General features: G+C 41.4%; 1 protein-coding gene, 1 non-coding gene and 1 pseudogene across 8 annotated transcripts; 2 read left to right on the plus strand and 1 right to left on the minus strand.

Annotated features, from left to right (window-relative positions):
* Nucleotides 1–2,152: 2,152 nt before the first annotated feature.
* On the minus strand, nt 2,153–216,965 carry REPS2 (RALBP1 associated Eps domain containing 2). Of its 7 annotated transcripts, none has more exons than XM_019418001.2 (19): nt 216,600–216,965; nt 160,785–160,908; nt 148,683–148,831; nt 146,127–146,250; nt 139,943–140,040; nt 118,734–118,872; nt 111,720–111,783; nt 108,740–108,882; nt 103,344–103,438; nt 96,847–96,916; nt 95,421–95,474; nt 90,030–90,075; nt 86,084–86,220; nt 63,472–63,533; nt 61,668–61,760; nt 38,590–38,673; nt 37,220–37,365; nt 26,800–26,905; nt 2,153–7,676 (listed from the first exon to the last, which is right to left on the minus strand). In XM_019418001.2, exons 1-19 carry the CDS (start codon nt 216,837–216,839, stop codon nt 7,608–7,610), a joined length of 2,043 nt encoding a protein of 680 aa, XP_019273546.1. In that variant the 5' UTR covers nt 216,840–216,965; the 3' UTR covers nt 2,153–7,607. The 7 variants fall into 7 exon arrangements, with proteins under 7 accessions (XP_019273546.1, XP_019273547.1, XP_019273545.1 ...); XM_019418002.2 differs by having other exon boundaries at nt 96,847–96,913; nt 146,127–146,253; XM_019418000.2 differs by having other exon boundaries at nt 146,127–146,253.
* Nucleotides 80,471–80,543, plus strand: TRNAK-CUU (transfer RNA lysine (anticodon CUU)). Its single transcript has one exon. It is a non-coding gene; the product is annotated as a tRNA-Lys (tRNA).
* On the plus strand, nt 137,293–137,589 carry LOC128773855 (ATP synthase subunit f, mitochondrial-like; annotated as a pseudogene).
* Nucleotides 216,966–288,358: the final 71,393 nt, after the last annotated feature.

Genomic DNA, 288,358 nt, shown 5'->3' on the forward strand with positions numbered 1-288,358 from the left:
TCACTCCTTAAGTATTAGTGAAGTGACTTCATGCATTTGTGCTTAAATCTTGAAAGAGGCTGCAATTTCAGGATGCTTTATGCCTTCTCATGATGTGCAAGGCCTTCCCATCCAGCCCCGTGGCCAACTCTCGCCACTTCCTCCTCCCCTCCACGCCCCACGGGCTCCTCCATCCAGAGGAGAATCTTCGGCAGTTCCCAGAAGACACCATATTCTTACCCAGCCTTGCCTTAATGTACACAGTTCTGCTCCCTCTGCCTGGAACACCCTCTTTTTCTTAGTTAATGCCCATCCCTCTTTTAAGACTCTTCTGTGAAGCCCTCTCCTGGCTCCCCACAGTCTGAATTAGATGCCTCCCCCTCCACCAACATACTGTGGGTTCTCAGAGCAACCTGGCCTTGTGTCTTCTCGTGCATCATGGGCTCACCACAACTTTTTCCTTCTGAGCGGACAGCTAGACCACATTTCCCAGTCTCCATTGCAGCTAACTGTTGTCATCTGAGCTCTGGGAAATGAAGTATTAAGAGAAGTGATGCATACCATTTCTGTGAAGAGAAATTGTATCCTCTCTACAGTGTCTTTTTTTTCTCCACACACTGGCTAAAAGGAGAAAACTCTCTAGCCCTATAGGAAGACCAAAGTGCATGTGAAAGGAGTCTGGGTCCCTGCATAACCACAGAGAAAAGGATGCAACTAAAAACATCCACTCTGCACTGTAAGGGGAGAAATACACTTCCATTGTGTCAAGCCACTCAACTCCTGGGGTTGTTATAGCAGTCAGCCTACCCTCATACATCTTAGTAACTGTCCCACACTGCACTACAATTCCTTTGTCAGTGTCTGTGAGCTCCTGAGGGAAGGGATCCTGTACTGTTGGTCTCACTTCCAGCTCCCAACACAGTCCTTGGTACCCAGCAACTATCTGTGGGGAGAAGGTCAGGAGAGGGAACAAACTCATGACTGGATACTGTAGCACAGAAGAAAGTCTGCCCTGGGAACATTTTGATCCTTTGCTGTCAATTAACTGAGACCGGGATGAATCCATGTTGCCAGTCTGCACCGCTCTCTTCAGCTGTAAAATGAAGTTAGCTACACCAGGAGTTCAGTTTTAGTGAGCATCAGTATCACATGGAGGGCTTGTTAACACAAACACTGCCAGGCTCACACCCGGAGTCCCTGATTCAATTGTTCTCCAGTGTAAGTTCCCTAAAGATGAGGATATCGCCAGTCCGGGGACCACATTTTGGGAACCACTTGCCTAGATGATCTCAGATGTCTTTTATCTCTAAAGTGAGGGACACAGTGATTTTCACCAGTGCTTGGAAAAGGCCAGGGTCAGGTGACCTCCAGTGTCCAAGCTTATGAGCCAAATCATGGATGATTTTTTTGCAGAGTTTTTTTGGTATTTAGAACTCGTAGATTAGAAATATCCCATGTGTAGCCCACCATTTGCATTCACAAAGCAGAATAAAACTCCCAGCTGATAGGACAATGATAGACTCCTAAAATTATTCAAATTTTATTTCATTTCATCATTTTGAGAGACAGTGCATGTGCACACAAACAGGGGAGGGGCAGAGAGAGAGGGAGAGAGAGAATCTCCAGAAGGCACCATGCTGTCAGCGCAGAGCCCAGCTTGGGGCTTGATCTCTCAATCCGGGAGATCATGACCTGAGCTTTAATCGAGTCAGGCACTTAGCCAACTGAGCCACCCAGGTGCCCCAAATGATTCAAATCCTGCAGGTAAGAAACTGCAACTGGGATGCCAGATTACTGGGTCGGGCTTTCAAGCCCACTCTCCTTGACCTCTCCCCCACTTCACCCCTACTCTAGCTAAGGATAGGATGCTGGGAACATTTTCGAACAAAAAGAATACTGACAGGATGAAGCAAATAACCTGGACCCCACAGTAAGCCAAGTTTTCAATGCAGTAGATCTTTAAAATGCACTGTGAGTTAGGCAAGATAGCCCATGATCACCCAGTGTTCACCGTGTCCAGATATTCAAGGACCTAGCTCAGATCACCAGGAGGTAAAAATAATCAAATCTCAGACTCGATTGGGAAGACCTCCAACTCTTTTCCCACAGCACTTCCATTAAATGCACAAAACCAAATGCAGGCCACAATACATCGACACCAAGACTCCATAAAAACACTTAGTTATCGTACATTTATTTTTAACATAGCACCCCAGTTTCACATCATGTACATCTTCCAAAGTTGGAGATTTTTAACCTACTATGTTCTTCACAGACTTTCCAACAAGTGTGAAAAAGAGGCAGTAAGGTTAGTTTGAGTCTACAAGTCACAATCCAAATATAGGTTACCCTATATTTATTTATGCTTAAGACCAATATACTTTATGTTCCCAAGGCCTAGCAAATGAACAAAACTCTGGCTAAGTAAAATGCTAACACAACTTGTTAGCACATTATCATGAGGAGACAGAAGGCATCAAATATATATATACTCTGCTGTTACTCATTTTACTGTTCAATGTACCTGCAGTGACAAAACACACACTCTTACTCTCGAGGTTAAAATAGACCATCAGCTCATTCTCTCTCCCGGCCCACTGTCGTGAAGACTAACACGGCTCTTCCTGTCTCTGGCTTTCTGGAACATATCTGTGCTGAAGACAAACAGAATGGCAGAATGCCGAAGAAAAGGGAACGCCCGGTTCCCAAGATGGGTACAGTTGAAGCCCTCACACAAGCTGCCTTAAAACAAAACGAAAACAACACAACTCGGCTGATCCAATCGCCATGCGATGGGGCTCTTGCATCAGCTGCACCATTCCGAGGGCAGAGCTCCAGAGCTCCGGGAAGGCCCTTTAGGGTCCAGTCCTGTCAGGCAACGGAGTACTGGAGTAGGCCGGAACTGGCCCCTGAATTTCCCTAGTGTCGAACTTGCCCTCGAATTCCAATTCAAGCCCTCTTAAAAGTCCCCGTCCTCTGGTCTCCAGAGTCATGAGCCCATTTTCTCCAGCTTCCCACAGCCGTGAACTTAGCTTAGAGCAAGACAGGAAAACTCACAAAACACAAAAACACTTTCCCATTATTAAGAACAGAGCAAGGTTTCTGTAAGTAGAACAAGTCCTCTCAACCGAAACCCCGCGATGCCTTTTAGAAAAGTTTCTTTCGTCATCGTGTATGTCGGCAAATGCAGAAAATAACTATATAAGCCTAACAGGAGCCGTGTGCCTGGGATGTCTTGCTCGCAGCAACACACTGGCTGTTCCAGGGAGCACTTGAAAGGCAACCTCTGAAGGCCGATCTTGGAGGAGGGCAGCAGCCCCCGGACTGACTATGCGCGGCTTTTGAAGTCCGGTCCCCCACGTCTGTTCTTTTGCTCTTGGAAGGGTCGCAAAACTAGATTCATTTCTCATTGCAAACAAGCAAAGCAGGGTGGCTCACAGAGCAAGACTCACACGCTCACTGCTGCCCACGGCCGAGCCGCTGGTACTGGCGAGCAGTAGCCCTTAGCCTGTGCCTAAAGACAAGATGCCGCCTCGGAATTCCAAAAACCCAAATCCCCACCCCTTACTAGGGAACTCGAACCACATCAAGTCATGATGCAAAAAAAGAACATAATAAAACACCCATAGCTAATGTGTAAATTCAAAAGATCCTTGGAAATCGGAGTTTTAAAAGAGTACACTTAAAAGGGAGTAAGCCGGTTGGAAAGGGAAACCAAAGTCACCTCTGTTCTACTTAACGAGAGGAGAAAAAGACCTTTCAACTGATACTACATTCTGTTCACATTCATAATGTTCAAACCACAACCTACTAAGCCCTACTTGTCAATAATATGGGAAGATCTGGTCGCTCTGATATTTGAAATTCTTTTTTTTCATACTTTTAAAATCACATTCCTTTGGTGATGTCTAGTCAGGAGGTGTGACTGAAGTTTGTGTTGAACAAATGTTTTTAGCTGTTAGGTGTTATACTGTAACTGAGACCTTTCCAACTACTGCTCAGGAGAAGACTTTTGTAAATGCCCGTCTTAATTGCAAGAAAAACATCCGTTCCAGGTTATTTTCTTATTGATCTTCTGAGTGCACATCTCTTATTACCATGGTTGTGAGATCGTTTAAGAAACAAATTATCATTTATAAACAGACTATAGAATCAAGTCACATATGAAGAGTGCTTTATGATAGTTCAGACATTGGTAGGAAATCAGAGGACAATTCTTGTTTTTTACTACTCCCCCTAAAATATGCTGAAATCGAACATTTGCAACCCACAAAACTGAAGATACAGCGAAGAAAACTGTAACTTACTACATATTGAATTCATTTCAATCGCAGTAGTCTATTTTAAAAACAAACTCCCATAAGGAATACAGGAATGGAATCCATTCAAAGCAACAGCTGTCAAAAGTTCTGCCAAGAAACTCAGAGTAATTTATTGCATCATGAAAGGTGAGGTGTTCAGAAGAACAAATAGTTCAATCATACTCTTTCCCTTCAAATTTTATTTTTTGCTTCAATCTAAGAGAAATATCTAGATCTAAAACTCACTGAAACGTGTTTTCATACTTTAAAACTTACTAAGTAAATAAAATTCAACATGGTAAATAGAAGAAACCCTTCTAATCTATTTTTAGTATTGCTAGAGGCTGGAGGACTTGACTTAGAATCCCTAAGATCAGCTGGCATCCCAGCTCTGCCACTAGTTACCTCCTTCTATGGATTCTCGGGCTAGAAAGTGTGGCTTCCCCAAGAGTAAACTGCAGGAGACGGGTCCAAGTCCTCTCCGCTCGGACATCCCATCCTCCAATGAGAGTAAAATGGGCTTCCAGCCAAGATGTCTCCTCTCCCGATCAGGCCCGAAGCACCTAATATTTATAAAGCGGTTAGATCTTTCCAACTAAAGCGAATCCAAGTATCTGCCTTGATCACAACATGCACTTCCATTCCAGATATCCACCTTCTGCTTTGGCTTCATGTCTAATGGACAGGGAGGGGGCAAAAGCAGTAGGCCACATACAAGGCACATGAGGGTACCTAGAAGCCTGCTGTAAATTCCTGCTGCGCTTCCCGCTTTGGGGCACCAGGACCCTATGGAGGAGGACCACTCAACAAGCAGCTTATTAAACCTCCATGGACGGGGGGCAACACCGACCTTCTGTCCATTGAATTCTGCCCAACGAGCAGGTCTAATTTGGGAGTGGTTTTATAGAAGAGGGCTAACGGTGACTTCACCAACTCAGCCTTCCTACAAGTCACATTAAAGGCCCACAGGAACATTAACAGGAGTTATAGTCCTACATTAAAAGTGCATATCCTAAGAAAACAGAGGAACAGAAGATGAGCACTAGTCGGGTAATCATAATAGTGTGTACTGGTTTTCTCTTTTAAAATCCACTTCTGAGCAACTAATAAACTGTGGTCACTGTTAAGTGCAGTCAAGAAAGCTGGGCATAGACATTACTGATGTGGGCTTTAATGCGGCGCTCATCTTAAAATACGGGTGACGCTATGTGACTCACGGGGCTTTAACTGTCCAACGCGAGTTTGTTCCTTTAATGAAAACCAAGCCAAGTAAACAAAACCTGAACATCCTAATTTGTCTCACTGCGGCATGGACTGATCGGGGAAAAACATCTCAATATTTCTTAAATGTGGAATAGTGACTAACATTCTTTCATTTGTGTGCCTGCTCAATGGCTATGTGGCACTATCTTGAGTGAGTGTGTATGTCCTGGAAGATTATGAGATGAAGTGCCAATGTCAGTCTTTCCTGGATGGAACATAACAAACGGTAATCTTGCTGTCAAATGTGTGCAACGAGGACACTTGATAAAATTCCTTACAGCCCCCAGGTCTCAGAACATGGGAAAGGAGGTTATCTAAAAAATTTGCACCGCCCATTTATAATCTTAGGAAGGGTTTTAAATGACTCCAAACCCCTCCCCGAGGGGCAGAAAAGGCAACCAAAAGGGAAGGGAGAACAGAGAAATAGTTCAAGTTTTTTGATTTTCAAAATCAAATCAATTCCAAATCATCCTTTAATACACACAGAATAGAACCACCAACTTATTTTTCTTCGGGAAAACATCATCTGTTTGAGCCTTTCTCTTCTGTTATTAAGCTATTGATAAAGCTGGCAAGTAAAATAAGGAAGCATTCAATAAACACCCACTTATTCTAAGAGCCGTCAACCTACTGAAACCGGAGGCTTGATCCCACATACTGCAAACCCATCCTAAAGCACTTCAGAAAGGACCGTAGGCACACCCCACCCGTCTACTCTAAGAATGGGTAAATTAGTAAAATGCACAAGAGACGGTATTTCTTATAATCAGTCTCTCAAAGTGATGTTAAAGCAGGCATGCCCTGACCCCTGTGAGGGTCGATCGATACCCACTTTGAACTTGAGCTTTCAGGGGGAGCAGGTGATCAAAGTTTCTACAGCATGCTGGCTTCTGCAATTTGAGCTCATGGTTTTACATCACACACGCTGGAGTCAGCTGGGCTCCGCTGGGCTGTACATAAACCAATCACTTCCCCAGAGTGCACTTCACACAGAACGAACAGTTGTACCCCCAGAGTGAAGATGGGGTTTCTTTCATTATTTCTTTGTACTCAATACAATCACAATTCAGGTTAAAATAACAGGGACAGAAATAACTCCCAGAGTTGTTGGAGTGCTGGTAACAACCAGTTCCCCTTATTCCCCAGGTTGAATACCTGGGTTCAAGCAACAAATATTTATCAGTCCAAACAATCTCTTCGGCCTTTTGCATCTGACGGGAGGTTTCCAAATACATGCATTTACAGGTATGTTATCCCATGCAGGATAAAAGTAGAGATCTGGCAACTATTTGTTCAATTTAAGCAGGTGAGGCAGTTAAAAAAGCAGATTGCTCTTGCACAAAAATTTACATGAAAGGACCGAGTTCTGTGAGCTGATGGCCTGGCTGGGCCAAGTTAAATAGATCACTGACAAAACTTTCACTTTACAGAGGTGCAAAGACCCAATAAATCTCTGCCATCCAACGGAAAACAATAGTTATGTATTATTTATAGCTAGATATAATGTCAAAATGGCACTAAGAAGCAGTTTTGGCATATGGTGGCAGAGGGCACAGCGCCAGTCTAAATCTGATGCTCTTGTTTTAGTTTTTGTTTTTATTATCATCATGCCAAAGACTATCCAGTTGGAATCCCAATTATTCAGGAAACCAACCTACTGTATTTGATATACATACAAAAATAAAACAAGCATCCTGAAGGTACTAGGTTATGAGGTTTTATACAAATCATAAATTCTTTAAATAAATAATGCTCTAACGTGTTTTCATTTGCTAGAAGATTGGTTTTTGGTAAGGAGAAACATCTAACAACTTGAGGAAGTACTTAAGAATGTGAGATAAATTCCACTGATAATTATAATTTCAAGTGTGATAACTGGTTGTATTTTTTCCACCAGAGTAAAAGGTACAAGTGAACTACAAGAGAAAAGGAAATATGGATTATATTCTGCCGCTCACAGCTTTTCACACAGTCTTGGACATCTATGACAAGTAGTTGGGTTGAAACATTCAAAGGAAAGATCTTGGAAGAAAGAGTCGCCCACTGTTACTTGAATCTTGGGGATTACAACACAGTGACTGGACGAAGTTGTTCCAATTGGTTTTCCAATGCAATCCGTTCTTGATGAACCTCCTGATTTGTACAAAACAGAGAGAAGAAAACAAAAAGCAAAGGGGTCATTTCCTGGGTTCACCCCTACTTCATCAGATATTAAACAGAAACTCATAAGTAGACCCCAAAACACTGAAGTCCCACATGACTCTAGGACAAGTAGACTGTAAGGCATCATATTTAAAGCTGGTGATCAGACCAAGGCGGCTTCACAATTTGTCATCTCTCAACTCCCTTCTGAAGATGAGGAAGTGAAATTGACTGACACGACCCCCGCCTTAATCTCACCAGCAGTTTTAATAGGATTAGTGACTGGCAGAAGATGATGTTAAAAATCAACAGACAGACTGGGAGAGAGCAGAAAAGCAAAAGCAGACTGCTACCACTGAGAGGTAAGCCAGCAGGACCCAATTTCTAGCTTCAATCTCTCGTTCCTAATCCAGCACCACACTCCACAGGTCTGACGGATGAGCAAATGCACTGACTATCTGCCAAAATCTCATCTTGGCTCCTGCACAAAATACAACTTAAGGTGTGACTGCATGGCTAATGGCAGGGAGAAAGAAAGAGAGGATCATCCATCTGCTATTTGGGAATTCAAACTTTCAGCCCTAAAACAGATTTATTGGCAGGAAGAGAGGGGGACACGCAAAGGCATTCTTAAGTACAATCAGTCGAGATGGGAAAGACCTCTGTATAAAGGCTCAATTCTGAGATGCCCCAGAAGAACCAACATACTAACAGTCCAAACAGAACTCAACAAGCGTTTGTTCACCCTCCCCTCCTACCCAGCCATCCAACAGTTCTTTGAGTATCTATCTACTATGGGCCAGATTCTGCTCTAGGTATGATAGTACCAGCAAAGAACAAGACAGATCAGACCAATGCCCTCACAGGGCTTGCACTCAAATGGCTAGAGAAAGACAATAAAGAACAAGATACCTTCAAAAGGAAATAAATAAGATGACGTAATAGAGGAATCTGGAAGAAAGGTGGAGTGGGTGGTCAGGAAAGGCTTCACAGAGGTGACGCTATCTGACCAGAGACTTGAATGAACTGAGGGGTGAGCCATATGAAGACATGGGGGAAGGATCCTTAAGGAGACAAAATGGCAACTATAAAGGCCCCAAAGTGGGGCGGGACAAGCTTGCTGTGTTTGGTAACAGAAAGGCCTGTGTGACCAGAGGAGAGGGAGCAAGGAAGGCACTGGCAGGAGCTGTAGTCTGAGAATTAGGCAGAGACCTTGTGGACAGAGTAAAGAGCGTGGACATCATTCACAGTACAGGGGGATAGCACTGTGGGTTTTGAACCAGGGAATGCATGTGGCTTAACTTAGAATTCAAAATATTCACTCTGGCTACTGTGTAGATAGTGGATTGGACAGCAAGGCAAAAGCACAGGCAGGGAGTAGTTGCAAGGTTACTGCATGGACCGAGGTGAGAAATGAAATGGCTTTGATCAGGGTAGCAGCCATGAAGATGGGGAAAACTGGATGAATTCTGGATACATTTTGAATTTAGAACTGATAGGACTTGCTGATAACGTAGGAAAGAAGGAAGGGGATTTGGGATTGAGCAAGTGGGTAGCTAGTAGTGGTATTAATTGAGAACAAGATTAGATGAGAAATCGGCATTTCAAAGGGAAGGTTGGGAAGGAAGCGTCTGACATGTGTACTGGATGTATTAAGAGAAAATGGTGAGTAAGCAGTTGTGATAGTACGTCCAGGGTCAGAGGTAAGAGAAGGAGAGCTGGAGACATACATTTAGGATCACCAGCCTATGGATGATCTTCAAAGCCTTGAGACTGTATAATACCATCTAGCAAAAGAATACAGACAGGTTGAAGGTAAAGATGCAACTGAACACACATACCACACTCATTCCCTACTGGAACCCCACCAAGACAATAAAAAGAAGTTTTTGAAGTCACAGACGCACAAGAACAAGTGATACAAATAAAATTTGTAAGCTGGAAGGCCAACAGATGACTTAGCAAATCCAAGAAAAATAAATGTGGGCATTCCACGGCTGCATGGTGGGGTCCTTCCATAAGGTGACCCAAACACCCCTCTGTTCAAGGGATTCTGCATCTGTAAACTGAGTCAGTCCAGAATGGACTGAGAGGCTGGGACTAAAGCTCCATTTTGATGGTTCTTCAGATTTCTGTTCACTAGGGCTGGTACGTTTCCACTCCTACAAATCAAGTACAGTAAACTGAAATGCAAGCTAAGCATAGGCACAAAACAAGAAGCAACCTGATTTTACAAAGAAGAATCCCTGAAAGACTCAAACTGGCAGCACCAGACTCCTGCGTAGGTGCAAGTGAAGGGAGGAGGAGGACCGCCTATGTAAGTGCTGGTTCCAAGTCTGCTTCGCAAACAGTTAGCTCCCTACAGCGTTCCAGCTACCAGGCCAGAACCTTAAGATTTATTTCTTGCAAAGGGACAACATAAGGCCTCTTGACTAGCAGTACAAAGACCCAGTTGAGGACAAGATACTGGACTGGAACCAGGGAGAATAAATGAATGAATATCCAGGATACAGAGACCCAGAGCCCTCTCTCTCCAATGAACCAAGTCTTTCCCTCCATGTAGGAGACCAAAAAAAGTCTCTTCTCTGGAAAATCCAATCAGATTAAACTGAAAGAGCCAATGATACTGCCTTAGGAGGCTCCCCAACTATGCAGCCCAACCAGACTGAAGACTGAAGCTCAAAGTTGACAAGCCTCACAACATGCTATGTGTTTCCAGTGAGCATTTTCATCCTCCTCCTAAATCTAAGCAAAGGACCATCAGATACTGAAGGAAAGCATCTAATGAGAAATAGCTAATAAAACAGAAAAGCAAGTATTCAGGAAGAAGAAAACTACTACCATTAATAGAAGATATTACAATAATGAAATGAAAATAGGATACCTTTATCTTTTTTTAACATTTATTTTTGAGAGACAGAGTGAAAGGAGAGGAGGGGCAGAGAGAGAGGGAGACACAGAATCCAAAGCAGGCTCCAGGCTCTGAGCTGTTGGCACAGAGCCCGGTGCAGGGCTTGAACCCACGAACCCCACAAACTGTGAGATCATAACCAGAGTAAAGTCGGATGCTTAACCAAGTGAGCCACCCAGGTGCCCCAAGAATAGGATACCTTTAAAGAGACAATCAGAGTATAAAAACTGAACTCTTGTTATTAAACAACAGACTGAATATTTAAAATTAAGTAAGTTTCCAGAAATGGACAAAGAGACAAAAATAAAGAAGAACAGAAAGAAAACAGATGAGAAAATATGAGAAAATTAGAGGACCAAGCTAAGAGTTCCAATGTCTGAAAAATACCAGCAAGCGAGAAGAGAGAAAATGGACAGGGGAGTGGGATGAAAACACATGGAGGAAATGTGCAACAATAACAAAAACCAAGAAAACTCCCAGAACTGAAGAATATGGGTTTCCAAATCAAAAGGGCTTACCGAGTACAGAGAACAAGTAGACAAAAATCATCTACACTTTCAAAGCAAAGTAAGAGAGAAAAACAGCAAATAAAACACAAAACAAAAACAAGGTCACATACAAAGATTCATAAAACAGAGTGAAGTCTGACATTTTAAAAAATTATTTTTTATTACATGGCAAAAGTGACTTTTTTAGTGTACAGTTCTATAAATTTCAACACATGTATGTATTAGTGTAACTACCACCACAAACAGGGTACGTTACAGTTCCAACCAGAAAGCTCCCTGGTACTACTCCCTTATCTATAAACCCTCACCTTCATGCACAACCCCTGGCAACTACCAGTCTGTTTCCCAGCACCTATGGTTTTGTCTTTTCAAGAATGTCAAATACAAGGGACCAAGCAGTGTATAACCTTGACACTGGCTTGTCTCACTCAGCATAATGTCTGAGCTTCACCCAACTTGTGGTGTGTGTCACTACTTTTTAATGCTGAGTACTACTTCGTTGTATGAATGTACCACACTTGATGCATTCATCCTTTGAAGTACATCTGGGCTGTTTCCAGGTTTGGGCCATCACATAAAACTGTTACGAACATTCGTGTACAGATTTTTGAGTGAACACAAGTTTTCAGTTCATTAAGGTGGATACCCAAGAGTAGAACTGTTGGGTCACATTGTCGGTGTATATATAACTTCATAAGAAACGTCCAAGGGTGCCTGGGTGGCTCAGTCGGTTAAGCATCTAACTTGGCTTGGGTCATGATCTCACGGTTCATGGTTCGTGAGCTTGAGCCCTATATCAGGCTCTGCACTGACAGCTCAGAGTCTGGAGCTTGCTTTGAATTCTGTGTCTCCCTCTCTCTCTGCCCCTCCCCCACTTGTTCGCTCACTCTCTCTCAAAAATAAAAAAACATAAAAAAAAAAAAAAAGAAAAAGAAACTGCCAAATGATTTTTCAGAGTAGGGTACCATTTTGCATTCCCACCAGTGCATGAGAGTCCCAGTTGCCAGCACTTGGTATTGTCATGATTTTCTGTTTTAGCGATTCTAATATGTGTGTAGTGGTATGTGATCATGGTTTCAATTAGCGTTTCCCTACAGCTAATGACACTGAGTATCTTCTCATATGTTTATCTGCTATCCTTATATCCTCTTTGGTGAAGTGTCTGTTCAAGTCCTTTGCCCATTTTTAAGTTGAGTTTTTGTAGTTTTGAGAGCTGTTATTGAGTTTGGAGTTCTTCAGGTAATCTGGATACAACTCCTTTGTCAAGCATGTGGGTTGCAAATATTTTATCCCAGTCTGTAGTAGCTTGTCTCTTAACTCTCCTGACAGTCTTTAAGGCAGAGCACAAGTTTTTAATTTTGATGAAGTACAATTTATTAATATTTTTCTGTTCTAGATTATGTTTTTGGCATCATTTCTAATACCAGGTCATGAAGATTTTTCCCTATGTTTTCTTCCAAAAAATTTTATGTCTTTATGTTTTATGTTTCCACCCATAACCCACTTCATGTTCATCTTTGTAGAAGAACTGAAGTTTTGATCAAGGTTCGTTTTTTTCCCCAAAGGGAAAGGACCCATTGTTAGAAGACAATTGTTGAAAAGACTATCCCCTTTCTTAATGAATTGATTTTGCACCTTTGTCAAAGATTGAATGGCTATATTCATGTAGTCTACTTTATGACCCTCTAACCTGCTCCACTGATCTATGCATCAATCCCTCCACCAAGGCCATACTGTCTTGATTACCAAAGCCTGATACTAAAGTGATTCCTGGGGCATATGTGTGGCTCAGTCAGGTAAACATCCAACTTCAGCTCAGGTCATGATCTCATGGTTTGTGGGATCGAGCTCTATGTTGGGCTCTGCATTGACAGCAGAGAGCCCGCTTCAGATCCTCTGTCTCCCTCTCTCTCTCTCCCCCAAAAACACAAAAACATTAACAAGTGATTCCTCCAACTTTGCTCTTCTTTTCCAAATTTGCTTTAGCTATTCCAGTTTCTTGCTCCTTACATACAAAGTATAGGATTAGCTGATCTACACCTACAAAAAGTCCTGCTGACATTTTGATTGGCATTGTAGTGAATCTATAGATCACTTTGGAGAAAAATGACAGCACTACTCTGTTAAGTCTTCCAATCCACAAAAAGCAAATGTGTCTCTCCATTTATTTAGGTCTTGGCACTTTATAGTTTACAGTATTCAGATCCTATGTGTTTTTGATGAATTTGTACCTAAGTATTTCCTTTAGAGGAGGGGGGGCAAGATATTGTGAATGGTAGGGTTTTTCACATTTCTGTTGCCAATTATTTATTGCTTACGTATAAGAATAGATTGGTTTGTGTATGCTGACCTCGCATTCTGTAACCTTAAGAAACTCAATGAGACAATGAAAATTTAAAAACCAATTCAGTTTGCAATAGTGTCACAAAATATTGGGAATAAATTTCACAAAACACATGTAAATACCTGTACACTCAGAACTGCTAAGAAAAGTTTACAAGACGTAAATAATTAGAAAGATGTACTCTATCAGCAGATTGGCAGACTCAACACTGGATTTTGATCCTCTTTAAACTGATCTATATATTCAAACAAGTCTAATCATAATCCTAGCAGGCTATTTTGTAGCAAATGACATGCTGATTCTAAAACTTATATGAAACAAAGGGTCCAGAATATCCACAGGAATCTTGAAAAAGAAGAACAGGCTAAAAAAATACATGCTACCTGATTTTCTTACTCTAAAGCAACAGTGATCAAGATTGTGTGGTACTAGTATAAGAATCAACAAATAGATTAATGCAACAGAATAAGAACCTAGAAATAAATCTATATTTATATGGTCATGAGACTTTTTAACAAGGGAACCAAAGTCATCCACGGAGGAAAAGAAATGCTTTTCAACAAATGGTGCTAGATTAGATACTGACATGGGGAAAAATAAGCCTTGACCCTAATCTCAAACTATACACAAAACGTAATTCAAGGTATATAATAGACATTGGTGCAACTGCTAGGGAAAACACTATGAAAGTTTATCAAAAAATGCCAAAACTACCAGGAGTGACATCAGCATCATGGCTGTATAAGACATGTCCCCCTTGCAACAACAATTTGGCACTCATTCATGGCAAAGTGTCTTTGTGGGAACTGTGGGACCCAGCACCGTACACTAAGAGATCCAGGAGGAGTCTCACCCAGCCACGCATTGGGTAATAGGCACACATGTTTGTCTGCTTGGTCCCAGCTCTGGACCCTGAGCTGGCCCATGAGCCAGCTCTAACCCCTCTTAGCCACAGTCTGGGAGTCTCTGGAAGACTGTTTTAGACAATCACCCAGAGATGACAGAGCCTTTGCAGAAGTCTGATTTTCTAGCAGGTAAGTTCTAGAACAATGCTAGAGAAAAAAAGAGTTTGGATGCACTGGAGAGAAGGAACTGTTAGATTTTACTCACATCACCCTCCTCCACAGTTTGGGGCCAAGAGAGATCTTCTCAGCCCATGATTTCTCCCTTGGGGGAAATAGGTGTGTGAGTACACACCCAGTTTCCCCAGCTATGTGGAACACTGCCAAAGAGGCTCAATTCTCTCTTGCCCCATTCAGAGTACTGAATTGTGAACAACATGACTGGGAGATGGAAAGTAGCTGGGAGAATGGCAGATAGGACCCTCAAAAGGCACTAAAGGAAACACGGATCCTACAAAATGTGTTGTGGGACTCCATCAAGAAGCCCACCCATGAGTCTCTGGGGATCCTCCAACTGCCCATATGGTACTTCCCAGCACACCTCTAGCCTTACTGACACACATACCCCTATCCTATAGGCAGACCCCTGTTCACGCTCCCTAGGCAGCAAACTCTGGCAGGTGGCTAGCGAGCACATACAGAAAGGCTGTGCTGGCCCAAATCTGTGGGTCAGGGAGAGACCACAAAATTGAGCTTTAGCGCCACCTTTGAGAAAACAAAAGAGAGGCTGCTAGCACTTGACCTGGTGTTTTGTAGGATCAGGAGGAGACAGCATACAAGCTTAATAATTCTGCCACAAGAGGGAGCAAGAAATGTCAGGCAGATACATCCATAAAGGTCTAAGAAAGCCTCAGAATCCCTAGCAGGACTGATGAAACATATTTCTTTCCTGAAGGCAGTTCATAAAGACTGGAAGAAGGGACTGCTACTTCAAATATGAATACAGCAATGCAAAATTTCAAGGAACATGAAAAATCGAGGAAACCTGACACCACCAAAATATTGCAGCAATTTCCAGTAACCAATCCCAGAGACATGGAGATGTGTGGTTTACCTGATAAAGAATTTAAAATAGCTGTTTTAAGAAAACTCAGTGAGCTACAAGGAAACACAAAAAGACAAAATCAGGAAAACTACATTATACAAACAAAAGGAGAAGTTTAACAAAGAGAAATCATAAAAAAAGAACCAAACAGGAATTCTGGAGCTGAAGAATGAATGAAATGAACATTGCAATAGAGAGTAAAAACATCAGAATGGATCAAACAGAAAAAAGAATCTATGAGACTGAAGACAGAAACTTTAAAATTGTACAGTCAGAAGAGGAAAAAAAAAGAATCAACAAGAGTGAAGAAAGCAAACATTATAGGGTACCATCAAAAGAAATAACTTATGATTTGCTAGACTTCCAGAAGTTGAAAAGAGATGGGGACAGAAAGCTTACTTAAATAAATAAAGGCTGAGAACTTCCCCAAACTGGGGAGAGATATGGATCCAACTTCACAAAGCTCATAGATCACCAGACTCAAAGAGATCCTCTTCAAGACTCATTATGATAAAACTATCAAATATCAAAGAAAGACTATCTTAAAAGCAGCAAAAAATAAGAAGTCTGTAACTTACAAGTGAACCCACAAAAGGCTATCTCAGCAAGCACCTTACAGACAGGCCAGGCCAGAGTGGGATGAAAAGGTGCTGAAAGGAAAAAAACCTGCCAACCAAGAATACTCTATTTGGCAAAGTAATCCTTCAGAAATGAAGAAGAATTCAACACTTTCCCAGAAAAACAAAAGCTGAATGTGTTCATCAACACTAGACCAGTGTTGCCAAGAAAGGTAGAAAGGAGTCCTTCAAGCTGAAACGAAAGAATGCTAATCAGCAACATGAAAACATAAAAAAATTAAACATACTGGTAAAGATAAGAATAAAACTGGTAAGATTCAGAATATTCTAATGCTGTAATATGAAGGGGTTAACCACTTAACTCTATTACAAGGTAAAAGGACAAAAGAATTAAAAATATCTGTAGCTACTTACAAATCAATGTGATACATCATACATTAAACAAGAGGAAGGATAAAAACCATATGATTTTCTCAATAGATGCAAAAAACAGATTTGACAAAGGACAACATCCATTCATGATAAAAACTCCCAACAAAGTGGGTTTAGAGGGAACATACCTCAAAATAATAAAGGCGATATATGAAAAACCCACAGCTAACATCATACACAATGGTGACAAACTGAAAGCATTACCTCTAAGATCAGGAACAAGACAAGGATGTCTACTCTAGCCACTTTTATTCAACATAGTACTGGAAGTCTTAGCTGCATCACTCAGACAAAAAGAAATAAAAGGCATCCAAACTGGTAAAAATGAAGCAAAACTGCCACTATTTGCAGATAAGTATACTATACATAGAAGACCCTAAAGACAACACCAAAAAAATGTTAGAATAAATGAATTCAGCAAATTTCAGAATACAAAATTGATATACAGAAATCTCTTGCATTTCTAAATATTAACAATGAAGTAGCAGAAAGAAAAATTAAGAAAACAACCCCACTGACATTTGCATAAGAATAAAATACCTAGGAATGAAATTAGCCAAAGAGGTGAAAAACCTATACTCTGAAAACTATAAGACACTGATGAAAGAAATTGAAGATGACAAAAATAAATGGAGGGATATTCCATGCTCATGGATTGGGTGAACAAATATTGCTAAAATGTCCAAACTACCCAAAGCAATCTACAGATTCAATGCAATCTCTATCAAAATACCAACAGCATTAAAAAAATTTTTTTTAACGTTTATTTATTTTTGAGAGAGAGAGACAGCGTGAGCAGGGGAGGGGCAAAGAAAGAGGAAGACATAGAATTTGAAGCAGGTTCCAGGCTTTGAGCTGTCAGTACACAGCCTGATGCGGGGTTCAAACTCACAAACCGCAAGATTATGACCTGAGCTGAAGCTGGACACTTAACTGACTAAGCCACCCAGGCGCCCCCCAACAGCATTTTTCAAAGAACTAGAACAAATAATCCAAAATTCACATGGAATCACAGAAGATCTTGACTAACAAAAGCAAACTTGACAAAGAAGAACAAAGCCGGGGGTATCACAATCCCAGATTTCAAGATACACTACAAAACTGTAGTAATCAAAACAGTATGGTACAGGCACAAAAGCAGACACATAGATTAATGACCAGAATAGAGAGCCCCGAAATAAACGCATGCTTATACAGTCAATTAATTTATGACAAAGGAGGCAAGAATATCCAATGGGAAAACGTCTCTTCAATAAATGATGTTGGGAAAACGGGACAGCTACATGCCAAAGAATGAAACTGGACCACTTTCTTACACTATACACAAAAATAAATAAAAAATGTACTAAGACCTCAATGTGGGACCTGAAACCATAAAATTCCTCAAAGAAAACATAGGCAGTAATCTCTTGGATATTAGCAAGATGATGCTAGCAACATTTATGGATATATCTCTGCAGACAAGGGAAACAAAAGCAAAAATAAACTATTAGGACTATATCAAAATAAAAAGCTTTTGCACAGCAAAGAAAACCATCAACAAGACAAAAAGGCAACCTACTGAGTAAGAGAGGATATTTGCAAATGATTTATCTGATGAGGGGTTAATATTCAAAATATATAAAGAACTTATACAACTCAATGCCAAACAAAACAAAATCCAATCCAATTTAAAAAATGGACAGAGGACCTAAATAGACATTTTTTTAAAAAAAGACATACAAATGACCATCAGACACATTAAAAGATGTTCAACACCACTAATCATCTGAGATAGGCAAGTCAAAACCACAATGAGATATCACCTTACACCTGTCAGAATGGCTACAATCAAAAAGAAAAAACAAGTGCTGCCGAAGACGTGAAGAAAAAGGAACGCTCACGCACTGTTAGTGAGAATGTAAACTGGTGCAGCCACTATGCAAAACAATATGAAGGTTCCTCAAAAAATGTAAAATTGTAAGTCAGAGAGAGACAAATACGGTTATGATTTTACTCTTATGTGGAATTTAAGAAATAAAATAGATGAATATAGGGGAAGGGAAGAAAAATAAAGTAAGACAAAAACAGAAAGGCAAACCATAAGAGACTCTTAAATATAGAGAACTGAGGGTTGCTAGAGGGGAAATGGGTGGAGGGATGGGCTAAATGGGTGATGGGCCTTAAGGAGGGCACTTGCTGGGATGAGCACTGGGTGCTGTATGTAAGTGATGAAGCACTGGGTTCTACTCCTGAAACTAATATGACACTGTATGTTAACTAACTTGAATTTAAAATGAATGAATTAGGGGTGCCTGGGTGGCTCAGTCGGTTGAACAACCAACTTCAGCTCAGGTCATGACCTCATGGTTTTTGAGTTCGAGCCCTGCGTCAGGTTCTGTGCTGACAGCTCGGAGCCTGGAGCCTGCTTCGGATTCTGTGTCTCCTTCTCTCTCTGCCCCTCCCCCACTTGTGCTCTGTCTCTATCTCAGAAATAAATAAACATTAATTAATTAATTAATTAAAATGAATAAGAAATAGAACTACCATACAATCCAGTAATTCCAATATTCAATATTTACCCAAAGTAAATAAAAAACACTAATTTGAAAAGTTATATAAGCACCCCTAAGTTTACTGCAGCATTATTTACAATAGCCAAGATATAGAAGCAACTCAAATGTCCATTGATAGATGAATGGATAAAGATGTAAGACACACACACACACACACACACACACACACACACACACACACAGGAATATTACACAGTCATAAAAAATGAATGAAATCCTGCCATTTGCAACATGGATGGACCTAGAGGGTATAATGCTAAGTGAAATAAGTCAGATAGAGAATGACAAATACCATATGATACTACTTATATGTGAAATCTAAAAAATAAAACAAATGAACAAACGAAAAAACAGATCCTTAAATACACAGAATAAACTGGTGATTGCCAGAGAGGAGGTGAGTAGAAGGATGGGCAAAATAGGTGAAATGGGTTAAGAGGTACAAAATTCCAGTTATAAAATAAATAAGTCATGGAGATGAAAAGTACAGCATAGGCAATACAGTCAATAATACTACAATAGCACGGTATGGGGCCAGATGGTGACTACACTTGTGGTGGTGAGTGCTGAGTAATATATAGAATTGTAAAATCACTATGCTATACACCTGAAACTAATATAACATTTTATGTCAGTTATACTTCAACAATAAAAAAATAAAAAGCAAATCAGTATCTTATGGGGAAGCAGAGTGCCAAAGGTGCTGGAGACTTGGTGTTACTCCTCCTCTGCTCTGTCCTGTGGTAACTAAGTGACCGGGGGCCAGTCACACAGATTTCAAGGGCCTTTCTATGCCCATCTGTCAAAGGAGGGTGTCCAGGCTCCCTTAAAGCTCTGAAATTCTGATTTAGAATGCTAAAAATCAGGACCTAAGACATTAATAGCCACAACTTTAGAGAGACTAGCATCCAGTTAATACTTTAAGAAAATAAAGTGAGATAGTAACTTTTAACAGGAACCACAGGAAGAGTATCTCTATAATTAAGGCAATAAAAAAACTTTTTTTACAAAAATGCTACAGCTACAATAATTTGCTAATGGATACACAATATAAAAAGAAGTTGTGACATCAAAAATGCAAATGGGGAGAGTAAAAGGGTGGAGTCTTTATATGCAAAGTTAAGTTGTTATCAGCATAAAACAGACTGTTATAGCTGTGAGACGTTTTATATAAGCCTCACAGTCATTGCAAAGTGAAAACTTATAGTAAATTCACAAAGATAAATAGAAGACAATGCAAGCATACCAATGGAGAAAAATCATCAATTCACAAAAGAAGGCAGTAAGTGAGGAAAAAGGAACTAGGAAACAGCCAGAAAAAAAATAAGATGGCATTAGTAAGTCCTTACCTATCAATAATTACTTTTAATGTAAATGAATTAAATCCTCCAATCAAAAGGTATAAAGTGGCTAAAAAACAAACCCAACTATATGTTATCTACAAGAGACTCACTTCAGCTTTATGGTCACACACAAGGCTCAAAGTGAAGGGATGAGAAAGGGTAATTCATGCAAATGAAAAACCCAGAGAGCAGGGTGGCTATACTTAAATTAGACAAAACAGACTTTAAGCCAAAAACCGTAACAAGAGGCAAAGAAGGTCATTATTTAATGTTTAGGGGTTAATTCATCAAGAAAATATAACAATCGTAAATACATATGTATCCAACATCAGAGCACCTAAATATATTAAGCAAATAACAGATCTGAAGGGAGAAATCGATGCATATATCATCCAGACAGAAAATCAGTAAGGAAATGTTGAACTTGAGCTATACTTTAGACCAAATGGACCTAACAGACATATAAAGAACATTCTATCCAGCAGCAGCAGCAGCAGCAGCAGCAGCAGCAGCAGCAGCAGCAGCAGCATACATATTCTTTTCAAGTGCCACTCTCCAGGATAGATCATGATAGGTCACAAAACAAGCCCTAGAAAACTTAAAAAGATTGAAATCATACGAAGTATTGTTTCTGATCACAATGTTATGAAACTAGAAATCAATTAACAGGAAGAAAGCTGGAAAATTCATAAATATGTGGAAATTAACACTCTTGAATAACCAATAGGTCAAAGAAGAAATCAAAAGTTATCTTGAAACAAATGAAAATGGAAATACAACATACCAAAAGAAATGACCAACAGATACATAAAAAGATGCCCAACATCAGCAATCACCAAGGAAATGTAAATCAAAACCACAATAGGAGATCCCCTCACACCTGTCAAAATGACTATTATCAAAAAGGTAAGAGATAAGTGTTGGCAAAAATGTGGAGAAAAGGGAATCCTTGTGCACTGTTGGTAGGACTGTAAATTGGCCACCATGGAAAAAACAGTATGGAGGTTCCTCAATATTAAAAGAACCATCATCTGATCCAGCAATCGCACTTCTGGGTATCCAAATGAAAAAAAAAAAAATCAGGATTTCTAAGGGGTATCTGCATGTTCACCACAGCATTATTTACAATAGGCAAGATATGGGAACATTAGGGTCTGTCTACAAATGAATGGATAAAGATGCAGTATATACATACAGTGGAGTCTTACTCAGCCATAAGAAAGAAGGAAACCCTACCCTTTGTGACAGAGATGGACCCTGTGGGCACTACACCAGGGGAAATAAGTCAGACAGAGAAAGGTAAATATTATATGATATCACCTGTGTGTGGAATGTAAAAGCCAAATTCATAGAAACAGAGAATAGAATGGCAGTTGCCAGGGACCTGGGGGAAATGGAGAGATGTTGATCAAGGGTGCAAACTTCCAATTGTAAGATGAGTAAGTTCTAGGGATCTAATGTACACACGATGACTACAATTAACACTACTGTATTACATACCTGAAAGTTGCCAAAAGAGTAAATCTTAAATGTTCTCACCACAGAAAAGAACTAATAATTATGTGAGGTGATAAAAGCATTAATTAACGATACCATGATAATCATATTTCAGTATGTCAATGTATCAAATCAACATGTTGTATACCTTAAAACTACACAGTGGTATATGTCAATTATATCTCAATAAAGCTGAAAAAAACCAGAACTACCATATGATCCAGCTTCTGGGTATATATCCAAAGGAGTTAAAATCAGTACCTTGAAGACACATCTGTACTCTCATGCTCACGGTAGCATTATTCACAGTAGCCAAGACATGGAAGGAACCTAAATGTCTACCAATGGACAAATGGATAAAGAAAATGTATATATGTACAATGGAATATTACTGAGCCTTAAAAAAGAAAGAAATTCAGCCATTTGCAACAACATAGATAAACCCGCAGGACATTATGGTAAGGGAAATAAGCCAGACACAGAAGGGCAAATGCTAACTGACACCATTCATATGAGCAATCTATAATAGTCAGACTCCGAAAAGGAGTGCAGAATGGTGGTGGTCAGGGACTGGGGGAAATGCAGAGACACTATTCAAAGGGTACAAAGTTTCAGTCATACAGGATGAGTAAAGCCTAGAGATCTATACAGCATAGTGCCTACAATTAATTATACTGTAGTGTATAATTAAAAATTTGCTAAGAGGGTAGATCTTACGTTAAACATTCTTATCACATACACAAAATAATAAGAGAGAAAGAGAGAGAGAGGAGGGAACTTGTAAAGGTGATGGATAGTTTTATGGCATAAATTGTAGTGATGGGTCCATGGATATATAATTATCTCCAAACTGTATGTATCATGTTGCATACATTAAATATTCACAGCTTTTGGTGTGTCAACCATACCTCAGTAGTTTAAATAATTGTCTTAAGACCTAAAAGTAAAAACTAAAACAATAAAGCCTTTAAGAGAAAACATAAGAGACTAGATTCATTATTTAGATGTAGGCAGTTTCCTTATATAGGAAAAAAATAACCAAAAAAAATGATAAATTAGACGTTATGGAAATTAAAAACTTATGTTCAGGAAAAGATACAGTTAAGAAAATGAATAAGCAAAACAAAGACTGCAAGAAAACATTTATAAAACAGATATCTGACAAAGGACTAGTAGTAACCAAGATAATATAAAAAGCATCTGCTTAGGGGCGCCTGGGTGGCTCAGTCGGTTGAGTGTCCAACTTTGGCTCAGGTCATAATCTCGCAGTTTGTGAGTTCGAGGCCTGCTTCGGATCATCTGTCTCCCTCTCTCTCTGCCCCTCCCCCACTTCTTCTCTCCCTCTCACTCAAAAATAAACATTAAAAAAAATCTACCTACAACTCCACAAAAACAGTTTTTAAAATGGGCAAATACAGTACAACCTTGGGTTGCAAGTAACTTGTTCTACGAGTGTTCCTCAAAACGAGCAAACATTTCTAATAAATTTTAACTTGATAAATGAGCGATGTCTTGCAATACAACTAGTATGTGACGCCCAATGTCACATGATCAGAACTGAGCCAATGGTTCTTCTCTCTCTCTCTGGCTAGCTTGGTGTGGATTGTAGATGATCATCTCCCATCTTGGATGCTCAGATGTTCTGTCTTAGGCCACAGTGTTTGGCAGAAATCAGTGATTTTTCAGAACGCTGGAAGGAGCCCACAACTGGCACTAGTGTATTTTTTGTCGCTTCAAAGCACCCATGGCCAGTCCTTTGCTTTTCCAGACAAGAGTAAGCTTAGGAATGCTCTGCTTCATTCTAGGTCAGGCTGCCTGCAGATACAGACCCTTTCCTCTGCTGCCTTCCTGTCAATTACATTAACTACAGTCTATGACAAGAGTTTATTAATACTGTACTGTAGTCAACATCTGTTAGTAATAGTAAAAGTCGTCCTACTCAATAACCCTCCTCTCTCTGGTCTCCCTCACACCAGCCATGAAGGTTTTCAAAGGTAAGTGAAGGTTAACTTCTTTATTTTTCTTTATATTTTGTATTTTATTTATTATTTTGTATTATATTACAGTATTGCAATAATTTTTATATGAATATTTTTGTGTTGTGGAATAAATCATCTGAGTTTCCATTATTTCTTATGGGGAAATGTGCTCTGATATATAAGTGCTTTGGATCACAAGCATGTTTCCAGAACAAATTATGCTCACAAACCAAGGTTTTTACTGTATTTTGAAAAGACACTTTATAAAATAAAATACATGAAAGGTAAATAATTGCAATAAAAAAGTGCTCGGCAAAATTATGCATCAAGGAGACACAAAATAAAAACTACATAACCACAGGATCAAATAAAATTAAAAGAACAACACTGGGGCACCTGGGTGGCTCAGTTTGTTGAGAGTCCAACTCTGGATTTGAGCTCAGGTCATGATCCCAGGGTTGTGGGATCAAGCCCCGCATTGGGCTCAGCACTGAGTATTGAGCCTACTTAAGATTCTCTCCCTCTCTCCCTCTGCCCCCTCCCCCACTCGTGCTCGCTCGCTCTCTAAAAAGAAAAAGACCGCCACCAAACGTCAGCAAGGATGTGGAACAACGGGAACTCTCATGCTCTACATGGGACGAGTACAAAATGCTTCAACCACTTTGGGAAAAGCTCTATTAGTTTCTAATAAAACTAATCACATACACGTACCACATTACCTACTAATCCAAATCTTGGGGATTTCCTCGAGAGAAATGAGAATATATTTCCACACAAACACTCCAGAGTGTCATTTTCTTCAAAATAGCCAAAAACTGGAAACAGCTCAGGTGTCCATTAATAGGATAACTCATTAATAACTGATAACCAAATTGTGACACCATCACTGAATGGAATACTATCCATCAGTAAAAAGGAACGGACAAGCAATATAAATCAATCTCAAAAATGTAATACTAAGTGAAATAAGCTTTACACAAAAGTACACATTGGAGGACACCATTTATATAAAGTTACAGAATAAGCAACACTATGGCATAACAAAGTAAGAACTGTGTGAGTGGCAGGAATTGACTGGGAAGGAGCATGAGGCAGCCCCCTGGGGTAATGATAATGTTCTAAATCTCAATAGGGGTTTGGGTTCCGTAAGTATATGCATTTGTAAAAAACTGAGCAAATACACATTTAAGATTCCTGCATTCATTTCATGGAAAACTTACATCATCAGAAAAACCTGTAAAAATACTGAATTCTAGTTAATGATATGCATGTTGCAAGCTAGGGGATGCAAACAGATGTCTGCAATGTACTTAGAAATAACGTTAAAAACAGGGCCATCTGGGTGGCTCAGTCAGTTACGTGTCCGGCTCTTGATCGGCTCAGGTCACGATCTCATGGTTTGTGAGACTGAGCCCCACGTGGGGCTATGCAGAACCTCTCTCTCTCCCTCCTTCTCTGCCCCTCCCCTGCTCGTGCTCGCTCTCTCTCAAAATAAATAAACACTTAAAAAATGTCAGACATAAGATAGACTGAGGGACAGAGGCGTAGATACATGATAAAACAAGTATACTAAAATGTTAAAAAGAGGTGGCTATGAAAGTATTTCCCACAGGATTCTTCCAACTTTCCTGTAAGCTTGAAAATGTTCATAATAAAATACTGGGGCAAAGGGAAGAATAATACAACAGAAATCAAAGAAGGAAGAAATAGCAGAGAATGCTAAGGAAGAAACACCAGGAAGGGAAGGAATAGAAAGAACATGAGAAAGGTATTAAACCCCAAAACCAGTGAGAAAAGCAATGCCAGAGAAGGCAATAGTCCATTGTGTAGAATTCTTCTGAAAATTCAAGTAGTACTGAAACAGCCCATTGGATTTGGTCATAGGAGGGGTGTGAATGGAGGAGAGTGAAGCCACACTGAAGCGGAGAGAGAGAAAGCTGTTGGTGAGGAAGTAGAGTAAGAAGAAACCTAGCTGGGAAGGAGACCAGGGAGCTGGGGCTGCAGCTGGAGAAGGATGCGAGAAGACCAAGGACAATACTAGTGCGTGTGGATGTGGATGGCAACGACGCAGTAGAGAATCAGGGCACGTAGGAGGTAGAACCGTGTCCCCCAAAACGATATGCTTCAGTCCTAACCCCCAGCACCTGTAAATGTGACCTTATAGGACCTTTGTGGATGTGATTTAATTAAAATGAGGTTATGCTAAATTAGAGAAGGCCCTAATTCAAGGACTGGTGTCCCTATAAGAAGAGAACACAGTAAGAGGAGGAATTTGGACACAGATCCAGAGACAACGTCATGTGCCAGTGGAAACAGATATTGGAGTGATACATCTAGAAGCCAAGGAATGCCCAGGATTGCCAGCAACTACCAGAAGCTAGGAAGCAAGAAGGATTCTCCCCTAGAGCCTGCAGATAGAGCATGGCCCTGCTGACACCTGGACTTCAGACTTCGAGCCTCCAGAGTTGTGAGAAGTGATTTCTGTGACTTTAAGCCACCGAGTTTGTAGTACTTCGTTAGGACGGTGCTGGGAAACTAACACAGGAGAGATGAAGGGAAAAGAGCAAGTGGTGATAAGGACAGGGATCATGTCCTTGAGAAGGTGCCATGGAACCACTTCCAAAGTGCTCAGGGGAGGGGTTGGGCCTTTGATAGTTATCAGGGCCACCCTCTTCGGCCTAAAGAAGTATAGAATCATTCAGGGAGGATCTAAACGATCAAGGGTTTATCCAGAAGCTTTGGACAAAGAAGAATGCTTCAGACAGCCTTTGTAATAGATTTTCTGTCCGTTTAACGAACACACGATATGCAGCCTGCACATTCAAGTGACTAGTCTTCCTCTAAACATACGAGAATCAACCCATGAAACTTAAGTGCAGCGATTCTCTGCCTTCCAAAAGAAGTTTGAGAACAAAGATGAAAGTCTTACCAACAGGAACAGAAGTCAGTGCGCGGCCAAGGGGCAAAACAAAACCACCACACAGAAAGCTTGGTGATCCACATTCGGGAAGCCCCTTACCTTGAGCTGCTGCTGAAGTTCACTGTTCAACCGGGCCAGCACCGCGTTTGCCTCTTTATTTTTGCGGATAGCAGTTTGAATAGCCTTCTTCTGTTTGGAAGACTGTCTATAAAAAAGTACAAACAGTTCGGTGAACTAGAACCCAGAGGTCCAGACCCTTGTGGGTCCAAACACTCGGATTCATGGGAAGTGCTAAACGAACAAGGGACCAATGTCACAGGGCTCCAAAAATAAAATCATACATTCACAGACAGGCAGCAGGCAGGTGCACACCAAATGAAACAAATTTGTCGGGATCAATTATTTACACCTGAAGTAATTCCCATTTTATAACTTGAAGAAAAGCTGTGAATTGGACCTTTTCAAACCTCGCATTCCATTTATTCCCAGACAATTTAATAAGTATTTCTTCCTGACAAACCACATTAACTAGAATGCCCTTTTTGTGTAAGCATTAATGGCATTTAAAAGACCTGCAGGTGGCCCCTGTGGACAAGTCTGAAGGAAATGAATAGAAGAACATTCTCTTTAGCAAAAATCCTACATTAACTTAGCCAGCCTGTATAACTCTCCTTCATTTCTTCATTGTTAGGCATAAACGCTTGAGTGTATGTGAGTATGCTCACATGTGTGCATTCACCAGCACACATCTGTGGCACTGAGAAAAACAGAAATGTTTTAATACCAGTATCCCCAAATTAAGTCAATAGTAAATTCACAGAGCAGGTATAACTAGGGTGACCACATGTTCCACTCTGCCCATTACAGTCTCTGCTTACACTGCTTGTCTGGCCCTAATTATTCTTAGAACCCTCTTTCTCTTTCAAAGCTGTCTACAGTTGGGATGATAAATCAATGTGACTGCATAACCTATAGCCCTATATCCCACAGCAAAAAATACTGAATTCTCAGAGGAAAAAAAAAAACCCAGACATATTTGTAATCAGTGAGAGGTGGATTCTAGGTGAAAGCAACTCAGCCAGAGTTGCTGGCTGTGGAGACAGTGACCACTGTGGAGATCTGATTAATATTCGCTAAGAATGTACACTATGGTACCCACTCTGCTACAATCTGCAGAAGGCATACTCCCTTCCCCAACAAGTTTAAAGATGAATTTTTTTCCATCCATAAATAGGCATGGAAGAGGCTTTAAAATCTACGTTTAGAAAGATAAGGATTGACCTTCCGGTTTCAGGACAACATAGAGTAGAAACACTTCTCTCTACCCACCAAGTACAGTTAAAATCCTGGACATGATATATAAAACAAACATAAGATTACTTGAAAAAGGGGCACCTGGGTGGCTCAGTCAGTTAAGCGTCTGACTCTTGATTTTGGCTCAGGTCATGATCTCACAGTTGTCAGATTGAACCCCACGTTGGGCTCTGCACTGACCACGCAGAGCCTACTTGGGATTCTCTCTCTCTCCCTCTCCCTCTGCCCCTCCTTCTCTCTCCCTCTCTTTCTACTCCTCCCTCTCCCCTCCCCCACCCCTCCCCCTCTCCCTCAAAATAAATAAACTTAAAAAAAAAAAAAAAAAAGATTACTCCAAAAAGTGAAGGCGGCAAACCAGCTAGGGAACTTGGTACCCAGGGAAATACATAGCAGTGAATTTCCTGAGTTTTCTTTTTTGCTTCATATATTCCAGACTAGATAGTGGAGAAGTCAGAAATCCATAAATGCCAATAAGGGCAGACATAAAAAAGCACCTTCCACCAAGCCCAAATGCTGCTCTCTCTAGTGAAATGACTTGGAAGGGGGCAGCCTAGCAAGACATAAATTAGGCAAAGTATCTCTCCTGGAGATAGATGCAAAATCTTTTAATAAAATATTAACAAATTGAATTTATCAATATATTTAAATACTATACATCATGACCAAGAGAGTTTTATTCCAGAGATGCAAGACTGATTTAATATTCAAAAGTCAATCAGTATAATCCACCATCCTGACAGTTGAAAGAAAAAACTCACATGATTGTATCAACCGATATAGAAAAAGCACCGGTTAAAACTCAATACCCATTTCAGGATAAAAACTCTCAGAAAACTGTGAATAGAGGCCAAACTGCTCAACTTGATGAAGAATTTCTACCAAAAAAGCCACAGCTAACATCATACATAATAAAAAACTGAATGCTTTCCCCCTAAGATGAAGAACAAAGCAAGGATTTCTACTCTCATTATTATTTTCAACACAGTGCTAGAAGTCCTAGCTAGCACAATAATTCAAGAAAAAGAAATAAAAGGCACACATATTGGAAAGAATGAAACTGTCACTATCTGCCGATGACATGATGACCTATATAGAAAATTCCATGGAATCTATAAAAAAAAATTCTCAGAACTATTATTTCAGCAAGAATAGAAGTGTGTTTGGAGGACAGAAGATTAACATACAAAAATCAATAGAGTTTTGATACAGTAACAATGAATACTTGGGGAAAAATACAGTATCACTTACAAAGATTCAAACAGAAATTCTTAGATATATCAAAACAGATACAAGATTTACATACTGACTTTATTCCACTGGATATTCTTTCCTGCTTTGTCAAAGTCTAGTTGGCCATATGTTTGTGGGTCCATTTCTGGGTTCTCTATTCTGTTCCATTGATCTGAGTATCTGTTTTTGTGCCATTACCATACTGTCTTGATGACTACAGCTTTGGAATACAGCTTGAAGTCCGGGATTGTGATGTCTCCTCCTTTGGTTTTCTTTTTCAAGATTGCTTTGGCTATTCTGGGTCTTTTCTGGTTCCATACAGATTTTAGGATTGTTTGTTCTAGCTCTGTGAAGAATGCTGCTGTTATTTTGATAAGTATTGCATTGAATATGTAGATTGCTTTGGGTAGTATTAACATTTTAATAATATTTGTTCTTCCTATCCAGGAGCATGGATCTTGCCATTCGCAACTATGTGGATGGAACTAGAGGGTATTATTGCTAAGCAAAATTGGTCAGAGAAAGACAAATATCATAGGACTTCACTCATATGAGGACTTCAAGATACAAAACAGATGAACATAAGGGAAGGGAAGCAAAAATCATATAAAAACAGGGAGGGGGACAAAACCTAAGAGACTCTTATGTCCAACCAAACATGGAGAACAAACAGAGGGTTATTGGAGGGGTTGTGGGAGGGGGGATGGGCTAAAATGGGTAAGGGGCATTAAGAAATATACTCCTGAAATCATTATGGGTCTATTTGCTAACTTGGATGTAAATTAAATAAATAAAATGGTAAAAAAAAAAAAAAAAGATTTACATGCTGAAAACTATGCAACACTAATGAAAAATTAGAATCAAAATAAATACAGAAATATTTATCATGTTCATGGATTGGATGACTCAACATAGTAAAGATATCAACTTCTCCCCGGGTTGATACAAAGGTTACCACAATTCCTACTGAAATCTCAGCAAGATTTTTGTAGATCAATACAAAATTACTCTAAAACTTACATGGAAGGTCAGAGGAATCAGAATAGCTAAAACAATTCTAAAAAATCCTAATAAAGTGGGAGAAATAGACATTTTATTATAGAGCTATAGTAATCAAGTAAATAAGTAATGAAGACAGGAATCAGTACTGTGTGGTATTGACAAGAGGAAAGACACACAGATCAGCCAAACAGAACAGAGAACCCAGAAACAGATTCACTTTGGTACAACTTAGTTTTGACAGATGTGCAAATGTAAGTCAATGGAGCAAGTCTTTTCAACCAACAGTGCTGAAGCAGTTCAACATCCACAAGCCAAAAAAAAAAAAAAAGGAAAAGAACCCTGACCTAATGGATCCAGCAAGTTAAATATAAAGTGTAAAATTGCAAAACTTTTAGAAGAAAACACACGAGAAAATCTTTAGGACCTAGGGCTTGGTGAAGAGTTTTAGATGCGACAAAAAAAGCACGATCCATACAAGAAAAAAAAAATCAATAAGCTGGACTTCTTCGAAATTTTAAGAGCTTTCACACTACAAAAGACTGTTAAAGAGGATGAAGTGACAAGCTACAGACTGAGAGAAAATATATTCAAAACACGTATCTGACCATATATATGTATTTAAAACACATAAGGAACTCTCAAATCTCAACAACAAAAAACAATTCAATTAGAAAAGGGGCAAAGGACTTCAAGAGACATTACCAAAGAGGATATATGATGGCAAATACACACATGAAAAGACGCTCAACATCACTAGCCATTAGGGAAATGCAAATTAAGACCACAATAGGATAGAACTACACACCTATTTGAACAGCTAAAGTGAAAAAAAATAGTGACAATACCAAATGCTGGTGAGGATGTGGACACACTGCACCTGCCATACATTGCCGGTGGAAATGTAAAATGGTAGAGCCATTTTGGAAAACAGCGTGGCAGGTTCTTTAAAAACTAAACATATACTCAACACACAACCCAGCAGTCACATTCTTGGACATTTATACCAGAGAAATCAAAAGTTATGTACACATGAGAACCTGTACACAAGATGCTCATAGTAGCTTTATTTACAATTCTGAACAACTAGACACAACCAAAACGTCTCTCGCCAGGCAAATGGCTCAACAGACTGTAGTACATCCATACCACAGAATACAGCTTAGCAGTGTGGACTGAGATACATAACTTGGATGTCAAGGGACTGTGCCAAGTGAAAAAAAGCCAAACTCACAAGGTCACATGCTGTGCGATTCTATTTATATAATATTCTCAAAATGACAAAACTATAGATAGGGGAAACAGATCAGTCGTTGCCAGGGGTAAGGAATGGTGAGGAGGACGGGGTAGGTCTGACTTCTGTACCTTGATTACAGTGGTGGTTACAAGACTCTACACATGGGATTAAATGACACAGAACTACACATACATTGCCCCAATGCCAGTTTCCTGGTTTTGATATTATACTACAGTTGGGTAAAATGTTATCCATTAGGAGAAACTAGGCGAAAGAACACAGGACTGGGGCACCTGGATGGCTCAGTCGGTTAAGCATCTGAGCTTGGCTCGGGTCATGATCTCGTGGTTTGAGAGTTTGAGCCCCGCATCGGGCTTGCTGCTGTCAGCACAGAGCCTACTTCGGATCCTGTGTCCCCCTCTCTCTGCCCCTCACCTACTTGCACGTGCGTTCTCTCTGTCTTGCTCTCTCTCTCAAAAATAAAACATTAAAAAAGAAGAAAATAGATTAAAAAAGAAAGATACACAGGACTGCTCTGTACAGTTTTTGTAATTTCTTGTGAATCTGTAATTATTTCAAAATAAAAAGTTTAAAAAAAGATGTTGATCAGAACTTGATGTCCCTCCTTAAACTACCACATTATGTGTGCTCAGTTCCTAACAGTTTCCTCCTTCTTTGGGAACTGTCTCCATCTCCTCCCACCTCCTCCACTGGGATGGGCCCCTGGCAGGCAGTCATATTTGTCTTAAGAAAACCTTCACCTCTATTTTGACCCTTGAGTGGATGCTGGCCCATGCTGAGCTGACCAAATTTTCCCTCCAAAGGATCTGGGTTATAGCTAATAGTTCAGTTCAGCCTGGGCCCAGCACAGAGAGAAAGTAATCTCTGGAGTTGTAGGTGCTTGAGGAGTCTTCACAGATAAAAATGTCAAAAACACCCTAAGAAAATTGAAAGGAATGAGAAGGCACCCCAAAGGGTTTGCAATCTTCTCTTCCAACCCACTCCTAATCCTGCCGCGGATTTCTATGAGTCACCCCTATATCCTTATAATAAAGAGAATGGTTTTGCTACCTCAAGTTGCTTTTTATCATTTGCTACAAAGGAGGCCTAAATAACACCAAGATAGGATCAAGCCCAGAATACCTATGAAGAGGTCAGCAAAGCATTTAACTTGCCCCATCCTCTTAAGAGTTGCTTCTGCAGTTTGTCTCTTCAGGTTCTTGTAATATTTTCACTCACTGTTCCAGGCCAGGCTCTAACTGGCCTGGTTTCCACGGAGGAAAATGAAGGAGTAACAGTTAAGCAGACATTTACTTTGTCTGGTTCTACTGTGTGTCATGCTATCTATCAATTAAGAACTGCAGCACTGTGAGGCACTGTCCACTCAAGGTTTTGCGGCCGACTATCCTCCAAAACCTATTCCTGTGCCCTCTTGTTTGCAGTAGCCAGCCTATCATCTGCAGTTGAATGAGGTACACGCCATCCAACCAAAAAACTCTATTTCCCTGTCTCTACTGCAGGTAGGTAAGGCTATATGTCTAACTCTGGGCCAAAGGGATCAGAGAGAAGTGATGTGTGCCACTTCTGAGTCATGTCCTTAAAAGTAATCTCTTTTCTCTCCATTTTTCCTTTCTCCTCTCTGGGGCCCAGAATATGAACATGCTAGTGAGCCATCTGCAACCACAGGGATAAAGGGAACCCCCATGGGGATCTAGAACAAGAACACAGGAAGGCACCAGGGTTCCTGGGCAGAGCTACTCTATGCTTTGACTACTCACCATCTCAGATTTTTACACAGGAAAGAAGGCAATTTCTACGTTAGCTGAGTGGCTGTTACCTGGGTTTCAATCAAACAGCTGAATCAATATTTGAAAGAATATAAACTAGGGTCTCGTGATGAGAAAAATCTTCTTGGCCTCCAACCTGAGCCCTGATTTCTCCCAAGGAATTATGAGTACAGCTTCTAAGAAATGAAGTTGTATTGCCTTTTCTCTACTTGGAAATGGTAGATTTCATTAGGGATGACACTCATCAGCCCCACAGACATTCCAGTGCTGCCAAATATGAAGCAGGAAGAAAAACAGAATCCCAACCACATTGAGAGTGTCATGCAGACAAGCAGACACTGCCACACTGGCTTCTGGGTATGCCCTGGGGTGGTCCAGGACGCTGTGGCCACTGGCACAGTTTCAGTCATAGTACTGTTACACAACATCCTCTCTCTCCAAACTGTTCAAACAATTCTATTTTCCCAAAGTTCATCTTTACTAGATAGGCGAGATGTGAGGCAAAACCAAGTAAACCAAAGTATTTCTTTAAAAAACCCATTTTTGTCCTTAGGAGCAGCTCATTAATGATGACACAATACAAGAGGTGTTTATTAGTTATAACCTGGACTCAGCAGCTTGCGTGGAGACAATATTTTATTTTTCTTTTGCCCTAAATGGAGTAGACGATGATATCTGAAGAAGAATTTGTTTCTTACAATAGGTCAGTGCTGATGTTGATTTCCCAAAGAGCTGATGACCACTTTCCAACTAGTCTTTTTTTTTTTTTTTAGCCTTTCTTAACCAGGGTTCTGTTAGGTAATTAAGAAAATGATTTGTGACTCTCTTCTCATTTTTCCCCAAACAATACATAGTAAAGACCACTCCAGATGCATGAGAGAGATTAATTTCCTACAGACAAGAGATGTCTAAGCGCATGAGAATTTAATTCTTTCCCCAAAAAACCATGGGTGAATAAGAACTATACATCATGTTTCTGGCTGTCTCTCTCTCCAGGGCTTAAAAAATTATGAATGCTGGGGTGCTTGGGTGGCTCAGTCGGTTAAGTGTCTGACTCTTGGTTTCGGCTCAGGTCATGATCTCGTGGTTCATGAGTTCATTGGCTGTGTGCATTGTGAGTGCGTTGGGCTCTGCGTGGACAGTGAGGAACCTGCTTGGGATTCTCTCTGCTCCTCCTCTGCTCGTTCTCTCTCAAAATAAATAAATTAAAACAACTTTTTTCATAAAAATAAAATAAATTATGAATGCTAAGTTGCTTCTTATCACTCCAAAATAAACTGGTCTAGGAACTAAAACAAGCTGTATGAAATTCATCCCTGCCATTTACAGCACTATTTGTGTTGCTGGTGGCCAGGAGACTCTCTCAGCCTGACACCACATGTGTCATCTAACTAGTGAGAGAGTATCACAATGAGGGACAGTCCCTAAACAGGTAGATAAAAGAAAAAAGGATCTCCTTTCAACAAACGGTACGGGAACAACAGGATATCCACATGCAAAAGAATGAAGCTGGGGCCCTTCCTCACACTATACACAAACATGAACTCAAAATTAACCATGGATTTCGATGTAAGAGCTAAAACTACAAAATCTGTAGAAGCAAACACAGGAAAAAATCTTTATGAACTTGGGTTAGGCAATGGCTCCTAGCTATGACACTAAAAGCACAAGTAACAAAAGGAAGAAAAATAGATAAACTGGACGTCATCAATATTACAAACTTTTGCACTGCAAAGGACACCTTGAAGAAAGTGAAAAGACAACCTACAGAATGGGAAAGAATACTTGCAAGTCATACATCTGACAAGGGACTTGTATCCAGAATAGGCCAAGAACCCATTACTCAGAATAAAAAAAAAATCTGAGCAAAAAAGGGCAAAGGATCTGAGTAGACATTTCACTGAAGAAGATACACAAATGGCCAATAAATATATGAAAAGATGTTCAACCTCATTAGGCAAGAGGGAAATGCAAATCAAAAGCACAATAAGATACCCCTTCACACCCACTACGATGGTTGTAAAAATTAAAAAAAAAAAACAAAAACAGATAACAACAAGTGTTGGAAGAAACTGGAGAAACTGGAACTCTCGTTTGTTACCCGCCAAACTGTAAAATGCTGCAGTCACAGTGGAAAACAGTTTGGCAGGTCCTCAAAATACTAAATAGAGAGCTGCCATATGACCCAGAAATTCCACTCCTAAGTACATACTGCAGACAAATGAAAACGTAAGACCACACAAAAACTTGTACACAAAGAGTGTACCAGTGATGTTCTTTCTAGCTTCAAAGTGGCAACAACCCACATGTCCATCAAGTGAGAAATGGATAAATACAACGGGGTCTATCCATGTAACGGAACATTACTGAGCAATAAAAAAAGAAGTACCCATATGTGCCACAACACAGATAAACCTTGGACACGCAATGGTAACTGGGAAAAAAGCCAGCCACAAAAGACCACATGTTGCATGATTCCATTTACATGACATGGCCAGAACAGGCAAATTTATAAAAAAAAAAAAAAAAAGAAAGTAGATTAGTGGTTGCCTGGGACGCAGGATGGGGAATGGAAAGTGACTGCTAACGGGAATGGAATTTCTTTTGGGGGCAATGAAAATGTTCTAAAATTAGATTGCGGCAACAGCTGCACAACTCTGTGGATATACTGAACACCACCGAACTGTACATGGAAAAGGGTGAATTGTATGCTATGTGAATTATACCTCAATAAAGCTGTTTAAAAAAACAGACGAAGGAAAAAAAATGAAAAAGATCTCTGCGTGAGAGCCCCACCAGCCACCGTCTGTGCGCTCTGGAAGATGCCGCGGCCACCCCTGACCGGCGGGAATGTGAAACAGAGACTAAAGCGGAAAGCTGGGGGAGCACTCGGAAGCGAGTTTAGCCATCTCTGTCCCTGACGGGGATCCGTCCCCTAGGCCTGAGGGTGACAGGAAGATGGTCGAGGCTGTCAGCGGCCAGTAAGGACAAAACACACTTCCTTTATGCACTGACACCGTTAGGAAATGATCCATTTGGAAAAACAGATACAGACACCATCCTGTGAAGAATAGTGCCACACAAATTCAGAACGGGGTTTGGGCTCCAAAGGCAAGTTGCACCCCCAGAGTCTGTTGCTTCTCCTTCCACAACAGCGGAAATGGGAGAAGCCCACAGCAGCCCCTGGGCTCTGCGAGGCCTCAAGAGCAGTGTCAGGGCACATCTTGAGCACTGACATTAGTGACCAGTCCAGCTCACTTGCAAAGTCATGCACAGCAGCAGGTTTCTGCCCTCAACACCTCGCTCGATTTCACTAGTGGGAAACTGAGGCAAGTGACAGCCTTCCTTAAAGCCAAAGCCTTCTGGAGAAAAATGGTTTGTCCAAGAGCACTGTTCTCTCGGCTCCCGGCCATGTCCACAGGTGTGCCCCCCTCCCTCCAATGTCTGTTACAGCCAGTCACATGGGCATTTTGGATGCTCCACATGCAACCATTCTGTGCCGAGATGAGTGAAAACAGGCAATTTTCATGGGGACTGAGAAGAAATCACAAGCCACATCTACTGAAAGCTGGGTCTAAGGGTCATGAAGCTAACCATTCGCCCTGGGGCAACAGAAGACAGGTCAAGAGGGAAGACTGGCATCTCTATCACTGTCTTCCTCCTCGGAAAACGTGGGCCCCCATAAGAAGAGGGGTGGGAAGGAGACAAAGAGGAGGGAAGGAAGGAATCAAACCAAAATGCTACAGCTTTGTACTCGCTCGCCCCCTGGGGTGGTGGTCTCTTTCTAGGGGACTGGCAGGTTGTAACAGTACCACAGAGATGACTAAGACGAAATACAACCGTAAAATCACACTCTTCTATGGCCATGAATATAAATGTAAACATATTTACACTTACACATGTGTGAAGATTTAAAAGGTAGTCTCCGACCTTACTGATCTGATGGACTTACTTTTGGACTGCCGCGTGGGGTTTCACAGTCGCTGCCGATGCTGGCCCGCCAACAGCGGTAGAAGTGTCTTGGTTTTCTGTAGCTGGGTTTTCAGGTCGGAATTTCCTTCGGATGGGCTTTGATGGAGGCTGAGAATACGGTATGTCCTGCGGATTAAATACAAAACAATAAAACCCAAAAGTTAAAAACCGAAATGCTCCCCCATTATGCCAAAGCCCCATGTTCCTCTAGGTCAGGCGTGTGCTCTGTTCCAACTCCACACCCGGGGATAAAAGGCAAATTCGTGGCTTGGCAAGAACTGGAGGGACACAGGCATCAGGTTCCACCCTCCCTCTCCTCCTCTTCTGAACGCTGTGTGCATCTCACACCACGAGGCCTTTTCTAACTGAAGACAAAGCTCACTCTTGCCTCACTTTGGGGCTTTGGGAATATGTTAGACGTTTTGAAGTTTGTGATGGTCTCAGTCATCTGCTCCTCATTCTTCCATTCCCAATTCCTACATGAAGTCAAGCTCAAGGTCCACAATGTCGTCTTCTAAATTTTTTAATGTTTATTCATTTTTTTGAGAGACAGAGACAGAGCACAAGTGGGGGAGGGGCAGAGAGCTAGAGGGAGACACAGAATCCGAAGCAGGATCCAGGCTCTCAGCACAGAGCCCAATGCGGGGCTCGAACCAGCGAACCGTGAGATCATGACCTGAGCTGAAGTCGATGCTTAACCGACTCAGCCACCCAGGTGCCCCAGCAAGAGCCACAATGTCTTCTGGGAGGAGACAGCCAGCCTGCTTCCTGGGAGGCCCCTCCTCACCCATGCTCCTGAGCCCAAGGCCAGTGTTCTGACCAGAGAAGGGTCTGAGAAAAATGGGACCAGTAAGAAGAGGATGAGGTGAACAGAGAACACAACGAGTGAGTGATGCCTACTGAGCAAAATGACCTGGGACTCAGAGACACGGAGGAGGGGGGTGAGGCTAAAGTGAAGACACCAGGACTCAAGAGGGCACCATGGCACACAAAGAGCAGACTGCCCTCCCCCAGAGGCACTCCCAGAGGCTCAGCAGCACGCAGGGTTCTGCTAAAGGCACCTGGCCCTCCCCACCAAACCGCCTGAACTTGCCAAAAGCAAGGCCGCCATATTTAACTGGGGTGTTGAAGAGGGAAGTGCAAACTGTCAGTGGCATCAAGGTCAGGCCCAAGAATCATCAGCACCCTAATCTTCACAAAGAACCCACATCCTAGGAAACCCGAATCATTAACATTCACCTCAGGACACAAAAACCATGAAAGAGATTTGCAAACAAAGACAAGAAGGGGGGGGGGGGGGGGCGGCTCATAATGCCATGACAGTAGCACCTTCCCCTTGGCCTTACTTACCTTCTTTGCTGGACTGCTCTCTGCAGCTTGGGAGGGGGCTCTGTTCAGCTGGGGGTGTAGTTCAGCCTCAGGCGCTTGCTCAGACTGTAGCAAAATATCACACAGAAGATAAAAATGCAGAAACATAACCACCTAAATATATAATGAAGAAAACTTAGAAAAAGTCGCTAAGTGGAAGTTGATTTAGACCAACTTACAGCCAAGCATGGTCAGGTCTTCAGATCCTTGAGAAAAAGTTCCCTACACCCTGTCATTCCCTCCCATGCTCCCTTCCAGCATTATTCAATCTTAAGAAAAGAAGTCACGGTTATGTCTGTAACTGGACATACATATTGCAAAACACTAATGCCTTATAAGTGCAAACAAAAAAAATTAGGATTATCAGAAAAAAAAGGCACTGGGAAAGGAGTCAAAATTTTAACCCAAGCACTAACAAAAACAATAACCATAATAATAATAAAAAAACACTTTAAAAATATTTTTTAAATGTATTAAATTCCTAAGAAAACCAGATAGGACTCTTTACCTTTAAAAAGGTAGGGATGGGAGAGCATGATGAAAGGAGTCAACAGAAGGGTTGAGGCCACGGAGTGGTATGGAATCAATGAATAAATGCACCAAGATTGGCAAGTAATGCTCCCAAAGCCCGTCAAGGCACAGCAGGTGCCAGAGAGCCAAGCAGCAGAGCACAGGAAGACGAGGCACCACTGCTGTGCCCCCATCTCCAGGAGGCTTGCTACATTCAGCTGCTATTAGCCGGCAATGCAAAGTGTTAACGTGCTGAGAAAAACCCTCCATGTAAACGAACTAACGGGACTTCATGATAGTGACAACAGTCCTCTACCCACAAATTAAAATGCATTACAGGAACACACACTGCAGCACAACCATCAGCCTTAGTGTGTCCAGTCTGTCCCTAACCTGGCCTTCTGCAACCTCTTGCATGGCTTCTTCCTTCCTCTGCGTCCACTGAAACAGACAAGGGCACCAATACTTCCCCATTTATCAGATTCTTCCTGCCTCTTCCAGTTTTGTCACAGGCCTTCTGTCCAACACAGCACCCTTGACTATCTTTTTAAAACTCCCATCCCTGGCATTTGAAGAACCGCAAAGTCCTACGGATCATCATTATCTTTCTTTCCTGTTTTGATTCCTCTCATCCCTCACCTGTAGGATTTCTCAAGTCTCCGTCTTTGGTTCTCCCACCCTATACCTCCCACTGCCATTCATTCTTTCCCAGAGTAATCCCATCCGCTCCCACATTTGCACGGCCCTAGCCAGAAACCTCGGTTCCCAACCACCTCTGCACCTCTTTCAAACCCACTATGCAGGCTTTTGGTGCCTGATTTCTCGTTCCAAGTTTTGCTTATAGCCTTCTCCTTTCCATCAAGGATAACTGTATTGTTGTTGTCGACAGATATCTGAAACACCAAACACTGTGTCACACGGTTCTCTGGGTGTTCCGCAGGGATGAAAGCGTTTCCTCATCACAGCCCTAGGAAGTAGTCATTCCCCCCATCTTATTAGTGAAGAAACTGATGATCAAGAAGTTGAGGAACTCACCCAAGATCACACAAACAGCCGAGTCTGAACCCAGGCCTCAGGTTCCGATGCTGGGCTTGTGACGACTATGCAATACGGCCTCAGGTACTCTCGGGCCTGACTGGTAAGTCATTCAAGAAATATGTATTGAACAGCTACTGCAGGCAAGTCTTGTGCTAGAGCTGGTATTCAAGATAAATGATACCCAGACCTTTCTTACAAGGAGCTTGAAGTCTAATGGAAAAGGCACAGAAACGACTGGGCAAGCATGCTTCGGTGGAATTCCAGACTATGGTGAGGAAGTATGGGGGCTCCAGGCACACCCAGGCCTTGCGGGTCAACAAAGACTTGGGTGAGACCTGAGTCTCAGGGTGCTGCCAGCTACTGGGGCAATGCACGGGGATGGTAAGAAAGGAGGCTCCGGAACCCAGAACACCAGCTTAGCATGCCACGAGAACACCAGAGGCCTGTCCCCAAGACAGGAACTGTGAGAGAAGCAGGTGTAAGGCAAGCTCATTTTTACCCATACCGGGTTTAAAACACCCAGGCAACATCTGAGCGAAGCCATCCGGGAGCCATTCCTTGTCAGGAGCACGGGGATTCCAAGCGTTCACCCGCCTTCCTTGGGTTCTGACAAATAATGTCCTGCTTCAACATCCGCGAGCCTGATGTCAGCTTCATTAAGGGGTGAGTGAGGGCCCAATAACCTCCCAAATGCAGGGCTTCCCGTGACCTGTGCAGAAGAACACAACTTGGACCTGAGGTCCCTTCTTGCCCTCCACCCGCAGATCTATTGCTTGGAACGTGAATGTCCTGGCCTCAAGCGAACGCACACAAGCCCCTGCAGGAGCGCAGGTACGCATTGGCACGTCCCTCCAGGGAAAAGGAGCCAGAGGCCAGTCTCCTCACCTTTCAACTGCTCAGGTCCCCTCCATTATCAGGCAAAGGAGTGCTCGCCCTAATGCTCCCTTTCCTGGGGAGATGAGCAGTCTCCCTCTTGTAGTAACATTGAGGGAAATGATAAATCGAACCCTCTTTTCAACAAAAATAAGGATTCTGAGCACAGCAAAAGGAGTAGAACGTCACTGTCACTGCCTCCACACTCTCTTAAACATCTCTAAAAACAGGAATGTTGTGGGAGTTGGGAAGGATGAAAGAACAGTTTTAAGCGTCTGACAATTTTTTCCATTCACGGGTTTACCTTCTGAAATTGTATACAAAGACTAGGTCTTCTAGCTCTACCACAGGGAACAAACCACTCCTGGGTGTCACGTCGGGCACAATCTAACCACCGATCTCCTTAGGAGGAACACCAAGAGGGCCTGTCACCACTCCATGACTGATTCTAAATGGGTCCATCTACTGAACATTCAGGGGAGTGAAATCTTGTGAGGAGCCTGGAACACGGGGATCAAGAAAGTCCTGGAAAGGCAGAGGTTCACCAGAGCCAGAAATTATCCCAGGAAAAGAGACGAGGAAAGAAAACAAGCTTTGTGATAAAAACAAACAAACAAAAACAAAGATGGGATTTAGAGGTACAAAAGCCCCTCTTCACAATAAACAATTTCACTTGCATTCAAGAAAACAGGGTAAGGCTTAGCAGCTGGAAAGCAGAACAAACCTGGAAGATTTCGTTGCTATTTCTTCAGACTTTTCTAAGGTAACAACTTGGAGAGAATGATAACCCATGAAAACAGGGGGACCTCAGCAGCTCCCCTTTTCCTGCACATATTGAAGAAAGTAGGGAACAACTCTATCAATATGGAAAATAGGCCCTTGTCTGAAAGTTTTGAAGGTCTGAACTGAAACCCAACGCCTGAATCTTGTAAAAGAGACAAGTATTTGGATTACAATTACTAGTACAAATGGCAGTCCTTCCCTCACGGTTCACTGTGTAACACGTACCCAGCCAGGATGTGGCAAGGCAGGAAAATGTACTTTTCGCCAAGAGCTCGCTGAAACTCAAGCTTAGGTTCCTTTTAAAAATATATATCTCATATTTTAATTTCGATACTGCCCTATCCACAAATGAGACATATATTTTCTTTCTCATCTTGCAATGAAAAGCCTGTTTAAGTCATGTGCACTTGGAAGGTACTGCCACTCAGGACATGGAGATCTGTTCTGGGGCTTTGCCCATTCCTATGGCGGATAGGACAGTATAGACCCTGCTCAGCTGGCCCCCCAGAAATGGACACAGGGCCAGGAAGGCTAAGCATTGTCCACCAGAAGTAGCATTTGTTTAGCTATTTAATTACACAGATATTTATTTTGTATACATCATGTATCACTTTCAAAATAACACTCATGTTCTACTTCTAGGGAACTAGACCTGAGACACCAGACAAACTGCTCCCAGAATAGGAGAGTTAAAGCCTTCTGATGTGCTCCTCCTTGGTTTCTCTCTCAGATCACTTGTTCTGGAAAAAGTCAGCCGCCATGTTGTGAGAACACTCAAGCAGTCTTAACAAGGGGCCCATGTAGCAAGGAATTAAGGCCTCCCACCGACAGCCATGTGGGAGAGCCATCTTAGAGGTAGATCTTCCAGCCCCAGTCGAGCCTTCAGTTAACTGCAGTCCTGGCTGACATCTTGACTGCAGCCTAATGAGACCCCATAAGCCAGAACCACCAGATTACTTTCTCCTTAATCTCTAACCCACAGAAACTACGAGACAATAAATGTCACCTGTTTTAGGCTCCAAAAACACCCATTCTCATAAGTCTGAAATGTGGAGTCTAGTAGGGCGGAATAAGGGTGAACAGTAGAGAAGAAGGAGAGCACTACAGCTGGAGAACAACAGTGCAGTGGATCGCACGTGGTCTTAGAGATCACTGTCCCAGATGGTCTAGTAGCTACTCAGCACCATTCCCCCACTTGCGTCGTCTTCCCTATGTTGCAGGGGTAGAAGCCTGGGAACAATATTTATAAAATCCCCTTTCAATAATGCTCCTTGTTGACTCTGAGAGTCACTCATGTTAAACCAAGAAGGTGAAAGAAAAGAAGCTGTGTTACTGCTCCTCTGGCAGTGGTGGAAAGAAAAGCATGGGGCTCAGCCGCCGGAAGATCTTGTAGTGGCCTCGGGCATTTCCCCACAAACCGTTACTTAGATGCTGCGGGCAGCCTGAGCATCTCCAGCTGTTTCCTTTAGTTCTTGCAAAGTCTTAAGGTTCAGAAAATTCTGGCCAACCTGACTGGTGGCCTTCCCTCATCTTTGCTCCTCTAGCAATCTAATTCTTTAAGTATCTAATTCCTTAAATGAAATCTCTTCCAGGGTGACATACCTAGAATGGTTTCTGTTTTCCCCACCAGATCTTGGCTGATACATCCATGTTGAGGATTTGGAGCTTATCCAGAGAGCCATAGGTGGAAGGGGGCATGGAAAGATTTTAAGTAGGGAAGTGATGAGACTAGATTTGCATTTTAGAAAGATTACTCTGAATTCAGTGAGTAAAATGGATTAAAAGGAACCCATCTTGGGGCAATTCACTTAAAAGCCCAAAAATGAAAACAAGACAAGAGATGACGGTCACTTAAAGCAATCTGGTGGGAGTGGGGATAGGCAGATTTGAGAGCTATTTAGCTTGAGATTGAATACATCCTTGGTGACTGATGGAATGTGATAAGTCAAAGGAAAGAACAATGACACATGGGAGCCAGATTTTGATCTTCAACAGTGGATAATGGTTGAGAGAAAATAGTTTAAAGCGAGGAAAAGATAGATGGCAGCATAAAAGCTGAATAAAATTAAGCAGACTCATCACAAGCAGTGCTAGAACAACCCACCTATATCTTAAGGCAGTATCTCTCAAATAGGGGTTCCAGGGAACACCAGTTCTATCAGTTGCCTGGACGGGGATAGGAAAAGTTTTTCTGTAAGGAGCAAGGTAATAAATATTTTCAGTTGTACAGGCCATTTGGTCTCTGTGTCTCCAATGCAAATGTGCAACTCTGCTCTCCAGTGCTAAAGCAGCTAAAGACAACACAATGAATGGGTGTGACCCTGTTCCAATAAACTTTACAAAAACATGTGGGTGGGATACATTTAGCCTGTGGGCCAGTCTGTCAGCCCCTGGCAGAGAGGAAAAAGAACCTACAAAAAAGTTTAGGGAACACTGCACAGTCTCTCTCCCTCCTAGAAATTCACAGAGCACACTGCACATCACACACACTCTGAGATCCCATGAGGTAAAGGAAGCCACTGCTTTGGCTTACTTAACCCAGCAGTTCCCAAACTTATTGGGCTTCGACTTCTTATTCTCATGTAACTCCTATTAACATCCAGCGGAACTAACGTTCTGTGGAACACACCTTGGGAAACAATGACCTACAGGTTGGGTTTTAGAGAACAAAGGAAAACTATTCCATTTGACCTCAAGGCCAAATGCCACATTCCACACCTAATCCTTTGAGAGGGGCATTCTGCCCCGCTGTGGTCGTCTTCGTTGTGGTCAGCAGGTCTAGCTCTGGGGCGTTTCCCCAAGAGTGTAGAGGCAGGGTGAGGATGGGGTTGCTGCCTGGCAGGAAAGGCCCACCTTCATTTCTCCCTTCCTCCCGCCTTCCTCGCAACAGCAGCTCTGGCTGCTGCCAACTCCTTCTCTGTAGGAATTAATTTACTGGGCTTCCTTTAAAAGCTCCTGGACACAAACACAACAAAACCACTCCTTATAAGAGCTAAAGCAGATGAACACAACACTGATAAATTACCGGTTTGTTTAAAGTAGCTTAAAACAACATGTCCCAGATTCCTGCCTGGACCGGGCAGGCTAGCATTGCGAAGGTCCTACAGCTCCCATCTGAGTCCACGTGCTGACTCCACCTCCTACCTGGGCCGCTGCAAAAACTGTACTGGGTCTTTTTCTAGCCTTCAGTTTTTTCTCAGTCCAGTGTACCCCGCACACACTGAGGAACTAATTTTGTGAAACACCTTCTCTCATCAAAACACTTTTTCCTAAAAGCCTTTCAATTGGTCTGTAAGGTCTATGGCATAGCACCACAGGCCTTAGGGACACTCGGCCAGTTAAAAGACCCTCCATCATCCGGTTCCAATTTACCTCTGCATCATAACTGCATTAGTTTGCCCATATGGAACTGGCTCCAGGCACGTAAGTATTACCTGAATCTTCAAACACACCAGAAATTTCTTCCCAACTCAATTCTGTTTGTTCTAGACCTTCTATGTCCAGTGGTTCCCAAATGTAGCTGCACAGGAGAATTATTAGGGAATTTTTTATAAATTACAGACTTTTAGATACTACTCCAGACTTCCCTAATTAGAATCTCCTAGGGGTGGAGCATTAGAAACTTCTTTTTTTTTTTTAATTATTTTTTTAATGTTTATTTATTTTTGAGACAGAGAGAGACAGAGCATGAGCAGGGGAGGGGCAGAGAGAAAGGGAGACACAGAATCTGAAACAGGCTCCAGGCTCCGAGCCATCAGCACAGAGCCATCAGCACAGAGCCCGACGCGGGGCTCGAACTCACGAACTGTGAGATCATGACCTGAGCCGAAGTCGGACGCTTAACCGACTGAGCCACCCAGGCATCCCAGAAACTTCTATTTTAACAAGCTCCCTGGGTAATTTTTATGTAGCCAGCCCAGACCAACTGGGGACCATCGATGGCCCAAACTCTTCTAAGTCTCCAAGGTCCTAGTGTGAAAAAGGCCACAGGTGCTGCCTCAAAAACGAACTAGGCTAAAGTGTTTTCTTGTCCATTTACCATGAAGGAAATAGGGCTGTCTGCCATATGATTTCATAAATAAATAATGAAAGGTGGGCAAAATCTTCAGCAATAAGATTTTTACTTACTGCAAATTTGCAGGGTGCCTGGCTGGCTCACTTTGTGGAACATGCAACTCTTGATCTCAGGGTTATGAGTTTGAACCCCATGTTGGGTGTAGAGATTACTTTAAAATAATAAAATCTTAAATAAATGTCAAATTTGCAACAAAACAAAATCGGGGGAAGGGGGAGAAAGGGAATTAGAGAAAGGTGATCGAGAGGCACCAACTTCCAGTTCTAAGAGAAGAGGGATGTGTTGCACAGCATGGTGACCACAGCTAATGCTGCTGTACGATGTATAGGAAGTTATTAAGAGAGTAAATCCTAAGAGGTCTCATCATAAGGAGAAAACTTCTTCCTTTCTTTTCTTCTTTGTTTTTATTTTATCTATATGAGAAGATGGATGTTAGCTGAACCTATTGTGGTAATCTTTCATAATATATGTTTATCAAACCATCACACTATACATCTTAAACTTACACAGTGATATTACTTCTCAATAAAACTGAGAAAATAAATCAAATCTTTTTAAAAAGTAGTCTAATTGCAGAACTCGTCGCTAAGGTGGGGTAATTGGTGAAGTTATTTTATAAGCTTTGTAATATTCATGCTACTGACAGATTAGAAAAAGAAACTCAAATTTCATTTATTCCCCAAGAATCCAGGCAGCTTCCAAGACTGGGAATCACAAAGGCAGCAGCTAAGTTCTAGGCAGATAAGCAGACGATTGTGCCATGGCCTCTAGGGAATCCCCAGCATCCCACTGGTATTCATTCGGTGCCTACCTTTCACTGGACCTCCATCTCTGCTAGGTAAGGGCACATTAGAAAAGCCACATGGTCACACCCAGAAATAGAAGATGCAGAACCAGTGGCCAGGAGCACACTGGCCACAGCAAACCCCGTCATTCCACAATCGGTTTCAGAGAGAGGGTCCAAAAAACTGAATTTCTCTGCAAGAATGATTACTAAAATCCACGACCCCAGCCACCTATGAGAGACAGAAATGGGGCTGATGCATACACATGTGGAAGGCAGGATCTGTGCTTTGCTTCACTATCCTTCTCCCAGTGCCTAAGCAGAGTGGCAGCACACAGCAGGTCCTCGGATCAATGTGTGGAATGAGCTAGTAATGAACTCAATACTGTTTTGTGTTCCACTGGACAAGTCAAGAATTCATCCTACAGTAACTGGAGCCATGGAGCACATCGGTTACAGGGCAGAGGCTTTGGAATCGATCCAGGGTTTGCACTTGCTGGGTATATAACCCCCCGGGCATGCACTTAACCTCTCTGGGCCACAGTTTCTTCATCTGCACTAGGGGATAATCCACCTAACTCCTAGCATTTGTAAGATTAAGCAAAATAGCTATCTAGAGTGCTAAGCACAGTAACATAATAACTGCTCAGTAATGGCAGCTACTATCATAATTAAGAGTAAATATACAATTGGTTTCCCACTCAAAGATTCCGCAACCTGCAAATAGCAGCCAATTCAACATAAAGGACTCTTACTCTCTTGCCAAAAGATGAAAACTTACACTGAGAAAGTGCTGACTCCAGTTTAGATTATACACAGATCCCATAGAGCAGGCTACCCACAATCCAAATTTGTGCCACTGGATGTTGCTGCTACCAATAGTGAAGGGAAGAAGTTTTTAAAAATAAAAGCCTTTACAGATTTCATGGCTGCTTCAGCACAGACATCTCGGGCAGCTTACACTGAACATCTCTGGTGGCCCCTAGAGCTGGCCAACCCAACACCAGGGACACACCCAGATGAACACTGACAGAGGAGCTCAGGGACAACTACTCTAGAAGTGGATAATCAGTAACCAGAATGGGCAACTAGTCCCTGGATACAGCAGTCACATAGCACAGTCTCTTGGGAATTTTTGGAATCCACTGGATTACAGACAACGCCATAAAACAGACTTACTGTTAGAACTAAAGGACCATGGGTGCTTTATTTTGGTCTAAAAGATAAATATCTTGACTACGCCTGGGGTTTTGGTCTTCTATTTCCAATTTCTAGTAATAGAACAGAAATCTGAGTCAAGTCTGAGCCTCACTCCCTACTCATCACACTCCTAAAGCCATATATGACAATGCGATCTGCAGAGTTGACAACACGGACCACATAGGTAAGGTGATCTACACGACAGGGTTCTCTTGAGATTCATGGTTCCCAATGACTAAGGGTGACAAAAGATGCCATATGCATACCTCTTGCCATACTAAACAGATGCTTACTTAAACGGGCAGCACCACCATCACAATTCAAAGGCGTCTAGATAGTAGGCCTTTAGAAATTCCTTTTGCTGGTTCCCCAGCCCTGACATAATAGGTCCGGGAAACAATACAAAAAGCATATAAAAATTCCAAAGTGCCTCAAAGCCCTAGCCTCACTTGATATTTTACCACACTTAAAATTTTGAATACCACTCCCAGTTCTACTGTTCTGTATTAGTAATCGAGTGTGTGAACCACTTCTCTTCTAACTAGTGATAGCTCATAGTTAGATTGTGATTAATGCCCTCTTTTGGGTTGACATAGCTCTTCCTGCATGAGCTATGTCCATCAGAAGAAGGTGGCTTTTAAAAATTTCAATTAGAAATAGCTGGCGAGAGAGGGAACTATAAAAATTATATAAGAGTTAGGAGCCAGTCATAAAATAAACTCAGTATTGATGAGAATGTAGGAACTGGAACAGGCACACTGTTGATAGAGCATAAATCAGTACAAACACTTTATAAAACTGTTCAGCAGTACCCACGAAGGCTGAACATAGGCCTAACCTATGACCCAGCAATTCTACTGTAGGCATACATCCAAGAGAAATGAAAACATACATCCACTCAAAAACTTGTACGTGAATGTGCACAGCATTATTCATAAGTGCCAAAATCTGAACACTACCCAAATGTCCATCAACAGTAGAAAATAGTGATACCTTTGCACACATAATGGAATACTATACAGCAGTGATTTAAAATTACACACAACAATGTGAATGAATCACACATCTTTTAAGCCAAAGAAGCCTGACACAAGAGTATATACTGCATGGTTCCACTTATATAAGGTAAAAAATAGGTAAAACTGATCTATGCTGTTAGAAGTCAGAATAGCGGTAACCCTACAAAGGACTGGTAACTGGAAAAATAGCCTAAGATAGGCTTTCTGGGGTCCTAGTAATATTTTGTTTCTTGATTTGAATGCTGATTATACACATGTGTTCAGCTTGTGAAAATTCATTCAGCTGCACACTCAATGGGCACTTTTCAATATGCATGTTATACTTCAATAAAAAAAGTTAAAAAATAAATCCAGTAGAGCCAATTTCCTATAATGTCCTTAAAGTGCCACCTAGTGGCACAAGTTAAATGTAAAACAAGAGGGAAGCGCCATCTCTAGCGACTTCAAAAATATTGTCCCATTTCTAACAGCACATTTTACGACTGGGCTGAAACAGTGCCCTAGACTAAAAACAAACAAACAAACAGCTCTTGTCTGGCGCAGAGAATCCCTAATATAAGGATTCAGCAGCAAGTGACGCCGTCGACTATGCAGCGCACTAGTACCAGCAAGCTGATGACACACGTCACCTCCCAACCCCACCTGTGATCAGTCACAGTGGGAGTATTTACAACACAGACTGTGGAGTAGAGATTTTTCTTTTTTTCAGAGAGAAGGCTTACCAACACATCAGGAGGTGATACCTACAGAACTTGCTGAACAGAACAGCGTATTCAGGAAGAGATGGGGGAAAAAAAGAAACTCTTTATCCTGTTTCTCCTGGACAGGCTCTTTCCTTCCCTCTTTCTCACCTTAAAGGTACACCCTTACTCTGGTTTCTTCTAGTGAGGACTGAGAAACATAAAGTTATGAAAGCCCACCCATAGCAAGTCTCCGAAGCTGCCAGATGAATAAAGAATATTTTCTCCAGGTTTTGCTAGTAAACTCTGAAAGAGCATCTTGGTTGATAAAAGTCCTCAAGGCAAAGCTGCAAACTATAAATATAGGCATCATGACCCTTGAGTTAGGAGATAGTGGGTTAAAAGGCTTATGAGGACCTGTCTTTGCATCGATTCTTCTCCTTCATGTTTCCATGATTTACAGAAAAAGGCAATGATCTAGATTTGGCCTGCAGGGTATAGTCTGCTGACCCCTGACCTAGGCAGAGGGCCAGCCCATGAGAGGTCACAGAAGTGGGCAAGAATGCCATTCTACTATAAGTGGTTTTGTAAGCCAGTTTAGCACTCATTCTGTGCTAAGGACTGGCCACTAATTTCTGGTTACCCTGAGTCTGTTTCTCCGTTTGCCAACTAGAACCTGCTTCTGCTTTGCTGGGCCTGGAGTGATAATAATCATAACGGCTACTTGTCAATGAGACCTGACTATATGCCAGGCACCACTCTGAGTGCTTCACGGATACGACCTCATTTAATCGTTTTAACAACCCTATGAAAGCAGACACTACCACTGTCTCCACTTTACACATGATGAAACTGAGACAGAGAGACTCAATAACTTGCCCAAAGATACACAGCCAGTAAGACGCAGAGATAAGATTTGAACCCGAGCCCATGTTCTTAACTACTCTGTCTACTGGCTCCCCGGGCCTGACTCCTAGTTGTCTTCCACTGTCCTTTCCTATTAACACCATAGCACATCTGGACACCCTTCCATCCTGCCCCACTTCCATACCCGCTCCTTCCCTGACACACAGCACAGAGGAATGCTTCTTGGTTTTTGTCACTGTGTGGTAAGGAGGACAGAGAAAAGAAATAAGGATTCCATTGTTTAGGAACCTAGAAACCAACCATAACTGACCCCCAGGGGAAAACTGGGCTAGCTTGTTAGTTCAAGGAAATATGGCACTCAGCTATCGCTTGACAATACAGCATGAGAAAATGGATTTAAAAGGATACATATACCCATCAGGAGAGACCATAAAATGGATGGTGTTAGGCATGACTGCCTTCAAACGGTGAGGAAAGATGAAGGAGTTACAGGATAAGAAGCCTATCGCAATTTTTGTGTCGTCATAGTACTCGGCAAAGCATGGGCCTACTGTAAGCATATTCCATCAACACCTGACGAACTGACTAGATGAACTCATGGCATCTCCAGAGGAATGATGCCAGCAAAGAAAGCTTTACACAACAATACCATGAGCACAATACAGTAAAGGGGGGGGGGGGGCTAAGAAAGGACACAAGCTCCTAGAGGTGTGGTAAACCTAATTCGGTAAGAGGGTTCATAATATAAAGTGTATCCCTGATAAAGATAACTGTCAACTCAATTGTTAAGAAGAGATAGGTTAAGGGGCGCCTGGCTGGTTCAGGTGGAAAAGCGTGCAACTCTCGGTCTCGGGGTTGTGAGTTCTAGCCCCATGTTGGGTGCAGAGATTACTAAAAGAAAGAAAGAAACTTTAAACAACAACAAAAAAAGAAAAGACAGGTTAAGAAAATAATTCTGAGATACGGTTGGATAGTATAGCACAGTAGGAGGAACCGGTACACTGAGGCAAGATAGCCAGGGTCAGAATCAAAGCATTAATTCCTACTTGCTGTGCATACCTTGAAGAAATCCTCAAGTTCTGCACACCTTGGTTTACTTATCTGCAAAACGAGAACAGCAACAGACCCCATCACACACGGTTGTTATGAAGATTAAGTGAGTGAATGTCGAGCACTTAAAAGAGCATCTGACATATAGCCACTATATATAATTATTCATTATGCAGAAGTTCTGCCTTTTTGTTTCCTTTTAAAAAGCAGAATAAGCTACACTTGGCCTTTTGCTACCCCAAAAATAGTCCACTGACCAAAGTGTGAAGGCTATTTTGGCCAAGATAAATGTAAGTCTGCACTAAGAAAAGCACTTCAGCATTTTCACTGAGTGTATGGAAATACTTCATTTTTAGAAAATTATTCGAGGGTGCCTGGATGGCTCAGGTGGTTAAGCATCCAACTTTGGCTCAGGTCATGATCTCACGGTTTGTGGGTTCACGCCCCACATCAGGCTCTGTGCTGACAGCTCAGAGCCTGGAGCCTGCTTCGGATTCTGTGTCTCCCTCTCTCTCTGCCCCTCCCCCGCTTGTGCTTTGTCTCTGTCTCAAAAATAAAATAAAATCACTTTCTAAAAAACTTAAAAAAAAGAAAAAAGAAAATTATTCGTGGGCATGGAGAGTGGAGACTCTCACTAACTTTTGCTTAGCAAATCTATAGTTAATTTTTGTGATGTGCAATGAGTGATTTTTCTCTCTCTCTAAACATTTATCATTAAATTTCTAGTACGTCCTCAGAAACCCTTCCCAGCTCCACTCTTCACAATAGCTACCTAGCTCTGTCACTCACTAGCTGTGAGGCTCCAAGGAACTCGCTTTCACTTTCTGAATCTCAACTTCTTATGCTGTAAAATTACATGCAAGGACAGATGTGAGTGCATGAGCATAAAAAGTGTTAAAATTAAAAAAGACTTAGGGGCGCCTGGGTGGCTCAGTCGGTTGAGCATCCGACTTTAGCTCAGGTCATGATCTCACAGTTTGTGAGTTCAAGCCCCGTGCCAGGCTCTCAGAGCCTGGAGCCTGCTTCAGATTCTGTGTCTCCCTCTCTCTCTGCTCCTCCCCCGCTCATGCTCTTTCTCTGTCTCTAAAAAAATAAATAAATGTTTAAAAAAAAAAAGACTCAGACACACTCAGAAGCAAGGTCAAGATCCCTATGGGGCCAAATCACAAAGCGGTTGGCCAGGCTGAGTGTTCGGAAGCAGGTAGAGGCAACTGAGAGCTCACAGGTATTTAAATGTCCTCTATGAGGCAAAGGACTGGCGCCAAGTTCATTTCCTGAAGCCAGAGGCTAAGGTGGCGCTTTGCTACCTGTAAAGCTGCAAAACCAGGATGAAGTCTGCGAAGGTGCTCCATACTGCCTCCTTAGGAAAGGGAGCGGAAGCACATATAGCATCGCAGCCTGGTCTCAGGCTAAGCCACCGCCTGGTGCCATCTGCACCATCTCTGACATCTGCACCAGACGCAAGTGCTGAGCATCGAGTATAAGAACTGGCCTTACACTGGAGGCCCACGAGTGCAGGACCACGGGGTGTGGTTGGCCAACGAACTGCTGGACGCCAATGAACTGCTGGACGGGGAGGAGCTCCAAGAACTGAGAATGAAATTTAAATTTAAACTCCAATTCAAAATAAGACTGCTAAACAAATTTCCAAAAGCATGAAGAAAAAACCCAATAGTAAGAAGAAGAGCCGAAAGAGAGAAAGAGAGAGAAAGAGAGAGAGAGAGAGAGAGAGAGAGAGAGACAGAGAGAGACAGAGGGAGGGAGGGAGGGGATGAATTTGCCTCTTGACAAAAAAGAAAACAAATCAAGTAGAAAATAACTTCAAAATAATCATGCTTAAATCCTTTCCCAGTTAAAAGTAGAAAATGCATCCTTAAAAAAACCAGACAAGTATGAAACAGAAATTGGGAGAAGTGAAACAAGAACAGATTGATATAAACAAGAATGGACTATAAAACTTGGAATCATACACAGTTACACAAAAGAATGATTAATTTGGAAGATGAAGGTTTCATCCAGGGCCTAGAGGGATCATGACATAAAAAGATAAAAGAGACATTACTAGAAATAAAAGGTGTATTGACAGACAAAGAAACCTAGCTAACCGGACTTCAAGAAGAAAACAGAGTAAGCATAGAATCATAACCTGCAGTGATATGACTAAGAATATTCCAAATTTGAATACATGGTTTTCCAGATGGAAAATGCACACAAAGAGTCACCTGGAATAAATAAATTTAAATCTATGCTTAGACACATCAGTGAAATTAACACAGAATATTGAAAATAAAGTTTTAAAAGCCATCCTAGAGAAAAAACAGTCAATCCAAAGGAAACAATAGATTAACAGAATTCTCAGCAGCAATAACAATAAACACCAGAAAAGGAGGAGGTAATACATTCAAAACACTGAAGGAAAATGAACTTCAACCTGGAATTCTGCACAATGCAAAATTATCATTTAAGAGAAAGGGCAATTAGAGTATACTCTCCAGAGAACATGGATAAAAAAAAAATTGAAGGTGGGGGGAAAAAAGAAAAAGAAAAAACTACTACAAGCTAGATTTCAGCAAACAGTTTATTTGAAGCTCACAACTATATGATTATGCAGTATTACATGTCTTAAAAGTTCTGACAGCATGGTGTGTAAAAGTAGCTTCCAAGAGTCATTTGATTCTGATATAGCTTTGAGTGACTTCTTCAAATTCTAGTTGTCCTTTAAGAATGTTTTTCCCTTTTTCCTAAACCTCAATTGAAAGAGAAACTCTTTAAAAGAAAACCTACATAATTTTCCCACCAAAAACAGCTATCTAAACTATTAGCAATTACTTAGCAGTTTACCTCCACATGCTTAGCAGTAAACACTTGACATTTTAAGTTTATTTATTTTGAGACAGCAAGCGAACGCGAGTACATGTGAGCAGGGGTGGGGCAGAGAGAGAGAGAGAGAGAGAGAGAGAGAGAGCGCGAGCAAGCGAGAGAGAATCCCAAGCAGGCTCTGCACTGCCAGCACAGAGGCTCGAACTCACAAACCATGACATCATGCATGACCTGAGCCAAAATCAAGGGTCAGATGCTCAACTGACTGAACCACCCAGGCACCCCAATACCTGACAGTTTAGAGTGAAATGTCTGGAGACCTTCACAGACACCCTAATTCACACATTTACCACTCATGTAGAGTCTCCCCCAAAAGAGAGAATGTATTTCTATAAACAAGTTATCATAAGGTGAGATAGGTAAATTATAAATGAATTACTTAAGTGACCCCTTTAGACCCTCAATAAGCGTAGAGATTCACTGAGGAGTTAAAAACCTCAAAAGCCCACTGGGAAGAGAACACGGACCAGTAATGCTGAGAAAAGAATTCAAAATCCAACCATGGCAAAGGTGATCCAGAGGTGTTCCAGCTTACCCTGAGAAGGCAGAACACCTTATTATCAAAGGACCACTAAATATTTTTATGTGGTACAATCAGGAAACATTTCTGTATTCAGCTGCTGTCCCTCTTACCCAGTATTTTCCGTGTAATCATTTTAATAGATGTCTAATATCCTATTAAGCAGATATATAACCCTGAACCAGAGGCGTCTTCTTGAACATTTATGTTGTCTGTATTGGTTTTTATTTTTATTAATACTAAAATAAATGTCATCATAGAACTTTTCCTTTCTTTTGAACTAGTTAACAGGATAAATGCTGATGGCATTTGTTGATAGCTGGCAAAACGATGCATGCTCTTTTAAACAGGGGGGATTTATCCTTAATCTTTCCTCCACTATCACAATGTGAGTACTTCATCACTATTTCTCTTCTCCTTGAACTTATCACTATGGCAATTTCCTTTGCCTTTCTAATTTCTCATTCAATGCCAACTGTTTTGATAATAGCTTTCAAATTCCCTTTAATAAATCCCTATTAAGAGGACCTGCAGAACTCTCGAGATTCCATCAACAGAGGCTGGTTTAAACCACAACTGTGTCTTCATGTTACACCATCCTGGAGCTCTGGCTGGCAATTTGAGTAATCTATAAACCAATCCTACAAACAGGGAACATACAGCAAAATGTACTGTGCCAAAGTTAATACAGGGGAAAAAAGCACCTTACGCAAAACAGAGTCATTCTACGGGGATATTCAACCTTGATAAATTCAAAACAACACTACCTACAGCGAGAGATAAATTTATGAGAATCTGATTTTAATTTCAAAGAAAGCCTTTTATTTTTAACTAGAGGCCACAAAAAACCAGTTTCAAGTTTCAATGATGTTGCTATTGTTTTCCTTTCTCTATTTCATTCATCGCAACTCTCCTCTTCATCATTTCCTTCCTTCTGCCATCTTTGGGTTTAGCTTGCTCTCCTTTTTCTCATTTCTTATAGTGTAAAGTTACCTTATTGATTTTCGATCCCTCTTTTTAATGTAAGTGGTTATAGCTATAAATTTCCTCCAGAGTACTATTAGTACTATTATTCCTGCATCTCATAGGTTTTGGCAGGTTTTCCTTTTCATTCATCTCAAGGTGTTTTCTAACTTCACTTACAATTTCTTCTTTAACCCACTGGTTTTTTAAGAGCATGTTGCCTAATTTCTACATGTTAGTGAATCTTCCAGTGTTACTTCTGTTATTGAGTTCTAGTTTCATTCCACCGTGGTCACTTACTATGATTTCACTCTCCTTAAATTTATTGAGACTTGTTTTGTGGCCTAACATATGGTCTATCCTGGAGAATGTTCCATGTGCACTTGAGGAAAATGTGTACTGTGCTGTTGTTGGGTGGAGCATTCTATAGATAGATGTCTGTTAGGTCTAGTTGATTTACAGCATTATTCAAATCTTCTATTTCTTTTTTTAAAATTTTTTTAACATTTATTTTTGAGAGAGACAGACAAAGCATGAGCAGGGGAGGGTCAGAGAGAGAGGGAGACACAGAATCCGAAGCAGGCTCCAGGCTCTGAGCTGTCAGCACAGAGCCCGACACGGGGATTGAACCCGCCAACTGTGACATCATGACCTGAGCCGAAGTCAGACGCTTAACCGACTGTGCCACGCAGGTGCCCCTCAAGTCCTCTATTTCCTTACTGGTCTTCCATCTAGTTGTTCTATCCATTATTAGAAGTGAGATTGTATAGAACTATGTGTAACTCCCTTTAATTCTGTTGGGTTTTGCTTTGTATATTTGAGGGGCTCTGTCATTAGGTGTGTATATTCTTCTAAATTTTTTGCCATCTTAATGGAGTGACCCTTTTTTATCAATACGTAATGTCCTTCTAGGTCTCATAACAGTTTTTTATCTTTAAGTCTATTTAGTCTGAAGTGACTACAGCCACCCGGGCTCTCTTTTGGTTACTATTTGCACGAAGTATCTTTTTCCATTCTTCCATTTTCAACCTATGTGTATCACTGGATCTAAATGAAGTCTCTGGTAGACAGCATATAGATGAATTATTTTTTAAATCCATCTCCTTCTGCCTTTTATTTGGAGATTTTTATCCATTTAAAGTAATTACTAATAAGGAAAGATTTACTTTTGCCATTTGCTGTTTGTTTTCTGTCTTACACCTGTTTGGTCCCTCAGTTCCTCCATCACTTCTCTTTTTATGATTAACTGATTTTTTTTCTAGTATACCATTTTTATTACCTTCTCACTTTCATACTTTTTTATATGTTTTAGGTTTTTTTGCCTAAGGATTAATGTCTTAACTTTATAACAATCAAGTTTGAATTAATAGCAACTTAGTGTCAAAAGTATACCAACACTCCTTTATAGCCCTGCTGCCCCTTATATTATTATTGTCACAAATTATATCTTTATATACGTGGGCCCATTGACATAGATCTGTAATTATTGTTTTAAGCACTTTTCTTTTAACTCGCAAGGAAAAAAGACGAGCTACAAATCAACACTACTGGGTTTTCTATTCACCAATGTAGCTACCTTCACCATTCTTCATTTCTTTTTATGGCTTCGAGGTACTGTCTAGTGTCCTTTCATTTCAGCCTGGAGGACTCTTCAGTATTCATTATAGGGCAGGTCTACTCGTCACAAACTCCTTGAGTTTTTGCCTATCTGGGAATGTCTGTCTATAATGACATTGTCTGGGGAGCGGGGGTTATAAAGTGCCTCCCCAGGCCACCTGATGCCATCAGATCAGGGTTAGGAGACCCCTTTGGTCTCTGCTGAAACCATGTTTGCCAGCTAGAAAAGTATCAACCCAGGCTGTCTGGCGAGGGACAAGAGACCAAACTCCGAGATCGGTCTCTGATGACACCAGAGGGAGGGGCACCCATGGTGTCTGGCTGGGGTAGGGCAGGTATTGTCAAAAAGGTTTCTATCTAGCTTGGCTACCCCTTTCCCAGTCCTTTGGCTAGACAGTAGACTTTTCTCAAGGCTTTGTTTTCTTTTGGTCTACACTTGTTGGCAATTCCAGGCTACAGGCTTCTCTAGTACCCAGTGCAGGACACATGGGAGACTTTTTTCTTTAACTCAGGCAACTCACACCACCATGCCATTCCTCAAGTCCTAAGGCCCTCAACCAGTCCACTTTCCTGTTTACATCTTTCAAAGTCCTCTGTTTATTACGTCCAGGGCCTTCCATTGTATTCAGCAGTGTGGGCAAGCAGGGAGAAATTAGTCTAAACTATCTTGTCCTCAATTGCGTTTTATGATGTTCCGACTATATTTGCAACAAAATTTTTCTTGGACAAAGGAATACAACCAGAATCTAAGACCTTAAGAATGAGAAGGATCTATCTACTTTAATCTTCACATTTTACAGAAGAGGCAATGGTAGGTCTGTGAGACGAATGTGCTTACTCCCACAAGGCTACCAAGCTACAGAGTAGTCAGGCAAAGAATAAGACCACAGACATATTCATGCAGTGTTCTACAGCTTTCACTATGTCCTTCCATCATCACAGATGAAGAGAAATCCTGGGCCTAGATCTTTTCTTAATTACAGAAATACTCATTAACATACTGTGATTTTCACCTCATCTGCAGCGTGCACCCTAAGACAGAACAGAGTAACACTCTGAAAGAAAGTGAAAGTGGCATCTTAGGTGATAGGCTTGTAAATTCAGAATAATTACTAAGTTTCTAATACATGAATACATAGAAAAATACCTCTTGACATAGACTAAACTTATATATTGATGAGTAAAAATGATGATGCTATAATCTTTGAAAGCTCACAAATATGCTTTATCTAAATAGCCAATATATTAAGGTGATTCGATGACTAACGTACATTGTATGAGATCATGTGCATGTATTATAGCAAAAGATCTTGTGATATTTGATGCATGCCCACTGAGTTTTAACTTGATAAAGAAAAAAGCCATGAGGGGCGCCTGGGTGGCTCAGTCGGTTAAGTGTCCAACTCTTGGTTTCGGTTCAGGTCATGATCTCATGGTTTGTGAGTTTGATTCCCGCATCCAGCTCCTCGCTGACTGTGCAGAGCCTGGTTGGGATTCTCTCTCTCTCTCTCTCTCTCTCTCCCTCTCTCTTTGCCCCTCCCCTGCTCATTCTCATTTTGCTCTCTCTCTCTCTTTCTTTCTATCTCAAAATAAATAAACTTCAAAGAAAAAAAGAACTCAGGGCATACCAGCAACAAATCCCCTAGATTCTCAACTGCTTCCTTGAACATTCCTTCTCTTGCCTTAATTCGGTGTTTCTCAATCCTGGCTGCACTTCAGAACCATGTGGGGAGCTTCTTAAAACTCCCAATGCCTGAGCCTCCTCCCTGGGGGTGGGACCCAGACATCAGTAGGTTTAAAGCTCACCCAGATGATTTCACTGTGCATAAGGGTGAGTACCCCTGGACTGACACCCTATGTTCTCCCTTCAGGGACTGCTCCCCCAACAGAACTCTCTTGTCAGGGGGCCTTTCTTCTCCCCCAGCTCTGGTACCACCGGGACTCAAGTGGGCAGGCCGCTGGTCCTCATTCCCACCTCTAAACACTAAATCTCTCTCCCCCAAAATCTAGCTTTCTACATTTCAGACAGTTCCTCAAACAAATGGGGATCTCTTGCATGCGTGTTTCTTTGCATTTGCTTTTTCTCTACAGTAATAGTCTGCATCCTTCGGCCATCAGAAAAGCAAAGTTCTCATTTAAAACTCACTTCACTGGTCATCTCAGCCCTTCCACGAAGCCCTCTCGGTCTAAGCTTAAGAGTATTGATCAAATGCTTCCTTCACAGTGCATCCATTCTGCAGTGCTATTTTAGTATTCATTACATTGCCAACGAGAAGCACCTGCCGTTGTAAGAAATTCGTAGTATAAACAGGAAAATTGTGAGCACGTTAGTCTACAAAGAGCCCCAATTCATCAAATGTGGTGCTAATATAAAACTGGAAAGATTACCCCATGTACCAAAAAACCTCTTTTCTTTAGAAAGATTACTGCCATAAGAAATGTAGCATGGCATCAATACTATGAAACAGATTTAATTATTGGAGTACCAATCAGGCCCTTAGCAGAGAAGCAACCTACAGGGCAAGCCACTCCGCAGATGGCATTTTATTCAGTTTCTATGCAAAGCATGAGGTACCAAGTTTAACTCTCATTTTAACGCTGCTCCATATGAAACAGTTCACTCTAATTGCTGTTTAGTCATTTATGTTATGAATCAGTCTTTTAAAAAATTAATAAATAAACGTGTCACCTCCTCTGAGCAGAGCCAAAATACCATGCCCTGTCTCTAGCCCGTCCCCAGGAAAACACAGAACACAAACCATTTGATTCTTTATATAGTCACATGGTCCTTCTTGATCTTACCTATAGTACGAAAAATAAAAAGATCTGTTTCTTTGAATTTATTCCTTTTCTTAACTCCAGAGCCCCATTTGTATAACTTAATCCACATGTTCATATCATGATGGTGCTTAGTAGAAATAGGAGCCAGCGAAACTGCATTTTATGCTAAAAACCTATACCTTCTCCCTCTCACTTGACAAAAGACACACTTTTAGGGTATGTAGAAATGATCTATATATACCTTTGTGGGCACAGTTGCAAACATACAAGCGCTTTTCTCTTACATACTTAAAACCTCAAAGGGCATCACTGGCCACGAAGTTTTTTAAACAGTGTTCCTTTTTAGGGAACAGAATGTTTTCGTGTTTATTATAATCTAGTCTTGCCCATTTATCAAGTTAAATAATATGAAATTTTTAAATCAAAACCTTTCTATCTTATAAAATCTCTTCTCAGAGCTACCAATAAATAAAAGATTTAAAATATAACCAAGCTTCCTTGTTTTCTCCCCTAGGTACTACAGTTTAAGCCTCATAAAAATGAGTCTGTAGTTAAGTACTGTATATATATTTTTTCCCAAAATCAAGCCAATTGTCCATATATAACAAGGAACACTCAAAAAATGTGTTTAACAGAGCAAAAGACAAATTCAGAGTGCTTAAGATTTGCTGTAATAAAGCTTGCTGCGAAGTGGTAAAAATGACCTCATGAGAGAGTAAGCAAGAAGGAACAGAAAAGCAAATAAGAAAACACAACAAAGTGAAAACATGACAATCTGAAACCCGAAGCTAATGTGTAGTAAACTTTATTTTGCATTTTCAGTTCCTCTAGGGAAAACTATTCACCTAAGTATAAAAATTTAACTTCAATCACATAATATAGAGAGGAGGTGACAGATTAAAGAGGTTTGGAAATGTTCTTACCACTACTCTAAGGCTGGTGTATGTTTCCTAACAACCAAGCCCTCAGGATATTGATAAGTATTTTATAAATAAAGAGGTGAATGGTCACAATCACTAGGAAATCGCAAGCTTTACCAAATTTGACCAGGTTTCTTTACTGTAGAATTTCAAACCCTTCAATGAGCCCATTCGCACCACGAACCTCCCTAAGTGGGTACCGAGGCCACATCCTGCAAATCTGTCTTACCACAGAGCCCTATGAACGTCTCCCAGAAGACTACTTTATCACAAGCAGTTCGGGAAAGACTAGAATATACAGGTGCCCCATCCAAGTGGTTAGGGGACTCTCTCCCAGGGCCATTAGGAATTTGACACTGCACAAAGACTAAATACAATCATGTGTTCAGTACCCAGGATTTCCTCTGTTGAATGTGTGTGTCCCACTTACAGAGGAGGACAGGGGGAGAGCAGGGGGAGGTCAGTAGCGAAGGGATTTTCTGCCTGCATTTCTTACACACCTGTTTCTGCAGTCTGAAATCTCCATAGTTAGGCAGCTGAGTTGGAGGCCTGGGCTGAGCACTGCGCTTACTGTTTACCCTGAGATGGGAAATCTGGTAGACAAAGAAGCAGTCTCGTTCATTAACAGTGACTTGAGAATTCCCAGCCCCCCATCAGATCCTCAGTCACTAAGCCCCAAGGCAGGCAGGAAGCCCACTCAAGCAGGTCAGGTGAGGCCTGATGATAGCAGCAACACATTTCACAACCGGGAAATAACTGCTGTCACATGTGCGGTAGAAGATAAGGAGGTTGGTCACAAAAGCCCTTTCAGACAAGTCTTCCACGCATTCATCCAGGCGGCTCCCAAGCCCCAGTTTGAAACCAGCAGCTGGTGGGTAACCGCCTCCAGAATGCCCACTCTTCTGTTTTGACAAAGTCCCGGTTTGCTATTGGTGCCAATCAGGAGCTTGATCTCATCTACGTCCTCCACAGGAAGACGGGGTGAAGGCCTTACCTGCCAATGCAACAGATCACCGTCTTACTGTATACGTACACATCGGCTTCAAGGATGGGGAGGACAGGGACGTTTAGGAGATGGACTCTGACCGGGGAGCTGACTCTACCTATTCACTAGCTATGTCACCTTAGCTGACTTGCTTAACCCCTGTATGTTTCAATTTCCTCACCTGTATAAAAATAAAGCATATTAGCACCTACTTCATAGGAGTTTTGTGAAGATTAAATAATGCGCTGAGAGCACTTAGCACAATAGGTGCTCGATAAACGGAACTAATAATTTAAATGAGCAGAAATTGTAAGCAGGGAAAAGCTCGGAATGGAACTAAAGCTTGCTATTAGATCTAAATGAGTATTTGTTGGCTGATTAATCAACAGGTCTTAGAGCCAATCCTGGAGCGTTGGAAAGGGGGTTCTCATTCATTTCTATGTGAGTCAGGAAGAACAGGGCTTTTTATTACCCTTCAGACTGAGGCAGGAAAGCAGGACCTCACTGTATTTGCACCTCAAGGTTGAGTGGATGCTAAAGATGATCTAATTCTCTAAAAGAAGGACACGCAAATGTTAAAAGTGGCTTCAGAGACTCAGCGAATCCTAAGATGTGGCATACGGAAAGATATGCTCTGGGCAGCATTTTCTGCCGAAAGTTAGAGAGGGCCTTTAAAGGCAGAAAGTTTCTTCAGCAGCAGTTAACAAAAAGGAAGGACCCGTGGTGCCCTTTACCGCATTCCGCAGATTTGCTGCTTCCTTCTCATTTCCAATTCTACGAGCAGTGTTGATGAATAAGGCCATAGCAGCACATAAAAATAAGGCAGAATGAATTCACAGGCGAAACAGATTTTGGTGACACACTCTCCCAACTCCTGATGTTTCAGCTTATTATTCCAAAGGAAGATACCAACCTAACGAAAGCACTGTAGGCTCAAACCACAGCTCTAACACCACGGTGATGGCCATTTATTTTTAGTTTATGCAGAATTCACACAGCTCCTAAAACATGATGAAAATATACACACCCAGACTGTACATACTATACAGAAAAACCATGTCCCCCACCCCCAAAGCCAAAGGTGAACCAATACACATTTGTTTGGTTGCCTATTGAGGGAACTTCCACTTTTCTACATGAGGTTGAGGGACTGGCTAGATAAGAAGAAATTCAACCGCTCTCTCCTCTCTTTGTCCAGATGTCATCTTGGGAATGTGACCAGCCAGTTCTGTGGCTATCAACCCTTGCCAAGGAAGCACAGTGATAGGACCACTTCCCTAGTACCGAACAGTTCACAGAAATCAACTTCTGTCTCCTACCTGTGATGGACAAGGTCTTGGAGGGAGCGCAGGCGGCGGAGGTAACAATCCTGACTTAGTAGCTGAAAAGAAAAACACATACTGTTAAGAATTCCCAAACACAAAACAAATACCCCTCCACTTCTTAACTAGGAATAGCAATTGCAGTTAACATGTTTAAGTTATTAAAATCCATCTGAAGGCTTAATTTAAAAAAAAGCACATGCTATTTCTAATCCCTTTTTCATGTGGATCCTACCTTCTCCAAATCCAATTATTTATATAGGCTGTTGCGATTAAGACCATATAAAACAGTAAGGAAAAGACACCTTTTGATCAAAGCACTGGAACCCAGCACGGGAAAGGCGGTCAATCCCTCATTATTCTGATGTTAATTATTTAGTTTCAAATCATCTAGGCCCTTAGGTTTCTCTAACATGTCTCCCTCTCTCCCGGCCATTACACTGCTCATTAGCTCAGCAAGGAGGCTACAGAAACAAAGGGAGCCAGAGTTCCCGTGATGCAGCTCTACTGCCCTGTAAACGAGTAGGTCTGACAGCAGCAGGGGACGCTGGAAGAGACGGACTAAAATGATGTTTACAGACCCTTCAAAGATCTCAATTGCCTTTTCTCTCCCTGATCCTTATTAGCAGAAATAAGAAAATCTGTTTCTAAAATAATCTGGCCCCATTTGAAGGATGTTTTGAACAGAAGTTTCAGTCTAATTTTTTTTTAATTTTGTGAGATCTAGAGAAAATTTGAGTTAAGCCAAGAATGTCTGAATTATAACTTAACAATGAAAATAAACATCTGCTAGTGAATTATAAATCAAGTCCATAATCACACACAAGAAATAACTTTATTATCACACACTGGCAAGTTAAACCATATTCTTTACAAACTCCTTTAAAAAGCACACTGTGTTCTATATAACCGTACACAGCTTATTGGCAATTCTATATGTGTGCTAATATTTGGACAATTTTCTGTGACTTAAAAATAAATCATAGCAATGTGCCAAGAACATAAAAGTTTTTTGTAAATCACTTTTGATCTGACCTAGCTAGACCAGACATGCCCAAAGATGGAGTTTGGGGCTTTCCACAAAGGTAACTTAAGAGTAATTTCACAGAGATTTGCATTCTGAGCCAGGGCAGAGATATGGTACAACCATGTGGGTCCACCAATGACCTCTCTCAATCTGTCTCTCATTAAAATTTATGAAACACATCAGCGGGTCAAAACTCCAGTGGTGGTAAGACCTTGGACAGTCTTCAATAACAAAGCGTGTAGCAGCAGAAAAACAAAAGCCTCAGGAATTATCCATCTCAGGGTCCCAACTCTAAAGGTCCTCAGGATTGGGCCTTTAAATTACCGGTTTCTTTTAAAACAAAACTTGAAAAATCTACACGTGCTTTTAAAGGAAAAGCCTTGCACCAGAACAAACTGTGTGTTAAAAATCACCCTTTATTAACAAAAGAGGCCTAAGAATCGATAAGCCGCTTAATTAAACTTCTGCTTCCAGCCAAGAGGGAGTAACAAAGACCAGATTTATCCTCCCATTTGAAACAGCCAAAAACAAACACGTTTTTTATATGAAACAACAGTTTTCAACACTAGAACAAAACACAGAAAACGACAGTTTTCAAGACACTAGGAAACCAAGCAACAAAAGACAGTGATCCCTGAGAGGCAGGAAACCAAGCAGGTGAGTTGTGGGTCTCACTGTTCCCGCTTAGTGTACTCGGATACAGGACCTACACATCATATTCAGGTCTGGTGCAGTTCATTTGTGCTATTTTTTAATTAAAAAAACAAATGCCCTATCTTTATAAAAGATGGTATGAGGGTGTTTCTGCATATACTTTTGGATAAAATCGTATCACCTACAAACATGAACAGTAATTCTGTTGCCTCTTTTCGGTACCTTTACCTATTTTGTGTTTTTTATCTTACCTGGCAAGAACATCTACTATAAAGTTGACTTGTAATGATCATATGGGCATTCTTACCTTCTTTTGATCTCAAAGGTAAGGCTGTCACTATTTCACCATTAGTATGGTACTTTCCATAGGTTTCTTGTAGAAATGCTACAATGAATTATGAAAATTCCCACCTGTTGAGATTTTTTTATAATTTGTTGATGATTTTTAACCAAAGTTGCATCTCCATCCACTGAGATGATGGTATGATTTTTCCCCTGATAATTAGTTAATATGATAAATAACATTATACATGTTTAAATGCGAAAGCACCCTTGCCAACCTACGATAATCCCAACTTGGTCAGGTTTTTAGATCTGCTAGATTTAGTTGGCTAATATTGTGCTTAGGATTTTTGCCAACCATATTCATAAATGAGACTGTGATCAGTAAGTCTCCTTTCTCATGTAGTTGTCTGTTAGGCCTGATTCAGCCAGAAAATGTTCCCCATGTGTGCTCGGGAACAGGCTGTGTAAGATTGAAGATTGTTTTTGTTGCTAATGTTGAATGTCAGGTACAACTTGCCAGCAGAACTATCTGGGCCTGAAGTTTTGTTTGAAACAAGATTTTTAATGATTTCATTTCTTTAATTGTTACAGGATTATTCAGACTTTATAATTCTTAAGTCAGTTTTGAGAAATTTTATTTTTCTAGACATTTATTGTCTAAATGCTCATATTTATTGCCATAAAGGAACTCTTATGCCCTCCTCTACTCATCTTTTTTTTAACGTTTTATTTATTTTTGAGACAGAGAGAGACAGAGCATGAACGGGGGAGGGGCAGAGAGAGAGGGAGACACAGAATCAGAAGCAGGCTCCAGGCTCTGAGCCATCAGCCCAGAGCCCGACGCGGGGCTCGAACTCACGGACCGCGAGATCATGACCTGAGCTGAAGTCTGACACTTAACTGACTGAGCCACCCAGGCGCCCCAACTCATCTTAATCTCCGTGCACCTAACTTTTGTTTTTGATTCCTCATACTATTTGTATCATCACTCTACTTTCCCTTCACTGAGCTCACTTGACATTTGACCATTTTATTACTCTTTAAAAAAAAAAAAAAAAAAAAACTTGGGGCACCTGGGTGGCTCAGTCAGTTAAGCGTCTGACTTTGGCTCAGGTCATGATCTCGCAGTTTGTGAGTTCAAGCCCCGTGTCGGGCTCTGTGCTGACAGCTCAGAGCCTGGAGCCTGCTTCAGATTCTGTGTCTCCCTCTCCCTCTGCCCCTCCCCCTCCCCCACTCTCTCTGTCTCTCAATAATAAATAAACGTTAAAAAAATTAAAAAAAAACTTTCCTGAGCCTCTGTATTGCCTGCCTTCTTTGTTTCATTAATGTCTGTTCATCTTGCATTTTCTTTCTTTAGGCTTATCCTATTGTTCTTTTTCTAGCATAAAAACAGTTGCCGAGCTCAATTTCCAGTGTTTCTTCTTTTCTAACATAAGCATTTAGCGTTACAAATTTTCTTCCAAGAATCACAGGTTTTTGATATGTTCTCATTCAGTTTTACAACTTTCCTAATTTCCATTACAATCTCTTTTATGATAGTACCTTCCGTTTGAAATTCATCCTTTAGAATTTCTTTCATTGAGCGTCTGTTAGTAGCAAGCTTACTCCGTTTGTGGGACTGAAAGTCTTACTTCACCCTCATTCTTAAGAGAATTATTTCCCTGGGTCTAGATTCTAGATAGACAGCTACTTTCTCACAGCACATGAAAAATAACATTTCGCGGTCTTCCGGCCTCCATTGCTGCTGCCGAGGAGTCAGGTGTCCATAGAATCGTTTTTTGCTAAGTAGTCGGTCTTCTCTGCTTGTGGTGCTCTGCAGTACTGAACCTGACGCTGAGTCTGCCTAGTTCTTCATCTTCTTTTTCTTTCAACACCTACTGAGCTTCACTGGAATTTCTAAACCATGTGGCATCCCGTTCATTCTGGGAAACTCTGAGTGATTCCTCAAATACTGTCTTTCTGCCAGTTTCTCTACCTCTCCTTCTGGAGCTCTTTGTCTAAACTGTGCTGTGTTCTGGATAATTTTCTAATATCTACTGTTCCATTGACCAATTCCCTCTTCAGCTGCGCTTAATGTCCTGTTAATCCTGTCTTTAGGTTTATTTCAATGACTGTTTCATTTCTAGTTCTATTTGATCTTTTTTCAAAGGGGTTTTTTTCATTTTTATAATTTCTTGGCTATGTACTCATTTTCTCCATCTCCTTTTTTCCCCAAATTATTAAACATATTTATGTAACAGTGTGTGTCTGATAATCCCACAATCTGAGGCCCTTGTATTTGCTACTATTTTGCTGCTCCTGCTATCTATTTCTCCTACTGGTCTATTTCCTAGAGTGCCTGGCAACCTTTGACTCTAAATGCATATCCCTTGAAACTTTACCTGAAGAAATACTTTGGGCTCTGTGTGGAAAGTGGGTTCCTTCTCTACCGTCTGCCAGAACCAGAAACTTGAAGGCACTTACCAACTTGGGATCACTTTAAACTATAATCTTGGCCTGATACTGTGTAAGATTCCTAGTTTCTTTACTATCCTGAAATTTATTAAATGCCCCATATAAGACTTTTGAGTATAGATAGTAGCTTGAATATGTACAACTAATCTCACTCTTACCTCATTAACAGTGAAAAGAACTGTTTAAACTTTCTTGTTTAAATTTGAAACTAGGAAAAGAGATGAGTGGCTGATGCCTAAATCAGCAGTAGAGAAAGCAGAGACTAATCAATTTGTACCACACAAGCCCCTCAGTTTTCAAGAATCAGTGACATCAAACTCCTCAGGAAGTAGGGGTAAAATGAAGAAAGCAATAAAAAATAAACAAAATTAAGTAACAGTTGAATCCTACTTCCTACCCTTTAGAAGGGCATACCTTCACAATACCCTTGAAGATCAGGTTCCAGCTATACCTCATGCAGCTTTTGGCTTCAGCATCCCTGCTCCTGTGGTCCCCTCTACCTGTAGTATCCATGCCCTACCCCTACTTCACCTTAATAGCTCAGAATATAGTAGGTATCCAACAAATATCTATTTGAACTAATCTAAGAACTACAGGACCATGATCCATCAGAGCAGTTAGATCCTAAGATATTTCTCCCACATTCTGCATATTTGCAGCATGTTTCCCACTCCAGCAAAAGGCTAGAAATATTTTTCTTCTCCAGGGAGGACACCTGGCCGAGATGAAGGCATGAGGCCATACTGAAAACAGGGGGATCTAATAAATATATGAATTCTGGATGCTGAGACTTCCAACCCAATTCCTCTCTGCTCTCAAACTTCTGTATCCAGAGACTGAAAGAAGTGCTCCAGGGAACTGGACCAGCCAAGAAGGAAGATCTAGATACCAACATTCAGAGATCTCCAACAAGTCATATCATTCTACCATGAAACCCAAAGGTGGCAAGTCCTATCCATTTACCCGTATAGTCCAATGAGCTTTTTCACCACCTTTATTTTGTCTTTAAGTTTATTTATTTTGAGAGAGAGGGAGAAAGAGAGAATCCCAAGTAGGCTCCACACTGGCAGTGCAGAGCCCGATGTGGGGTTCAATCCCACAAATCGTGAGATCATGACCTGGGCCAAAACCAAGTGTCAGACACTTAACCAACTGAGCCACCCAGACACCCCTACCCCTTTTCTTAAATAGAAACAGATGATGAAGTATTATCAGATAGCTGCAGAAAATTTCTAATCTAAGAGCAGTAAGAATAGAAAAAGTTAATCTAAAGAGACAGAGTAGATCTATATTAGGAGAAAAAATTTAATGTATATTAGTATCATCATAACAATCATTCAGTTTATTCCAGAAATATTTAAACATTTACTATGTGTCAGGCATTGTTCAGAGTGCTGGGAAAACATCAGTGAAAAAAAAAACAGGAAAAAAGGCCTACCCTCATGAATCTTTATTCTACTGAGAAGACAGATAATGGGGTGGAAGTAAGGAATGAAATTTCTAAGAGTCATTAGGGAAATCCTCAGTAAAAGGTAAGAGAGATTATTTGCAAAGACGAAATACTCAGATGCTATTGAAAAAAAAACCAGTCAAATAATTAAAAAGAGCACCTGGAAATTAAAAACGTGAGAGCAGAAATGGAAAGCTTAATAGAAAGGTTCAAAGATAATATAAGGATATCTTAAAGAAAGTAGGATAACATCCAAATAAAAGTTCCACAAAAAGAGAGTAAATAGCTGGCATAAAAAGAGACACTCAGATCAATGGAACAGAATAGAGAACCCAGAAATGGACCCACAAACGTATGGCCAACTAATCTTTGACAAAGCAGGAAAGAATATCCAATGGAATAAAGACAGTCACTTTAGCAAGTGGTGCTTGGAAAACTGGACAGCAACATGCAGAAAAATGAACCTGGACCACTTTCTTACACCATACACAAAAATAAACTCAAAATGGATGAAAGACCTAAAGGTAAGACAAGAAGCCATCAAAATTCTCAAGGAGAAAGCAGGCAAAATCCTCTTTGATCTTGGCCACAGCAACTTCTTACTCAAGACGTCTCTGGAGGCAAGGGAAACAAAAGCAAAAATGAACTACTGGGACCTCATCAAAATAAAAAGCTTCTGCACAGTGAAGGAAACCATCAGCAAAACTAAAAGGCAACTGACAGAATGGGAGAAGATATTTGCAAATGACATACCGGATAAAGGGTTAGTATCCAAAATCTACAAAGAACTTATCAAACTCAACACCCAAAAAAACAAATAGTCCAGTGAAGAAATGGGCAAAAGACATGAATAGACACTTCTCCAAAGAAGACATCCAGATGGCCAACCGACACAGGAAAAAAGGCTCAACATCACTCATCATCAGGGAAATACAAATCAAAACCACATTGAGATACCACCTTACACCTGTCAGAATGGCTAACATTAACAACGCAGGCAACAACAGATGTTGGCAAGGATGAGGAGAAGAGAATCTCTTTTGCATTGCTGGTGGGAATGCAAACTGGTGTAGCCACTCTGGAGAACAGTATGGAGGTTCCTCAAAAAATTAAAAATAGAACTACCCTACGACCCAGGAATTGCACTACTAGGTATTTATCCAAGGGATACAGGTGTGCTGTTTCGAAGGGGCACATGCACCCTCATGTTTATAGCAGTACTATCAACAATAGCCAAAGTATGGAAAGAGCTCAAATGTCCATCGATGGATGAACAGATAAAGAAGTTGTGAGATATATATATATATATATATATATACACACACATACACACACAATGGAGTATTACTTGGCAATCAAAAGGAATGAAACCTTGCCATTTGCAACTATGTGGATGGAACTAGAGGGCATTATGTGAAACAAAATTAGTCAAAGACAAGTATCATATGACTTCACTCATATGAGAACTTTAAGACACAGAACAGATGAACATAAGGGAAGGGAAGCAAAAATAATATAAAAACAGGGAGGGGGACAAAACATAAGAGACAAATATGGAGAATAAACAGAGGGTTCCTGGGGGGGTTGTGGGAGGGGGGATGGGCTAAACGGGTAAAGGGAATTAAGGAATCTACTCCCGAAATCATTGTTGCACTATATGCTAACTAATTTGGATGTAAATTTAAAAAATAAAATGAAAAGAGAGAGAGAGAGAGAGAGAGAGAGAGAGAGTAAATAGCAGGAAAAAAAATCACCTAGTCCAAGAAAACTTCCTAGAAATGAAGAATACGAGTTTCTAAATTAAAAGAGCCCAGAGTGCCCAGGACAACGGAAGAAAACAGACCCAGGGCAAGGCACATGGATATGAAATTTCAAAATAAAAGATTCTACAAGTTTCCTGCAGGGGGTGGAAGAGGAGGGGAGGCTGCATCCAAAGGATCAAGAGTCCAAAAGGTTTTAGACTTTTAAGATACCACTGGAAGCTAGAATTCATTGGAACAATGCCATGAAAATTCTGAAGAAAACTGATTTCCATCTGATGGCTTTCCCCAAAAGAGCAGCCTGCATGATGGTTCAAGTAAAGGTATTTTTAGACATTCAGGGTCTTATATTGAGCTCCATGCACCCTTTCCGAGAAACTACTCAAGGATGTGTTCTACCAAAGCAAGAGAGTAAACCAAGAAAGAGCAAAAGATGAGAACAGGATAAAAGAGATCCAACATGGGAGAAAGAAGAAAATCCTTGGATGACACAGATGGGGGATGCCATGATGAAAACTAAGTATGAGGCACAGAAGACAATCACTCTACATTTCTTCAAACAGATGAAACTAATACCTGTGTCAGAATTTCATAAAAGGAACTTTAGAAAATTGAGAGAGTCTGCAGTTGATTCAGGGCCAAGTACATTGAAAAGAAACAAGTTGATTATTCACTCCAAAGCCAACAAAAATCTGTCCAAGTAAGAAAAGTCAGTAATTTACTATATGGCTTACATAGCCATACTACTACCCTAAATACTACCGATCTAACCAAAATTCTAATATAACTGTACTGGGAAGGTGAAAGAGGAGAAAGATGCTAGAAAGGGAAGGCAGTAGATGATGACTAAAACTGGAAAGTCAACAAGAGGTTATACAAATATGTTATTTTGCAGTGTGAATACCAAAAGAATATAAAAAACTCTGTAGCAGAGTATATTCTCTCAAGTCTTGAGATTCATCAATAGCCTTGGAGGTACTTCCCAGACTTCAGTGTGTCCCCTCAATTCAGCACGGAGCCCTGGGCCTTCCCTTCCACCATATCAGGATACCAGCTGAGATTATTCACTTTTCCAGCTTTTTCCCTCTCTTTCCAGAAGTCATGTCCACTGACCCTCGATCAAGAGAAGGTGAAACTAAGAGCACCCACTCACTTTACTTCACTCCAGATTTGGAGTATCAATAAGAAATCTCAAGATTTGCCTACTTGCACACACAACTTCTAGAAGGAGGCAGGCAGAGTCAAGAGTGCGCCCAAAGCCTCGGGTTTCCCCTTAGCTGCCACTCTTTCAAAAAAAAAAAAAAAAAAAAAAAGGCATGAGCTCCTGCATCTTTGCCTATTTGGTTCCTGCTGAAAAATCTCTTCTTTGTGTTTATGACCGTGTTCATTTCCTTTAACAATAAGTGATATTAATCTAGGTTCATTGTACCAATTTTAAATCCAGTTCATCTTTTTATCTCCCACAGCACCTAAACACACTGCCTTGTGCATAGTAAGTATTCACATGGTGCATGAATAACTGAAACTGAATTTAGTAAAATAATCTCCTCTTATAATAGTTTCAGTCCATTCATGACCTTAAATTGGATTCAAGTATTTTATCCAGCATGTCCTAATCAATTTTAAAGAGAGAAAATGTATACCTTCATGCAAATTGAAACTGGAAAAATACTTTGGCTGAGTAATCTAGCACACACATGCAAAAGATGACAACGTACCTGTTAAGAGTAACACCTGCTTGCCCGGAAGGGAAGAGAAGGAAAGAAGAGGGGAGGAGAACACTTTTGATGCATACATTAAAAGCTACCATCCTCATGAAGCAACTGCAGGTTTATTCCTAAAATCTCAGAGTTAACAGGTCAAACACCAGGTATCAGCAAGGCTCTGTCAAATCAAAAATTTTTTATAAGTTGGGGGGTGCCTGGCTGGCTCCGTCAGTTAAGCGTCCAACTCTTGATTTGGACTCTGGTCATGACCTCGCAGTCGTGGGATTGAGACCCACACCAGGCTCTGCGCTGGGCATGGAGCCTGCTTAAGATTTTCTCTCTCCTTCTCCCTCTGCCCCTCTCCAGCTTGTGCGTGCTCTCTCCATCTCCCCCCAAAAAGTAATTTTTGCATGTGTAATCAGAAAAAAAAATGATACCCAAATCCTGAAAACAAGATTTAAAAGTTCATAAAAGAAACTGCTATTTAATCCTAAACTCAAAAAACACATTAATAATTTCTGGTGTTTATTAATTTATTGAAAGATGTGCATTTTCTAACACTGATCTGCTGAATCTCAGGTTTCTAGCGTCTTCATCCCAAACTCTAACCTCTAAAATTCATCCTTTTATTATGCTAAGAAATTCCCAGACAGGGGCACCTGGGTGGCTCAGGTGGTTAAGTGTCTGACTTTGGCTCAGGTCACTATCTTGCAGTTCGTGAGTTCGAGACCCACTTGGGGCTCTGCGCTGATGGCTCAGAGCCTGGAGCCTGCTTCGGATTCTGTGTCTCACTCTCTCTCTCTGCTCTCCCCTGCTCACGCTCTGTGTCTCTCTCTTAAAAAGAAAAAAAGAAAAAGAAATTTCCAGACAAAATATTATTCATATATGTTACTATCTATATACTAATTTCCTTCAGATTTTTACAAAGCCCCAAATCAATGACTTAATGAAAACGTGTTCCAAATTACTAAGTGCAAATAAAGCAGATGTGGCGTTGGATAGCTGCAAGGAACAGAAAGTCAATTCTTCAGGGGAGTGAAACTTGGAATAACTTCAGCTGTGAAAAGGCCTCCCATCCCCCCAAACTAGGAATATTTTATGAAGAAAATAAAAGCATTCGAATGCCAAAGAAAAAGAAAACACTTAAAGGATGGAAAATGTTGAAAGGAGTCTACCAGTGGGACCAACACTTTTAAGTATCAATCAAGTAGAGTTAGCCATAAGCAAAGCTTCAAGGATTTCATCAGGAAGGACCATTCCTCTTCTTGGAGTCCATTAAAATGGCTATTTCTTTGTAATAGACAATGTACTTCCTTTCCTTTCTAATCATAAAAGCACGTGTGAGTCTATGCCTATCTCCTAATCACCCAGTTACACACAGTGATGGGTTCGTAGGTCACACACACCTATGAGTATGACCAAATATTTGCCAGGAGTACTCTTCCAACAAAATAGCTGCCTCGATCCACTGACGAGGCCCCATTTCCCCCTGAACACACAAGCTTATTAAATTCTCTATTCAACACAATTATCTTTCACCAATTCAAAGACAGGAATTTACACATGACTTGGAACTTTTCAACAGGGAAAATATTAATGACTGAGTTGGTTAAAAAGTAATGAGGTCAAATTCAATTCTTCCACTTTGCAGATGAGAAAATTAAGGACCAGAGAAGTCAAAGGACATCATGAAGGCTACTATGATGCAGCAATCAGTATCACATTTTGAACCCATAGGATAGGTAATGGTAAAGAGCACAAAGGTCACTGGGATAGGGGATAAACAGCTGGACAAGTGTTACTGTATATCCAGGGAACAAGCACGTCAGAAAGTTGTAAAGTAAGAAAAGTACCGCAACTTCAAGGAACTAAAAGGATGCTTCTGAATATGCAATATACCACAAACTCAGATAAATGTTAGACACGATCTAAAAATGTGTCACTGTAGCAAATATTTAGCCTCCTGAGTCATGTGATTACCTCTACACAAGACTACATATGACTCCCTTGCTTTAAAAAATATTCAGGGGCACCTGGGTGGGTGAGTCGGTTGAGTGTCTGACTCAGGATTTCAGCTCGGGTCATAACGCACGGTTAGTGGGATCGATCCCCACACTGGGCTCTGGACTGAGCTTGGAGCCTGCTTGAGATGCTCTCTCCCTCTCCTTTTGCCCCTCCCCCACTTTCACGTGCACGCACATGCTCTAAAATAAAAAATATTCAGTGGAGTACTGTCATAAGGACATACAGATCAATAAAGAAAATGCAGAGTCCACAAACAAACCCTTATATTTACAGTCAAATGATTTTAAACAAAGGAGCCAAGGCAATTCAATAGGGAGAGATTTTCAGCAAATAGTGCTGGATATCCACGTACGGACAAATGAACTTCTACCCTTACCTCATATTACATACAAAAATTAAATCAAAATGAATCAGAGATAGAAGCGCTAACACTGTAACATTTTTAGGAAGGATGAGTAGAAATGCTTCAAGACCTGGGGTGAGGCAAAGATTCCTTAGATATAGGACACCAAAAGCATAATCTGAACAGGACAAAACTGATAAATTGTACTTTACTGAAATGTACAACATTTTTGCTTCAAAATATACCATTAAGAAAATGCAAAGACAAGTCACAAAATGAGAAAATGTATTTGCAAATCATGTATCTAATAAATGGCTTGTATGCAGAATATACAAAGAACTCCAGAATACAGAATTCAACAAGAAGAAGACAAACACCCAATTTAAAAATGGATAAATGATTTTAGCAGACATTTCACCAAAGAAGATATAGGAATCATTAGTAAGCACATGGAAAGATGCTCAACATCGTTAGTCATCAGGGAAAAAGAAATCAAGAAATCAAAACCACAAAATGAAATAGCACTTCCCATCTACTGAGATAGCTATAATTTTAAAAAATAGTAAGGTATTGGTGAAAATGTGAAGAAACAATAACTCTCGTACACCGGCTGGTGGAAATGTAAAATGGTATGGCCACTTTAAAAAATAGTTTAGCAGTTTCTTAAATTCACCATACACCAAGTAATTCCACTTGTAGGTACTATGCCAAGAGAAATGAAAACATATGTTCCCACAAAGACTTGCATGCAAGTGTTCATGGCAGCCTTATTCATAAAAGGTAAAAAGTATAAACTCAAATGTCCATCAAACTGAAGAATGGATAGACAAAATGTGGTATATCCATACAACGGAAAACTGTTCCACAATAAAAAAAATGAAATACTGATACATGCTACAACTTCGATGAACCTCAAAAACATCATACAAAATACAGAAAGCTAGACACAAAAGACCCCATAGTGTTATGATTTTATTTATATGAAATGTCCAGAAAAGGCAAGTCTATGGAAACTGGAGGTAGATTACTGGTTATCTGGGGCTGGGCATGGGTATTGACTGTAAACATGCATGAGGAATATTACTGGGGTGCTGAAAAGATTCTAAAACTGGAGTATAGTAACATCACAATTTGATAAATTTACTGGAAATCATGGAGCTGTACACTGTAAAACAGATGAACTTTATGGTCTGAAAATTACATCTCAATAGTTTTTTTAAAGCTAAGGGTGGGGGAAAAAAGTATAATTAATCATATGGGAGAGAGAACATAAACAAAATGGGCCATAGTTGACCACTGTTGAGACCAGGGATTCAGTACACTATTCCTTTCCTTTTTTATATATATTTAAAGTTGTTAGGATGCCTGGGTGGTTCTGTTGGTTAAGGTCAGACTCTTGCTTTCAGCTTAGGTCATGATCTGAGAAATCATGTGAAATTGGGCCCCATGTTGGATTCTGTGCTGAGAGTGCAGAGCCTGCTTGGGATTCTCTCTCTCCCTCTCTGCCCTTCACCCCCACCCCCACCACCACACACACGCTCTCTCTCTCAAATAAATTTTAAAAAATAAAGTTGTTGATACTATATATGAGATATAAGATCTCCAAGTATTTATGAAGGCAAAACTTTTCTTTCCTGTCTAGCTAAAGAACCTCAGGAAATTGGCCCAACACTGTAAATCACATAAAAGGAAACACACGAAAATACTATTAGTTTCTTGCAGATAGTGGGCACCATATCTATTCTTCAATGTATCTCTTAACTTTAGGTGTATTATTACCTATAGAAAAATAATAAGGTGTGCTACCCAAATTAAATTAATATAGACTGCTTTCTCTGACACCAAATCTGCTACAACAAAGACCTGAACAAAGAGAATTCTGATGAAGAACAAAGCAATTACATTTCTGGATCTCAGCATCACTGCCTATAGTATGTGAGAGTTGGCCAAGATAACATTTAAGTTCTCTTTTAGCATTGACACTTTCTGATTCCAGAATTTGTTTGCCAGTTTTTTCCAGTAACTCCTTCTTACACCATGGGGTATGTGATACAGGTTAACTAGGTCCCAGATGAAAACACAGGCAGAGTTACGCAACAAAAACGCATGAGAATTAACTAAGCGGTAAAGATCAAGTTTCATTTCTTGAAACTTTGTGACAAGGTGTGACAAGGTGTGACAAGGTGAAAAAGGCCTTATCCATTAGAGATACATATAATGTATATATGAAAGTATACAATATCTGGCACTTGATCTGGGGATGGGGATTTTCTACTTTTACATAAATTTGAAGTTTTCCTTAATACAGTTTTTAACAGAGTAACCAGTATACAGAATATATACAAAAGAATGACAAAATTACCAGTACTGACAGGGATATATCTCCAAGAAATAATGACTTGCCTAAAAGCATTGGGGAAATATGTACAGTGTGATACCAATTATTTTAATGACAAAAAACATTAAATTGATATTATGAGTGGACTAGAAAATGTCAGAGGGATAGCGGGCTTGGTGGAGATGAGGTTAAGGAACAGATCTGTCTGCACTGTACACAGAACAAAAAATGTGTCTATTACTCAAATGAGTTTTATAAGCATTTTAACATATATTTATTTTTGAGAGACAGATGGCAGGCAGGGGAGGGGCGGAGAGCGAGGAAGACACAAAATCTGAAGCAGGCTCCAGGCTCTGAGCTGTCAGCCCAGAGCCCGATGCAGAGCTTGAACCCACAGACCACGAAATCATGACCTGAGCCGAAGCCGGACACTTAACTGACTGAGCCACACAGGCGCCTCAATAAACATTTTAAAAATAAAGGTCATACCTTTATCCGCATCCTCCAGGTATTCTAGTCCTGTTCTTTCCCACAGTCCCTTGTTCAAGCACTCAGCCAGCCAGGGAAAGCTGTAAAACCAGAGAGTCGATAGAAAAGAGAATGCATCCTGCCTAATTGCAGCACTAGCTGCCCCCTCACCTTGGCAAGCCTTTGTAAACCCTCTACAGGCACAAATCACAGCACTATGCTAATAGAGAAACTTTCACATAACTATTGGAAAAGAAAAAAAAAACCTATATATAGCGGAAGGAACAGGAAACAGGAAAAAGAAGGACCAAGTGACACTATAGTGCAGCCAACACCTTTTACCTATCAACTACTGAGAAGTTCAAAAGGAAACCTTAATGCTGTCACTACAAATTCTTTCTTTTTAAGTTTACTTATTTTGGGGGGGGGGGGGCAAGAGAAAGACAGGGAGAGAATCCCAAGCAGGCTCCATGCCACCAGCACAGAGCCCAATGGAGGGCTCGAACTCACGAACCATGAGATCATGACCTGAACCAAAATCAAGAGTTGGATGCTTAACCAAATGAGGCACCCAGGTGCCCCTGTCACTACAAACTCTGAGTGTTACTTCTAATTTTTTTAAATGTTTTATTCATTTTTGAAAGGAGGGAGGGAGGGAGGGAGGGAGAGAGAGAGAGAGAGAGAGAGAGAGAGAGTCAGAGTCCCATGAGTGGAGGAGGGAGAGGGGCAGAGAGAGAGGAAGCAACAGAATACAAAGCAGGCTCCAGGCTCTGCGCTGTCAGCACAGAGCCTGATGCGGGACTCGAACCCATGGAACATGAGATAATGACCTGAGCCAAAGTCAGATGCTTCACTAACTGAGCCAGTCAGAGAAAAAGTACAATTGTATGCAAGCAGCCAGTTAATGATTCTTTAAATGTTTTCCAAACACTAAAAGGGATTTCCTCCATAATTTGTGGTAGCTGCAGGATTGCTTAAGCATTTAAAAGTCCAATAATGAGTATGCTGCCAAACTCATCATCTAAGTCAAGGATGTGTCCAGACAACTAAGAGACCAGTTAACAAGGTTACAAGATAGATCAATATGTAAAAACCCATTATATTTTGGGGCACGTAAGTGGCTCGGTCAGTTAAGCATCCGACTTAGGCTCAGGTCATGATCTCACGGTTTGTAAGTTCAAGCCCCACACTGAGCTCCACAGTGGGCTTCACGCTGACAGTATGGAGTCTGCTTGGGATTCTCACTCTCTCCTGTTCTCTCCCTGCCCCTTCACCACCTGCACATGCTCTCTCTCTCTCTCAAAATAAATAAACTTAAAAAAATTATATTTCTATACACCAGCAATGAAGACTGAAAAAATGAAATTAAGAAAACAATTCCCTTTAAACTAACATCAAAATAAACAAAATACTTAACAATAAATTTTTTAAGTGTGAAACTTACATGTGAAAACTACAAAATACTGTTGAAAGAAATTAAAGACTTACATAAATGGAAATATATCCTGTGCTCATGAACTGTAAGACTTAATACTGTTAAGATGGAAAACATCATGTTGTAGACCATAAATGTGTACAATTTTTGTCAATTACTCTCATTATAAAGTTGGGGGAAAATATTGTTGAGACAGCAATACTAACCAAACTGATCTACAGAGTCAATGCAATCCCTACCAGATGCCCAGCTGCCTTTAATATAAATTGACAACCTGATCATAAATTTCATATGGAAATGCAAGGAACCCAGAATAACCAAAACAATCTTGAAAAAGAATAAAGTGGGCAGATTCACATGTCCCAATTGCAAAACTTACTACAATTCCGCAACAATCAAGACAGTATGGTGCTAGCTTAATGGAATAGAATTGAGAATCCAGAAATAAACCTTTATGGTCATGATCAGTTGATTTTTCAACAAGGGTGCCAGGAAAATTAAACAGGTAATTAATAGTTTTCTCAACAAATGGTACTGGAACAACTGGGTAGCCACATGCAAAAAAACAAAAAACAAAAAACAAAATTTGAACCCCTGCCTCACACCACATACAAAAAATCAACTCAAAATTGATCAGAGACCTAAATGTAAAAGTGAAAAATATCAAACTCTTAGAAGAAAAGAGTATTTGTGACCTTGAATTAAGCAATGATTTCTAAGATATGATACCAAAAGCACAAATGACAAAAGAAAAAATAAACTGGACTTCATCAAAATTAAAAGTTTCTGCACTTCAAAGGATACCATCAAAAGGTTGAAAGGACAACCCACAAACTGAGAAAATATTTGTAAATCATATATCTGAAAAGGGACTTGTATCCAGAATATATAAAGAACACTTACAAACTCAACAATAAGAAGACAAACAGCCCAATTTAAAAATGCGCAAAGATTTTGAAGAGACATTTCCCTAAAAATGGCGCAAATATGGCCAATAAGCACATGAAAAGATGTTCATCATTAGTCGTTAGAAAAATGCAAATAAAGGGGTGCCTGGCTGGCTCAGTCGGTAGAGCATCTGACTCTTGATCTTGTGATCATGGGTTCAAGCCCCATGTTGGGTATAGACATTACTTTAAAATAATAATAGTAAAAAAAAAATGGAAATCAAAACCATGATAAGATAAAACTTCATGATGGCTAAAATAAAAACGACAGGCAATAACAAGAGCTTCAAGAATAAACTGCGGTCCTCACAGATTGCTAGTGAGATGGTAAACTGGTGCAACTACTTCGGTAGTTCCTTGAGATGTCCAACTTACAGTTACCGTACAACTCAGAAAGTTCACTCCCATGGATATCCATGAACTGATAAATGAATAAAATGTGCCATATTCATAGAATATAATATTATTCATCCATAAAAGGAATGAAGTTGTCCTACATGCTACAACATGCATGAACCTCGCAACCATTATATTAAATGAAAGAAGCCAGTTACAAAAGACCATATATTGCGTGATGCCACTAATATGGAATGTCCAGAACAGGCAAATTCATACAAATGGCAAGTATGTTAGAGGATGCCAAAAGCTGGGGAAAGAGGAAAGGGGAATGAAAAGGGGCTCCTAGTGAGCATGGGGTTTCTTTTTAGAGTGAGGAAAATGTTCTAAAACTGGATAATGCTGGTGGTTGCACAACAGTGTAAATCTACTACAAGCCACTGAATTGTATACTTTAAAAAGGGAGAATCTTAGGGGTGCCTGGGTGGCTCAGTCGGTTAAGCATTGAACTTTGGCTCAGGTCATGATCTCACTGTTTGTGAATTTGAGCCCTGCGTCGGGCTCTGTGCTGACAGCCCAGAGCCTGTAGCCTGCTTTGGATTCTGTCTTCCTCTTTCTCTGCCCCTCCCCTGCTCACGCGCTGTCTCTGCCTCTCTCTCAAAATAAAAAATATTTTAAAAAACTTTTTTAAAAAGGCGAATTTTAAAGTGTGTGGATTTTATCTCAATAAAGCTTTGATTAAAAAAAATTGTCCAGACTGCCAAACTGAACCATTAAGCTGGATGTGTACTGCAGACCCAAAAGTTTGGGGGGGGGCAGGAATCCCATACTCCTACTAGATTTTAAAAGAGAACCAAGTAGCACTCACATGAATGATACAATAAGGAAATCTATAAGGTCAAAGCCGTCTGTGTGAGCAAATTCATCCTTTGGAGAACTTGAACGGTTAAGTTGGTAAGACATATTGTATCTCTTCTTCCCAAGATGTTTACCTATTTCTCAAGTTGCAGAAAAATGTATTTGTTTGTAGGAAACCCCAGACAGACTCTTCTCAGATTGCCAACTAAAAAATACACCCCCATTCCAAGGTAAGAGAAAGCCGTTATCACACTTTGCCCATCCGTAGATCTCACAATGGAGGCTAGAGGAAGTCCTCTAAAACTATTCCTCACTATTGGAAAGGCAGTCAAAAGGAATCTGAAGAACCTATCAGAACCTTAAAGAATGTCCTAAAATGCTTCTGTTATTTCAGGTGCATTCTAGGAAGTGGCAACAGATTGGTCATAAAAATACCCTGGATAGAGAATAGTAGGCAAGTTTGAGACAGGTAAACTCAGCCAGGAAGGACATTTCTGGTGCTCTCAGGTACCATCTGGTCACTGTGACTACGGAGTGAAAAGTAAAATTTTTAAAATATCGGGGTGCCTAGGTGGCTCAGTTAGTTGAGCGTCCAACTTCAGCTCAGATCATGATCTTACGGTTCAGTTCATGAGTTTAAGCCCTGCATCGGGGCTTGCTGCTGTCAGTGCAGAGCCTGCTTTGGATCTTCTATCCCCTTCTCTCTCTGTGCCTCCTCCACTCATAACGCTCTCTCAAAAATAAATAAAACATTAAAAATAATAACATCTATATATGAGGCAAAATTTAAAAGATACAAGTGCAAAGGGGCACGTAGGTGGCTCAGTCAGTTAAGCATCCAACTCTTGATCTTGGCTCAGGTCACGATCTCACAGTTCTTGAGTTCAAGCCCCACATCAGGCTCTGTGCTGATATCGTGAAGCCTTGTTGGGATTCTTTCTCTCCTTCCTTCTGCCCCTCCCCCACTTCTTCTTGCTTGCTCTCTCTCTCTCTCACTTAAAAACCAAGATACAAGTGGGTATTCAATGAAAAGTGAGTTTCTCTCTCACTTCTGTTCCCAGTCATCCCATTCTCTTCCCCAGAGGCAACCACTGTTACCACTTTTCTAAGTATCCTTCCGGAAACTGTCTATACATTTAAAAAGAACATACATATTCTGCACTGTGCCTTCTTCACTTAGATAGGTCTCCACTTAGTACACATACCTTATTCTTTTTAACTGCTTCGTAAGTATTCATAATATGGATGTACTATAACTTCCTAGCCCTGGAATGGATTTTTATTATCAGGATGTCTAAAGCAGAGATAAAACATTAGCAACCCATGGGTAGTATCTACCCATGGATGTGTTTTGTTCAGCCATCACAATGGTTTGAACACGTGGATCTCAATGTATTTGACCATACGGGATGTAGTGGAAAGAGCTGTCCACCAACATCCACTCTCCTCTTTTATAGTAAGAGGGATGTCAGCGGGAAATGGCTACCCTACCAGGAGCTACACTGCCCAGCTGCCTGCAGCCAGCTATCTCCACAGGACTAGCTTTCCCCAGTTAAAAGTTGAGTGGAAGTGATGAAGGTTTCTGGTCTGCAGCTTTAAAGGGATAGCTGTGTTTCCTACACACAGTCCCTGCCCCTCCTGCCAGGCTGATGCCCAATGACTGGAAGAGGGCTCTCCGTGGCCTGAAGGGGGTTCACCAGCACCGTCCTCTGGTTGCAAGCTTTAGGCATGGCTTTGGAGCAGGTCACTGTTGAGAGTGGAAGGAGGGTAGTGGAACAAAAGATACCCCTGTTATGAAAAATATTTGCTTTATGAAAACAACTGTTTCGATGAGCAACAGGAGGTTAGGTTCTAAAAAGTACCACCTTCGCAGTGTGGTTTTTCTTACAGGAATTTCAGTAATAAAATGTTTTGTGGCTATAAGCATAGAACTATAAAATCTAAACATCACTGAACAAGTCCCAGGTTTGACTACATCTAGGTTTTGTACACTTGCATCACCACAGAGACTTTCTTACACGTTTTTATTTTCTCTCAAACACAGCAGCTGTTCAAGCCTTGAGAGGATGGCTCCGCAACCTGGATCAGCTATTACAAAGGTGATCTGATCTCTCTTTTACACACGGCATTCGTGTCATACCAATGCCTGCCTATGAAAGCATACACCTTTAGGTCTAATACCAGCACCTACCTATCTAGAGCCCTGGGAGAATCTAGACTCCTGTGAATATAAGTTGAGACTGTTTTACAGGTATCAAAGTAAAGCCAATTGTCCCTGACTGCCAAGTGGCCTTGTTCATTTTTATAGATGTACATTCTATACCAGCCCTTTGCGGGGCACCTGGCTGGCTCAGTCGGTAGAGCATGCGACTCTTGATCTCCAGGTTGTGAGTGCGAACCTGATGTTGGGTGTAGAGATTACTTTAAAAAAATAAAATATTCAAATCAACCCTTTGTTATCCTTCCCCATATCATGTTACCTATCTGCATAAATGTGAAGGCATTAATGCCACCCTCTTCTAAGCTCTTCCCTTAAATCCCACCCAAATCCGACACCGAGTCTGTGGGCTCTCCTCCCTTTGGTAGCTACAGTCTTTTATTCTATATCCTTCTCCTCCCTTTATATAAACATCAGCCCTCCTATGTAACAACCACCTCATCACTTTCTTCACTTCCCTCTTTCATTCCTGCTTCTTGGCATCATCTCTCCATCCTGTTTCTTCTCCACACAGTCAGTCCACCGTAGGCCACTCTGACTCAGCAATCTAGCCTCACTTCCCCTGTTTTTCACAATCCTGTGTTTCTACCACAGCAGGCGACTGGGGCTCGGTCCCTCTGTGAGCCCACCAAGGAACTATCCCACGGGAGATCAAGGGAGTCAGGGGACTTTATCCTCAGACTCCCTTTCCTCAATGATCTTCTGTGCAAATGAGTGCGTATGGATCAAACATGCTGCTATTAGGATCATGTTTATCATCTCACCAAAACCCTACAACTCTGCGGACAGTTGGCCCTATTTTACAGATTAAAAATCTGAAATGCAGAAAGATTAAGCCACTTGCTGAAAATTCAACAGTTAATGAGCAGCTGAGCTGGACTCCAAATCCAGCCTCGTCTCTTCCATTCTATGATGCAATGTCGGAAGAGCCACAGCACATCCATTCCCCAGCACGGTCGGCACTCGTGGGCTTGCACAGCCAGAGAGATGCTTGCACGCTTCCAGCCTCTCCTCCCAAGGAAAACGTATTAAGATAGCTGCCCAGATTGTTTTAATCTTCTTGCATGCATAGGAAAACCTTCTAGGTCATAATCCACCAGCCATGTGAAATTTTTATAGCATCATCATCCGTGGCTACTCCCACCTCAAATACCAGTTACTATGAAATTATGCCAGAATTTGGATCAAAGTATGGGGGAAAATGCAAGGCAAATTTTTATCTGATGAACTCATGGCAGAGAATCAAATTTCATAGAGAGTTCCAGACTCTAGTATATTAAAAAACAATCTGTAACTTTACTGTGAGGAGACTACTTTATTAGAACAACTAAAACATGCTGAGCTTTGCTGGGACACAGGGGTCATGCTAATGTGTGAGCCAAAGAGAGTCTTTTCTTGCTTTAGTAGAAAATATAATCATCTGCAAATCACTAGCATCTGAGGCTGGCTTGATTTAAAATGCACACAGATATAGAAAAAGTTCCAGGAAATCACTGAATTTATAGCTTGCCTACATTAGTCAGCGGAACGGCCCTCGCTGCTCCCAAAATAACACTTGGGAAGGCGCTGCATCCTAGCACCTTCACTAAAGCCAAGGCATGGTTCTCATCTGCTGCTCTGTAAGTTCCCTAGGAGGACTTTTCCCCCTTCCCAGGGAGCCAGGCAAGCAGACAGGGCCCTCCAACCTCCCTCACCACCCTCCCAGCTGTACAGTGGCTGCCTCAAGGAAGTCCCAGCCCCAGAAGGCCCCCAGCAGGCTACCTAGAGGAGCCCTGGTCTTAATCCCCTCCACCAACCAGCTAACCATCAGTCAGATTTAGAAAGCAGAGCCCCCTTAGCATTAAACCCTCCAGGACACAGGATCTTCACCACACGGGTAAGACACAGGAGAAGATTCTGGCCGGGTGTTGGTCACCAAGGATCTTTCACAAAAGAACCGCGTAAGCGTTGGGGAAATAACAGACAGTAATCCCATATATAAATTACCATAATGCAGCAGAGAACAAGACCCCAGCCATGCACACTCAGTGGGCTATGTGGGGTTAAAGTATTTTAATCCTCTTGGTACAGAATTTCTTAATTCCTGGTCCATAGCAAGTGTGGGCAAGGCTCCAGACACATGGGAGATCTATCTGCCTAGAACTGCTTTCCCTCCCAGGAATACCATAGCAACACGAAGACCTTCCCAGGATGGGAAACGGCCGGGTCTGCTCGTCCCGTGAACTCACAAAGACCTCTGTGGCAGACACACATCCACGGACTCCCACAGGAAAAGGAAAGACTGGGGTGCAGAGGGGCACTTCACCTGGCACACTGGGCTGGAAGACTTTATTCAGATCCAAGGAGGAGGCTCTGGAGTGGGTTTTCTGTGGCCGCGGTGGCGGGGTGGGAGGGTCCTCGCCCCTTTTCATGGCCTCTTCTATGGAGGTGCTAGAGTAAGATCTGCAGCAAAATAAGGAGAGGTCGGAAGGGAGACAGCAAAGCTTTAGTCTCTGAAGTAGGGTTGGAATGGAAACACCCACTACAAAGGACTGACCAGTTCCCATCTCGAAGCAACAATGAATTCTACTGTCCCTTGGGTGCCAGTATCCGCAGTAACTGCCCACACCCAACCCGTGAATCAGAAACTTTTTTCACCTCTTTGTTCATATTATATCTTAGACCTAAATTTACCCAAAGGAAAAGCTAAATTCAAACCAGTTTCTACTGGTACTGTTAATAAGAATAACATGTAAACCTTCTGCTTAGGTACTTCCATATTGTAACAGAAGGGCTTCATGGGTTAACAGACTGCAGAAGTTACCTCCTGTTTACATGCAAACGTGATGACAGGCACATATGGAAGTGGGACAGATAACCTGAGAGTAAGTATCCGATGCTCAGGGGAATATGCCACAAGTGAAATTCAGGAAAGGAAAACACACATCAGTCAGATGGAGGGGTCGAGGCTGTCTCACCATGACAAAGACCAGTTTGGGGGTAAAACTTTCAAAGCAAAAGCATCCTCTTAACCTTCTCCCTCCCTCGGTAACAAGTCAGTAGCTAACTAACTAGGCAACTTCTGAGACTGTAACTCCAATAATGACATTTAAAGAAATAGGAAATAAATAACTTGCCAAGGGTTGCATAGCTAGAAAGTTACATAGGTTCGATTCAAACTCCAATCTCTTTCTAAATTCCATTTTTAAAATATTCTGATACTGCCTATGAGCCAGGAAAGAAATCTCTTGGTAGCAGCGGCTAAACTACTTAGAGACGTAATTATTTTCTAAATTAATTCAACTCAGTCTATTGCTTAGAAATAGCTTTGTGGATGAGTTCCCAATATGATTTTCTAAAAAGCGGATGTGTATATCCGTTCTGCTCAGCTTCTCGGCTAAGTTCATGTCAAAGAAGAAAATGACCTTTGAGTCAGAGATAGGTTCTAGGGACAAATTAACCTCAGGAAACTGCTATCAGTATTTAGCTATTAGAGAGGCATTTATAAAATCAGAATCTATCTATTACTATTAAGCAATTTCAATTCTTGGTAAAGCTGGTTTGGGCATAGCAAGATTTTACCTTCCTGAATCATTCCCTCAGGGGTTTCCTTGTGGTGGCTGAAGAGTTTTGTTTGTCAAGCAAGGTTGCAATCTTTAATAAAACCACCATAATGGCATGTGACGTGCTCTGGGGTGGTCCCTGTAAAATAAGTGGCATGACGGGCAAGGCAAAGGCATGTAGGAACCAGCACGAAGAACGCTCTAGTACTTTCAACCAGAGTCAGAGGAAATCGATAAGAAAGAACATTTTCAAATGGGAACTCTTGATTTGAAAAGGAAATGGGAGACTCCTGCTAGAAATTAAAAGAACTTTCAAGCATTTGACTTCGGCTCAGGTCATGATCTCACAGTTCTTGAGTTCAAGCCCCGCATCAGGCTCTGTGCGGACAGCTTAGAGCCTGGAGCCTGCTTCGGTTTTTGTGTCTCCCTCTCTCTCTGCCCCACCCCTGCTCATACTCTGTGTCTCTCAAAAAATGAATAAATGGTAAAAAAATAAAAAGATTTAGGGGCGCCTGGATGGCTCAGTCGATTGGGCGACTGACTTCACTCAGGTCATTATCTCACAGATTGTGAGTTCGAGCCCCATGTCAGGCTCTGTGCTAACAGCTCAGAGCCTGGAGTCTGCATCAGATTCTACGTCTCCCTCTCTCTCTGCCCCTCTCCCGCTCACGTTCTGTCTTTCTCCTTTAAAAATAAACATTAAAAAAAATTAAAGAAAAAAAAAAGAACTTTCTACGCCAGACAGAGCTTTAGTGACATTTTTCAGTCAAGAAAGAAAAAATAATATGTGTGCGTGTGTACACTAACACATATATATAGTTAGGCACACCATCCCGTCCCACATACCTCATTCCATTTTATTCCCATATGTAACCTGTATACTTGTATTTCCATATGGAAAGTTAACTGAGTATCAAATAAGTGATACTGGAAAACTAGGACTACAACCAATTTCAATTAAATGTGCAGGGAATCAACACAATAATGAATATAAGTAATGTCAGAATGGGGATTTTCCCTCTTCCCCTCACATTTCTACAAAGTTTTATTATTCTAAAAAGGAAAATAAAAATAATTTGACTCTCTCGGTCTCAGTAAAGACCCAGTGGGTTGTAGTGAAAATAAAAAGGTCCAAATTAGACCAGGAGACCAATCCTTAAAAGAACATATAAAATTTGGCCATAGAGGGGTGCCTGGGTGGCTCAGTCAGTTGAGCATCCGACTTCAGCTCAGGTCATGATCTCACAGTTGGTGGGTTCAATCTCAGTGTCGGGCTCTGTGCTGACAGCTCAGAGCCTGGAGCCTGCTTTGGATTCTGTGTCTCCCTCTCTCTGCCCTCCCCCACTCACTCTGTCTCTGTCTCTCTCTCTCTCTCAAAAATAGATAAACATTAAAAAATAAAATGAAATAAAAAATAAAATAAAATTTGGCAGAGATATTAATAATAGAATATGTGACTATGAAGTTTTGTACTTTCACTCGCTTTGAGAAAAAGAGGAAGTCAACAGAAGAAAAATGTGAGGCTCAAATTATAGTTAATATAGCACACCTAAGCAGCTTCCTGCAAGTCAAAGGTTTTTCCTACTATGAGGTCAGATAAATGTTACTATTCCTACATCCTAAAGTCAGTACAGACTAATTTGCAAAAGAGCCATTCATCCTTAAAAAAACAACAACAACAACAAAGGATGAGTAAATGTGGCAGCCACAGAGAAAAACGGTGACTGTATCTTTTCTTCTGGCCAAAAAGAATTCCTGTATCTATTGTTTCAAAAAACATGACTATAGGTATCTGTACCTTCTATAAACAAGAAAACAAATCCCCAATATAGAAAATCCAGATATACAAGTTAGACTAAGGGATAACTCTCAGATTTACACAAAGACGAGATTTCCTTAAATGTCGGTATTTCAAGCATATAAAGTATTATCAGATTTAATTTCACTTTTTCAGGGACGTGTCTAAGTAGCCAAAGGAAGAAAAAAGTCACTAAGAGCCAAAGCAAACATTGGAAGCCACAAACGTACTGTCCTATCTTCCACTGTATTCCTACCACTGAAAAGTGCTCCCAATACCATCTCCCCTCTCTGATGTTCTATTCATGTTCATGTATTTCTCCTCCATCTGCCATTCTGATGTCCAATGCCAACCGCAACTCTGCCTTCCTGGCTCTCCCTCTTCTACCAATCTAAAAACTGTGACTCCAAAAAGAGGCTCTAAGATAGGATAAAACAGACCATAAGCACCGCTTACCCGAAGCTTCAAGCCTCATTTTAAAATGACTGTGAGTATTTGTTTTTCCTACTCTAGATTTTATCCCTCAGGTGTCTGTTTGGTGTCGACCTTGTCACAACAGTAAATTTCAGGGTTAGTCACCTCTTAACCACTTTTCCTTCTCTGCAAAGCCACTGCCCTCTATTCCTTATCATCCTGCAACAAGGGGGCCATGTCACACAAGCCACTTCTTGTCAGTCGACCAGCCAGCAGCAGCCACCACATTCTACCACTAAGAGACACAGAAATTAAGAGTCTCCCAGCAGCACTGCAAGCTCCGATCAGGCCCCTCATGACAAAGGAACTCACCCATTGTCTAAGCTGCAAATCTAAAGGAAAAGGAGATCGTGGGTTGGGCTTTGGGTTGTGGGACTTTATTTCTAGTCAAAGAAAGGGTACGAAGGGCATTAAAGCAGAAATTAAACGAACACTACCTGGATCTTGGTCTTGCTTTGAGGCTGTTGGAATCCTTAGAAGTGGCTGAAACAAAGACCGGTTGTTGTTTACTTGGCTTTCATTTCTGCAGTTGAACAGGTTTATAAGCAATACCTGGGCTACTAGAGAACATATATCTCAACAGGTAAATATGAGGTGCAGGCATCCCTGTGGAGAACTTAACCGCCTCCACATCTTCATTATTTTCTCATTTCATTTCTAAAGCTAAAGGCACAGTTCAAAGGAAAGAAAATCCAACATTTTTCTTCCTTCTGTCAGAGCACTAAGGAGCTATTCTCAAATCTACGCTGATGAATAAATTCCAACCTAAAAAGACAACCCTCTCATGGGGTTATCTACTTATATGAGGGGTTCTGATGTGTGGTTTCCTTGGTCTATCATGATAGCCTAGTAACTGATTTTGAACCAGGCTCCCCTGAAGGCTAGGAAGAACTCTATCAGGTTACATATTTTAAGAATTTCTTAAGAGACACTGCCAGAGTAGCATGACCACAAGAAATCAAAGCTCCCACAAGCTAAGTTGAAACGAGCAACACAGCTTTTCCTACAAGAAAATATTCTTGTGTCCTATGTCCCTGTGACCAAATCACACAGACAATAGTACGGAATGAAATCATTAAGATATTTTACCAACCATATGAGACTTTTCCTTATCAAATTTAAATCATTAACAACTTGCTCACTATCAACACCCATGGACCCTAACTTTCCCATCACAAGTTGTTGGGAATAATTAGAAACATTTACAAAAACATTGATCCTTTTTTATATTTTCAGTACCCTATGGAAGACAACTTTAGAAACCACCAGTTATGCTAAGGTTTTGCAAACACTGCAAATCTTTCATCATAAAATCTCATAAAAATTCATAGAAAAAGTGCTACTAACTAGGAACAAGGAGAATATCGTTTGTATATTGTTTGCAGAAATTCTTCCAGAGAGAAAATGTCTCAATGCATCATCCCACCTTTTTTTACATTGCTCTAAAGATAAAAACCCTCCTTGGTATGAAGGAGCCTAGATTTATGATGGTCGTTAAAATCTATGAGTTAGATAAGCAGGAGAGAAAGAGGAGTTAAAAATGCTAACAAGGCACAAAGCAAAGAAGCAATATGTATTCCCTTAGATATGGTCAGCTGTAGAAAAGACACATTTCTCTCAAAACAAGCATTGTGGCTTGTTGTAGCGAGAACACAGGCATGTTTCAACTTCAACCCATCGAAATGCTCTCGGAGCTCTGGAAAGCACTGGACGCCTGAGGAGTCTGAGCCCTGTCTTGCCCATTATCACGCACCCCCACCCACATGTACATGGAAAACTACCTCTTCCCACCCCACAAACTCCAGGCAGCAGAGGAAAGCGGCCTAAGGGGAGCTGCTCCTGCAGCCAAGCAGGCCGCCTTGGGGCTGAGTGGACAGTGCGACCAGACTCACCACAAATCTGGGGGCCGTCCTCCGGGCAGGCTGCCCACAGCTGGCTCTGACCCCTCTTCTCCCTCAGGCTACACTACTTTCCAGAAATAGTGTGGGCCCGGGGACACCTGGGCAGCTCAGTCGCTTAAGCATCTGACTCCTGATTTAACCCTAGGTCATGATCAAGCCCTGCTGTCAGTGCAGAGCCTGCTCGGGATTCTCTCTCTCCCCCTCTCTCTCTCTTCCCCTCGTCTGCTCTCTCTCTCAAAAATAAATAAACATTAGAAAAAGAGAAATATGTGGGTTGGGAAAGTCTTAGTCATTTTAAAATAAAAGTCTGGTTCCCCAAACCAGACTGTAGTGACCGTTAAATTCCTTTGTCAAGTGCCATTATCTCTTTCTCCTAGGTAAGAATGGGTGTGGAAGGGTGAACCCTGCTGGTGAGAGATAGACACACAGACAGATGGGGTGAGGGGTATGGATAAGCAGTGGGGACGAGGACAGGAGTCCTAAGGCCTACGTGTTCCTCCTGGACACAATACCAACTGTTGCATCTCTGAACCTCAGTTTCCTCACCTACAGAATGAAGAAAATAAAAATGCAGCCCCTTTCTCCTGGGGAGAGAGAAGGCAAAGGTACTTGGAAAACAATCTATTTTTGAACTGTAAAATATTACTGTTGTAGAGTGCTAATTTTTCAAGCTGAGAAATCTGGATTCTAAATGTAGTTCCCTCTAGGACAGCAAAGGAGGTGCAGGTGGGAACAGGTAATGAAAGGAGAAAATTGCTCTACCCCATAAGGCCATGGGGTGAGAGCTAGTAAACGGGGAAGCTGCTAGAATCACTAACAGCTGTCTGAAGACTACAGTGTGGGGACAAACAGGCCTAATCCACTCAGCATAGCCTAGAGACATCAAGAAAAAGATCACCATTATGCAGCTTGCTCTGAGGAATGAGGCTGCAGTATGTTAGCTAAGAAATCTACTTTCAGCAATGAAAAGGATAAGGGCATATTAAAAACCCACGTGACAAGGAATACCCCCCCCCTTCCCTGACAGCAGTCCTACCACAACATCCTCCTCCTCACCATTACTATTATCATTATTATCAACACTACCAGCCACTGTGGAAGAACAGGGCAGGGAGAGACTTCTCCTGCCACCTGCAACAATATACCACAGGCAGGGCTTGGTGAGTCCACACAGGTTTCAGATCACAAAAAGCTGGAGAACACTATTCCGGTTCAGTCGTCCATCAGCTTCCAAGCTCCTGAAAGTCAGACTGAGCATTTGGGGCATATGAGCATCTGCAAAAATGGCAAGGTCGTGTTGTACTGGAATCCAGGCCGAAGCCAGCAGGTAGGTCATAGCTTCTCATTTAGCTAGGAAGAGGGAAGAAGGACAACTTCCCAGAACATTGCAGGCATGTCATCGTTCCAGAAGATTGAAAGAGGATAAAAAGGCAAGCCTAAAGTTTAATTCTCTAAAAAGCAGCAACTCAACTGAGGTGAACTGCCCGTGTGGCATGGACAACCACCACCTTGAAATTCTACAGCGTCTCGCACTGGAAATTCAAACATTCCCCAGGAAAGGGGGTATTAAATACGTTTCAGATGAGGGATTCCCTCATATCCACTCCAGATAGGGCAGCAGTGGGAAAAATGAATCAGAAACCACATAGCATGTTCCTAGGCAGAATGTGAAACAAATTCAGATGTACTTCACGCACTGTCGCACACCCTGATAGGATTTGTCTGGTGACTCCGTGCCCCATTCAATAAAGAAATCTTAAAAATGACATCTACAGTTCAGGCTCCAGAGAACACATGATGCTCATGGAAAAAATAGGAAGTTATGAGCCTCAAAGACTGTTGGAAAAGCACCAATTTAACTCTCCAAAATCAAATAGCTTTTATTAATACTGTCAACACGAAGTTTACAAAACCTGAGGTACATCCACTCTGGCTCCAGAAATTAAAGCTGGAAAGAACCTACCTCACGCATTTGTCCTAAAATGGGTTTAGAGGGCAAGCGTAAAGTTTAATTCTCTAACAGGCCAGCCAGCCATTTGTCTTTACACAAACTGAGCATCTCTCTTTCTGACGAAAGAACCCAAATCAGTTTCAAAAGCCCAAACTAGGCTTGAGAATTCCTACCACTTTGGGAGTCATGGTTGATCTATAAACTCAGTTTTCTATTTCTTTTTTATTTTTTTTTTTGAGGTTTTATTTTATTTTTGAGAGAGAGACAGAATGTGAGTGGGAGGGGGGGGCAGAGAGCAAGGGAGACACAGAATCCGGAGCAGGCTCCAGGCTCTGAGCTGTCAGCACAGAGCCCGAAGCAGGGCTTGAACCCACAAACCGTGAGATCATGACGTGAGCCAAAGTCAGATGCTTAACTGACTCAGCCACCCAGGTGCCCCAACAATTTTCTATTTCTTAATATCATCTTCTAGAGGCAAAGGTTCCAAAAATAGGCTACACACCGGAACTGCCTGACAGACGATCTAAAAACACAGATTCTTAGACCTCTTCACTAAAATCAATCATATATTCTCATTTGTATTCATTCTCACTCTCTCCCCTCCTCCTCCTCTCTCCCCCACTGCCTTCTCTCCCTCCATCCCTCTTTTTATTAATTTGTTAAATATTTATTATTTTTGAGAGAGAGAGACAGAGTACGAGTGGGGGAGAGGCAGAGAGAGAGGGAGACAAAGAATCCGAAGCAGGCTCCAGGCTCTGAGCTGTCAGCACAAAGCCCAATGTGGGGCTCAAACTCACAAACTGTGAGATCATGACCTGACCTGAAGTTGGACGCCCAACCAACTGAGCCACCCAGGCGCCCCTATCCCTCTCTCTTTTAAACCTCAAATGAACTTGGTGTCTGGGGAAAACTGTACTATAGCATAAGCCTCAATGTTCTATCGACTCCTTTGTTCCAACTTTAAACAAATAAGCTTGGGATGATAGCTAACTAACCCAAACAAACATGATTTACTTATTAAATATTATGAGAGAGAACAATAAGAATGCAGCAACCTCTTTCATGTCCTCATAACCGCAGCTCCAAATAGTAACGCCCTCCCTAGCCAGTTTGTTTTTAACTAGGTTCATCTTAGTTCAGTGATGGCTCCCATCAAGAGAGCTGAGGACACAGGCCTGGCCATCTCCCTGGTTCACAGACCCAGTGCTGACTCTCCAAGAACGTGGGCAAACACACCTTTTCTTTTTCTCCTTGGAATCTCCTCCATGTAGAAGCACATTTACTTACTTGCCTTCCTGGTGGTGAATTTTCATGAAAACATTGGAGATTTCTGCTTTGGAAATGGAGAAGTTCAACTGTGGGCCTCCACTTGATCTACCTCATTAGCTCCTTACTCCACAGAAACCACAATGGCTTACTGAAATCTTCTCAACTCCAAGTCTTTCCAATTTTACAGTAAAAGTAACAATGAGACTCTAACTTCAAACTGAGTGCTCCTATTGGTGAAACCTAAATTCAGAACTTAAAAATAAAAAACCGGGGTGCCTGGGTGGCTCAGTTGGTTAAGCGTCCGACTTCGGCTCAGGTCATGATCTCACGGTCCGTGAGTTCGAGCCCCGCGTCGGGCTCTGTGCTGATGGCTCAGAGCCTGAAGCCTGTTTCAGATTCTGTGTCTCCCTATCTCTCTGACCCTCCCCCGTTCATGCTCTGTCTCTCTCTGTCTCAAAAATAAATAAACATTAAAAAAATTTTTTTTAAATAAATAAATAAATAAACAAATAAATAAATAAATAAAATTAAAAAACCACCCTCTTTTCAGGTATAAAAAGCAACCAAAGGTTTCATTACAATAAAACCCAAGGCAAATATTTAGAGAGAAACATACACAACCATCAATTTTCTACTCACTGACACTGTTAGGTTTTTTAAATTAGAAAACAATTACACAAAAATGTATTAAAATTGTTTTCTCCTACCTGGATCCTCAGACACGTCCTTTGGTAAGGCTTCATCCGCAGTACTTTTCAAACCTAGACGTGTTTTGTTTTTAAGGAACAAGAGAAAGGAGGAGAAAAGAAAACAAAACCGTAAAATTTTATTTCTTAGGCACATTATATTAAAGCAAAGAATCCCTAGTCATCACTTATGAAAATGGTGTTACAAACCTCTGTAAGTTGCTACAGCACCCAAACAATAGAGACCCCTTGAAGTAGGGAAATAGGTTCTCATCCCACAAAGAACATAGCCGAATTACCAACTTTCAACCGAGCGCGCCTCTAGTGGCTAGGAGGAGTATTACCAGGAAGCGCCAGAAATCTCCTCCTTTCATTCTTGACATCCAGACCAATGACATCAGAATCTCTCCAGGAGTGAGATGCGGGCTTTAGTACTTTCAGACCCGTCATTCCAACGCACAATCAAGGCTAAGACCCGCTAGGAAAGAACGTGATCAGAGTACACACTGCTACAAAAAATGTCTAGTTCTGCCTGCCTCTCCTGAGCAAAGATTTAAATAGAGAGCAAGCGATCATTGCTTCCTAATGGAAAACTTACTTTTCATGTTTAACTCCTGTACAAGGTTGCATCGGTGGCAGGTCTCGACAACAAAACTTGAAATAGCTTCACTGATTTTTAGTCCCTTCTGATAAGCCTCTCATTCATGGGTAGTAAATCAGTATCAGCTAATAAAAGGAATACTAGCCTGAGACTCAGAAAATCTTTATTCTTACCTCCACTCTTTTTATTATTAAGCAAATGACTCCTACTGCCTGAATTTCAGTTTACTCATCTCTAAATTTTAGGTGATAAAACATACTAGCCTCTGTTTGGCTTTGTGAGAACTGAGTAAGGCAGTAAATGAGGAAGGACCTGGTAGATTATAAAGCATTATATGGAGTGGTGGGAGTGGGGAGAGGTCCTCCTGTTCTAAATATTCCCAGGCCAACTCATCTCTGTGCTTAATGGTAGCGCTAACATGGAAAACTGAGCTGTGCTGCTTCTCACTCGCCCGGTAAGATAGACAAATTACCGCTGGCTTCCCGACACAGCTTCACATCCACAAAGTAACAGAAGATAAATCCAAAGGACAGAAACTCTCTCCAGAAAGATAACTTCCTCAAGGATTAGACCTGTATACAAATGTGCGTTTGTACTGATGTTCTGGGATCACCTCTGCCAACCCAAGATGTTACGCTCTCAATTCTTTCAGCTTCCAGTCATTTCCTAATCAGTATGACCAAATTCCAAGTAAAGGGTCAGGACAGGTGAGTAAGGGGCCAATGAGTTGAGGGGCTTTGGAAGTTCCTGTTACCACATGCTCCCGAAATCAGCCATTCCAAGAGAAGTGGATGAAGAAACACAGGTAGAATGTCCCTGAAGGAAGAAAACTCATTCTTTTCATACCTTGTTTGTCATCACTAGTCACATCTTGAGTTGGGACAGGAAAGTCAGCCATGTCTTTAACAGATAGCTTCTTGGAAAAGAAAAGTAAATACATTATACAAGTTGAAATGGAAATTACATTATGTGTACATATGATGAAATTGCTTTAAAAGCTACACATCTTGCCAATATTTTGGCTTCAGTAAACCCTGACATTTAATACTTTTTTATTTTGGAGGGTTCCTAGGGAGGTATAAGTTAATTTGTATTGAAGGTTTACATGTGGGGCGCCTGGCTGGCTCAGTCAGTAGAGCCCATGACTCTTGATCTCAGGGTTTTGAGTTTGAGCCCCACCCTGCGTGAAGAGATTTTTTTTTTTAATTTTTTAAAGAAATTTACATGTGCAGAGGAAAAAAATGATTCAGATTTAGGCAGATGTATAGAATGCACATTAAATCTGAACCCGGTTTGGGATTCAGCCAGAGAACTGTGTAGCATTTGCCCATTCTGTCCAAAAACAAACCTGCACTTTCTGTACTGTTTCACTTGTCAAGGAATAAGGTAATTTTATTGATGACCAGAACAAAATTTTCTCCTAACTCACTTAGGGGAAGTCTTCAGTAATACTAATGAGATAGAATACCCAAATTGATCAAGTACTGATTCCTTTAAATTTTTGTTTAAAATCTACTTGCTATGAATTTATTTCTTACAAAGTCTAAATATGCACTCTGTGACCTTAGATAAGATTACAGAATAATATTTATTAGTATTTACTATATATAAACAAATTCTGGAAAGATACATAAAAATCGAAGGGTGACTCAGTAGATGGGGAACAGAATGGGAGGAAGACTTGTCACTATCTGCCTTTTGATATTCTTTTTATTTTAAACATATTCAGAAAAATCAAATAAAACTTATAGGAAGCAGAGTAAATCTTGGAGCAATCTGGTGCTCCAGAAGGTTCACTGGTTTGCCTTTCAGAATCTGAACAACCCCAGTGAGATAAGCAATACTTGTGTTTTTCAACTGCTTTAAAGAATGCAGTTCAGTGCTGCTTGGCGGTAACCTGATCTAGGATTTAACAATCCTCAGGCAGGTCATTCTTGGCATTACCATGAAGCCTCCAGATAGAATTTCCTATTCAAAGTCTACTGTCTCCAACAGAACAGAGAATGTATCTTAACAGTGCCTTTCTTTCATTTTCTTCTCCCACCTGGATTATAAACTAGATACCTAGGTAGAAGAAAATGATTTAGGAGTAGAACATATAAAAAGTTCTCCAAAACAACCACCTTTGAAAGAAATTTTTAAAGCCTAAAGAAATGGAAAGACATCCCATGCTCACAGGTCAGAAGACTCGATATTGTTAAGATGGCAATACTCCCCAAATTCATCTACAGATTCAGTGCAATCCTTCTTCGCTTTTTTGCAGAATTTGAACAGCTTGTCCTAAATTTCATACAGAAATGCAAGGGACCCAAAAGAGCAAAAATATTCTTTAAAAGGAAGAACAACAAAAGAAGAAAACTGAAAGACTGAGACTTCTCAATTTCCAAACTTAACACAAAGTTACAGTCATCAAGACAGTGTGGTACTAGCATTACGACATCCATGTAGCTCAATGGAACAGAACCGAGAATCCATAAATAAACCCTCACATTTGTCAACTGATTTTCAACAAAGGTACAAAACAATTGGGGGCGGGGGAGTTGTCTTTTTAATAAGTGATGCGAAAAGAATATACAAAAGAATGAAGGTGGACCTCTTCCTCACGGCATATGCAATAATGAACTCGGACTGGATCACGAACCTGAATGTGAGACCTAGAACTATACAACTCCTGGAAGGCCACATATAGGACTAAGTCTTTGTGAGCTTCTGCTAGGCAGTGGTTTCTTAGCTAGGACACCAAAAGCACAAGCAACAAAAGAAAAAAACAAACAAACTGGACCTCATTAAAATAAAAAACACTTGTGTTGCAGAGGACACTCTCAAGAAAAGAAAAAAAACAAAGAAATACTACCTCACACCTGTCAGAATAGCTAACATTAACAACTCAGGAAAACAACCGATGTTGGCGAGGATGCAGAAAAAGGCAAACCCTTTTGTACTGCTGGTGGGAAGACACACAGGTAGGTGTCACCACTCTGGAAAACAGGATGAAGGTTCCTCAAAAAATTATAAATAGAACTACCCTACCACCCATCAATTGCACTACTAAGTATTTATCCAAAGGATATAAAAATGCTGATTCGAAGGGGCACATGCACCCCAATGTTTAAAGCAGCGTTTTCAACAACAGCCAAAGTATGGAAAGAGCCCAAATGTCCATTGACAGATGAATGGATAAAGAAGATGTGGTTTATATATACAATGGAATACTACTCAGCAATGAAAAAGAATGAAATCTTGCCATTTGCAACAACGTGGATGGAACTAGAGGGTATTATGCTAAGTGAAATAAATAAGTCAGGCAGAGAAAAACAAGTATCATAGGACTTCACTCATCTGTGGAATTTGAGAAACAAAATAGATGACCATAGGGGAAGGGAAGGAAAAATAAGATAAAAACAGAGAGGGAGGCAAACCATAAGAGACTCTAAAATACAGAGAACAAACTAAAGGTTGCTGGAGGGGTGGGGGTGTGTTAAATGAATGAAGGCACTGTTGGGATGAGAGCACTGGGTGTCATAGGTAAGAGATGAATCACTGGGTTCTACTCCTGAAACCAATACTACACTATATGTTAACTAACTTGAATTTAAAAAAAGAAAGAAAGAAAGAACAACCAAAGACAGAAAATACTTGCCAATTATGTATCTAATAAGGGACCTACATTCAGAATGTACAAACACAACTCAATAATAACCAAATTTATAAATGGACAAAGGATCTGAATAGACATTTCACCAAGGAAGATATACAAATAACTAATAAGCACAAGAAAAGATGCTCAGCATCAGTAGTCATCAGGAAATTTAAACCAAAAGCACGAAAAATCAATACCACTTCACTCCCACTAAGGTGGCAAAAATAAAAAAGGCAATAAAAAGCGTTAGCAGGGACATAGAGCAATAGGACGCCTCACACATTACTGGTAGATGAATGTAAAATACCGTAGGTGCTTGGGAAAGCATTTTGGCAGTATCTCAAAAAGTTGAACACAAGTTACAATATGACACACAGTTCCACTCCTAGGTAAGCACCCAAGGGAACTCCAAACATCACGTTCACACAAAAATTGGTCCATGAATGTTCACAGTAGCATTTTTTCCTCACAGCCCCAAGGTGGAAACAAGCCAAACGTCCATGAGCTGAAGAATGGACAAACGTGGCAGATCCACACGATGGACTACTACTCAGCAATGAAAAGGAATGAAGCGCTGATACACGCTACGACATGAACTTTAAAACATACTACAAGAGGGGCGCCTGGGTGGCTCGGTCGGTTAAGCGGCCGACTTCGGCTCAGGTCACGATCTTGTGGTCCCCATGAGTTCGAGCCCCGCGTCAGGCTCTGTGCTGACAGCTCAGAGCCTAGAGCCTGTTTCAGATTCTGTGTCTCCCTCTCTCTCTGCTCCTCCCCTGTTCATGCTCTATCTCTCTCTGTCTCAAAAATAAATTAAAAAAAACTTAAAAAAAATAATAATAATAAAATAAAACATACTACAGGAAAGAAGGCAGTACCAGAAAAACCAGATATTGTATGACTCTATATGAAATGTCCACAACAGGCAAACTCAGAGACAGAAAAGAGATTACTCATTACCAAAGGCTGGGGGAGGAGGGAATAGTGAGTGACTGCTAATGAGTATGGGCTTTCTTTTCTGAGGTGATGAAAAATGTTCTAAAATTAGACTGTACTGATGGCTGCACAACTCTGTTAATACAGTAAAAACCATCGGATTGTACAGTTTAGATAAGTATATTATGTGAATTGTATTTTAGTAAAGCTGCTTAGAAGAGAAAAATCCAGTAATCTAAGAAGCACTGCTATGGGGTGCCTGGGTGGCTCAGTCGATTAAGCATCCAACTTTCACTCAGGTCATCATCTTGCAGTCCATGGGTTCGAAGCCCACGTCGGGCTCCGTGCTGACAGTCTGGAGCCTGCTTGAGATTCTGCCTGTCCCTCCCTCTCTCTCTCTCTCTCTCTCTCTCTCTGCCCCACCCCCCTCACACTTTTTCTATCTCTCAAAAATAAAAAAAAATTAATAATAATAAAATAAAACTTTAAGAAGCATACTAAAGAGGACTTTACCTGAAATTTATCTTTAATTCCTGAAGGAAACGAGTACATGGTTACAGCTCTGCTGTTTGGAGATCTGATCTGTACTACTGAGCAAACTTCTCACGACCTGAATCAGTTACAGCTTTCTCCATGGCACCAACACCTGTATGGACCCATTCCTCACAGGGCTAGTCCCAAGAGCTATTTAAATCCCACGCATGCATTCATGAGAGATTAAAAAAACTGGTAGAAAGAACAATGAATGAAATAGAAGAAACTGGAATATTTAATCATTAGCTACTTAAATTTGACGCATACTTCTTGAATGGCCAAAGCATCTATTAACCTCATTACTTTGGCCGTGAATTCTGTATATTACGTCATTATCTAAAAGCACTCCACTCTGGAATATAACGATTTTGTTGGGAAAGAGTTTTTGTTGTTGTTGGTTTGCTCTCGTTTGGACACGGCAAAGCAAAGACTTTTTAATCACCCCCACCCCCACCAAAAGAGCCAGTTAAAGTATAGAAAAGTATGTAACATAAAACTAGCTGCACATCACGTCCATAAAGTTGAACATCAAAAATGTCATCAAGGACATCAGAGTGTGTGTGAAAGCATCTGCATTTATAGACTTCACAGCTAACTGTATATTTGCTCCTTTCCTTTTAGAAAGATGATAAATGACTACGTGGGGGAAAGCAACACGAGCCAGTAATTAATTTCTCTAAAACACAGCATTATTTCTGTTGGAAGGGCAGAGACCACCTGAGTGCATTCTAGAAATAATAAGAGCTTACGACATTTTTTAATAAAACACCTAACGACCTCATAAGTTTACACAAGCAGGGGGACCCATAGCCAACAAACAAAAGCAAGGCAACTACACAAGCCTCCGGACACTGCCAGCAGCCCCCGAGTTCACAGACGCCGTGAAAAGTGGCTAACTAGTCTACTTGCTTCTCCGTCATATGCATTCTGCAAAATGAGAAATGTAAAAAGCTAAAACTCTTCAAATGCACATCTATCACTCCTGATACCACTTTATACCTTTTTCCCTCGAGTAGAGATCTGTTGAGGAAAGTAACAGAGGCCATGACTTGAATAAAGAGTAGCAGAGAGGCCAAGAGAGGTGTTATCAGAGGAAGCACTGCAGAAGCAGGCCAGTTCCCTCACAGAGGAGCAGAGGATGCCAATGCAGCACAGATTTTTGCCTGAGAGCCCCACGGAAAAGAAGAAATAATCACACACAGTTGCAAGAAATTAAACAAATGGTCCTGCATCCTGCCTCTGACTTCCATCATCTTGCAACACTTTTAACCGGGGTCTGAGGACGATAGCAGCCTATGAATAAACCTCCATTTATTACACATTTCCAGAGTTGTTTTTTTTAGGATGGGAACAGATGTCATAAGCTGTCATCACAGCAATCATAATGGCGATGATGATGATGAAGACTGTGCTGATATTAACAATAACAACGATGACTCCTACTTATTGATGCATACCTAAGGACCACTATGCACGTGGCTAGGCCCCAACAACATCAAGGCCCAACATTGTAGGAATTCTACAGGTTTCTCTTGAGATAATCCAAACCAGTCTTCATTTGGTCTAAACGCTAAAAACTCTGAGGGAGAAGGTAGCTTTAAATGTGACTTGGGGTCCTTTTACACAGTTCTCAAACTTCCTCTCAAAACTGTTCTGGTCCGTTAGATCTTGTTCATACTCAACTACTAAAAATACAACTTTACAATGTTTACTTCAAAATTAAAGCTTGGGTGACTCAGTCAGTTAAGCGTCCGACTTCAGCTCAGGTCATGATTTCATGGTTCGTGGGTTCGAGCCCCATGTCGGGCTCTGTGCTGACAGCTCAGAGCCTGGACCCTGCTTTGGATTCTGTGTCTCCCTCTCTCTCTGCTCCTCCCCCACTCACTCACGCTCTCTTTCTCAAAAATAAATAAACATCAAAATTAAAGCTTGGTTAAAATAAACAACTTGGCTCGCATTCTTCTGGCTTAGTTTTTCTATACCTAAATTTCACCCCTAGAAGGTCAAGAGATTACTTTGCTTATTTCACTAAATCTAGTTCTAGGGAGAAAAGAAAACAAATAATTATAAGCTATATCTGGTGTCTAGATTTGAAAGGTTGAGCCTCAACGTAAGTACACAGCATGATGAGAAAATGTTATGAAAGTGGATTTTCAGGAGTTTATAAAGAACATACGCTTATGGATTTAATTCCACACACACCCTTATTTATTAACATATGAGGACCTTTTACCTCCATCCGATTCAAGTCACGGGGTTGTTGGTTTGCAGGCATTGACTCAGAATAAGAATCAAATAATGCACACTCCCGCTTGGGCTTAGGAAAAGCTAAGAAAAAGCAAAAAGAATACATAAGAACATATACTATATTCATAGCAGGCATTGTTTCTTATCAGCTTTTCCGTGCCTGTTAAATATTACAATAAATCAGCCAGCACTGACATACTAGTTATGGCACTAATCACGAGGAGGTAGTATTTTAAGTTCCTTACATATACAACATACTATTTCTGCCTCCCCATTTTACATGTGATGCATCTGAGGAGCAGGGAAGCTAAGCAACTTACTCAAGGTCATATAGCTGGTAAATGGAAGAGCAGGAACTTGAACTGCCAGCAGTCCTGCTGGAAGGTACATGCTTTTAGCATTTACGTTGTAACATAGCAGTGACCCTCGCTATCACAATACTGAAGTTTTAACTATGCTACCAGCACAATTTTTAAATGGCACCAACTATGGGGAGAGTCTTAACGCTATAAACATTAACTATGGAAATACTTCATTTTAGCTATTGTTGTTGGAAATAGACAAGATCTTGCAATGACTGGTGCCCCAGAAGACTTTCTAAAATATCCATTTCTTTCGTTTAGCAGAATAACAAAAATAAGAGCACAAGTTCTTGCTGAGTTACAAGGAAAGAAGAATCACATTATGGGCTTCTTCGAACACAGAACAGTGACAGAGGCTGTTAGGTTAGCTGGAGAGCTGAGTGGATCGTGCTACTTGGTAAACTGATACTCAACACACCAATTCTGGGAAGCAGATTCTGTTTCACCACTTTGTCACCAAGTAATTAGGAAGGAAATGTCTCAACCAGAAAATTGGTCAATATCCCAAGGAGGAAAAGAAGATCATGGCAGACAATGGCCAGAAGCTACAAATTTGTCAAGACCAGCTGTTAAGAAATCAAAATTTTAATGCTGTGTTTAAAAAAATTTTTGACTCAAACATCAAAATGGATTGACATTGTTTTTAATCCTTTCTCACCCTCCCACCTCCACCAGCGTCTGAAATGCCAACTTCCCTCTGCAGTAAAGTACTGGCCATGACTAACAGCTACTCAACTTGTACAGTTGAGTACAAGCACCTTAAATTGTTCATTTTCTTACTCTGGTTTGAATTTCACTGATATCAGGTAGGGCAAACCGTGGGCCCTGGCGATTTGTCTGACTAAACTAGGGGGTCTCATTTCCTTGGTAAAAACTCAGCAAAACAACTTTCCAAGTACCATTCTGCTATCTGGCCACAAGAGCAGGTTTAACCAAGATGAGATTTCTGTTTCTAGCTTACCAATCAGTGATCTGAGTAGAATTACACGACTAAAGCTTTATCATGAGCGGGTCTTGCTATGTAAAAAGGTAACGCTTTCAAAAACTACAAATGCCATCATTAACTACTAAATCTCTTTCTAGCCTGTCCCTATCTCTCCAACTCCACTTGTCACCTCCCTAGTGACAGGCCCTGGGGTCCTGGCTGGACTGCTCCAGTAACCTGGTCTTTCAGTTTGCACCCTTGCTCCTCAAAACCTGCTCTCCAGTCAGCAAGCAGCACGATCATTTCCAACAGCAAATCTGATTGGGGCACTTCCCTGCTTAAAACCCATCAACGTCATTGCCAGTGATTTGTTCCCTACCTGCCCTTTCAGCCTCATCCTCAGCCCCTCCAGGCCCGGCTCCTTGCACTCCAGCCACTGTGGCCTCAAGTCTCCATGCCTCCGACGCTCCAAGCCGCCTCTCAGGGCCTGTGCAGTAGATCTGTTGTCCCCTCTGCCCACAGCCTACTCTTCCCCCTCCTTCACCTACACAGCCCTTAGCTCACCCTTCACATGTCAGCTCAAATATTTAAGGAAGCCTTCCCTGAGGTGACGCACCCTCTTGCTGCAGCTGAACTTCCCCTTCACAGCACCTACCACTGCCTCCAATTTACAAGTATGTGAGTTTATTTAACATCGATCCTCTAACTGCCAGCAAGTTCCATGACAGTAGGAACACTCTTCTGAATGCAGCATTCTGACCACAAAGAATAACACAGTGCCTCTCACATAATTATTTTTAACAAACTCTACAGTAAAAATCTATACCAGAATCCACCCAGTCACCCAGACAGGAAAATATCAAAAGGCCCACGGGTAAGCTATCAAATAACCAACTTTTCCTTCCAACGGTGCCCTTTCATTTTCACTGTTAGGGAAAAACTCAGACACAACAGTTTGTTTCATTATTTTACTGAAAACAAGCTTGTGTAATTGTAAATGCATGATGGTATCAACCAAATTTATACTCTTCACCAACCTTGTTGAAAACTGGATTACATTTTTGTAAAAGACTGAATGTAGGCTAATCAGAAAAAAAGTTGGAACAGGAACTAAGCTTTTAAAAAAGCCAGGTGGGATGGGGCCCCTGGGTGGCTCAGTCGGTTGGGCGGCCAGCTACAGCTCAGATCATGATATTGCGGTCTGTGAGTTCGAGCCCCACGTCGAGCTCTATGTTGACAGCTCAGAGCCTGGAGCTTGCTTCAGATTCTGTGTCTCCCTCTCTCTCTGCCCCTTCGCCGCTTGCTGTCTGTCTCTTTCTCTTTCTCTCTCTCTCTCAAAAATAATAAACATTAAAAAGAAACAGGTGGGATACCATAAAAATGAACCACCAAAATGAACAGAATCCCTCATATTTTGCAAAGTCTAAAAGCACAGAGAAAACCTAGACAGTTCTGGCCATTTTCTTGAGCTGTATATAAAGATAAGCATGAGTGATAAAGCATTAAAAAGTTAACTGCTAAAACCCTCAGGGTTTGCCTAAAATATACCATCACTGAGCCTGATGAGGCTTTAAGAGATCTCTCAGGTTTTTTGTTAGAACTATATAATTATTATTTATGATTAATCCCACAAGCCCTGGAAATGATGTGAAGTCTTTGTTTAATTAAAGGGTATGTCATGGATTCCTCAGTTGTTGCTGTATAAATATGTGTTGACAGCCTCCACCAAAGACCAGGAACAAACAAGGGGCTTCATTCCAAACGAAAGGAAGGTGCCTCTTGACTGGCACTCTATTTTACAGACTCCACCCCCCCCATAAGCAAGACAAAAGCAGTCATTTGCAGCAATAAAGGAATCAAAATGCTACTTGACTTCCGTTAACACACTTTTTGCTCAGGGCTTTCAGATTTTTTTAATTTTTATTAGTGATTCCCACCACCAGGGCAGGAGGGTTCCCATTTCTTCACATCCTCACCAGCACCTGTTGTTTGCTGAGTTGTTAATTTTAGCCACTCGGGGGAGAGGGGAAAATGGGAGATGGGCATGGAGGAGGGCACTTGTTGGGATGAGCACTGGCTGTGGTATGTAAGCGATGAGTCACGGGAATCTACCCCTGAAACCAAGAGCACACTGTATACACTGTATGTTACCCAACTTGACAATTAATTAATTAATTAAAGGTGGGCCAAACAATAAATAAAATAAAATAAAATAAAATAAAATAAAATAAAATAAAATAAAATAAAATATTTTTGTACCTGGGGGTAGGGGGGCGAGGTAAAAAAAATTTTTTTATTAGTGACTTTTGAAACAGTCTGTGAAACACTTGGTTATCTACAAAGTGACTTGTCAAACAAGGAGTCCCGACACCTGGCATAGGTTCCATGGCCAGAGGGCATCACAACAATACAACAGCATTAATCAAGACCCAAAAACAGAAAGCTAAGTGTGGGCACGGGAGATAAAGCTACCCAGGACTCTCCCCAGGGCTGACAATAGGCAACAGTGATGTATTAAATATAACTAAATAGCCCTGGAGCAGACCTTGGCCCTCTGGTTAGCTGTTCACATTAGAGAGAGACAAAGTCCCATGTGGCCCTGCTCTCAGGAGAAGGGGCTCCTGGATGACCCTGTACTGACTTGGTTATGAAACTTGTGCAGTTGCCGAGATTGTTAGTGCTTCTTTGCCTCAATCCAAAAGAAACAAAGAGAAAAAGGAAAAGAGAGAGAGAGAGAGAGAGAGAGAGACACCAAAGAGGAAATGGAGCAGCGTGTCACGGTGCCCAGCTGCAAACTAGTTCCTGGGGACCCATGAGGGTCTCCCCCAGCCTGGAAGGAAGGGTATACGGCCTGCTGCGGTCAGAAAGCAGCTGCTATTAGCAAAGTCTAAGTTCTTAAATGAGTAGTAGTCTCTACTCTTTGAACGCTCCCGTGCATACATTTTATGAGGCATTTGGGAAAGATCCCAGAATAATGGGTCACTCTTCCCCCACATGTTTACGTGCCACTGGCACCAGCCACATACTTGCTCTCTTCCCTTTGGTTGGGCCTTGATCCCCTCACTACCAAATACAGAAAATGACAAACTTTTTATTTAAAAGTCAGAGAACCCAAGACTGACTTAGATTAGTCATTGGCCACTTTGAATATAGTGTTGTTATGAGGGGACAAGACATGATAATCTAGGGCCTTTACTAGATCTAACCACAAAATTTACACTCTATTAATGACTAATCACAGTTTCTTTAGACATTGCTCCTTCCTGCCAATAATCATCCATGACTAGCTCTCATGTGTTTAAGAGACCTTCCCTAAAGAAAGGTTACTGACAGTACCAGTTGTTTCTGGACCCTTTCAATGGAAGCTATACTTCTCTGAGTAACAGAAATTGTATCATTGCCCACTGCCTTTGAAAAGGGCAAGAGACACTTAATTTTCCAGTCTTCCAAAAGAATGGATAAAAATGTTAGACTCACCATGACTCTTTCTTATCAAAAGGGTTTGGGGGTAATAGCTTTATTAAGGAGAAAGACAAAGAGCTCTATTCCAACCTTGTGGTGTGGTGGGATTTTCTATCTTTATCTGATTGCAGCTACATGGGTATATGCAGATGTAAAACTTCATCAAGAGTACATTGAGATTACGGCACTCGACACATTTCATGGCATGTAATTTTTAACTTCTTCATTAGGTATAAGAGTTCTATTCCATTGCCCCAAGCCACTTGGGGACACTGGGGTGTACCTAAAGATGCCAAATCAGAACTTGGCTCTACAGGAAGATGTTCCTGTTCATTTTGTATCAGCTGAGAGGTTTAGTTCTTGCCTACTCGGTAATTTTCACAAAAGGGTAAGGGACTGATTCAAATCCACCCAGAGAGCACCAGAATAGGAGTAACAGATAACTCACACTTTACCCACATCCTCCCTATTACTCATATTATAAGATGTGAGAGTCTAATATCAGTTAAAGGACAGTTACTTTAGATACAAAGGACTCTGCAAAGTACCTGGATACCACCTTAAGGCACAAAAGGTTCTTATAACGTCTGGATGGAAAATGCCCAAGGTTTAGGATTTATGACGAGGCCTTACCTGCTTGCAGGTACTCTGTCTGCAGAGTTGGAGGCAGGCCCTCTGGCAGCGGGTAGCCGTTTTTCCGGGCCACAATGAGATGAAACGCAGCACAGAACTCAGGCAGGGTCAGGGCTCCATCACAGTCAGCATCACTCAGTTCCCTAAATACAACATGTCACAAGTACCTAACACGGGGCTTAGAGGAAAAGTTACTCAGCCTCATACATGCAAACACAACTCCCAAGGTCGCTGGGGGTGGCCCTGCAAAGTCCCCAAACTCCTATGAAATCTCAGGGGGCACTTGGAGGACAAATGCTGATCAAGAGCGCTGGCACCAGTGGCCCTTTGTAAACAAGACTTTACACTCCTTGGGTTCTGCGGGAGGTCTGTTTTACAACACCGAGCACATGAGACAAGACACTAGAGCACGAAAAGGAAAATGAGGCCAGTTGGTTGAGAGTCGTTCAATAACCGGGCAGCATGAAGAGCTCCAGACCCGGTGCCCACAGTAGTCGAAGGAAGGGCTGACCTCGGCCTGTGTCGTTGTCCCAGACGTTATACACGTACCCGGGCCCACAAATAAGCACTTGGGTTTCCAGCTTTAAGGAAAAACCTTAAAGTTTTTAAGTCACATAAATGTTGTACCAAAAAATTTGCTTGAGAATTCCCTCCTGGGAAAATACAAGTAAGTTCAATAAACACTGGTTAAATTAGGTTTTCAGATAAAACTAGCAACTTGGGAAGGCTGGAAGCAGATAAGACAGCAAGGCAGAAAGGAAGAGTCTTGAAAAGGCTTATCTCTGCTTCAGTCATTGTTTCCCACTGAAAGGCACAGACCTATTTACTCAGCCCAAAACAAACCCATTTGCCAAAGTAAGACACCATAAGCTCAACTAGTGTCGTAGATGTACAGAGATGCCATATTTGTGCTGGGACAAGTAAAGAGATAGGATATAAACCTGCGCTGGCAAGGTGTCACTATTCCAAACAAGTACAGAAGGTAAGCTCCCTAACTTTCCTTTGGACCATTCACAGCCTCCTCCCCTCAAATATTTAGAATGAGCCAGCCCTGAAGGAGCAGCCCCCACCCCCACCCCAGGTGAGAAGTCAGGGAACTGTTTCAAACGCTGGGTGGAGAGAATACCATTCAGCTTTTGCAGATATGTCTCAACAAAAAGATAGGAGGCCTCATGCCAATAATGTTAAAACTGGGAATTCTGCCAAAAACAGAGTGTATTCTTTTCAAAATGATAATTTCTTTTTTTCCCCTAGCTTTAAAATCTAATATAAGGCTTGTCGTAAAAAAGAAAAATTATGCTAGAATATACCGCTGAAGAACCTAAATCCAGCTCAGGATCCCAGATACATTGGCATGCACAAATGTTATTGCAATAGTTTTCCAATAAAACGCACAAAACACGACCGGCAATTTTAAGTCCTACCACGATTTCTATAAATCCTCATGAAAAAAGTCTTACATAAATATTCCAGTGTTTTAATTATATATCTACAGCAGCACGGTCTCCCACCCAGGCTTGAGGAAGAAGAGCCCACACACAGCTGGGAGTTTAGACAGGCAGCAAGCGTTTTCGTCCACGCAAACCGGCCATCTGGACCGTCCCCACACGGCCCTTCCGGAGCCCGGCTGCGGCCTGCGTGGCAGCAAGGTGCAGGGCACACCACAGCCGCACATCTGAATGGGGGCCCAGCTGATACACACCAGCCAAATTTGTGAAGCTCGGAGGCAGCTAGAAGAGCCAAATTTGACTTAATTCCAAAACATTTGTGGGCCTTCTGTTCACCTGGCCTCATAAGATATCATTAAGAATAGCTTTTCGAGATCCTCTGGTTACTTGCATCATATTGAACAGAAACATCCAGAAATACAATTCACGAGACGGAAATGCTCATGGGCCCACACAATTGTTTAGACAGGAAAGGCATCTAGAGGAGGATAATAATTGGGAAATTCATTTTTAAATAACAGCTAATAGTTACAATGCAGACTATGTGCCAGACACTGATCATTATGCTTCTCATACAAGTTAATCTTCACAGCAACAAAAATCTTAAGTTCCATTCACTCTCTAAGTCTGTTGAAAAAAAACATGCAAGGATAAAGAAGACATGGTATATAAATGATGGAATATTATTCGGCAATCGAAAAGAATGAAATCTTGCCATTTGCAACAACGTTGATGGAATTAGTGTGTTATGCTAAGCAAAACTAGTCAGAGAAAGATAAATATCCTATGACTTCACTCATATGTGGAATTTAAGTTACAAAACAGATGCACATAAGGAAAAGGAAGCAAAAATAATATAAAAACAGGGAGGGGGACAAAACAGAAGAGACTCTAAAATACAGAGAACTGAGGGTTGCTGGAAGGGTTCTGGATGGGGAGATGGGCTAAATGGGCAAGAGGCATTAGGGAGGGTACTTGTTGGGATGAGCAGTGGGTGTTATGCATAGGGGATGAATCACTGGGTTCTACTCCTGAAATTATTACTGCACTATGTGCTAACTAACTTGGATGTAAATTAAAATAAATAAATAAGTAAGTAAATAAATAGGAATGGGAATTGGTGAAACACCCCAAGGGAAGATGCTCTTTAAAATAAATTCATTTAGGGGCGCCTGGGTGGCTCAGTCGGTTGAGCGTCCGACTTCAGCTCAGGTCACGATCTCACAGTCCGTGAGTTCGAGCCCCGCGTCGGGCTCCGGGCTGACAGCTCGGAGCCTGGAGCCTGGAGTCTGCTTCGGATTCTGTGTCTCCCTCTCTCTCTGCCCCTCCCCCATTCATGCTCTCTCTCTGTCTCAAAAATAAATAAACGTTAAAAAAAATTTTTTTTTAAATAAAATAAATTCATTTAAAAAATACATAAAAATAAAAAATAAAAAATATTCAAAAGATAAGACTTTCCAAATGCAAAAGTAGAAACTAAGGGATGGGTATGTAATGACAGTATGATACTATATGGCATTAATTGTACTTACCATATGTAGGAGAGTTCTGGAATGGAAAGCTTTGATTTGGTGAAGAAGTTCTTGGCCACAGAACCTGCCAAGAAAGCCACTGTTTAAATAAATCATTAATTACTCATCTAGAGCAGCTTTTATAGTTACATGTAAATGAATCACCACTGTTTCATTCAGCAATTCCTACCATATAACAACAAACATAACACTTATTCATCAAAGCAACTATAAATCATATGACTAAAAACAACATATTAACAGCTTTTAAAAGAACATATAAATTAGGGGCGCCCTGGTCGCTCAGTTTGTTAAGTGTCCGGCTCTCGATTTCAGCTCAGGTCAGAATCTCACAGTTCATGAGATGGAGCCCTGTGTCGGTCTCTGCACTGACAGCGCAAAGCCTGCTTGGGATACTTCCTCTCTCTCTTTCTCTCCTCTCCTCTCCTCTTCTCTCTCTCCCCGCTCCACCCTCCCTCTCAAAATAAATAAACTTAAAAAAAATAAAACAGAGCAAAAAGAAGAAAATTAACACCATTAATCTCATCACACAAAGATAAAACAGACATTTTGGTAAAGACTTTGGTGAGATTTAAGATCTCTTGGTGGCTCTTTGAGAAACTTCCAGGAACCTCTTGCTACTTTCTTTATTCATCACAAATTTACCAGTATCAGTTGAAATCGGGTAATTCCATTTTACATGTTATACTGCTCCAGGTCCCAACTGCACTTAATGTTAGACGCATCCTTATTGAGACAGAAATTTTTATGGTTTCAGCTCTCAGACCAGTTTCAAAATTCAAAGGCCTCAATTCTAACACAAAGAACAGTTAAATCAAAGCCTCAAGCTCTAAGCCAATAAAGTCAAAAGTCCTTGGCAATCTCAAGGCTTCTAATTGGCCTTAAAACAATGGATTATAGGGGCGCCTGGGTGGCGCAATCGGTTAAGCGTCCGACTTCAGCCAGGTCACGATCTCACGGTCCGTGAGTTCGAGCCCCGCATCAGGCTCTGGGCTGATGGCTCAGAGCCTGGAGCCTGTTTCAGATTCTGTGTCTCCCTCTCTCTCTGCCCCTCCCCCGTTCATGCTCTGTCTCTCTCTGTCCCAAAAATAAATAAACGTTGAAAAAAAAATTTTTTTAAAACAATGGATTATAATGTACCCTAAAGCAGACTTATTTTCCTTTGATAGATTATTATGGATCAAAGGCAAAGTGCCCTACTAACCAATGAGCTTTCTCCCCAAAAGCATCCTGGAAATAATGCTGACATAGGATTGTTGGCCATCGACGTAGCCACCTTGTGTCAAACATTTGCAAGAAATGTCTTGAAAGCCTATTTACCAGCTATTTTATAGATATAAAGACATTCTCCCCTCAACTCATTCTTCTTTTTCCCCCTTAAAATCCTTTCTTCAAATCACACTAGGTCCAAACCCAAACAAGAGACTTGGCCTGGCCTTCAGACAGTACAGAGGGTGTTCTGCCATGGTGTCCCGAAGAGATTAGGTAGGGCCCACCGGGAAGCTGACAGCTAACAAGTTCAGTTGTGCCCTGGCTGCCGCCTGCCAGAGGAGGAAACTGATGAGAGCCCACGTGCTCCCTTCTTTTGGTGCTAAGAGAAGTTCCATCAGTGAACCAGAACCCTCACCCCAGCCCCACTCCCAGCCAACTTAGAAACCCCAAGCCAGCTTCCTTTCCTTGCCCTTTCCAGCCATTTTCAGACCTGCTGTGAAGCCTGATATGGCGCAAAAGAGAGAGAGGTGAGGCTTTAAAAAGCTGTCAGCAACCAAACATCAAAATGTGGATTCAGACTTTTTACTGCAAGGAGTCTCTAAGCCCAGTTAAAACACACACACACACACACACACACACACACACACACACACACACACACACAGCTATATATAGCATTGATATATCAGTGATAAAATGTTAACATACTGAATAGATACACACCTTTAAAAAATAAAGACCAATAACACAATGTAAAAACAGGTAGAGCTATGACAGTTCACAGAAATAGAATCTAATTGGCTCTTTTTTTTTTTTTTTAAGTAAACTCTACCCCAAGATGGGGCTTGAACTCACGGCCCCAAGATCAAGTCACACACTCTACCAACTAAGCCAGCCAGGCATCCCAATTGACTCTTAACCATATTTTTAAAAATTCAATATTCTTCATAAGAGTTCTATAAATTTGAACCAAACACAGGATTTCTTGTCTATCAAATGGAGGGAAAATACAAAAGTAGGTAAACATGTTGTGATAACAAGACTGGGAAAACGAGCATCTTGTACGATGTTGGTGCAATGACAACATGGCACAAGCCTAATGAAGGAGTGTTTTCCAATGTCTAGTAAAATCACACTATCCAAAGATACACTGACAAAAATAACAAAAATGAAGAAAGACATGTGCAGAGGGCTATTCACAATGGAAATATGTATCATAGCAAAAGACTACAAATAATCCCAAAAGAGGACCAGTTAAATAAATGATTGCATATCACACAATCTAATAGTACACGACTATAAAAGGGGATGGGAAATATCTCTACATGCAACTATGGAATAATCAGCAGGACATAGAGTTAAGTGGAACAAGCAAGGTGGAGAGAAGTACAAATACTATGCTATCATTTAACAAAAGATGAGAGATAAGAATATACACATACACGTACATATATGAATTTGCTTTTACTCTTAAAAACAGATAAACCATTAAAAAGGGAGCAAGAAAGGAAGAGAGGGGATAGGAACAGAAGCTAGACTTTGTTCATCATTTTTGTAGATTCAAATTCAGAACTGTGTAAAAATTTTATATAAGTATAAAACTAAATTTCAAAAAGCACAATCCCTAAAAACTGAAATCAAAACAATTAAAACTGGGGGCGTCTGGGTGGCTCAGTTGGTTAAGCATCCAACTTCAGCTCAGGTCATGATCTCGTGGCTCCTGAGTTGAAGCCCCGTGGCGGGCTCTGTGCTGACAGCTCAGAGCCTGGAGCCTGTTTCAGATTCTGTGTCTCCCTCTCTCTCTGCCCCTCCCCTGCTTGCACTCTCTCTCTCTCTCTCTCTCTCAAAAATAAACATTAAAAAGCATTTTTTTAACAATTAAAACTGGAAAGAACAAAGTTGGAGAACTCCCACTTCCTAATTTCCAAACCTACTACAATACTCAAGACAGTGTGGTATTGGCTTTAGACTAGACAGTGGAAATCAGTGGAAAAAAAATTAACATCCAGAAACAAACCCTCACATTCATGGTAAACTAAATTTTGACTAGGATGCTAAAATAATTAAATCATGGAAAGAATCTCCCCCCCCCCCAAAAAAAATGGTGCCGGGACAACTGGATATCAACATGCAAAAGAATCTGAATTGAATTGAAATTTGAATACCTACCTCATATCATACACAAAAACACAAAAACTAACTCAAAATGGATCAAAGACCTAAAGATAAGAGATAAAACTCTAATGTAACAGAGATATATAAACTCTCTAATATGAGATAAAATTCTAACAATACACCTTCTTAGAAGAAATATAAATTTTCATGACCTTGGATTAGGCAACGATCTCTTAGTTATGGCACCAAAAGCACAATCAACAACAACAAAAAATAGATAAGCTGGATATCAACAGAATTAAAAACGTATGTGCTTCAAAAGACACCACTAGGAAAATAAAAAGCCAAGCCATTGATTGGGAAAAAATATTTCCAAATCAAGTCTGATAAGGAAAATGTATCGAGAATACAGGCATACCCCATTTTATTATGCTTCATTTTACTGCACTTGGCAAATACTGCATTTTTTACAAATTGAAGGTTTGTGGCATCCTTGTGTTGAGCAAGCCTATTGGTACCATTTTTCCAAAAGCCTTTGCTCGCTTCGGGTCTCTATCACATTTTGGTAATTCTTGCAATATTTCAAATTTTTGCATTATTATATTTGTTACGGTGATCCGTGATCAGTGATTACAACTCACAGAAAGCTCACAAGATGGTTAGCATATTACAGCAATAAATTATTTTTAATTAAAATATGTATATTGGGTTTTTTTTAGATAACATGCTATTGCACACTTAACAGACTACAGTATACCGTAAATATAACTTTTATATGCACTGGGAAACCAAAAAATTTATTTGACTTGCTTTATTGCAATATCCACCTTACAGCAGTGGTCTGGAACCAAACCCTCAATATTTCCGAGGTATACCTATACGGAGGAACTCCTACCATTCAGTATTTATTTAAAATGGCAAAGGATGTGAATAGACATTTCCCCCAAACAAGATCTACAAAGGGCCAATAAGAACATGAAAAGATGTTCAATGTCACTATTCATCTGGGAAATACTAATCATAACCACAAAGAGATACTACTTCACATCCACTAGTGAGACAGGAGGGAGGAAGACAAGTTGACCAAAGCAAAGCCATTGTGGTTTTAGGCTGACCCTTAACCTAAAAGTCAGCAGGTAATAAAGAGAGTCACAAGATCTGACTCCTGGGAGACCATAAGACCCTACTCCCTCTGGCAGTAAAAGCCACAAAGGCCAGACATTCCTAAAATTGCTCCCTGTGGGTAATTTCACAACCGTAAGACAATGGAAAAACTAACCACTCAGTGTAAATGATAAACCCAAAGCTAAAGAGTAAGCCCCTTCTTATATAGTCAACTAATTTAAAAACACATAAAACACTTTCTTAGATGCAAAGGCAGGGGGGGTCCTCTTCCTCACCTGAGAGAAGAGACAGCTATTTTGTCTGTGAAGTAGCTCCTTTCTTACTTCTATACTTAATAAATTTGTGTCTCTTTCTCTAAACAGCCCGCTCCTGAATTCACTCTTTCTCGCCCAAAGCCAAGAGACCCTCATGGCAAGGGGCCTGAGGCCCTCCCTCTTGGAGTCTCAGCCCATCTGGCATGACTAGGATGGCTGTAATCAAAAGACAAACAATAAGTGTCGGTGAGGATGTGGAGTAACCGGAACCCTCACATGCTGCTGGTGGCAACGCAAAACGATGCAGGCACCGTGCAACACAGTCTGACTGGTCTTCCGATGATTAAACACAGTTACCATATGGTCCAGCAATTCCACCCCAGGCTATACATTTAAGAGAAATCAAAACATACATCCACACACCAAAAAAGTGCACACAAATGTTCACAGCAGCATTATTCTTAATCGCCAAGAAGTGGAAACAACCTAAATCAAATGCCCGTCAACTGATGAATAAATAAAATGTAGTATATCTACACAGTGGAAATTATTCAGCCATAAACAGCAGTGAAGTTCAATGAAGTTCTAGCACACAGTACAACCTGGATAAACCTTAAAAATATTATGCTAAGTGAAAGAAGTCACACACAAAAGACCACACATTATATGATTTCATTTATAGGAAAAGCCCAAAATAGGCAAAACTATAGAGAGAAAAAGTAGTTTAGTCATTATGGAGGGCTGGGAGGGAGAGAAGGAGTGGGGAATAATTGCTAATAAGCAGGTGGTTTGTTGGGAGGTAATGAAAGTGTTCTAAATTTAGATTGTGAATATATTCTGTAAACACTAAAACCACCGAACTGTACACTTTACAGGAGTGAATTTTATGGTATGCTAATCTCAATAAAGTTGATTTTTAAAAGAGGCATCACCTAGCTGCAATATATGAACCCCTCCGACCTTGAACAAATTCAACCATTTTTAAGGCACTGGTGAGACAACCAGGGAAACAGAGACTTGGGGACATTAAGGAAACATGTTTTGCATTTTTTTTAATGTGTGCCCATGAATTGCAGTTATGTTTTTAAAAGAGGTCTTTCTTATCATTCAAGATACATCCTGAAACATTTTCAAATGAAAGGATCTGGTAATGGCTTCAAACTCATCTGCGCTGACAGAGTATATATAGACAAAACAAAATCACTGGTGCTATGTAAGAGGTACATAGGGATTCATTATACTAGCCACCCTAGCTGTATCCGTACTTGAAATTCTGCAAAATAAAAAGGTTAAAAGAAAATAAAAACACTCCTAAGAGCTACCATCTGTATTTGTCTAATTATTCGCATACATTGTGAAGAAAGTCACTTAAGCAGCGGGTAAGGTCAGCAAATGGTCAATGTGGGTTTCTGCTTATTTTTTTTTTAAGTCATGTTGTCAACATTAATTTGCTCTATCTACAATATTGTGCTTTCAATAAAACTTGTACCAACCAATCAGAAATGATGTCTGAATTTGTACAAGTATATTTCAATTACACACCTTATTTCTCGAGAGAAAATTAGTCCACATTCAGTATGTCAGGTTACAATTAGGGAGGGCATACTGTTATTCTTCAAAATTGAACTATAAAAAAAAGTTTTATGAATTTTTCTTCCAGGCTCTACTATTTCACTGTTTGTTTAGTCTTCAGCCCAGTAAAACATAGGCACACAGGAATTAAACCAATTTGTCTCAATTTGAATTTTACAGGAGAAATCAATGGGAATACATATTTTGAAGACAACCCAGAAGAACAGGCATGTGGACATAAAACTGCTGGCCAATTTTCCTCCTGTATTTTAATTTTTCTCAGAAAATCCCGAGGAAAAAGACTTGAGCCAAAGGAAACAAGCATGAATTTGGACTTCTAAAGCGTACATGACATAAAGAGACTTGTGACGCTAACTCTTTAGAAGGCCATGCTACATCTTGGCTCTAATATGAAGAAGCAATTAAAGGTGTCACCTTGGTGCCACAGTCTATCATTTCAAGAAGTGCCCCAGCTAATAAGGCACAGGTCTAGACCAGGTTCCCCCAAATTCCATTTAACCTCTTCGAAACAGAAATGTAACTTTCTAAATGTCATTGCCAAGTATTTTTCTGCATGGCTTATAGTTGATAAGAAATTCAATCTTAGAGGAAAACAAACTGGAATCACAAAAGGCTGTCACATTCGTTTTGTGTGGACTCTTTCTCAAGATGTGTACTGTTAGGTGTGTGAGACAATGATCTGGGACCCAGGTCTTCACCCATCAGACTCCATTACCTGAAATGAAGGAGCTCGGGTCAGGCTGAAGGGATCGGAACTGATTGACATAGTACTCGCGCTGTTCTTCTGTTATCCTCCAGGGTTCATCTGGGTAATTACTGTTGTTATCCTGCGGTTCTCTCTCCACGGAAAAGGACTTTATAAAAAATAAATATGCAAATGTTCAGAGAATTTGTCTTTAGCGAGATGAAGTAGAAATATTAAACGTCAGTAAAAGTTACGCATTATACTTATTTTTTCCTCAAGAAAATAAACACCTTGTAACTAGGACATAATGAGAACATAAACTTCTGAGGGGCAGACAGCATGCTTTATACATTTCTTTGTACACCTCAAAGTTGTTAACAGGACTGAGCATGAAATACTGAGTACTTGGTGAGGGACAAAAGTTTTTCCAATGTGATGAAGAGAGAGTAAAAAGGATGATCATTCTTTTCTTTTTAATTTTTTTTAATGTTTTATTTATTTTTTGACAGCGAGACACAGAGTGTGAGTGGGGGAGGGGCAGAGAGAGAGGGAGACACAGGATCTGAAGCAGGCTCCAGGCTCTGAGCTGTCAGCACAGAGCCCGATGTGGGGCTCGAACCCACGAGCTGTGAGATCATGACCTGAGCCGAATGAAGTCTGACGCTTCACCGACGAGCCACCCAGGTGCCCCAAAAGGATGATCATTCTTACCTTCAAATATTCACCACATTTTTACCCTTTCAGATTAGCTGAGTAGACAGCAAAATAATCTAGATTCCTTTTAAGCCATTTTTAAAAATCTACAAAAGCTATAACCACGTCATCTTTTTTCTGAGGCATTCCCGCTGTATAAATCTGGGAATCCAAAGGTCCAATTCCAATGCCACCTCCGCAGGTCCTACTCGAGTGGCAAGTGAGGATCACAGAACCTCTCGTTCTACATTTGTGAACTGGGAATAATGCTCCGAAACGGAACTAGGTAGAGAACAACCGCTCCTGACCACAGCAAACAGGATGACACAACCAGGGGTGCATCCGACCTGCCACTAGGGGGCACGCAAGGCAAATTTGAGGATTTAAGGATACCGACAACCGGAAAAGTAGTTCAGGAGAACACAAGACTGTAAGAGGCAATGAGGAAAGAAGCACAAGTGGTTCCATCCTTCCCACCCACCCTAAGGCTAAGGAGCTACTTGCCAAGGGCCACCTCCATGGAACCAAGAGGTGAACACGAGCAACGTGAGCCTTAAGGACAAAAGCAGACTAGGAAAGAAGAGATATTACTGCTAATAAAGCCGCCTGCTTCTGAACACACTATCAAGAAATTAATCATTAGGAGAGCATTCTACTCACTATCCCTAGAAAAGACATCCAACCATCTCTGCACCCTTCCTCCCACCCCAACACACACACCCCCACCCCAGCAAGTAATTCTTCCCAGGGACACCCAGCTCTCCTCTCCTCTGGGGCCTCTCAGAGAGGAAATGAGATTATAAAATGTTGAGCTGTGATATAACCTTGAGATGTCATCTTTAAAGTTTTCATTTAACAGGTGTATTTCCACTAAATGTAAATCAAACCATTTTTAAATGCCCCCCGAAGCCACTGATCATTAGTTAATACCTTAAATTCATAGAATGCTTTCGAATTTACCAAGGACTATACACACCTATCTCATCTGAGCATCTCAAAACCTTTGAAAGGTAGACATAGCAGGTATTATTATCCTTTTGCCAGATGAAGGAATGAAGACTCAAAGAACTCAAGGGATGAACGCATATCCTTCATTATTTTCCATCAGCATCAATGCATTACTGCAGTCAGCAAGTAACTGCCCTCCACTTTATCTATTGTTCAAAATCAGCCTACTCCATATCAGGACTTTTCTAAATTGGGCTGCTTCCAAATTGTTTTCAGAAACCCCTAACATCCCGGTAATAATATAAATAAAGCAAGAAAGGCCACAATTCAGTCTAAGCACCCAGTGGACCACACAATTTTCCAAAACACTCCCACCAAATTCAAGTGCTCCACACTAGCACTTTCTGAACATGCCCATATGACCAGGTTCCAGGGGCAAAACCCAAGGTAGAGGGCGTCGGCATGCAACAGATTGGGTTCCTGGCCAAATTATAATGTGTAGAGCTCCCGGGAACGCTGCCCTTCTGGGTAGCACTGAAAGAAACAGCTGGAGTAAAGCTATCTATCTGAAAAGCTGGGCACGGACCGGACACAAGAACAGATGTTTACGAGTGAACAATTAAGCGGACAGAGATGGTTCACGAACCCGGCAGGACACGGTTGGAGAGCTCTACCCACTGCCACCCTGCAAAGGAAGGCACAGAAATCTCTGTGCTGGGTGTTGGCCGCTGCATTCCTTGATTCTGACACAGAAGCTACTATTTCCCTACGATACACTCCTTTCCGCCTGGAACTGAAGCTGCCGTATCCAGTTGTTGTTATGTGAGCCCACGTTTGTTCTTTCTCCAATCCCAGGACCACCTGCTCACTCTATTTCCTCTCCCACATTATCTCACTCCTGACTGGCATCAGTAGCCTCTTAGCAGGTGTCAAGTCTATTCTGCCAGCAGGAAGCAGGAACAGACAGGAGAAGTGATGATTCCTCTGCTCAAAAGCATACAGAGACGACTTGTTGCCTAATTTAAAAAATGTACCTCCTCCACGCAGCCTTCAGGGTCCTTACAATTCCTCCTCCTCCTTGCTCACTCTCAGCAGGCATCTGCTCACTCTTCGTAGGTCAGATGTGTACCTTCTTCCCAGCCCATCCTTTCTCTGATCTCAGCCTATTATCCCCAGCCTCTGAGCCTATTACTCAAGTCCCAGTGCCCCCAAGGGCCCGCCAATGTACCTGCCAGGCCCACAGCTACTGCAGACGGCACTGCCCATCCCCCAGCTCTGACACAAAGGCGGGCCTGGTGGTTATGTGTGCACCATGACACCCAGCTCACACCTGCTCTTGCCCAACTGAGTCCAAGGAAGCAGGGGTGGGCACACAGTTTCTGGCCTCTGGGATGCTGTTGCATAGAAAGCTCTACTCCAGCAAGGAAAACTTCAGCCGTATGCTCATTACTGGGGGTGTGGATAAGAAATATGAAGATCAACAAGCACAGAAAGCAGACCCTGAGCAGATACAGAGAGGCCATGAGGCACAGTGACAGCCAGAACCAGCAGAAGCAGAACCCGTGAGGTAGAGAAGTACGAAAAAGAAAAGGAGGTGAGGATGGCGGTTGGCAGCCAAAAGATAAGCGGATAGTGAAGAAAACTCAAGGAGACTAGGGCAAGTCCTGTTAATGGCAAAACAAGCACAAATAACCAAGAACTCCCACTCCTCAGGACCAGTGGGCCACTCCCTGTCTCTCATTTCTTAGATTCGTGAGAACTCCAACCCTCCTCCAGTTCAAGAAGACTTAAGCGGGCAAGGAGAGTTCCTGCTCCCTCAAACCAAGAAGGCCTCACAACAAAGAGAGAGGGCATATGAACACTGTATAACCCGTGCAGAACACAGTGTGGCCCTCCTCCCGGCTTGCACTAAATGTGTTCACCTACCCCCATTCTCTTTCCCCTTGCTTCCCACTGCATGGTTTTAACTGATTTAATAAACCAAGTAATTAGCCATCTTTAAAAATATGAATTCTTGTAAGTGCCACACAGTGTGAACACTTCAAGTGCTCTTGAATATCATCACTCGGGTTTCAACCTGGAGGACCACAACCGTATCATGTACTCCTTTATTCTATGTACAGTCATTAGCAGGTACATCACAGATACCAAAGAGCAGTGTGAGATCCACTGACTGATGCACTCTAGTAAGTTCAGGTCTATGTCTTATATTAAAAGAGGTGCAGAAATACTACTCTGTGCTGTGCTTAATGAAAGAAAACCTAGGAGTCTATTTCATACTTAAAGTTTCAGATCTATCAAAAGAAGTCCATGTCTATCTTCCTGTAGTTCGTCCATGGTCTCTGATCTCTACGGGGAGTTCTCACGTTCCATATCCATTAAGTGAGTGCTTCAGGGACAGGTGAAGGTATACGGAAGGGGTAGATGACATTCCACATATTCTTAGGCTGAAACAGTCTAAAAGAAAGCTGATCTACAAGAAGCAAAATGATTTGAACTTTGCTGCAGGAGGTGATCTACTCATTCATTCATTCAACAGATACCTGCTGATCATTAAGTATATTTCAGACACTAGAGATTCTGGCTACCCTGTTGGGCCAACAGATTCTTTTTTTTTCAAGGAAGGCTAGAGTTTAACCAGGGAGAAAGACAAACAGGCAATCTCAAAAACAGTGAAGGGTAGTCTAGAACTTTTCTACTCAAAGTACAGTCTCCAGACCACCCACATCAACATCACCTGAGGACTTACTAGAAACAGAGAACCTTGGGCTCTACCCTACATCTGGTGAATCATAAAGTTCCAGAGTGGGACCCAGGAATCTGTGGTGTAACAAGCCCTCTAGATGATATGAAGCACACTCAAGTTTGAGAAGCCAGGCCATAGAACAAGCAGGGCAAGACAAACAAAAGGAATAGCATTTGTCAAAACTCCAAAAAGTGAGAGAAGATGGCCATCTTCTGAAATTAGCTCAGTGGGCTACATGTAGAGAGAAAAGATTGCTGGTACAAAGCAGATGTTAGTGGAGTTGCCTCAAGGTGCTCCAGACAGCAAGCAAGGCCCAGATCATGAAGGCCCAGGTTGAGAGGTACAGACTGTATCTAGAAGGCAATAGGAAGCCACAGATAAGTATTAAACAGGGCAATGAAATAATCAGATGTCAGTTACAGAAAGATCACTTCAGTGAGGAGAATGGAAGGGGAAACACTAAAGGCAGAAAGACAAGTTAAGGCCACATGAGCAACCCTGGCCAGAGGTCAAGATGAGCCAGAGTTAGGGAGAGGATGAGAGGAGTCAGGGAGGAAAAAGCCATACGGCCATGACCAGAGGAAGGCCCACTCCAGCAGTGAGATGGCAGCTAAGGACCCCTCTGTCAGCGGCTCGAGGGCCATCTTGCTGCAGGACCCAGATATCTGCACGCAACATCTCCAAACGAACCCACAAGTCAAGTGAAACAATGGGCACAACTTGACAAAGGTCTGAGAAGTCAGCCACCTAAGAGAGAATGTCGAACTGCAAAGGCTGGAGGCACGGAGAAATGGGGGTGGATAAGCTACGGAGCCTCGGGCTCCCAAGCAGAAGCCAGAACCAGGCAAAGCTCCACTCATGCACGCACCCTAGGAGGCCTCTCCCAGTTCAACTCCAGCGGTTCTGTTGGCTGGGTGGAGATATTTGCGAGTTGGTGCCAATTTTGAGCTCTGCCAGTGTTTTTAAGAAAAAATAAAAGGAGAGAGAAACCTTCCACATCTGTCTGCTTAAGCCACATACATATGGTCCATTATGCAGTTTCTCTAGACACAGGAGAATTAGATTTGCTTGTATTTAAAACATTCAAACCCTTAGTTTCGTTTCAAGTGAAATGCAAATATTTGGCACTACAAGTTATTATCTCCGGGGAAAACAGGCTGTTTATAATGAAAGAGACTTCAAAAGACTCATTAAAAAGTAATACTATTAATAAAATCCCAAAAGGTGACATTTACCCCTGAAGTATCTTAAAAATCAAGCACAGTTGAATAACATGAATTGCAAGGAGGCATTACAGGGAGAATTTACAAAGGGCGTGTATATTGTTTCAACCACATAACATTTCTGTTTAGAATATAATCTCACCCTGGAGGCATCCTGTAAGTGCTGCCCAAGAGTCCAGCCATTTTTCACCTGAGGATGCAATGATCTCATGCCAGTGTCCTTCTGGTACCTCGGTAAACAAACCATCTGGAGTAGCAAAAGCTCATACAAAGCCCACAGTGAATATGTGAGAACACCTCACCCATAGTGCAACCACTGATCAAAACACGATTTCATGAGCAAAGATGTGAGAAGACTCAATCACTCAATCACCCCTAATGAGAAACAATGGCTAACAGGCTGGTGAGACCAGACGATAGCCCGAGTGAATACTGATCTGCCTAAGGAAAGATCACGGCCACTGATCAGCCACGGGGCTGAGGCAAAAGAAGAGTCAGAGAGGCAAATGACAGCCACGCTGATAGGTGGGATCATTTACACCACACGAGGCCTGGTACAGAAGTATCAGTGAGTGGCTGTGGTTGCCCACCCCACAATGACATGTTCTACCACACCCCCTGCAGTGAACTGCAGCCACGTGACTGACTTCTAGCCAATGCAATGTGAGCACCAGTGACCTGCGCCATTTCCACATACGGTTAGCACCCTGTGGCACTCTATGCTAGTCCACAAGGGCCGCTGCATGGGGGATGGCACAGCGAAAGGACAGAAGGAGCACTGCTGCCTGAATCACCATGGGGAAGAAAGCTGCCTACCAATCTGTTAGAGGAGTGAGAAATACACCGACGCACTGAAATCATTAAAATGGGGGGCATATTTGCATAGCAGCTGTTAGTTGAACTATCCTTCAAGCAAGGCCCAGAGAAAAGGCAGGCCTGCCCCGTCTCAGTGGCACAGCCATTCCTGCACCGACGATGGAAGGATGAGGCTTTGTTTTGTAATCTGACCACCTAAAGACAGGAGACAATTCTGAGCCCACACAACTTTATAACTTGTCCCCGTAGATGACCTATAGGGACAGCAAGAGTGTGGAGGCAGCCATCTTTCTATGTCTGGTTAATAGGAATTTATCTTTTGTGGGTTTGAAGGAGGCTCCCAGGGAAGATGTACAGAGTAAAAAGAAGAGAGAGGTAGGGTAAAGCTGTGGGAAAACTATTAAATGAGGAACAAAGTAAAGGAGATGGAACTCAACAATTTTGTTTCGAACATTCAACCAGTTCCCCTGTATGAGTACCCTACAATCCTATTTATATTCTGTCTCCCACCCCGCTCTCACTATAATAAAAGGTCGATGAGGGTGGGAAAATTGGTCTATTCTGATCACTGCTATATCGCCAGCACCTAGAAAAGTACCTATGCTCAATAAATGTCTATTCAATGAGTGAACAAGTAACTGGACAAATGGTCAATTCCAATCCAGAGACAGAAAGGTTAACCTGAGCTCTCTCTCCTATGATGATGAGAGCCGAACTTTATATGCATTTACCAAATAATGTCACCTAACAGTGTAAAGGCTGGGCCCTCTCCCTGACCTATGAAATGAGAAGGAAAAAAATTCTCTTTTTTTCTTTTTCTTTTGAGATAGTTATAGATTCACAGGAAGTTGCAATAAATAACTTCTGGTTCTGCCTATAGAGACGTTAGTTAAAATTAAATCCTAACAGAGCAATTTAACCTTATCAGTTTCTTCATGGAAATAAATCCATAAAGATGCAAAACTCGCTCAGGGATCTAATTTCAACAGCTTAGGAGGTTGATTGCTAAAGTGTAGGAATCTGAATCTAATGAGCAACACAGAGTTGCTGCTTATTAAGATAAACTAAATTTTAAAAGTAATCACCATAGACATAGTGCTTTGCTAATTAGGTGCCAGGCATTATAAGCATCCAATACATGTGACCTGTTTTCATCTTCACAAAACCCTGTGAAGTGGATTCTGTTATTTCCATATTGCAGAACAGGAAACTGAGGATTAGGGAAGGGAAGTGACTTACCAAGATCACACATATATATTAAAATGGTAAAGCCAGAACATGAGCAAAGTTGTCTGTACTCTTTCTTAATCAGCAAGCCCTATGGCTCTCCCTGTCTTATCCATCTATCCTGTAACAACATACCATTTCCTTTTAAGAAACACCCTTATGGGGGGCGCTGGGTGGCTCGGTCGGTTGAGCATCCAACCTCAGTTCAGGTCAAGATCTCACAGTTCATGAGTTCAAGCCCCACATCGGGCTCCCTGCTGTCAGTGTGGAGCCTGCTTCAGATCCTATCTCCCTCTCTCTCTGCCCCTCCCCCACTAGTACTCACTCACTCTCTCTCAAAAATAATAAACATTTTAAAAATCAACCTCACTACTCTGAAAACTATAAAACACTGACAAAAGAAATTCAAGATGATGCAAAGAAATGGAAAAATATTCCATGCTCATGGGAAGAACAAATACTGCTAAAATGTCTATACTACCCAAAGCAACCTACAGATTTAATGCAATCCCTATCGAAATGCCAACAGCATTTTCTGCAGAGCTACAAAAAAACAATCCTAAAATTTGTATGGAGCCACAAAGACCCTGACTAGTCAAAGCAATCTCGAAAAAGAAAACTGGAGGTATCATAATTCCAGACTTCAAGTTATATTACAAAGCAGGAATAAGTAAAACAGTATGGTAATAACATAAACATAGACAAATGATCAATGGAATAGAATAGAAAATCCAGAAATAAACCCGTAATTAGATGGTCAATTAGTCTTTTACAAAGGAGGAATGAATATACAATGGGAAAAAGACAGTCTCCTCAACAAATGGTGTTGAAAAAACTGGACAGCTACATGCAAAAGAATGAACTCAACCATTTTCTTTCACCATACACAAAAACAAACTCAAAATGGATTCAAGACTTAAAACGTGAGACCTGAAACCACAAAAATCCTAGAACAGAACACAGGCAGTAACTTCTCTGACAGCAGCCACAGTAGTATTTTTCTAGACAGGTCTCCTGAGGCAAGGGAAATAAAAGCAAAAGTAAACTACCATGACTACATCAAAATAAAGTTTCTGCACAGCAAAGGAAACCATCAACAAAACCAAAAGGCAACCTACAGAATGGGAGAAAATATTTGCAAATGATATATCCAATGAGGGGTTAATGTTCAAAATATATAAAGAACTTCTACAACTCAAAACCCAAAGAACAAATAACTCAATTAAAAAATGGGCAGAAGACATGAATAGAAAAGACATTTCTCCAAAGAAGACATCCAGATGGCCAACAGACACATGATAAGATGCTCAACATCACTCATCATCTGGGAAATACAAATCAAAACCACAATGAGATATCACCTCACACCTGTCAGAATGACTAAAATCAAGAAGACAAAAAACAAGAGTTGGAGAGGATGTGGAGAAAAAAAGAACCCTCCTGCACTGTTGGTGAGAATGCAAACTAGCACAGTCACTGTGGAAAACAGTATGGAGGTTCCTCAAAAAAATTAAAAATAGAACTACCCTACAACCAAGAAATCACACTACTGGGTATTTACCCCCCAAAATACAAAAACACTAATTCAAAATGATACATGCATCCCTATGTTTATCGCAGTGTTACTGATAATAGCCAAATTATCAAAGCAGCCTGAGTGTCCATCCATACGTGAATGGGAAAAGATGTGGTGTGTGTGTGTGTGTGTGTGTGTGTGTGTGTGTGTGTGTACATACGTGTGTATGCAAACAGTGGAATATTGCTCAGCCATAAAAAGGAATGAGGGGCACCTGTGCGGCTCAGTCAGTTAAGCGTCCAACTTCAGCTCAGGTCATGATCTCATGGTTCGTGGGTTCAAGCCCTGCATTGGGCTCTGTGCTGACAGCTGAGAGCCTGGAGCCTGCTTCAGATTCTCTGTCTTCCTCTCTCTCTGCCCCTCTCCTGCTTGCACTCTCTCAAAAATGAATAAACGTAAAAAAAGTTTTTTTAAAGGAATGAAATCTTGCCATCTACAACAACATGGATAGAGCTAAAGAGTATAATGCAAAACAAATTAAGTCAGTCAGAGAAAAACAAATACCATGTAATCTCACTCATATGTGGAATTTCTAGATTTTTTTTTAACGTTTATTTATTTTAAGAGAGTGCAAGCGGGGGAGGGACAGAGAGAATCCCAAGCAGGCTCCACACAGTGTAGAGCCCGATGCAGGTCTTGAACCCATGAACTGTGAGATCATGACCTGAGCTAAAACCAAGAGTTGTACACTTGACCAACAGAGCCACCCAGGCATGCTCACATGTGGAATTTAAGAAACAAAACAAACAAGCAAAGGAAAACAAAAATAAAGACAAACCAGGAAACAGAGTCTTAACTATAGAGAACTAACTGATGGTTACCAGAGAGAAGGTGGGTATAGGTGTGGGTGAAATAGGTGATGGGAATTAAAGAGTATACTCACCATGAGGAAAAAAATAAAATAAAGGAACACGCTCACTGCAATGCCAAAAATCAATGCAGCAATTCTGCAGACTGAGGATCTGAGCATGGGATATGAATATCCTATACTTACATGTCCCTCCCATTATCTAGTTTAGTTGTAGATTTTGGCCCATAAGCTATTAATTATACAGAGAGAGCACCGTCTTATTTCTGACATGCCTATAAGCATCTGGCATGTTTTCACATCAGGAAAGAATCCTGTAGATAGCCATACAATACAGGTATTCAATCATTTATTTCACTGTGATTTTAGTATGTGGCACTAACACTATTTTTGATTAACCTAAGAAATGCTTATGAATAATCACGGTCTCCAATTCTTCCATCAGGAGCCAAGATCTGCTGTTCCAGAAGGCCATTTTTCCTTGGGATTTTGCTCTCTGGAGAAGGCCAGGAGAAAGTGAAAAATCAGCAGTAAGAGGACACTTTGACAAGGCTGCGGACTTCAGTACCAGTGCATTAACGTGCCCAGCCCAATCCTTGTTAGGTCCAGTTAGGCCCAATCCAGTTAGGTCAAGGACACCTACCTCCTCCACTATGTCCTCCCTTAATACTCAAGGCAGTCTGAAGTCAGATGGGAAACAGATGTCCCAAGATCTAGGGCTCAATTCAAGGACTGCTTTAGACAATGAGGCTACAGATTGGAGGTGCAAAAAGAGTGCAGATTCTGGAGGAAGAAAGACTTGGGCTCAAATCTGGGATGGTCACTTACTCACCATGAGACGTGGGCCACTTAATTTCTGAACCTTCAGCTCCCCACCTAAAAGACAGTGGCATGGCTCACAGGGCTCCGCCTACCCACCAGCCTCATCTCCCTCCCACTCCAGGCTCTGGCCACACTGGCCTTCTTTCTTCCGGGTCTTGGACTGTGTCTCCTCGGTGGGCTGTATACACGGTGGACTGGCTCACTCAATGCCCACACCATCTCCTCTTAGCAAAGCTATGCACTGCAGACACTGGCTAGGTAAAAGTACATTATCCAAATACCTTTGCTGTTAGAATTACAGATGGGACTTAGGTTCCGCTAAACATGCCCATGGAAGGCTAATTCAAAACAAGTCACGTGGTCAAACAGGCAGGGAACAAAGCATTCACTTGGCGGGCCTGGGTCAGACTCAGCGTGGAGCTGCAGCTAAAAGCTATGGCAGCAACTGCCCAGGTCTGCAGCTTCCTGACGGTGAGAAAGGCAAAGCTCCCTCAGCCGTCCAGCCATCCAGTCCTGCTGTGTAGTTTGAGGAATTGTTCCTGCATGCTCAGAACAGAGTCGGAATCTTCAGCCCTTCCAAAGATCTGGTAGGCTTTCCACTCCCTTATTAGAAACCCCTATTTGCCTAAGCTAGCCAGAGTAGACTCTGCTGTCCATAAGGAAGAAACGCACGACCTTAGCCTAGAGGCTTCCCACTCAGCCAGGAGCCCCTCTCCACACCTCCCGGCACCATCCTCCCTTAGCCTGGTTACCTCCTTGTCACCCTTCACAGCTCAGCTCAAGCAGCACTTCTTTGGGGAAGCCTTCCCTCACTTCCTAGCCCTAGGTGGGATGTCTCCGTCACATGCCAGGAAGTCCTCCCTTGCCTCTAGGCAACGCCCATTATACGTGCAGTGGCGGGACCATTTGATTCACATCCATCTGCCCTGCTTGACTGCAAGTCCCCTGAGAGCAGGGACCATGTTTGTAGTCTGCGGGGTACCCCTGGCATGGTGCCTGACCCACATAAGCCACTTAGTATTACTGAGTGGACGAGTACAGGACATAATCTTGCAAGTAGTCTACCTTGCAAGACTGTTGGGAGAACTGGAATGACACACACAAGGGAAGGGGCCAGCACGGCTTCAGGACCAAATAAACACTCGGTTTGGTAGAGACACTCATTGAGATAGGCAACTAGGGGGACGACACCAGCTGCTCACCTGAGATTGGGGGAATAGCAAAGGGCCCGGGGCGGAAATGGTGCCACTGTAAATGAGCCTTCCGTATTTACACCCTAGTATATACTAACTGAGACGAAGGGGTCCTGGAGAATATGCCAGAAACAAACACCCCTCTCCTTTCCAGCTTTAAAAGCTACTATCTGGGACCACGAGTTCAATTGGTTGTTTACATCTAAGAGGGTAAATCAGAGGTGCTCCTGTCTACCAAATCATTGTGGGCCCTAGCTACTACCAGGAAAGTTCTGGATACCATGATGCCCATATCTGCGGGGAAAAGCAATGCTGACCCCACAAATAAAATGTGCTCATTTACTTTCATCTAGTCTAGCTGACCTGTTGAGCACTATATGGAAGCTAAAATACCAGGTCTATCATTTTTACCCTCTGTCCACCCTGTCTCCAAGCATGGCTTCTGCAAGGCCTTAAGGCAGCACCCCAATGAATCCTACTATTTACTGAATTTTCCTTTTCCCATAAACATCCTTCAGTTTCAATGTCACGTGCCCTGTTCTCATACCCTGGAATCACCTCTTTCAATGATCCAGTATCTCTTTACTATTCTCATCTTGTAACACAAAACATTTTTCATGTAGAAGTGCCTCCCAGCAAAGAAACCGAGCAACTACTATCACTTTAATTGTTAAGAAGCATAGGTAGATGGCGAGCACCTAAAGAATATAATAAGAGACAGCTAAAAAAAATTTAGGCTAAAAAAAGTAAATTTCAGTATCAATTGAAATTAAAGGTTTAAAAAATAAGGCCTAGAAAATCTGAAAAAGAATTAGAAGTGGGTGAAGGAAATAAGAAGGAAGGAGGCTTGATGAGATGAAAAACAGGACCTCTTTGCGATAATAGTGACTAATCGGGTGTCTAGGGGGTCCTAGGGAGACTCAGTGAAGTAGAACACATCAAACTTTTTCACCCCTTGGGACATGGCAAATCTCCAGCTAGGGTTTGAAATCAAATGTGGAATGTGTCTGATAAAACAAGATGTCAAGAATAAGGCACTTACATTCCTGTAAAATTTATCAAACCAGTTCTTCCTGTTATACAGAAAGGCGAACACACATACACTCTTTCCCACCCTCTTCTTCCTCCTCCTCCCTCTCTTCCCTCAAGCCCTCCTATTTCAGCCAGAGGAAGAGAATTTAGCCAATTTAGCAATGGCAAGAGGTCAACACACACACAATATATTACCATTCAACATCCCGAACAACAGAAGATTTTCCTAGCCTAATGTTTACCCATAAACTAAGTAATTCTACTTTCTGCCCTAAAGATTATAAACAAGAAACTCCTGTTGCTGGAGGGCCTAAGGTGCTCCAGAACCAAGAGAAGCTGGGGTCCCCAACCTCCTACAAGGGCCTTCGGTGCCCAGACCTCCCCTCAACCACACAAGAAGCAATTTTCCACATACACTGCAGCCTCTCACTCGCCCAAAGGAAGACACCAGCCTCTGGTTTCAGACTGGTAGGAATGACAAACCAGTAAAGAACACACCGATAACTCAAAAAAGGGGCATACGATATGAAGCAATTCACTGAAAAGGAAACACAAATGACTCATAAACGTAAGATACTCCACTTCACTAATAAAGAGAAATGTTAATTACAAGTACAGTGAGATCTCATTTTTTACCCATTTTTCACCAGACTGGCAAAGATGCATCAGATTTTTAGCACATTGTGTTAGCATGGGTATGGGAAAATAAACATTTTTGTATATTGGTGGTAAATGTGTGAATTGGTAGTCTCCAATTTGAAAATCTCTATAAAAAATAAAAATGTGTAGACATTTCACTCAATTATTCCATTTCTAAGAACTGGCCCTATGTATTGCAAACATGTATTGCAAGTCTGACTGCAAGCTCCAGATGTTGATCAGAAGGAGCTGATCGTGGCTCAGTCAGTTAAGTGTCCACCTTTGGCTCCGGTCATGATCTCATGGTTTGTGAGTTTAAGCACCACATCGTGCTCTGTGCTGACAGCTTGGAGCCTGGAGCCTGCTTCAGATTCTGTGTCTCCCTCTCTCTCTGCTCCTACCCCATTCATGCTCTGACTCTCTCTCTCTCAAGAATAAAATTTTTTTTTAATTTAAAAAAAAATAAGCTGATCCATAAATGATTTATGGAAGACACACACTATACAATACTATGCATTTAAAAAAACCAAAAAGGAGTACTTTATGTACTGCTATAGAATGCTACTAAAGCTCATCACTAAGTAAAACATGCAAGTGCATAACAGATGTATACTGTATGCTACCATACATGCAAGAAGGTGCAACTCCATGTTTTGTACCTGTTATATATAATTACATAAGAACACCTATATTCACTTGCATATGCATAAAATCATCCTAGAACAATACAAAAGAAATTTGTCATATTCGCTGCCTCTGGGATAGGGAACTGGATGGCCAGTGGAGGGGACGGGAGGGACACTTTTCACTCTACACCCTTTTGTATCTTTTTAATTTTTGACATTTTTTTTTTAACTTTTAATTGCCCTGAAGAACAAGGGTATTTGAAAGCTCACAACCCACGATCCAAAACAAAACCAAAACCAAAACCAAAACCAAAACCAGTGTGGCGTTTGCCGTATAACCTGAAACAGGCAAGTAGCACCGTAGCGTGCTTTCGCCGCAGCCCAGGGAAGAGGGCATCGTCGGTGGCTGCTCAGCTCCAGCCACTTGGGAGAACAGCCGCGTGGCTCTCTTCAGTGGCTCGTCAGCCCACTGGTTTGACTGCAAGATGTGGAGAAGAAAAAACGGCAAGAACTAAACGTGGAGTGGCATTATGCTGAAGTACACACAGGGGCACTTTGCAGGGGACAGAGTCACAGCTATCAGATAAGGGGAGAGGGGGAAGATTCCAAATTAAGGAAGGAAAAAAAATGGCCCAGGCTCCACTAAAACAAAGCAAAACAACGTAAAAACCAACCCCCCACCAGGCCAAATGACCCTGAAAGAGCCCCCCACGGCCCGACCTGTCACGTAGGCCACTTCCCTGGGACAAGCACTAGGTAAGAAAACCAGAGTGGCTGAGACAGTACTGCGTGAGGCCCACTTGCTGACCTGCTTCTTGCTTCTCACACTCAGAGCACCGACGTGCTCGTGACTTGCCTCTACGCCACCTCATTCAATCCCATCCCAATCTTGCAGCCACAGCCTCTACTCCTCATCACCCCCACCCCCAGCGTCCTAGTCCCAACCATCCATAAAATACCCTTGACACCACAGAAAGTCCTCCCACTGCAGGGACAGTCTCCCAGAAAGTCTAGCTCTGCCTGTTCTCATCCAAACTCCTACAGTGAACAACTCACTCGCAGTGGCTACCAATTGTCTTCTGACTTCTGCCAACACTGCTCCAACAGAGCCTCGGGGTGTTCATTTCTTTCAGCATCCTTTACACACTTCTTTTCCACTTACAACCATTCCGAATAGACGTGAGGAGCAGAGAGAATCTGCTTCTGGACCTAAGTACCTACAATTAAGTCCATAGCAGGATGGGGAGGGCATGGCAAGAAACTGAAATTGAGCGAGAATGAGGGGGGTAAAGGAGACAACTAAGTTCAATAAACGTTTTCAACTCACAGACTTTTAGATTAAAACGATGGCTGCTTAGCAAGGTCTGACAATGTCTGCCTACTCATTAGAAAACTTCCACCACAAATAAAGCCAAAACCTCCAAGTGAAATGGCAGGGTGATAAAGTTCTCTAAATTCTATCACTATTTTGTCTTTGAAGTAATAAAGACATGTGAGCATTGAGAATTTACCCCAGAAGACTGTTACATTCACCCCTTCAAAAAGAGAATAAAATATTACAGCATGCATATTTAGGTGCAAAAAGTGAATATGTTTTGATTTAAAATAAAAGATAAAATTTTTTCTAGTGAGATCTGCCTGGAAGTATATTTGATCTACCAAACCTGTATTCCCAAAGTCAGGTAAAAATATATTGCATATATTTAATATATATGTAAATATATACACATACAAATACACATATACATGAATACCTATATTTATTTATGTGTGCCTAAAATATTCCTGGAATGACACAAAAGAAAAGCTGCCTCTGGAATGTGAAACCAACAAAGACTGAAGGCCCATCCCTCTGGCCGAGCTTCACAGATAAAGGAGATGAGTAATGAGCTATTTTTTAAGAATGAAAAAATGGAAACTTCACATGTACAAGAAATATTAGAAAATTCTCAAACTTAATGTTATCAATGGGAAAAAAAAGTATACATGAATGAAGGCAAAGGAGAAAACAAAGAAGGCAAAAGACAAGACGAAGAGTAAGGTTCCCACACAAAGGACACTGGCTATTAGGGAAACAACAGTAGCTCCCTTGTGGCCAGGGTGTGGAGGGAGAGAAGTGAACTACAGTGACTGAAAAGGTAACAAGTAGGTGTGAACAGCAGGACCCTGAGGGCCATGTTCGGAAGTAGGTGATATGCAGAGAGCAGTGGGCAGGTCTCAACCAAGGGAGTAGGGTGATCATTTATGTATTTTTAAGACTATTTTTATATGCAGTAAGCATAATGGATTTGAAGAGGCAAGAGTGGAAGCAAGGAAAAAGAGTTACAGGCTGACAGAACAGATTCAGTGACAGAGGAGGACGGCCTGAACCAAGGAGGTGCAGGGAAATGGACAGGTAAGAGAGGCATTTAGAAAGTGAAATGGCCAGGACCTGGTAACTAAGTGGGCAGGAGGGCAAGAGATGAGTCAAAGATAGCGACCAACATTCTGGCCTGTGCTGACAGATGGATGGAGACAGGAACGGAAGGGTGAAAGCTGGTTCTGTGGGAAAGACAGTGGGACATCTGAGTGAAGACGTCTGGCAGATGGAGATATGTGGTCATAGGCTTCCATACGGCTAAAGAGGAACAGAGTAAGAAGCGCATCCAGGCATCACCAACATGTGAGGTGCCGGTGGAAGAAGAAGAATGGAAAAAGAAGATTAGTAAGAGGTAGTCACAGAAGCAGGAAGAAAACCAGGAGAAGATGGCATCATGGACACCAAACAATGAGAGCATATCAAGACAGTGGTTAATGTCAAAAGCTGCCAAGGGGTCAATGGAGCAAGAACTTAACCCAAAGCAGTTTCTGGCAACCACGGCAAAAACATACGCAGTGGAGTACAGTGGGAGCAAAAGGGGCAATTCTAAATCCTACACCAGCAAATTACAAATGACTATAGTCTAGCTGCTTAGGAAACTGTGAAAAGTAAACCACAAAATGACCTATAAACACATAATAGATGAATCAGGAAAGAAGACTTAGTATTTCTTTACAAATCACTGTCAACCCTCCACAGATATAGAATAAGCTCAGTCTGAAATTTCAAGGGGAAAAACATCTCACCCTGAACAAAAAAAAAAAAAAAACCCAAATTCATAAAGTACTAAGCAAAAAAACTATTCATTCCAATATTTGGGTGCTGAATTTGGCATAAGCATCTGTAAAATGCCAAGCTCATGAGCTGCAACAGCACTGGCCCAGAGTCCCTAAAAACCTCCCCCAGTACCCATAGGCCGCCTCCCATCCTATCATGAGGAAGGATTCGAATATAAGGCGACAGAGGAAGCTAGAAGAAAGCAAGGTTGCCATCAGCACATTAACATGGCAATGTGAGGGGAATGAGTTATCCCAGTCTCAGCTGGCACCAGGCCCAATCCATATTAATCCCCTACCACCAAAACCCTTCTCTTCAGATCCCCTCATCAACAAGACTAATTCAGGTTGGCAATTTTCTTTCTGGGACGTAGAGTCTAGCCAAACTAAGTTGACAGCCATGAGGAAGAAACCTAGGAACAAAAGCAACAAAAACACATCAGCCATGAAAACCACAAACTGTGCTGTCTGGAGGAAGGCCCCTTGTTCTCATCTTAAACAGAAGGCAATGCTTCAAACAGGAGGGGGTGGGGCAGGGGCGGGGCTTCCACTGATGCCAAACAAACATTAAGAGAGTCAGACTGTCGCAGATTATTACAATGGACTGTTAAATCCATTCCAAGTCATTCATGTTATAGAAAAGAGAAGGAACTTACCCAAAGTCACACAGAGTTTGGCCAGTCCTGCACAAGAACCCATCTGGTTTCTTCCAGACGATACCTTAAGTCCTTCTAATGGCCAACTACTGGCAAATACTGTTGTTCAGCCCTGGCTCTCCTCAAAGCTCCAGAGCCATTATCTCCTACCATCTCTTTGACACCCCCTCTTGACTCTCTCAAAAGCTCAAATCCCAGCATCTAACACTGAGCTCATGATCTTTCCCCAGAACTCTCAAGGCCAGTTTTTCATCCAGGGCTTCTTAGCTTACCAGATGATATTACTATCCATCTGGTTCCTGAGCCAGACTAAGAAATCACGTCCTGTGTTTGAACTCCAACCCTATCACTTCCTAACTGTGACTTTGGGCAGATTACGTAAGGTCTTTAAATCTCAGGTTTTAGCATCGGAAACATGGGATGACATAGCAGACACCCAAGACTCCAGGATGGCGTCATCCATACCAGTGAAGGAGAAGCAGCTCATGGATGTCAACTTAGGAGAGCTGCCAAGCTGGATACTGATGCAGGATTTCACCCCCTGAAGGCACTGCTGGAGCGTTTCAAGAGATTACTACCAGTGTTACAAGTATGTCAATGTGAAGAAAGGGGCCATCGCTGGGATTCCTATGGTGCTGGCAGCTTATGTGCTTTTCAACTACTGTCACTGTTACAAGGAACTCCAACATGAGCAGCTAAGCAAGTACCACTGAAGAGGGCCCAGTGTCGAGGCACATTCTGCATTCCTGACCATGGCCTTTGCCTGGTACCCTTGACTCCTTTCATACTCTAATTGAGAATTAAAGAGGACTGGTACATGGGAAAAAATGGGATAACAGGAATCACCTCATAAGGCAGCTGTGAGCACTGAAGGGGATGTGGATAAAATGCTAAGCACTAGCAAAGAATGTTGTACACGCAGTTCCCTCTATATTCTTGCCTACTCCCCCATTCTCATCCCCTGACCTGGTTAACACCTACAAATCCTTCCCATTTCAACTCAAATGTGGCTTCCCACTAAAAGCCTTCCTTGATTGCCCCCTACCTGCTAAGGGTAGGACATAACTGCACCCCCACACTGTTTTTCAGCCTCAAAGCAGTGTAATTTCCATTCACAACACATATTATAATGACTTATTTACTTTGCAATGGTTTGATTATTGACCACCTCCTCCAACTGCCTAGAAGCTCTATGAGGGCAGGGACTGGGACTGTTCCACCTCCATAGGTATATAGTAAACATCAGTTGAACGAAGAAGCATGTCTATTAGCAGGAAACGTGGACCCAGAGATTAGAAGTCACAGGACACCAATCCAAATAAGAACACATGGCATCCTCCCTGCCAGGCGACTAGGTAGAAAGGAACTCGTGATCCCTATCTGACCACTGCAAAGGCCATGATTTCCTGCTTGTGTGAGCATCATTCTAACACTTCAGGATTAGGACTCCACAGCACTAGGATAAACTCCACACAGACATGCACAGCACATCCTGTAGAACCTTTTAGATGAATCCCAGTCCCTCCAATGCCTTTCTTATTGTAAACCATCATTCCACAGCAGATGTGATTCTTATATTTAAAGACACATATTGTTGTACCACAGGACCTCTCAACACAACCAACTACTGCATCTAGGGCCCAGCTAAAGAAACAGCTCTTTGTTCCGGCTTGGAGGTGAAAGTGAGGTCTTCTGGACATAGGAGAGAATGGCATGTTAGCCCTCCAACATGGTACCAGTAAGGGATTTTCAAGCATAGTTCTTACTACACCCAATGCTTATTTATGTAGCAAGTTCGGAACATAGCCTCCCTATAGTATGGAACTCTAATGTAAAGTATTTTAAGCATAGATTTTGACACTGGGTCAAGGCCTGGTTTCAAATTCTGGTTCTTCCACTTACTGGCTATGAATAAAACTTTAGACCCATTACCTAACCTCTCTCAGGCACAGTTAACTCACCCACACTAATAGATATAACAGTACCTAGATCTTATAGTTGTAGGAAGCATTAAATATAAATACACAGCATATGGCTAAATTATTATCCTTAGGAAAGTTCTTTGTACAAAGACTACCACCTTAGAAGATAAAGTTTTGTCCATAACACAGTTCTAGGCCTAACAGAGTACCCATTCCCAGAGGGTATTCAGTGAACACCATGATCTTCCTTCAAAGGTCCTTAGTAATCCTTCTTCCTAAGTTGAACACTGACAAACCACCCAAAAGTAAACCCAGTTTTTTCGTAATTCCTCTCATGCAGACACATACACCAACATGCACACACTCTTTTTTTGAGAAAAGGACCTACCCAGCACAGGACTCAGAGATACTGCACAAGATAACAGTTGCAGATACAAAAAAACAAATGAGTTCTTTATCCAAAAGAAAACACTGGAGAAAGGGAAGCTGAAATTTTCTAAGCCAGGAGAAATGGAGACATCACTTGTGTTTCTGTCAGAATACTGCTATCTATTACATATAAGAAACAGTAGTTGCTGCCACACATCAAATAACTGTTCTCCAAAAGGCATGGACTAGGCATTGAGACAGAATGCCTAAGAACTACCCCTGCCTTCCAAAAGCCTGCAATGTAATTGGAGGCACAAAACAAAGGGCAACGGCTAAGTATGCACCAAATGAATAATAATAAAGAATAAGGCAAAAATAAGAAAGGCTGTTTTGGGGGGGAAAAACGTACTCCTGAGGGAGGTGCCTAAAGACTAAGTAGATACAGGTGGAAGGGCATTTTGACATACAAAAGACCAAGAACCAGCTTGGATTCGTCTAGAGACACCAAGAAAGTGTAGAAACACACGTTACAAAAAAGATCTAGGAAAATAGGGGTCCCTGGCTGGCCCGGTCAGTAAAGCAGGTGACTCTTGATCTTGGAGTCGTGAGCTCAAGCCCCACGTTGGGGGTAGAGCTTACTTTAAAAAAAAAAAAGATTAATGAAAATATACAAGCAACAGAACAAGAAGTCCAATATTTGCCCAAGGGGGCAGTTTTATATCTTCCTTGCAGAAAAAAAAAAAAAAGGCAGCCCATCAAAAAGCCATGTCCCCAAAGTCTGCCACTGGAACAACCCCACATCACTTACCCGAATAAGGGAAGCCTGATGGCGAGGGGGTTTGGTTCCTGGGGCCCCCGATGAGGGTCCTTCAGGCTGGACAAGGGGCTGTCTAGCTTCATAAGGAGCTGAAAAAGCAGGAGGAAAAGTCAGCACAGCACAAAAAGATTCCACCCAAAAATTATGATGTCACACTCAAACTGAGACTGTCTGTTCTTCAGGGAAGAATCAGCAAAGGAATTAGAGTTTATGTACATAGGGCCACCTTGTACAAACAAACCTGGGTGCAATCGAAAGCCATTTAACTGATTCATAAAAAGACAGGAAAAGATTTGCATCATGTTGAGATTAGGAATAAATCTGAAGGGTGTAATGGTAAGAACCTAAATTGGAATAGAAAGCAATAACAATAGTCAGAGAAGTGCCATATTATAAATGCTCAAATTCTAAGTATCTGGTAAATTCTATATACACCTGCCGGTTTAAAAGTCTTGCATTCATCATCCATCTTCCAAAGAAACAAGAAAATAAGTATGCATTTTGAACACTAAGAATCAATGTTACTATTTATTTTTCAAAAATAAATGGCAGAGTCTTCTTTTCCTTATTGGAAAGGATGTAAAATCAAGTAGAGAAAAATACAAAAAGGAATAAATGTATTTTATATTTATTATTTTATCTTTCAGTAACCAAACTAAAAATAATTTTGGTGACTTTAAGAAAAGTTTTTAAGCCACAAAAACAAAAGCCTTTTTCACTTTATTTCCCAAATATTTTATAATGACTTTGCCAATATGGTAGGAAAACAGTTAAACATAACCAGGTAGTATTCAGCTCCAACAGAAAAGAGAACTCATCACCCAAGATGAAGCCATTTTTGATTAACATTTCTGGTTGACAATTTGAGTTTTTGGAAGTATATCAAGAAGTAAAATGCTCGCTTCCTCTAGCTTCCTTATAAATAAGGTCCGGTAGAGGGTGCGGGGCAGCCTGTCACAGCACCACCCAGGGCAGACTCTGATCACCTGAAAATAAAGGGGGTGTAAGAACAGTACATCAGGAACAGCAAACCACTCTTGGGCTCACATCTGCTTTTTATATTTCCTCCAAGGGACTGGAACACAACATTATAACACAGTTAAAATACATTAAAACATCAAAAATCATTACCTGGCAAAGTATTAAGTAGATTTTCAGACCCTGCTAAGAATAAATAAGAATATTAAAAAACTGCAAAAGACACAAACCCAGGAATACATAATCCAAATGTTAAAAAAGAAGTCTCAGCCGGTAGGCAGGTGTCCTTCGAAGAAGGATTTTTAAGATCACTCCATTTTGACAGAACACTGAATATAACTATTAATGCCAGAAGGTTTGAACACAGTAAACTGCACCATGGTTGGGGTACTAGCGGTCATGAGCTTCCCCTGGGCAGCTGACCCTCCGTGCCTCTGACTCCCCTCAGAGGAAGGGAGCTTCTACTACACAGGAGGAGCACATATGCGAGGAGGCCACCTGGCCCATGGCTCCAGCCCCTCACCTACAAGGGCCTTCCCTTGGAAGAGATGGACATATCTCATCAGTAAGGCTTGAACAAAGACTCAGCCACATGGGGCATCATTTTTGGAAAGGCCTGGCCGCAACGGCAGATCTTCTCTTCCTACTCCTATGGGAAGACTAGGATGGCCGTGCCTGCCCGTGACTGGAGAGGTGAGTGTACGAAGCCCATGTGGTCACAAATCTAAAACATGTGCTTCGATCAGCTCTGTCAGTATCAGAACTGATCATCAGACCATCATCAGTCTGACTCTCGTCCCATCCTCAGGTGGATCTCAACTCAGAAAGAGTTACTTACTGCCTCTACTCTCCTTCCTCCCAAATAAAACCTGGCAAATGCAACTCAATGCAAAAGAAATAATTCTCAGATCCCCTTACAAGAGGTTTCATAAGGAACTAGAAGTTATCATCTTTCTCCAAAGGGAAGAACCCTAAAGATTTCATCACTCTGAGATTCAGTGTCAAACCAGAACGGGGATCACTAGCAAATGCACAGTAAAGACTCTACATCTGCCATCAACCCAATGAATGATATCCAGAAGGTGAATTTCAAGAACACTTAAGGGCATCAAAAACCAAACAGGTACCAGATCCTAAAAATACAAAGAAAATACTAGGCAACAGTTGAGCACCTACAATGTGCCAGGACCCGTGTTAGGCACAGAGGTTTATATAACACTCCTCATTTGATCCACAGGGCAAACCTCTGAGACAGACGTTCTTCCACTTTACAGATAAGAAAAACTGAAACTCAGAAAAGCGAAATACCCATAGTCACACAGGCTAGAAATGCAGGCCCACCAAGTCTACCTTTAGACCCAGGAGACGGACATCACAGCCCATGCTCTTCAGAGAGTACATTCCTAGAAGCAATACATCAGAATAAGATGTGTAAGAAAAAGCAGAACGGATATCTTGATACAGAGATAAGACATTAGGTGTCAGAAGAAACAGGTAAGATTTGCAGTAGTTGCCTCTGGAGATCAGAAATAAGTTGAGTGGGAAGGAGAAAAGTTGTTTTCACTACAGGCATTTAAATATTTTTTAACTATATGGTTGTATTACTGTGATTTCAACGGTTTTTAAATATGGGTAGCAGCATCTGCCTCCAAGGGTTGTGCTAAGAAGAAAATAACACACATCAAGATCTCTGCACGATGCCTGGCACACAAGTCTCACCCACGGGACATGAGCTACAGCTACATCCAGCAGAGGTTAGAATAGCAGGAGCCAGGAGAGAAGTTGAAGAGGGGCTCTGAATCAGACTGGTCTGGAGACACTCAGTCTGATTTAAAACATACTCACAAACATTCCCCACTAGCCAGGAATCATGGCAGAATCTTAGACAGGGAAATGACCCCAGAAAAATGTATTCCTAGAAAATTATTCCACCGGCAAAACTCCTTTCTGAAAAGGCATAAATTAAGAATAATTCTAGAATGCTGGGCACCAGAGTCACTGCGATTTAACAGGTTTTAGATATGCCACTGTGTAGATCAAAAGGAAAACAGAGTACAGAAACAGGAAAGGGAATCCTGGGTTTGTCAGATGGGTTGATGACATGGTGAAGACAACAGAGAGTTAAAAAAAACAGATGGAAAAGAGCGTGAAGGCCTTAAGAAAAACTGAGTTCTGAAAACATGGGAATAAAGAGAATGAAGACATGTGGGATTCTCTTACTTCCTGACCTGAGGATATAGGACAGAAAAGGAAGCAAACAGGCCAAGAAAATCCTCTGGGGGAGAATCTACAGACATTATACAAATAGGAGTGAACAAGCTGTGAAGTGAATATTATCAATTAGAAGCAAAAATCACAAGATTGAACCAAGTTGCAGATAGAAAAACTCTCCCTTCCTTTGACTTAGACAGATGGAGAAGTCTAAATGGTAGTACCTGTAAATGTTTTATTTCTGAATGACCTTGTTCACAACTACAGGGACCTAACAGACTCCTAATCAATGGCTAGAGCCAAAAAACTCAAACTCTTTGAGAAACAGGCAACTGACTGTTCACTCAGACTCCTCTCTATGGGTGTGCTGTGCAAAGAAGAACCCTCTGAAATGGTAGCTCGTCAAGTTTAAGGTTCATGATATAGGAGAAAAACCAGCAAGGGGTAACTTAGAAAACAATGTTCCAAGAATAAAAGAGTGACCACAAGGAAATGTCTTCATATCTGATATAATGTCTACAGTTAAAAAACACTGAAGAAAAGGAAACCACTGAGAGTACCAAATGCTGGCAAGGAACACTGAACTCTCATACATCGCCAGTGGGTATATACAGCCACTCTGTAAAACTCTTTGGCAGTTTCTTACACCCCTTCCCTAAGGTACAGAAATTCTACTCCTAGGTGCCAGGGAAATGACAATATATGTCACAAAAAGATTCACAAACAAATGTTCGTTGTATCCTTACTCATGACAGCCAAACACTGGAAACAAACCAAATGTCCATCAACAGGAGAATGGATCATCAAATTGTGGTACATTCACACAATGAAACACAACTGAGTAATAAAAAGAAGCAAACTACTGAGCCACACAACAATAAGGATGAACCTCAACCACTAATGCCAAGGGAAAGACAGCAGACACATAAGAGGAGTTGTTCAATATGATTCCATTTATATTAAGTTCTAAAAGAGGCAAAACTAATCTAAGGTGATAAAAATCAAAACAGTCCTCACATTGGAGGCCAGGGAGTGACTGGAAAGGGGCATCTGTAGGGTGATTGAAATGTTTGTTTGTTTGTTTGTTTGTTTGTTTGTTTGTTTGAGAAAGTGCACACAGAAGTCAGGGAGAGGGTCGGAGGGAGACAGAAAATCTTAAGCAGCCTCCACACTCAGCACAGGACCCAATGTGGGGCTCAGTCCCAAGACCCTGGGATCATGACCTGAGCCAAAATCAAGAGTCGGGACGCTCAACTGACTGAGCCACCCAGGCGCCCCGGAAATGTTCTATTCTTGATCAAAGTGGTGGCTACATGGATGCATCCATTTGTCAAAACTCAACTTGGGAGATTTTTAAATATGTGCATTTTACCATTTAGAAAAAATAAGTAAGAATGAAGGCATGGACAACCTTGACATAGGCTGCTAAGAGTCAAGGAAGACAGAGAGAAGCAGGTTGTTTCCTTGCCAATGGGGGGAATGGAAGCCCAATTGGAATGAGGAAAGAATGGGGCAAGAAGTAGAGACAGTGAATACAGACAAGTTTTTAAAGGAATAGCCAAATAGATATAGATATAGATAGATAGATAGATAGATAGATAGATATAGATTATAGATATAGATATAACAAAGAACCTGGTAATAGGCTGACTCAGTAGAACAAAAAATGACTCACGTGTGAATTAAAAACCAAAAAACAGGCACCACGCTGGGCATAAAACTCCAATGTCCAAGCCCAAATAACATTAAGAATCAAAAAAAAGAGCTCCGCTTCTAAAACTAGGGAAATCAGGCAGGAGAGGCTAAAAGCAAAGTGAAGAATTCTCAACCCTATTTTGTTTCAGACCCCAATGGGACATTCGAGTTTAAGGAGAGTGATTTTTTGTTACTATCCCTGAACAGCATCATCTTGCATTTGCATAGGACTTAATTTCCAATCAGACTTTGTGTTTTCGCTAATCCTCACGACACCCCAATAGAATAGTGTTACCCCATTTTAAAAGAGGAGAAGAAATCACGGTTCAGGGCAGTTCAGTGTCTTGCCCAAGGTCACATAGCTAGTCACATAAACCCACACCTTCTGATTCCCATCAAAAAATTTTTTCATTATGCCACACCGGCTCCTCTCTACAATATTACAGCCTCTCTATAGCCTAGCACACATTTTTATCTGTGTCCCTCTAGAACTCACCACTATTTTCAACGCAGCAAAACCCTGCAGAAACTGGGTCATTTTCAAACACAGCCCACAAAATACAAGAGGAGGGTGATGAATAACCGATTCTAGAATACCTTTAATTGGTCCTATCTTAAACTATGAGCCAGAGCCCCAGGAGGACAAGGCACTGCCGTGAGTGCACGCAGCCTTAAGCACTGCAGGCTAGGCAGCCAACTCGGAACAACTAACGTACCTTACAGCTAACGCGGCCAGCACGGCGTTAAGTGTGAGCAAGCAGGCGACCCCACAACTGGGCACGCCACATGCTCTCAGCAAAATGCTTCCCCTACCATTTCCCTTATTCTTCTCAACCGCAAGAGCGAGATATTTTCATTTATGTGATCTGTCTTTAAAGGTTGAATCAACTCTTTTGCTTTTGCAGAGTTCTATTTTTAAGTAGTTTCAGAAAAGCCGTTGTTATATAAACATGTTTGGAATGTCTGCTGAAAGGAACAATTCCAAGACAATATAAACCTTCGACATGCGATGTTCCCAGGTAATGAAATCTATATACGAAGGATTAAATCATCTAAATCAATTACAAGTCGAAACTGGTTTGTTTCGGATAGGACACAAGGCACCACTAGGATACATTTCATTTTATTTTTTTAAAAAGCCTTGCTTGAGAGTACAAAATTAAATTGAGCCATGTTTCCAAAGACAGAGGTAATTAAGTCAGGAGATTCAGCAGCTGGTGGCGTTGCTGCCTGATAGATTAAGGAGTCTCTAGGACACTGCCTGGGACAGCTGGACAAGATCGCCTCTTACCTGGATGCATCTGCTCCGTGTTGCTCCGCAGTTTGCCGTAGGCATGGCTCAAGGGCACCCTCTGGTAATGAGGCGGGGAAGAAGGAGGGGAGGCGAGGGGTGACATCGTGGGAGACTGTGTTTCCTGCTTCAAAGGAACCAGAGCAGAGTTCAGAGGCAGTCACTTGAGAAGCCTGGTGCTTTGAACGGCAGTTACGAAGTATAATGCAACTCTACCGCCGGTGAGACGGCTGATTTCACAAATGGGAGGAAATGTTTTCTCAAAAACACGGCTTGGTTAAAACGCAGTGTCTGAGGATTCAAGTCTCCCAGAGAACAAAGTCTCGCCAGCACTCAGTTACCTAAATTACTAAAACTAGCATGAAATGCTTTCCGTTATTCCACTAGTATTTTCCTTTGGAAAATGGAAAACAATGATCACATGAAATAGCATTCACACTCCCCAAATGTGATCTCTTCGTGGATAAATTCAATTTTCATGTGTTTATAATAAAGGCTCCTATTTCCTGGATTTACACTTACCAAGTCTTCCAGCAAATGTGGGTATTAAAAATACACACTTAAAATGCTTAATGCTAAATGTTGCTGGGGCTTACTGTACCAGAGTAAAATGCCAGCTTTTTCTTTTTCATACTAGGGGATAATGAAACAATTCATCATGGGCAAACCACTCCTAAACAGGAGGATGGAGGCTTAATAAGCTACAGTTCAAATCTCAGTTAAAATGTGAATTTTATGTAAGAGTCTGGCAAAGCAAACAACCTTACTCTGCTACTGTATTTCCTCCTTTTCAATGCTACCAATAAACTGGTAACTTTGGAGTACCCAAGTAACAAGGAAACAGTACTTTTAATCAACATGCAGACTATATAGGTACTGTTAGTCTAAAAAAAAAAGGCAATCTGAGTTACTGATCAAATACTCTTCTTCAAGAAAAAGAAAAGAATATTTGAAGTGACCTCACACCAACAGATGGGATGGGCAGAGTACAAACCTACCCTCAGGTGAAAGGATGTGTCCTCAATCACGCAGCCAGGGATGGGCCTAGAAAGTCCCCAGAGTATCAACCATCTTGGGACAGCAGACCCTCATTCCTCTCCAAATGCTGGTAGGAAAACATGCCAGAGTACTGACTGAAGCTTCCTATACCCCTTTACATATATATCCCTAAAGAACTCATTTAAAATGTATCAAAATTATGACATCAACATTACACTGAGTTATTTAACAAGACATGCTATACCTCACTTGGCTATAAATATAAAACTTCTGCAGCAACACCTCATATATCCAGCATTATCATGGTGAGCCATATAGTTTTTCAACTTAATCCTTTGTTACACATTGCATTTAAAAAACGTTTTGACTCATCTTCCTAAAATATGACAAATTTCTTGGTCTTATAGAAGATACTATATTCAATGTAATTTGACTTTTCTGCATGATTCAGTATCTTTATTAGAAGTATGAGCTGTACCTTGGTGCCCCCAGGGTTCACTAATGCATAAATAAGACTATTTACCTCTTTCTTGATAGGCATACTTTTCTGAAATTTTATACTTTCATCTCTACCAATCACCACCTAACTATTGCAATTAGTGCTCTAATTTTTAAAGCCTCTCCTCCCTACTCTTGTCCCTAACCTGCTAAATGTGAAATGGCAGCATTTCCCAAGTTGGCATCCCAAACAAGCCCCACAAGGAAGGATTCTCTGGAGAAACAAGTTTAGTAAACACAAATCTCCATGTCTCTTCACAGGGGGACTTGTCAGGGCCTTGAATTTGCTAATGAGCACTTATGAGTCTCCAAGCCTCAGAATGTAGTCTTTCACCCAAGGATATGAAGCAGCACTCTCCAAATATATTTAACCACAGAAACCTTTTCTCCAAACTTTTTTGTGAAGAGAGGATCTATTAAAAAGTCCTAGGGGCGCTTGGCTGGCTCAGTCAGTAGAGCATGTGACTTGATCTGAGGGTCTTGAGTTAAAGTCCCACCACGTTGGACTTAGACTTTACTTTAAAAAAAAAAAAAATCCTAGAAGTTCCATTTCAAAGAACCCATTTAGAAATACTGGTTAGAGAAATCAAATAAGTGTATTAAATCATACCCTTGGGGCACCCAGGTGGCTCAGTCAGTTAAGCCTCTGACTTCGGCTCAGGTCATGATCTCACAGTTCAAGAGTTCGAGCCCCGTATTGGGCTGTGCTGACAGCTCAGAGCCTGGAGCCTGCTTCGGATTCTGTGTCTCCCTCTCTCTCCGCCCTTCCCCCACTCACACTCTGACTCTCTCAAAAATAAACAAACATTTAAAAATAAAAAATAAAAATCAGTGGCCTCACTCTGGACACAATCTACATTCAAGTAAGCTCTAAAGGGCGAATGGGTGGCTATACTTCAGCTTTTTCTTGCTACAAGGAAACTTCACTGGCTTCCTTCCAAGTCTATAATTGTATCCCAGATGGTGAGATTTGCTAGAAGCCTGACAGTAGATATGAAGCACGGCTATGTGAGGTTTCACTGTCAGAATCAAATGGACACCCCTGATCAGACTGTTTACCTGTTTATCCTCATCGTCCATTCTTTTGAAGGCATTTTTTTCTGTGATTAAATATGGAATCTGAACCTTAGTTCCATGCAGTTCAGTCGGGTTCCCAAATCGGATCTCAGCATCGGTCTTTGACATCAGAAAGCGAGGCAGCGGCAGTTCTTTAGGACCAGAATCAGAGAAGCTCAAGTGAGACTTTTTTAAAACTGTGAAAAGCGGAACTCAATGGCCAAAAGATGAATCACTTTTGAGGAAAAATTCCAGAGCACTAAATATAGATTAAATTTTTATTTTGACACAGTGAAGACTCCTATAATAATGTCATGATAGAAAAATGCTTCAGTTTTACCAAGCAATTCTGGCTTAACATTTTTAAATGCTGTCAAATCATCACGGAACATATTCAGGTTTTGGACTGATCTCCTACCTCAGCCTTTAGTCCGGCACCAGCTAAAAGGCTCTGATACTGTATGAACACAATATGTGGCAAATGAAACAGGCAAAACCCATATAACACACATTATATGCCAGATACTATATTAACATCTGCAAATATTACGTCATTCAATCCTCACAACTCAAGACTATCATTAGCCTTCCTTTTATTTTTTTTAATTTTTTAATGTTTGCTTATTTTTAAGAGAGAGTCAGAGCATGCATGAGGACAGGGCAGAGAGAGAGGGAGACACAGAATCTGAAGCAGACTCCAGGCTCTGAGATGTCAGCGCAAAGCCTGACACGGTGCTCGAACTCATGGACCACAAGATCATGACCTGAGCCAAAGTCAGACACTTAATTGACTGAGCCACTGAGGCGCCCCCTGGGTGACAGTTTTTCACCGTATGTAATTCCTTAAGGAATTTTCACGCTCGATCTTCAATTGTCTTTTCATAATGGAATAAGGAAAATACTTTAAGTTACAGCGATCAGTCCGTTCAGCCAGATTCTACTGTCAAAACCATTAGCCACACTCACAATGCTACAAAGAGTTCAAACCCAACAGTCTGGAATATTTACTTATCTTTCAAATATCTGATAAAACTATTCTGAAACAGAAATGATGCTTTGGCACACTTCTAGTTCTCAGTGCGGCAAATCACACACAATCACACAACACAAAGGACTCCAAAAATGGGGATAATATTATGGATTATGCATAATGATTTGCATCTGTATCCATTGTTCAGGATAATACTCATCACTGTGCCTCTGCACTTCCATCAGCGCTCCATTCCAAACACAGCTGCACTTCCAATGATTGATGCTGTGCTAAAGCCAGAAAACATCTTAGCAACACAACCAAGTATCCCAGCTCCCCAGGCAAAGAAGGCCCCTGGTTCTCTAATATCCACATTGTGTTTATTTTTAGTTGCTATGTCCACATTTGATTCAAAGAAGTAGGCAATATGACAAATCCCTGCATGATCAATCAGCCAAAAGGCCCAAGAGACATAAATAGAATAAGCAATCTGGAAAATTAAACCGGGACTCTCCTCTAAAAAGAGGATGGCCACCATTTTTAACATTTTAACGTTTCCCAACCTCGGCAGCTCTCCAGTACTCAAGGCAGGAATGGACTTTAAAAGAAAAAAGGCAAAAGAAGAGAAAACATAGATTCTTAGTAAGTCAAATATAAGCTAATCCCATGGTTCTCTTCTCAGAAAGGGATTTCTTTCAGTTCGGTCTGCAAAAGGGATCTAAAAAGAAGGAACAAGCTCACATAAAATAATCTGCACCCTGATTGCCCATGAAAGGAGGAATTACTTCCAAACACTACTTGAGGGAGAAGAGAAGGAAAAGCCCACATGTGTAAACCCCCGACCAGTGTTTCACTGGTGTTCAACAGATAATTCCAGGAACGAGAGAATACAAACACGAGATGATGAGTATCAACTATTATACAAGGACTCCCAGATACCCTTTAGGACCCTGTCACCTCACACACTGTCCTCCTTCCCTGGCTATGGCATTTCTCCAGAACTATTCACCTGGCAAAGATCCTCTCTCCTCCAAACAGCCACCAAACAGCAAAACACAAAATACAGCTGAATTTCTCCTGTACTTTCTTCGCTTATGTGGTTTTAAACAATACTCACTTAACAGATTGTCACCATACATAATAATCACCATATCACTGAAAATCTTAATGAAGGTGCTATCTCCCTTACACTGCTCCAAGCTTTCAAAAACTGCAAAGTAAAACTGTAGTCTGTAAATAAATACTCAGTCTAAATGCTTTCTAGTCATATGGACACCATATTTAATAGTGAAACTTTATTTGAAAGCTAATCAATAAAGTATCTGCTATCCAGTGATTTATGTCAAGTAATCACAAGAGAAGAGCCGTTTGTAGTAGTAGTTGGTTAGAATCTTTTCTCCCAAATGGAATTCAATTAACACAAGGAAATAAATAAAGAGTTCAAATTAAAGGTTTATAGGGGCCAAGGAGACAATGAGTGCAGCCATCCAAGGCAGTAATTTGTTTCATAATGCTACCTTAGGTTGTAGTCTTTGAACACAGAAACACTTTGTATATTAAATGACTATCTTTCCCTTCCACAAAGAAAACTATGCTTCTAAAGATATGACCCTCTAAAAAGTAGGGGAAAATCCTTTCATTTTCCATGTCTGATGGAGACAGGAATGTAAGAAATACTTCCATTTCCTCAATTAGAAGAAATGTGAACATAAAAAAGAAAACATAAATCCAATACCAAATGGTAAATGGCACTGGGGAGAGGTGGGACTGAGCATAGAACTCTGTCCTGTCTAAAATGGTGGCGGCTGTTTACTCTCCTTCAATACCATCCACTAGATATAACGCCAGCCACATCATTGTAAATTGTATAGTAACTAAAATTTTTTTAAGTGAAGAAACCAGTCACAAATATTGTATGATTTCACTTATTTGAGGGATCGGCGGACAAACGTATAGAGGCAGAAAGTAGAATGGGGGTAGCCTGTGACTGGGGAGAGGGGGAATGCAGAGCTGTTTAACAGGTATGAAGTGGGGCGCCTAGGTGGCTCAGTCGGTTAAGCGTCCGACTTCGGCTCAGGTCACGATCTCGCGGTATGTGAGTTCGAGCCCCACGTCAGGCTCTGTGCTGACTGCATAGAGCCTGGAGCCTGTTTCAGATTTTGTGTCTCCCTCTCTCTCTGACCCTCCCCCGTTCATGATCTGTCTCTCTCTGTCTCAAAAATAAATAAATGTTAAAAAAAATTAAAAAAAAAACAGGTATGAAGTTTCATATTTCTATTATTTTATTTGTTTGTTTATGTATTTATGTATTTATTTATTTAGACCAAGAGCACACAGGGGAGGGGCAGAAAGAGACCAAGAGAGAGAATCCCAAGCAGGCTCTGCGCTGTCAGCACAGAGCCCAATGCAGGGCTCAATCTTACGAACCTTGAGATCATGACCTGAGCCAAAATCAAGAGTCTGACGTTTAACTGACTGGGTCACCCAGGCACCCCATGGAGTTTCATACTTCTAAGATGAAAAGAGTTCTGGAGATGGATGGTGGAGATGGTTGCACACTAATATGAATGTACTGAACTGTACAATTAAAAAATGGTTAAGGCATGGCACTTGGCTAGTTCTGTCAGTAAAACACGCAACTCGTGATCTCAGGGTCAGGAGTTAGAGCCCCACAATGGGCACAGAGATTACTTTAAAAGAATAGTTAAGGGGCACCTGGGTGGCTAAGTTGGTTAAGCGTCAGATTTCAGCTCAGGTCATGATCTCACAGTTGATGGGTTCGAGCCCCACATAGGGCTCTGTGCTGACAGCTCAGAGCCTGGAGCCTGCTTGGGATTATGTGTCTCCCTCGCTCTCTGCCCCTCCTCTGCTCGCACTCTGTCTCTCTCTGTCTCTCAAAAATAAATAAAAATGTTAAACAAATTTTTAAAAATAAATAAATACTAGTTAAGATAAAAATAAACTTTATGGTAAACTTCATGTCATGTATATGTTATCAAAATTTTTCAAAACTTTTTCAAATAAAAAAGGAAATGGGTAAAATTAATTTTAATAATTATTTGAACCCAATATTATCATTACAATATATAATCAAGATAAAAAATATTAATGACTTCTTCCTTGCCAATTTGTATGCCTTTTCTTTTTGTTGTCTGATCGCTGAAATAGTTTACATTCTTTTTTTCAGACTAAGTTTTTTTTCAAACTCCCAGGTGTATTTTACCTGCACTGCACACCTTGATTCAGACACACCACATTTCAAGTGCTCAGAAGCCACACTAGTATGGCTACTGGCAATGCTACTGGAACAGCTCAGTTCCAGTTGACAGGTGACATGAAGGAATGTGACCAGAAACCTGGATTTTACTAAGAAATACCACACAATGTTAAATGTTAACACAACCAATTCATTTCTTTTTAAATTATGTAAGGAGTATTTGTATGGAGGGATAATTTTTATAAATCTTAAGTGTACTATTTGAAGAGTTCTGACAAACACATACATTAAGCACATAACACCCAAATTAAGATAGGACATTTCCATCATACAGTTTTCCTTCCCATCCATTTCTAGTTAATCCCCTCTCCTTGTCCCACTCTGCAACCCCTATTCTAATCTCTAAATCCACAGACTACCTTCGCCATTACAGAACTCCACATAATGGAATCATTCAGTAATAATCCTTGAGACTTAGATTCCTTCACAACATTTTGTAAGAATCATCCAATGTAATGTATGTAGACAGAGCTTATTCTTTTTCATTGCTATGGAGTAATCCATTTTTATGAACATATTGAAATTTTTAAAATCCATCTAGGCTGTTTCCAGTTTCGGGCCATTATGAATATAAATGTTACAAACATTCTTATAAATGGCTTTTGATGAACATGAATTCATTTATCTTGGGGATAAACCTATGAGCTGTATATTCCATGAGTTAAGAATGCGTTTTACATTTTTTAATGAAAAACATCAAAAGAAAAATAGGGTGCCTGGGTGGCTCAGTCGGTTAAGCGTCCGACTTCGGCTCAGGTCACGATGTCACAGTTTGTGAGTTCAAACCCTACATCAGGCTCACTGTTGATGGTGCAGAGCCTGCTTGGTATTCTCTCTCTCTCCCTGTCTGTGTCCCTTCTGTGTGCGTGCTCTCTCTCCCTCTCAAGATAAATAAATAAACTTAAAAAAAAAAAGAAAATAAAAATAGCTTGTGATGTGAAAATTGTATGAAATTTAAATTTCAGTGTCCATAAATAAAGATTTATTGGAACACAGCCATTCTTGTTTGTTTACATAGTGTCCATATCCGCTTTCGTAGTTCAAGGGCAGAGTCTGTAGTGGATATAATCAAGATAATCAAGTTGCAGCAAAGGCCATATGATTCACAGAGTCTAAAATATCCACCACCTAGCCCTTTACAGGAGAAGTTTGATCCTAGTCTTACACAATGCCTACAGTTAAAGTAAAATGTAGTCTTACTAAAACAATAAAGTTTCATTTAATGGAAAAATACTTTACACTGCTTGCATATTTAAATTTTAAATAATTTCTATTAAATTAAAATTTTAATTTCTCAGTCAACACTAACCAGATTTCAAGTCCTCAACAGCCAGCCAAATGTGGCTAACAAGTACTATATTAACACAGTTTCGACGCTTTTCCAAAATTTTAACATTACCTGATCTTATGCCCGCAACAACCCTGTAAGGCAGGTACTACTGGGACACCCCTTCCCCAGGTGAGCCACGTGAAGCTCAAAGAGGTTAGGAGGGCACCACTTTGTATGAGGGCACACAAAGAAAAAGTGATGGTCCAACCATTCAAAATCCAGCAGTCTATTGCTGTGACCCACACTCAGCCACTAGGCTCTACTGTCATGCTAAAAATCAAAACGTTCTTTCTACTGCAGGTTTGAACACTCAACATAAAACTGCGCCATTTCGGAGCTGGAAAATGGTCTAGAGAAAACCTGCTGGAAAATCCACATCTCACAGGTGGAGAACTAAGCCCAGGAACGTCTCAGACATGCAGCAATATGGTGACAGGACCATGAGCGTAACACTCCTGCCTGCAGGGGCTCCCTCCTCTTGTAATTTTTGGAGGGGTCATGGCGAATCAATTACATTTACTCATTATCAATGTCATCAAAGGGCATTTAATCAAAACAACCATCGTAGAATTGAGTACATTTCATTTTATAAGTAACTCACTCTTTTGTCCTAATTCTTTCTCCTTTCACTACAGACTGTGCCAGACTGCCACTAGATCAATAACCAGTCTGGGGAACACAGCCTAGAGGCTATGTGAGCCACATTATTGCACTATTAGCATTCGGAGACTCCCAGAGGGGCTGTAGAAAGAAATCATGGGGTCTGTCATCTTGGTTAAGAAAAAAAATTCCATCTTTATTCTCCCTACCCTAACCAAAAATTTGCATTTCTTTCAATTATGAATGTAGGCAACAAAGCGCTGTAGTATCATTAGCAGCACCTGTAACTTTGCCACCCACCGAAATCAGATATTTATATATCACATTACACTTGTTGTAGACATCTTCAAGTACTGTTTACGCTCCTCACTACTTTGAAAGTATGGTAGTTATTTAGGTCACTCTTAGGTCTCTTATTTAATACATTAACGAAGTAGTATGGATATTGCTATATAACATTCTTAAGTATCTTAGTTTTAATTTCAATATAATTGGTTTCCTTTGGACTCCTACGTCTTTGTATGTATTTAGAACATTATTCCAAGAAGGAGTGTCAGGCTGCCAAAGGAGCCCATGACACAAAACAGGTTACAAAACCTCCTCTAAAAAGCCCTACCTATACCTTCTCTCAGTCCTCACACCCCCCCACGGCCAGTCCTCAGAAAGAAGGAAGGCACAGTTCCCAGGGCAAGTGTCCACCATGTGGTTTCCTCATCAGGAATTCTCCAATGGTCCTCAATTTCACCCCCTGCTTCTCTCCTCCTAAATTATCCTAAGGTTTCACCATTTGTTTAACCAGCAAAATAGGGTGAGGCTAGAGAGATGCCTAGTGCCAACATTTAAGGAGGTGCTCACTCTCAGGATCGTGTAAATGCAGAATCAGCACTTGTATGGCCCAGAGTGTGACTTTCCCCTTAAAGTTATGTGCCCTGGGTGCCCCTGGCCTCACTCCAACTCAGGTCCCGATATAACCAAAACTATAAACACAGTTTAAGCAAAGCTCTTGAAAATGCTCTATTCGGTTTTCATTAGAACTCGCTCTCGGGGCGCCTGGGTGGCTCAGTCGGTTAAGCGGCCGACTTCGGCTCAGGTCACGATCTCGCGGTCCGTGAGTTCGAGCCCCGCGTCGGGCTCTGTGTTGACAGCTCAGAGCCTGGAGCCTGTTTCAGATTCTGTGTCTCCCTCTCTCTGACCCTCCCCTGTTCATGCTCTGTCTCTCTCTGTCTCAAAAATAAATAAAAACGTTAAAAAAATTAAAAAAAAAAAAAAAGAACTCGCTCTCAACCCCAGCTCCACATAAGAATCACATGGGGGAGCTCTTAAAAATCCCCACGTTCAGGCTGCACTCCAGGGCTAATTAAATGAGAATTTCTGGAAGTGGCCCCAGGCACCTGTATTTTTTAGTTTGCACTTAAAGCTCTCCAGCAATTCTCAAGTGCAAACAAGGCTGGGAACCACAGCCTGAGAAAGAGGACTTCTTTAGAAATCCCTTAGGAGTTCTGGGTGAACCTGAAATCCAAATGTTTTTTGTTTGTTTGTTTTTTAAATATTTTTTTAACGTTTATTTATTTTTGAGACAGAGCATGAACAGGTGAGGGTCAGAGAAAGAGGGAGACACAGAATCTGAAACAGGCTCCAGGCTCTGAGCTGTCAGCACAGAGCCCGACACGGGGCTTGAACTCACGGACTGTGAGATCATGACCTGAGCCGAAGTCGGATGCTTAACCGACCAAGCCACCCAGGCGCCCCTGAAATCCAAATGTTTGAGATTAAAAAGTGACAGATGATTAACACTCGGTCCTCATTCATCAGCATTCATCTCTTCATTCAACAAACATGCCTTGAGTGTCCACAGTGGTACACAGAGCAGGGGCTACCAGATCCTCCTCCCTTCCCTTTAGGTAAGCTTGCAGACTAGTGAGGAAGACAGAAATTAGACAAACCTATAAAGGAGTATTTACAAACTGATGAAAGTGCCATAAAGGAGCAGATGCTGAAAGTAAAGTAGGGAGGGGACAGTCACACAGAAGCATCATCTAACAGGATTAACCCATCCAAGGATTACCTAACTCCCTAGGGACATGTACTTTTGTTTTGACTTACTGTTTACTCTTCATTAGGCATCTTACAACACTGAAAGGATCGATATTAACTCATAGAAAACTGTTAGCTAACTAACCTTGTCTAATAGCAATGCAGGTGAATTTCATCCCAGAAGAGAGTCTAATAGCCAAGTCACAGTTTTATTGCTCTATAGGGCATTCATCAATTTTATATGTAATTTAGCAATCTTATTCCAGCATTCTTTCCTTCCAGGACTATAAATACTTCTGACTCTCCTGTACTTTCCTGAGCCAGCTTTACTCTATGCTGGTTCCTTCATTAATGAATTAATTTGACAGAACCTACTCTAGACAGGATGGTGGGGACAGTGCACAAATCCCGAAGGATGAAGAGGAAGAGCTAGCCATGGAAAAGAGAGGGGGAAAGAAACAGACTGCGGGGAATCCAAAACCTCGAGACAACATGGTCTTTCTTGCAGCGGGAAAGAGATGGCCCAGAAATGGCTAGAAGGCCAGGGAGGCTGGGGGCAAGAAAGAGAACACAAGGCGGGGCAGGTTTAAGATGAGGACGGAGGAGGAGGCAGAGACCAGATCACTCAGGGCCCTACAGATCAGTGTAGTGACTGAATTTAGTATGTACAATAAGCCAACCAGGGGAGGATTTCAAGGAGGAGGACAAAATGATCTGATGGATATTGCGATATTGCCTACTGCCGTATAGGCAAAGAGGCTGGAATAGAGAAGAGAGGAGGCCAAGAAATCAATGACAAAACCACTGTGGTATCCAGGTGAGTGGCTGAAGGTGGCCCAGTCTAGTAGGATAGAGAGATGGAGGGAGAAGGCAATAAGACTGGAGCCACACTGCCAGGACTGCTGACAGATTACACTGTGGACCGAGGCAAAGGGTGGAATCAAGGATGACTTCTAGGCTCCTGGCTTGAGCAACTGTAGATGGTGGTGGCTTTGACCAAAATGGGCAAGGCTACAGGTTAGAGGTTAACACACACATACACACAGACTCATGTAATTCATGAAGTAAGAACGGACTCATAACTCCCTGAGTGTCATGAGGCTACTACAGCCTTTCCGATCAGGTTCTCACAGAGCATCCTCTTTGGCCTTCAAGGTTTGTGTCATCAAACATTAAGTGAATGGATTTCAAGCAACAACTTGGAAAAGTCTAAGTGGCAGCTCAAAGTTTGGCCTAATCTTGCCCTCATTCTTACTTAACATATGCTGACTGTAAATAACATTTATTTAATAAATCTTTAAGTGAAGGAAGAAAATTCAAAATTAACTGAGTATAAACTGTCAGAGGCAAAAGGCAGCATCAGGATTTATAAGGTACAACTGAGAAAGCCTTACACTTAAGAAAAAGCGTTAATCCTTGACACATGTGATAATTTAGACACTCCTTCCCCCCTCTCTCCTCCTAGGAAATTAAGCTGTAGATGTAGGCACAAATCCCGTAAAAGACCGGTCTAACTTAAAATAAACAACAAAAGTGTCAGAAATTTATTCTTGTATACAAAAAGCAGCTTTAGCTTTTCCAGCAGATAAAAGTTGGAAGACACAACAATAAAGCTTAATGACCATTTACAGTGGAATGGAAATTTTCAGTGTCTACCACAAGTCCAAATACAATGTGATGTGACTCTAATCATAGCAAGTGACTTATAGCAGTGACTGCTCAGCCTTGTAGTCATAAATACCAAACTTGCCACTGAAATAACACTCCATCAAAAAACCTATTTTGGGGTGCCTGGGTGGCTCAATCAGTTGAGCATCCAGCTCTTGATTTCAGCTCAGGTCATGACCCCAAGGTTGTAGGATCGAGGTCCAAGCTGGGCTCCATGCTGTGTAGAGCCTGCTAAAGATTCCCTCTGCCCCTCTCCCCACTCTCTCAAAAAAATAAATGAGTAATGAATAAATAAAACAATTTTTTAAATCTATTTTAAGAAACCAAATTATGTAATACCGAGGGATGCCTTTTGGGGTCAGATTTTTTCCCCACTCAGAAAATACTCTGTGATTCCAGATTATAATCAGCACCTTAATAAAGAGAATAATCAAGAAGAGGCTACTATGCATAGTAATGAAGAGCACGGCAACTGGAGACTGAGATTCTGGCTCCAAACTCTACTAACCTGAAGGCTTTAGGCAAATTACTCAAGGCCCCCTAAACTTCAACTTCAATAATCATCTGTAAGATGAGGGTAAAAAGAGTGCCACAGTAGAGACTTCCAGTGTTCATCCACAGAAAGTTCTCTCCTTGCGGGTACAGGGGACAACTGCATGCCCCACCCCCCACTGCCCCAGTCTACCCTGCAGTTCAGTGGATCCACGTGACAAGTTCTGGCCAATGCACTGTGAGCAGCAGTAACATGAGTCACATCCAGGACAAAGCATTTAAATTGCTAGGGTGAGAAACTATTTCTCTGTTGCTTGGGGGGGGGGGGGGCACAAGATCAAGCAGCCAGGATCACAGAGGCACCACATGGAGGGCAGCTGCCCTAGAGGGTCACCATGACCCACTGCAAAGCAGGAAGCGAACCTTCATTTTGTTAAGGCACGGGGATTCCAGCAGAATTGGTTTCACAGTTTCTCGTACAGAACGTAAACACAAACACCTAATTTAGTAGGATGCTGGGAGGACTAAATGAGTTGGTACCTGGCACACACTAAACCTTTAAGAAAGATTAGCAGGATGATTGTGACTCTCTGATGGTTAGCGCAAAAGGACTTTGTTTCCCATAGTCAAGCCATCAGAATCTTCTCAGAGTTGTTCTACAAGGTTCCTGAACTCACTTTTACGTTTACAAGGCTTCACAGGACACATGTGGACAGTGGAGTGGTTTTTATCTCAAAATGAGGAAAAGGAAAAAGTTCCTGCATGGCTATGTGAGCATATGGAAGTAACTTGTATCAGAGGACGTCAGCATAACCCTGGAATAATCACCCTCTTCATAGGTACTTATAAACCCAATACTGAGACAGTATAAATGATGCTAAGAGTTGGGGCTTTGCTTTTTGTTTAAGTTGTGGAGAGTACTCAAACACTCAGTGGGTTGGGGGCAAGGATGGCAAGATAAGAAAATTTTAAACCAAAACTTTGAGAAGCTAAGTTCATTCTGCCAAAATCTTGGTAGCTCCATAGTACTTAATAATGATTAGAACGGTTATTTAGGAATTGGGGGATTAAAGGGCGCCTAGGCGGCTCAATCTGTTGGGTGTCTGACTTCGGCTCAGGTCATGATCTTGTGGTTCATGGGTTTCAGCCCTGTGTCAGGCTCTGTGCTGACAGCTCGGAAACTGGAACCTGCTTTGGATTCTGTGTCTCCCTCTCTCTCTGCCCCTCTCCTGCTCATGCTCTGTCTCTCTCAAAAATAAACATTTAAAAAAATTTTTTTAAAGGATGATCATATACAATATGACTGGCAGGGACAGGAAAGAAAAAGGGACAGCTCCATTCATACTCTCCCAGGTACTTGTGCCCTTGTCCCTAAAAGAACTTCAAATGACACTGCATATTCCTCAAGAGGAAAATTAAACTACATGTTACTATTTTGCCACAGGCTCTAGAATTCCTGTCCTGATCTCCTTCTGCTAAAGAACAAAATCTATTTCAGCTTTAATTCAGTTAAAAGGAATGAATCTCAGGTCACTCTCTTATTTTTTTCCTAAAGAAACAAAAAGAAAGTAAGACACCCACTACATTTTCTTACTTCATTTAACAGACACCTTGTTAGAAGCAAGGAGAAATTCCATAAATGCTTATACAACAGGCCTTAAGCCCACTAAAAATGGTTCTCATAAACAAGACACCTGTTGTGGACAATCAAACGTAAAAATGGGAGATACTTACCACATTTAATACTCTCTATCCGTACAGGAAGGCCAGACTGTGCTGCAGCAATCAATTTTAAGGCAATGTAAAACTGTGTTGGACCAAAATAACCAACCCGCTTTGCACCACACAGTTCTGTGATCTGAAAACAGACAAGAAAAACCAGGCTGAAAACCCCATTTCATAACAGGAAAATGAGACAAGATATATTATGAAATCCCAAGGATTTCACAGCATAGCTAACCAAAAACTCCCTGGAGAACCTATGTGTACACACTGGCTGGGGGGGGGGGGGGGGGGGGGTCTTGCAGTTCACAGGAAGATTTTCAGGTCAGATCATTAAATTCTACCTACTCATGATATTTCAGGACTCAGTGATTATTCCTCCTCTTTCAAAGAGAAAAAGAAAGGTGACAAAGGATGGCTGTTACTGTTCTTACAAAAGAGAGTGACTTGTTTCCGGGGGCAGGTACTAATGTCCAAAGTCTAGAAGAGCACTGGAGTGAAAAGAGAACACGTTAGTCATTACCACTACTTGTGGATTATCCCAGCTGATCAAAACTAAAAGTGAATTAATTATTCTTAAAGTTTTCAGGCAACAGTATTTCCTAAGCATTAAAATTACAATCAAGAGTGCTCACTTCAGAGAAACAAAAGAGAGGGGGCTATGAGCACAAATATCTTCAAGATCCTGCAATCTTTAATTTGCAGACCTTAAACTAACACATACCCTATTTGGTAGTTTAAAGATAACAAATATTCAGTAACTTTTTAAAGTTATTTCAAAGTAATAGATACTCAAAAACTCAAATAATAGTAAGTGGGGTGAAGATCTAAAAAGCACCCCCCACTTCCTATGGTCCAGAGGAAACCATTATATTCTTTTGGAAATGTTCTATGCATATATGTATATGTATATATACATATGTACATACATATACATATGTATATATATGTATATGTATACATGAATACATATATATACATATACATACATATATGTATGTATAAATGCATATACATATATACGTGTATATATGTATATATACATATATATACATATGTATATATATGTACATATGTATATAAATGTTTGTATATATAGCACACACCTGTGTTTTTCCTCTTGTATATCCAATACTTGATACAAACAGAATACCACATACTATTAGCAACTTGTTTTTCATTTAGCATTATCCCTTGAAAATCTTTTCTATCAGCACAGTTAAAATCACATCCTTCTTTTAACAACTACATGATATTCTGCTATAAATATACACCGTGGTTTCTTTTTTTAGTTAGTCCTTATGGATGGGCTTTTAGATTTCCAAACTATAAACAGCCACTAATTAATCTTAAGAAAATTCCTATGAAAATTCAACTCGGATGTCAGCAAAAAAAGGGGGTTATGAGGGCTTCCAAAAATTCTCTCTTCCATCAAAGCAGTGAGAAAACCGACAAAGAAAATGGACAGAACTCTGGAAATTAACCAAAGGCTTGCCGTTAGCCAGGGAGCATTTATTCAAGAAAAGCTGCTGGATTTCAGGAAGAACACTGAGCTTTGTGGTATTTAACTGGCCTTACACCCATGCCCCCGCCCCAACTGCGGGCATTTGCACTGTGGTTGCAGGCATCCCAAGCCTGGAGTCACAGCGAGACAGCCTAGCAGCCACAGCAGGGGGCAGGACAGGGCTGGGCTTCTTGAACGTACAGATTAGTGTTTTTCTTTCTCTCTCTTGGTCTTCCCTCCTTCTGATACTTCTAGTATTTCTCACAGCAGGTGGTCTACCTCTCCTAGCCCTAGACTAAGGAACTGGGGTTGCGGGAACAGAATCCTACCTTCTTGGCTGGACCCACCAGGAACAGAGCTTTCGGAGGAGAGGTGGGAAGCGGGTCGTGGCTCAAATACTGCAGATTCACTGTTCTTACCAAGATTTAGCAAATTTTCTTCAATGTTTCTCCATTTGCTGTATGTCCTCAGATCCATTTCCAAAGACTTCAAATGATTTTTTTTTTTAATTTTTTTTGTTACCAGCTAAAAGGTTGTTCCACTAGAGAGAGGGTCTGCTGTGCTTCTCCGGCTGCCATTCCAAAAGTCTCAATTCCCCCCCCCAACCCCACCCCCACTCATTCTTAAATGTTAAAGCAATAGGATGTTATGGTAAGGAGAACAGCCCTTGGAGTAAATGAGTTGGTTGTGAATCCTGGCCAGGGGACCTAATTAGCTGTTTGCATAACCTAAAGCAAACTACTTAACTCTCACGCCTCGATATCCCCATAAGTGTAGTAAGTGTAAAGAGAAATAACGTGCTTATCTCATGAGAGCTAAATTGGCAGTGCTGACAATAGTGTCCAATCAATCACAACTGTCTGATTTATGGATCTACTTGTCGTATTTTGTTCCCAGTCCGGCTGCATATTTGAATAACCTGAGGAGCTTTTGAAAAATACAGATAGCTAGGCCCTAGCCCCCCAAAGATTCTGCTTTACCTGGTCATTGGTGTGGCCCAGGCATGGGTATTTTTGCAAAGCTCTCAAGGTAATTCTAATGTGCAGCCAAGTTTGAGAATCACAGCTCTTTGAGTGCTCTCATTCTCTTTCCACGCTTCAGTTACCATCCAAACGATCACCAAATCACGTTCTCCAAACCTAACACCCCTCGCACTTTCCAAAACCCTAACACAGATACCCAATGCCATCTCAGACATACCATAAATAAGCCGCGCTCATTTGCCCCTCTCCACTTATCCTGGCATCTGCTAACTAATCTTCTGGCAGCCCTCACCTCAGTTGCTGATGTCAGCTATTCCAAATCCTAATTCAGAAACTTCTATTCAGTGGTAACCATATCCAGTTGACCCTACCACCAACCCATGTCCCTAACCAACGCTATCTTCTCCTCTGCCACAGCCTTAACCCTTCCCAGTGTCCCATCTGGCTCTCATGACAGATTTTTTTAAAATAGAATTCACAGACTTAACCATACAGGGACAGATTTAACTTTTTTCTAAATTTATCCCATTAGTTGGTGTTCTCGCAACAAAAGGAGCAGGCACTAATACGGAGAGAGGTGAAGAACCTGAGTGTGACTTTCAGGAAAAAGTTGAGTTTTCCTCAAGTGAACAAGTAGACATCATTACTAATTATCAGAATTTGTTTGTAGAAATATTGCTCTTTGAAACTTAAACTTTTTTGTACTACTTTGTATATTTAGCTTTTTACTGAAATATAATATTCATATAGAAAAGCATAACAGACATACAGAAAAGCATACCAATCCTAAGTGTATAGTGTATGGGGAGAGCAGCTTTCACAAATGGAACACAACTATGTAACTAGCACCCAGAATCAAGAAATAAAACATCACAAGCCTTCTAGAAGGCCCCCTTTGCGGCTCCTTTCAACTGCCACACACATGCCATTTTCCTAACTTCTAAATCCACAGATTATATAAAGTTCAGAAAAAGGCAAGACTAAATAGTCAAAGAGTATGTACCCTCGTGTCTGGCTTCTTTGTTCAATGTTGTTTGTGACAGTCTTCCAAGTGGTTGAGTGAAATTACGGTTCAGTCATTTTAGTTGCTATTCAACACTTGTGTGGATATATCACAAATTATTGATCCTTCTGTCACTGGACATCTGGATGGCTTCCACTTTGGGTTTATTCTGAATCGTGCTGCTATAATATTCTTGCACATATCTTGTCAAGACATGTAGACTGGAATACATTGCTGTGAAATACATTTCTCTATAGGTTTCTAAGAGTGGTAATTGCTGGCTTACCAGATATGTGTTATGTTCAGCATTAGCAGGTATGGCCACACTGCTTCACGTCCTAGCCAACACATGGTCTTTTTAGGCTTTCTCATTTTCACCATTCTAATGGGAGTGTAGTAGTATCTCGTTGTAGTTTTACTTTGCATTTTTTCTGAGAACTAGGAAGTTTATTATCACCTTTTCGTGGGATCATAGGTATTATGGTTCAGATACCAATTTCAAACTGTGGAGGGGGAGGTATCCCACACAGCACCAAGTAATTCTCCAGACATCCCCTGGGTGTCCCACAATTCAACTCAACTCTGACACGATTACCCAGAGTCAGCATCAGATTCCACAGATTAAGGGCTCAGTCCTATAAAACTACCCCTTGCTCCCCACCCCCTGCCCCTGCCACCCACTTCAGACACTGAGTCGAAAGCCCAGGTTGTTACCAACTGGCTATTAATCAGATTCCCATGACCCCCTCCTCAGATTCGGTTAATTTGCTGAAGCAGTTCACCAAACTCAAAGAAACATTTTACTCAGTAGATTAACAGTTTATTATAAAAAGGATATAACCCAGAAACAGCCAAACAGAAGAAATGAATAGGGCAAGGCATGGGGAGGGTGCAGAGCTCCTATGACCCCTTGGAGCACTCCACTTTCCCCAAATCCCCCTGTGCTCACCAACCCAGAAAGTCTCTGAAGCCTGTCCTTTTGCAGTTTTTATGAAGGCTTCATTACATAAGCATGGGTGATTAAATCACTGACCACTGCTGATGGATTCAACCTCCAGCCCCCTCCCCACCTGGAGGTTTGTTGGGGGCAGGTATCAAAAGTTCCAAACCTCTAATCACAATGCTGGCTCCCTAGGCGTCCACCCCCATCTTGGATGCCTAAGGGCTTTCCCCAAAGTCACCTCATTAACATATCAAAAGACACGTTTACTATTCCAATCACAGGAAATTCCAAGGGTTTTAGGAGCTCTGCCTGGAACTGGGTTGAACACCAAATATATATTTGTTACTGTAAATCACAACATTACAACAAGCCCTGTGCATGTGACTCTCTACTAACATCAATGAAACAGGAAGACGTGTCTCGTTCGTCAGTTTATTCTCTGCCATATTGTCTATGCTTAATAAATAGAAGTGGAATAAATAAGTTTTCTGGCCCATACCCCCCTCAGTTCATCTTCCAGTTCTGCCGGGTCTTCCACAGTGTGTGCATATTCCCCCTTCTGCCAGCTGGCAATACTGTTCTCATGCTACAGCATGAGACCCATCAGCCTGGAATTCCACCCTCGTCAGGATAATATTCTATCTCCTTAGGGGCATTAAAGTCCCTTCACAACCTGGCCCTGAGCCATATCTCTAGTTTCCTCTCTGAACACAACGAAGGGATGGATGGATGGATGGATGGATGGATGGATGCGCATGCACACGCACACACACACACACACTCTGTAGCTTCATTCCATTCCTCCCACTGTCACTGACATATCTTGTACTTTTACGTCTCGGTATCTATGCACATGGTGCAGAAGGTGGTAAACTAAACAGACTTAAAGCCAAAGTTGGCTTCCAACACAGAAAACTAATTAGTTTTATGACTTTGGGTAAATTCCCGAAACCTAATTTCCTCATATGTAAAACAGAGACATTGCCTCCCTCATAGGACTATTGTGAAGAAAAAAATGAAATAGTGTACTAAATGAACCTAATACAATGCTTAACCATATTCAATAACTGTTGGGTCCCATCCCTTTTACATGAAACGGGAACTTTTTTTAATGTTTATTTTTCAGAGAGAGAGAGAGCACGCGTGCGAGTGAGAGCGTGAGCGAGAGTGCACAGGGAGCCCAATGCAGGGTTCAAACCCACAAACCGTGAGATGGGGACCTGAGCCAAAATCAAGAGTCAGCCCTTGGGCACCTGGGTGGCTCAGTCGGTTAAGCATCTGACTTTGGCTCAGGTCATGATCTCACGCTCTGTGAGTGTGAGCCCCGCCCCGCATTGGGCTCTGTGCTGAGAGCTCAGAGTTGGATTCTGTGTCTCCCTCTCTCTCTGCTCCTTCCCAGCTCACTTGCTCTAGCCCTCCCTGCCTCCCTCTCTCTCAAAAATAACATAAAAAATTAAAAAAAAAAAAAAAGAGCATTTATCTGGCTGAGCCATCCAGCCACTGCACTGCCTCCATTCTTAAATGCCACTTCTCTGTAGCTGCTTCCCAAATCCCCAGGTATAGTTTATTTTCTCTGCGTATTCTGACTCTTCATCTATAAATGCCCATCACATGATATACTGTCTTGGATTTGCATCCAAATAAAAGGGGGGATTGGAGTAAGTAGAGCATATGGGTGCAACAAGAAAGCTCCAAAGTTGACAGCTGTTGAAGTTGGGTGATGGGTTCATGGGGGTTCATTCTCCTACTCGGTACTTAATGTGTATGTTTGAAATCCTCCACATTCAAGCTTTTTCATGTCCATTTCAGCACTTATCATATTATAATTATCTGTTTCTCTCTGCCTCCCATTAAAATGTCTTCTCTCCAAAGGCAAGGGGTAACTTCCATTCAGCTCCTAGCACAAGGATAGGCATCCAAGATTCGGTCAAAAATTTCTCAATCAAGTGAATGAACCAAACCTCACAAATAAAAAGTAACTGAGTTGTACATCTCTTACTGTGAATAAATAAATTACACATCTTCAGGTACAGGCTTGTCTACACATGGGAAAAAAACACCAACATCATCAATGTAGGTTCCAGCATCAATATAACTACCTTGCAGTATAATCCCTAAGAAATTATAATTCCTGACAGGTGAACAATTTAACAACTACTATTTCTGTCAGCATTAATTTATTATCAAGTTAACCTTCAGTTATTCCTTTGCCATAACTAATACACAGAATTGAAAAGCTCTTAACTAAAGGTAAATAAAACTGCTGGTAAACCTCCATATGGTCCTTTGAGACCAACACCCAAAATCTGACATTAGTCAACTGCTTTATTTGCCTTGGAAAGTGTCCTTTGGTCTCATGTACCATTAGAATCACTGCTTTGTAACAAACGTGGAATATACAGACATAAGTGAGGTAAGCCCATCGAGGTCACTTTTCTTGCTCTTTGTACACCAACCCTCATGTCAAGAACTTTCTAAAATATTCAAGCCACAAGAAGATAAAGTAATTATAAGCCTTTGAAACTTATGTATAGACCCTTGTAAGCCTGAGACCTCTCAATTCAAAAAGGAGGTTAATTTTGTAAGTTTTGTTTGTCAAGGTTCAAGATGTTCTCAGTCTAAATTAAATTCTCCGTGAAAGCTCTAAATTGTGGCTAGAAACATTTTAACACAAACTGAAGGAAATAAGGCGGTGCTTTATCCCAGATACTCAATTAGCAGGAGATATTTTATATAATTGCTCCTCCAAACAGTCCAAGTTGCCAAGCACTTCTCAAAATAAAGAAAAAATACAAAGATTCCACTCTTCTTTTTAAGTCTAAACTCCAAATCCGTAACACTCTCGGCTGGATCCATCTCAGTTTACACGTTGTGCAAGTTTGTGACACAGAACAAGAACCTATGGACTAGTATTTGTTTTCTCAGGTGGAAGGCCAAAGATGGGGGGGGGGGGGGGGGGGGGAGGAACGGATGAAATCAACTTCCTTACAGCTTACAGATGTACACTAAACTGTGGGGGTGCTGGATACAAATCAGAGAAATACACCATTTGGGAGGAACCTGGACAAAGTTCTGGAAGAAGATTGAAGGCCACTAAAATAGCTTACCTCCTACCTAATTCTGAAAGATTAAGTGACTGTGCTGAGTAATCAGTCCACACATGTTCCAGTTTGCCTGAAATAATACTTTCTTTCCTAGTTGAAATGTAATAAATTTTCAGAACTGTTCAAAGGTTGGAATAAGCTTCTCTCTTTCAAGTATTTTTAAAGACTTAAAAACCTTAGAAAGATTTAAAATTGTAAAAAGCCTTGTTGGGAGGGGTTGAAAGAATTCTGCAAAAGCACCAGTGGACCCTTATTTTCTATTCTTTCTCTGCTGTAGCTGCCAAGTTCAAATTCTTTGCTCACACATCAACTGCTTCAAGTCCTTCCCCTAGACTAGTGCAATTTCACACACCATCCTCCACACTCCCTCTATCATCTTATCAAAACAAGATCACCCCCCTTCTCAAAGGGACTTCCAGGGTTCCCTGCTTCTTTTCCTGTAAAATCATACTGCTGAGCATGGCTTTTGAGGCCTTCCCATCTGACCCAAACTACCTTTCCAACAACCCCATGTCTTTCTCCTCCCCACCCTGCATCTAAAGCTTCAGCCACTCCAGACACCAACCAGTCTCTCAACACATAAGAGCCATTCAGGCCTCTGGGCACCTGCTGTGCCCCCTGCCTGGACGCTGGAGGTCTCCCCCACTTCATTACCCACAAGGCTCATTCTTCAGAGCACCTCAGGACCAACCGTATGTTTGCAACCTTAATTCCATATGGCATGTTTTCTGCATTCCCATAACCCTTTTCACTAGCTTTCTACCACATCACTAGTCTTGCAATATACCAAAATCTGTATTTTGGTCACTGTGTCCACTGTACCCCAATTCCTTCCCCTGCCCCCCAACTGCCCAGCACAAGGCAACAGTGTATCTTTATCATTTTGTACCCCCAGACTCATACTTTACAATGCTTGCTATTTCTCACTTGCTCAATGAATGTTTGCTAAATTCATTCATTTTCACAGCCTATAGTAGCAGAATTGCTCTTCTTTTTCTCATCTCATAATTACTTTTACAAGTGGCTGCTAAATTGGCTTTAGTCATCTCACACCATATAGCCATAAGAGTTCCTGCAGGAATATAAGAGGATATTAACTTGTCTGTGCTCAGGTAGGAAGGACTGGTCAGGATTAAAGCACAAGGAAAGGCCTCCACCAGGCTTTATCCTGGCCCTCAGAGTCCAGAACATATCAGTAATGCTCCAGCCACTAGGTGCTCCATTGAACCACACTGCAGGCTTCTTCCTCCAAGCCTCCTGCTACTCAGCATGTGCCCAGGGGATGTCAGCCCCCATGTCACCCTCAAAAACAGAAATACAACTAGGGGTGCCTGGGTGGCTCAGTTGGTTAGGCCTCCACTCTTAATTTCAGCTCAGGTCATGATCTCATGGTTCATGAGATCGAGCCCTCATCGGGCTCTGCGCTGACAGTGGGGAGCCTGTTTGCGATTCTCTCTCCCTCTGTCTCGGATCCTTCCCCGTTTGCATGCGTGTGCTTTCTCTCTCTCTCCCTCCCTCTCTCAAAATAAAAAAATAAACATTTTTAAAGAAATATAGAGGACTATTTGAAGGACATGCTTTCAAGTTGTACCAGCTGAAGAGGCAGGTCAATTATCCTGAGTTTTCCTTTCCTGTCCATTTACACATTGGAAAAATCAAGAGGGACTTTCAGTGCGGAGGGACCTGGGTGAGCTGCCCAAGAAAATATGAACCCCCATATTTAATTACTCAACATCGGTACCATAGTACATGCTAAGGCAAACTACCACACTGTTAAAGAGAGGACATTCAGTGCTTAGGCATAATTTCAGACAGAAGAGCCCACTAATACCTGAAAGTAGCTAATAGTTTAAAATGTCCTGGGCATCTCCCCATTAAAAGCACTGTGCTCAGTGCCATGCTAGGAAGCAAGCAGCACTGAACAAAAATAACTTATTCTTTTCTCTCTCACTCTCTCATTCCCTCCCTCCCCCACCCCTACTTTATTATTCACCTCCCCAAAACAGAGATATTCTCCTACACCATCCCACCATCATCACCATACCTCAGGAAATCAACATTATCCCACAGCATATGGACCATACTCACATTCCCTCAGCTGTCCTATAAATGGCCTATAGAACTGAACTTTCTCTTTTATAACCAAGACTTACTGTTCTTGCATCACGTTTTTATATTATCTTTCCTTAATCTTTCCCTAATCTAGCACAATCCCCCTTGGTTACTCATGATACTGAATCCTTTCAAGAGTTCACAATGTTCCTGCAGAACGTTCCACATTGTATATTTGTCTGTTTCCTTGTGATAATATTCACATCAAACATTCCTGGCAAGACCACCACAGAGGTGATACTGTGATACAGTAAGAGGTACACATCAGTGAGGAGCACGTCATGTCAGAACATCCCACCAATGATGGCCAAGCTTGGCCATTTGGTTAAGGTGGTGACAACCAGATCTCTCCATTGCAAAAACATGCTTTCACATAATACTTTCAGACTAAGTGACAAACGCTTCTGAATCCATTAAATACTAAGTCTAAGTAAGTCTAGCTAACTTACATCAACGTCTACAGAACTGGAATCCTAATTCAAAATCCCAACACAACATGGGGAGGATATGTAGTCCATGTGGTTTGTGTCATTACCTCCAGTTTATGCACAAATAAACACCACAACTTAAGTGAGATGTTCAAGGTCACAAGTTCAGAGCCAATACTCAAACCTACACATACATGCATCCAAAGCTCATGGTCTTCCCATTACATCAGGGGTTGGAAAACTAATGTTCACAAGCCAAATCTGGACCATTGCCTGGTTTTGTATGGCTCATGAGCTGAGAATGGTTTTTACAGATGAACATTTGCAATCAATTTGATGATCAGAAAACACTAACTTTGAGGGCGCCTGGGTTGCTCAGTTGGATGTTCGGCTCAGTCCATGATCTCACAGTTTGAGTTCAAGCCCTGCATCAGGCTTTCTGCTGTCGGCGCAGAGCCCACTTCGGATACTCTGTCTCCCTCTCTGCCCCTCCCCTGCTTGCTCTCTGTCAAAAATAAACAAACATTAAAAAAAAAAAAAAAAGGAAACACTAACTTTGAATCTCATCAGGTAAAAGGTTATCCCCAAAACAAGAATCCCATGCCTCTTACTAGGAGACCTGTATTACCAAAGAAATTTTGTGGTGGGTTATTGTATTTTTAATTTTGTCAATAAAAAGTTTGTGGAAGTTTGCTTTGTCTCTTGTTATATAAATAAGTACCTAAATAATGTCCTCAATTTTGTCCCTTGGCCTACAAAGCCTAAAATATTTCCTACTAGGCCCTTTACAGTAGGGTTACCAACCCCTGCATATCAACACACTGCTTCCCTGAGCCATACTTTATATCCTTGCAGAAACCCTCAATAGCCATGCAGAAAAAGGGCATTTTCTTTAAATAACCAGCTACACTAAGTAAATGTCAGTTTAAAGACTGAACACTTCCATTACAAAAGAACACACATGTATTACGCCCCATTTTCTACCCATTTATATACATTTGTTCAAAATTTTCAGGAGCTTTTAAGTAAGGGCTTCCTACATCACTACATACTTCCACAGCAACCGACTGGAGCAACTGGACGCCAGCTTTCAGTTATAACAAAACCTATGCAATAACTAACACCCCAAAGTTAAGAGTCTGCCCTTTTTTTCAGCTTTGAGGTAAAACCAACAAAAGAGTCATATATTTAAAGTGTACAATGTGATTCTTCAATATACATACACACTGTGCAAAGATTCCCCCAGAGATCATTAACACACTCATCACATGTTTACTTTTATGCATGAGAACACTTAAGTTCTACTCTCTCAGCAAATTTCCATTATACCATACAGCATTATGAACTATCGTCACCATGTTTTACATCAGATCCTCAGACCTCATTCATCTTATAACTGAAAATGTTTACCATTTTACCACCCTCTCCCCCTTACCTCCACTCCCTACCTGCCCCAGGCCCTGACAACCACCATTCTATTCTGTTTCTAGGAGTTCAACATCCCCCACCGCCCCCCCACTCCAGCTTCCACATTTAAGTGATACCATGTAGTATTTGTCTCTCTCTGTCTGGATTATTTCATTTCTTTGCTTTTTATTTTTAAAGGGGTAAAAGTATTATAAATCTTAATAACCATTCTTTAAAAATGTCCTTTATGCAGGGACACCTGGGTGGCTCGGTTGGTTGAGCATCCGGCTTCAGCTCAGATCATGATCTCATGGTCTGTGGGTTGAAGCTCCATGCCAGGGTCCACACTGACAATACAGGGCCTGCTTGGGATTCTCTCTCTGCCCCTCCCCCGTTCACACTCTCTCTCTAAAAAATAAAGAAACATTTAAAAAACTGTCCTTCTGCATTTGTGAACACATAATGATCCAGGTCCTCTAACATGGAAGCTCCTCCCAAGTTGCAAATCAATTTCGGAAGCTACATCATTGTTCAGATTCCCCAAGATGTCATTTAATTTAGGGCTAGAGAATCTATAATAAACTGTACACTGAATCCAGCCCAGATGCTAAAAACAGGCTATACTGGCAGAGGTGAAGGCCCAGGCCTGGTGTGCCAGCATTCTTGGCCCAAGGCCCCAAATTCACCCCAGTAGTGGGGAAGACCCAACCTGCCACTCTCAGATGAAATCTGCACAGGGAAAAGACTCTGGGCAAAAAAATCAGGAACTTGTACATTGCTTGTGGAAACACAGGCTCGGATAACATCCAGAGACCATTTGGCAATATGCATAAGAATTATAATCAACTTTTTCATCTAGGAATTCTACTTCTGAATTTATATTCCATTTTACACAAGCAAAATGACTTATGTACAAGGTCATTCAATACATATTGTCTAAGATACAGATTGGAAAACACACACCTAGAGGTCCCTCATCTAAAATATTAATCAGGGACACCTGGGTGGCTCGTCGGCTAAGCGTCCAACTTCAGCTTGGGTCATGATCTCACAGTTTGTGGGTTCGAGCCCCATATCAGGCTCTGTGCTGACAGCTCAGAGCCTGGAGCCTGCTTCGAATTCTGTGTCTCCCTCTCACTCTGCCCCTCCCCCATTCACACTCTGTCTCTCACTCTCAAAAAATTAATAAAACATTTTAAAAAATTAAAAATAAAATATTAACCAACTATGGTTCAACCACACAACAGAATTCTAGGCAACTCTAATAGATATCTGTCATATCTGTGATTACCCATCATCCTTTGAAAACTTTTCTCTATTTGGAGAAATTTCTCCTATTACAAGTCTCACCTCCCAACTTGAAAGCTGAGGATTGCAAACATGTGACCAAGTCTCCACTGATCAGACATATGCACACATGACACACTTTAGAAGTGAGAGATGTAAGGGAAGAGAGGCTGCTCAGAGCACCCGCCCTGCAGGTGGGGAGGTGCGGTAAAGGCAAAGCTGGTTCCTGGCTCAGGACAACAATGGAAGCACTTGCAGTGGACTCAAGTCCCTGCTCTCTGCTGCTCCGCGCAGGCAGGAGCCCGGGCAGCTTCCACTTAATACTAGTGAGATGCGTGTCTTGGGGCCGTTTCTGGAAAGTCAGATGCTGGCCTGTTCCTCCAGCCCTCCAAACAATTCTAAATTACCTAAAATCCTAATCCCTCTTTGGCTTAACTATCTAGAGTGGATTCAGCTGTCTGCCACACCCACCCCTCCCCCCACCACACACACACACAAAACACGAACTAAAAAAAGAATGAGGAAGCTCCTTATATACTGACATGGAAAGATCATCAGGTTAAACTGTTGAAACAAAAAAAGCAAGGTGCACAATAGTAGGTATAGTAGATTATTTTTTAAGGGGGTTGACTGTAGATGCATTTACTTACATATTTATACACTACCTCTGGAAGTTGAAGCTAACAAACTTGGCTGCCAGCTGCCCTCAAGGGAAGGGAAGAGAATGGGTTGGCCAAGGCGCAGAGACAGGGAAGAGTTTGCTGTATTTCCTATTATACTTTTTGAATTTTGAATCATGTACATTATCCACTTAAAATGAATTTAGAAAAGTTGTGAGGAGTAAGAGACAAAGCCTAACCCTATGTCAGCAGATTATAGACATACCCCAAAACCATTCCCCTCCCACCTGCTCTAAATGTAATTTCAAACCAAAGTACCCAGCCAGACAAAGCAGCAATGGTCCTCACTCACTGAGCCCAGATTTAACACCCAAAAACAGTACTCTCTCCTCTAAGTTGCCAATATAGAACAATGCAGCAGCTTGCTTTACAGAAACGAGTTATCTTTGCCAAAGGGAGCTCTAACAGGGTGACGCAGGGGAAGGCACCTGACCTCCCATGGTCTCAAGTCTCATCTACTGGAATGAAGCAGTTGACTACATAGGACACAAGGCTTTTTCTAGATGCAAAAATTCTATAAAAAGGAACTCTAGGGGTGCCTGGGTGGCTTAGTCGGTTAAGCGCCTGACTTCGGCTCAGGTCATGATCTCGTGGTTCATGGGTTCAAGGCCCGCGTCGGGCCTGGAGCCTGCTTCAGATTCTGTCTCCATCTCTCTCTGCCCCTTAGCTACTCGGGCTCTGTCTCTCTCAAAAATAAACAAACATTTAAAAAAAATTTTTTAAAAAGGAACTCTATGGGTAAAAGCTAAAACTATAGTTAGAACCTTCCCCCCTGGTGTTTACCACTTGTACTTTGTATCACAGTTCTCAGTATACCTGCTACATCCCCCCTACAATGCCCAAGTCTCTTAAGGGTAAGTCCAGAATGTTTAAAATCATCCTTGCATTCCCCACAGCATCCATCCCATTGATTTCCCACTAAGAAGGCTTATGGAATAAATTAAATACATCTACTGAGTTTTAACTCTTCACTGCACTGAGAGATCCCCTACAAATGTTGTTTTGTACCACTGACTTGTGCCTTATATGAATACATCAACCTATTCAGAATTTTTTTTCAGATTTAAAGGACCACATATACCACCTGATCCCAGGATAGCAAGCACCTCAGGCGAGTTCAGGTAAATCATTGTGTAATCACCTGATTCCAAGCAAACAAAGCCAAAGAGAAATAGATACAACATATCCTCCCAGAACTTTGCATTTACTCAGTTTCTTGTTTGTTTTTGCAGAAAAGGGATCACTTTTGAATTAAAACGAAAAACTATGTTGAGTCACACATGAAACTAAAATGGTTCTTAAAGACAAGAACTAAAATTCTACACTCAAGCTACCTGCTTTGGCTTTTGCACAATAGATTGGCATTTATCAGTTGAACAAAGTGATTCAACAGATTTTATCAGGCACTGAGACTGTCTTTTGGAATGAGCAAAGATTATAGGTAGTGATGACATTTGATGACAATGATTTATCATGACTTTTGTAAACAAGGCCTTCTTTGGCAAGCCAGTGCCACAGCTTTTCAAGCTGTCCAACTGGCTGCACATGTGCAGGCACATATCTCAGGGTCAGGAATTCCTCAGGGTTGACACCTGCCTGGGGACAAAATGGGATCTAACACTTCAAGGGAAGCAGAAGGGAAGAGCACCAGGAGAGTGAACCACCCAGGTACAAAGGAAGCATCCTGTCAACCCCAAGAAGACAGTCACTAGGATGTAGGAGAAAAGTATAGGGAAAAAGAATGATAGAATCGACAGTAAGAACACTTACTGAGGGCTGATTGTGTGCCAGGCATTGACTTAAATGCCAGGAATCAATGAAATGAAGGAAACACGCACACACGCGCGCACGCGCGCTCTTGACATTAGAACCAAACTAAAACGAAAAAGTGGCTCACATTAGAAAAGAAAATTCATTTTAGGATTCTGGCCCCGGTTTCTAGGCTCTGCATATCACAGAATTTTGTACAGCTACGGGCAGCAAAATCTCAGGTGAACACACATGCAACGCCAAGATTATATAAAGCTTTTACTGGTTCTGGCAATTCTGACTTATCTCAGCAGCCAAAGGATTCGCTTTTCAATTTGTTTATTGACATTTTTAGTGCTTTTCAAACATAAAATTACAGGTTGGGGTTAGCTGGTATTTTTGTAAGTTTGTTCATTTTAGTTCATTCGATAGATCTTTTATTTTATACCACTCATGCATGCACAGGCACACATATACTCACTCATACACACATTTCCTTTCCAAAGAAACTAGTGCCTAGTGCCTTAATGAGAGAAACAGAGCAAGCCAGGACACCTCATGTAAGTGGAGCACCCGTGTATTATACACAAATCCTTGAAATGCTTTGGGAGGGAATGAACGAATGGAAGTTCAGTCTCAGATCACATTAGAGTTCTTGCTCTCCAACCTAAACCCAGACAGATCGGAACCCTCCAGCACAGAGTTAAACTCATACCAGAAATAGCACTTTCTGGGGGCACCTGGGTGCCTCAGTCAGTTAAGCATCTGACTCTTGATCTCAGCTCAGGTCTTAATCTCAGGATCATGAGTACAAGCCCCACGTTGGGCTCCATGCTGGGCATAGAGCCTACTTAAAAAAAAGAAAATAAAGAAATAGCACTTTTTGATGGGGTAATCAATCTGACTTCATTAGTTGGGTTTCTTTGTCAAACTCCTAGTAAAGACCCTATCCAACAGTACAACAAATGCTCCTCTCCCCTCCCTGACATTCTGGCAGCCTCTGAGAAAGCTGGCCCCTCTCAAATCAGCCTATACTACAGGGCACTGAAACTGAGGCTGGCATCCTCCCTGTTCATGACTGTTCTCCCCACAGCAAGGCCTCATGACAACCAGCATACTAAGCCCCACAGCTTCATCACAGCAAATGCAAGTGGATTCTTCGGCCCAACGAGCCAGAACCCAGCCCCAAATCCACTCTGCTACTGGTCCTACCGTGACCTAATGGACACATTATATTGACGAGACTAACCTCTTTCCATGACCAAATCCCTTTTTTTGCCCCAGCAATAAACGTCCATCCTCTTTCCCCTCTAGCTTAGCAAACACCCATCGTTTAAGGGCTGGCCTTGCTCTCAACTGTCTGTCCTTGTCCTGCACCTTACCCTCAGGTACCCCCTGACAGTTCCCTGATACCCAAATCCCCAAACTTTCCCCGATTTTAGGTCTTTGGTCACTGAGCTGTGCCCCCCAGGAGGGACATCCCTAGGACCCAGGTGTATCTCCTATCTTGTACCTTGAATCACCTGTAGACACTGTTCCATCAGCCCAAATAGACTTTGCATTGCCTGATCTTATACAAACCACCATCCCCCCTAAACTGGCACCCCCAGCACAACGGATGAGCTGAGGTCTAGGTCCTGATTTCTTCCAAGACAATCTACCCCAAGAACAGTTCACTCTCACAAGCCATGCCTAGAGATCTGACAACTTAGACATATCTGACACAGAACAGTCCCTACACTCAAAAGGTTTACACTCTGTTATGGGCTGAAAGTTTGTGCCCCCTCCCAAGGTGAAACCCTACCCATCAAAGGGATGGTATTAGGAGATAGGGCCTTTGGGGGGTTATTAGGATTAGATGAAATCATGACGGTGGAGACCCCATGAATGGGATATGTACCCTTATAGAATCACAAGACAGCTTGCTTCACTCTCTGCCATGTGAGGACACAGTAAGAAGCCAGCTGACTGCAACCCAGAAGAGGGCCTTCACCAGAACCTGAGCTAAGATATGATCTGATTGGAGTGTGTGTATACAAGAAGTTTGAAAAAAAGGATCCACATTTCTCAAGCACCTACTACATAGTCTCCAAGCATGACACTTTTCTATGTGTTATTTTTAATACTTAAACTAATCCTACATAAATGGTTTTGCAGATAGGCACTTCAAGATTCACAATGGTTATTAGAGAAATTCTGAAAAATGAGAAATGACCTGAATTGAAAGATCTTGCTGCCCAACAACTCATATTACAAATGTCACATAACTGAATTCACTGCACAAACAGGCAACCCCTTTATGTTCACTAAGATACCACTAAGTTACCGTGCATTCATTCATCCTGTTAGGTGGCACTCTGTGGCAGTCAATGCAGTCTCTCTGGGCCTACCAACTGAAAGACACACACTGTACCTTGACAACCAGAGATACATGCAAATTAGGGCCCACTTATCTTGTGGCCTTCCAAATGGCCATGGGCACACATCTGTGAGAAAGGGAGCAGGTGTAAAGGGTAAAGGCTCAGATTATTGTTTTCCACAAAACCTGTTTTCCACAAAGGAACAGATCACAAAGCTGATTTCATCATAACTGAGCTATAATTGAGTTAACCAGAGGACAGAATAGAAACCAATGCACATTTTGCCATTTTTCTTTCCGCTGCCCAACATCACAACACCTTGCCAATGTTTATAAAATTTTCTACCTGCCTTCAGCTAAATAAGTTAAAAATGTCGGATACTCACTTTCCTGATTTCTTCTCAATCAGGGAATGGGCACAAGACCTAAGCTTGGCTAGACACACCACAGGGCATTTGAATCAGTAACGAGTATGCAGAGGGGCAGAAAGAGTAGATCACTTGTTTTCTGAAAACAGAAGCAACGCCAGTTTCCAGGGGCGACAGAGGTGGCAAGCTCCACACCAGTCCAGGCAATGTGAAGTGTACCTGGAGGCATCCAATACTCAGTAGCTACAGTTCCAGCATCTTCACCAGACCAAATCTGTGGCATGATGCGGCTGTAGTTCTGCCAGTGCTGCCCCCTGTGCGCTTTTCAAGCCTTTCCCCCATCTTTTCTTAGGAAAATACTGAGCTACCTAATAAACCCTTTAATGTGTAAGTTACCCACAGGTAATTTCTGTTACTAACACGAGTATGTTACTACGAGTCCTGGGTGTCATAGAGAACAGATCAAAGGTGAGCCTTGATTGGCCCAGAGCACCCGAACTCAGCTCTATCTATTATCTATTGCTGCATAACAAACCACCCCAAAATTTTAGTCCTTAAAACATTTATTTCTAAGTTCATAATTTGGGGGCCAACAATTTGGGCTGAGCTCAGCTAGGCAATTATATTGATGTGGACCAGACTCTGCTGATGTCAGGTGGGGCTCACTTAGGTTTCCACAGTCAGCTATCAGGTTGAGTGGGTGCCTCTGCTCTCCTCCCCACAGCCTCTCATCCTCCAGCAGGTATGCCTGGGCTCTTCCACAAGGTGGCAGAAAGAACTCCCAAGCAGCAAGAACTGAAGGTGAAATGCTTCTTCAGAGCAAGGCTCCAAATTTGCACAAGGTTCCCTTCTGCATTCTATGGTTAAAGCAAGTCACAAGGCCAACCAAGACTCTAAGGATGGAGACACAGACTCCACATCTTGATTTTTAAAAAAAAATGCACAGTCCTGGGGGACTTTGCAATCTACCATACCTGACTGATAAACAGCACAATGGGGAAGCTGTCACAACAGTGATAACTCTAGGGGTTTCCATTTATTACAACTGCTCATATCCAGAATCTGTGCTCTCACTACCATTTCCATCAACCCACCACCAATGCCAGCCACTGAACCAACAATAGCTAACTAGAAGCAATAAACACATAGTGCTGAGTCTGCCAACTCCACAGCCTGTAAACAGTTGTGTAGAGGGCAGTCCTCTTGGGTCTCTCATACTGTAGGGCATGCTTAAGATCATGAACTGAAGTCCTGTGGCATCAGACACCAGCTCTCTGGCTTTGGGCCTTTCCTTCTACGAACCTGGCTTTCCTCCCCCAAAGCTCAAAATTAGCATTTTCTGCGTATGAACAAATGGGTAGTTTGATCACTTCAAGCAGATGAGTTAAAATACCCCTATATTACAGAAAAACTTACTATAACTTCAAGAGAATCTAAAAAAGCTCTGCTCTGAATTTATTAGGATTTTGAAGAGGTTTAACCATATCCTCTTAAGTTGGCAAGAGCCACTTAAATTGGCAGACCCCACAAATGGAAACTCGATGTCTCCCTGACAACTGTTGAACTGAGACAGGAAAGGCTCCTATGAGAAGTCTCCATGGAAACCACCCAGTCCTTGCATCTACCATTTACCTTATTCTTTGGCTGGCATTCAAGCACATCAAATTAGCAATAAAAACGTAACGAAGTTGGAAGGGCCTAGAGCAATGAAGACTGTCTATGTTTGGTACGGTGAGATTTTCCAGGAAAATGAAAGCATCAGTCCAAATGTCTCAGGACTCAGATTAAGAAGCCTCTGCATGCCCAACCCATTTTTTTAAATACTCTAAGAAGTTTTGAAACACAGTGTACTGGTTTCCCTAGGGCTGCCGTGACACAGTACCACAAGCTACATAGCTTAAAACAACAAAAAGTCATCATCTCACAGTTCTGGAGGCCAGAAGTCCAAAATTAAGGTATCGACAAGGTTACTTCCTTCGGAGAGCTCTAAGGGAAGATCCGTTCCATGCCTCTCTCCTACCACCTGGTAGCCCCAAGAGTTCCTTGGCCTGTAAATGCATCACTCCAGTCTTCATCTTCCCATGGCGTTCTCCTTGTGTGGCTTAGGAGCCCACCCCGTTCCAGTATGATTTCGTCTTAACTTGACTGCATCTGCAAAGACCTATTTCCAAATAAGGCCACATTCCAAGGTACGGGGGGTTAGGACCTCAACCTATCTTTTTGCAGGGACACAAATCAACCCATAACATATAGCTTTTGTATAAAGTATTTGATTTTATTAACAAGTGCTTGTTAAAGCAAACTGACAGTTCCATTTAATTTACGGCTCAATCAAAATAGATGGTTCATACTTGGTCACACTGCCACACCTAGCTACTGAAATCTGAGCAAACGCAACCTTTACTCTGAACAGTCATGTGCCCAGCTCAAAACTGGAGTTTCTACTGCAGAAGAGAAGAAGGGAGTGACTATCAGTGGACAAACAGAACTCTCCATCACATAGCAAAAGAGCAAAAAAAAAAATCATTCAGGAAAAACTAATCTAGTGTCCAGATATTCTGGCCCTTAGGTAAGAACACACTGCAAAAATGAGATCATAAAAGTTAACGGTGCTTGGAAATGACCTTGAAACTGAAATGGAGAAACTAGTATGTGTCTAAAAGAAAACCAGAGACAAAAGGCACACAAAGGGCATACAGAAAATAGATTCCTAAATTAGAAGCACTTGAGGAGAAAAGTCAATCATACACCTACATACAGGGACTCACATGGACCTATTTCAGAACAAAATTGGGTCAGAACTGTAGAACACCACCAAATACAAAAGTGCTACATTATTAATTATTTCTGATTCTTCTGACTCTGATCTTTGTAGATCCTACTGTATTTTTTTCTTCAATGCTTTTTTAAAAATTAAACTATTTTGAGATAATTGTAGATTCACACGCAGTTGTAAGAAATGATACAGAGAGGGGTGCCTGGGTGGCTCAGTCCGTTAAGCATCTGACTCCAGCTCAGGTGATGATCTCCCGGTTCGCAGGTTCGAGCCCCGTATCAGGCTCTGTGCTGACAGCGTGGAGCCTGCTTGGGATCCTCTCTCTCTCTGCCCCTTCCCTGCTCGCAGTCTCTCTAAATAAATAAACTTAAAAGATAAAAAATAAATAGAATCGCATAGTATGTAGCCATTTGGAATTGGCTTTTTTTCACTCAGCATAATTCTCTAGACATCCAAGTTGTTGCATCCACAGTTCATTCTCTTTTATTGCTCAGTATTCCACAGTATGGGTGTAGCAGTATGTTTAACCATTTCCTCATTGAAGGACACCTGTGTCATTTCCAGTTATGGGCTATTAAGAATAAAGCTGCTATAAACATTTGTGAACAGCTTTTGGGGTAAACATAAATCTTCATTTCTCTGGGATAAATGCCCACGAATGCAATTACTGGGTCATCTGGTAGAGTGTTTTTAAGAAACTGCCAAATTGTTTTCCAGAGGGGCTATATCACTGTACATTCTCATCAGCAAGCTATGAATGATCTCGTTTCTCAACAGCCTCATCAGCATTTGGTGATGTCACTATTTTTTATTTTAGCCATTTTGCTAGGTATGCAGTGATAGCTTATAGTGGCTTTCATTTGCATTTCCTTAACAGCTAATGATGTTGAACATCTTTTCGTGTGTTTGTCATCTGTATATCTATCCTTTTCGGTGAAATGTCCCTTCATGTCTTCTGCCCATTTTCTAACTGGACTGTTTGGTTTCTTACTGTTTGAGTTTTGAGAGTTCTTTATATATTATAGGTAGTCCTTTGTCAGATATGTGATATGCAAATATTTTCTCCACTCTGTAGCTTGTCTCTTAAAGTCTTTCTCAGAGTAAAAATTGTTAATTTTGATGAAATCTAATTCATCATTTTTTTCCTTTCATGGATCATACCTTTGGTGTCAAGTCTAAAAACTCTTTGTCTAGCCCTACGTCTTGAATACTTTCTATGGGTTTTTTTTTTTATACTTTTATGTTTTATACTTAAGTTTGTGATCCATTTTATACTTAAGTTTGTGTGTGTATACACACACACACACACACACATACACACATGTATGATGAGAAAAGGGATAAGTGGAGTTAAAGGTCCTTCCATTGTCCAGAAGAAAGATAAAGATAAAGATTAATGGTAATTTTTATCAAAGCATCCCCTAAGCACCTCCTCTCAGACTGAGGAAGTAGAAAAACCTTATCTCCCCTCATTTCATTGCTTTTCAATCAAATCAAAGTAAAATCACTTACCCACTAGCATCACTGGGCAGCAAGATACTACATGTCTATAATAAATCCCTCCTTAAAATATCTCTAAGAGTACTCGCCAGTGCCAAACCATCCATCTCCATGCTTTCACTGCCAGGATGACAACCATCCTGGTGTGCCTCAGGCTGAGGAGGTTCCCAGGATGTGGGACTTCCAGTGCTAAAACTGAGAAAGTCCAGGCCGGTCACCCTACTTCCAGCTCCAATGGCCCATACTCATGAAACGGACTGAGTGCGGCATGAGTAGCTCTTCTCTTTTCCATTCACTTTTAGTGAACAGGTCACCAAGTGAAACTCATTAAAATCAAGCACACAGGCTCACCTACAGATGCCATCTTTTAAATGCTCTTCAGATGAGGTTTTTGAAAGCACATAAACTCCTTGGCTCCTCAAAGGTACAGCATATCAAGAAGTTAGCTGAAACAGAACTCATGGATATTTTATCAGGCTCTGTTTCTGTTTTCTCACTTTCTAGACCCCAGTGTCCTACTAAAGAATACCAGTATGCAGCAGAGAAACAAAATCTATTTTAATCTAAGAGAATTGGGAAACTTCCAAAGAGCACTGACCTGAAAAATCTTGACACAGCAGAGGAAATCGATTTTCTACCAAAGCCATGCAGAGGATTAGACTCAGATTTAGGCCAATAAAAGATTTACATTCCTTCCAAGTCCCACTATAACATAATGCACAGATGAAAATATGCTCATGAGCTGACACAGCTAACACACATCACAAAGTCCAAAGTAGAAGTCAGCTCTTAAGATGCGAATCCCAAGGTAAAAACACACACTATAGAAGTTGCATAAAATCTTCTGATGAACCATAACATAGTCTTTCAAATGAATTTTCATAATTACTTGGGGTTTTTTAATGTTTATCTTTGGGGGGACGCGCATATGCGCAAGCAGGGGAGGACCAGAGAGAGAGGAAGAGAGAGGATCCCAAGCAGGCTCTGCACTGTTAACGGAGAGCCTGATGAGGGGCTCAAACTTACAAACCAAACCGTGAGATCATGACCTGAGCAGAGGTCGGACGCTGAACTGACTGAGCCACCCGGGTGTCCCTAAATTTCCATAATTAGTTTTTATTCTCATCTTGGCCGCTTTCCAAAATGATTGCCCACAAAATTTCAGGATCAAAAAACAGCACCAGCCATGCATTTATGATAATCAAAAAAATTTTTAAATTGATAATAGGTATCTTAAAATTACAAAAACCTCTAGCTTCCCACCTTTCAAATATTAGACAACTCCACCTGCATGCAGCACACATGCAGACTTGACGCGATGCCTCATTTTTATTATAACCTGTATAAGTAATAGGAAGATCTCCCCTACACAGCTACACTTAGAACCAAGAGTAGTGCTGGTGACCAGCTTGACCTTGATTGACCTGAGCACCTGCACTGGGCAGTGTAACACGAGATGGCAGTTCTGCCCATCAGGTGACCACCTATTCTGGTTACAGTGACAATTAAAATTAAAGCTGCCTTTCACAGTGCTCTTCACTTTTGCAAATTTTCTTCCAAATCCTTAATTTTTTTCAATCTTCCTAGGTCTAAGAAAGAAAATGTGACACATAGGATGTCAAGTCAATAGATAAAGTCGAGGAAAGCTATCGCTGTGTAAATGAAGCATGACATCGGGACAGTAGGCGTCAAGATCAAAAGGGAGCGAGCCAGCCTCCATGCAGAATTGGTCACATCCAACTGAACACAATTTCGAAAGAAAAAGGAAAATACTTAAAGGAAGCGAAAAGCTCTAAACCAATGCAATCAACAGTGGTTAAAAGTGATGGGCTGATTCCTGAGGTGGAAACGTTTTTGATTTCATGGTTGCACGATTAGACACAGTAAATCCATATACCTCTGCTCCCAGTCAAAGCCGATCTTTTATTCCCCAAAGCCCAAACCAAATGAAATAAACAATAGTTAAACTGCTTGAGGACTCATTAATATCCTCAAGTTTCAGGAAAACCTAATTCAACCTTAGAGATGATAGAAAAACTCAGTTCTGAACTTTTTTCAACAAATCCCCTTTCCAAGAGCTACTAGAATTGATGGACACCAAACGTTAACTGGAAGGGGTTAGATACATGAAGGAGGAAAGGTTCCTGTGAGAAGTCTCCATGGAAACCACCCAGTCCTTGCATCTACAGTCTAGCTGATATTTTGGCTGTCATTCAAGCACACCAAATCAGCAATAAAAACATAAGGAAGTTGGAAAGGCTTTGGAAATGAAGAATTCAGTGTTTGGTACAGGGAGATTTTCCAGGGAAAAAAGAAAGCACCAGCAGTCTGAACATCTCAGGACTCAAGAGGCCACTGCTAGTTTAGCCCATTAAAAAAAGAATCCCCCAGAGGAGTGCACTTGTCATGATGAGCACCGGGTGATGTATAGAATTGCTGAATCACTATCCTGTACACCTGAAACTAACTGTACGCCGTATGTTAACTGGAATTACAATAAAAACTTTTAAAAATTCCACAAATGAAGTATTTGCAGCATAGCTTTTATAGTAAATATTTGATTTTGCCCATTCACTAAATATTTATAAAAGTAAAATTTATACCTCCACTTAATTTGGGTCTTTTAAAGTTTGAAATTCTGGTTTGGAATTTTAAAATACGAAAAGGAAATACAACTCATAATTTTGCGACTATGGGAAATAAGGATCCTACACATGTAGTAACCAGCCTCCCAGATGGCCTTCCAGTGACCGCCATGCCCTAGTATTCATGATTCCCTTGCGTAGCCCTCTCCCACATTATTTCAGGCCTCTCTGTGTGACAGATGCCACTGAATGTGGCAGAAGTGATGATATGGGACCTCTGAGTCAAGGACAAAAAAGATACCATGACTTCTTAAAACAAAGGCGGTGGCAGGGCACCTGGCTGGCTCCATCAGTAGAGCATGTGACTCCTGATCTCAGAATTGTAGGTTCAAGTCCCATGTTGGGCATAGAGCTTACTTAAAAAAAAAAAAAAAAAAGATACTGTGATTTCTGTCTTGCTGTTTCTCTCCAATTCCTCACTCTGGGGAGGCCATCTTCTAGGTCATGAAGACACTCAAGCAGCCCCAAGGAGAGGCACAGGTGAGAAACTGAGGCCCTCTGCCAATAGCCATCACAGAAGATCTTCCATCTCTAATCAGGCCTTCGGATGATGGAGGCCTGGATGACAACTTGACTGCAACCTCAGAAGTGGATCATGAGCCAGAACCACCAGCTTAACTTCTGGATTCCTGAATCTCACAAACTGAGATAATAAATGTTTGTTGTTTTAAAGTGCTAAATTTGTAGGTGATTTATTACACAGCAATAGAAAGCTCATACGACACAAATTGTTATCATTCAGGCATTGCCTTTCTTTCCGTTGAAACCAATGCTACAGAGGTGGTATAGGACTGTGTAAGGGACAGGGCTCTGCAGGCATAAGTATCTGGGTCAAATCCCAGGGATTTAACCACGACTATCTACTGAATGCAGCCCATCATAGACCGGAAAACCTTTTCTTCTTAAACCTTTGTCATGGTAATATCTTATCCCCTGAAGACAAATTCTCAAATAAAAGTCAAAGTCGCCTGCAAAGTACTTTGCAGGACACAAACAAGAGCCAACAGAAAAGAATTCCCTTTTGACCTTTAATTTTTTTTTTTTTTAAAGATTTTCGAAGAACGACACTTAACTAGGAAACTACTTTATCAAATTGTGGTCAGAATATTAAGGTATGATAACTCTTCTAATCTGCACTCTATTAGCAAAGAGGTTCTGTATTTTTTATGCCACGGACTCTTTGGCAGACTGGTGAAGCCTTATGGATCCCTTTTAGGAATGATATTTTAAATGCAAAAAACACAGGATTACAAGGGAAGCCAATTATATTGAAGTAGTTATTAAAATACTGCACTAATTTGTGATATAAAAATACATATGCTCCTTTATTATGGCATTAAGTATCAAGAATGAGCCGAAATTCTAGTAACTGGAAAAATTTTGAAGGAGTGATTAGCATAAATGATATTGCAAGGTATTTGCAACAGCTGTGATGCATTATGAGGCTGACTGACGACACAGTCACAGATGGGCCTGATAGCACCATGATTTGTTGCCCACATTAATTGATGAAAATGCTAAATATCCATTATATATTAGTCAAAATAAAGATGCACTTTTCTTCTTCATTCAAGGTCAAGGTCCCTTTGAATTCTATTCACAGTTCCCTCGGAGATCTAAGAATCCGTGTTTAAAAATGAGTAATAACCTAAGACGTGAATCCTTCCCAGAGGGAAGCAAATTTTAAGATGTATGCAGACACCATTTAGAATGTTTTCTTTATGAACTACATAGACACAAAGGGTTGTAGTTTTTGTGATTTTTTTATGCTGCCAATACCTTGTACGCAGCACATAAAAAAGCAAATATTAATAGATAAATAACATCTACACCTGGAATAAAAGTAACCCATGTTCACTTTTATCCTGGACATTCTCTTGACAGAAATCCTGTTGTTAGACTTGGCTGACTGCCTAGAATTTTACTTGGACTAGCCCTTCACCATGAGAGAGAAAGCAAATTTTATACTTCCCTCAGATTTATCCTCCGCCTACCTCCTACACTTTTTGAGACTGTTCTCAGATTTCTTAATCAATATTGAAGCAAGTAAAATCTCCTGTGGCTATGAATTTTGGCACGCTTAATGGTATCCATGGAAACGTCCTAATTGAAAACATTCAGTTCCCATTGGATCATCTCATCCCATGAAGCATTTAAGAGAATTTAAATCCTCCCACATATTTGACACCCCATAAAGAGTCTTACAGTGCTAGGTAATACACATATGATAAGGGGGGAAACCTGTAATCTGAGCATACAAAATAATTCTAGGGACTTGCTTAGGGGCACTCAAAACTCTGACTAGGATGTGTTTGTATTAGCAAATTTAGCATTTTGTCTGTAATATAAACAGCACTCTGAAGTTAGGCAAAGATTATCAGAAATTTCCTTTTTTATCGCTTTAAAAACTGATCATTTAGGGGCGCCCAGCTGGCTCAGTTGGTAGAACACCAACTCCTGATCTCCAGGTCGTGAGTTTAAGCCCCACGTTGGGTGTAGAGATTACTGAAGAAAAAACTGACCTTTTTTTTTTTTAATTTATTTTAAGAGTGGGCGAGCAAGCAAGCAGGGCAGTGGCAGAGAGAAAGGGAGATAGAATTCCAAGCAGGCTCCACACCGTCAGTGCAGAGCCCGATGTGGGGCTGGATCCCACAAACTGTGCGATCATGACCTGAGACAAAATTGAGAGTCAGATGCTTAACCAACTGAGCCACCCAGGTACCCCAAAAAACTGACCTTTTATTAACTTAAGCAATAGAAGATAAAGTGGTAGAAGCTGGGAGGCCACTTGGATTCTCACCTTTCCTCATAATTCAGTCTCACATCTTACTAAGTGGCCCACAATTTCGAGTTAGAATCAACGTCGTTTTTCCTATTTTAAAGGTCCAGTGCTACAAATAAGTAGTACAGGATCATAAAAAGATCCAGCTCAACTATGCTCTTGCCCAAGGCACATCTGTTTTGTGTTAAAATCAGTACTAGGGTAAAGAGGGTAGAGAATCCGATGTTGCCATTAAGAAAAGCTATTTTATCTCTTCATACCTCTTCCTCCTTATGTGTAAAATGGAGGTGAGGAGGTCGTGCCCCTCTTGTACCAAAAGCTTAGGAGGATTCCTGCAATTGAACCCAAGCCTTACCCTCACCAATTCTACATCCCAGTGACACTGCTCCTTCTAATGCTCTGGTGCTCACTCAGCAGGAGTGGCTCAAGAAAAAAAAGAAAACACAAAGGCACAGAGAGAGCATGGATACCAGCCAAGGCTGACAGAGTTTCAATAACCTGGGATTAGAAAAGCTGTACAAATATATTTATTATCAAGATGTTTCAACTTGTTATTATTATCAGCTTACTTTTATGGAGTAAAAGGTCTTCTGTGCTCACACCAGATGGCCAGGAGAATGTTAGGAAATCATTTCCAAAGGATGTGCTCAGTAATCCAAAACAAGCCAAAAGTTGAACCTCCTGCTATTTGGACAATCCAACATCCACACAAAGAGCAGAGGAAATAAAGTGTTCCTTCTTTCATTCAAGTTTCTACCTTGATTGGGTTATAAATATGACAAAATAAAATAATATCACAATCCCAAGTATGTTTGCCAGTATCTTTTTTTTCTTTTTAAGTGTATTTATTTATTGAGAGAGAGAGAGAGAGCACACGCGCACAAATGCGAGCAGGGGAGGCACAGAGGGAGGGGGAGACAGAGAATCCCAAGCAGGCTCCATGTTGTCAGCACAGAGCCCAACTCGGGCAGGGCTCAATCTCATGAACTGTGAGATCACGACCTGAGCTCAATCAAGAGCCACCCAGGTGCCCCATGTTTGCCAATATCTAACTGAATTTAAAACGGAGGCTTTCGGGGCGCCTGGGTGGCTCAGTCGGTTAAGCGTCCGACCTCAGCTCAGGTCATGATCTCACGGCTCGTGGGTTCGAGCCCCGCGTCGGGCTCTGGGCTGACAGCTCAGAGTCTGGACCCTGCTTCGGATTCTGTGTCTGCCCCTCCACTGCTTGCACTCTGTCTCTTGCATCGTCTCAAAAATAAATAAACATTTAAAAAAAAATTTTAAAATAAAACAGAGGCTTTCATTTTATCACCAGCCTGTAAGAAGTGCAACTACCCCGAGACCACCATGATGTGAGAAGCCTAAATCATGTGGAGAGGGCCTGGAGGATGAGATACCACATGGAGAGATAGGGCCACAGACACGGAGGAACCTTTCCGAAGAGTAAAGAGGCAATCTTGGAAGTGAAACCTGCAGTACCAGCCACCCAACCAATGGCATCTAGAGCCCAGTTGAGACCTTCTGAAATCCCTGACCAACAAAACTCTGAGAATGGTTTCTGTAAGCCACCAAGTTCTGGGGTTGGTTTTCAGGCAGCAATATAGAACCAGACAGTCCATCAATCCCCTCTTGGAATGAGCTTTGGTACTGCCAGACAAGTAACAGTGAGGTGGCCTGATCATTCTTCACACAGGAGTAGAAAATCAGTGAGGGTCCTTCCAGCTGGCGCAGACCTCAGAGGCACTCATCCTTAATCCTCAGGCAGAAGTATCTACAGCAGGGCACCTGGGTGGCTCAGTTGGTTAAGTGCCCGACTCTCCGTTTCGGCTCAGGTCATGATCTCGTGGTTTCATGGGTTCTAGGCCCACATCAGGCTGTGCGCTGATGGTGCGGAGCCTGCTTGGGATTCTCTCCACCCCCCTCTTCCCCTCCCTTATTCACACTGTCTCTCTCTCAAGATAAATAAATAAACTTTTTAAAAAAATGTTTTAAGTTATCTACACCAAGAGGGGCGCCTGGGTGGCACAGTCCACTAAGCGTCTGACTCCTGATCTCAGCTCAGGTCATAATCTCATGGGTTCATGAGAATGAGCCCTGCATCAGATTCTGCGTTGACAGTGCGGAGCCTGATTGGGATTTTCTCTCTCCCTCTCTCTGCCCCTCCCCTTATCTCTCTCTCAAAATAAATAAACTTAAAAAAAAAAGTCATCTACAGCAAGAATGGGACTGCCTGACTTCTGCCCAATTCATCCCAATAGGAATCATTAAGGCCACAGGGACTCTAATGGTGAGGGGATACCTCATTCAATTTAAGATCTCCCATGAGCAGGAAGCTGAGGCAGGACTCTAAAGGAAGTGCTGACTCTTCAGAAAAATGACCACTTGCCTCTAGGAATCCTCCCCAACTGTGTGAACCACAGAGAAATCCAGTAAACGTTTGCAGGTACCTAATAATGAGTTATGGAATTTATCAATATGCTAATCTCAAGATCAAGACACAGGCTTGTCCTGGAGTCTCTCTTACATCTACAGCCCACACAATCCCAGGAATCTAACAGTCTCAAGGCCTTGTCAAATTTGTCAAGGAAATGAAACAGACACCCAACACCATACAGCAAAAGAATAGGTGGGTCATTTGGGCAATATTATTAAGTGAGTATTTTTAAATCTATAGCTGTTTCTTCAGTTCCAGCAAACTAGGACATGTGGCCATGCTATCTATATTCTACAGTGCTATTAAAATTAGTTATAATAAGGGGAGCCTGGGTGGCTCAGTCGGTTAAGTGTCTGACTTTGGCTCAGGTCATGATCTCACAGATGGTGAGTTCAAGTCCCCTGTCCGGCTCTGTGCTAACAGCCCAGAGCTTGGAGTCCACTTCAGGTTCTCTGTATCCCTCTCTCTCTGCCCCTCCCCCACTCATGCTCTGCCCCATGTCTGTGTCTCTGTCTCTCTCAAAAATAAACATTAAAAAAAATTAGTTATAGGGGTGCCTGGGTGGCTCAGTCGGTTAAGCGTCTGACTTCAGCTCAGGTCATGATCTCACAGTTCATGGGTTCAAGCCCCACATCAGGCTCTGTGCTGACAGCTCAGTGCCCGGAGCCTGATTCAGATTTTGTGTCTCCTTCTCTCTGCCCCTCCCCCACTGATGCTCTGTCTCTCTCAAAAACAAACATTAGACAAAATTTTTTTAGTTAGTGATAATAAATATTCCCAACACAGAATAATGACTGAGAGTGACTCCTCAAAGAACACTGACGAATGTTACTAAGAATAAGGAGCCCCCTTTATTCTGCAAAGCGTTTTACAGTTTCGTCCCAAAGCAGCCTTTGAAGTGAAGTTAGTTTTTTTATGTTCACTTTACAGACCAGAAAAAAGGACGCATGAAGACTGCAGTGAGAAAAAGTGCCTTTATGAACCCTGGGCCTCTAACACTGCTAGAATGTATCCCAATCTCTATGGATCTATACCTATCAAACCATGTACAAAAGCATAGATGATCAACTGGTAGATGGCCAAGACAGAAAACATAGGATGCGATTTAAACTCTGGTCTGCTATACTACAGGAATAATCTCATCTCTCCTTGCCCTTATCCAATCCAAAATACTTCAACCCCGGAGGTAAAAATTACCAAACCAATAATTATTTGTCAACTTTCAGAATAAAACTGCTCCCCTTATCAGGATTTAGAGTTACTATATATTAACTCATGCCAAAACACAGAAATTGCCCTATATTACATGGCAAATAATATTTTTATCATAGTCTTGATATGGGAGCAAAAGTTGAGTAATCTTATTCCAGATATAACAGAAAGCTGCTGTTTATACTAAATATTGTGATGACATATAAAATGAGGTTACCAGGAGCTAAGGGAGGGTGGAAATGGATAATTATTGTTTAAGAGGTACAGAGTTTCTGTTTGGGATGATGAAAAAGTTCTGGAAATGGAGAGTGGTGATGGTTGTACAACATTGCAAATGTACTTAATGCCAATGAATAGTACATTTAAAAATGGTTAAAATGGGGGGCGCCTGGGTGGCTCAGTCGGTTAAGCGTCCAACTTTGGCTCAGGTCATGATCTCGCGGTCCGTGAGTTCGAGCCCCACATCGGGCTCTGTGCTGACAGCTCAGAGCCTGGAGCCTGTTTCAGATTCTGTGACTCCCTCTCTCTGACCCTTCCCCGTTCATGCTCTGTCTCTCTCTGTCTCAAAAATAAATAAACGTTAAAAAAATAAAAAATAAAAAACATTTTAAAAAATGGTTAAAATGGTAAATTTTATGTGTTTCACTACAATAAAAAAAATTTTAAGGAAAAAAATTGCCCGCATGAGGAACTATTCTGGATCAAAGGAGACTAAACAGTCATGAATGGGTAAATCATGCATTAACATTTCAATGGTACAAGATGACTCAAGAAAAAGAAGTTAAAAACTTGGTTTCATGTTATGTACACATCAATCTGAATGGTTTCGAAAGCCTTTTCAGTCATAACATTTCAATCTAAACACTGTTGTAAGAGGCTTCCTGGTATTGATCACTCTGATATTTCATATCTAAAAAACACTTCAAACTTAGACAATACTTAACCAAATGATAAAAATTTAAATTACCAGTGAGGGACAATGAGACATCACATGCCTCCTAATGCCTTCATTACCTGAGAAGGACCCACTGTTTATGCAGGATCCCAACAAATATACATAACCTTAATCTAAACATGAGCTGGTTAGTGGCTACCAGCCAAACCCAAATTTGGTGCATTCTACAAAATAGTGTCATGAAATGTCATTTTACAAAATGTGAACGTCACAGAAGACAAAGAAAAAGGCTTGCAGGAACTATTCCAGATCAAAGGAGACCAAAGAGTCATGACAAATAAATTCAATACATGATGCTGGGGAGGGATCCTGATTCAGGAAAAGACAAAAAGATTCCATGAAGAACTTACTGGGGACAAGTGAGGACACTGGAATACAGACTGCAGAATAAAGTGCTATACTGATATTAAACTTACTGAATTTGAGTAATTGTATGTGCTTATGTTCAGTTTTTAAATTTTATACACCAGTGGATGGGGCACCTGGGTGGCTCAGTCAGTTAAGTGCCCAACTTCACTCAGGTTGTGGTCTCACAGTTCGTGAGTTCGAGCCCCACGTTGGGCTCTGTGCTGACAGCTCACAGCCTGGAGCCTGCTTCGGATTCTGTGTTTCCCTCTCTCTGCCCCTCACCTGCTCACTTTTTCTCTCTCTCAAAAATAAATGCTACAAAAAAATTTTTAATAAATAAATTTGACACATCAGTGGAAAACTATTAGTAACATTATCTTCACTAGATACTGTAAGTCTAAAAAGAGAGAACTGTTCATAAATGCTGTAATCTAGTTACTGAAAGTGTTTCTCACAGGAGTATGAGATAGCAATTCTGCAACTACTTTATATGTATACTAGAATTAAACAGGTAAATATTCAAGCTTAAACTATTAAAGCATATAAGAGCATGATGTATGAAACTTCACCTCAAATGACTTCATACAGGTAGATGATAAATAAATGCATGAATGGATGGATATAAAATACATAAACATACATGGAGGGAGAGAAAGAAAATAAGGCAAATGTGGCAAATGTTAAGTAAATCCAGGTAAAGGTTTTATAGGATTTCTTGGTACTAGTCTCACAACTTGTCTATCAGTTTGAAATTACTTCAAAATAAAAAGTTTAACCTGGGTCCTTGAATTATTACATGACAGAAAACCACCTACACAACCAGAAATACCCACACTGGGAAGGAAAACTTCTGTTGTGTTAAGCCTCTGAAAGTTGGGGTACACAAATGCTGGTGTTACACTAATACAACAGGGCTTTAATGTTAACTGATCTTTGTTTCTTTGAGGGCTCAGCTTTATTTTACTTAATCAAATGTTTATCACAAATATTCTAGGAAATGATATGAAATGGATATGGATCCACCAATGAATACTAAAAATTAACAGGCAAAAGTTTGAGGAGAAATAGGATATTCATATAGTCTCAAACCATCTCCCCCAAGATACTTTAGCTATGAGGGATACCCAGCAGACAGTAACATAAGGGACCAAAGTAAATATCACCATTAATAAGACCTATCTGGCACAAAAAGAGACACTCAGATCAATGGAGCAGAATAGAGAACCCAGAAATGGACCCACAAATGAATGGCGACTAATCTTTGACAAAGCAGGAAAGAATATCCAATGGAATAAAGACAGTCACTTCAGCAAGTGGTGCTGGGAAAACTGAACAGCGACATGCAGAAGAATGAACCTGGACCACTTTCTTACACCATACACAAAAATAAACTCAAAATGTTTGAAAGACCTAAATGTAAGACAGGAAGCCATCAAAATCCTCTAGGAGAAAGCAGACAAAAACCTCTTTGATCTTGGCCACAGCAACTTCTTAACTCAACACGTCTCTGGAGGCAAGGGAAACAAAAGCAAAAATGAACTACTGGGACCTCATCAAAATAAAGATTCTGCACAACAAAGGAAACCATCAGCAAAACTAAAAGGCAACTGACGGAATGGGAGAAGATATTTGCAAACAACATATCAGATAAAGGGTTAATATCCAAAATCTATAAAGAATTTATCAAACTCAACACCCAAAAAACAAATAATCCAGTGAAGAAATGGGCAAAAGACATGAATAGACACTTCTCCAAAGAAGACATCCAGATGGCCAACACATGAAAAAAGGCTCAACATCACTCATCATCAGGGAAATACAAATCAAAACCACAATGAGATACCACCTCATACCTGTCAGAATGGCTAACATGAACAACTCAGGCAACAACAGATGTTGGCAAAGATGCAAAGAAAGAGGATCTCTTTTGCACTGCTGGTGGGAAGGCAAACTGGTGAGCCACTCTAGAAAACAGTATGGATGGGGCGCCTGGGTGGCTCAGTCGGTTAAGTGGCCAACTTCAGCTCAGGTCATGATCTCTCAGTCCGTGAGTTCAAGCCCCGCGTCGGGCTCTGTGCTGACAGCTCAGAGCCTGGAGCCTGTTTCGGATTCTGTCTCCCTCTCTCTGACCCTCCCCTGTTCATGCTCTGTCTCTCCCTGTCTCAAAAATAAATAAAACATTAAAAAAAAATTTTTTTTAAATAAAATACAAAAGAAAACAGTATGGAGGTTCCTCAAAAAATTAAAAATAGAACTACTGTATGACCCAGCAATTGCATTACTAGGTATTTACCCAAGGGATACAGGTGTGCTGTTTCGAAGGGGCACATGCACCCCAATGTTTATAGCAGCACTATCAACAATAACCAAAGGATGGAAAGAGCCCAAAGGTCCATCGATGGATGAATGGATAAAGAAGATGTGGTATATATATATGTATGTATATATATATGTGTGTGTGTGTATATATATAATATATGATGCAGTATTACTAAGCAATCAAAAGGAATGAAATCTTGCCATTTGCAACTACGTGGATGGAACTAGAGGGTATTATGTTAAGCAAAATTAGTCAGAGAAAGACAAATATCATATGACTTCACTCATATGAGGACCTTAAGACATAGAACAGATGAACACAAGGGAAGGGAAGGGAAGCAAAAATAATGTAAAAACAGGGACGGGGACAAAACATAAAAGACTCTTAAATATAGAGAACAAACAGAGGGTTTCTGGAGGGGTTGTGGGAGGGGGGATGGGCTAAACGGGTAAGGGGCATTAAGGAATCTACTCCTGAAATCATTGTTGCACTATATGCTAACTAACTTGGATGTAAATTTTAAAAAATAATAAAAAAAGATGTATCAACATTATGAACTCCATGATAGAATGCAATGAAAAGGATGAATTATTGTTTTTCTAGCAATCCTGCCAAAAATGCACAACTTTATTCCAATCATAAGAAAACATCAAACAAACCCAAATTAAAAACTATTCTACAAAATAGCTGATCAATACTCTTCAAAAGTGTCATGAAAGATTAAAGAGATTAGACAAGGCTAAGGAGACATAATTAAACGCAATATAGGATACTGAATAGTGTCCTAGAACAGAAATAGACCAGTGGAAAAATGATGAAATTTCAATAAGGTCTGTAGTGCAGTTAATAATAATGTAACGATGTTAATTTCCTGTTCTTGATCACTGTACTGATTATGTAAGATGTTAACATTTAGGTAGCAAGGTAAGGAATATAAGGGAACTCTTCTATTTTTGCATCTTTCTAAAAGTCATTTTCTGTAAGCTTATCTCTTGAGTGATTGAATGAATATTCCTACTAGATTGAACATACATGTTAAATTCCATTCCTACTCAAAATTCCACTAGAACAATAATACGGGGTTGTTGTTTTTTAAGTCTTAAACCTACAAAAACGAGAGAAAGGGAAAAAACAAAATTACAGTGGCTAGAAAACAGATGGACATATAGTGATAGCAGGAAGTGGAAACAAAGGAGGTCATTTCATACAACAGACTCTGGGAAAGGACCCAACTCCCTCTGAGATGTAAATAAAGCTAGAAGCAGGAAGATAACAGCATTTCAAACCTAAGACACCATTATTTAGGTAGTACTAAGAAAACACAGCCAAATAAGATAGGACACAATAGTATTACCACTTAGTGTTTATCTTAGAGCTCTTTTACACTTAGATTTTCATTTATCACTCACATATACATAGAAAGGTAAATAAGCAAAACTAGTTGTTCAAGGTTTTCCTAAAACTTCATATTCAGAACTGAACTTCTGTCAATCATTTTGACTAAGAGTGGTCATTGTCCATATTTTTCCATAATGCTGTCCTCTGTGCTATCAACGCCATTTGGCGATGGAGCATTTCTTTTAAAAAATACACAAAAAGAAACTGGAACCATTAGTACTCAGCTCTGAATTTTGTAAAGCTAGACTATTTTTGACTACTATTTTCAATTTGCTGCTAAACACTGAGGGAGCATCCAATTAACAACTCTCTCACGACCTCCACCTTCCATCCATTTGGATCCTAAGAGTTAAGAGTGTGTCACTCTGCACTCCAGTATTGTTTCCCTAGCCACTAACACCCAATCTGACAGGTTTTTTTTAACGTTTATTTATTTTTGAGACAGGGAGAGACAGAGTATGAACTGGGGAGGGTCAGAGAGAGGGAGACACAGAATCTGAAACAGGCTCCAGGCTCTGAGCTGTCAGCACAGAGCCCGACGCGGGGCTCGAACTCACGGACTGCGAGATCATGACCTGAGCCGAAGTCGGCCGCTTAACCGACTGAGCCACCCAGGCGCCCCTCAGTCTGACAGCTTTGATGCAATGTAAGAAACCATTAATTGTGAGATGTCCTAATTTTAAGTACAGGAGGGGGGAATATGTGCCTCAAAAATAAATAAAACAAATCAAGACAGTGCTGTACTAACACAATGACAGAAATGCAGATCAATGGAATAGAATGAGTAGTCCAAACACAATCCCTTATATTTATGTTCAACTGATTTTGGACAAGGGTTCCAAAACCATTCAATGGGGGGAAAAATGATGTTACAACAACTTTGCAACAAATGATACAAAGACAACTGGATATCCATATACAAAAGAATGGAGCTGAACCCCTACCTCACGCCAAATACAAGAATTAACTCAAAGTGGATCAAAGACCTAAATTTTTTAAAAGGTTAACTATAAAACTCTTAGAACATAGGAGTAAATCTTTGTGATCTTAGATTAGGCAATGGTTTCTTAAATATGACCCCAAAAACATAAATGATGAAAGCAAAAAGTAAATAGATTACATCAAAATAAAAAAAAAATCTATGCTTCAAAGGACACCATCAAGAAAGTGAAAAGACAACCCACAGAATGAGAGAAAAATTTTGCCAAGTCATTTATGTGATAGGGGACTTGTATAGAAAGAACTACTACAATTCAATATTTTATAAAGCCAAATAACCTAATCTAAAAATGGGCAAAGGATCTAAATAGACATTTCCCTGAAGAATTATAAAGGGCAAATAAGTACATGATAGCATCAACATCATTAGTCACCAGGGGAATACAAATTAAAACCACCATAAGATACCATTTCTTACCCACTAGGATGGCTATAATCGAAAAGACAGACACTAACAAATGTTGGTGAGGATGTGGAGAAATTGGAATTCTCATATATTGCTGATGGGAATGTAGAACAATGAAGCAGCTTTGGAAGAGTCTGGTAGTTCCTCAAAGGAACCAAGAGAAATAAAAGCATACATCCACATAAAAACTTGTACACAAATGTTCACAGCAGCATTATTCGTAATAAACAAAACGTAGAAACAACCCATATGTCCACCAACTAATGAATGGATAAATGAAATGTGGTATATACACACAACCAAATATTATTGAGCCATTAAAAGTACTGATACATGCTACAACATGAACACTGAAAACATTATGCTAAAAAAGCTAGTCACAGGGGGCGCCTGAGTGGCTCAGTCGGTTAAGCGGCCGACTTCGGCTCAGGTCATGATTTCACGCTCCGTGAGTTCAAGCCCCGCGTCGGGCTCTGTGCTGACAGCTCAGCGCCTGGAGCCTGTTTCGGATTCTGTGTCTCCCTCTCTCTGACCCTCCCCCGTTCATGCTCTGTCTCTGTCTCAAAAATAAATGTTAAAAAAAATTTAAAAAAAAAAGCTAGTCACAGATGACCACATATTGTACGATTCCATTTATGTGAAATGTTCAGAACAGACAAAACCATACAGATAGAAAGTGGAGTTGTGGTTGCCTAGGGATAGGAGGACTGTAGCTGACTACTATTGGGTACCCTGTCTGGGGTTTCTTTTTGGGGTGATGAAAATATTCTGGAAATTTACAGTGAATACACTAAAAACTGAATTGTATACGTTAAACGGGTAAGTTGTATAGTATGTGAATTATATCTCAATAAAGCCATTAATTTTAAAAGTGAGAAAACAAGAGACAAAAGAGAAAACAAATTTAAAAAAATATAACTGCATGAGTGTTCCAAAGCTGATTATGTTAAGTATATCAAAATCCAACAGGATGTATGTAGAAAATGAAATCTTTATCGTATGTAGTATTTATTAAACTAGTGCAATCAGTTCAGGTGGCTTAGTTAGGATTATTAACGTATCAATGTTTATATGGTGGCTGAAAAGCCCAATAGTAGAAAGCAATATAGTTAAAAGTAAATAGAAATGGGGGGATTATAATTACTGACCTAGCAAAGAAAATACATTAACTAGTAAAGTGATAAAATCCATTACCCTCATTTGGGAAGGGTTAGGAGTATTTGTTACAATAAAAAACCAATATGGGTATAAAAAGAGCTGAAATTGAACATATGTGAGATATTCTATAGTACATGAAACTCGGCTTGTAAACACTGTAACATTTAGTAGAAAGGAGGAAAATATAATACCCAAAGAGAATTCAAATACATAAATTCAATCTGCTTTTATTACTCAGTGCAATCTCCCATTCTAGATGTAGAATAATATACAGTAGGGGTTGGCAAACTTTGTAAACACTTTAGGTTCTATGGGCTATAAACAGTCTCCGTTACAGCTATTCACCTTGGCCACTCTAGAGCAAAAGCACCCGAATATAATACAGAAACACACAAGTGTGGCTGTGTGCCAATAAAACTTTGTTTATGGAAGCTGAAATTTGAGTTTCAAATAATTTTCACATGTCATGAAATATTTTTTATTTTTGTCCAAACCATTTAAAAATGTAAAAACCATTCTTAGCTCATTGGCCGTACCAAAAAACAAAATGAAAAAAAAAAAATAGATGACAGGACAGATTTGGCCCACAGACTATTTTGCCATCCCCTGATAGAAGAATGCTTTTCAGTATCAGAAACATTGTACAACAAACTGACAAAAAAGGAGCAACCAAGTCTTACACTGCACAACAATACCTACCAGAAACAAAAAGGCACACTAATAAGTATGCCTCATCTGGAAAATAGTGACAAAAACCATTAAGAATATCTATGGTAATTAAGTTAATTACACACAAAAATTTCTAAGAATATAGTATTGGATGCCCAGAAAGAACTCAAAAACTATTTCCAATATTATTAGCAAAAAGATACTCATGCTGACTCAGAGAGAGAAGACAAAGGCAATGATTCCATTTCTGCAGTAGTACAACACAGATCAGAATTAACAGTGATTACATTTAGGTCTAAAATTCCCTGCCATGGTATTTTCTCAAGAAAATCAAAAATTCTTAAGACTAAATTTTATTTCAGCACCAGGAAGCTGTTATTTACATATAAGACAAGTTTCTAGAAGAGAAGTGAGAACGACAAAATATTTGAGACTTACTGCTCTAAAAAACTACCCAAAGAAGGGGCGCCTGGGTGGCTCAGTCGGCTGAACGTCCAACTTTGGCTCAGGTCATGATCTCACAGTTCAAGAGTTTGAGCCCAACGTCGGGCTCTGTGCTGACAGCTCAGAGACCAGAGCCTGCTATAGATTCTGTCTCCCTCTCTCTCTCTCTCTGCCCCTCCCCGCTCATGCTCGCTTGCTCTCTCTCTCTCTCTCAGAAACAAATAAACATTAAAAAATTTCAAAAAAAAAATTACCCAAAGGATTCCTCAAAGGAAAAATTAAGACTAGGGTCAAGATTCCATCCTTGGCTACACGTGTGAGGCCAATGCTAAAGCCAGCACCATGAAATGACCTTTACCAAGGATATGTTCCATCTTAGAACCCACAAAAAAAGTCAGTATTCGATAAACAGCTCAGGGCTCATCTATTGCACCTGACCACTTGCTACTTCTCAGTTTCTAAGTACAAGGCACTTTAGCAGAACCATGTGTTCAGGAACTGGAGAATTCTACTACTTGCCCCCAACCCAATCCTCTGTCACACACCCTGCAGCACCAACAGAAAGAGAAGCCATTTACTGATTACCATGAGAAGTACCTGCAAACACTGTATTTACTTGACCTGCAAAGGAAAGCTTCTAAGTCACAAACAGAGCAGCACTACCTGCCTTTTCCAGATAAAACTACATTTTGAGACAGAAAAGCAAATCGATACTCATTTTGATTTCACAACCTTAAACAATGGAATGCTGACAAAGCACCCTGCTATACATTCACCCAACCACCTGTCACCAGCATCACCCTGAAATACAAAGGGCTATTTTTATGTAGTACACTACAGAGATAGATAATATCCCATTGCCATGGCAACAAGTTTTCCAGAAGATATGCTAGCCCATGAAGAATGCAAAAGAGAACAAAGCTATTTCTTTGCACTTGCCTTTACTTTGCATATATGAGGAAGATTCCAAGTTTTTTTTTAAGGCCTTGGTTTGCTCAACAGGGCCTTAGTAAGTCTGAGCAATGTACAAAGAAATCCTGAGTGGACACATATACACACATAGCTAAATCCCTACAGGAATCTTATCCTTCAGGGAAAGAAAATGCCAAACTAATGCCAGGTCACATCTCCAAATGTTGTAATATACTTTCTACTCCCCTGAATTCATCTCTGGTCCTAGGGCAACCTTTCCCACCATGTGCAGCTACCTCTTAGCAGAATCTCCAAGAGGGTCACTCTGTTTCTGTATTTTTTCCCGGTGCCCTGAACAAGAACAAACACAGCAACCCATGGAAATGTCTCACTCTGATCAAAAAGCACACACATGCCCAAATCTGATATCCAAATGCAAAGAGACAACCCTACAGTCTTCAAGGCTTCCCTAAAGAAGTGGAAAGCAGCAGCTCAGACGGACCGGTCGCTCCTGTCCAGTCCCCTCTTGTCCCCGCTGGAAGTATGCACAACCAAGCCCAGCTTGGCACAAATGGACTTCCCTCACCTCCCCCACACCAGCCATGCCCCATTCTCCCTAGGATCTAGGGCAGTCATTCCCAGTCCAGCTTGTAGCCCATGCCGGCTTTTCCTCCATTTATCCCCCAGAGCCACAACCCTTCTTCATCCACCAGACCAGGAGGCTGGTCTCTATAAGCTTCAACACCAAGGCTTCCCTGCCTCTGGCTCCCACTTGGGCACTGTAGCACATCAGACAGCTGGAGACAGAGTTAGTTATTTGTCCCTCAGCCCACCAGCTGCACGCCCCCTCCCACCCGGGGCCATAGTTCTGGCAATGGTTGCATTCTTCTGGACTACTGTTCCTTTAGAGGAACCACACCTTTCACAGCTCCAGCAACAACATTCCATTCCTTGGCCCCTTCTGATCTAGAGACAGCCATGGTTCCTGCTGCTGCTAACCTCTCCATGCCTCCACGTTCCTATATTCAGTAAAACCCTCTGAGCATCCCATTTCCTTCAGGGCCCTGAACAATACATAGCCTTACCCCAATTTCTGTTGGCTTCCTTGGCTTCGAAGTTTAATCGGACTTGACCCTAGACTGTGCCATGCTCTGCTTTACAATACTGAAGCTCCTTAGAAGTCCAAATCCCCTATTCACATCCATAGACTCACCCCTTTAAACAGGAATTCCAACATTTACACAGAATTGCTGTGAAAGCCATAGCCTCTCCATTGAGACATCATCAGGAAACCTCCCTTCTTTAATGTTTCTTTAGAGAGAACGTGCATGCACATGGGGGAGGAACAGAGAGAAAGGGAGAGAGAAAATCCTAAGCAGGCTCCTCACTGTCAGCACAGAGCCCGACTCGATTTCTCAAACCATGAGATCATGACCTGAGCTGAAATCAAGAGTCGGACGCTTAAGCGACTGAGCCACCCAGGCCCCCTTCCCTTTCTTTTTTAATTTGTCTCTTCAATAAAGACTGAATTTCAACACAAATAATTATGAAAAGTATTACCAGAAGTCACTTATCTTTGTGATCATGGGCAAGTTACTGAATCTCTGCGCCTCTATTTTGTTTTCTTCAAACTGGAGGCTGATAATACCTATCTTGTGGCTTGCTTGTGAGAAACAAGATGAGCATTCTACACGTTATAGAACAAGGTGAATTACATGGTAATCAGTAAATAAATGGTAGTGCCTACTATAATTATTATCACATATCTACAACCAGAGTAAATTTTGCCCCAAGGGACATTTGTCACTATCTGGGAACATGTTTGGTTGTAACAACTAGGGGAAGGGCAGATACTGGCATCTACTGGGTAGAGACCAAGGATGTTGCTGGACATTCTATAATGCACAGGACAGCCCCCACAGCAAAGAATAATCTGGCCCAAAGTGTCAACAGTGCCAAAGTGGAGAAACCTTGATATAGAACAAAGAATAAAGTAAAACAATCTAAGACATCCACATGTTAAATTTCATGCATTTTGCTTCCAGTGTCATCTCTCAGTAATAGGACTCTGAATTTACCAGAGTGCATAGCAAGGAAAAGAATTAAAACATTTTAAGACAATTTTACAGGAATCCTAAAAAAAACAAAAAAAAAAACAAAAAAAAACAAAAAAAACAAAAAAAAGCAAGCACACCAAACATCTGCAGGGGCAAAAACCTGTTCGTGTACAACATCATCTATTTTTCATAAGGCTGACCCTGAACTAAGGGATAAAAAAAGAAATTTTTGCATTACATATGTTCTTCTGAAGGCATCAGGGCAAACATTACACATTTAAGAAAGCCTGCTTTAAAAAAAAAAAATTCTTAATTGCTGGCATTTATGGGATTTTCTTCAATTAGTCAGGAAATTAACACAGGTGAAACATTTAATTACCCCCTGGAGGCTGAACAAAGTTATTTTTCTGTAAACCAAGAGCAAAGTGTTACAAATGAATTAAGTCAAAGCAAATGTTTACTACTAACCTAATATTAACAGCTTCTCCTGGTCCCGAATTAAATTATGAGGAAAGCTGAGTTTCTCCAGTCTGTTAAAATCACTTTTCCTCTCAGGTTCATGTTCTAGCCAGTCTCTGAAGTAGAGATAATAGTGGTAAATAACACAGACCCAAAAGCCAGCTGCCATGTGCTTCACAGGGGCTCCCTGGAATGAAGTGGAGTTGAGTGGGCCAGATAGAAAGGTCAGGAGCAGAGAGAGGGGAGCAGGGACTGCAGGGTGAGGGCCTAGAGGAAGCAGCTGAGCATTCATTCTCTCTGGGCTTCCTTCCCCCTGGCAGGGCTGCCTGGAGGGGGAGGGACCACCGCAGCCTTATGGAATCTCATTCCAGACCCAAACTTGCCAGCAGTGCTGCTGCCATTCTGACTCTGGAAACAATGAACTATGAAGAACTGAAATTCCTAGTGCAGACACCTCGCAACTCTTCTGAGCAAGGCTTCTTAATCGTTTTTTATGCCCCTACCCTTGGGTGGTCTGCATGGACCTCTTCTCAGAATGTTTTTAAATGCATAAAGTTAAACACTTAAAATAGATAGGATATAAAAGAAATATCTCGAAATTTAGCTATCAAAATATTAAAAAGCAAGCTTGTGGTAGTAATGCATGGGTTTAAATATGCATTACTACCTGTGATAACTGTAGTATGATAAAAAAAAAAAAGCCTATTTCTACAGGTGATGAAATCACAGGTACGACTACAACTGTGGTTTGTTGCCTGCACACACAATAGAAGGAAATGCCTGGTTTCAGTTAGGGGTTGGTACAAATAAAAATGTATACCTTTCCACATCTAAATCCACAGACCCCTGAAATGGGCCCAGGCCTGCTTTCGTGTATTCCAGGCAGGAGTGGGCATGCAGGGCGTTCATATGTGCTTTTCGGCTTTTTTTCCTGCCTCCTACTAGTTTAGAGGAAAAACAAATTGCCTAAAGACTAAAACTGACAATACATGACAAGGTAATATATTTGCCAGTTCTACTTGGCATAAGAAAATGAATTATGCATGTTTTTTAAAAAGATAAAGAAATTTTAAATGACTGGTTGGGCAAAAACATCCATATTTTCAGGCCCCCAAAAGCTGAACAGAGTAATTTTCTGCTTCAGAAAACTCTGGAAGGCAAGTGAGGTACAAAATTCCTAAGGTGACACATACCCCCAATAATTCTCACTTCCTGGTATCTATGCTTTTGAATTATCCTCTCCCCTTCAGTGTAGACAAAACCTGTGACTTGCTTCTAAACAAGAAACAAAAGTTGTCCACCAAAAGGCGATGAGGGATCACACTCCTCTAAGCCAACTGGAGAAAGAGACTCTCCTTAAAGAAGCCAACAGCCATATTATGAATTGCCTGTGGAAAGAGTCATGTGGCAGGGAACTGCAGGCAGCCTCTGGTAGTTGAAAGCTTCAGTCCTAAAATCACAAGGAACTGAATTCTACTAACAACTACATGAGTTTGGAAGATGTCCCCGAGCTCCACAAAGGAATGCCACCCAGTCAATGCCTTCATTTCAGCATGTGAAATCCTGAGCTGAGGACCCAATTAAGCCATGTCAGGACTCCTGACCAAAAGAAACAATGAGATAATAAATATGTGTTGTTTTAAGGTGCAATTCAAATTTATGCAAGGTCATTATAGAGCAATAGATAATTAATGCAGTAACCAATAGAGAGGATGACCAACCATCCCAATTTGGCTGCGACAGTCCAGCTTTGAAAACAGAGAGTCCCATGCCCCAGGAAACCCCTCAGTCCTGAGCAACCCAAGCTGGTTAGTTGCTGCTACGATCTGAATGTGTGTCCCCCACAAAATACATATATTGAAATCCTAATGCCCAATGTGATGGTATTAGGAGGTAGGGCCTTTGGGAGGTGCTTAGCTCATAAGGGTAGAGCCCTCATGAATGGGATTTAATGACTTATCAAAGAGGCTCCAGAGAGATCCCTACCCCTTTCCACCATGCGAGGACACTGCAAGAAGGTGCCAGCCATGAACCAGGAAAGGGACCCCTCACCAGAAAGCAAACATGCTGGCACCTTGATCTTGGACTACGAGCCTCCAGAACTTTGGGCAACAAATTTCTGTGGTTTATAAACCACCCAATCCGTAGTATTTGTTTTGTTTTTTGCTTTTTTAAGATAAAGTCATATTTATTATAATAGTGTATGACATGTTGCAATCATATATGTTAGATGTTATTTCCCTCCTAGCAGTTTTGTTAAATAGCAGGCAGAGAAAACAAAACTGATCAACTGGTAACAGAGCTTTAAGTGAACAAGGTCTTGGATCATGCTATGTAAGCAATTCCATCTTCAGTTACAGATTTTTCATAGTTCTATAGTTTGTGTGATACTTGTTATAGCAGCCTAAATGGACTTAGTTGTCCACCAAAAGACCATGTACTCAAGAAAAGAATGATGTAGGGGCCCCTGGGGGGCTCAGTTGGTTAAGCGTCCAACTTCAGCTCAGGTCATGATCAGTTCATGAGTTAGAGCCCTGGATTGGGCTCTCTGCTGTCAGCACAGAGCCTGCTTCAGATTTTCCGCCCCCACCCCCTCTCTGCCCCTTCCCAGCTAGTGCTCTCTCTCTCTCTCAAAAATAAACATTTAAAAAAAACTTAAAATCAAATCTTGAAAAAAAAAAAGGAAAAAAAGAACAGAATGATATAAATATAAAACCCTAGATACTTGCCTTTGCGAAACAATGAGAAATTTTGAAAAAAATCTGGAAAGGAGCCAAACCCTCTTTAAAAAGTTACTGACAATTAACGAAACAACTCAACATTTCCTGACGACCAATTTTCTATACCCTTAAAGTAGGACAGTCCCCAGTTATGCATGTGAAACTAGGCCAATATTCAAATCCATCTTACATTATTTTTTAAGTAATCTCTAACCCAACTCGAGGCTTGAACTCACAACCTCACCATCAAGAATCTCATGCTCCACCAACAGAACCAGCCCAGGCACCCCCATCTTGTATTTCTAGTCTTCACTTTGCTGCCTTTTCAATCTCCCTGTTGGTTTGTCCAATTATTCTAAATCAGTCTCAAACACGTTCTCTGCCACTAGCTCGATTGTATGGAACCATCATTCAGTCTTGCCATTTGACCAAAGACCACATATACCTTTCCTGCCCATATTAAACCTCTCCATGTTCCCTTCACCTGACCACTCCCAGGTTCCTACTTTAAAGATAAACACTATGAGGGGTACCTGGGTGGCTCAGTTGGCTGAACGTCCATCCAACTCTTGATTTCAGCTCAGGTCATGATCTCACAGTTTATGAGTTCAAGCCCCGAGTCAGGCTCTGTGCAGACAGCACAGAGCCTGCTTGGGATTCTCTCTCTCTCTCTCTCTCTCTCTCTCTCTCTGCCCCTCCCCCACTCATGAGCGCGCATGCGCACGCACACACACACACTCAAAATAAACAAACGCTTTTTAAAAATAAAATAAAAAATGAGGCACCTGGGTGCCTAGATGGCTCAGTCAGTTGGGTGGCCAACTCAGCTCAGATCATGATCTCACCGTTCATGAGTTCGAGGCCCACGTCTGGCCCTGTGCTGACAGCTCACACCCTGGAGCCCATTTCAGATTCTGTGTCTCCCTCTCTCTTGGTCCCTCCCCTGCTCGCTCGTGTTCTCTCTCTCTCAAAAATAAACATTAAAAACAATGGAGCCTGGGTGGCTCAGTCGGCTAAGCGTCTGACTTTGGCTCAGGTCATGATCTCATGGCTCCTGAGTTCAAGCCCCGCGTCCGGTTCTGTGCTGACAGCTCAGAGCCTGGAGCCTGCTTCGGATTCTGTGTCTCGCTTTCTCTCTCTGTCCCTCCCCCAGTTACGCTCTGTCTCTCTCAAAAACAAACAAACATTAAAAAAATTTAAGAATATCAGTGTGTAGAGGGACCTGGGTGGCTCAGTCGGTTAAGCGCCCGACTTCAGCTCAGGTCATGATCTCACAGTCTGTGAGTTCAAGCCCCTCATTGGGCTCTGTGCGGACAGCTCAGAGCCTGAATCCTGCTTCAGATTCTGTGTCTCCCTCTCTCTCTGCCCCTCCCCTGCTCATGCTCTGTCTCTCTCTGTCTCAAAAATAAATAAAAACATTTTTTAAAATTTTTTAAAAAAGAATATCAGTGTGTATTTCACTGCCTATAAAGAAGCTTTTGATATTTGTATGCATTTAGTACAGTCCCCAAGTCATGTGCCATTCTATAGAAATTAAAATGCCACCTATTTTCCTTAGGCATAAAGGCCTCTACAGCACCATAATGGAGTCATTGTAAGAATAAGTAATGAAGATTTTTAAAAAGGACACATAAACGAACTAGAGCTATATGTGTCCACAAAGATGAATCCCAAAAACCTAACAATGAGAGGAAAAGTGAGTTGCAGAAGGTTACAGAGTACGATGCTCCTAATTTTAAGTTGAAAAGCCATACAAAATATATTGTTTTAGTGACATACATACACACACACTATACACACACACGATATATACACATATAATAAAAGTATTAACATTTTTTTCAATTCATGCACACCAAATTCAGGACAACAGTAACCTCTGGGGCTGGGAGGGAGGAGAATGGGACCTGAGAAGGAGGTCACAGGAAACCTTCACACTAAATGAACTATTTTACTGATTTGTTGGGTAATCCTCTAAATTTTGCACTCTTCAAGTATTTTTTTAGAAAAGAGTCAACAAGCAACTATAATGCAAATGTCCCTCTTTTAACGAAACAATGGTTTGGCTCTGGAACTTCCTATATCTGCTGGCATTCTTTCTTTTTTACAAAAAAAGAATTACTATCTCAAACAGCATACATTCTTAGTTACTGTTTTAGTGTTCTGGCCTCTATCCCCTTCCAGTGTATGTTACAAAGGGATATGATATAAAGATGCAAAAATAGAAAACTGCTTTATTAGCATTTTTAAAAAATAGTTCTAGCAAATAGTCTAACAATGGGGAAAAGTTCACAAGAATTTGTCTTTTACCCTACAGTTTTCTTTAATGATTAAACAGTTGCTTCAATGAATTACAAGACAACCTTTAAATACGACTTCTTCCCAAAGCTGAGTCCATGCCCAGGAATTTTTTAAAAATCCCCTACTTCTAACAGCTTTGTTTTACTTGTTTACCTCAATCAAAGCTGCTTAAATAATCAGACATTATTTATTGGCTTTTTTTCCAATGCAATGATTTCCCCTGGTATTACAGAATCAGCAGTGTTTTATGTCTAAGAGTTAACTATCAAGTCAGAGAAAGATAAATACCATATAATCTCATTTACATGTGGAATCTAAAACCAAGCAAACAAACCTGAATTCATAAATACAGAAGATGGGGGGAGGGGGTGGTGAAAGTGATCAAAAGGTACAAACTTCCAGTTATAAAACAAGTCATGGGGATGTAATGTACAAAATGGTGACTATAAATAATATGATATTGTATATTTGAAAGTTGCTAAGAGAGCATGTCATAAAAATTCTGATCACACACACAAAAAATTTATAACTATGTGTGGTGACAGATCTAGATTTACTGTGGTGATCATTTCACAAAATATAAAAATATCGAATCATATTGTATACCTGAAACTTGCATTTTTATATAATAGATATTTAATATATAATGTTACATGTTCATTATATCCCAATTTAAAAAATAGACTATTTCAAAACAAAAGAGTTAACTATCATTAAAATGAAAACAAATTATGACTACTTCAAATATGCACAGCATTCCCTGAGACTAACACATTATACTAACAGAAAGATATAAGCCTATATAGGGGTGCCTGGGTGGCTCAGTCAGTTGAGTGTCTGACTTCCAGCCCAGGTCATGATCTCACGGTTCATGGGTTCAAGCCCCTCATTAGGCTCTGTGTTGACAGCTCAGAGCCTGGACCCTGCTTTGGGTTCTGTGTCTCCCTCTCTGCCCCCGCCCCCCCCCCCATACTCTGTCTCTGTCTCTCTCCCTCTCAAAAATACAGTAAACATTTAAAAATTGTTATAAATAAGTCTGTATAGTTTATTGAAGTCTATATATAGTTTATATAAGTTTATGTAAGTCTGTATAGTTTATATAAGTCTATATAGTTTAAATTCATCAAATACAATACTTGCTAGTTAAGGTAGATATTTTATTCCTAAAGGTTATATTTCCTTTTTCTTTTTTTTTTTTTTTTTTGAAAGAGAGAACATGTGCGAGTGGAGGAGAGGGGCAGAAGAACAGGGGGAGAGAGAATCACAAGCAGGCTCCATGCCCAGTGCAGAGTCCAATGCACAGAGCCCAAGGCAGGGCTTGATCTCAGGACCCCAAGATCACAACCTGAGCTGAAATCAAGAGATGGACACTTAACTGACTAAACCACCCGGATGCCCCTCTTTTTTTTTTTTTTAGGTCAACTCTACACCCAATGTGGGGCTTGAACTCATCACCCCTAGATCAAGTCACATGCTCTACCAACTGAGCCAGCCAAGTGCCCCTCTAAAGGTTATATTTTAAAATGTCTCATAATCAAATAAACTGAAGAATAAAAAACATTTACGTTGGAATGTAAATTCCATGAAGACAGGGATTTGTGTTTGATTCATTGCTGTAACCTCAGAACCAAGAACTGTGAAGTTATGTGCAATCGATACTCAAATACATGTCAAACCTAAACCTGATTCCCACCACACTACCCTATACCTTCTAGTAAAATGCTGGCCTTTCAATACCAATAAAATACTTCCCAAGTGAGAAACCAATCACTCTAACATTTGTAGTTCTTTGTCTTAAAAACTGTTACTCAGATAGCCATATTTTCTTTTTCTAATTTTAAAGGGTTTTGTTCTAACATTTTTCAACTAGTACTGGAATCTGGCTTCTAAAATAAATCAGCACATGAATACAAATACTCTAAGGGTACCTGGGTGGCTCAGTCAGTTAAGCGTCCGACTTCATCTCAGGTCATGATCTCGCCATTTGTGAGTTGGAGCCCTGCATCGGGCTCTGTGCTGACAGCTCAGGGCCTGGAGCCTGCTTCGGATTCTGTGTATCTCTCTCTGCCCCTCCCCCACTCATGTTCTGTCTTTGTCTCTCCTTCAAAAATAAATAAACATTTTTTTAAAAATTTAATAATACTCTAAAAGTAAAGACCAAAAGGCCTTTTTTTAAAATAGGCTACTATAATGCATTAAAATATAATTCAAGATGGCAAATAAGCATATGACATGATGCTCAACATCAGGTCATTAGGGAATTGCAAATTAAAACAACAATGAGATATCACGGCATTCCTACGGTCAAAATCAAAACCATTGATATCATTAAATGCTGGTGAGAATGTGGAGAAACATGAACTCTCATTCATTGCTGGGAGGAATTGCAAAATGGTACAGCCATTTCAGAAGATGGTTTGGCAGGTTCCCAAAAAACTAAAGATACTCTTACTGTATGATCCAGCAATCACACTCCTTGGTAATTACCCAAAGGAATTCAAAACTTGAAGTCCACACAAAAACCTGCACACAGATATTTATACCAAGTTGATCCATAACTGCCAAAACTTGAAAGCAACTAAGACATCTTCCAGTTGATGAATGGATAAACTGTGGTACATCCAGACAATGGAGTATTTATTCAGTACTAAAAAGAAATGAGCCATCAGGCTATGAAAAGACATGGAGGAATCTTAAATGCATATTATTAATGAAAGAGGCCAATCTGAAAAAATTACATACTGTGTTTTTCCAACTATATGACATTCTGAAAAATGTAAAACTATGGAGACAGTAAAAGTACCAGTGGCTGCCTGGGGTTGGGCATAAAAGGAAGGGATGACTAGGCAGAGCAAAGAGGATTTTTAGGGCAGTGAAACTATTCTGTACACACTCATGTCATTATACATTTGTCCAAACCCATACTATGTTCAACACCACAAGTGAACCATAATGTAAACTATGGACTCTAGTTGATTATTGATATGTCAATGTAGGCTCACCAACGGTAACAAATGTACTACTCTGGAGGGGAGTATTCCTAATGGGGGAGGCAGTATGTGTGTGTGGCCAGGGTGTATATGGAAACACTATGTACCTTTCCCTCAATTTTGCTATGAAACTAAAACCGTTCTAAAAAATTAAGTCTTAATAAATATATATTTTTAGTAATTTTTTTATGTTTATTTATTTTTGAGAGATAGAGAATGCAAGTGGGGTAGGGGCAGAGAGAGAGGAAGACAGAGAATCCAAAGCAGGTCCCCATACTGCCAGCACAAAATCCAACATGGGGCTCGAACCTGCAAACCGGGAGATCATGACCTGAGCTGAAGTCAGATGCTCAACCGACTGAGTCACCCAGGCACCCCAATAAATACATATATATATTTATATATAATATATATATATATATATATATATTTTTTTTTTTTAACACACAATGTACAACACCCAGAGCGAACCTTAATGCAAACGATGGACTTTGGGCAATAACGGTATCTCAATGTCGATTGTAACAAACATACCAACCTGGTGAGGGATGTTGATAATGGGGGAGGCTGTGCACGTGTGCCAGAAGGTGATATACGGGAATTCTCTGTGCCTTCCCCACAATTTTGCTGTGAACCTAAAACTGCTCTGAAAAAAAATAATTTATATATATATATATTTCAACAGAAAAAAAAAAATCCCTAAGATAACTCACTTCCATGACAAGTAACAGGTATAGTTTATTTTTACTTTACAAAATTAAGTATTTAAAAAAAATTTAACACTTATTTTTGAGACACAGAGAGAGACAGAGTGTGAGCAGGGGAGGGGCAAAGAGAGGGGGAGACACAGAATAGGAAACAGGCTCCAGGCTCTGAGCTATCAGCACAGAGCCCAACGTGAGGCTCAAACTCAAGAACTGTGAGATCGTGACCTGAGCTGAAGTTGGACAATTAACCGACTAAGCCACCCAGGCGCCCAGTAAAAAATTAAGTATTTCTGAAAAACACTTACTCCGGGTAAGACTTACGCCCTGCCTGAAACATTATGGCAATTTTTTTAAGTTTATTTATTTTGAGAGAAAGAAGGAAAAAAAAAAAAAAAACACTAGGCAGGGAGGGGCACAGAGAGGGAGAGACAGAATCCCAAGCAGGCTTCGAGCCATCAGTGCAGAAACTGACATGGGACTTGAACTCAGGAACCCATGAGATCATGACCTGAGATGAAATCAAGAGTCAGATGCTTAACCGCTTATCCAACTGAGCTACCCAGGCGCCCTTCATTATGGTAATCTTAATTGTATGCTTATTAAAAAAATAATAATCTGGCTGTTACCATAGAAACTACCAGGGATGGTAGCGCCATGATTTGAGCAGTTATACCTGTTGGTCCACTTAATTCTGAACTTACAAGTTCCTGTTTAAGGGAAAGGCTAAAAACGTCCACATTTGTTTTAAAGAATGGCTAATACACTCATGGGGAAATGCAAATTGAGTTAAATGGAGCACACACGAGCGCACACACACATCAAGATATGACATGCCATGCCACACCCCACCCCACCCCACCAAAATGGTTGGTAAAAATTAGGTGGCTACTGGCTGCTAGCTTTGTTTGAATCTCTCTGATTACATTTCCCTGTCCAGGATGCCTTTGATGTTAATTTTCACCTGTATGAAGAATACTGGATAATTGCAATTGTTAGGTTAATGGGGAAGATGTATTTTGTTTTGCTGAGCTGAATAAGAGAGCTTAAAGCTCTGAGAAATTTACTGCAAGAAAACTTCTAGGCCTCTCCCCCTTTGCCAATATCTGAAACAGTCTTCTTCAAGCAGAAGACATCAAGAATATAACCTCATGGGGCGCCTGGGTGGCTCAGTCAGATAAATATCTGACTTCAGCTCGGGTCATGATCTCACGGTTCGTGGGTTCAAGCCCCACATCGGGCTCTGTGCTGACACTTCAGAGCCTGGAGACTGCTTGGGATTCTGCGCCTCCCTCCCTCTCTCTCTGTCCCTCACCCGTTGGCATTCATTAGATCTCTCTCTCAAGAACAAATAAACATTAAAAAATTTTTTTAAAAAAAGAATATAACCTCGTTCATGCAAAAGCACTGTGCCTTGGGTTCTTTCTAAATCATATATACCTCAAGGGAACATGGATTCTAACACCAGGAAAGCCTCCTCCCCAATTCCTTAGGAGTGGTAAACCAACTCATTCACATTTAACATGCCCACCTTCTTTTACCACATTCCATGTATTACTGACTACAAAATAAGCCTTAACAGATGCCCAGCTGTCATTTATTTGCTGTATGGACTCAATCACTTATTCCTTTTTCAGTTAAGAAGCTGTAACAGCATTTAATATATTTATATGCTTGGGAATATTCTGAGGGCCACAAGTAATGGCCATGGTTTGTGTTTTAATACACTTTTTGTCTACCTAGTTCAGCTCAACCATGGAATGGTAACTGCAAAACTTTCTGCATATCAAGGACTTTTTTTTAAGGTTTTTTGGTTGTTTTTTTTTTTTGAGACAGAGAGAGGGAGAGAGAGAATCCAAAGCAGACTCCATGCTGTCAGTCCGGAGCCTGACACGAGGCTCGAACTCACAGTAAGATCATGACCTGAGCCAAAACCAAGGGTCCAATACTCAACCAACTGAACCACCCAGGTGCCCCTAATCAAGAACTTCTTTAAGGCATAAACAGCCATGCTAAGTTCTATGAATACTAATTACATTTTCAGAAATCCCCTCTAAAAGGTCAAAGATTACAGAATGGCTAAAGTTATGCTCACAAACATATAGGCATATGTATGCTCCAGTAGTATAAAGCACAAAACAAACCTTACAAACACAGTGATATTGCAAGTGAACCATAAAACCCTCACTAATCCTGTGGAACTAGATTCTAAAATACCACTCCCCACTCTAAATATTCAATCGATGTTAACTTTCATACTAACTACTGCTTTTAAGAAAAGCTTCGTTTCCATGCACCCTAATGTTTATAGCAGCATTCTTTACAACAGCCAAGATATGGAAGCAGCCCAAGTGTCCCTCAATTGATGAATGGATAAAGAAGATGTGAGATACAGATATAACGTACTGTCATAAAAAGGAATGAAATCTTTCCATTTGAGAGTATAATGCTAAGTGAAATAAGTGAAAGAAAAATACCATATGATTTCACTCATATGTGGAATTTAAGAAACAAAACAAATGAGCAAAGGGGAAAAGGAGAGAGAAATCAAGAAACAGACTCTAAATTATAGAAAACAAACAGAGGGGAGGGGGTTGGGGGATGGGGTGAAATAGGTGATGGGGATTAAGGAGTGCACTTGTCCTGATGAGCACAGGGTGATGTATGGAAGTGTTGAATTACTATATTGTACACATGAAACTAATTTAACGCTGTATGTTAATTACTGGAATTAAAAACTTTAAAAAAATAATTTTAAAAAGCTTCAATTCACGTTTGAGGCTTCATATTAAAGAATCTTACTGTGAAAACCTGGTGACATCAAAAGATAATGCTTACCAAGTAGTCCTTCTCCAAGCAAAGCACAAAATAAAGCATCTGCTGTGGACTATCCCCTCCTCCTTTTCCAGGTATAGAGCAGTCAAAAGGAGATAGCTATGATACACATTACTTTCCAGTTCTATTTCAAGTCCAAGTAGTAAGATGGGAAACTACAGCTGTCCCCCATGGTGGACATCTGGGGTCCATCTCTAGCCCTAAACAGTAAGCTTGGCTTTGCCTTGACAAACGTCCTCTTGCAGCCCTTTGTCCCTGCTCTGCAACTTATTAAGGCTTTCCAGTTTAATACCAAAATTCAGAAATACGTTAGTAAGCAAATACATATAGATGGGTATACGTTTACATGTATAGAGGGCGAACAACATTCAGTTCTGGGCCCCCTGCTCTACATACATACATACATACATACATACATACATACATACATACACACACACACACACACACACACACACACTTCAAGTTCAAATCCCAGCAAGGCACCCCGGGCGCCTACCCCTTTCCACTCACCCAGCAGAGGGAAAAGCAGGAGCAGCGAGCAGAGGTTAAACCAAACACCAGCCAAAACAAACACCACTTCCAGAACAAGGCAAACTTTGGGTCTGGGCGGCTGCAGAGCCCCAGCAATGGCCGGGGGAGGGGAAGGAGTGTCAGTCTGTCTCAGGAGAAGAAGACGGGGAGCGCACCCAGCACTCCTGAGCTGAGGAGGAGGCTGGTGTGTTCCCCGGGGGACAAGGGCGTCGCCACCATCCCCGACTTCGACCTGGCCGAGGCGTCCAGGTCCCTGGGCAGCCCCATCGCCCCACCCCGCCCCCTTGTCCCCACAGAAATGGTCCCCACAGACCGTCAGTGGCAAGATGAGCGGGGACTTACCTGGTGCAACGTCTCGGCGGGCAGCTGTGACGCCCGGAATAGGTCGGCCACAGGGCCCGCGGCTGCGGTGGCCGCGCTGGGGACGGCTCTGGCGGTCTCAGGGGGCCCGGACCCGGGGCCCCCGCCTGCGGCGCCGGCGGCGGCGCAACGCGCGAAGAGCTCGGAGTAGCACTGCTGCTCGCCCTCGCTCAGCAGCAGAGGCGGCCCAGAGCCGCAGCCCCCGCCCGCCGCCGCCTCCATGGGGCCTGGAAGGGAGTCCGGGGGAGCACCGTCACCGGCTAAGTAACCGCCGCCTTCGCCTCAGTCTCCGCCGCCTCGGTCTCGGTCTCGGCCTTGGCCGCCGCCGCCGCCGCCGCCACCGCCACCGCCCCCACGCCCCGCAGCTGCCGCGCCGCCGTTTCCTCCCGGCGCGCGCCGGCCCCGCCCCCGGACTTGAATGTTGTGCCTCCGCCGCGCGGCACATGGAGACAGGCGCGGGACGGACCAATCGCAGCCTGGGATCGCACCCCGGCCCCGCCCCCGCCGTCCGCCCCGCCCCCGCCGTCCGCCCCGCCCCGCGCCCCGCCAGGTAACTAACTCCGCGGGCCGCCCTCCTCGCAGCCGGTCACCTGCCCCGCCCGCACTCCCCAGGCCTGGAGGGCGGGGGCCAGTCCCAGGCGCGCCCACCCAGCCTGGGAGAGGTGCCTTTGGCTCTCCGCCCCGGCTGGGAAGGGAGGCATCTAGACCCACCTGGAGTATGGCGCTTTTCAGGGGGCGGAGAAAACTGTGATTTCTCCCTAGAATGCTGGAGCAGGTGCGGCGCCCTTCGCAGAAAAGGGAGAAGGCATTAGAAATTAAGATTCCCTTTTTTTCATAGCAGCGGTGCTTGAGTCCTGAAAAGCTGGAGGACAGAGATCTCCATCCGAACTGGATCCCAGTGACTCCCCATGGTGTTCACGGTGATGAGGTTAGGCCACTTTCTCAGGCATGGCTCAAACCTGGAGTTGAGTCTTAAAAAGGAATAGCATCAGTTAGTATTAAATACTAGAGCAATAAGAGTAAAAAGGGTCTTGGGAAGAATTGTATATATGTATATATATATATATACACACAAATGTATATATAATATACATATACATAATATGCATATACTATATGCATATATTTTTGTATACATATGTATACATATGTATACGTATATGTGTGTATATATATATGTGTGTGTGTGTGTGTGTATATATATATATATATATATATATATATATATATATAAAGCCGCACTGGGAAACACTAACCCAAAGAAAAAAAAAATGAGTCCAGCGTTAAGCACTAATAAAAAATATATTTTAGAATTTACTAAAGAGGTATTTAAAACTTTCACCCCAAATAATTTTAATTAAAAACAAAAATCTCAAGAGGGGCGCCTGAGTGACTCCGTCAGTTAAGCCTCTGACTTCCACTCAGGTAATGATCTCACGGGTCCGAGTTCAAGCCGCATTGGGCTCTCTGCTGTCAGCGCAGAGCCCGCTTTGGATCCTCTGTCCCCCACTCTTCTCTCTGCCCCTCCCCTGCTGATTTTCTCTCTCTCTCTCTCTCTCTTTCTCTCTCTCTCTCAAAATAAATAAACTTTAAAAAATACCGATCTCAAGAAATAGTACTCATGATAACAAATATACTTTGATATTTTGGTCAACTAAAACAAGGAGAAAGGACAGGAAGATGGGAAAAAATCAGCAGATGGCAAAGGGGGGAGAATACATAAGAAAAATTATGGGGGGCACCTGGCTGGCTTAGTTGGTACAACATAGAACTTTTGTTGATCTTGGTGTCATGAGTCCAAGCCCCACGTTGGGAGTAGAGCTTACTTAAATAAATGGGTTTTTTAAATGAGAAGAAAAATTATATCAATTCATAAGTGATTGCCAAAGTAAGATTTTCCTTTTGGAATCTAAAGAAATGAAATAGAGAAGAGGATCCACTCCAAAAGGAGGAAGTTCTTATCTCTTCACTAAGATTTCCTTATACCACATTTTGCTTTAGACCTGCCAGGAGAGAAGAGAGCAGCAAACTTGTGGACAAGGGTATAGAAAGGGTAGGTAAGTAAGGAGCAGCAAAAACTAATAATTTACATGGGGAATTTCCATTTCAAAATCTCACCACCACTGTATTTTCCACAACCGTAATGTGAGGTATAATAATACCTGACATTCATATAGTGCAAAGCTACATTATCTCCTTTAAGCCTCACGGTAACTCTCTGAGGTAGGTTGGGAAAACATTTTCATCTTCATTTTGCAGATGAGAAAATGGATACAGAGATGGTGTGATTTACCACTGAATACTAGATTCGGAGCTGCTCTTCATTACTCAACTCAGTTGAATAAATTTGACAGATATTCATCAGCACCACAGATCCTGCAGAAATGCCTGGAAAGTCTTACATCTGTGCCTATCCATCAAACAACACTTACTGGTAGAACAGGAAGTATTAACTGTATCCCTGCTGGAGTATTATGAGTGATTAAAAAAAAAAAAATACAACATGTGTTCCTTTCAAGGAGTCTGCTGCTTCCCTGGAAAAGAGAAAACTAACACAACAAATAAAAACAATAAAAGACAATATATAATTAAGTGCTAAATCGTGTATCCCGGGCTAAGTGCCGTGAGACTTTAAAGAGAGAAAATCGAGGAGCCAGAGCCCAGCCAAGGAAGATTTGATGAAGAGGGCGCCCAGAGGGATGTTGACGAATCGGTGGGACTGGGGAAGGTGAAAGGACGGACCAAGAGGGAGGCTCGCAGGAGAGGGAGGAGCCCCAGAGGACTGGCGCCCGGAAAGAGACGGGTGTTTGGGCCCACGGCTGGGTCGGCCAGCGGGGGGCAGCCGCTCTGGGGCTCCGGGATGCCCGCGGAAAGCTGCTCCACAGAGGACCAGAGGCACAGCCAGAAGTGACCCGACAGCAGTAACGTTTAAACCCAGGACGCGGGAGGGGGGAAATGGCATTGTTTAAATGTTTTAATATCTAAGGAATGCCAAGTACTGTACTTTATATCTGCAACAGATTTTTGAATAAAAGAAATAGTTATCAAACTTCAGAGTAAACACAGATAAGAAACACTCATATCCCTTAAAGGCTGACTGTAAACAAGGACGTTTTAGAAGAGAATTTCTTTACAGTTTGTTCAGTTCTAAACTTACTTGTTTGGGGTCCATCCTGGCTAGAAAAGCCAGAGTGATAATATCGTTGACCCTAAAAAAGGCAGGTGCTAGGGGTGCCCACCCCTGCGCTGTTGAAAATCCATGTATAACTTTTGACTCTCCAGAAACTTAACTAATAGCCTACCGTGGACCAGAAGCCTGACCGAGAGCAAACACAGTTGATAAACATATATTTCCTATACGTATATGTATTGTATATTTGTATACATGTATATGTATATCTCACATATGTATATGAATTACATATCATATTCTTACAATAACCTAGAGAAAAGAAAGTGTTATTAAGAAAATGATGAGAATACATTTACAATACTGTGCTGTATTTATGGGGGAAAAAATCCACATACAAGTGGACCCTTGCAGTTCAAACCTGTGTTGTTCAAGGGTCAACTCTATATTCAGGAATAGCCAAGAGATAGTCTTTAAGTTTTGGTTTTTTCCTTTTAAATCCAGCATCGGTGCCGTGCATGCAGATGGCAACTGAACAAGCTCAGAACGAGGTACTAGTTACCTGTAGGGAAGAGGTTTTGTGTGTGTGTTTTTAAGTAGGCTCCAGCCCAACCTGGGGCTTGAACCCAGGACCCTGAGATGGTGAGTCACAGGATTTACTGACTGAGCCAGCCAGGTACCACTGTAGGAAAGAGTTTTCTAAAGCAGGGGTTGGAAAACTAGGACCAGTTACTTGGTTTTGGATGTCTCACAAGCTAAGAATGGGTTGTACTTTTTTTTTTTTTATCTTAAGTAAACTCTGTGCTATACATGGGGCTCGAACCCACGACCTCATGATCAAGAGTTGCTTCCTCTGGGCGCCTGGGTGGCTCAGTCAGTTAAACGTCTGACTTTGGCTCAGGTCATGATCTCACAGTCTGTGAGTTCAAGCCCCGAGTCGGGCTCCGTGCTGACAGCTAGGAGCCTGAGGACTGCTTCGGATTCTGTGTCTCCCTCTCTCTCTCTGCCCCTCCCCAACTCATGTGCTGTCTCTCAAAAATAAATAAACATTAAAAAAATTACAAAAAAAAGAAAAAGAGTTGCCTGCTCTACCGACTGAGCCAGCCAGGAACCCCATGTTGTACATTTTTTAATGGTTGAAAAATAGTGCTTTCTGTATACTGAATATTTCAGGACATGTGAAAATTATATGAAGTTCACATTTCGGTATTCATAAGCGAAGTTTTACTGGAACACAGCCAGGCCCATTCATTTATGTGTTGTCTATGGCTGTTTTCAAACTAAAATGGCAGAGTTGAGTCATTGCCTAAGGTCTCCAGACCTTTACAGGAAAAAATTGCTGATTCCTGTTTTAAAATATGGAAATGTAATATTTTCTTTTCTTTTCCTTTGTTTTTTGATTTTTGAGACCTGATATTTTCTTATACCTACGGCCAATTTACAGGTTACCTGGGCAGGGGAGATATATAGACTTCTAATTGGCTTCTCTGAACTTCAGAACTTTCATGAGTGATACTGAGCTTCTTGAGATTGTATTTCAAAGATTGTGAGCTTTAAAAATTGCTTAGTGAGGGAATGACCAATGTAAACACTAAATAATCACTTGGATTTTTCCCCCCCCCGCTGGAAGTGAAGAAAGGTCTTTGACAGTGTGAGAGGGAATCCTATTCCCCTGGCCGCATTTTTTCCTGAGAAAGTTTCCTCTCTACTCCCCAGGAGGGAGTATGATGAAGTAACCTTGGCACTTTTCCCAGCTCCTCTCATTTACTCTTCTCTAAGGAAGAAGTGATGGAAGGGAGAAGAAATTGATCATTCCTGATTTGTAACAATGTCTCTCTCTGTTCCTGTCTCTCTGTCTTTATCTCCCTCTATCTCTCTGTTTCTCTCCCCCCCCCTTTCAACCTCTCTCCCCTCCACCAACACCCTTGAATTCTGTGGCCCTCAGAGAGGACTCCACTCTACCCCTGATTTCACATGGCCCCTATTTTGGGGCCACTCTCTTTTCCCACCTGCAGGACCTGATGGGCTTAAGACAGCAGTGTCCTTGCGGCTTCCCAGGTATAGGTCTGTTTTGTAGACTCTCTCAAAGGTGGAGAAGGATGGAGACAGGGCAAGTAAGAAGCCTGATTGTCACCACAAAACAGTCTGAATTTCCAATCCAATTCCAGCAACAGTAAAGCTGATGTGGGCCACATGGACCTCACCCAATTCATTCTACACTCCTAGAAAAAGAGAGCAGTTGGGGGGACTCAGCCCCCTGTATGCTTTGCCATCTACTAATGACAATGAAATCTTGCAAGTTATTGTCTCCCACAAACCAGTTTTGAACATTGATGAAATTATATCCTATATCCACCCTTATGTGTATGTGGCGGGGGGCAGGGGGGTTGAAATGTGCCCTCTTCCTTCCTATACCAACTCGATCCTCTGAAGAAAAGCTTGACAAATTGAGAAGGTGGATGTTCTCAAGCAACAAACAGCCTGTTCTTAGTAGCCCTGTTAGCCTCTTAGGTAAGCAGTCTGCCTCTCTCCATGGTAGCCCTGAGAATGGCTGAACAGAAACATTAAAAAGCTTGCTGTGCGCTGAGCAAGTCCAATAATTATGTCAGACAAACTGCAGCCAACAGTTCTGACTACTTGTTAACAATAGCAAGCTGTCTAACCTTGAGAAGGCAGCTTCCTGCTTGGTTTCCCTGAACAGGATTTTGGATAATAATTATCCTAGCCATATATTTTTATGGTACTTTTTAAAATCACCCATAGTACTCAAACATACTGTCAGAACTTTCTTCTAGGCTTGAAGGAATAAGTAAAAAATCTTACTTTAGTTCTTCAGCACTTCGGTCATCACAGATTTGAGCAAGGATTATTACTGATGAGACTGATAGCATTCTGAAAATAAAATTTTCAGAAGCTATTCAGGTTTCTGAACAATAGAGCGTTCATAAAATGAGTCTCGGCAGGCTAACTACTGAAACAAACAACCTGAAAAGTCTCGGTGGGTTAACATAATAATGATTTGCGTCTTGCTCCAGTCACAGTCCAACAAGGGTCTGTGCAGATGGTTCTCTTCATGTTCATTCAAGCACAATATCTAGAAAGTCCTCTACCCCATGCAATCTCACAGTCTTCCACTAGATGCTCTGCATCTAGCAGTTATAAAAATAAAGAGAGAGCTCAACAGAGCTGGAAAGAGAGCATGGAAGATTGCGTGCACAGGGGTTTTATGGGCCAAGGCCAGAGGTATCCCATATCACTTCTCCCTGCTTTCCATTGGTTACAACTGAATCATGTGACTGCAGTAAACTGCAAGGGAGCCTGGGAAATGTAGTCAACGTATATAGCCAGGAAGAAGAAATGTGTTTGGGGGACATCTACCCAGATTCTGACATAATAACATATAAAAATTTCAAACCTATTGTAGACACTATTGGTTCACTGCCAACATTCCCATCACCAGGCAATGCACCTATCAGGGAGTGTTGTCTGTTAATGGCTCACAGCTGCTCCCTTCTTTGGAAACTTCCCCTCTGCCAATCTGGAACCACCTCAGGGAGGTTATACCTCCACACCCCCCACGGACCAACCCGTAGCCAATGGCTGAGTGGCAGAAGTATAAAAGGCCAGCCCTTTGCTCCAAGGTGAGACCACCTCTGTGGTACAAATTATGCTCCATAGTGCCTGTGGGATCAGACTGAAGCAAGTCTTCAGCTGAGACTGATTCCTTGCTTCCCTCCTTCTCCAGTCCCACTCTGCTTCCTTCACTGCCCTTCTCCTTAGAGCTGTCCCTCAATGAGGCACTTACGCAAGAATCCCCATCTCAGTTTCTGCACCCAGAGAACCCAACCTGAGACAGTATTTTACATCAGAGAGTAATATGACTCACATCTCATGGGAAAAAGCATGTGCCTCACAAGTTGATCTGTAAATATTTAAGTGCTCTCAGTGGAATATGTATAGTCTTATCCTCCATAAACAAAGACCACTTTTCCAGCACAGCAAACAGACTCCTTTTATGGTGAATATGGATTATGGCCTCATTCTTCATTGTTGTTTCCTGCCCTTTCTACTTTGACTAAGTTGATGTGACTACTGGATCATCTAGGATCTGAGTCTCAACATTGCAAGGCCAGAATGTGTTTATCACTTCATTGGAGGTATTGCATCCCATAGGTGAGAGTGGGTACATAAACCACAATTCCAGCTAACTGATTTACATCCATAGCGATATCTGTTCTGTGAAGCGTAATTCCCCTTCTCTCTGGAGATAAATTTTAAATAAGAAAACGGTTTCTCAAATATAGAACCATAGAAACCAACAAAGGAAATAAAGACAATGAGCCTGAAACAAGCTTTCTCACAGTCAAAGATGTTTCCAAGTAGCATTTTGAGGACAAGGAGCACATTTTAATCATCTGGTGCTCAATAAATAATTGAATTCAATCAAGGGAGAAATCAGAATTACCCAGAAAGTACTAGAATTACGATGGAAAAGTATCCTTGTAAGATTTCCTCCATGAGAGGCTTCTGTTTCCTTTGCCACTAAATCCCCTCTTAGTTTAAACCTACTTTTGGGGCGCCTGGGTGGCTCAGTCGGTTAAGCATCCGACTTCGGCCCAGGTCATGATCTCGCGGTTCGTGAGTTCAAGCCCCGCGTCAGGCTCTGTGCTGATGGCTCAGAGCCTGGAGCCTGTTTCAGATTCTGTGTCTCCCTCTGTCTCTGACCCTCCCCCGTTCATGCTCTGTCTCTCTCTGTCTCAAAAATAAATAAACGTTAAAAAAAATAATAAACATTAAAAAAATAAATTAAAAAAAGAATCCTGTTGACTCCAACTTACAAGAATCCCCCTAGCCTTGATATTTTCTCTTTGTAATTTTCCATCCACTGATCCTTACTCTGCTCCTTGGCTATAAATCTCTATTTGTCTTTCTTGCATTCAGAGTTGAGCCCAATCTCTCTCCCTTATCGCAAAACCCCACTGTAGTAACTCCTCTTGCGTAAGGTTTGCCTTACCATCTTTAACAAGTGTCTGAATATTTTCTTTAACACTATTCCAATCCGGGATGTGCAATAAGTATAAATTACATACCAGATTTCAAAGATTTACTACAAAAAAAAAGGAATGTAAGCTACTAATTTTTATACTGAGTTCATGTTGACATGGTGACATTTGGGATATATTGGGTTAAACCAATATGTTAGTAATATTAATGTCACTTATTTCTTTTTAGTTGCTCTTAATGTGGCAACTGGAAGATTTGAAATACATAGTGGATTGCACAGTGTTTCTATCGGACAGTGCTGAATTAGAAAGACCTGATGAAATTCAGTTTTGCTTTCTTGGCAAATGTATGTCATAGGTTGTGTTGGGTGTGTCTAGCTGGAAGCACATAATGTCAGACTCTTTGGGATGTTAGTAGCGGTTGATGATCAATGTTTGAACTTACTTACTACTTAGGGTTTGCAAAATATTGACACTTTAATTCTTTACTTTCTTTCGTAATTCTACCTTATCTGCTTTTTGGTCCCTCAGTGGTGCAGCTCAGTAGGGAAGGCGAGATCAGTATTTGATTCTTTCCCTTTATTAGTTCTCAAAATTATCAGTCGACTCACAAGACTTTGATAGACTACAAATATTTAGCGGTGCTTCTTTTTATGTGCTTCTTAGAGAGATCTACTAAGCTTACATAGGAATGAAGATGCAGGTTTGTAAGGAAATTGAATACTATCTGATCCCAAACTGAGATAATAAGTGGAAGTGCTCACGAAAGTCAGGGTCATGAAAGACAAAGACTGAGGAACTGCTCCAGAATAAAGGAGAACAGAGAGACATGACAACAGTTAAATGCAACTTGTGATCCTGGACTAGATCCCGGATGAGGAAAAACAAAATTTTCCCTTTTTCCTCTAAAGGACATCAGTGGGACAATGGTGACATTTGAATAAAGTTTGTAGATTAGATGATAGCTACTTTTCTGATTTTGATAATTGTACAGTGGTCATACAAGAAAATATCCTCGTTTTATAGGAAATGTACACTGAATTATTCAAGGGTAAAGGGAAATTCTATCTGCAATTAATTTCCAAATCATTAAGAAAAAATATATAGAGAGAGAAATGATAAAGCAAATGTGGAAACATTTGGGTGATTTGAGTGAGATGTATACAGAAACTCTTTGTACTATTTTCGCAGTTTTCTGTGACTCTGAAATTACTGTAAAAAAAGTTAATAAACTAAAATGATGCCTATGAATTAAAAAAAAAATCCCATCTGTTCTCAGGACACCTGGGTGGCTCAGTCAGTTAAGCGTCCAATTCTTGGTTTCAACTCAGGTCATGATCCCATGGTTCATGAGTTTGAGCCCCATATCAGGCTCTGAGAGCTGCCAGTGTGGAGCCTGCTTGGGATTCTCTCTCTCCCTCTCTCTGTCTCTGCCCCTTCCCTGCATGCTCTCTCATTCTCTCAGAATAAATAAATAAACATTTTTTTTAACTAAAAAAAATCCTGTCTGTTCTCATTGTGAGCTTATAAATAGATTGATATCAATTTGGACTCAAAACCATATTAAAAAGTACTTTGCAAATTTGAGAGGGACTGTGTGAAGAACAAGAGAGTAGTTAAAAACGGTTCCCAGAAGAGTCATGTAGTAGGTGTCAAATGTGTCCACAAGTTCTTTGACATTCCTTTCAAGAGCTGGAGGTCACGTGCCCTCTTCTTGGGAATGTGAGTTGGACTTGGTGACTTGCTTCTAACGGATAGAATGGTGGAAGTGGTGTGTCACTTCTAAGACCGGGTCATACACGACACTGTGCTTGCAGAAATACTCTGTCCTGGATCCCTATCTCTGGGGGAATCCAGCTGCCAGGGTCTGAACTACTCAGCAGCCCTGGGGAAAGGCCCACATAAGGTGGAACTGAGGCCTCCTCTCAACAACCACGTGAGTGTGCCATCTTGGAAATGGATCCTCCAGCTCCAGTCCAGCCTTCAGATGGTCCAGTCCTGGCCAACAGCTTGGCTGCAACCTCCTGAGAGACCCTGAGCCATAACCACTTACTTAAGTGACTCCTGAATTCCTGACCTGCAGAAATCGTGAGGGAATAAAGGTTTGTTGGTCAAGCTACTATTATGCAGCAATAGATTGCTAATACAATTTCATATCTTAAGCATCTTGAAATCATGCTGTCTGGACAGCTGCTTACATTTAAAACTCATCTTTTCCACCAGATTCTGATATAATCTGTCAATGAGAGTAGATGTAGAGGGAACACTGCCAAGACACGACCATATCTGCATTGTTATTTTGGAAACCAGTATTGAGATTATGGTACTTATGCAGAAGTCATCAGGAAATAGCTAAACTAAAATACAAGTTTTTGGTGGCTGACTGGAACTCATAGAGAAGAGAGCTAAAGAAATGAGTTAAAATGTAAATAAGACATGAAGTTGAGAATAAAATCATGTTATGAAATTAGGTTTACTTTCAAAAAGAATGAAATCTTGCCATTTGCAATGATGTGGATGGAGCTAGAATAAGATAAGTCAATCAGAGAAAGAGAAATAGCATATGATTTCACTCATATGTGGAATTTAAGAAACAAGACAGATGTGGGGTGCCTGAATGGCTCAGTCAGTTAAGCATCCGACTTCAGCTCAGGTCATCTTGCAGTTCGTGGGTTTGAGCCCCACATCGGGCTCTGTGCTGACAGCTCAGAGCCTGGAGCCTGGAGTCTGCTTGGGATTCTGTGCCTCCCTCTCCCTGTGCCCCTCCCCCACCTGTGCTCGCGCTCTCTCTCTCTCTCTCTCTCTCTCCAAAATAAATAAACATTAAAAAAAGAAAAAAGACAGATGAACACATGGGAAGTGGGGTAAGAGAGGAGAGGAAAACAAACCACAAGAGACTTAACGATAGAGAACAAACTGAGAATTGATGGAGGGAGGTGGGTGGGAGATGGGCTAGATGGGTGATGGGTACTAAGAATGGAGCTTGTGATGAGCACTGGGTGTTGTGTGTAAGTGAGGAACCACTGGATTCTATTTCCGAGACCAATATTGCACTGTATGTTAACTAAAATTTATCTTTTTATTTTTATTTATTTTTTATTTTTTAATATGAAATTTATTGTCAAATTGGTTTCCATACAACACTCAGTGCTCATCTCAAAAGGTGCCCTCCTCAATACCCATCACTCACCCTCCCCTCCCTCCCACCCCCATCAACCCTCAAACTAAAATTTAAATAAATAAAAAAAAGAAAGTAGGTTTATTTTTTTATTTTTTATTTTTTTAAACATTTTGCTCTTTTTAAAAAAAAAATTTTAACGTTTATTTATTTTTGAGACAGAACGTGAACGGGGGAGGGTCAGAGAGAGAGAGGGAGACACAGAATCTGAAACAGGCTCCAGGCTCTGAGCTGTCAGCACAGAGCCCGATGTAGGGCTCGAACCCACAAACCTTGAGATCATGATCTGAATTGAAGTCAGATGCTTAACCGACTGAGCCACCCAGGCACCCCATGATTCAACAGGACTCTTGCTGAAGGTAGGCCAGGTGATAAGATTTTGAGGGTAGGGGATGAGAAATTGGATCAGACATCAAGAATGAGATATTTTCACGAAACCCACCCAACAAGATTCTTGCCGAAACAGGACTAAGCAGGCCAAGGACAAAGCCCAAAACCATAACCCAGTCGGAAAAAGGACTCAGAGGAGTCTGGCTCAAATTTGGTCAAGCAGAGAGTCCTTGTTACTAGTCATATCTCAAGTGCTCAATAACCATACATGGTCAGTAGCTACCATACTGGACAGTGCTGCTCTAGACAGAGCTATCAATGTGCAGGAAACTCAGAAGACAGAGGAACATGTTAGATACCACCACAGAGAAGCAAGCAGCCAAAGCCAGAGAGTGGGATTCCCTACAAGACAGTTCGATTTCTTCAGCAAATAAATTGGAAGGGTGGGAAGGAGACGGAGGAGGAATCTCTACATGAAAAGAGATTTAAGATGCATATATGGACCCTGATTCAAACAAACTAAAACAAACGTATGGCACTTATGATGCAAATGGAAATTTGACCCCAGGCTGGATATTCTGTGATAGTAAGTAATTATTATTTAATCTTTTCAGATGTGTTAAATAGTGTTGTGGTTATGCTTAAAGAAAAAGAGTCCTTATCTTTTAAAGACACACACTGAACTGTTTATGGATGAAATTATATTGTGTGTCTGATTCACTTCAAAATTATAAGGGGTATCCATTTATATGAAATATCCAGAGTAAGCATATCCTTAGAGACTGAAAGTGGATTAGTGTTTACCAGGACTGGGAAGACAGGGGCATGGGGAGTGACTGCTTAATGGGTATGGGGTTTCCTTTAGGAGGGAATTAGGTAGTCGTGATGTTTGCACAAGATTATGAATTACTACATGCCACTTAACTCTACAATTTAAAATGGTGGGAATGATCAATTTTATGTTAGATGAATATTACCACAATAAAAGAAAGAAAACATTTGAAAGAAAAATAAAACTATAAAAAGAAGATTGTAGATGAAAGAATGAGTTAGAATTGATTATTGTTGAAAGTGGGTGATAGGTACATGGGGGTCACTTTATTATTCATTTTATGTTTGTGTATGTCTAAATTTCCCATAATTAAAAAATTTTAAAACAAATTCTTTCAGCCATAAGGGAAATTTGAATATGGACTGAGTATTCAACAATGTTAAAAGATATTGGTTTCTTTTTTTAAGTGTGATAATGACATAATGGTATAGTGGTTATGGAAAAAAACACAACCCTATCATTGATGGATGCATTCTGTATTACCTACAGGTGAAACGACATGGTATCTTGAATTTGCATTAAAATACTCAGGCACAAAAGAAAACCAGAGGAAGAGGTTAGTTTAAAACAAGAATTGGAAAATGTTAACTGAGCAATGGGTATGGAGGAAGGGGGATGATATCAATGTTTCTAATATTTTATGTTTGAAATTTTCCAAAATGAAAGATTTTAAAAGTATGTCAACCAGGAACATCTGATTGGCTCAGTTGGTAGAGCATGTGACTCTTGATCTTGGGGTCATGAGTTCAAGCCCCACGTTGGGTGTAGAGATTACTAAAAAAATAAAAATTGTTTTTTCATTTTATCTTACTTTTTATTTAAATTTTAGTTGGTTACCGTACAGTGCAATATTGGTCTCAGGAGTATAATTCAGTGATTCATCTCTTACATACAACACCCGGTGCTCATCACAACAGGTGCCCTCCTTAATATGTACCATCCGTCTAGCCCATCTCCCACCCACCTCCCTCCATCAACCCTCAGTTGGCTCTCTATCCTTAAGAGTCTCTTATGCTTTATTTCCTTCTCTTTTCTTAACTGCCCCCCTTTTCCCATGTGTTCATAAGTTTTATTTCTTAAATTCCACATATGAGAAAAAATTTTAAATTAAAAAAATTGAAGATAATAAAATAAAAGTATGTTAATTCATATTAGCACCGTTTAGCAGTCCCATTTTTCATTCCAATATGTAAGCTCTCACCTGGACTCCTGTATCTATCTAAGTGGTTTTGAACCTTAGCACTAAACAGAAATGTTAAACAAAATAACAATATTAGCTCATGCTTTTCTCTTTGAAAATAGTGAAATATCTGGCAACTGTTCAGATTTTTTTCTTGTTTTAGCATGTGATGGCATGAGGAAGTCAACACGTCTGGCCTATAATGCCTGCCTTCCTTCTGCCCTGGAGCATGGAAGGGTATGTTCAGTTTGAAGAGGATGTTCATTTCTCATGTGGCATATTATCTTCACAAGATTCCACTCCTTAACTCAAGTGGGGGCCGGGAACAGGAGCATCCACTAACAAGCTGGATTTTTTTAGCTTCGGAACCTCTTGGGGCAATATGTATTTGCAAACGGTTTCCATATTACTACACATGCCAACTCAGTAACTATGAAAATAACAACATTAAAAAAAAAAGAGCTTATCACCTCCATAATTATTTCCATGTTGGAACCAGAGTACTGTACTTGCATTGATAGAAAAAGGCTTTAATGCACAATGAGGCTTTAATCCATGGCCTTGTGCAACAGAAAAATTGGAAACATTTTTGAGTTCATGAAATTCATTCTCAATTTTGACCTAAACCAGCTGTTTCATTTAATCCAACTGATATTTTTTTAAAAAAACACACAACTATTCTTTCAGGAGCCAGATCCCACCTAGGAAAGCCTCAACCGAGCTCTGGTCTTCTAGGAAAACACTAGCAGAGAACATTTACAAGCTTGTTAGGTCCTCAGGGATGGTTCTTAACAACTGGCTTAAAATACATATTGAGCCAAGTGTGTGAGAGTGTATCTAATCCATAGCATGACCCATTGGGATGATTATAATCAAAAAGAGAGACAATAACAAGTGTTGGTGAGGATGCAGAAACCAGAACCCTCATATACTGCTCATAAGGATGTAAAATGGAGCAGCCACTTTGGAAATAAGTCTGAGCTCCTCAAAAAATTCAACACGGAATTACCATAGGACCCAGCAATTCCACTCTTAGGTATATACCCAAGAGAAATGAAGACATACGTCCACATAAAACTTGTACACGAAGGTTTATAGCAACATGATTCACGGCAACAATAAACTGGAAACAACCCACCTATACCAACAAATGTGGTATAGGCACACAACTTCGACTCCACTCCAGTGTCTGGATTCAGGTCTGCGTGTCAAAGAATGACGTACTGATACATGCTACAGCATGGATGAACCTGGAAAACGTTATGCTAAGTGAAAGAAGCCAGACACACAGGCCTCGTATTATATGATTCTATTTATGTGAAATGTCTAGAATGGGCAAATAGACAGGATGGTTGCCTAGGGCTGGGTGGGGTGAAGTTGCAGAGAAATGGGGAGTGACTGTACGTGGGTATGGGTTTCTTTTTGGGACGATGAAAATGTTCTGGAATCAGTAACGATATCTGCCCAACCTTGTGAATATGCTAAAACCTGCTGAATTATACACTTTATTTTTTTCAATGTTTATTTATTATTATTGAGAGAGAGACAGAGTGTGAGCAGGGGAGGAGCAGAGAGAGAGGGAGACACAGAATCTGAAGCAGGCTCCAGGCTCTGAGCTGTCCACACAGAGCCTGACGTGGGGCTCAAACCCACAACAGTGAGATCATGACCTGAGCCGGAGTCGGATGCTCGACCGACTGAGCCACTCAGGCGCCCCTGAATTATGCACCTTAAAAGGGTGAATTTTCTCTTATGTAGATCCTGAGAAACTTAACAGGAACCCATGGGGGAGGGGAAGGAAAAAAAAAAAAAAGAGAGGTTAGAGTGGGAGAGAGCCAAAGCATAAGAGACTCTTAAAAACTGAGAACAAACTAAGGGCTGATGGGGGGTGGGAGGGAGGGGAAGGTGGGTGATGGGTATTGAAGAGGGCATCTTTTGGGATGAGCACTGGCTGTTGTATGGAAACCAGTTTGAATAATAAATTTCATATATTTAAAAAATAAATAAAAGGGTGAATCTTATGGTATGTGAAATATGTCTCAATAAAAATGTGTTTAAAAATAATAGCATGTCACTATCGCCTCCCCATTATCAGCTCCTCACATACAATGAAGAACAGTGTGCACCGGGTAAGAGAACAATCTCGTTCCTCTCCTTTGCCTAAATCATGCTTGGAATTTAACCCCCACCCCATACCAACCCACACTGACTCAAACAGGCAACACTTCACGCTGGGAGCTGCCCCTCTTTTGCACTTCATTACATCATGCAGATTCCATGATCACCTTGGACTATGTCAATTAAAAGCAAATGGAAAGGGGCGTCTGGTGGCTCAGTCGGTTAAGCATCCGACTTCAGCTCAGGTCATGATCTTATGGTTCGTGAGTTCATCACGTGGGGCTCTGTGCTGACAGCTCAGAGCCTGGAGCCTGCTTCGGATTCTGTGTCTCCTTCTCTCTCTGTTCCTCCCCGCTCGCACTCTGTCTCTCTCTCACTCTCAAAAATAAATAAAGATTTTAAAAAATTAAAATAAATAAAATAAGATAAAATAGAATGAAATAAAATAGAATAAAATAAAATAAAATAAAATAACAAATGGAAAGACGGCAGTGAGAGTGGTGGAGTTTAGTCTTCTCAAATGGTGCCCTTTCTAAATCTTGCCTCTCCCTGCCTCTGTCTTATGGAAGATCACAGTCTCCAACAGAAGTCTGTGGCTCTGGAGAGTAGGGCCATACGAGGCAGCTCCATTTGGGTGTCCAGTTGGAGAAGGCAAGTCTCTAGCCTTTTCCCAAGCTTCTGGGGACAGGCATTTCTCTTTCTCACCCTTGGGGGAGAAATAGTTTAATAACTCAGGCATGTCCCATGTGACACAGTGGGTATGTTTTGGATATGTTTCTGAAACTGTATAAACCAGATTTTCATAAGGCTAAATGAAATTTAAATAAATTCGGGACAGGCTTGAAAAATAAATTTATGCATCATCTTATTAAATGACTATCTCTGGGGTGCCTGGGTACCTCAGTCAGTTAAGCATCTGACTCTTAATTTCGGCTCAAGTCATGATCTCAGGGTTAGTGAGTTCAAGCCCCGTGTCAGGCTCTGCTGTGAGCATGAAGCCTGCTTGGGATTCTTTGTCTCTCTCCCTTTGCCCTTCACTGCCCCCCGCCCCACACTGTCTCTCAAAATAAAGAAAGTTAAAAAAAATTTTTCCCGTGATGAGATCTTCTAACATCTATTCTGTTTGCAACTTTCAAATATGCAATACAGTATTATTAACTGTAGTCACTATACTACATATTACATCCCCACGACTTATTTATTTTATAACTGGAAGTTTGTACCTTTTGACCTTCTCCACCAATTTCACCCCTACTTCCTCCCTGCACCTCCGGCAACAACCACCAATCTGTTCTCTGTATCTACTTTTCCCTCTCTTTCTCTCTTTTTAGATTTTTCCACATATAAGTGAGATCATACACTATTTTCCTCTTTTTTAAATTTTTTATTTTTTATTAAATATTTTACGTTTATTTATTTATTTTGAGAGAGAGGGGCAGAGAGAAAATCCCAAGCGAGCTTCGTGCTGTCAGCACAGAGCCTGACTCAGGGCTTGAATTCACAAACCATGAGATCATGACCTGAGTTGAAATCAAGAGTGGGATGCTTAACCAGTTGAGCCAGTCAGGCTCCCCTCTCTCTTTTTTTAACTAAATGAAAATTCCCCCTCAAATTATTTTATATAAGAATGAGCCAGAGTAGGGGTGCTTGGGTGGGTCAGTTGGTTAGGTGTGTGACTTTGACCAGGGCATGATCTCGCAGTCCGTGAGTTCTAGCCCCACATCGGGTTCTGTGCTGATGGCTCAGAGCCTGGAGCCTGCTTGGGATTCTGTCTCCCTCTCTCTCTGCCCCTCCCCTGCTCATACACTGTCTCTCTCTCACACACACAAGAACAAATAAAAACATTAAAAATTTTTAATAAAAAAAGAATGAGACAGAGTATAAATACGTAAAATAATAACTAAATCTTCAAAAATAACATCTTGCCTAAATTTCCATCAACAGATGAATGGGTAAAACAAAATGTAGCATATACATATAATGGAATATTATTCAGCCATAAAAAGGAAATGAATCCTGACATATGCTACAGTATAGGTAGGTCATCCATAAAATAAGTCAGACAGAGGTAAATACTGTATGACCTCACTTGTATGTGGGATCTAAAAACATCAAACTCATAGAAACAGACTAGAATGGCGGTCACCAAGAGTTGATGTGAGGGTGAAATGGGGACTTGTTGATCAAAGGGTACAAACTTTCAGTTATAAGATCAATAAGTTCTAGGGATTTAATGTACAGTATGGTGACTATAGTTAACAATACTGTATTGTAGGCTTGAAAGTAGCTAAGAGAGTAGATCTGGAAAGTTCCAACCTGTGTACTGTTGATATTCTGGTAAATCAAACTGTTGATGCCAATGGTTCTCCCTCCTACTCTCAAGGGTTTCCTGTTCCAACCACCTTCTTGGTCATCCTCCCTCCAACAAGTATCCTGTGAGAAGTATTGGCTGAGTGTGATACTCAGATCACTGGTGATTCCTGGAATCCATAAAAGGGATTCACTCACAGTTTAGGACTCTCAGAGAAAAAAAATTAAAACGATTGTGTACACATACATCTAATGAATTTGAATTTAAGATAAATTATGATTTTCACAGAAACTTCAATTATTACAACTTTAAAGTTTGTGCACTCACCATAAACACTCAAGTGACCAGCTAACATTCATTTGCCAAGCTGCATTTGAATTTAGCTAATATAATTTTTATGTCATTTGCATATTATCACTTACATTTGTCCAATTTGCATTTTTTGTTATAACCACAGTGCTTCATCCCAATTTGTAAAAATGGATCAGTGGTCCACTGAAGCATGAAAGCAGTTAAGAAAAAGTTATCTAGGAGCACCTGGGTGGCTCAGCCAGTTAAGTGTCTGACTCTTTTTTTTTATTAAAATCTTTTTAACGTTTTATTTATTTTTGAGAGAGGGAGAGACAGAGCATGGACAGGGGAGGGTCAGAGAGAGGGGGGCACAGAATCTGAAACAGGCTCCAGGCTCTGAGCCGTCAGCACAGAGCCCGACACGGGGCTCGAACTCACGGACCGCGAGATCATGACCTGAGCCGAAGTTGGCCGCTTAACCGACCGAGCCACCCAGGTGCCCCTAAGTGTCTGACTCTTGATCTTGGCTCAGGTCATGATCTCACAGTTCATGAGTTCGAGCCCCACATCAGGCTCTGCACTGGTGGTGCGGAGCCTACTTGGGATTCTCTCCATCTCCCTCTCTCTCTGCCCCTTCCCTGCTCTCTTTCTCTCTCTCTCTCTCTCTCTCTCTCTCTCTGTAAAAATAAATAAATAACACTTTTTAAAAGTTGTCTAAATACTGCAGTGCAGAATAACTTCATAAATGCAAAAAGTGCACAGGAAATCAGTACAAACACAGAGCTGACTCTGTATTGCTGGAGCAGGAGAATCTGTGTAATGGGCAGACAAAAAAGAATCACAGTCATCATATGAAAATTAGATTTTGTCTCTAGATCCCTTTTGCCTGTTATGAAACTGTCAAATAGTGACTGGAAGCCACCAAAGCCTTGAATACTTTTCATAAACAAAGCACAATGACCTCTCTGGGAAACCAACTGAGATTTTCCAGAATAAGCTAAAAATTATGCTTTCCAGGATGCTAAAGGTTCAAGTTGTACTACTGCCAAGACATTTGTAAATCCACTCACAAACCCAATGGAAATGTTATGCTGTGAAGGAAAATGGAATGGCCTGTTGGCAAAATGCTCTGATCAAATGATGGTGCCGTACAGCCCCTAATATCAATGGCATTCTGTATAAACAAGCACTTACTATGGTGTTGATGTGAGCAGAGATTTCACCTTACAGCTACAGTACGTGTGCTCTCAGCATATGTAATGAGCATAGATGACTGGGAAGCGCACAGTTTTTTGTTGTTCTTTCTGAACAGCCATGTTACAAAAGCAATTTTTCATTGAGGGCAGAATTACTGTGGGAGCCAGTGCTGGGGTAGCACCAGCTCTGCCAGGGGCAACGCAGTCAGACTGGTGACAGGGGACAGAAAAATAGTTGAAACTGCCTCAAGACATAGAGCGTTTATATGGCTCACAGCCTAATTCAGGCAATCCCATCCATCACAAGTTGCTTTGCCTCCAGCCTTGCTCTCTGCCTACTGCTCTGTTAGCTTCATCTTCAGGGTCCATGGTGTCTCCCAGCTGCTCCCGCTGCACGTGATCTCGGGTTGAAGTGCAGCTTGACACTCTTCCAAGAGCCCCAACTAACATCTGCTTGAATCTCATTGGCTAAGTCTAACCGGATCACAAGCCCATTCATGGATCAGTGTCTTTGGCCAAAGGGGTGAACTGCTTTGACTGGTTGCACTTGAGTCACCATCCATTCCTGAAAATAAGGATGAATTCAACTGTCACCAAAGCACGGAGCCCACGATGCCAGAAAGGCTGGTCTTTCAAAAGAGAATCAGGGAATTATACCAAGCTAAGGTTGAAAGAAGGATGGGGGGGGGGGGGGTGATAATAGATGTTAACCGTAGCATGTGAATAACATGACATTTTTTCATGCTCCTTATTCACTCAGGACAGCCGAATGTCAGCAGTATGCTTCTTGATTCAGGATGGAAGTAATGTAACTAAACTGTCCCCACCCAGGACATGTGTTTTCAGTATGTGGGGAAACATAATAGACAGCATGTACAAGATGGCTTTTCCATACTGGAGCACATTAAATTTCAAGAAAAAGATGCCGATGTAAGCATAACACTCATAAAACCAGGGGAGACCATTTCTGCATATTCCAGTGCTTGCTGCTTTCCAAGGTGCAATTCAGTGATGCATTTAATACACTGGGTAGTCTGAGGTTATCACTTGAGATCCAACATACTGTGATTTCTAAAGTTTAGCATAAAATATTGAACTTTTTTGGGGCACCTGGGTGGCTCAGTCGGTTAAGCGGCCGACTTCGGCTCAGGTCATGATCTCGCGGTCCGTGAGTTCGAGCCCCACATCGGGCTCTGTGCTGACAGCTCAGAGCCTGGAGCCTTTTTCAGATTCTGTGTCTCCCTCTCTCTGACCCTCCCCCGTTCATGCTCTGTCTCTCTCTGTCTCAAAAATAAATAAACGTTAAAAATAAAAATAAAAATAATATTGAACTTTTAAAAATCAGCCTCAATCATCAAGACTTTCACCCTCTCTCAACCTTTCATAAGTTTCTTCATTTGATGGAAAAAGAAATCACTGCTGTATCTGGGGGTATATTTTAGAATCAATGCACTTCTTGGCAAAGAAGGCAGATTGACCTCATACATGTATCTTGGGTCCCTCTTGAAACCCCACTAGAAAGGCTGAAAAGATATTTTATTTTATTTTAAATGTAATATAACATTTTATTTCTTTATTTATTTTTAATTTACATCCAAGTTAGTTAGCATATAGTGCAACAATGATTTCAGGAGTAGATTCCTTAGTGCCCCTTACCCGTTTAGTCCATCCCCCTTCCCACAACCCCTCTAGTAACCCTCTGTTTGTTCTCCATATGTAAGAGTCTCTTATGTTTTGTCCCCCTCCCTGTTTTTACATTATTTTTGCTCCCCTTCCCTTGTGTTCATCTGTTCTGTGTCTTAAAGTTCTCATATGAGTGAAGTCATATGATATTTGTCTTTCTCTGACTAATTTTGCTTAGCATAATACCCTCCAGTTCTATCCACGTAGTTGCAAATGGCAAGATTTCATTCTTTTTGATTGCCAAATAATACTCCATTGTATATATATATACCACATATTCTTTATCCATTCATCCATCGATGGGCATTTGGACTCTTTCCATACTTTGGCTATTGTTGATAGTGCTGCTATAAACATTGGGATGCATGTGCCCCTTCGAAACGGCACCCCTGTATCCCTTGGATAAATACCTCGTGGTGCAATTGCTGGGTCATACAGTAGTTCTATTTTTAATTTTTTGAGGAACCTCCGTGCTGTGTTCCAGAGCGACTGCACCAGCTTGCATTCCCACCAGCAGCGCAAAAGAGATCCTCTTTCTTCACATCCTCGCCAATATCTGTTGTTGCCTGAATTGTTCATGTTAGCCATTCTGACAGGTATGAGGTGGTATCTCATTGTGGTTTTGATTTGTATTTCCCTGATGATGAGTGATGTTGAGCCTTTTTTCATGTGTTGGTTGGCCATCTGGATGTCTTCTTTGGAGAAATGTCTATTCGTGTCTTTTGCCCATTTCTTCACTGCATTATTTGTTTTTTTGGGTGTTGAGTTTGATAAGTTCTTTATAGATTTTGGATACTAACCCTTTATCTGAGATGTCATTTGCAAATATCTTCTCCCATTCCGTCAGTTGCCTTTTAGTTTTGCTGATGGTTTCCTTCATTGTGCAGAAGCTTTTTATTGTGGTGAGGTCCCAGTAGTTCATTTTTGCTCTTGTTTCCCTTGCCTCTGGAGATGTGTTGAGTAAGAAGTTGCTGCAGCCGAGGTCAAAGAAGTTTTTGCCTGCTTTCTCCTCGAGGATTTTGATGGCTTCCTGTCTTACCTTTAGGTCTTTCATCCAGTTTGAGTTTATTTTTGTGTATGGTGTAAGAAAGTGGTCCAGGTTCATTTTTCTGCATGTTGCTGTCCAGTTTTCCCAGCACCACTTGCTGAAGAGACTGTCTTTATTCCATTGGATATTCTTTCCTGCTTTGTCAAAGATTAGTTGCCATATGTTTGTGGGTCCATTTCTGGGTTCTCTATTCTGTTCCATTGATCTGAGTGTTCTCGGGCCAGTACCATACTGTCTTGATGATTACAGCTTTGTAATACAGCTTGGAGTCCAGGATTGTGATGCTTCCTGCTTTGGTTTTCTTTTTCAAGATTGCTTTGTCTATTCGGGGTCTTTTCTTGTTCCATACAAATTTTAGGATTGTTTATTCTGGCTCTGTGAAGAATGCTGGCGTTATTTTGATACGGATTGCATTGAATATGTAGATTGCTTTGGGTAATATTGACATTTTAACAATATTTGTTCTTCCTACTCAGGAGCATGGAATATTTTTCCATTTTTTTGTGTCTTCTTTAATTTCTTTCATAAGCTTTCTATAGTTTTCAGTGTATAGATTTTTCCCCTCTTTGGTTAGATTTATTCCTAGGTATTTTATGGTTTTGGGTGCGTAAATGGGATCGATTCCTTGATTTCTCTTTCTGTCGCTTCATTGTTAGGGTATAGGAATGCAACCGATTTCTCTGCGTTGATTTTATATCCTGCAACTTTGCTGAATTCAGGAATCAGTTCCAGCAGTTTTTCGGTGGAATGTTTTGGGTTTTCCATATAGAGTATCTTGTCATCTGTGAAGAGTGAAAGTTTGACCTTCTCCTGGCCGATCTGGATGCCTTTTATTTCTTTGTGTTGTCTGATTGTGAAAGGAAATTTTTTAAGGCACAAACTTGCAAGGAAACCAAAAGCCCTAGAGAAGAGACAACAGAAAAGATCTGACAACAAACTTTTTAAAAATTTATGTGGGGAGGCGCCTGGGTGGCTCAGTCAGTTGGGCATCTGACTTCGGCTCAGGTCATGATCTCGCAGTTTGTGAGTTCAAGCCCCGTGTTGGGCTCTGTGCTGACAGCTCAGAGCCTGGAGCCTGCTTTGGATTCTGTGTCTCCCTCTCTCTCTGCCCCTCCCCTGCTCACACTCTGTCTCTCTTTCTCTCAAAAATAAATAAACATTAAAAATTTTTTTTTAATTTATTGTTGGGGCACTGGGTGCCTCACTTGGTTGAGGGTCCAGCTTCAGCTCAGGTCATGATCTCTTGGTTTGTGAGTCTGAGCCCCACATCGGGCTCACTACTGTCAGTGCAGAGCCTGCTTCAAATCCTCTGTCCTCCTCTCTCTCTGTCCCTCCCCCCAAAAAATAAATAAGTAAACATTTTTTAACAGTTTAGTGTTGGGGCTCTTGGGTGGCTCAGTCGGTTAAGTGTCCGACTTGGGCTCAGGTCATCTCCCCATTTGTGAGTTTGAGCCCTGCATCAGGCTCACTGCTGTCAGTGTAGATCCTGTTTCAAATCCTCTGTCCTTCTCTCTCTCTGCCCCTCCCCTGTGCCCTCTCTCTCTCTTTCTTTCAGAAATGAATAAGTAAATATATTTAAAGGTTTATTGTTGAAGTGTAGTTGATTTTTTATTTTTATTTTACTTTACTTTAATTTAATTTAATTTTTTTACTTTTGAGAGAGAGAGTGGTAGCGGGAAAGAGGGGCAGAGGGGCAGAGGGAAGGAGAGAGAGAGAGACAAAGAGACAGAGAATCTTAAGCAGGCTCTACACTCAGCACAGAGCCTGACTTGGGGCTCAATCCCACAGCCCTGGGATCATGACCTGAGCTGAAATCAAAAGTCAGATGCTCAGCTGACTGAGCCATCCAGGCGCCCCGAAGAATAGTTGATTTTTTTTAAACATCTTTATTACTGAAATGCAGTTAACATGACAACAAAATTCTGAAAGCTGTAAGGTGGATGGCCAAGTGGCATATGACATAATGAAGCAGAAAAGGCTAAGTGCCTGCAAAGTGGGAAACCAGTAACAGGTAAGCAGGTGCATGTCACAGACCCCCCAGGAAAGCTCAGGAACCAGAAGAAGAAGGCCTTCTGAAGGTGGGGTGCAGGGTGGAGCCAACAGCTGAGCGAGCGAAAATTCTTTTAAAGGAACAGCTAGATCCCAGATCTTCCCAAATACAGAATGAATGTGTGTGCATGTGGTATTTAAGAAACAAAATGAATGAGAAAGAGACAGACAGACAGACAGAGAGAAAGGCAAACCAAGAAACAGACTCTTAACTACACATAACAAAGTGATGGTTTCCAGAGGGGAGGTGGGTGGGTGGCGGATGGGGGAAATCGGTGATGGGAATTAAGGAGTACACCTGTTGTGATGAGTGCTGGGTAACGTACAGAATTGCTGAATCACTATATTGTACACTTGAAACTAATATTACACTGTTAACTAACTAGAATTAAAATAAAAACTTAAAAAAAGAAAGAATGAATGTGTGTAAAAAATTTACTTAATTTCTAATGAAGAGACCTGTGACATAGCAAAGCTTGTTCAAAGATCATTTGAGAAACTGAATATATACATATATACATATATACATATATATGTATAATATATATAAACATATATATAAACATATATATACATATATATATATACAGACTCACATATATATACATATATATGTATATACATATTATATACATTATATATATGTATAATATACATATGTATGTATATTATAAATATACATTTATATATATAAATATACATATATATTATAAATATACATATGTATGTATAATATACATATTATACATATGTATATTATATGTATAATATATGTAATATGTATAATATATGTAATAATGTGTATATATACACTCAAGCAGGAAAAACATGCTGAAATAAGTTTATTTAGCAACAAAACTGCTAATTATCTATAGGACAATGAAACCATAACCTTTGGAGTTGTCATTTCTATTAGGAATCTCTAGTGAACAAAAATCTATAAGTTTCCATGTAAATTTACAGACTATGAACGCTAATTAATACAAATTAGCATGGCAAACAAAGGCATGTAGTCCCGGAGCAGGTTGGTTGGAGAGGGCTGCTGTATGACATTGAAAATGCAGTCATCTTTTTGCCTGGTTTATATGTTTTGGATCATTTTTCTTGATAAGAGAAATAAATATCTCTGAGAAGCCATAATTTGAATAATTACAAGCATTCTCCATATTATAATAGTAAAATAATTCTCATATGTAATTTTAACTTTTTCACTGTCCTAGCTCTTTCCCTAAGAACATCAGTTCTTTTTTTAAATAAAGCTTATTCGTTTATTTTGAGAGAGAGAAAGTAAGAAGGGGAGGGGCAGAGAGAGAGGGAGAGAGAGAATCCCAAGCAGGCTCTGTGCTGTCAGTGCAGAGCTCAGCGCGGGGCTCGAACTCACGAACCATGAGATCTTGACCTGAGCCAAACACTTAACTGACTGAGCCCCTAGAACACTGTTTCTTAAAAGCAAATGTGTAAAACATAACCTAGGGTGTTTGTTTTTTAAAAAAAGGCAGATTCAGGCTCACCTGAGATTCTGACCATATTTTAAGAAAACTTGCCTTAGTACATAAATGTAATAGGTGGGCGGTCACAAGTGCAGATGTGTTTTGCCACTGGACGGGGTCAAGGAACTCAAACAAGACAAGCAGAATGCCTGTGAGGCTCACTGGATCCACCAACAATGACGCTCTAGACCTCTTCTCCACGTGTATCTCTAGGTCCTCAAAGTCCCACTACCTCTTTCTCGCTTCCTTTTCTCCTTCCGCAGTCCCTCGGCCTGCCCATCTCCTAAACCAGAGCAATCCTAATCCCATTCTCATAGGGGGTCATCTGTTTCTACCTCTTTTCTCTTTAGAAATCACTCTTTATGGGGACACCTGGGTGGCTCAGACGATTAAGCATCTGGCTTCTGCTCAGGTCATGATCAAGTTTGAGCCCCGTGTGGGGCCTTGCCCTGACACCAAGGAGCCTGCTTCGGATCCTCTGTCCCCCTCTCTCTCTGCCCCTCCCTGGCTTGTGCTCTTGTGAGCTCTCTCTCTGTCAAAAATAAATAAACATTAAAAAAAAGAAATCACTTTTTGTGAATAAACCTTATTCCCAACTCCTTTGAGGTTCTACACTCTGATTTACAAAAACCTTATCTTTCCTCAAAAACCCTGGCTCATGCAAATCAAAAGAATTGGTTTTTACCCTACGTCCAGTACCAGCTCTCCCAAAATACCATCAGAATAAACTGCTGAGCAAAACTGAGCTTACTGCTTATTGCAGAAGGGAGATCACCACCTGGACAGTCTTATAGCATCTCTGAAGGGCAAAGGCCAAATAAGGGCATATTTATGAGGTTTTTTTGGCAGGTCTGGTTTAAGGCTGGTCTTTTGATCCAAGGGCTTGATTAGGGTTGAGTATGGATCAGATCGAGGTAATAACCTGATACGGAAGTTTAGCCTTGATGGACACAATGAGGTGCGGGTTTCAATCAAGTTTTAGAGAACAGTGAGGTGTTCGATGCTATCTGTTGAGGTGTTGAGGAGTCTGACATTCCATTAAATCAAAGCTTTCCAAACTACACGATGGTTATTTAACACTTTTATCTTCCGAAGATAAAGAGTTTCCTGGGGTAGTTAAGTCCTGTTGATGAAAACATTGGAATAGTAAAGGCATATTAAGGTAGGTAGTAAACTGTGTGGGAATAGATTGCTTTCATTCTCAACCACAACCTCTGAAATGGGTTTCAGAGACTATTTTGGTGATTAAAAGCTAGACATTGGCTTTCTCTTTCCAGCTGTAAAAAGATCTTTAAAATCTTCAAGACAATGGCTGCCTCTGGTTTAATGTGGTAAGGTTCCGTTTTATAAAGTAACCCTAAAGCACATTAACATAACTCTAACTTTTCTCTTCCTACATAAATACGTTGAAGCCTCTTGAATTTTTAAAAACCAATCTCTCCGGATAACCTGGGGCCTCCCAGGGCATTCATCATTTTCTGTGATTCCCATTGTGTTGGGCTTGGGCGTCACACTCAGATCCCTGCTCCTGGCGGACAGGGAGGGAGGCCCCTTGTCACCTCTGTGTCCACAGTTCTGGGAACAGCTCCTGCACACAGGGGATGTGCACTTAGGCTGGGAGAACCGCATTAGTAAACTAGACAAGAGAGAGCAAAAAACAAGCAAGCACAAAAGCCCCAAACAAACAAAAGTAGTGCCGACCTCCAAGGTTTTTGAAATAGAGACCCACGGTCACTGTCGCTACTCTCCCTCCTCTATCCCTTCTGCCTCCCCTCCCCCCCGCACTGTTTTTGCTGAAAAGATGGATGACATCGTAACTACTCACTCAGTGGTCATTTCTCATTCCTTATCTTGCTCGCTTCCCCCTAGAATTCCACCTAGAATTGAGAAGAGGTTACCAGAGAGACTGCGGCTGCTTGGAATTTAACACGTTCCCAGTTTCTCCTTCTCCGGCAGTTTCCACGGGTCTATGGTGGTTTGACCGCAAACGTGAACACGGACCTATTGTCAAATCAAGGATGAAGGATACTCTTGTTGGTTCATTGCTAATTCCAAGAAGCCTGTACTAATAGAACCTTGCTTCAAGTTGCATTTGGAGACGTTCTTGTTTTGTCCTTTCCTCCCACTCTTCATTTCTTATACAGCAATACAAAGTGTATATAGACTTTGTCAAAGCTCCCACCGTATAAACCCACATAAAGTGGGTTCATTAAACTTGTCGAGTAAGGGAGAGGTCCATGTTCACAAAGTTTCAGGGGCGACTTAAAAGAAGGAAGTTAGAGAAGCTACATGCATATGAGGCTTTGGAGGCTGGGCTCAGATGGTTCGAAAGCTGGTCTGGGCAAGGAATGAGGTGAGCATGTGTCAAAATCTGTAACCACACGAGTTGCTGGGCCTTGGAACACATGGGTTTGAATGGGCTGATGTTAAGACAGTTTGATCTTAAGCAGTTTTTGTTGCAAGTCTGTGGTTTGCCCTTTTGGAATAGACAGTTATGTTATCCATTATAGGACATGACGCTGTAACCATGTTCCAATATGACCTTGAAAGGACGTGCAGCCATCACTTTGTCCATTTCTAAGGTTTGCTTATTTTTTCCTTGACAAGAGTAAGAGCTATGCACTATCAGTCTGGGAGCAACGCAATAATGTACAGGGATGGCTACCTGTAGATCCAACCCCACGCCATTGGTGGCACAGTTCTCCGTTGAGAAGGATTTTCAAGCTGAGTCTAGGGTCTTAAAGAAAGAATCCCACGATCTCTTGCAACATTATTTCAGGGGGCTTCCTGTTCTGTAGAAATTAGAAAATTAAAAACTACATTTTCTGGGTTTCCCTGAGACTAGTTTCAGATGTGCTTTGGATTCTGCCAATCATATGTCCTCAAGGCAGCAGGACATGAGGCATCTCTGTGCAGGCATGGATCATGGCCCCAGACCCAAAGCTCCTCTGGCTGTGCCCTTCTGGACCATGGCTGAACTTGTCATCATTGGACTCCATGAGCCAAACCAAAACCCTGCCATCAAATTCCCTTTGTTACTTAAGTGAATCCTACTTGAACTTCTGCTACTTGTAACCTTTCTCAAAAAGATATCCTGAGTGAGATACCTATTTGTATGTGAACTTTTGTATTCAGTTTTCGGCCCTCACCAAATCTACCCATAAATCCCAGATGAAAAGCACTGCTGTAAAGACCTCGTAATTTGTCATTTTACTCTGAGTGTGTCTACACAATACTGAAAATCTAGTAGAAAGCTTATAAAGTCCCTACCCATACACCTACAGTCAAGTGATCATGAATAATACCTTTGAAAGTTTCTGAAAAATATGAAGCCTTTTTCTCCTCCCTTGCTTTACCATACTACCTAAAATCCAATCTTTTTTCAATTAATTAACTTATGTGTTTATTCATTTTCATCCAAGTTAGTTAGCATATAGTGCAATAATGATTTTGGAGTAGATTCCTTAATGCCCCTTACCCATTTAGCCCATCCCTCCCCACAACCCCTCCAGCTACCCTCTGTTTGTTCTCTGTATTTAAGAGTCTCTTATGTTTTGTCACCCTCCCTGTTTTTATATTATGTTTGCTTCCCTTCCCTTATGTTCATCTGTTTTGTACCTTAAATTCCCCATATGAGTGAAATCATATGATATTTGTTTTTCTCGGACTAATTTTGCTTAGCATAATACCCTCTAGTTCCATCCACGTAGTTGCAAATGGCAAGATTTCATTCTTTTTGATTGCTGAGTAATACTCCATTATATATATATATATATATATATATATATATATATATATCACATCTTCTTTATCCATTCATCCATCAATGAACACCTTAAATCCACTCTTAAAAATGTATTTCTCAGTGTTAAACTATGACATGGTACTTATTGGTTTTTTTCCTCAACAAATAGGTACTATATCCCTACTGTAGTGGGCCCTACAGTATATGAAGAAGACAGAAAAGATTCCTGTCCCTAAGGAGGCATAAGTCAAGTAGGGGAGAAAGACAAGTAAGTAGGCGGGTCTCTGATGTGCCTCCTACTTGTTATTTATTAATAACAAATTAATTAAAGATTGTTATTTATTAATACTAAATAAGAAATTTATTTACAAAATGTTCAGTTTGGCATTGTTTTCTAAAGCTAAACATATACCATCCTGTGACCCAAAAATCCCACTGCTGGATAGAGCCCAGAAAAGTGGCGCATAAGACTACCAAAAGACTTATATCAGAATGTTGAAAGCAGCTTTATTCATAATAACCAAAAACTGGAAACAGCCAAAAACCCAGCAACTGGATGGTGGATAAATGAAGTATAGTCTATTCATACAAATAGAAAAACTACACGGCAACAACAACAAAAACAAATGGGGCAAGTTCCTGTTACACTCAACTACATGGATGAATCTTGCAGGCCTAATGATACGTGAAAAAGCCAGACACTAAAAAATACATACCATATGATTCTGTTTAAATGAAAGTCAAGAATGTATAACACTAACTGGTGGTGACAGAACTCAGTAGAGTGGTGCCTCTGGTTTGGGGAATGGTGTTGAGTGGGAAGAGGGCATGAGGGAACCTTCTAGGTCACTACAAATATTCTATATATTGATCTGAGTGATGTCTACATATGGATTTACATACATCAACATTCATTGATCCCTATACATAAAATTAGTGCATGTTATGCCCTTCATTGTGGTTTTGGTTACCTATTGCCACGTAATAAACCACCCCAACACTTCGTGGCTTCCAACGAAGTGGAACAACCTTTTTGACAACCTTTTATTACCACCCACAATGCTGTGTGTTGATCAGGAGGCTTCTCCTCGGGGGACTTCAGTCAGATAGTGGCCGAGGCTGGAGTCATCTGGAGGCTCCCCTGGGATCTGGGATACTGGGGTGACTGGACCTCCACGTAGTCTCAGGATTTCTCCTCTTCACATGGCCTCTCCACAGGGTCTCTTCAGTAGGGTAGCCACATACAGCCGCCATGGAGTATGCCACTCAGACCTCCCTTCAAGAGAGAACCTCTGTGAGGAGTAGTTAGCTAACAGCTTCTAGGGGTTATATATTCAATATCTACCACAACCTTCACATGGAGGCCTTGGACTCCCTGGGCCTTTCCTAGCCAACAATTGAGTGCATTGGGGTACTGCAGCTGGGCCCTTTCTGCCCACTGCAGAACATGTCTAATGCGTGATCTTTTCTCTGGGGCTCCCCATCAGGCTAGGCAAGGATTTCTCAGAGCTGCCCCACTTTCCACCTGATCTTCCTGTTTCCCTTGCTCCTTTCCCAACTGTCAGACCTGAAGCACAATCTGAAAGCTTTCTCGGCCAACCCCTGCTCTCTGTCCCTTTTCTCCTTCACTAGCATTTCCCTAATTGTTTCTTGGAGGGTCTGAACTGAGAGGGCTCCCAAAAACAAATATTCCAAGAGAAAGGAAGGAGAATCTGCCAGTGTTCCTAAAGCCAGGCCTAGAAATGGCCCAGGGCCACTTCTGCTATATTCTATTAGGGTTTTTTTTTTTTTTTTTAAGTTTATGTATTGAGAGAAAGAGAGAGACAGAGGCTCCATGGTGTCAGACACAGGGCTCAAACCCACAAACCATGAGATCATGACCTGAGCTGAAATCAGGAGTCAGATGCTTAACTGACTGAGCCACCCAGGCGCCCCTACCTTCCTATTGTTGAACTCAAGTCACAGACCAGTCAGATTCATTGTGGAAGGGGAATACCAGGGCTTGACTATTCGGATCATTTATGAAGACTGGCTACCACAACCGTGTATGTGTTATACCTCAATTTAAAAAAGCTTTTTAAAAAGTTTGTCATTTGGAGAGGCTTTGAGCTCTGGAGCTGGAGGCCGATTGTATACCAGGGAGACAGAGCATGAGGGAGAGAGACCTCTCAAGGACAGTGCCGCTGCCCATGTTTTGCTTCATATGTAGGCTTAACTGTGACCTAGATGTAATCCATTAACAGGGGCCATTCATCTGTCACCTCAGCCTTGTATACCTCCCGGTGGTGGAGGCAAGACCCACTAAGCACTGGCTGATTTGGGCTGACTTCGCCTGGGAGCTCTTGTCACGAAATTTTTCAGTTTAATCATTATTTGAGTTTAATATAGACAGTAATCTGATCTAAGTAAGTCATTACATTGCATCACATCTGGCAGTAGAAAAGCCAAACACGCTATTGTGCCTCCTTTAAAAAAAGAGAGAGAAGAAGACTCAAAAAAGACAACAATTTTTTTTCTTTCTTTTATTTGTATATATTGTATCTTACCAACAAATCCTTGTAGTCAAAGGACCAAGGAAAAGCTAGGGAAGGAAATTAAAGTTGAGGAAAGAAGGGCAGGTTTTACTGAAAACACCAAAGTGAGATTGAAGTTAAAACCCAGGGTCATCAGGTTCAGATAAATAATCCATAGAGAGGAACCAATTTAGAGCTCCGGTTGGGTTGGTAAAGTACCAGCCTGAAAGAGAAACTTTTGCACTGTAGGTTGTCCGGACAGACATTTTCTTGGACGATGGTGGAGTAGGAAGGGCTTTCACTATTGACTGATTGATTGATCGATGTTTTAAGTAATCTCAACACCCAGGGTGGGGCTTGAGCTCACAACCCCGAAATCAAGAGTCTCACACTCCTCCAACTGAGCCAGCCAGGCCACCCAGCTTTTATTTTTTTTAATTAAAGTACATACAATTGACACTAACATGCATAGATCTTAAGTATACAGTTCAGTGGGTTCTCACAATTATATACCGGTGTGACCACCACCCTAATAAAGACATAAAATATATCCTTCATCGCAGAACGTTTTCTTGTGCCTCTTTCCGACTGATCCCCGTTCAATCCCCAATCCCCTGCAAACACTTTCTGATTTTTAGTACTGTAGGTTAGTTTTGCTTGTTCTAGAATTTCATTTACGTGGAATCCAACAGAATGACTTCTTTCATTCAACATAATGTTTTTGAGATTCATCTATATTACTGTATGTGTCCTATTTATTTCCTTTTTATTACTCAGTAGCATTCCATTGCATAAGTATACCATTATGTCATAATCCATTTTCCTGCTGATGGATATCTCAGTTTCCAGTTTGGGGCTTCAATGAATAAAGGTGCTACAAACAACTTTAAAAAATTTGTTTTAATGTTTATTTATTTTTGAAAGAGAGAGAGAGACAGAGTATGAACTGGGGAGGGTCAGAGAGAGGGAAACACAGCATCGGAAACAGGCTCCAGGCTCTGAGCTGTCAGCACAGAGCCCGGTGCAGGGCCTGAACCCACAAACCATGAGATCATGACCTGAGCTCAAGTCAGATGCTTTAGCCACCCAGGTGCCCCCCAAAACAACTTTTTGTACATTTGGGGGGGGGGCAAATGTTTTCATGACTCATGAGAAAATACCTAAGAGTGCGATTCTTGGATCCTAGAGTAAATACGTGTTTAACCTTATAAGAAACTGACAAAAAGTTCTCCAAAGTTGTACCATTTTATAGTCCTAACAGCAGTTCGAGAAGATTCCAATTGTTCCACATCCTTGCCAATAGTTGGTGTTATCAGTCTTTTTTATTTTAGTCAGCGTAGTGATATCTCAATTAGGTTTTAATTCCATTTCTGTAATGAATACTGATGTTGAGCACCCATTTGTGTGCTTATGGGACATCCTTATATCTTCTTTGGTGAAGTGTCTGTTTTTAATGCTTTCTGTCTGCCTTTTTTTTTTTTTTTTTTTTACTGTCTGCTTTATCCCCTTTAAAGAAGCAGTTATCCAAGTTTGCTGTCTGAAAGAGCCCTGTGATGAAACAGATCAATTCAAGAAGTACATTTAGCCACTATAGCTTTTTATACTGGTCCAGTTTCACTGTTAAAAAGCGAATACCTTTGCTCAAATAAATTGGTGTGACCTCTCCAAAGTAAAACGCTGACTCTAGTATTTTATTTCCAACTCTGAGGTGTATGTGTGTACTCTAAATAAACAGTTTCACCACAAGCAAGAGAACTGGAGGCTACGGTCTATTATAAATAAATTATGTTTTAAAAAACCAATCTATTTGCTTTAAATGAACTCTGGCCTTGGGGAACATTGCAAATCTTAAGCGTTTCTATTCCCACAAAATGAAGCTGAGGCAACAAGCATCTGTGTATAATCAATTGGTCTTAAAAGGCTTTAGAATGGTTGGCAGGAAGTAAAATGTAGGGTCTCATTAAAGGATGAAGAAGAAAACTTCATTTTCACCCACAAGAAAGTGTTTCAATAAAGAATCAGAATCTTACAGAAAGGAAGCCTTGGATTTCTGAGGCAGGTTTATTCCAGTGCATTTAACTTTAATGTTGGCTATCACGAGTAACACCAGATGTGTTTTTCTGCTGAAGGATGAATCAGCTTGAATGCTTGATTAGTCCATCTTTGTGGGTGAAGACTTATGTTTTTTAAGTTTATCTATTTTGAAAGAGAGAGTGCATGAGCCAGCAGGGGAAGGGCAGAGAAAGAATCCCAAGCAGGCTCTGCACCGTCAGCGCACAGTCTGATGCGGGGCTCGATCTCACGAACCGTGAGATATGACCTGAGCCGAAACCGAGAGTCAGACACTTAACCGACTGAGCCACCCAGGCTCCCCAGTAGGTGAAGACTTATTAATTGGTACTTTTATGTGCTGTAAGGAACTGACATTGCTGAATATAATCATAAATGTGATGGTAGAATGTGGTACATCACTATTGGTCATATCTCATTCCGCTTAGAGTTGATGAACAAAGCTCTTTTTTTTTTTTCCTGTATACCTATTGCATGATGCTTATATGACAACATTTGAAAGTGCTTTGATTTTTGTCTACTAGTCTTATATTCGATCTTGTCATTTTCTGTGCTTATGAGTACTGATACCAACTTGTTCCTGGCTTGCTTTATCTCGAGTAGCTTAGTCATATTATACTGAGTCACCTAGACCAATGCTTCTCAAACCTTAACGTATACGGGAATCTCCTAGTGATCTTGTTCAAGCGCCAATTCTGATTCCGTAGGTCTGGGGTGGAGCCCAAGAGTCTGCATTTCTAATGAGCTCCTTTTCTGCTCGCCCAACTGATCTCACTTTAGTAGCAAGGGGCCACAAAATAATCACAACCTTGTCACTGTTCTGACTCACCTTCAAATGTAATTTACCATTACAAAGTTTTAGCTACACAAACATCATATGATGGCACATGATGTACTTTGCCTACCGAACTGCCGTCATCTCTCATTCCCCCAACCTCAGACACGTTCTGTTTGTTAATCAACTCCCGTTTTATCTGGGACAGTGAAACAACCTTGGTTATTCTACTCCCTTTGCTAAATATCCACTTTCTCAGGGTCCCTTGCGGCTAAAAGTGCCCACGTGACCCAACACTGACCAATGGGATGGAAGGGAAAAGTCTTCTAGAGGCTCCTGGGAAAGATTTTATTTTCCTGCTGAAAGCGACTGTGACGCGAGGAAAGTCAGCTTCATCTCCTGATCTTGAAAGTAGGGAAACGCTTTTCCCCCTCTCTAAATCAAATTGAAGTTCAACAGCCAAGCATTTTGCTGACACGGGCTATGTTCGTTTCCTAGGGCTGCAGATAACAAATTATCACAAACTTGGTAGCTTCAAACAATAGGATTTATTCTCTCACAGCCTGGAGGCCAGAAGTCCAAACTCAATGCGTTGCCAAGGTTGGTTTCTCTCTCCTAGCTTCTGGAGGCTACAGACAATCCTTGGCTTGAAGATGCATCACTCCACTCTCTGCCTCCAGCCTCCTATGGCCTTCTGCTGTGTGTGTCTCTCAGTACGTCTTCTCCTTTTCTGTCTTTTGTGAGGATACCTGTCAATGGATTTAGACCCCACCGCAATCCACAATCATCTCATCTTGAGATCCTCACCTCAACCACATCTGCAAAGGCCCTTATTCCAAATAATGTCACCTTCTGAAGTTCTAAGTAGACATATCTTTTGAGGGGACTCTATTCAACCCACTATACAGGCCTAATCTGCCTTTTGGAGGGAGACCCTCCTTTAGCTGAGGCTTCAACCCTGGGGCTTGGGAAATCCATAGTCATAATCCAAGCTTTTATGTCCCTACCAAAGCAGGGGATTCCTCTAGTGGATCCATTCATTCCTTGCCAAGCTCAGATCTGGGGGTCCTTACAGTGACTCCTAAGGCACACCATGGTCCATCCTCGAGCACCCTTGTGGGCTCCCTGTCAGAGGAGGAAAACATCCCCACCACTGCCACCCTCACTCCTTGGTCTTCACAGCAGATCGGGCTAGGTAATTTGTGGGGCCCAGTGCAAAATGAAAATATAGGGACCCTTGTTCAAAAACCATGAAGAATTTCAAAAGAGTAACAGCAGGGCATTAAACCAAGCGCAGGGCCCTGTGTGACCACATGGGTCACTCACACATAAAGCCAGCCCTGTTTCCTGGTCTCCAAGAAGCCAACTATACCTTTGGGTTTGGCCAAATCCATCAAAATTCTCCCTTCTATTCTCTGTCCCTCTGGGAAGATGAATGGAGCATAAAAGCTCTCACCTCCTTTTTGGGGCCTAGAGACTAGAGCTCAGAAAGCAAGTCCCAGCTGAATATAATAGACATAAGCAGAAGTGTTCTTCGTGGTCATCTTTCTGATGAGCCCACAGCATAACAAGAAGATAAGGTAGAATTCAGTACGCAAATTAATTTCTCAGTAACTGCTCTGTTAAGAAAGTGGCTAAAAAAAATAGCTATCTTTACATGTTCTGAAACTCCTGGAAAACATTAGGGCGGGTCTAGAAGTGAAAACCAAAGAAACAATATAACCAAACGGAACAAAAAACAACCACCTACCCAAATATCACACCACCTGACCTTCTTAGTCCAATTACATGATTTTTTTTTACAAGTTCTTAAATATTCTATGGAATAGGGAAGTTACTAACCAAATACTTCTGGTTTGTTTTAAAAACTGTCACCAAAGAAAATGTTAGCCTTGCAAAGCCAACCACCAGCTGAAATGCAAAATGAAATAAAAACTCAGCCATTTAGGGTATTAAAAATAAAAAATATGACTGTTTCCTGGGTTCTCCATTTTCATTTCTTTCAGGAACACAAGTATGAAAAACATTGTGACTGTTAAAAATTTTTGAGATGATTGATTTTCTGGATTTAAGTGTTGTTATAACTTTTAATGGGTACCTACTTCAAAGGAAATCGACAAAATTTTCATTTTTCCACCTGAGTAACTATTTCTACATTGATTATGTCACGTCAAGCTGAGTTTTGTTTCTGTGAGGGCCCCAGAGCTATAATTTCTGTGTTTAGAGTAAGTGATAGCCGATTTTTCCCCACATAGTTTGCTATGAAGTTTTAAGAATTTCAAGTTTGTTGTTTTACAAAGTAAATAAAATAAAATATACACAATTTGAAAACACGTTTGAATTAGTGTCTTAATATGCACAATCCTGCAATTGTAAAATTCAATGCAATAAAAGTAAGTTTTTATCCCATGAAAAATGCAAATGTAAATATTGATATGAAAAATAACTAATTCTATTTGTGATTACATTATCACTTGAGAAATATGTGTCAGTAGTAAATAAATATATACATATATGAAAAATGCTTGATTTTACTAGTTTTATTTATTTTTTTAATTTTTAATGTTTATTTATTTTGAGAGAGAGAGAGAGACAGAGCCCAAGTGGGGGAGGAGAAGAGAGAGAAGGAGACACAGAATCTGAAGCAGGATTGAGGCTCTGAGCTGTCAGCACAGAGCCCGACGAGGGACTTGAACTCACAAACCGCAATATCATGACCTGAGCTGAAGTCAGATGCTTAGCCGACTGAGCCACCCAGGTGCTCCTACTAGTGATTTTATTTTTAAGTTTATGTATTTATTTGAGAGAGTGGGGGAAGGGTGCAGAGAGGGGGAGAGAGGGAGAATCTCAAGCAGGCTCCACACTATCAGCTTATCAGCACAGAGCCTGACAGGGGGCTCGAACCCACAAACTGTGAGATCATGACCGGAGCCAAAACCAAAAGTGGGATGCTTAACTGACTGAGCCACACAGGCACCCCATTTTACTAATGATTTGATTTGATTTGATTTGATTTGATTTGATTTGATTTTAAAAGAGAGACGGCGTAAGTGAGTGAGAGGCAGAGAGAAAGGGAGAGGGAGAATCCCACGAGGGGCAGGGAGGGGGGAGGAGAGAAAGAGAGAGAGAGAAGCAGGATTCACCCAGAGAGGGACTCATGTTTACCTGAAGCAGGACTTGAGCTCACCTGAAGCGGGGCTCAAACTCACAAACTGTGAGATCATGACCTGAGCCAAAGTCAGATGCTTAACCGACTGAGCCACCCAGGCTCCCTAGTGATTTTTAAATGTACATTTTTTTCACCTTTTTTTACCCTTTACTGACCTCTCCCTATTTCCTCCACCCCCTACACCCTGGCAACCACTTTTCTACTCTGTTTCTATGAATTTTTATTTTTTTAAATTTCACACAATACCATGTGGTGTCACTTTCTCTGGCTTATATCACTGAGCATAATGCCCTCAAGGTATATCTTGCTGTCATAAGTGGACAGCCTTTCCTTCTTTCTTACGGCTGAATAATATTTAATTGTGTGTATACACACCACATCTTCTTTATCCATTCATCCACTACTGGACGCTTAGGTTGTTTCCATATCTTGGCTGTTGTGAATAATGCTGCAGTGAACATAGGAGTGCAGATATCTCCTCAATATCTTGTTTAAACAAGCATTTCCTTTGGATTTGTACTCAGAAGTGGGATTGCCGATCATACAGTAGTTCTGCTTTTAGAAGAAACTTTCATTCTGTTTTTCGTTGTGGTTGCACCAATTTACATTCCCACCAGTCTATAAGAGTTCCCTTTTCTCCACACTCTCCCCAACACTTGTATTGTATTTAAAATTTTTTTAATTTTAAATGGTTTTCTTTATTTTTTGAGAGAGAGAAAGAGAGAGTAAGCGGGGGAGGGGCAGAGAGAGGGGGACAGAGGATCCAAAGCGCGCTCTGCATTGACAGGCAGACAGCAGCGAGCCCTATGTGGGACTCCAACTTACGAACCGTGAGATCGTGACCTGAGCCAAAGTCGGCCACTCAACCAACTAAGCCACCCAGGCGCCCCTGTATTCTATTCTTAAATGAACACTTTTAAACATTTAAATATTTTACATTTAATTTTTTAATGTTATTTGAGAGAGAGAGAGCACGCGCATGCACATGTGTGTGCACACGAGCGGGGCTGGGGGGTGGGTGGGGCAGAGGAAGAGAGAGAGTCCTGATGCAAGGCTCAGTCCCACAACCCTGGGATCATGACCTGAGCCAAAATCAAGAGTTGGATGCTCAAACGACTGAGCCACACAGGTGCCCAGAAAAATTTTATATTTAAATATCGTATTAACATATTCAAATGTTATATCTATATTTTTTCTTTTTTTTTTTTAAAGTAATTTCTATGCTCAACGGGGGGCTCGAGCTCATGACCCTGAGATCAAGAGTCGCATGCTATACCAACTAAGCCAGCCAGGTGCCCCTATATCTATATGTTTTAAAAAAATTTTTTTTAAGTTTATATTTTATTTATTTATTTATTTTAATGTTTATTTTTGAGAGAGAGAGAGAAAGGGCAAGCAGGGGAGGGGCAGAGAGAAAGGGAGACAGAATGTGAAGCGGGCTCTATGCTGAGCATAGAGCTGGACGTGGGACTTGAACCCATGAACTGTGAGATCATGACCTGAGCCGAAACCAAGAGTCAGACACTTAACTGAGCCACCCAGGTGCCCTGCCATATCTATATATTTAAAAAATATTTATATTATATATAAAATATAAATATTTTAAATATTTAAATAAATACTTTTATTCTTTATTTTAGGTTTTAGCCTCGGTTTCTTTTTTTAATATAATTTATTGTCAAATTGGCTTCCATACTACACCCAGTGCTCACCCCAACAAGTGCCCTCCTCAATGTCCGTCATCCACTTTCCCCTCTCCCCCACCCCCTATCAACCCTCAGTTTGTTCTCTGTATTTAAGAGTCCCTTATGGTTCGCTTGCCTCCCTCTCTGTTTTTTTTTTTTTTTTAATTTTTTTAATGTTTTTAGTTAGTTTTGAGACACAGAGAGACAGAGCATGAGCATGGGAGGGTCAGAGAGAGAGGGAGACACAGAATCTGAAGCAGGCTCCAGGCTCTGAGCTGTCAGCACAGAGCCTGATGAAGGGCTCAACCTCACGGACTGTGAGATCACGACCTGAGCTGAAGTCGGACGCTTAACCCACTGAGCCACCCAGGCGCCCCCTCCATCTCTGTTTGTAACTATTTTTCCCCCTCCCCTTCCCCCATGGTCTTCTGTTAAGTTTCTCAAGATTCACATATGACTGAAAACATATGATACCTGTCTTTCCCTGACTTATTTCACTTAGCATAATACCTTCTAGTTCTCTCTCTCTCTCTCAAAATAGATAAATAAACTTTAAAAAAGAAAAGAATAGGGGTGCCTGGGTGCCTCGGTCGGTTAAGCATCTGACTTCAGCTCAAGTCACGATCTCACAGTTTGTCGGTTTGAGCCCCTCGTTGGGCTCTGTGCTGACAGCTCAGAGCCCGGAGCCTGTTTCGGATTCTGTGTCTCCCACTCTCTCTGCCCCTCCCCCACTCACGCCCTGTTCTCTGTCTCTCAAAAAAATGAATAAACATTAAAAAAAATTTTAATTAAAAAAATACTTTGAAATAAATATTTTAAAATAAGCAATCTCTTGTCTTTTTGATGATAGCCATTCTAACAGATGTGAGGTGATATCTCATTGTGGTTTTAATTTGCATTTCCCCGATGATTAGTGAAATTGAGTACCTTTTTATATATCTGTTGGCCATTTGTATATGTCCTAAACATGTACATTAAAACAATTTATCCAAACATTTGTCAATCAAGAAGAGTCTGTAAAGCAGCCAAAGCACTAATCTGAGGTCTTAGGGATTGTAATCCGAAGGACACAGAGGGTCTCCAAATCACTGAAAGCATGCTCTGAACTGTAAATGCAGAGTCCAGGCTTCTAAAGGCAAAACACACAAGGTTACATAACACACATTTTGAAAGAATTATGACGGCAGAGTTTACACTATCTAATACATGATTGGCTATTTAGCTAACAGGTATTATATTATGTCTATTTCAGTCCAAAGTAGGAGGATGTGTTCCGGGAGTTGCAATTGGTAAAGGTCAAACGTTTATGGTGCTCTGAGAATTGAAACGAGAGGTGCATAGGCCCTACCTCCTCAATATCCTTTTGACCCTGTTTGAAATGACTCTCTTAGCAAAGCTTACTTCATTTTGAATCCTCTTTTATATTTCCCCTCTTTTGATACAGCTCTTTCTGATAGGAAAGCATTGATGATAATTTTTAAAACAATTTTTTAAAGTTTATTTATTTTGAGAGGGCACGTGAGGGGGGGAAGGGCAGAGAAACAGGGAGGGGCGGAGAGAAAGAATCCCAAGCCCCTTGTGACTCGGGGCGGGGGGCGGGGAGGGCTCGAACTCAGGAACCATGAGCTCGTGACCTGAGCCAAAATCAAGAGCCAGACGCTTCACCGACTGAACCACCCAGGTACTCCTAATGATAATTTTTATGATCATGCAGTCCCATTTTGTTACCGGAGTGGTTCAGGTCCATCAGGTCTCCCAGCAGAGGGGAGTGTCACAAGTGATCGATATTTGATATGCTCAGCTAGGTGAGACTCTTACCCATATTGGAGTAACAAGGAGGTTTGAGGAAATAAGGTCTAGATGTCAGGTTCGCGTTTCTTTCAGCCAAAAAAGATAGATCTGATGAATGATCTTGAGGCTTTGAGCAACCATCACTTAGACATTTTGAGTAGAAGTATAACGATGGGAAATACATAGCATGAGCAATGTGAAAATAGCAAATAGGGCACAAATTAAAATGATAATCCAGCTAAAGTATCAGAAAACTTAACATTAAACCCTCCTGGGGGTAAAGCTTGAATGTCCCTTTAAGGATTTGGCTAGTTTGAATCACTTTGTGGGTTTTAATTCTACTTGTGAGGTGTTTATCCAAGCGGCAAGAGGTATTAGCTATGGCACAAATTCCTCTTTGGGCTGTAAGTAAATAATCTAAAGCAATCCTGTTGTCGAGGACCACCATAGCTAGGGAATCCGAAGATTTGGGGGAGCCCTGCCGGCTGTGGCAGTGGAGCAAGCTATTCTGTTTACAGTTTTGCTAAGATTTCTCATCATAACGTTTTTTTCGTTAAGTTTTCATTTAAATCCCAGTTAGTTAACATACAGGGTAATATTAGTTTCAGGTGTAGAATTCAGTGATTCATCACTTACATACAACACCCGGTGCTCATCACAACAAGCGCCCTCCTTAATCCCCATCACGTGTTTCCCCATCCCCCCCCCCCCCTCCAGCAACCCTGTTTGTTCTCTATAGTTAAGAGTCTGTTTTATGGTTTGCCTCTCTCTTTTCTTTTTCCCCTATGTTCACCTGTCTTGTTTCTTAAATTCCACAAATGAGAGAAATCATATGGTATTTGTCTTTCTCTGACTTATTTCATTTAGTATAATACTCTCTAGCCCTATCCATGTTATTGTAAATGACAAGATTTCATTCTTTTTTATGTCTAACATTCCACTGTATGTATATATACTATATCTTGTTTATCCATTTATCTGTCGATGGACATTTGGGCTCTTTCCATAATTTGGCTATTGTTGATAATGCTGCTATAAACATTGGGGTGCATGTGTCCCTTCGAATCAGTATTTTTGTGTCCTTTGGGAAAATACCTAGGGGTTCAATTGCTGGATTGTAGGGTAGTTCTAGTTTTAACTTTTTGAGGAATCTCCATACTGTTTTCCAGAGTGGCGACACCAGTTTACATTCGCACTAACAACTTTTTTTTTTTTAAGTAAGCTCTAGGCCCAATGTGGGGCTTGAACTCATTGCCCCAAGATCAAGTGTTGCATGCTTTACTCACTGAGCCAGCCAGGCACCCCTCTCATCATAACTTCTAATTCTGCTGGGCCTAATCCAAGCCATGAACCTATGATTCTAAAGTATAGGTTAAATTGATCTCCAGAATATCTGACAGGAAGGTCACAGCCTTGGCTGTGGCCACAGCACAGCCATTGTCTTCACACTCAGAAGGGTCCTCATCCAGGTAATCCTCTGTTATTGTTTTAATGTTTATTTATTTTTGAGAGAGAGCAAGCAAGCACGAGCAAGCATGGGAGAGAGAGAGAGGGAGACACAGAGTCTGAAGTAGGCTCCAGTCTCTGCGCAGTCAGCACAGAGCCCAATGTGGGTCTTGCACTTGAACTCGTGAACCATGAGATCATGACCTGAGCCAGTCATTCACCCCAATCCCCTATTATTGATAAGGCTTTCTACTTTCTTAAGTGAGGTTTTGGGGGTAAAATGGCTATAACCATTTTAAGTATAGTAAAAGGGGATGTTAGATGTTCCAGAAAGCATGTGGCAAGGCCTATCCAACTCTCAAGACATTCATAAGCCCAGGACTAGTGATCATATCCACAAATGAAATATATCTCTCTGGTACACAGAAGACTCCAGACCTGTTCTGAGGTTTTATGAATCCATTAATTGGGAGAGATGTGAGAATATATTGAAACCCGGTGTCAGTGAGGGGTAGCGTCCAGGGTTGAGAAGTGAGGTTCATTTGGCAGGCCCCTAGCAGCGTGGGAAGGCCGTGGCCACTCCACATGTCGGGTTTTGCCAGGAAGGTGGGGCAAATGGACTCACTCTTATTACTTTGGTTGCTTCGGGACCGGGAGGGGTGAGGATGAGAGGTAGGGAGGAAGAATGACATTGTAGGAGTATTACAAACAGATTGGGAGTTTTGTGTGGTAGGGTTGGAACATTTGCAGGCCTTATTGTTAAAAACACAGTAAGAGTTCTCAATTTGGGGAGTGTTAGGAAAAAGCAGGGGATAGGACATTGGGGATTGTAGATTTGGACTCGCTAAGCTATAGAAGATGGTGCTTTACTATGGCTAAGAGTATAAGTGGGTATATTTGTAAAAGTGGAAATAGAAATGACTAGGGGGTCAATTGTTTTTTGCAAAGTCTCCAATGGAAGAATGATGACAGGTCCAGCGGATAGGTTGCCAGATGAAGATAAGGATTGGGACAGCTGAACAATAATATTATCTTTCCAGGCAGGAGAGGAGATAGGGCAGGGACGAAAGCTGGTAGAATTACAAATTTCATAATGTTAAACATAGGTAAAGGCCGGGAGGGAACAACAATAGGTATAGAGGAACCTTTGAGATTATGGTTACCACCAACAAAGAAACCCTACTGAGTGTAAAACAGCCAAAATTATAAGAATTCCTACCCAGGGAAACAGTGGTCCAAAGATCTCAGCAAGTTTAGGAATTACCATCAGATTTTGACAGTTAGGAAAGCATTATTGTACTAGCCTGGTCCTGACCCTTGGGAAGGCGGTCTACTCCGATCTTGTCCGCTTCTTCTTCTGGGATATAGTCAGTTTGAGGTCTCTGGTTGGTTTAGTAGTCAAACTGGATGTTGGAACCTTTTTTAAAGTGACAAACTGGGTGGCTCAGTTGGTTGAGCATCTGGCTCTTGATTTCAGCTCAGGTAATGATCCCAGGGTGGTGGGATCGAGCCCCATGTTGGGCGCTGTGCTGAGCATGGAGTCTGCTTAAGATTGTCTCTCTCCCTCTCTTTCTACCCCTCCCCTGTGCACATGTGCTCATACTTCGTCTCTCTCTCAAAAATACATATTTTCAAAATAAGATTCTCTCTCTCCCTCTGCCTCTCTCCCCTGCTCATGCTCTCTCTCTAAAATTAATTAATTAAAAAATGAGAAACATGAGCCCATGAACCTTCTAATTTAGTGGCACAAGGATTGGCTAGCAATACATGGTATGGTCCCTCTCCAGCAAGGCTGGAGGGTGTCTTTGTGGAGGTTTCTCCCAAGTTGAAGGCTGTAATGTTCAATGTTTTTGTCTCCCAGGAGCATACGGTAGACAGACTGTTCGACCAAGTTCTCATTTCTTTGAAGGGCTTTATAGTAAAAGTCATCACATCACCTTTAAGTAAGCTGGGTTCATATGCCCCTTGAGGTTTTTTTCTGTTTTGTTTTTTTTAACAATTACTCATTTTTGAGAGACAGAGAGAGACCGAGCACGAGGAAAGGAGGGGCACAGAGAGAGGGAGACACAGAATCCGAAGCAGGCTCCAGGCTCTGAGCTGTCAGCACAGAGCCCGACGCGGGGCTCGAACTCACAAACCGCAATATCGTGACCTGAGCCGAAGTCAGACGCTCAACCAACTGAGCCACCCAGGTACCCCGAGGTTTGTTTGTTTTTTTTAATGTTTATTTATTTTCGTGAGAGAGAGAGTGGGGAAGGGGCAGAGAGAGAGGGAGAGAGAGGATCCAAAGCAGGCTCTGCACTGACAGCAGTGAGCCCAATGCAAGGCTCAAACTCACGAACCATGAGGTCATGACCTGAGCTGAAGTCGGACACTTAACCAACTGAGCTGCCCAGGTGCTCCTTGTTGTTGTTGTTTTTTTTTTTTTTTTTAACGCAGGCTCTGTGCCTAATGTGGGGCTTGAACTCATGACCCTGAGATCAAGGGTCACATGCTCTACCGACTGAGCCAGCCAGGTGCCCCTAATATGCCCATTGATTTAATCTCATTGGCATTTCAGTAATGGTTTCAAAGGGTGATGGTTTCTGTCTCTTATAGGGAATGGATCTAAGATTCAACAGCACTAAGGAAACAGCTTTTGGCCATGGCAGATGAAAGATTCCATGAGTTTTACAGATTGGATTTTTGTAATACCACCGGCTCGTTCCACAAGGAGAGAGGATTGGGGGTGGTAGGTACAGGGAAATGTTGCAAAATTGAAGAAATGTGGCAAATGGCCTGTAATATTTGTTCTGTGAGATGAGTCCTTTGGTCATTGTGAAGTTCTGAGGGTGTTCCTCAATTTGGAATTACCTTCTCCAACGATATTTACCTACGGCTGGGACTGTACTATGACCAGGAAAGGCTTCTACCCAGTGAGAACACATACAAACCATTACTAAAACCTATTTGTATCTTTGCAATGGTGGTAGCTAGATAAAATCCAACTGCAGTATTTCAGAGGGCCCCGAGAAAGGGTAAGGAAAGACTGTCCTTTCATCACAGGGGACCTAAAGCCTGCTTTAGGCTTTACACAGTGACAGTGTGCAATAGTGACATCTGGGGAGAGAGCGAGAGGATTTCGTAAGATGTTAATCTCCTGGAGGATAGGTGCCAAGTATGATGAGAGCTCATTATAATAGAATTGGCAAGAGGGGTTGCTTGTTTTTGTGACATACATTTTAAAATGATGACTGAATTGCTTCTCGGCCTTTTGGCTAAGTGTAAAATGTATCAAGTGTAAAATGATGACCGACACCATTATATCAAGGCACATTCAGAGTTCCAGGAATTTCACACAATTTTTGGAACACTATATACCTATACAGCTGTAATATAAACAAGGTTTACTATTATTTCTTATTTGGCAATGCTTCTCATGCGACTTAACATATCAGATAAGCCTAAGTAGTTTAACATATCCTTTGGAATGTTCCAGAGACCCTCTGGAAAAAAAGAATCCTAAAGCTTCTTCCAGATCAAAAAGATTTTATTTAGAATTTGGTTTGGGGAAGTTCGTAAAAACTATCAAAATGTTTAGACATTGGCTAAATAGGATTACAGAAAATTATGAAATAATAGTTAATTATCCACTTAACCAAGGGGACAAAAGGATTTCAAGAACAGATATAGAGGATCATATAGCTGCAAAAGCCTTAGCTCTTTTTGAATAGAGAGGACTCCATTTTTCTAGGCAATCAAAGACCTGATAAAGCCACAATATAGAATCTTTGTTTCCCTGGAAAATTACATTAAAAGTAAAGAAATTTTATTTACAATTTCTTATTAAGAACCGACCAATAATTGAAGAAAATTTTGTTCTTCTAAGAGAAAAAAAAAAACAAATTCTAATTTTGTACCAGTGTACTTTTGATATTAAAACTCATTTTTAAATAAATAAATTTTCATCTTAGCCAGCTTGATTACACATAAAATTCTTCTCCCAAGATTCCTTTTCTACAAACCTTCTACAACTTTCTATGTTCCTTTTAGTTTGTCCCTGTTCTCTTTCCCTTTCTGAAACAAACAGCTTTACTTTGGGACAAAATTACTTTCACTTCCCTCAACAAAGTGCATTTCATTTCCTCATACCTTTTTTTTAAAATTTTTTAAAGTTTATTTTTTGATTTTGAGAGACAGAGTGCGTGTGAGCAGGGGAGGGGCAGAGAGAGAAGGAGAGAGAGCATCCCAACCAGACTCCAAGCTGTCAGAACAGAGCCTGATGCAGGGCTCGAACCCACAAACCATGAGATCATGACCTGAGCCAAAACCAAGAGTCTGATGCCTAATCGACTGAACCACCCAGGTGCCCCCTCATACTTTTTTTTAATGAAAAATACACACCCTACTTTCCTTGCCTACTTTCCATTTGGCCAATTTCTTTTATCCTTATTGTTTTTGGTAGTTTTATGTTCACATATACTAATTAGAATTTTTAACCCTTAGAATCCTAAATTCCTAGTGAAAACTAAGAAGGATTTGTGGCTGGGCGACTTTATCAATACATTTTATAATTTCTAGAAATATAGACCCCCTTTATAGTAATTTTAATTTATTTCTTTGTGGCATAAAACCTGTTTATTAACAGACCTAAATTATTTTTTGTTTCTCTGTGAAAAAATTAAAAAGTCAACAGTAAATAAATTTCTGTTTAGGAATCAATGCCTCAGTATATTATCTTATTTAGGAATGATCTAGATAGCCAAAGAACATTCATTAACTAGTTTAACTTAGCATAAGTGTCTGGGTGTTTGGCTAAACTGACTTAGCAGGGTTCTTGCTAAAACTGGATTTTACAAGGAAGTGCCCAGATGGGCCTAAGAGAAGGTTCAGGAGCCCAACCAGAGTTTGGTCTAGCAAAGAATCTTTGTCACCATCACCACAAGATTGTTCCGGTTTATAGATGAGTACCCGCAGTCTTGGAGATTTTAAGAAACTTGCTCAAGATTTTCATGGATATTGGGGCACCTGGCTGGCTCAGTTGGAGATTTTAAGAAACTTGCTCAAGATTTTCATGGATATTGGGGCACCTGGCTGGCTCAGTTGGAAGAACATGCGACTCTTGATTTTGAGGTCATGAGTTTGAGCCCCATGTTGGGTTAGAGATTACATAAACAAGCTTAAAAAAAAATTTCTTGGAGTACCTGGGTGGCTCAGTTGTTTGGGCGTCCATCTTCGGCTCAGGTCATGATCTTGCTGTCCGTGGGTTCGAGCCCCGCATCGGGCTCTGTGCTGACAGCTTGGAGCCCGGAGCCTGCTTCGGAATCTGTGTCTCCCTCTCTCTCTGTCCCTCCCCGCTCACACACTGTCTCTGTCTCTCTCTCAAAAATAAATAAACATTAAAAACATTTTAAAAAAATGTCTTGGATATACAAACATTGGAGAAATGTAAATAGAATATCAATGCGGGGTGGTTGAGTTCTTTAGCTCATAGAACAAAATTCAGATGAAATAGTGAGAAGTACAGTGAATACCTCATCACAAAATCTTTCTTGTATACTTCAAATACAACCACTTCTCACATCTCTACTGCTGCCACCCCAGTCCAAGCCACAGTCACGTTCACCTGGAGGGCCACAATATTCTGCTAACTATTCCCCTGATCCCACCCATGCTTCTCTACAGTCTGTATTCCACATGTTTCCTACATATTTCAGCAATCTTATGTGCCTTTTATTCATTTGGCAGACAAGGAAACTTGCATAGATAATTCTAGTTCACCTCATCTCACAACCCCTTGGTCCTCCCAACCCCCAACCAAGGGGGAAAAAAACCCGAAAGTGCGTGAGCCTAAGTTGAACCATTCCCCACCAATAGGACTTGGGCCTTGCTCAGGCCTGGATGGGAAAGTGAGCCTGACCATTGTCTCAACCACCTTCAAGAGTCTCACTCACTTTCTTTGCTCAATTCTCAGCCTGCCAGGTGGAGAAAAAAACGCTTCATTTTGTTTTTTGTTCCATAAATCTTGATTGTCTCTTTTGGGACAGGTGCTGTCCTATTTACAAGAGACAGGATGGTGACATAAATGGTCCTTGTATTTTGGAGCTTACATTCTAATGAGGGATACTGACAAAGCAAGAAAATAAACAAGTAGAGAGTTCACATAGTGCAATAAGCACTAGGAAGAAAGAGTGTTGTGTTAGATTAGAAAAGAGTAGGGAGAAGGGGCACCTGGGTGGCTCAGTCGGTTGAGCGTTTGACTTTGGCTCAGGTCATGATCTCACAGCTCGTGAGTTCGAGCCCCGCGTCGGGCTCTGTGCTGACAGCTCAGAACCTGGAGCCTGCTTCGGATTCTGTGTCTCCCTCTCTCTCTGCCCCTAACCCACTGGCATTCTGTCTCTGTCTCTCTCAAAAATAAATAAACATTAAAAAAATTAAAAAGAAAAAAAGAAAATAGGGAGGGGGCCAACTTAGACGGAGTGGTTGGCAAAGATCTCCCTGGGAAAATGACGTATAAGCTGTGACTCAAAGGAAGAGAAGGAGGGGTGGGGTTGGTGTATGGAGAGGCAGAAAGAGAACAGTTAAGTTCAAAGGCCCTGAGGTAGAACAAAAAAAATTGGCAAGTTCAGTAAACTGAAAGAAGAACAGAATGTTCTTGGTATGCAGTGTGCATGAAATGTGCCTGAGAGGTAGTCAGGAATCCGATTATGTAAGGCCTTAGTGACTATGATAATAAGTTTGTATTTTATTCAAGTTACAATGGGAAGGTATTCAAGACTTAAGTAAGAAAGAGATATAGTCAAATATCTCTAGATGGTGTGTGGGAAGTAAATTAGAATGGTTAAGGATGACAGTGGGAGACCAGGTAGGCACTCTGGTCAGGTATGTGATAATGGTGGTTGGGACTAGGCTGGAAGCCATCAAGATGGAAAGGATTGAAGGGATCTGAAGATATATTTTGAAGGTAGAATCAAAGGAAATTGCTAGAAAAAAATCCACTTTTAAAAAAAAATTTTTTTTTAAGTTTATTCATTTTTCAGAGAGAGAGAGACAGAGTATGAGCAGGGGAGGGGTAGAGAGAGAGGGAGACACAGAATCCGAAGTAGGCTCCAGGCTCCGAGCTGTCAGCACAGAGCCTGATGCGGGGCTTGAACTCACAAACTGTGAGATCATGACCTGAGCTGAAGTCGGACGCTCAACCGACTGTGCCACCCAGGCGCCCCGAAAAAATCCACTTTTATCAAATAGTAATAGACTCATTTGTTTCATTAATAATAAAAACCCATGAAATACCCCTAGGTCAAAATGGCAGAAAAATATATGTAAAGTGTATTCTAGAAAGAAAAATTATATTGCTCTTTGTGATTTAAATTTAAAGAAATTTAAAAAAAAATTTTAACTTTTTTTTTAACGTTTTTATTTATTTTTGAGACAGAGAGAGACAGAGCATGAATGGGGAGGGGCAAAGAGAGAGGGAGACACAGAATCGGAAGCAGGCTCCAGGCTCTGAGCCATCAGCCCAGAGCCCGACGCGGGGCTCGAACTCAGGGACCGCGAGATCGTGACCTGAGCTGAAGTCGGACGCTTAACCAACTGAGCCACCCAGGCTCCCCTAAAAAAATTTTTAATAAAGAAATTATTCTGAAGGGTTTAGATGAAATACGGTATAAAAATCTGTATGAACCCTTGTATAATTGCCATCAGATTTGGAAAGAGACATCATTCTAATTCCTCTGAAATGAGAAAAAAGTTATATTCAGGCACTTACAATTAGAAAACTGATGACTCACAAACAAAATCAGTCAAATGTTTGATCACTTCAAACATTTTTTCATTTAAAACATTTTTTTAAGTAGACTCTACCCCCACTCCCCCCCCCCAAAATGTGGGGCTCAAACTCACGGAGATCAAGAGTCCCATGCCCTACTGACTGAGCCAGCTATGCTCCTCCATTTAACACATTTTAAAGAAATTGCTGATGGATTAGATGTAGAAAGAATCACAAATGACTTCAAAGTTTCTGGTTAGACAATCAGTTGGTTGGTACTAACTTTTTTTTAAAAAGTTTATTTATTGGGGTACCTGAGTGGCTCAGTCAGTTTAACGGCCAACTTTGGCTCAGGTCACGATCTCACGGTTCCTGAGTTTGAGCCCCACATGGGGCTCACTGCTGTCAGCACAGAGCCTGCTTGCGATCTTCTGTCCCTCTCTCTTTCTTCCCTCCCCCTGCTTTCTCTCAAAAATAAATAAACATTAAAAAATTATATCTACAGGGGCGCCTGGGTGGCTCAGTTGGTTAAGCACCAACTTTGGCTCAGGCCATGATCTCGCGTTTTGTGAGTTTGAGCCCCACATCAGGCTCTGTGCTGACATCTCAGAGCCTGGAGCCTGCTTCAGATTCTGTGTCTCCCTCTGTCTCTGCTCCTTCCCCACTCGTGTTCTGTCTCTCTCTGCCTCTCAAAAATAAAAAAAAAAAAAACATTAAAAAAATATATATCTACAAAAAAATGTTTATTTATGTGTTTTGAGAGAGAGAGAGAGCAGGGGAAGGGCAGAAAGGGAGAAAGAGAATCCCAAGTAGGCTCTGCACTGTCAGCACAGAGCCTGGCATGAGGCTTGATCCCACGAACCATGAGATTGTGACCTGAGCTGAAATCAAGAGTCGGCTGCTTAACCGACTGAGGCCCCCAGGTGCCCCCCCCACCCCAGTATTGACTTTTAATGAGATCAAGAGAGCTGAACAGGACGTGAGGTAAAGGTTGTACACCGGGATTAAAAGTTCAGTTCTGGACATGGTAAGTTTCAGATGGGCTTAACCTTCTTGACTCTGGATAAGGTAAGCACAAGATGGTTCTCTGTGAAAATATACGTGACCTAAATTGGCACAACAACAAATTGGGAACCAATAAGAGGAGGGGGGAGAAGGAGGGAAATTTGTAAAAGACTTTCAGAAAATAAAACCCCCCAGAACTGTTGTGGTTCTTAGAGTTTATCTGAAACTTTCAAATAAGACTATGAGGTAGGTACAGAATTATTGCTCTCCTATGTATGAGTAAACAAAAGGAAAGGAAGCTTAAGAAAACTCATCCAAACCACACAGCTAATAAGGGGAAAGAGTTAGTATTATATAAATTGTAATAATTTATGGTAAATGTAGGAAAAGATTACCTTATTTTTCTATGACCTTGTATCAAACAGTAAGTTATTGTCCCCAGCTCCAAACCAATCCTTCTATATTCTGGCTGATGATGCCAGGCCTTGGGACTCTGTAAACCACACATCTGCCAGCAAGGGGAGTGAGAGAGAAAGAGAGACAGAGACAAAAACAGAGATAGAGACAGAGACAGAGACTGTAAGGCTGGAAAAGGAGGAAGAGACTCGCCCTCCCTATCTGCTCCCTATAGCTTGGCAGCCGGAGTTCCTTCCTACAGGACCATCTGAATTCGCCTGGAAACTCTTCCAACATTTGCAGAACTAGCTTCATTGTTGCTGCCTCTCACTTCCAGAGATAGCAGCCCCGGTTAGCAGCACCCCTCCCCTGAAGTCTGGGTCCCTGTCCCCTCCTCTAAGTTTCTAAGTTGTTTTTTAAAACATATTTTATTTATTTATTTATTTATTTTAAGTAAACTCTACACCCAACATGGGGCTTGAACTCATGACCCTGAGATCAAGAGTCCCAGGCTCCACCAACTGAACCGGCCAGGCGCCCCTCTAAGTTTTAATAATTCCAACTTCTTCCTTTGTTCACTCAGCCATGACACCTTAGAGTGTCTTTACCGTTTCATAGTTAACATTTATGTTAAATGTTTTTTTTCAAATTCTAACCTATTATTTATTTTAGAATGGAAAATGGAATTATAGGATGTCCCTTTAACAGTGATTTTCCCAGGTTCTCTTAAAGCTAAAGAGATAATTACAAGTTTTCAAGAAAATGTATTGGATAAAAGCTTTTTTTGCCCAACTGATTTAACACGACTCAGTTTGGATTCCAAAGGAGAGCCCTCTTCCAGAGACAGGTTTTTCCCTCCAGAACTTATTTATTTTGCATGAGTTCTTTGTACCCTTTGACCAACACCTCCCTGTGTCCCCCTCCTCCTAGCCCCTGGCAACGACCCTTTTGCTCTCCGCTTCTACATGTTTGGATGTTTTAGATTGCACATATAAGTCAGACCATGCAGTCTTTTGTTTAAACAACCAGTGTGGTTTCTGTCTCCTAAAAGACCCTGGTTGACACAGGCTTGAAAAATGATCATTACCAGCCAATGTCACTTATGAATACAGATGCTAAATCTTAAATAAGATTTTAGTAAACTCAGAAGGAAAACCGGTTAGAGGAACAGCCTGTGGGCGTGAAATGGATCATCCTGCTGATGCAGGCCTAATTGGCTAACCCGTTGATTTTGATACATTCTTATGGAGAACCACCTATAGGCAAGATGCCATCAGGAACAGGCCACAAGACTGGGAGAAAATGTTTGCAAATCATATGTCAGATGAAGAATTTGTATCTAGAATATATAAATAACTCCTACAACTCAGTAGTAAGAAGCGAAATAACCCAATTTAAAAACGGGCAGAGGATCTGAATAGACATTTCAGCAAAGAAGATAAATGAATGACCAATAAGCACATGAAAAGATGCTTAACCTCATTAGGGAAGTAGAAATTAAAACCACAGGGATATATCACTTCAACCCATAAAAATGGCTGTAATCAAAAAGACAGACAATAACAAGGATTGGCGAGATTGCGGAGAAACTGGAACCCTCATAGAATCCTGGTGGGAGTGTAAAATGGTGCAGCTGCTTTGGAAAATAATATGGCAGTTGATTAAAACGTTAAACATAAATGTACCATATGGCCCACCGATTCCATTCCTATGTGAATACCCAATAGAAATTAAAATATGTCTATACCAAGACTTGCATTTGACTATTCATAGCAGCATTTTTTTAAAGATTTTCTTTTTAAGTAATCCCTGCACCCAACATAGAGCTCAAACTCACAACCCCGAGATAGAATTGCACACTCTAACGACCGAACCAGCCAGGCACTCCTATTTACCAGTTTTTAAAATACTCATTTAATTTTCTAACATGCACTAAAGATGACCAACGAGTTTTTCAGTGTTATATTTTTTTCAAGTAATCATGATGAATTTATTAATTGATGAATGTATGATGTGTTTAGTTTCTATTCTTTTTTTAAGTTTATTTATCTTGAGAGGGAGAAAGAGAGTGGGGAAAGGAACAGAGAGAGAGAGAGAGGGAGAGAGAGAATCCCAAGCAGGCTCCATGCTATCAGTGCAGAGCCCAATGAGGGGCTCAAACCCACGCACCATGAGATCATGACTTGAGCCGAAACCAAGAGTCTGAAAACACTCAATGGACTGAGCCACCCAGGCACCCCTGGTTTCTATTCTTAATAGCTTTCAAGTTGATACATACACATGTAAAATACAGAAGAGAAGAAAAAAGTCATCCATAATCATATGCACAGAGGCAACCACTTAACATTTTGATTCATTTCCTTCCAGTCTTTTTTCTATGCGTATAGTTTTATTGGGTGTGAACATACTAGATTCCAAATACTTTAGCATTTATTCAACACAAATATGAACACTGCCTCATGCCAGTAGCACTAGAGAAAGGGCTAAAGACCGGTTTCTGGCCTTCTAAGAGCTCAGCACAGTGGTCCTGTTAGCTTGACAACAGCACAGTCATTTTCCCATGAATCCTGTGATCCAGGAGTCTGCACCCTAGCAAGGAAGAAAATATACAACTAACTATAATTCAAGGTAAAAACTATTCAGTGGCATGAAATGAAAATCATATGGGAGTTGAGAGGAAGGAGAGATGACTTCTACTGACCATGTCTCCTTCCCATGACACTGCCTTCCCAAGTGGAGCCACCTCTGCTCTGCGGCCGGCATCCCTTAAGATGTTACTATGATTATCCAGAAAAGAAACGAAGGACTCTAGATCAGTTCTTCCCCTTAGCCATATGTAAGATCACCTGCGGTGCTTTTAAAGCTCTTAGGGTGCACCACAAAACCAATTATGTCAAATTCTGAGCGGGGGAGAGACCCAAGCTTCAGCATTTAAAAAAAACTCCCAGGATGAGGGGCGCCTGGGTGGCTCAGTCCGTTGAGCGTCCAACTCTTGATTTCAGCTCAGGTCATGAGCTCACGGTTTGTGGGTTTGAGTTCCACGTCGTCGGGTTCCGTGCTGACAGCAAGGTGCCTGCTTGGGATTCTCTCTCCCTCTGCCCCTTACCCCCCTCCCCTGCCCTGCTTGCGCGCTCTCTCTCTCTCTCTCTCTCTCAAAATAAATAAACATTTACAAAAAACTTGCCCAGATGATTCTCCAAATGCAAAGCCCTATGCCAAAGCCCTATGCCAAATTCCGTGCAGTGCTGTAGAAAAATATAAAATACATACCTGTATATGAAGGCACTTTTCTCTTTAATAACAGGCTGCTGTTACATAAAGTTATTTTCCTTGTGCATTTCTGTCCATTCAAGCAATTAAAGAGAAATACTTTAGCCATCGGAATTCATAACTATGTGTACCTTATTAATTGCCCACTCTGACAGAACAAGTTCAAAGCTATCAAAAAGTTAATGATTTATCCTTCCCCCTATTGCAGAAAGATGACTCCTTGATTACAAGTGTTTATTTTGAAAGCAAAGGATTGATACCTGCTATAAAGAACGATTCCTGGGGCGCCTGGGTGGCTCAGTCGGTTGAGCGTCTGACTTCGGCTCAGGTCATGATCTCACAGCTCATGAGTTCTAGCCCCGCGTCGGGCTCTGTGTTGACAGCTCAGAGCCTGGAGCCTGCTTCCGATTCTGTGTCTCCCTCTCTCTCTGCCCCAACCCACTCACATTCTGTCTCTGTCTCTCTCAAAAATAAACATTAAAAAAAATTTTTTTAAAAAAAGAACGATTCCTATCTCCATTCCCTTCATCTAGAAGCCTAAAATTGTAGCCACCTTTTAAAAGTGGTTTTATTGTGAAATAATTTCAAACTTACAGAAAAGTTGCAAAAACAGTACAAAGAAATCCCATATTCACCCCAATTGATCCATTGTTAACATTTTACCACATTTCCTTTATGATTGTCTCGATAGATAGATAGATAGTAGTAGATGGTAGATTGATGTAGATAGAAAACAAAATTCTTGACCCTTCGTAGAATAAATTTATCGTGTCCCTATTCCCCCTAAATACGTCAAAGTGTATTTCCCAATAATAAAAAACATTCTCTCATATAACCACAGTTCAATCACAAGAATCGGGAAATTTACTATTGATACAATACTATTATCCAATCTACAGTTCAGATTCACATTTTCTCCACTGTCGCCATAATGTCCTTTCAAGCCCTTTGTTTCCAGTCCAGGACCCAGTCCAGGAGTACTCTGCGTGGCATTTAGCTGTCCTCTCTCTCCAGTCAGTTCCTCGGCCTCCTTTGCCTTTCGTGACATTGATAGTTGTAAAGAGGACAGGCCAGTTATGTTATGGAAGGTCCCTCAATCTAGGTTCGTCCGATGTTTTCACATGATCAGATAGAGTTTTGCATTTTGGGATGGGGATGCCACATAAAAGATCTTGTGTCCTCCTCGGGGTACGACACGGGGTCAGCTTGTCCCGTTACTGGTGAGGGTAACGTGGATCACCTGGAGAAGGGGGTGTCTCGTGTCTGCCAGGCTTCTCTGCTGTGAAGTTACTGATTTTCCCTTTCTAATGTCATTTTTGGGGACTTGCCGGGCCAGGACTAAGATGTGGTGAGTGAGGCACCTGAGGCACAAGACGCGAGGAGACACCCACTCTCAGAGGCATGTGAGCGTTAGCCCAGGCCCTGCTAGGGAGATACTATTCTCCCGTTATGAAAACATCTTCTCACGATAGCAACTCATCTGCCGTTTCTCCTCAGGTTCAGGAGGAAATCTTGCAATCTTAACGTTATTATGTCATATTTGAAAATTAAAATTGAAGTCAAATTCTGACATCAAATTTAGTCTACACGAGAAGAGGAAGCAGGAAGCACAATCTAGGTGGGTGAGGATAAAAACACCAAAAGCCAAAGCAGGTGGGAAAGAGTATGCTGGGCAAGATGTCACTGGTGCTCAGAGCAGTGAGCGTGACTCCGGATCCCTGTGCGGGCCTCCTCACTGGACACCTAAGTGCATCTCTGTCCCCTTTCAGCCCAACTCAACGCAGAAACTTGAAGCGCCATCCTGGCGATGGTCATGCTCTCCCACTGAAAGGTAAGGGCTCACCAGCCCGCCCCGTCCACCTTTCTGACCTCTTCTCCCACCTGTGCCGGAGCTCGCTCGAGGTGCCGCTCTTTGCACGCTCCCTCCACTTGGCCTCAGGGACTTTGCGCTAGCTCCCTGGCCAGGGACACTGTGTCTCAGATAGCCACGTGGCTCCCTCCGTCCCCTCATCCAGATCTCTGCTCAACCTCCTGAGAGATGCCTTCTCTGACCACCCCCAGGGTCCCTCCCTGCTCACGCCCACTCCCTAGCTCCCTCCCCCACTTGACTCCTCTCCAGAGCACATGCAGCCACCTGACGCACGAACGTGTTTCTCTGTTTTAGCTAGTTCAGCCCGCTGCAAGGTGGGCTCCACCAGGGGACAGATTTTTGCCAGTTTTGCTCACTTCTGGATCCCCAGGGCCTAGAATATGCCTGGCATGGAAGAGCTCAGTGAATATGTGTGTGTGTGCGTGCGAGAGAGAGAGAGAGAGAGAGAGAGAGACCGAGAGTGAGAAAGGAGATCCCAGAAGGCTGACGTGGGTTGGACCCTCTAACAGGATGTTTAGCGTGAAGCCAATGAGGCTTAAGGAAAGTTCCAGCAACGTGTTTACAGGGCCCTGTGTTTACATTTGCAAAACCAAAATGCATGAGCTGAAATCAGTTAAAAACACGGTCTCCTTCCATTCCAGTGTCCCTCCTGTCACACTTCCTGTGATGGCTTTGTCCTGCCTCAACGTAGCTAAGCTGGAGCTATGTTCTCTTCCCTAGATGGTTCCAAGTTCGCACTGGCCACTAGAGACATTTTGTGGGCGGCCGGTGTTAACTAGCAGTCACATTTTTTTTTTTAAACACTTTGGCTCTTTTGCTTATTCTTTTTTTTTTTAATTTTTTTTAATTTTTTAATTTTTTTTTATTTTTGAGACAGAGAGAGACAGAGCATGAGCAGGGGAGGGGCAGAGAGAGAGGGAGACACAGAATCTGAAGCAGGCTCCAGGCTCCGAGATGTCAGCAGAGAGCCCGATGCGGGGCTCAAACTCACAGACTGTGAGATCATGACCTGAGCTGAAGTCGGATGCTCAACCAACTGAGCCACCCAGGCGCCCCAAGTAGTCACATTTTTGAAGGTCTGAAGGTCCAGGGTGCCAGGCACTGTGGCAGCTTGCATGCAGTGTCACTGATCTGACGCCCACTTAGCTGGGCCTGGGCAGCGCTCAGGCCCACAGCACCTTCTGTCGTCACCAGATGCCCTCCTACTTTCAGCTCTTTTTCCCACCTGCTGGTCCAGATGTCCTTATAGAAACTTCAGGTTCGACCACAGACACAGCGGCAACCGCCTCCACAGCCTTGTCACCCGGCTCCCAGAGCTGCCAAAGATCTGACCCTATAACGTGTCCCTTACTGTATATCATCCATGGCAGTTCCCCTTCCTCCATGAACCCTGACTGATAACACTTCCCATCATGCTTAGTGGCACTGGAACGGCCACAGGCATTTGGGGGCCCAGCTAAGGGGAAGTTGAGTTGGAGACATATTTTGCTAGGATTTGGAGAGACGTACTTACTTGGTTTATAATTGCTTCCATGAATGGTTAGGTCACTGATAGCCACCCCAAGTGGGACTGGCTCCCAGGATACTCCCATGGCCCACTGCAGAGGGCCCAGAGGGCATATGGTGATGTGATCATCTTAGAGCACCTGGCACCAGAAGTACATGGGTAGTGGAGAAGAAACAAGATTTAAAAAGTCCAAAGCCAGGGACATCTGGCTGGCTCAGTCGGGAGAGCATGTGACTCTTGCTCTCAGGGTTGTGAGTTCAAGCCCCATGTTAGGTATGGAGCCTACTTTTAAAAAAAGTTAAAAAAAAGATAAAATGTCCAGAGCCAGAAGCATGTCTGTGGAAAGTTCTTCCAATCATATCATGTGATTCTTTTTTTCAGATTTTTGTGATGTTTCTGGTATCTGTCGGCTTTTTAACATCTGTAATTTGCTATGATTTCTTCTCTCATTCCAAACAATTATTCACTTGTGTACCTGATGTTATGCTATTACGTCTGTATTACTGTTCTTTAAGAGGGCCCCCAAACGGCTTCGTCTTCGGGATCCGTGAGACCTGGATCATCCCCTACTTTTATTTATATATGTAGCTGGAGTAGTTAGCTTTTATCCCAGAGGCAATCAGGAACCATCATAGGACTGTGGCAAAAGAATCGGATAACCAGATCTGTATCAAGCAGTGGTAGGCTGGAGCAGGGTCCTATTGGCCTATGAGAACTAACCATTAAATTTTCAGGATTTAAAAAAAAAAAATTTTTTTTTAATGTTTATTTATTTTTGACAGAGAGAGAGAGATAGAGCATGAGCAGGGGAGGGGCAGAGAGAGAGGGAGACACAGAATCCGAAACGGGCTCCAGGCTCTGAGCTGTCAGCACAGAGCCCAACGCGGGGCTCGAACTCACAGCCCGCCAGATCATGACCTGAGCTGAAGTCGGAAGCTCAACCGACCAAGCCACCCAGGCGCCCCTAAAACTTCAGAATTTTTACAAAGCACTCGATGTCATATCAGTAGCTTAAAATCAGCAGCAGCTACTGTGGGTATATTTATGCCACAGGAATTGGCAAATGCTACAAATCGGGCCTTCCTCCACCCCCACCCACAGAGAGCTGGTTGTTAAACATACACCAACGCACCACTGGCACCAAGTGATCTCCTTGGCCGTGTATCTTTATGAGAAAATATACCTGTAATTAATTTACTCTCAAGTGTAGTTGATAGAGACCGGGGTTGGGGCAGAAGAAAGGAAAGAAGGCATCACGGAGGAGAAGTACTTAAGAGCTTTGAGTACCTAAAGAAGAAAAAAAAAAAAACAAGAAGGATGGGACACCCGCGAGACAAACAAAACTGCACCCACCCCCAACTTCGCCTACGATTAATGCTGCTGATGGATTCTATGGGGTGTGGGTTATCACCGCAGCTGGAGTTTTGAGTGTGTGTGTTGCATGCTGTGTTTTAGCCACTTGGGGCAGCACTGATTTCGACTTATGCAATTTAATATTCTAAACTGGACTTAGAATCACATTAGAATGTCATTGTCTTCGCCTCTGGGAGGATTTCAAAATGTATACTCAAATAAATTTCAAGATAAATATTTTTACTGATACTCTAAAATTACGCAGACCATATTTCATCTAGTCTAACGTGTCATGATTATAAAACACACCACTATTTCATATATATAACTAAGAAAAATTGCTGCCAACTATACTGTGAAGTGCCACTGACCATTAGATGAAACCTGGTGACAAAATGTAAGTCTCAGAATCAGTGAAATATGAAATAGCCCTTGGGGATCTCTTAGGCTAAAAGTGTTGTTTGAGAAATGAAGAAATCCTAGCCTTGGAAGGGCAAACTATCTACTTAAGGTTACATACAGGCCTAGTTAGTGACATAATTGGAGATGGCACCCAGTTATCCCTCTACCTAGGTCAGAGCTCATAGTGCTAGTTTCCTGCATCAGAGACAGTGCTAGCCGTCAGTCTGGAGGTCCCTTCCAACTCTGAGAAGATGATATGCAAAAACGTGCAAGTATAGAACAGAATGATAGCCTTTTCTAAAACGGCTTCTGTATCAAGCATTGGTTCCTAGTATAGATTTCCAGGGTCTATAATAGTGCCTAGCTGATATATTGATTGACACATTGCAGGCTCTCAAAAAATATTAGATGGGTATTTCTGGCTCGACGACTATCTCTGGTGACTTTGGACCATGTACTTCATTTCTCCGGAGTCTGCCTCTTCCTTCATAAAATTGATATAGTAATATCCATCTCTTAGGTGCATAGTAAGGGTCAAGTGAGGTGGGTATATAAGTATGCCTGGCACAGTAGCTGGCCAGTGGTGGGAACATCTCAAGCTAGCGTTGTTAGGTCCAAAGTTATTTAAATGTCAGCACATAGGGACGCCTGGCTGGCTTAGTCAGTAGAGCATGCGACTCTTGATCTCGGGGTTGTAAGTTCGAGCCCCACGCTGGGTGTAGAGATTACCTTAAAAAAAAATAAAAATTTTAAATAAATAAAGTTTAAAAAAAATATATCAACACTTAAGCCACTCAGAAAAACCAATATTCCTATGGAGTCCAGTGCTCTAGACTTGCGTGGTCCAATATGGTAGCCACCGGGCACATGTGACTATTTAAATGTGTAAATTAAAATTAAAAACTCATTTCCTCAGTCACCTCGGCCACATTTCAAGGGTTCAATACCCCCATGTGGCTAGTGGCTGATGTACGGGACAGCACAGATACAGAACATTTCCGTCACCGCAGAAAGTTCTGTCTGACTGTGCTGCTCTGCGCTAACAAGTGTATACAACACAGCACACGGTTTTTTTCTCAACCCAAGTCGGGATCGGCCCTAATTTTTTATACCGCACCTCACTTGATTAATGGATTTGTGCGCCCTCCTGTGGCTAGAGATGAAAACTAGCCTGTGAGGTGGAGCAGCACATTTGTAAAAGAGAGAGTTTGGAAAGCTTTAGTAATCTTGACCGCTACAAAGAAAAGGGACGTAGAACAGCGCCTGCACTTTGAGATCTCTAGAGACTACTAAAGAAAATCTGTTCGAGAAGGTCTGATCGTGTAATAATATTGGTCTTAAATCTCAGTATTTCGTGAACACTTGTGATATGGACACTGTGTTGAAACAAAGGACAGTACTATAAATCCGTTTAAAAGTGAGGGGAGACAAGCAGGATGATTCCATGAATGATCCCAAGAACTCTGTACGTGGCAGCTGGCAAGTAACTGAAACCTAAGGTTCCTCCTGTGTGGATGGTGGGGGAGGTGCGGTGGGGAGGGTGGAGGCCTGGGGGTGCTAAACCGAGCCTCCTCGCTTCCCACTGGATGAAGGAGACGCCTGTTTCTGGGAGCCGGCAGGTGGTCCTTCCTGGCACTCCCTTATACAGCTGGCACCTGGGCTCAGCCTGCTTAGCGTCTGATCCCCAAAGTTTATTCCCCACCTCCTCATCGGCCCTGCCAGAGTGTTCTCACGCTTGCACAATCAAAAGGGAGAACCGAGGCTGCCGTGGGGTAGGGCCTCTCCTGGAACAGTGAGCCCCGCCCAAGCTCCCTCTCCACTGCCCCGGGTTCCAGCCTCACCACTGAATCTCCTGGTGTGGGGAAAAAAAAAAAAAAAAAAAAAAAAAAGCGCTAAATTCTTTATAGAGGTTTATTTTCTCTTTCCTTCTTCTTTTTAAATTTTTGAAATGGTAATCTCTACACCCAACGTAGGGCTCAAACTCACCACCCCAAGATCAAGGGTCACAGGCTCTACTGACTGAGCCAGCCAGGAACTCCAAGGTTTGTTTTTTTCCGAAGACAACATTAATATATCATTTCCATCCAAAAAACAAAAACAAAAATCAGAGAGCTTCTGGGTTGGTGAACAGGAGGAAGTGCTGTGAGGGTTGCTCTCTGAGAGGGAGCATGGAAACCCAACGTCCCTTTCCCCATACCTTGCCCTACACACCTCTTCCATCTGGTTGTTCCTGAGTTATATCCTTTCATAACAAAGCTGGAATCTATAACAGGTTTTTCCTATACTCAACTAACAGTTCCAGGTTATAGAAAAGCATGGAAAACTCTCTAATTCATTGTATGAGAACACTACAACCCTTAAATCCAATCTTGAAGAATATAGTGGGGGGCGGGGGGGAGAGGGAAGAACCAAGGCACTAGATGAAAAGCTATAAATAAAATTATAGCAGATGAGATTCAATTTGACGTTCATAGAATCATTCACCATGACTACGTGGGATTTAGGCCAGGAATGCAAATTTGTGTTGTTGTTTTTCAAATAATTTTATCATAAACTAAGTAAAACCTTATCGATTACACAAATCAGAAAATACAGAGAAGTATAAAAAGAAAATACAGATCATCTGGAATTCTGTCACCCAAAGTGAATCACTTACCAATATAGCTAAACATAAGGTTGCGCTACACATTGTGGTATTTCTCCTTACACGCTAGTTTACATAGCTTTAACAGACACGCAGCAGGCCTTGCGCGTGCCAAAAAGCAGCTGCCTCCCGGGCTTGGGCCACGCAGTGAGGCGCCGCTTCCGGGTCCCTCCACTACACTGAGCATGCTCAGTGGAGAGCGTTGCGTTGAACCAGCGCAGAGTAACTTCAACTCGAGGCAGCCGCTCCTGCAATTTAGCAGCTCGGTGGACACTACGCTTTGGTGCATTGTCTCTGAACGCGAGTGCCAAGTCACATCCCTCCTAGTGCAGCTGCGACTCATCAATCAGGGTTTTCACAAACAATGTTTTTGGAAACCAGGTACAAACTGACCCGCTGAAGTTCCACAATTACTCTAGCTCACTACATTCTAGGGAGGAAATACCCCAGTGTTGCTTTTGTTTTTTTCTTTTCCTAAAGTAGCTTTATTGAGATATCATTAGCACACCGTCCAATTCATTTAAAAGGTACACCTGGGGGCACCTGGGGGGCTCAGTCGGTTAAGCCTCCCACTTGGACTCGGGTCATGATCTCACAGCTCTGTGGGTTCGATCCCCACATCGGGCTCTGCGCTGACAGCTCAGAGCCTGGAGCCTGCTTCGGATTCTGGGTCTTCCTCTTTCTGCCCCTCCCCCGCTCATGCTCTCTGTGTCTCTCTCTCCCTCTCCTTCTCCCCCCCCCCCCTCAAAACTAAACATTAAAAAATTAAGATGTACAATTGACTGGGTGTTAGTATATTTACAGGTTTGTGCAACTATCGCCACAATCTAATTTTATTTCTTTATTCATTTATTTATTTTTAAATATTTTATTTTTCAGGTAATCTCTACACCCAACGTGAGCCTTGAACTTACAACCCCGAGATCAAGAGTCTCACGATTCACCAACTGAGCCAGCCAGGTAATCTTAGAACATTCTTATCCTCCATAAAAGGAACACAGACCTATTAACACTCACTCCCCACTTCCTCCCAAACCTTTCAAATCTGGGCAGTCACTAACCTACTTTGTGTCTCTAATGGATTTGCCTATTCTAGACATTTCATATAAAGAGAAGCATACAGGGGCGCCTGGGTGGCTCAGTCAGTTAAGCATCCAACTTCGACTCAGGTCATGATCTCACATCTCTGTGGGTTCAATCCCCACATCAGGCTCTGTGCTGACAGCTCAGAGCCCGGAGCCTGCTTCGGATTCTGGGTCTCTCTCTCTCTCTCTCTGTCTCTCTCTCTCTCTCTCCCTGCCCCTCCCCCACTCACACTCTTTCTCTCCTTCAAAAACAAATAAACATTAAAAAATTTTTTAAATAAAGAGAAGCTTGCTTCTTTCACTTATCATAGTATTTTCAGGGTTCATCCATGGTGTAAGACACAGAGAGCCTTCATTTGTTTTTATTGCCAAATAATACTCCATTGCATAGATACCACGTTTTATTTATCCGTTCATCGATTGATGGGCACTTGGTTGTTTCCACTTTTTGGCTAATATGAACAAAGCCAGCCCTTCTTGGGGGTGTGAAGTGGCATCTTGTTGTGGTTTTATTTCTATTTTCCTCTTCACGTGCCTGTTGGTGGCAGAACATTCATACCCTTTTTGTGTCATCACAGTTTTCCACGATTGTCCATTTTTCATCAAACCTAGCGTAAAAGTACGCGGGTTTAACTGCTTCTTCAGGTCTGTGTTTCTTTACAAAAGTATTTGTGTGACATGAAACCTATATTAAATAAATTCGTATGCTTTTCTCTTGCCAATCTGTCTTTTGTTACAGGGCCCTGGTAGAAAATTCAGAAGGGCAGAGGGAAATTTTTTTTTCTTCCCCTACATCAGCCATTTATGCATCTTTATTCGAGAAATGTCTATTGAGATCCTTTGCCCATTTTGAAAATTGGGTTTTCTCTTATTATTGAGCTGTAAGGGTCCTTTGTATAGTCTGGATACATTTATCAGATATATGATTTCCAATTTTTTTTTTCACATTCATTGGGTTGTCTTTCCCCTGTCATTATGGTATCATTAGCACAGAAGTTTTTGATTTTTTTTTTAATTTTTTTTTCAACGTTTTTTATTTATTTTTGGGGCAGAGAGAGACAGAGCATGAACAGGGGAGGGGCAGAGAGAGAGGGAGACACAGAATCGGAAACAGGCTCCAGGCTCCGAGCCCTCAGCCCAGAGCCCGACGCGGGGCTGGAACTCACGGACCGCGAGATCGTGACCTGGCTGAAGTCGGACGCCCAACCGACTGCGCCACCCAGGCGCCCCAGAAGTTTTTGATTTTGAAGTCCAGTTTATCTTTTGTCACTTGTACTTTTGGTATCATATCTAAGAAATTGCCTAAGTCAAGGCCACAAAGACGTAGTCCTATAATTTATTCTGAGAGTTCTGCAGTGTGAGTCTTTCAACTTTGTTCACGATTGTTTTGGCTTTTCCAGTTCTCTTGGCCTTCCTTCCATCTGCATTTGAGGGTCAGCTTATCAATTTCTGCAAAGAAGTTTGCTAAGATTGGATAGGAATTGCACTGAATCTGGAGATCACTCATACCATTTTGTAACCTTTTTTTCCCCGTTAAATATATTGCAAGCATCTTTCCATTTTAATAATTACAGAGTCATGATATCTTTTTCTTATGTAATAATTCAACAAATATTTATTCAACAATTACAAGGCATAAAGTGGTCTGGTTGCTGGTTTATAGTGAGATGAACCAGGCACATATCCCATCTGTGAAAAGGAGCTTTCTACCTAGAAAGGAAAATAAGACATGAACATAAATATCTCTATTCCAAGTACGAGGAAGAGAGAAAATGCTTCAAAAACAGCTAGTTACAGATATGTAGGAAGGAGGTAAAGCTTCCACAGAGATACAGACATTTGGTTAGACTAGGGTCTGTCAACCTTAGCACTACTGATATTTGGGGACTATTCTTTGCATTGGGGGCTGTCCTGTGCACTGTAGGATGGGAATTAGCAGCCCTGGGCTGTACCCACTAGATGTCAGTAGCACTCCCCTCCCCCAGTCATGACAATCCAAAAATGTCTCTGGACGTTGCCAAATGTCCCTTGGGAGGCAAAACCGCCCCAGGTTAAGAACCACTGAGCTAGAACTTATATCATCATTTTTAAGGGTGGTGTAGTACATCCACAGGCAATCTACAATCTATACAACTGATACTTAATTTCGCGTTCTTGTTGTGTTCAATTGGCAAAGATGAAGTCAAGCTTTCACTTTTTGCAGATGACATGATATTATATATGGAAAATCCGATAGACTCCACCAAAAGTCTGCTAGAACTGATACATGAATTCAGCAAAGTTGCAGGATACAAAATCAATGTACAGAAATCAGTTGCATTCTTACACACTAACAATGAAGCAACAGAAAGACAAATAAAGAAACTGATCCCATTCACAATTGCACCAAGAAGCATAAAATACCTAGGGATAAATCTAACCAAAGATGTAAAAGATCTGTACGCTGAAAACTATAGAAAGCTTATGAAGGTAATTGAAGAAGATATAAAGAAATGGAAAGACATTCCGTGCTCATGGATTGGAAGAATAAATATTATCAAAATGTCAGTACTACCCAAAGCTATCTACACATTGAATGCAATCCCAATCAAAATTGCACCAGCATTCTTCTCGAAACTAGAACAAGCAATTCTAAAATTCATATGGAACCACAAAAGGCCCCGAATAGCCAAAGTAATTTTGAAGAAGACCAAAGCAGGAGGCATCACAATCCCAGACGTTAGCCTCTACTACAAAGCTGTCATCATCAAGACAGCATGGTATTGGCACAAAAACAGACACATAGACCAATGGAATAGAATAGAAACCCCAGAACTAGACCCACAAACGTATGGCCCACTAATCTTTGACAAAGCAGGAAAGAACATCCAATGGAAAAAAGACAGTCTCTTTAACAAATGGTGCTGGGAGAACTGGACAGCAACATGCAGAAGGTTGAAACTAGACCACTTTCTCACACCATTCACAAAAATAAACTTAAAATGGATAAAGGACCTGAATGTGAGACAGGAAACCATCAAAACCCTGGAAGAGAAAGCAGGAAAAGACCTCTCTGACCTCAGCCATAGCAATCTCTTACTCGACACATCCCCAAAGGCAAGGGAATTAAAAGCAAAAATGAACTACTGGGACCTTATGAAGATAAAAAGCTTCTGCACAGCAAAGGAAACAACCAACAAAACTAAAAGGCAACCAACGGAATGGGAAAAGATATTTGCAAATGACATATCGGACAAAGGGCTAGTATCCAAAATCTATAAAGAGCTCACCCAACTCCACACCCGAAAAACAAATAACCCAGTGAAGAAATGGGCAGAAAACATGAATAGACACTTCTCTAAAGAAGACATCCGGATGGCGAACAGGCACATGAAAAGATGCTCAACGTCGCTCCTCATCAGGGAAATAGAAATCAAAACCACACTCAGATATCACCTCACGCCAGTCACAGTGGCCAAAATGAACAAATCAGGAGACTATAGATGCTGGAGAGGATGTGGAGAAATGGGAACCCTCTTGCACTGTTGGTGGGAATGCAAATTGGTGCAGCCACTCTGGAAAGCAGTGTGGAGGTTCCTCAGAAAATTAAAAATAGACCTACCCTATGACCCAGCAATAGCACTGCTAGGAATTGACCCAAGGGATACAGGAGTACTGATGCATAGGGGCACTTGTACCCCAATGTTTATAGCAGCACTCTCAACAATAGCCAAAGTGTGGAAAGAGCCTAAATGTCCATCAACTGATGAATGGATAAAGAAATTGTGGTTTATATACACAATGGAGTACTACGTGGCAATGAGAAAGAATGAAATATGGCCCTTTGTAGCAACGAGGATGGAACTGGAGAGTGTGATGCTAAGTGAAATAAGCCATACAGAGAAAGACAGATACCATATGGTTTCACTCTTATGTGGATCCTGAGAAACTTAACAGAAACCCATGGAGGAGGGGAAGGAAAAAAAAAAAAAAAAAAGAGAGGTTAGAGTGGAAGAGAGCCAAAGCATAAGAGACTGTTAAAAACTGAGAACAAACTGAGGGTTGATGGGGGGTGGGAGGGAGGGGAGGGTGGGTGATGGGTATTGAGGAGGGCCCCTTTTGGGATGAGCACTGGGTGTTGTATGGAAACCAATTTGACAATAAATTTCATATACTGAAAAATAAAAAAAATAAATGGCAAAAAAAATAAATGAATAAACAGAAAATCTGAAAAAAAAATAAAATTTAAAATAAATAAATAAATAGTCACCAAAGGGCGCCTGTGTGACTCAGTCGGTTGAGCATCTGATTCTTGATTTCACCTCAGGTCATGATCCCGGGGTCCTGGAATCGAGCCCCATGTGGGGTTCCCTGCTGTGCATGGAGCCTGCTTTAGATTCTCTTCCTCTCTCTCTCTCTCTCCCTCTTCCCCACTTGCTCTCTCTCTCTACAATAAAAAAAAAATCACCAAAAAGACTTGATAAAGGAAACCTCTGCGTGAGTCTCTTTGCCAGAACACGCACAGCAAGTGATGCTGGCTCCACTGATCTGTCAGTGCAATCGCTAGAACGATCCTCAAGTACACACTGGGAAGTGCAGGGGGTGGCGATCATTCATCACTACTTCCAAGGACCAAATTTCATTCTGAGATCTAGTCTAATTCCTCACTTTTGAGATGAGGAAACTGAGGCTTGCAGAGGATAACACTTTAATTAATAGACATTAGTTTTTTGAACAGTTTTAGGCTTATAGAACAATGAAGTCCAAGTTATCCGTTTTTTCTTTCGTGGATCATGCTTTTGGTATTATATCTAAGAGGTCATCACTAAGTCCAAAGTCACCTAGATTTTCTCCTATGTTGTCTTCTAGCATTTTCCCCCAAACTTTGTTGAGGCATCATCGACAAAATTTTAAACTATTTAAAGTGTACAGTGGGGTGATTCTATACATATACATTGTGGAAGGACTTCCCCACACCGAGTTAACACGTTCATTACATATTTACCGTTTTAACTTTTTTGGTGAGAACATTTAAGTCCTACTCTCTTAGCAAATTTCAAATATACAATACAGTGTTATTAACCACGTTGTACATTAGATCCTCAAAACTCATTCATCTCATATCAGAAAGTTTGTACCCTTGACCAACTTCTCCCTATTTCGCCCACCCTCAGCTCATAGCAACCACTTTTCTACTCTCCGTTTCTATGATGTTAACTTTTTAATTTCTTTTTTAAAATTTTAAAAATTTTTATTAGAGTATTATTTTGTTTATTTATTTTGAGAGAGTAGTGGAAGGGCATAGAGAGAATCCCAAGCGGGCCCCACACTGTCAGCACAGATCCTGACATGGAGCTCGATCCCACGACCATGAGATCATGACCTGAATGGAAACCAAGAGTCAGACACTCAACTAAATAGGTGCAGTTTATTGTACATAAATTAAGCTAAAGCATACACCTTTATTAAGAGAAAGTCAATAAATATAAATGCTGGCTGGATATTGATATCAAGGAATAGCTACATTTTTTTTTTTGTATGTGAGAATGTATTGTTGTTATTTTGAAGTTTTTCAAAAAAGGAACTTGGAGTGCCTGGCTACCTGGCTGCCTCTGTCAGTAGAGCACACGCCTCTTGATCTTGGGGTCGTGAGTTCAAGCCCCACGTTGGGCATAGAGATTACTTTTTAAAAATGTCAAACTTGGGGCACCTGGGTGGCTCAGTCGGTTAAGCATCCAACTTCGCCTCAGGTCATGATCTCGTGGTTCACAAGTTCAAGCCCCACATCAGGCTCTGTGCTGACAGCTCAGAGCCTGGAGCCTGCTTTGGATTCTGTGTCTCCCTCTCTCTCTGCCCCTTCCCCACTTGTACTCTGTCTCTCTCTCATAAATAAATAAAACATTTAATGGGGCGCCTGGGTGGCTTGGTCGGTTAAGCATCCGACTTCGGCTCAGGTCAGGATCTCACGGTCTGTGAGTTCAAGCCCCGCGTCGGGCTCTGTGCTGACAGCTCAGAGCCTGGAGCCTGTTTCAGATTCTGTGTCTCCCTCTCTCTCTCTCTCTGCCCCTCCCCTGTTCATGCTCTGTCTCTCTCTGTCTCAAAAATAAATAAATGTTAAAAAAAAAAAAATTAAAAAAAAAAATCTAAAAAAAAAAAATTAAAAAAAATGTAAAACCCCTATAACACAACATCCTTGGTAAAAAAAAAAAAAAAAAAAGGAACTTTTACTTTTTTTTTTAAGGTTTATTTATTTTTGACAGAGAGAGAGAGAGAGAGAGAGAATAAGTGGGGGGAGGGCAGAGAGAGGGAGACATAGAACCCGAAGCAGGCTCCAGGCTCTGAGCTGTCAGCCCAGAGCCCAATGTGGGGCTCGAACTCACAGACCACGAGATCATGACCTGAGCCGAAGTCAGACGCTTAACCGACTGAGCCACCCAGGCGCCCCAGGAACTCTTACATTTTAGAGATGCATAAAGAAATATTTACAGATGACATAATATGAGATGTGATATGTACATCAAAATAATGAGGGATGGCAGGAGTGGATGGGGGTACAGACGAAACACCTTTGACCATGAGTGATAATTATCAAAGCTGGATGGTGTGCACATGGGGGTTCATTCAATTATTTTCTTTTGTATTTGTTTTCAATTGTCCATAATTAAAAAGTTTTAAAAAATCACACACGTAGAAACTATTGTCTTTACTTCAGTTAATAAATGGAACAAGACTGAAACCATTGCTAAGGCTTTTTTATTGTTACTGCACACCATTTTTAATTTTAAGTTTTAATTAACAATTTTTAAGTTTATTTGTTTTGAAAAAGAGAGAGAGAGAGAGAGAGAGAGTGTGTGTGTGTGTGTGCGCGCGCGTGCAAGTGAGGGAGGGAAAGAGAGGGAAGGAGAGAGAGAATCCCAAGCAGGCTCCTTGCTGTCACCGCAGAGCGCAACTTGGGGCTTGATCTCAGGAACCATGAGATCATGACCTGAGCCAAGATAAGAGTCAGATGCTTAACTGCTTAACCAACTGAACCACCCAGGTGCCCCAACACTTTGTCCTTTTATAGTCATATTCACATCACATTCCTGAACCCCCACCCCCAATCCCTAACCCCTGGCAACTAGTGATCTCTCCTCAATTCCTAAAATTTTGTCATTTCAGAAATGCCATATGAATGGAATCATAAGGTACATAATCTTCTGCGATTGGCTTTCTCATGCAACATAATTCCCTAGAGATTCGTCCAAGTTGTGTCTATCAGTAGATTCTTTCCTTTTATTGCTGAGTGGAAATCCGTGGTATGGATGTGCCACAGTTGAACTCTCCATCTGTCGAGGGACATCTAGGCTGATTTCAGCTTTTGTCTATTACAGATAAAGCTTCCATGAACATTCATAGATGCATTTTTCATATAACATTTTGTTTTGCTACTAGTATAGTAATTTCCTCT

This window comes from Panthera pardus, unplaced genomic scaffold (genome assembly GCF_024362965.1).
Source record: "Panthera pardus isolate Hobbes unplaced genomic scaffold, ASM2436296v1 HiC_scaffold_27, whole genome shotgun sequence".
NCBI lineage: Eukaryota > Metazoa > Chordata > Mammalia > Carnivora > Felidae > Panthera > Panthera pardus.

What these genes read in the sequence shown, in the direction of transcription:
- REPS2 (XM_019418000.2), bottom strand. Translation starts at nt 216,839, where the DNA reads ATGGAGGCGGCGGCGGGCGGGGGCTGCGGCTCTGGGCCGCCTCTGCTG. An exon ending in CCAGAACTCTCCTACATATG is followed by an intron (nt 108,883 to 111,719) that starts GTAAGTACAATT and finishes TGTTGTATTTAG; the next exon opens with GGAACTGAGTGATGCTGACT. An exon ending in AAAGCAAGACCAAGATCCAG is followed by an intron (nt 86,221 to 90,029) that starts GTAGTGTTCGTT and finishes ATTTTGCTGCAG; the next exon opens with ATCTTACTCTAGCACCTCCA.